Source organism: Camelus bactrianus, chromosome 4 (assembly GCF_048773025.1).
Source record: "Camelus bactrianus isolate YW-2024 breed Bactrian camel chromosome 4, ASM4877302v1, whole genome shotgun sequence".
Taxonomy (NCBI): Eukaryota; Metazoa; Chordata; class Mammalia; order Artiodactyla; family Camelidae; genus Camelus; species Camelus bactrianus.
The window spans coordinates 85,612,536-85,900,893 of record NC_133542.1 but is presented as its reverse complement, the minus strand read 5'-3'; the positions used below and the strand labels follow the sequence as shown (position 1 = coordinate 85,900,893).

At 42.0% G+C, this 288,358-nt stretch overlaps 1 protein-coding gene and 3 long non-coding RNA genes across 6 annotated transcripts; 2 read left to right on the top strand and 2 right to left on the bottom strand.

Moving 5' to 3' along the window:
- Window positions 1–51,000: 51,000 nt before the first annotated feature.
- On the bottom strand, window positions 51,001–123,137 carry LOC141577544 (uncharacterized). Of its 2 annotated transcripts, none has more exons than XR_012506715.1 (2): window positions 122,832–123,137; window positions 51,001–102,830 (listed from the first exon to the last, which is right to left on the bottom strand). It is a non-coding gene; the product is annotated as an uncharacterized LOC141577544 (long non-coding RNA). The 2 variants fall into 2 exon arrangements; XR_012506716.1 differs by having other exon boundaries at window positions 51,001–80,406.
- A 133-nt stretch (window positions 123,138–123,270) lies between these two features.
- On the top strand, window positions 123,271–206,971 carry ERCC6L2 (ERCC excision repair 6 like 2). Of its 2 annotated transcripts, none has more exons than XM_010967454.3 (19): window positions 123,271–123,397; window positions 126,466–126,890; window positions 132,661–132,783; window positions 140,222–140,415; window positions 142,090–142,251; window positions 142,646–142,853; window positions 145,767–145,907; window positions 146,902–147,015; window positions 147,879–147,998; window positions 149,698–149,769; window positions 150,360–150,505; window positions 155,299–155,394; window positions 161,246–161,345; window positions 167,153–167,305; window positions 171,312–171,392; window positions 172,765–173,926; window positions 178,576–178,730; window positions 198,676–198,857; window positions 205,210–206,971. In XM_010967454.3, the coding sequence occupies exons 2-19, from the start codon at window positions 126,867–126,869 to the stop codon at window positions 206,162–206,164; spliced, it is 4,188 nt and encodes a 1,395-aa protein (XP_010965756.2). In that variant the 5' UTR covers window positions 123,271–123,397; window positions 126,466–126,866; the 3' UTR covers window positions 206,165–206,971. The 2 variants fall into 2 exon arrangements, with proteins under 2 accessions (XP_010965756.2, XP_010965755.2); XM_010967453.3 differs by having other exon boundaries at window positions 123,284–123,705.
- Window positions 206,972–239,508: 32,537 nt separating this feature from the next.
- Window positions 239,509–249,716, top strand: LOC141577543 (uncharacterized). The gene is made up of 3 exons (XR_012506714.1): window positions 239,509–241,687; window positions 242,147–242,205; window positions 245,036–249,716. It is a non-coding gene; the product is annotated as an uncharacterized LOC141577543 (long non-coding RNA).
- A 6,739-nt stretch (window positions 249,717–256,455) lies between these two features.
- On the bottom strand, window positions 256,456–258,623 carry LOC123611971 (uncharacterized). The gene is made up of 3 exons (XR_006719102.2): window positions 258,485–258,623; window positions 257,906–257,997; window positions 256,456–257,106 (listed from the first exon to the last, which is right to left on the bottom strand). It is a non-coding gene; the product is annotated as an uncharacterized LOC123611971 (long non-coding RNA).
- Window positions 258,624–288,358: the final 29,735 nt, after the last annotated feature.

Genomic DNA, 288,358 nt, shown 5'->3' with positions numbered 1-288,358 from the left:
TTGGGTTGCCACACATGGGTAAGTTGGGGGGGACACTATTTTATTTGAAGGGGGCAAGGAAACAGCTCATGTAGTTGGTTAAGCCTAGGATCCAGGTCATTTGGGGAGACTGTGGAGTGGGGGGACCTGAGGAAAGTCTCATGGCAGAAAGAGTTGAGGGCCCATGTTTGACTCAAGAACAGTGGGCCAGTGGAAGGGAGGGTGGCTCTGAGCATACATCACAGTGGGGACCACTCGGCTGTCCTCAGCCCAGGCCCAGGGACCATTGCTGGGTGCTTGGGGGAGAGGATGTGACAGTCCCCTAAGCTCAGGCCTCCATAGTGCAGGGCCCGGACAGTACTGCATATGGGAGGGGGTGAGGCTGTGGGGCCGGGGTGATGACAGGCCTTCCTCCAGGGGTCCCTGTTGGCACCACATGTGGCCAGCATGTCAGGGATGTCATGGTGGGGACAGGACAGCCTCTGGGAACGTGGGTGGCCTGGGCTGCAGGGACACCAGGGAGAAATAGGGTGTCAGAAGAGGAAGATGGTGAATGTCAGGTGGCCCCCCAAAGGGCCATTGCTGAAGGTGTAGGGGATGCCTCCTAGGGACCGCTGGCTGACTGGGGCCTGGGGGTCCCCCAGTGGAGGGAGAGCCAAAGATATATGATGATGGTTTTTCCACTGCAGGCTGGCATGTCCTGAGAAAACAAGAGATAAAACCCAGGGAGAATGATCAGCTTTAAGCTTCGGTTCTGAGGCTACGTGGCTTGGCTGGGGATCGGAGTGTGGCCAAGACTTGCAACCCCCAGGGGTCCTTGACAAAGGACTCCCCTCCAGCAGGCAGGAGGTCTGATCTAAACTGCCTGCTGTGTTAACAATGCCATCACAGGGTGAAAGATTAGGACCTGGGAATTTGCATTTAATAGGTAATAAAGCGATCATGAGGAATGCAGTAAAATAGTATAACTCTGTGGCCAGGAAAAACCAATACCATGTGATAAATGTGCCTCTGACAGACTTGCAGAATCCGCATACCCAGCCTTGGACAGCAATCTTTAGGCTAAACTATGATCCTTGTGGCCCTGTTTGTCATAACTAGCCTGCCAGTCTGCAAACTCATTAGGCCTCATTGCAAAGGGAGAGCTCGCCCTCGGCGGCACTGAGAAGTAAGTGCCCCTTTCGGACTCCCAGGCCAACCCCCGTCTGGTTCCTTAAGCACCGGCCCTGACCCTGTGTCCCTTGTGTCAGTTCAAGTCCTTGAAACAAAGCTATTCAGAATTGCTGGGTGGGTTCTGGGAAGCCGTTTGGTGACATGCAAAAGGAAAATGCCACCACACATATGCTTTCCAGCCAATGACCGCCACTCGTGTTTCCTTTGAAAGCCACGGGGATCTGAGACTCAGAAGCCCGAGGGAGCCAGGTAGGGGCTCCTGAGGAGGAGAGCTGGCCACCCCGGGACTCAGGGCCACTCAGCCCGCCCGACACGCCACATGGGCAAGTCAGTCCAGTGGTACCATGTCTTTCCGTCTCCTCAGGAGGAGTTAGAAAGCCATGGTTAGATGCAATTTCTCCCAAGTTTTAAAAGTGCCCAATTACTTTTTTTTTTTTTCAAAGAATTATATGGAACCAACAAAAATAACATCTCTACAGGCTGGATGTTCCTCTGTAGGCCACTAGTCTGAAGCTTCTGGATGACAGGGTGATTGAAACATCTTCATAGAACACTGTGATCTTTCTGGATTCTTCCCTGGGGGCCCCCAGCCTCTCTATTAATAATCCTTCCAAGATGAAGCAAGAACTCTTTTAACTGGGTTTTGCCTCGGGCCATCATAAGACACCATCCCCATCTGTGCCCGAATCAGCACAAGTCACGTCAAACTGCAGAACAGCCGTACTTTCACAGAAGCTGTTACTCTATATCCTTCAAACCATGGAGAGTTCTGTGCCCGCCATGGAGGTAAAATCCAAGGTAAGAGTGGCTCCAGGAAGAGCGAGGAGTGATGGGACTCCAGCAACCTGTACAGACTGGTGACATCCACCTTCCACCCAGTAAGTGACCCGGGGGATGGGAGGAGGACCACAGTCAGAATTGATGACCTGAATTTGGGCCCCTAGCTCTGTGATCTGGGCCCCCAGTCAACCCAATGAGGCCCCAGGTACCACAGAGCAAAGATGAGTAGCTCCTGCCACGCTCTGCTCAAATTGCAGACTTACAAGCAAAATAAATGACTTGCTGTTTTAAGCTACTAAGTTTTGGGGTGGTTTGCACAGCCGGAGCAGTCATGAAGACCGTGGACTGTGGAGAACTCAGGTGCCCTGAGAATTGAAGCAATCACTGCCCTGCAAGCTAGAGGCTTCTTCTCTGTGGGCTGTCTGCCCCATCCCACGTGGTCTCTACTTGGCCCTGGCCCCTTATGGCTGGGACTCTGCCCCTTGGCTTCTCTCTTTCTGGGTTATCTCACCTCTTGCTCTCTCTTCTACCAGCATCGCTTTCTCCATGTGCCCCTTTCAAATCCCTCCAAAAGAGGGCCGCTGATGGGCTCAGTTCACTGTTTTGTGTACGGCCATTGATTGCTGGCTTGTCTACAGATTGACTGCTGTCAAATCAGACGCCACCCCCGGTCCAATCAGCTGCAGTGGGTGCCGCTGCGACCACACCATCACAGGGGATGCCATTTTGGGAGGCACACAGCAGGGGATGTTTCTCTTGGAAGACGATTGGGAATTGACTGATATGATCTATGTGTCTAGAACAGAAATAAAGAAAGAACAAATCGTAGTAGGACTTTGTGCAGCGGGCAGCAGTCTTCAAATGTGGTACACGTATTTTCCAACAAGGATGCTGGTTCCATGGTCTCTGCATGAAACAGAGCTCCCTCCAGCCTGCTTTGGATTATGACATGGCCAACAAATAAACCTTTATCACAGTATATCGTTGAGAGTTTGGGAGTGTTTGTTACAGCAGTTATACTGTGCTGACTAATACCAAATCTGTTGAAAAGAAAAAAACTTAGTGAACTCAGATGTTTAGTGATTTTTTGATATCATGCCTGAGGAAATAAAAATGCTTCTGGACTTCCAGGCGGCTTAGTAAAAATCAAAGTGGGAAAGATTTCCTCTGGGTAACTTTCATTGAGAAAGAACCCCGGTTGAACTAAATCCGAGGGAGTTGCTCACAATGAAAACTATGACTTATTAACAGTACTCGTGTAGGTTATTCTTGTGTATGTGGCTGTTGCTAGGGAAATGTATCAGTAGTTAGGACTGAGTTTGGCTCTATTGAAAAGGAAACCTAATGACTGATGCTCAAATGTGAGGTTCATCTTTCTCTCATGTAGGAAGCTCAGAAGTTATTTGGTCCAAGGCTTTATTAGCTCCGTGGTGACACGGAGCTAGAAGCTCTTCAATCAGCCTTTCTTGGGGCTTGAAAGTGCACTTTCATGCTTACGGCTACTAGCGTTCCAGCCGTCATGGTTACAGTCTGGGCAGAAGGAAGGAGGAAAAGTGGAGTGCATGTGCACGCGAGCTGGCTCTGGTAGATGCCATGATGCTCCAGCCACGATCCCTTGGCCTCTTCATTTCAGCCAGCCTTGTATCTAGTTCCATGAACATTCCGAGCATCGCACACCAGCCATACTGCAGCATCTCTTCGCTTTGCTGGAGCCACAGAAGAGCATCTACCACAAGCAGGAGCAACCTGTCGGTGCAGGGGAGTTGACAGCCCCAGGATGATACCAGCCAATGGGGAATGAGAGTCCAACCTGAGGTCCTCCAGGGAGACGGTCACGAAGCACACTCTACACAGCCTCAGAGGGTCCCGCGTGGCACTGAGGCCCCCACGGAAACTGCCGCCCCCATAAGCTTTTGTCCCCGCCTCTTCCCACTCTTCCCTCCCTTTCTGTTTCCTGTGATCACCTCCAGAGTAAACCACCTGCACACACGTCCTTATCTCAGGATCTTTTGGCTACCAGCTGAGTCTCCCCAGGTAAGGGGCTTTTCTAGGAACCCCTTTTAACCAACTCCAGCTAATCTCATTGGTCAGAATTAGGTCACATGGTCATTCTGAGCTGCAAGGGAAACTGGGAAATAGACATTTTTTTAGGTGGGCACTTTGGCCTCCCCAACTAAGCTGAGTTTCTGTTCATATGGAAGAAAAGGATGCATATTTGATGAGTAATTAGCCAGTCCTGCCACAGGCAAAGACATCTGCAAAAGTAAAGGTGAATGCATGTTAATATTGATCTTTTAGTGATTTTCGAGCATTAAATTAGTGAAAAGAAAACTCTGGGAAAAGAAATACATAAAAATACAAACATAGAAACAGTATAAAAAGTATAAAAATGGAACTCCTCAGTCACTGAGGATCCGTTTAAGCTGGGAGTGTCTTATGCAGTAGGAAAAAATGTGCTGGGTTTCAGTCAAGCCATTCTCCACGATGGCCCTTCTGAGTCTCCATTGTGGTGATGTCAGCCTTGATGTGGCTTTGATAAAAGGTGTTGAAATAGCAACAGGTTATTTCTCTCTTACCTCTCTATTGATTGTCCCTTTTCCACAGAAAATTTGAGATGGGTTACATACAACAGAACACAGTCTATAAAGTGATAACAAAATGAAAACCAGATCAGAGAGAATAAGAAGACAAAGAGGCATCTCCTGGGGCCACGCCCCATTCCAGCTGTGATCCCAAGTTGGATCTGTGCTCCTTGGTACCCAAAGCTAAGCAGAAGGGACCATGCTTTACAACATTTGTGTCATCAGGAAGAAGACATCATTCCAATTTCCCTAGAGCAAGTGAATCCTTCTCAGCACTGCATTCTACAGAAAGAAAATCTCTTTTTGGGGGGCTGACTTTTGGGAGTAGAGAGCAACTCACGAAAACTGTTTTTAAGAACATTTTTACAGCAAAGCCCAATAATGAACTTCATGAGCTTGGTCCCTGCTGTGTGAGAGTTTCCATAAACGTATAAGATGCAGCACTGATAGTCAGCTAAGCGACAGTGATTCTGCAAAGGGCAAAAATGTACGATCTCTAGTGATGCAGCAGGTTTGAAAGATAGATCTCAGAGTTTCTAGAGGAGTGGACAGAATTCCTGACCTTCATATAAACTAGACGGGAGATGAGTAACAGACAGCCTGAGACAGTACTCTGATGAAGCCAGAAAGCACTGGCAATCCCTTTGCTCGTTGAGGCAGTCATTCATTGCTTGGTTAACACAACATCTATTCCCAACTTCGTTTTTCTTGCCTGTCTTTTTCTGTAAAAGCCTCTTCTACCTTCTTCCTGTTTTGAACATGGATGTGATGCCTGGCACAGTGGCAGCTATTGAGAGGCCAAAAGTGTGAGACTGAAAAGCCAACTGGTTGAGGATGGTCTTGAGAAAAGAGAGTGCCTGCATCTTAGCTGACGTTGAACTGTCAGTCCAATCTTGAGACAGTCCACCCACAGATTCTTAAGTAAACAATAAAATAATAATATTTTAAAATAAATAATAAAATGGTCTCTTCTATGGGTGGTAGGGTTTTCTATTTCTTGCTGTCGTAGTTCTAACTTTTACCTTTGTGAAGAGACAGTCTGTGTACTTAAAAATTAAAAAAAAAAAGAGAGAAGCAGTTGATGAGATAAGTATACCATATGAAAATAAGAAGCCCACTCAAGGGTACCAACTCATATGTGAACAGAGCTGGGACCTACATAGAGTCAGAATTTTGCTCAGGAAATAATCTTGGGCCAAGTACATCATGGGCATAATTGCTTAATTGAGTCCTCAATGTGTGATGCCCTAAAGCCTGGCTAAGGTGGTTTTGATCACTAAAAATTTTAAAACAGAAATAATTAGTCACCCATTAGAGCCATATACACCCTCAGGGTAACTATCTTGGATCAACTAATTTGCAAAAGGACATGGCTTCTCAGTGAATTTACTGGGATAATTGAGCTGGAGAGTATGTCCCTGGGTTATTGGATTAATTCATCTGCAGCTTGAGGTTGGTCAATATAAATAGATTTAATTTTGGAAACGGTTAAAGAGGCTTTTAGCTTCCAAAAAGTTAATACAATTCTAAAGTCATTATTTCTGAAAAATAGACATCAGTGCTGATTCTTAACAATAAATGTCTCTGTCTCCTTGACAAGGTGACCTGCATGTAGTTCCTTTCAAAGCAGTTTTAAGTAATTAAAAGATAACTCAAAGGAAAGGGAGGCTGCAGAACATAATAAACCTGTTTAAAACCAATTAGAGAGAGTTACTCTTTGATGTACTGAAGTCCTGCGAGCATTTTCATAATGATCTTGAGTTTTATGATGGTTTTGTGTGAGCATCAATGGCCAGAAGTTCATGCAACTTGGCCACACAGTGGTTATGATTACTGATTGGGGTGTGGAAAGCGTTTCCAGCCCTGCCTTCTTTTGTATGAACTTGCGGACTAGGTTAATACTTCAATAGGATGCCTTGGAACGCAGAGGACAGCTGCAGTGATGTGTGCGTATGTGGGAATGCAACTGTGCTTGCTTCGTTTATTTCTATAACATGATATTGGTCATTTGTGAAAACTGAAATAACAAAGAAATGAGAGGAGAAGGTGTAGTAACATTCCCTATGTAGAATTAAGCCATAATTATGCAGCTTATGGAGACAAAGTGCTTTCTCCAAATGTTTCCAATTAGAAGAGGAAAATGAAATTGTTTTTACTATTCTTGGGTCTTTTTTTTTTTGCTTCAAGTACATTGTTTTTTTGAAAAATGTGGGCGACAGACATGCAAATAACTGTTTTCTTTACAATCATCTGCTATAAAACTCCAAGTTTCTCTTTTGTTTTTGTTGGGTGTAATTTATCATTTCTTGAGTTGTGTCAAAAATCATTTCTGTGAAACACATTGTGGAATGTCTCCTACAGTAAATGAAATAGTAATTCAGCTTGTGGTTGTTTAGGTCATGGGGTGTTGGAAGGGACCGCTTTTTCTGGATCAACAGCAACATAAACAAAGGGTTTATCACAAAATAAATACATGTAATCTACAGTTTTCCATTTAACTGTATCAGAAAACATTCGGAGAACATAGCCACATGCTCGTTCAATTTAGTCTTAATAATGTTATTGGCATGACAAGGCCAGCAAGTATTGCCAAAGTCAATACAGTAGGCCAGGATGTGCTGGGCGGGCTTCGCGAGGGTGGTGAGATTTTATGTCAAGAGCCTCAGTGTTCATCCAGATGAAGTCTTGTTTCTGGGCGTCCCAAATAAGGGATCTTCGCTTCCAAATTAGATAAGACTTTGAGGATGTTGGAAAGACTAAAAGGTTTGGGGGCAACTGGGAGAGAAATAATGACTGAAGTTAGTGATATGTCGAGTGTACATGTGTGAAAATTTGGGCTTGAAAAGTCAAAGAGACATCAATAAAACATAACCCAGATCTAACTCTCATTAATATTTTTTTTATTTACTTTATGGGTAACTTAATTTTTCCAACTTTTTTTTTGGCCTTGCATTTCTTACTTTTTGGAATAGCTAATGCATAGCAATGGCACAAAGTTAAGGTTAAAAAGTATATTCAATGAAACGTAAATCTCCTTTCTGCTCCTGCCCTGAGCCACACATCCCCCCCTCCCCACAGCAATCACTGTGACCCATCTATTACAGACTCTCAGAAATACCCTAGACAGAGGCAAATGCACACATATGTTTTAGCAATTCTTTCACTTAATGAGATGATAATTTTTGAGATTATTCCTTATCAATATATACAAACTCACCTCATTCTTTTTAATGGCTGCAGAGTATTCCATTGCTTGGAATTTTTATTGCATTATTAATTAGTCTCCGGTCAGAGGGCATTTAAGTTGTTTCAATAGTTCATTATTGTGGAAGACACTACAGTCATCACCACCGAACACAGATTATTTCATGAAGGTGCAAACATACAGAGAGACTATATTTCTGAGAGTGGAATTATGGGGGTCAAAAGGTGTGTGAATTTTGTAAGCTTTAAAGCTTTTGCCAAAGTGTCCTCCAAAGAGGTTTACCAGTTCCCTCTAGAAATGTGGCGGAGCGACTCCCCACGACTCACCAACACAGTATGTTGTCAAACTCAGGCCAAAATCTGAATGGTCTCCTTTATTCAGACATTAACAGTAAGTCAGAGTCACACTATTTTAACAGCTTCTTTTGCTTTTAGGGACTATAACAGACCAAACAACCATCTATTCATCCATGTAACAAATAGGCATTGAGCTCTTATTAATCCATTCAGGAACACCTTCCATGTACCAGGCACTCTGCCAGGCCTGGGGATAGAGCAGTGATACAATGATCCCGGATTTTATTGACAATGAGAGAGAGAGAGACAAATGATCACTCACAAGAGCTCGGAAGGAAAAGCACAGAGTCTGGGAGGGTGCAAAACAGGACAGCCCATTCTGGTCTGGAGTGGCTACAAAAGCTTCCCTGAGAAATGCTGCCTGAGCTGAGGGATGAGCAGGAGCCATGGAGAGGGGCTGTGCACATGTATGCAGACAGAACTTTCCAGATGGTAGAGAAAAAGCATGTCCCCTTCACGGACAGAGAGTGAGAGAAAGTTGGGCTGGAAGGCACGGTGGGACAAGGTCCTCAACCTCAAGGGACTTGCTGTAGAAAGGAGTGGATAATGCCTAACCACAAGTGAGCTTAGTAGAGGACTGAGTAACAAGGACCATTAAGGAGGGAAAGATTTAAAGTACAAGAGGAATTGATGAGTGAATCCCCATGGTTTTCATTCCATTGCGCAACTTGCGTGCTTGATTTGTTTCTTTTGTTTATTCGGTTTTGATAAAATAAACATTGTGATACTTCTTAACTCTTCAGTCTACTTTGTCAGTTGGGGTTGCCTGCTATCCTCTTCTTACCGTTTAATCCTAAAGGAAGAGCCAAGAGAGTTAGATATTTCAAACTGCAGGCGTTTCAACATGTTCTCAACAGTGTGATGAGACCTGAGTCAAGAGAGATGGTACAGCCTCTAACGTCTCCAAGAATGTGTTATCGTGCTTGGAATACTGAGACAGGCTAGGTGGTGAGACATTCAAACGTTTTAGAATGCATGGGAAGAGCAGTTAAGACTGAGGAGCTGCCCTTTGAAATTAAATGAGTTGGAACCTCAAACCTGGTTTATAGTAACATGATATAAATACTATAAAGAAAGCATAAATGAAAAAAATCACTATCTTTTTGGCTGTTGATTCAATATACTCTTCAAAAAAGTTTAAATCATGACTCTCATCCAAATATAAATTATACACATATCAAAATTGAAACTCATTAATTGATGAGGGAACCAGTAGAATGTTAAGACAGGTTCAATGGATGTTTTGTAGAACAGATTCATATAGTCAGACAATCAAAGGAACGCTGCAATAAACTTGCTAATAGATGCAAAACTGTTTAAGATCCTACAAAATAATAAAATGTAATGTCTGGGGGGGAGGCCACTGTTTAAGGCTATCTTTTCCATCAGATGGAAACCAAATGCATCTCTGTTGGACAAAATTAATTTGTGTTGTAATGAGCACGAATAGTTTGCATTGCTCTTAAGCAAGAATCGTTTCTTGTCGCTATCAGTTTTCTCCAAGTTAACTGTGTCCCGACAGAGCTGTAAAATAATTCAGTGACTAGGAAGCCAACAGGACATGCTCAGCAGTGCTACACTGACAGAACATCCTGTAATCCCGTCTGCTTTTAAAAACATTGTATTACAGGGTATTAACTCTGATGAAGTCAGAGCATTTATTTATTTCCAAGGCTTTTACGACCACATTATCATCCCAAATATGATGTTTAGAAACTAGCTCCCACCAAGATTGAAGAGAAGGGTTCATAACATCACGTGTTATTAAGAGCTAGAAATTGGCACCTGAAGCAAGCTAAACCATAACCTGTAATTCATTATTCTCATAGATCCCACTAGAAAGATCACTGTTCTTTGAGCCACATTTTATTATCTTTATTTCTACTACAAATGCCTGACTTGAAGGTTTCAGCCACAGAAAGTAGAACTTCAGATTGCTTTTAAATTCTTTAGTACTATGAGTGCTACAGCATTCAGTTAGCAGTTTTCTTTTCTTTTTTTTTTTTTTTTTGACTAGAGACTTTTGTCAAACGCCAGTGAGAAGGTGAGGAATAGAGTAAATCTTGTGGCAGGAAGCCGAATCTAAAGATGCCATTTCCAGGTGAGGAAATTCAAGGCAAAAGTGAAGGATGAGCGGAAACACCATCTGGTCCATGAAAGAAAAACAGAGTAAGGTGCAACCTGAATCTGATTTTAGGGCATTCCCAAGAGGAAACATCAAAATCTGAGCAGAAAAACAAAAGAACCAGTATTCAGGGGTGTATCCATCAGGGCTCAGAGAAGCTGAACCACGAGCAATATATAGAATGTAGAATTTAATAGAGAGATTGTACCTTACATGACGGTGGGCACAGATCGGGAAAGCAAGGATCGGAAAATGGGAGTTGAAGATCTGGTGAGAAGCCCTGATGCTGCTGAATGAGGCAGAGTTCACAGAAAATCTTGCAGGGGAAGCACAACCAGCTCCTGCAATGGGACTGAGAAGAGGGGTCGTTTGTTCTTCGAGGCTACCAGGTGTGAGTCCACAGCTATGCAGCTGGTGGTGGACTTGGCGTTGCCACTGAGCACAGGGCTGGCATCTGAGAAGGACAGATGGATACGTAGCGGGGAGGGGTGAGGACAAAGGGAAGCCCACCGGCACCTCTGGCCCCACACTCAACAATGACCTTCAGGACTTTTTACTCCTATCTCCCAAGTCTTGTGTGTTGCCATTTTTCAATCAACTCTAGCTTGGAACCATCTAGGGAAGGGAGATTCAGGGACATCCCGTTGACAATGGAACAGTCCAGCATACAGTGCGCAAACCCGAAATCATGTGGTGGGAATTAATTCAAATAAAAGGCATAAATTCCAGACAATATGATATCTTTAATCTACAAGAATTATTTTGGGGAGTACTTACGGTAGGCAAACTTCGTTTGAAGATCAAATCAAGACTTCACAAAGGGCTAGTTCAAGGGGCAATATCTAAGGTGCAATTGGTAAAGTGCAAGGTGAATCATCTGGATGTATCTCTAGTCAAGAGACCCAATGTTAACCATCAGCATTTTTTAAATCTTCACAGAGAATAATCCCATTCAGGAATGTTGCTTTTGAGTTCCAACAATGGCCATGTGCAGAAAAATATTACCCTCCCAGCTTGCATTGGACTACATCGGATCTTCTAAATCAGGATGGCCAGCTAGGATCCTAATCTTCCGAGTGTCTGAGATCTTGGATAGACCAACTGGCCGAAGGTTGGACAGCTGTTAGTTCTCAGTGGAAATCAGAAATTCGGCCATCCTGTTACATAGATTTTTTCGGGTTGACCACTAGGGGTCACTAAAGAGAGATGGGAGGTAGTCTCAATCCCTTCTAAGTAAATCTGGAATAGCCATGGGCTTTGGACAACAGGCAGGTTAGTGCTGCTCTAGCTTTAATTTGCATGTGAATAACCTGGGGCTTTTGTGCAGATTCTGATCCAGGAGGTCTGGGGTGGGGCCTGAGAGCCTATATTTCCGTCCATGCTGTTGGTGCTAGAGTTCAGCTGTTGGGAACAGCTCAAGGTCTCAAGATGGAGCGTTGCCTCGGTCCAGCCCCCTTGCAGAAATAGAGATTGCATCTCATCGAGGCTGGGTCCATATTTCTTCTTATCCTCTCCTCCTCCTTCTCCTTTTCTTGCTCCTCTTCCCCTTCCCCCTCCCCCTTTTCCCGCTTGCCCCTCCCCCTTCCTTCTCTCCCTTTCTTCCCTCTCCTTTTTTCTGCCAGCTGTATTTTGAGCTCAATCATCTTAAAGGACACGTTCTCAAATATTTGTCATTATAGCTTTTCCTCATGAAATCTAGCTTGATGGAATTAATACTTATTTATGAAATAGACATTGGAGGACCAGAGGGATTGCAAACAGCTGAAGGAGTTTTCTGAAAATTTTCTGTTTTTGCAATATTACATTTTGTGTAAATGGATTAAGCTAGTTAAGTAATTCTGGTTCTGGCCGAACTAGGCCAAAATAGATGGGTACACTATATGTCTTTGTTGGAGGCTATTTAATTTTATTCTTCAACTCCAACTTACTGGTTAAAATAACCAATAAGAAATCTATTTTGATTTTTTTCAGAACTGAGATAAAAAAAGACAATCATCTATATAGAATCCAGAGAGTCTGATCTTCCATTCAATGTATAATTTAAAGGAAGTAATAGTGAGCGATGGAACAAATCTCTTTTGGTGTGAGAAATTTGTGAATGAAACCATTTTTGGTGCTCTTCCAGGGTTTTTTGTATTTATATGCACATTCTCCTGTGATTATGGAATATTATTTTACACTCTGAAGCTTTCTCTCCACAATATAAACAGTATCCCATTTCCGGAACTATCTTTCTGCATCATAATTATTAATGCTTTTGTGATAATCTATTATAAATAGTTCACTATTTACTTAATTAATCCCCAATGGCTGGATATTCAGGTTGTTCCCAATTTTTTCATATTAATTAAAGAAAAAGGTTTGCAAACATTCTTATACAGACGTATTTGCCCATACCTTTCATTATTTGGTTTGGCAAAGTTCGAAGATATAGAATCGCCAACTTTGAGGCTTTTGCAACATGCTATAAAGGATTATCTGGGGAAACTGCATGACTCTTTGCTGGCGGCAGTGGCGGCTGGTTAGGTAAGGGCTCTGTGAAGGCAGGAGCAGTGCGGGGGGTTACACGTGGGATCTGCAGTCAGATTGCTCTCCCTGGAGTCCGTCTTGGAAGGTTGTTTAAACTCAGTGCCTCTGTGAAATGGTTATGATTGTAGTGCCTGCACCATGGAGTTGTTTTGCAGACCAAATGACAGAACGTTCGTAAAGCCCGACATGCTAGGCAATTAACAAATGTCAGCTGTTTTACTATGTTATTATTACTATTATTATTCTCCTTCACGCTCAGCAGTAATCCCAGAGTCTTTAAATGCCAAATGATTCACATCTTCTACGTTTCTGCCAGGACCATCTGCTGAAGTCAAGGAGACTGGCGATTGCTGGGGAAAACTTGTGAGGAACGGACTTCAGAAGACGGAGGTATAATAAGGCTGTTCTCCCCTGTAACCTGGGAAGGCCCTTTCTTTCCCAGAAATGAAGGCTCAAAAGAAATTGGGCCAAATGAAAACGCTCAGGGATGCCAGTGCGAACCTTGTCCTTCATGCCAGCAGCCTCTGAGGATGAAACAGACCAAAAGACAAAGGCAGTACTTTCTGCAGGAGGAACAAACTCAAGCTACCTTTAAGAGGAGGGTAGGTTTGTGTGGCCAGGGGAGGAACCTGGGTGGAGAAGGGAAGATGCCTCTGGTTTTCAGTTACTGTGGGGGAGCTTTGGGGTGTCTCTCATATTTCCTTGGGATAACAAAGTTCTACTTCAAAGATAAGCTAAAGGGAGAAATACGAATAACTTTCTAGATTGTGTTGCGTGTTGAGTGGGCACAATCAGAAGGAAATTAAACTTCACGGTGAGGAGGTGGGTCTGGTTTCAGACACTTGAGGAGAGGACCGGTTGCAGGCTAACACGGAGCGCTCCCCAGCCCCAGCTGTCAGACACTGGGGCCAGAACTCGCATCCCCCCCTCCGCCCCCGTCTCTGAAGATGGAGAGGGAGGGAAGACCCCAGCTGGAGGAGAGATCACAGGAAAGTACGTTGGGAGTGAGGAGACGGAAGACCTTGTGGAAGAAGAGCTGGTCCACAACCTGGGGTCCCCCAGGGGATGCGGCAGAGACCCCACCCTGCGGGGAAGAGAGGAGCCTCATGGCTGGAGAGGGTCTCTGTCCCTGAGGGCACCTTTCAGGGGGTCCACATGGCAAAGAAAGTCCACCTTCACAGACACCCAATGGGAAGCGGTGAGGCCATTTTCAGATGCCCTGCTCCTGGGCATCAGCAGCCACTCACGGTGGAGTGTGGGCAGTGAGGACCCAGCCTGAGAAGTGCTAAGGCCAGCTTCCCCACCTGTTTGCACAGAGGGGCCAGAGCTGTGACATGTGGCAAAAGTAGGGCCCCCCACCCCACCCCACCCCGCCCTGGCCATCCCCCAGAGGAGAGATCAAACAGCCAAAAGTGTGCACTTATAAAGGAACCCAGCAGGCGTGGGAGGGTCTCAGAAGTTCACTCAGGGAAATGAGGTGTACGTATTAGAGAATATTCTCATTTTTCATGATTAGAGCAATAAAAAAAAATGTCTTCTGTATAGCACAGGGAACTATGTTCCATACCTTGTAATAACCTTTAATGAAAAAGAATATGAAAACAAATATATGTATGTATATGCATGACTGGGACATTGAGCTGTACACCAGAAATGGACACATTGTAACTGACTGTACTTCAATAAAAAAATAAAATAAATTTAAAAACAGACAAAAAATTAAAAAGCTAGACAACAAGTGAAAAAAAAATTAGCTGAGAAAAATGTGTCACTATCGCATCAAGCAGAGGTCGGCAGAATTTTTCTGTGAAGGCCAGGTAGTAAGTACTTTTGGCTTTGTGGACCATGTGGTCTTCACGTCAACTGCTTGTTTGGTCCCAAAGAGGCCGCAGATAAGTGAGTGTGAGTGTGTTCCAGTAAAATTGTATTTACAAATATAAGGAGCTGCCTGGATGTGGTCCCCAGCTCATAGTTCGCTGATGCTCGATGTATCCTTCTAACCTTCTAGAACATCAGTTCCTTCTTTTATTGGTGTCAGGAATTACTTTAAGGAGCCCCTGTGTGACAACTCCATAGGCATTATACTATAGTGACCTTAGATAGACTTTAAGTGGTCATTTCTGAGCTCACGTTTGCCTCTGGGCGCCAGTTTCCTCTTTGGGAATGTCAGGGTCTTATAGAGACGTGTGACCTGCAGTGCACATATCACATGGGGTGTTCTTTTTGTAGATTCACTTATTCATATAATGAAGCTCTATTTGAAGCATACTCCTGTATAACAGAGATCTGAGAATTTAAAAAAATTAATTAATAGACAATTTTTTAGGGCAGTTTCAGGTTCACAGCAGAATTGAGCAGAAAATACAGAGAGTTGGCACATAGCCCTCCCCTCCCACACATATATATATGCTCCCCTACCCTCAACATCCCTCATCAGTGTGGCTTATTTGGTACAATCAATGAACCAACATGGGCACATTATTATCAGCCAAAGTCTATAGTTTACATTAGGGTTCACTCTTGATATTGTACATTCTGTGGGTTTTGACAAATGCATAATGACATGTAGCCACCACTACAGTATCATACAGAATAACTTCATTGCCCTAAACATCCCTTGTGCTCCGTCTATTCATTCCTCCCTCCCTCCCTCTCCCCAAACCCCTGGAAACCACAAAGAGATCTGAGAATCTTAACTCACACGAATTGGAAAAAATGGCTCAGTAAGTTTTGTGACCTAATTTACTGCTTATAAATCGGTAAGAAACAAAGCAAAATCTCAGTGTTTCAAAGACAGACATCTCTGCCAAAGATGTGTGAGACTGTAGTAAGATTATGAACAGATCCAAAGTCCATGCCACATGCAAGACCCAAAACTAAGGAACCTTGCCTGTGCTCCCCCAGGAGCTCAATGTTGGGCTCAATTATTATTCTCTTCTTTAAGATAAAAATGAATTTTCATTTTTCTGTAACTCTTCATTCAATATAGGTCAACAACAACAAAAAAAAAATAGCTTAAACAAAATGGAAGTTTATTTCTCTCATATGAAGAGGAGACTGAAATTTGACAATCCAAAGCTGGTCTGGAAGCTATTTTGGTATCACCAAGGACCCAGCTCCTTTCTTTCTGTTGCAACTTTCTAAGCCTGTGGCTTCCACCTCATGGTGCAAGATGGCTACCCAAGCGTCAGCCATCACATCTTTATTTCAGTTAGCCAAAAGGAAGCCAGAAGGGGAAGGGTACGTGTCACTGGCCAGAACTTAGTTACCTGGCCACATCTAGCCACAGGGGAGAGTGGAAAATGTCGGCTTTTTTAGGTGGATCACAATGTGCCCAGATGAAAAATAATGGATATAGAGAAGCAGCCACCCACAGGGGGAGACAGGTATTAATCTAATAATGATGCAAAAATATAAATAACCAGTTGTGAGAAGTGCTATAAAAAGAGATAAACTGTTGCAGTGAATGAAAGTCTGTGTTTGGGGGAGTGGAAAATGTTTACAAAATACTGCTCTTAAAAGGTGACGCTCAGCGGGAACTTGGTTGACAGGTAGGTGTCATCCAAGCATAGAAACGGGAGGAAGAGCATTCCCGGCAGAGACCACAGCGTCTGCAAACCCACGGTCCAGGAGAGCTTGGCTCTGCCATGGTCCAGCAACTGAGTACAGGTCAGCATTGTTGGCCTGGAGCGTGGGCAGGGGAGAGGGACCCGCCGTTGAGCTGGGACGGTGGGAGGACCCAGAGTATACCAGGAGCTTTAGGAGTCTTGCTGAAAATCGTGAGTTTGGTTTTAGGGGCAACAGAAAGTCACTCACAGGTTCTAAGTGGAGGGTTGGCTCCATCTGATTGCTGTTTCAGAAAGGTCACCCTGGGGGCCTGTGGCGTGGGTAAAGCTGGCTGAAGGGAAGCAGAGAGAGGCAGGTCCCAGCACAGGAGGCAGGTGGTGGGACAGACAGATGAGGTGGAACTTGGCAAGGACTGGATGTGGGGGATGGGGCAGCGGGGTGCATTCTAGGTAAAAGGGTAACACTGAGCATCGAAGGTCAAGAGACCCTGTTCTTAGGGACGTTATTAGCCGTGGGAGCCTCAACCTTTAGGGGACGAGGGGCTCTCGCTGCTAATCCAGGTTTCATTCTTCCTGTTTGAGATCTAAGTGAAGAGTCAGAAAACAATGAGATGGGTTTCTCCAGCCAGGTTTTTCTAGCATTTGCTCCTTCATCAAGCTAACAAGGGTCTAGCCAGTTGACCAACCCTCTGGTTGGTTCAGAGCCACCCGGGTAAGACTGGAAACAACAAGCTGAAGGGAATGGCATTGTCAGGGTGAAGGGAGGGCATTCACTCCTGAGATTCACATCCGTCTTTGGCCGTGTGCTATCTTGGGGCTCAGGTGACTGACGGACTCAACTCCAAACTCCGATTAAAATTTCTATTAACAACCTCAGCCTCCGTCCGAACTTCTAGACTGGAAGTTTCGGCCCATCCAAGCTTCCTATGTTATTAGCTGGAAATGAAGCTGTTTCTCTGAGTCACTGACCCACCCGGATCACGAGAAGTTGGCCTGTGTCTTCGAGGTCACTGCAGGACTCGGGTGAAAATTACAAGCCTAAGACAGAAACAAACTGTCGCTTCCTTGTAAATCAAACAACGCTGACGGAGCAAAGCACAAGTTCAGAGGTTAGCACTGACATTATCAAAATGTTTTCTTTGCTATATATTTTAATCACGCAAGTATTAACTGGAGATGAATGATACGCACACTGTAGTTAAGGGTTTTGCTTTCAGGGAGTTCTGGACAGCTGAAACAAGCAAGAGTCTCATACTCATCGCAGACCTTGTCAAGAACTGCTGTTTGGGGCAAGCGTCCTAAAGAACACGGACTGAAGCAAACCGTACAGATGGAACATTTGAAAAGTCCAGATCTGTTCTCAAGATCCCCTTGCCACCTCTGGCCAACGTGCACAACTAGATTTATCTTCTTGCAACAGACATAAGCAAATGTCACATTCCTTTACCATCCAAATGGTGCAACAGCATTAACAGAGCTCCTTGGGGGCCTGGTTATCTTGGTAGAGGAACTACTGACACCCAGCTCTGTGCTCGAGGCTGCAGGGATGTAATTATCCCATGATAACCCGGAGTACTTTGTTCTCTGGATGGCTCTCATCTACGTCGCATTTTCTGGATGCCTTCCTTTTCCATTAAAGCATTTATGTCCATAGACGTGCTTTAGAAGTCACCGGGGCTCTCAAAATTAAAGGGAATGAACTGAAAACCACAGCTATCTCACCTACTTCTTGAAAACAAAAAATAAAAGCGGACATCTGGTAAGTAAGCAGCTTCCCCTGGAAGCCAAGTGACTAACTTTTATTTTCTCATCATGAAAGGGACGGATCTCCATTGGTGGCCCTTCTTATGTACACCACACACATGGCGATGGCTCCGACATTAGTTCCTTTAGTATAAACAGAAAGGACGGCCTTTTTTTTTTTTTTTTTTTTGGTGGAAGTTAATGAATTGAAAAACAAAGCTGTTCTGTATACCCAGTCCTTCCAAACGAATAAAAGAACTACAGTGTTCTGAGACTTGGGCAAAATAGTGGCATTCAAATTAATTTTGCCCCTTCTACTACACCCCCCTCGGCCCCGTCCCCACTTCCCATCACTTCCCCCCCCCACCCTTTTTAAGGAGAAAAAGAACCATTGAATCACCTTATAAGGGCAGAGCGCATGAAGGGGCTAGAGCGAGAGTCATGAGGCCCAGAGCTTACTCTTGGCTCAGACTGGGGCTAACTGTCCCTTAACCTTGTGCCCCTGCTGATGCGGCTGTAAGATGGGGACACAGATGTGTGTGTGCAGTGCTGACGTGGGGCCTTGGTGACAGGTCCAAAGCTAAATGTGGGGTCCTTTTTGCTGGTTGTAGGCTGTTTTCCAAGTTGAAGTGGCTGTCTGCGGCTCAGGAATTGGAAAAGGGACCTGGTAGGTCTTAGATCAATAATCAGTATATAGATGCATGGGGCGGGGGGCGGGGGGTGAGGAGCCTCAGGGGTCCCTGATCTGGAACGAGACTGCCATGGCAACAATAGCTGCCAGCACCTGACTTTACACAGAGCTCATCACCATGTTGGGCATTTCTTATCAGGAAAGCATGGGTCGCGATTTTCCTCTGAAAAATTAGCCTGAATGTTTCCCGTGGCGTATTTGAAGAACAAAGAAGAAAAGGAGTGAGCATGTCCAAGTTCCACCAGGCAGCATCTGGTGGCCCCAGCTGTGGCGGAGATTCAAACTCTGCGTCCGCGCGGGGGCCTCCGGGATTTTGCCCCTTCCTCTGGGACCTGATCGTGTTCACCCATCAAAGTCACCTGATGCAGAGTGCAGTTCCCCTTTGCGCGTTTCCCCGTGAGCTCAGCAGGGACAACAGAGCCACCTGAGGCCACCGTCTACCAACACACGTGCAGCTCCTTGCTTCTGCTGACTCCGTGGGATCCCAGCAGACCTGCCCTGTTCGTGGCTTTCCCTGCTGCCCGAAAGCTTTTCCCCTCTCTTCTCCACGGCTGCCCAGACCTCAGCTGACCCAGAAATTCTTACGAAATGATCTTGTGGGAACAGTGGACAAGACGTGCATTCAGTAGCCTTAAAGCCAAGAAAGGATGTCCAAGTGTTTGTCTTACTTATTGCTATTGTGGTGGGTGTCTTTGAACTTGGGTTGGATTAATCACCACCTGACGGCAGGGTACTTGCAAATCACGAGGGCGATGGAGCTTCTGACCAAAGCAGGGCTGTGGAATGAAGGCCTCAGCCCATTCTTTTCTCTTCTCCTCCTTCAAACTTCCCTTACCTCCATCTGTCCAAAGAAGATTCTCATTCATGAGAGACACCGAGATCTCACATTTGACTGGCTTCCAAACATCCCTTTAAAACATTCTATGCTTTTCCACTTTATTTCAGATGTGCTGGGATTGGGTCACTTTTGCACCTCCTGCTTCTGCTCCAGTCACTGCCAGAGTGAAAAAGAAATTGGCCATGTTCTCTTTAAAATATCTGACCTGCCTTTTCACTGCTGGCAGATGGGGTCCAAATTTCTTTGCATTACCCTTCTTGACCTGGCTCTGACCCAACTTTATCTCCTCCCACTACATCTTTCTGAACAGCTGCAGGTCTATGAACACACGGTTCCTTCTGCTGCAGTGTGTTACTTTCCTTTCCTCTTCTTTCTGATGAACTCCTATGCATCCTTCAAGACCCAAGTCAAATGTCACATATTAAAGTCTGCTGCTGCTCCCACCTCCATCTGCAGGCAGAGCTAATCACTCTCTCCCCTGAACTATTACCACCCCTTTGAGAATTTCTCTTTCAGAGGAGGTATCGCATTATAGGGAAACCACTGCTCACATGTCCATCTCTCCTCGTCAATTGTGCACTTCTCATTATCAGGGGTAAGATCTTACTCATCTTTATGATACTGGTTCCTAGGTCAGGACCAACAGATGCCCAATAAACAGGACAGGAATACATCTAGTCAACTCTAGGGTCTGATAAATACATTTGTAGTTTTAGATTCTGAAGACGTCTAGAAGTTGAAATCACCAATAACAAAACTAGATAAGGGTTTTAATTTGGGAAGACAGGTATTCATATATGCTCACCTTTAGAACTACTGCAAAGATGAAGATACCTTAGGGGGAAGAGCTCCAGGTAAATGAAAAAGTCCTGTTTTAGATAGACTGCGTTGGGAGAGAGGTTCACATGCACTAACCAGGGCGTAACAGCATTTCAGCTTTCCTCAGTGTTTCCTGTGCACCAGACACCACTCAGTCTTCCCTGTGCATGTCCCTTGGGCCCCTCCAACTTGGGCCCCCTTCATTATTATTATTTTAATGTTGCAGGTGGGGAAACTGAAAATGAGGTAAGCTGCAAAGTCATGCAACAGATAAAAGGGATGTGGACCTGGAAGTCTGATGCTGAAGCCTTTCCCATCTACCTGCCCAATGCCCCTGCCACCCACTGCAGACCACGCCTCCCCCCGCCCACTGTCCCCATCACACACTGCAGACCACGCCTCCCCCCGCCCACTGCCCCCATCACCCACTGCAGACCACGCCTCCCCCCGCCCACTGTCCCCATCACCCACTGCAGACCACGCCTCCCCCCGCCCACTGTCCCCATCACCCACTGCAGACCACGCCTCCCCCCGCCCACTGCCCCCATCACCCACTGCAGACCACGCCTCCCCCCGCCCACTGCCCCCATCACCCACTGCAGACCACGCCTCCCCCGCCCACTGCCCCCATCACCCACTGCAGACCACGCCTCCCCCCGCCCACTGTCCCCATCACCCACTGCAGACCACGCCTCCCCCCGCCCACTGTCTCCATCACCCACTGCAGACCACGCCTCCCCCGCCCACTGCCCCCATCACCCACTGCAGACCACGCCTCCCCCCGCCCACTGTCTCCATCACCCACTGCAGACCACGCCTCCCCCCGCCCACTGTCTCCATCACCCACTGCAGACCACGCCTCCCCCCGCCCACTGTCCCCATCACCCACTGCAGACCACGCCTCCCCCGCCCACTGCCCCCATCACCCACTGCAGACCACGCCTCCCCCCGCCCACTGCCCCCCAACTAAGACTGCCATCTAATGAGAAGGGGAGTCCGGTGGCTTGTGAAAGGAATACAAATAATTTTAGCAAACACTGTGTGTCAACCACTGTTCTACGTATTAACTCATTTAACACTGACAACGACCCGGCGAGAGGGGTACAATTATGATCCTCATTTACAGATGAGAAAAGAGAGGCAGAGAGGTTAGCAGTTTGCCCAGAGGCCACGCAGTTAATAAGTGGCAAATCAGGGATAGAAACCCAGACAGGCTGGCTCCAGACACCACGTCCTTAATGACCCAGGTCGGCAATCTCCCAGGAACCCCGAGACGAGGATGGCTGTTCAGACAGGACCTAAAGCTGTGGGAGCATGAGGAATTGGGGGTTCTCAGGGACCATCCCCCGGGCCCACCAGAAAGCCCATTAGCTCCTCTCAAGCTGCTCTAAAAAGACATAACCTCTAGGTAAAAACGATGTTCTTACCATGCAAACACAGGCCTTGTGACATGCAGTCCAGAGGACCACCCCTGCTTCTTCTGGAGGGACTTTCTGAGATGCTCAGAAAGCTCTGTTCTCGAGGGTTCTGTTATGGCCCTGCTCAGTGGAGTCTCTCTGTTGCCTACAGCCTCCCCCGCGCACTGTCTCTCCTCTCGTGGACGTAGCTTCCCTCTGCCTCCTGGCTTCAGATCCAACTTTCCTGGTAACCTCAGCTTGGCAGGACCCCTGGTGGCCTCCTTCACATGTCGACTTGATTCTGTGTGGTGACTCTCTGGTCATCTCTCCACTTCAAGCGCAGCTGCTCATCACTTTATTCTTTTTAGTTTTTCTGAGTCACTTGTTGGAAGGAAAACACCGTCTTTTGAAGCTAGGACCGTGCAGGTTGCTGGCCAGGCTTAGCACTGATTGTCCTGGGCCCAGGTATGGAGACTTGAGCCAGCTTTGGGGAGACAGGTGGGCACAAGAGGGTAGGAGCAGGGCAGAAACACAGCGGGAATGAAATGGCTGTTTCTTCACCAAGGGCTGAAGGTAAGGAGGCCCCCTTTGAAAAAGCCACAATGTGGTAGCCACCGCGATGGATGCGGTGGGTGTGACACCATGGAGTGTGAATGGTCTCTCTGTTCCACATCATAACCGACCCACTCCAGATCCAGGAAACCTAACTTTATAACCAGAGGGAGGTAGCAGGTCCTCCTACAAGTTTATATCTGTAAAACGAATTGATTCAGTCGGCTCCCAGCAGAAAACGGATGGCAAGTGGAGAGAGCTGGGTGAAGGAGCTATTTACAAAGCTGTGGGTGGGCAGGACCACGGGAAGCCAACCGAGGCTGGTGACGCACTGCGGGGAGCTGTGACCGAGTCTAGGCCCGCAGGGCAGGGCTGAGCGTACTCCCTGGGGCCCAGGGAGAGCCTCGCCGTCCCTGTGGCTGGGTCTGCACGAGGCGGCCACCCCGCAGCCCTGCGGCTTGCAGGAAAGGAAGGCGGCCCCTGCCCACCTGTGACTCAGAAGGAAAGGAGCCAGGAAGATCAACACCCGCCTCCCTCTCCTTCTGCGCTTTGATCCCCTGCCAGCGCCTCTCTCTCTGTGGCTGCCCGCTCTGGAGCCGGAGGGCAGAGAGGCCCGAGCGGAGATTCCGGCGAGTCTCCCGGGGGCACAGAGCATGATGCGGAAGGATAACCCCCGATGTGATGCGGGAGGAGCAGCGGGCAACACTGAGCCACTTAACTTCCCGAGCCGAAGGCGTTCGTCGTCCCGAGGTAACCGCGCTGACTTGGTGCTCCTTAAAGTAGCATCTTCCCTGCTTATTACATTTCACATATTTGCAAGGAAGTCAGACTGTGGGAGCACCGCATCCTGGAGTTTTGAGTACGTTTTCCTTGGATCTCAGGAGAATTTCCGCTTCAGTGGAGAGCAGTTGAGAATTCCCACAGCATCAGATAGCAACCGATGTGGGAGACGGTGAGACACGACGGACACCCGAGGACTCCCCGTTCAGCTGAGGGCGTGCATCACGGACGGCAGTGTGGCCCGCCCAGCGCCCAGCCAAGGCAGGTGGGCATGTGGACACCTCGGGGCGCGGCAGCGGGTGATCGCTGACAGCCAGGAAGCAAACATAAGGCCCCTGGAACATAAGGTGTGATCTAGGAGAGAAATGGAAAGAGGGGGAAAATGCAGAAAGGGATTCATTCCGAGTTGATTAAAGTTAAGCTTCTGCCATGTAGTAGAATGGGGGCTTCAAACAGGAATAAACCTCTATGTGAAAAACAAACAAAAAAACCCCAAACAAAAAAAAGACACTTTTTTTTGTTGTTTTTTGTTTTTTGTTTTTGCACACCTGCATACCCACAGCAAACTCTTCTGCTGCCGTTTTGGGGGAGAGGGCAGTGCTGAAGTCCAGAAATACAGTCCGACTTTGGTCCTTCCTGTATCCACATTTCCTTTAGGATAGAACTGTTCCCAGAGGAGGAGTCTGTCCTGAGTTAAAAGGTGTTAATGGATGTAGTGTTCAAGTCTATAAAAAGCTGATGATAGAATAAGATATGGCACTCAGGGAAAGTGGCTTCATTATTTCATCTTTGAAGGCCCAGTGAAGGCCTGTTTAGATAAAAAAAAAAAAAAAAAAACAACACAAAAAAACCCCCAAAAACCTCCCAGGGAGTTAAAAATGCACTGGCCTCAAGTATATCTCTTTCCCATCACTCATGCGTGTTCACACGAAGAGGAAACCGCTAAGGGATGCCTGATGTTTGGTTGTTCTAGAAGTTGGTGGGAGGCAGGGAGGTTGAAGGTCCTGGCATGTGACTCTAATTTATTTCCCTCAACTTTCCCCAGAGTGGGAGAAAAAATATTTGTGAACTTCGTGTTATGAAAAAGTTCGTGCTGCCCACTTAGCTCTTACCCATAACCCCTTCCCTTCCCCAGACCGAGAATGAGATTTGCTCTCCAGCAGGTTCCAGTTGGTGTCATTCACAAAAAGGTGGGCATGAGCGGCGTCTCGCTCAGAAAGGCCCTCCTAACATTTGGCTGTGTCTTTTCTGTCTTTCTCCTGCCCCTTCGGTCAGGCCACTGTGACACGAGGGCAGAGACACGTTTTGAAATGGACTTTCCACTTCCCAAGCCCACACTCCCTCCCTCCCTCCCTCTCAATCTCTTTGTCTCTCCCAGACTCACAATGAATACTTAACAGGTTATGTCTGGTGTTTTCCTAACAACTGAGGGCTCCAAGCCTTCGTCACCTACTTAAGATGAACGGTGATGGGGACACAAGGCAGTCCTCCTGGCTCGTAACGTCACTTTGCACATCTAAGCCTTCTTCTTCTAATCTCAAGAAATTAAGACCCTCTTCTTCCTTCAGTTACCCTTGAGCAGTGATTTTCACACCACAGACCCTAAAATCAACACAATGGCTCATGACCAGCATTTAAAAAAAAAAAAAAAACCCAGTGAAACAGACTGGAAATGCAAGTATCAGACTATCGTGCATACATTCAAACAGATATGAGAACACTGTTTTAGTTCTGCCCACGTGTAGACGCTTCTGTGGGCTTGTGTACATTTCTTGCTGTGGGTCCCGGCAGAGATATGAAGTCCCTGAGCTCAGGTTAGCGAAGGACGAAGTCTTTAATTCACAGCCGAGTTTTTGAAGGCTTGGCCTCATGGCCTGGTGTCCAGGTGCTCTGCTGGACTTCAGGGTCCGTGCCTACCTCCATGTTTCCAGTTTCTCAAAAACATTTCCATTCCTAATTCGATGCCCCAGAGTGCCGCCCTCGCCCGACCAGACCACAGGTTTCCAGGCTTCAGGAAAGGTGTTAGCTGGACAGCCACTGCGGCCCATCCTGGGGTAGGCTTTGGAGTCGGCTGTTTAGGAAGTTGTTGCAAAGGTGGACCTGGGACTGATCGCATAGGAAGTCTTTTGTCCTTTCCTTTTCCCTCTGGTGCCACCTCTAGCCCCAGACCCACCAAGCCAGGCTAGAGAATCTTTGAAATGGCAGGTGTGAGAGGATTATTCCTGGGGCCCTAGGCCAGAGGATTCTCCAGTGGCTTGTTATAATCTTGTCTGTTCTGTACATCCTTAGATAATAGTCCACTGACTTTTTAAAAAGTGCATGAAATCCCATCACTTCAAGCCCAAGAAAGAATTTAAACTTAAAAAGATCAGTGATTCAACAAAATGCCACCAAATAATCACACATTCTCTCCACCAACATTTATTGAGCAACTGTGTCCGGCACGAGACCAGGAGGCAGGCAGTAGGCTGGATAAATAACAGGAAAAGAAACACTAAGTAACCTCAGGACCCTGACTCTAGGCAAGAGACTGCTTATCTGGAAAAATAATACACTATGAGCCTTGTTTTCATAGATGTGGGAATAAATTGCTGTCTTTTTTTTTTAATAAAATGCTGGGATTTTTTTGTTTTTTGTTTTTTTAATTAGAGTATAGTCAGTTTACAATGTTGTGTCAATTTCTGGTGCACAGCATAATGTTTCAGTCATACATGAACATACATATATTCCTTTTCATATTCTTTTTCATGGTGGGTTACTACAAGATGTTGAATATAGTTCCCTGTGCTGCACAGTATAAACTTGTTGTTTATATATTTTATACATAGTAGTTAGTATTTGCAAATCTTGAACTCTCAATTTATCCCTTCCCACCCCTTTCCTCCTCCCTGGTAACCATAAGTTTGTTTTCTATGTCTGTGAGTCTGTTTCTGTTTTGTAAATAAGTTCATTTGTGTCATTTTTTTTTTTTTTTTAGATTCCACATATGAGTGATATCATATGGTATTTTTCTTTCTCTTTCTGGCTTACTTTACTTAGTGTGACAATCTTCAGGTCCATCCATGTTGCTGCAGACGGCATTATTTTACTCTTGTTTATGGCCGAGTAGTATTCCATTGTAAAAATATACCACAGCTTCTTTGTCCAGTCATCTGTCGATGGACGTTTAGGTTGTTTCCATTAGAATAATGCTGTCGCTTCTCAGAGCAAGGACATGTCAGTAGACCTGGGAAAAGATGGGAAAAGTTTTAAAAAGGAGGTGATTCTTGAGCTGAGTCTTGAGGACCTGGGGACATGGAGCTGTCTTAAGAGGAGGCTCTAAAGTAGACGAGGGCTAGATTATAAAGAGCTTCACATGCCAGATTTAAGAGAATGGATTATCCCAAAGGCAACAGGAAGCCAATAACAGTTTTAAAGCATTTGATTGATATGATTTGACTTGGAAACAAAAATGTTTGATCCAGTTCTGTTTGCAATAGCAAAACATTAGGAACAACATCAACTGCTTATAATTAGAGGAAATGTTCAGTAAATTATTGAATACAATTGAATACAGTAAAATAATATATGGCCCCCCTCCAACGAAAAAAGATGATGAGGCTTTTGATAATTATCAGCATAAAAAGAATGCTTGTTGGAATATTACTGAATTTTTTTTTACATTTACTACTGTAATATTTTCTCTTAAACTCAGATTTAAAAAAAAAATTGGGAGTGGGGGAGATAATTAGGCTTATTTATTTATTTATTTATTTGTTTATTTATTTATTCATTTATTTATTTTGATGGAGGCACTGGGGATTGAACCCAGGACCTTGCGCATGCTAAGCATGCACTCTACCACTGAGCTATACCCACCCCGCTAAACTCAGATTTTAAATTCTGACTTTGAAGATTTTTAAAGATTGCCTAATAAAAGTCTTGTGCAAAAGATGAGTTTAAAATAAAAGGCCTAATAGGTAACTCCAGATCAGAATAAGAGAGTGCCTCTAGGTCCATACTTAGGGTCGTTCTTTGAGCCTTGGAGTGATGGTAATAGAAAAATATCCCTTTTTCCTTTCTTTTCCTAAATTTCAGTCACAGATAATATTGCTGAGACTTTGATCTATATAGCTGTCCTGTTGTCACAGCCTTTTGCTCTTCAGTGTTCAGTATTTTGCCCCCATTCACACAAATCTCCTTCCCACCCCAATCAGATACGCTTCCGTGTGGGCATCTATGTTATCATCCACAATTGATTGGACTAGAGAAACTTCAAAATGATGAGAATTCATGGACTATGTTAAGGGGCTAGGAACTCGTATAAGGCTAGAACAGGCTATAAACCTCAGAATGGATTCTAGTACATTTAAGAATTTAGTAATACACCCTAGGAAAAAGAGTATGTATAAATAGTGTGTTACAAATGAAGTACCATTCCGAGGGTAATACAGATTTATACTCCCTGCTGCACAGTTTCTGCACGGTCACACTCAAAGAAAAAATACTCAATACGTTTTGCAGAATGATAGATGTTTTATAGATTTTCTTAGAGAAATTCATCTTTAGAAAACTTCCCAAACATCTACTCCAGAAATACTTCCTCTTCCCAAAGTTCAGTACTCGCAGTAGCTCCCAACTCTCTGTCCTTGCTTTCATCCGTACAACTTCCTCATCACTTCCCTACTCCCTTCCTCAGCAGCTCCGTTCCCTTCTGCCCAGTACCACAATGCGCTACATGACTGGTCACTAGGACTTCTGTTTTCAGTTCCCCAACCCCCCCATCCTGGACCTCTCTGGGATGGCCCCAGCAGCTAGAATGTCTACACTTCCTTATCATCCTTTTCTTCCTGTGGGCAAAAGCACATGCAATTTTGTGTGTGTGTGTGTGTGTGTGTGTGTGTGTGTGTGTGTGTGTAAATGGAGCTGTTCTCTCACATCAATGAAAAACTTACGGGCATTGAGGAAAGTAAAATTCTCGACCTTGTTAGCAAATCACTAAGGAAGGACAACTCAGTAATTGATGGCTTACACTACTGGCTCACTATTTGTGAAAAACAGTTAAATTTCCTCCCTCACACCCAAATACATTCCAGATGGTTTGAAGGGTTAAAAATGAAAAATAAAAACCTGGGTGAACTAGAAGAATACCGGTGGATATTCGTCTAGTCACATAAAAATCATAAAACTAAAGATCTGGGCCATCATGTCATAAAAATCCAAAACTCTGCATGTCGTAAAATGGCACAGAAATTCTGAGAAATGAAAAGCTGAAAGAATATTTGCCACAGTTACAGCAGATCAAGGTTTTTTTCATGCTAACTTATAAAAATCTTGCAAATCAATATGAACAGAAAGACATGATGCCAGGAAAATGGGCAAAGATTGTAAACAGACAATTTACAGAGGTCTGGAAAACCAATTAACATTGAAAAACAAATGTCCAGCCTTCATGAAGGTAACATCACTTTAAAGGGAGGGTTTTGCTCTGGCGGAAGGTGAGGCCCAAGGAGGCAAGGGAAGCTGTGGGTTATGGTCAGTGAGCTGGGTGTTAACCAGATCTGTCCTGCTGACATGGGATGCTGAGTTAGACCCAAGAAGATGTGAGAACAGGTTTCTAGACATGTATCATTGCAGGTTTTTTTTTTTTTTTCTTGTGAGGCTTTGGAAGTGGAGTGTGTGGCAGAATGATCACCTTGACCATGCAAAATGCCTCTGTTCCAGCATTCTGAGCAGTCCCTCCAAGGTTTTCCGGAGCCATCTCACTGGCCCAGGTGTCTCCTCCCCTCCCGTGTCCTGCAGCTTCTGTGGGACAAAGTCTACTGCGGCCTCATGTCTCACTGCCTCTCGTCGTCCCCAGGGAAGCACTGGCACACGGGGTTCCCGATCTGCCCCACAGCCGGCACCTGCCTCCCTCTGCAGCCTCCTCGGCCTGCTGGAGCCCCTTCATTGTGCCTGAGCAATGGCAGTCCACCCCGAAGAATCGCCCTTGATGGGAACCAAGCAACGGAACGTCCTTCAGGGCTCTGACCTGCATTAGCTCTCTGGACAGACTCCTGAGTCCGCTGTGCCCACCCAGTGCCCTGCCCTGCCCGCCTTTTCTGACACAAGCTCTGACATTTGGAGAGGGAGGGAGTGGCTCTCCAGCCACTACCAGCAGGCAGGATGCGCCAGCTCTCAGGCTGAGTGGGTGATAGAAGCTGAACCTCAAACGTGCTACAGATAGTCTTTTGTCGTCTAAATTAATAAGCAACTGAAATTGTTTCCCATATGAGCCAACTGGACTAAAAAAATTTTTTAAAGTAATCTTTTATGAAATGAGACTTTATTTTAAAAATTTTTTTAATTTTAAATTTTTTTCTTTTTAAAAATTCTTTCTTGTTTGCTTGTTTATTTATTTGTTTGTTTGTTTGTTTATCTTTTAATGGAGGTCCTGGGGATATAACCCAGGAACTTTTGCCCACTAAGCACACACTCTACCACTGAGCTCTACCCTCTCCCTAAAAAAGTAATCTTTTAAAGGAAAAAATGTTTCTAAATTCATTGTACATTCTCTGAGCTGAAATCATTTTTTGATCAAAATTGTGTGTGTGTGTGTGTGTGTGTGTGTGTGTATACACCAATGATCTAGTTACGGCTTTGAAATGCAAGGCCTGGCTGGTCCCCCCCCCAACAGAGGAAGGTGGCCCGGATCTAAACTGCAAATAATACCATGTTTGGGGGACCCTTCTCTCCCTCCAGTTATCTGCTAACTTCACAGTGATGACCAAGGAAAGCATTTAATGGTGGGCAAACTAAAATTTGCTCTTATGGGTTTCCTAATCATTGCCTTCTCATTTACTATTTTCATGCCAACCATCATAATTTTGTGAGTCTGGGAGTTTTGTTTTCTTCAAATCACTGCATATTTTATACACTCCTACTGGAATTAAAAAATGGAAATCTTTAAAAGACAAAGATGATTTAACCGAGAACGTGTAGGCAATTTACAGTGATCGCTAAGTCCTGGAACTTACTTGACTTCCGGCAATTTGCTTGGCATTCAGTGTCATTTGGTTCTTGCAAGCGAAATGCTCTACCGTTTTCCTTTACACTACACACAATACTCTGAAGACTTCTGTGTTCCAAATACGTAGGTTTTTTCCCTGACACCAAGAAATTCTGCAGCACCAGCTGGGTGTTCTACAATTTAACTCAATTTTGACACAATCTATCTGGAGGTAGCATCAGATCCCACAGATGAAGGGCTCGTCCCACAAGACTACCCCCACCCCACTTCAGATGCTTATCCCAAGTCCAGGTTGTCATCTGTGCTTCTGCCGACTGGCTGTTAATCAGAGGTTCCCATGACCCCCTCCTTGGGCTCAATTAATTTGCTAGAGCAGCTTATAGAACTCAGGAAAATATTTATTAACTAGATCACTGGTTTACTAGAAGAGGATCTAACTCAGGAACAGCCAGATGGGAGGGGTGCATAGGGCAAGGTCTGGGAAAAGGGCACAAACCTTCCTTGCCCTCTCTGGGGTACCACTCTCCCGGAATCTCCACATGCTCGCCAACCCAGAAGCTCTCTGAACTTTTGGGTGTTTGTGGAAGCTTCGGTACATAGGCAAGATTGATTAAATCATCAGCTGTTGGTGGTTGGAGTCAGTATGTGGTCCCTTCTCCCTATCCTGGAGGAAAGTTCCAATCCTCTGAGGACTGTTGCTTCCCCTGGCAACCAGCCCCCATCCTTAAGTTATACAGAGCTTTGCAAACGCCACCTCGTTAACACAAATGGTGATGTGGTTGAAAGGGGGAGTCTGTGAATACCTGGACACCCCTTTTACCATTATTGTTCTGAAACCATTTCAGGAACTGAGGACAAAAACCCAAATATTATATCAAAAGATGCTCCAATTGCTCTTCTCTCTTAGGAAGTTCCAAGTGAGCCAGGAATGGGACAAAGACCAAACATGTATTTCTTATTACAAATCACAATATCACAGCTCTGCAGACGAGCTTGTGTGTGTGTGTTGTGTGTGTATGTGTGCGTTTCCTAGTGACTAACATGATTCTGAGGTTCGCTTTTTGTGTTCACCCCTCTATATGGACAGCTTGATCATTTTTCCCTTATAGCTAACTGTAGGTAGATTTGGGCAATTTCTAGAAAGATAAGAAAGTATGAATTCATGGATATCTACAAATTAAAGTCAAAAGTCAGCCCTGTTACCTGTGAGATCTGCTTCCACATGACTAGTTTTTTGTTTTTGGGGGGGGGTTTTTGCCTGCTAAATCTTCTTATTTCATGACAATTCAGCTCTGTCCACTGGGATGCGTTTTAATCTTTCAATTGCTAATTAGCACAAATGGTAGTCGCTCTAGCTTTTGGTCAATATCCTAGAAGATTTTGCCACTGTCCACAACAAATGAAGTGAGGTTTTCTCCTTACATTTGCCATGAAAAGAAAATATATGTTGCTTCTAGTAAAATAGATGTTGAAGCTGTGTCATTGAAAATGCTTGTAGCAATTTAGGAAGTACATTACATAAAAACGTTTTAGCTCTGGTTACAAAATGATCTTAAATTGAGTCTGTAAAGGCCAAAAAATGGCGACAATTCCTTGGGTCTTTGAAAACTCCCTCTGGTCTTGAGAAAGCGCCTCCCCTGTCAGTTTAAACAGGTCCCTGGTTGAACCAAACCCTTCCAGAGCCTTTAGGTATCCCAGGGGGCGCTCATTTTGGGCTTTTGCTTTACTGTGACTGTCATGTTGGACCTGATGCTTTGGGGGTCTCACGAGTACCTTGCACCCCCTTTTCACTCAGCTTTCTCCGCGGCACTAATGGCACCTGCCGCTCCACCTGAGGGCTCTCTCAGCTGCAGCAAAGTGCTCAGCCCACACATGGGACCGGTTGGAAGTGTCCGGGAATTAACATCCCTGAGTCATCCTCACACAACAGAGAAGAGTTGGAGGATAAATATCCCAGCTCCCTCACCCCTCCATTAGGACAACTCAGAGGCATGTTCGGTACAGCCCCGTAGAGGTCCTAGACCCTGTTGCGAGGAACTATGACCTGTTGACTGCGGGTGACCCTCCCCTCTCTGCTTCACTCTTTCTCTGCTACCCATGATTCCTGAGATTATCTCCCAAATGAACTTCATGTGCATTCATCTGTGCCTCAAAATCAGCTTCGGCGAGAAGCTGACCTAATGCAATGTTGCAATGATTTTATTGACACATCTTTGTGCATTGCAACCCATGTGATGTTCCTTAGGTTAACCTGAGTTTCTTGGTCTATCAAACAAACAAGTGACTTTAAATTCCATGTCAGTGAGTAGAAGGACCTCAACATTGTAGCTAGTCCTTTGTTTTAGATCCCTGCAGCTAACAGAGCTGAATTAGGTGAATATGAAAAAGGATACCCACCAGACATGGTCAAGACAGAACTGTGACATGACCCCACTGAACTCTTGTCTCCTCCCGCACAAAACCCCTGCTCACCCTGGAGCTTCCCCATCTCAGTGAAGAGCAACTCAATGCTCATGCACAAGCTCCACCCTGAGCATCACCCTTGACTTCTTCTTGCCTTCCCACACTCTGTGGGATTTATCACTGAGTCCTGCTGCCTCCACCATCAAAATATATCAGTGGTCCACCCACTTCTCATCACTGCCTCTGCTGGACTCTGGTCCAAGCCACCATCATCTCTACCTGGATCATTGTGAGAGCCTCCTACTGGCCTCCCTGCTTGTGCCCTCAGCCCTCTGTGGTCTAGTCCAGGCATTGGCAAATTTTTTTCTGTAAAGGACCAAATAGTAGATACTTGAGGCTTGGCCAGTCTTACAGTTCCTGTCACAATTACTCAACTTTGCAGATAATAATAAGCATATGGACACATGAAATTTGAATTTCACATAATTTTCACATGGCATGAAATATTACTCTTTCCTGGCTTTCTTCAAACATTGAAAAAATATAAAAACAATCCTTATCTCTCAGGCTGTACCAGAACAGGTGGGGGACCGGGTTTGGCCCACAGGTTTGCGGACCTCCTGTGAGCTAATCACATCACAAGAGATTCATCACTGTAAAATCGGCCAGATCGTCCTTCCTTGGCACCTAGCCTTCCCTGTGCCCTTCATTTCCCTGAGCTTGACAGGAGGAGCCCTGCAGCAGCACAGACCACCCACCTGACCCGACCCCTTCCCCAGCACCCTTCCCCGCCCCTTCCCCTCTTGTCACTTCTCTCCACCCACGAGAGCGAGCGCCTCCTCCTGGTTCCCGGGCATCCTGAGAATGCTCCTACCTCAGAGATGGTGCGCATTCAGGCTGGCCTCTGAATTTCCTTTCCTTAAATATCTACATGCACGCCTGCCTCCCCTCCTTTGAGCCTCTGCTCAGGTATCACCTTCTGAAGGTGAAGCCTCCCCCAGCCACTGTATTTAAACAAGGGGGAGGGTGTAGCTCAGTGGTAGAGAGCATGCTAGCATGCATGGGGTCCTGGGTTCAATCCCCAGTACGCCCATTAAAAATAAATGAATAAACCTAATTACCTCTCCCAAAATAAAGAAAAAATTTTAAAAATAAGTCATAAATAAATAAATAAACAAACAAACAAGCACACCAACTTTTGCTCCAGGTGCCATCCTTGTTCCCTTCCTTGTTTTGCTTGTCCCCATGGTACTCACCATCCCCTGACCTACTGTATATTTTTCCTGCTTGATATTGTCTGATTCCCTGCACTGTTCCCCCAAAAGCCCAGAATGAAATTCCACGAGACTAGAGATTTTATGTCCCCAACTTCCAGAAAATCTGATATGTATGTACTCCTTGAAGATCTGCTGGTGAATAAATGAGTGGATGAGTGAGTGAGAGAGTGAATCGTTCCCATTCCTCTGCTGTTCTTTGATGGGAAATGAGAACCTGCACTCACGTATGTTTTAGGAGAAATAGCATACAGATGTTCGATTCAGCCAATGAACTCTCCATTGGGATTCAGACTCGTTTGAGACCCGAAGAAACACACAGGTCATCTCCTTTGATCTCCTCTTCCAAGGTGTGATATTAGTCACAGCGATCGAGAGAAATAAACATCGTCTTGTCATCGGTGGTGTGTCTGCCTCCGGGAGTGGGGGTCGAGTCTTTAATACCCTCCTCTGAACACTAATATCATTTTCAGTAACAATCATTCATAATCCAGGTTTTCTTAATTGGTTCTTTAAGTTCTAAAACAGTAATTTAAAAGGAACAATAAATTTCAATTTAAAGGTATGATCCACGTTCAATAAAATATTTTATGTATAAAGTAAAATCTACACTTAATGATAAGACATTATTCCTTACAATTTGCACCAGGAGTTTTAAATTTTAAACACACACACACACACACAAAAACCTCCAAGTGATCACCTGGAGTAACATAATTAAAGTAACAAATTCTAACTTGTCATCTTTGCAATCACAGGGCTACCACTGTTGGCCATAGGTCTGCCACTTATATGCAGGAATATGGAGTGACCTGCTCTGGACAGGCTCCTGCCCAAAGGATTGCAAACCCTTCTGAATGTAATCGTGAAGGAGACCTGAGGGCTGAGCCCGTGTGTGTTGGAGATCTGCTGTGTCAGTGGGAGTACTCTGAAGTGACCTCATGTACAATATAATGTTATCAAAGAGTGAGTGCTAAAGAATGTCCTGATTTAGAGCTTTCATATATATTTGTAAAGCTCAATGTAAAAGGAATCCAAATTGGAAAAGAACAGGTAAAACTGTCACTGGTTGCAGATGATGTGATATTATACATAGAAAATCCTAAAGAAGCTACCAGAAAACTCCCAGAACTCATCAGTGAATTCAGTAAATTTGCAGGACACAAAATTAATATACAGAAATCAATTGCATTTCTATACACTAACCACAAAATATCAGAAAAAGAAACTAAGGAAACAATCCCACTTACCATCACATCAAACAGAATAAAATACCTAGGAATAAACCCACCTAAGAAGGCAAAGGACCTGTACTCCAAACACTATTAGACATTGATGAAAGACATTAAAGACACAAGCACATGGAAAGATACACCATATTCTTGGATTGGAAGGATTAATATTGTTAAAATGACCATACTATCCAAGGCAATCTACAGATTCAATGCAATCCCTATCAAATTACCAATGACGTTTATCACAGAACCAGAACAAAAACATGTTAAAATTTGTATGGAAACACAAAAGACCCCAAATAGCCAAAACAATCTTGAGAAAGAAGAATGGAGCTGAGGGAATCATACTCCCTGACTTCAGACTAGCCTACAAAGCTACAGAAATCAAATACAGTATGGTATTGGCACCAAAACAGACACATAGATCAATGGAATAGGATAGAAAGTCCAGAAATAAATCCATGCACTTATGGCCAGTTAATCTGCAACAAAGGAGGCAAGAATATACAATGGAGAAAAGACAATCTCTTCAATAAATGGTGCTGGGAAAACTGGACAGCTACATGTAAAAGAACGAAGTTAGAACATTTTCTAACTCCATATACAAAAATAAACTCAAAATGGAGTAAAGACCTAAATGTAAGACTGGATACTATAAAACTCCTGGAGGAAAACATAGGCAGAACACTCTTTGACATAAATTGCAGTATTTTTTAAGACCCATCTTCTAGAGTAATGGAAATAAAAGCAAAAATAAACAAATGGTACCTAATTAAACTTAAAAGTTTTTGCACAGCTAAGGATACCATCAACAAAACAAAGAGACAACTTACAGAATGGGAGAAAATATTTGCAAATGATGTGACAGAGAAGGGACTAATTTCCAAAATACACAAACAGCTCATACAACTTGATATCAAAAAACCAAACAACCCAATCAAAAAATGGGCAGAAGACTTAAATAGACATTTCTCCAAAGATGCCATCCAGATGGCCAACAGGCACATGAAAAGGTGCTCAAGTTTGCTAATTATTAGAGAAGAGCAAATCAAACCTACAATGAGGTATCACCTCATACCAGTCAGAATGGCCATCATTAAAATGTCTACAAATAATATCCTGGAGAGGGTGTGGAGAAAAAGGAACCCTCCTACACTGTTGGTGTAAACGTAAATTGGTGCAGCCACTATGGAAAACAGGATGGAGGAATCTTAAAAAAAAAAAATAAATGTAGACTTAACATATGATCCAATAATCTCATTCCTGGGCATATATGTGGAGGAAACTATAATTCAAAAAGACACATGCACCCCAATGTTCATAGCAGTACTATTTACAACAGTCAAGACATGGAAACAACCTATATGCCCATCAACAGATGACTGGATAAAGAACCTATGATGATACACATACACACATGCACACATGCAATGGAATATTACTCAGCCATGAAAAAGAATGGAACAATGCCATTTGCAGCAACATGGATGGACCTAAAGATTATCATATTAAGTGAAATAAGTCAGACAGAGAAAGACAAATATCACTTGTATGTGGAATCTAAAAGAAAACGATGCAAATGAACTTACCTCCAAACCAGAAATAGACTCACAGATATAGAAAACAAACTGTGGTTATTGGGGGGAAGGGAGGGGAGGGATAGATTTAGGAGTTTGGGATTAACAGAAACACATTGCTGTATATAAAACAGATAAAATGACAAGGACCTAATGTATAGCACAGGGAACTATATCCAATTTCTTGTAATGAGCTGTAATAGAAAAGAAACTGAAAAAAAAAAATGTACATGTGTGTGTGTGTGTGTATATATGTATATGTATATATATATATATATATAAACTGAATCGCTTTGCTGTACACCTGAAACTAACATTGTAAGTTAACTACACTTCAATAAAAAATTAGAATTTTTTAAAGTAAAGCTCAGTGGTAAGTAATCACAGCAATTGCTTAGAAAGACCAACGAGAGGTCTTGCCCGCCTTCCCCTGCCCCACCCCACGAGGAGTGTTTTATCGCAGGCATTGTTTAGAATGCTAGCACATTAACTAAAAAGCCAACCAGACCTGTGTTGGGTTTTTACGGTTGTTTTTAACTCGTTTCAAACAATCCCAAACAATCCACCCCATTGTGTGCCGGCCTGGACCACTCCCATCGCCCCACCCTTGATATGCTGCCACTGATCATTTCTCTTCCATTTGGGAAAAATCTCTAATCCTCGGCAGACAGCTGCCAAATGCACATGGCGTGTTTCCGCACGCCCCAGCTCCAAACTGCAGAGCCGAACCGTCTAGTAAGTTAGAGCTGCATGGGACCTAAGAGCGAGTCTATGGAAAACCTTTCATTTCATAATGAAAAATTTTATTTATGATTTTTTTAAAAATCTGCAAATGCTTTCACTTATTTTACTTCTCAACCAAGCCTTTCAAGTAGGCAGGATAAGCATTGTTGCCTATTTGGAAGATGGACATTTGCGATTCCGGGAAGCTAAATGACAAGGCCAAGGTTACACCGCCTCGTAAATCCCAAAGTCTAGTCTTCAGCCTTCAAGGGCCTGTAAAACCTGTATTGCATTTGTAATTATGTCGAATTCAAGGCAGTTTACACATCCAGGATTAGAAATCATTAGTCTTAGGGAACTCGGAGATACAATTTCAAAATCCACAGTGTAGCTGAGGAAACTGCAGTGGTTTTGCAAGAAGCGGGCAGGGTTGATTCATCGTTGTGTTTCCAGGACCACGGGTAAGTGTTTGTTTCATGGAGAAATGAAATCTTAGGTGAGCCTGAGTGTCTGGGGCTGGCCAGTCCACACCGAATCCCAGTGGGGTTGGGGGTCACCATGGGATGACTCAAAGAGCGTATCGACACAGAGCAGTTTAAAGACCTGTGTGCTTTTAAAAAAGAAAAACCTGGAAACAGTCTCTAAAGGTATCAATAATAGTAGTAAGTGCCATTTTTGAGTACCTCCCCCAGACAGGCACTCTGTCCACCATCACACGATGGAAACCCCTGCCCAGTTCTGACGGATGTGTACACTCGTGTTGTGTGTACAACGGAGGCTGTCTGTGCACTGGTAGGATGACATGAGGATGTCAGGCTAGCCAGGCTGGGTGACGAAGGGGAGAGCAGAGGGCGCTACCATGGGAGTTCCAGGACGGAGTGCAGGGTGAAGCCGTGCCAAGGGAAGGGGCTGTGTTTACTAGGATCCCCCCAGAGGATGAGTATATAAGACGATGCTGTCAGGGCAGTGAGCAGCCCTACTCTGGCGCCAACACGACAGGTGGACAGCTAAGGGAGGACTCCACAAATTATGAAAAGTTATTTTTCCAACTTTCCCAATTGTGTTCTTTTAAAAAATGCTGCCCACCTCTTCATCCTGTTGAATGTGTCCAAAAAAATGATAGTCTTCCCGGATGCGCTGCAAATCAAGACGGGTTGAGAATGACCACGTGGGCTACTTCACACACGTAATTTGTAATTCTCACAGTGATTCTGTAAGTTTGTCCCCACCTTACAGGCCAGAGCTCTCACGGACTTCTAGAGCTCGCCCCAGCTCACAGTGTGGGTGGGTGGGACCTGTCTTCAGTTTTGGTAAGTTTCCAAAACTCATGTACTTCCCTCCTTGCCTGTTCCCTCACACCCGTGTGAAAGGCTGTCTTGAGAAGAGGAAAGCAGTAGCATTTTGATGGCAAAGCTTGAACCAATGGTGGAGCTCCAGGGAGGCCGATCTGCAAGAGGAAAAAGATGTGCTGACAAACAGAGCCGCCCACGAGTGGCATGGGCCACTGAAGGGTGGGAGAATGGGAGCAGAGGCAGGGAGAGGGCGTTCAGAGGGCCTGCCAGCCAGCGTCTGAGATGGAGAGTCAAGATCTCAAAGGGCCAGGCCCACAGAGATTGGTCAGGCCACAGGCCACGTGAGCCCATTCAGCTGCCCCGAGAGGAGAATTCCAGGCCAAGACTATGGGGCCCCAACCAATATTTGGTCCAAGCACACAGGCCCAGGGAGGTGACTCCTTACTGCCTACCTGGTGATGCAGGTCCTGAAACAGAAAAGGGGATAGAGAATGGAGGACAAATGGGGGCGAGGAAGGAGACAGCCATGGGAAAGTGGGGGGATGGGTATGGGGCCCCAAGTTAGGCTACGGAAGAGTCACGGAGACCATGGGCTACCTTGGGCTGAGACGGGCAGCCCCGCCAGCCCGTCACCTCAGGAAGGCTCGGGCAGCGTCCTGCCACGTGGCGGCGGGCGTTACTGGGACAGAAGCATCCAGGCGTTGGGCTTCCCGGTCACAAAGGCTGGGTTGAAATCCTGCTCTGCTGTGAAACCGCCAGCCAGGCCTTCAGCCTCTCAGTTTCCTCGGCTGTGGAAGGGTTCCTGCCTCCTTCAGGACAATCAGGAGAGAATGTTTGCAACAGGCTTAACATGGGGCCAGCCTCCTTCAAAGTCCTCTTCTGTAAAGCCCATTATCCAAATACAGTCCAACTCTTCAGTTTTTGGATCAAGGAACGGAACAGGATTTGCAGTCAGAGAACATTCTGGAAAGTCCCTTGGGAAACAGTCTTCCTCCTTCAGGCTGAGATCCGCCGTTTGTGAAACGGGCAAACCGGACCTACGCATGCTTTAGCATGGCGCCTGCCCCGTGGAGAATCCTCAGAAATGTTAGCAGTTATCTTCACTTTTTTTCTCATCACAGATTCTTTTTAAATTTTGGAACACAAAGTTAGTTTCGTTTAGGTTTGGTTTTCAAAGTTATTGTCAAGAGTTGCCTGGCTTTTCGTTCACTCACTGATGATCATTTTTCCCCATGAGACAATCTGATCAGAATTTTGTTGGTTAATCAATAAATATTTCTGAGGGTCTATTTGCCATTGCTCTAGGACGCTGCTCTAGTATCGTGAAAGTTCTCCTGTCTGATTAGTCCAGTTTATGCACGCTTTTCAGTTAATTTATATTTGCCATAGACTCGAACACAGTGGGTCTTCAATGGGGTTGGTTTTGCCCCCAAGTCATATCTAGAAGCAGTTTCGTTTGTTACAACTGAAGTTGCCAGTAGCAACCCCATGGGTGCAGTCTCATGGGTGCGAGTCAGGGAAGCTAAACACCCTAAAATGCACGGGATAGCCCCCCCCACCTCAAAGACATATCCAGCCACAAATGCCAAACGTGCCAAAGTTGAGAAACCCCGGTCTCACATCTATCCTTCCTGCTGCCCCTGCTGGAGAAATGCTGGGGGGACCAAGGTCTGATGACTCTCTGGTCTGTTACACCGGGCACTGCTTTTGAGAAAAGTTAAGGGGTGAACTTGCAAAGCCTTTTTTTTGTTTGTCTTCCAGCAAAATGTAAAAATCACCAACAGCCAAAGCAGTGAGAGCACGCCCTCCTGCCGGCTGGGTGTACCCCTCCGGCCCCTGTGCCCCGGCCGGGCTGCGCGCATCTTTTTCCGCGCACCCCGAAGCTCCGAGGGAACCCGTGCAACATGAACACAGCGGACTGCCTGCCCAAGACTGGGAGCGGGGAGGGACAGTGCCTGGGGGGTTACGAGACTGAACTTTCAACCCTGCCTAGCGATGTTTGCTGGCCAGAAAGCAAAGCCAGCTGTATTTGGACAGTGCTCTACACAAACAGACAACACAGACTGTTATCTCCTAAATTGGAGGCTTTCTACAATGTCTTCGCATGTGGGCACTGGACTCAGGCAGGAAGACCACCCACAGGCAAGCACACAGCACCTCCCAGGGAGGCCCTCTAACCACCCACCCTTCTCGCCACCTGTTTGGGGGGCTGCATTATCAGATGCGAAGGAGCCGGCTAATAACCGTTTACAAGCTATAAATGGAAGTGGCCATGGCGGAGAGCTGATAAACGTTTGGGGGGCAAATTATTTGTATAGCTGACTGTCATTGGCACCCCTCTTAACTGCTTGAAAGGATGTGTTTCAGGTTACAGGATGTCCAAACGGCTGTTTGCGGGGAGGGTGCTCACTGATGTGCTATGTCTGTGGTCTCGATCCAGGCCACAGATCATGACAGCAGCCCTGGCTATTTTCAGCCTTCCTGAGCATCAGATCTTTTCCCGTAACTCTGTTTGGAGGGCTGAAAAGGCAATTCCAAACCTAGGACACCCTAAAGTGTTTCCTGCACTGTGAAATCGCAAAAATCTCATTTTGGAGTTCAAATGCGTATGGAGATTTGTTTAAAAAGTGAGCTTTTACATGCTCCAATAGTTTGGGTTGGGTTTGGTTTGGTTTGGTTCCTGCTACAAGAACGTGAGGTTGGGCTCGCTGCATATAAATGGACATCTGACTATCGGAGGCAATTACAGATCCCACATTGCGCCTGTCGGGCGTAGCACAAAAGATGTATTTCGGCAATATAGCATGTTCACGGCTGAGCCACTGCTGTGCCTTCGGTGGGTGGGTTGGTAGCTATTGGATTAAAAGGCTGAAGGGGGAGTTTTGGAAATGAAAATGATGTAAGGAACAGGTAAGAAGGGCCCTGGACAGTTAAATAACACAAGTGGCACCTGTGTGTTCCCCCGAGGTACGAGGAGGGAGTGGGCAGAGTCCGGTGGCCAAGCCCAGTCTCTGCCTTTATCTTCCCAGGGAAGCCAAAGTTGGGAACCGGGTATGACCAGAGGTTCCAGATGCTCTGAGCCACCAGTGCAGGGCTTGGGGATGGCTAATTTCATGCGGTCTTAGGATGTGGGAAGGGTGCCTGGCAGGCGCCCGCTGAGCCGGCTTCCAGACCCCTGTGCTCTCACCGCACTGTGCGATCTTCAGCAAGTGTCTTACTTTCTCTGCCCTTGTGTCTTCATTTGCCAGAAGGGATGCTGAAGGCACTGAAGGCGCTGCTGGAAGCTGCAGAATTTTGACTAGAAACTGTCCTTGGGGAATCCATAACTGGGCTGGAGAGGAACCTTTCACCAACCTTCAAGGCCATAGTGAACGGGCAGTGGTGCCCCAGAGGACAAGGAGAGCGGGGATAATTTAAGGAGGAGATCTGACTTCCATCGGCCTCCAAGGGTGGCCCGGTTCAGGTGGGGACGGAGGGATGGAGTGCCGTGGCCAGAGGAGCAGCGGACGTCTTTCAAAGGCACAGCTTATTAGTCCCAAAGGAGCCTTGTGAGGTGACATTAGGGAAGCAGGTTACGGCCAGACTGTGAAGGGCTGAGTCCTCAGCGCAGAGGTCAGCCTTTTCCTGGTAACACTTGAGCAGGAAAGGCTGGAAAGCAGTGGCTTGAGGCAGATGGGTCTGGTGAAAAGGATGCCTTGAAAAGGTAAGACGCTGGAGGGAGAGACAGCGCCAGCCCAGCATCAGGGGTGGGCAGCTCAGAGGCAGCTGGAACCGAGAGACTTGGAGAAAGAGCTGGCTGGACTCGGGAGGAGAGGCCAGACCTGCTGGAGGTGAGCCTGAGTCACTGGGAAAGCGAAATGCCTTCGACACTAACTAGCACGTCCTGAAGACCGCAAGGAGCACTTTGTTGCCTACGCTTTGAACTTGGGGGCAAAGCATCCAAGGAGAAATACCCAGCAAGTCATTGGAAGTACAGAACTGGAGTTGGAAAGGGTGCATTTGCTTCTCTGTATCCCTGATCAGGTTGCTAGCACTTCGAGGGCAGCCGTGTCGTTCCAGGACATTGTGTCGAGCAACAACTGTGTGGTGAATTATTAGCTGCCATCTTCTGAAGACGTAACACTCGTCAGGCCACAGCCTGACGGAAGTGAGATTATAATTATTGCTATATCCGATATTGAGAAACGAGGGTTCAGAGAAGTTAAGAAATTTATCCACGGTCACATAGCTTCTAAGTGGCTGAATTGGGATTCAAACTCAGGTCTGGCTGATGGAAAACGCCATGCTTTCCCCCATTTTCCCTTATATCTTCCCTTGACTTCTTAATATAAGAATTCTTTCACGTGAAATTTCTGCTTCTCTACAACTAATACAGTGCCTTGGGCGCAGTGGTTCGTTTTTTGCTATTTGTTCAATTTTAATCTTTTTGCTACCAAATTTCTTCCAGATAAACATCAAACTTTTATTAGTCCACTACTTAAAAAAATAAAACAAAAACAAGGACAAAAAAGATCTCGGCCTCTTTCTCTTAAAAGCATACAGATTAGTGACATCAAATTCATCTGTTATTTGTTGAGTTAAAAATTAGACCCCTCTTTTTTGCAGAGTGAAGGGAATTTCTGAAAGGCAAAGGAGACAATATAAATGTATTCCTTGTCTTTACTACAAAGTATTTATCCAGAAGTTTTTGTTAATTGAATTCTTTAGCAAAAACTTTAATAATTTTCTAAAATAACTTTCTTACCTGCATCTCTTTGAGGGAGCTCTCAGGCCAAATTTGTCCATATACATGTTAAAATATCATTTATATACTTGGGGCGGGAAAGCACCCAGATTATGGAAAGTCTCACAGTAACTAGAAGTTAGAATTTTAGATTAGTATTTATCACTTCTACTCTCAAAGTCATGCCAGAGCCAGACTACCTCCCAGATAGTTCCAGGAGAAAATGAAATCAGAAACCTAGCTCTGGCGATTTTTTACTGCATTGAAGTTTTTTTTTTGCTAAATTTGGGTTCTGAAAGGAATTTCTCTCCAGCGTATTTTGGCAGGGACCTTGCATTTTTTGGAGTACTTAGCTGGGATCCTGTCCTATACAGTTAGCCTCAGTCTTTCCTGCCCTCTTCTTTAATTTAAATCATGGAAAAATGGCCTTGTATTGAAAGAGGAAACAGTACATAAGAGTATGTTACATATATACACCTTTGCTACTGACTAGATGGTGCTTCCTCCATAAACAACTGGCAGGGAAGGAAAATCTTCGTTAATTTCCCTGAAAATTAGCATTGTCTGTCCAGTTGCATTGCTCTGTCACCCAAGGAGTTTTTGCACACCGATAGGCAACGTGGCCCATTGGTGGCTTGGTGGAACCATTGTTTCTATATTAATGGACCTTTTACCCACAAGCCTGATCATGAAAATCAACATGTCCACAGCCGTCTAAAGCAAATTAAGTTAAACTGGAGAGAAATGGAAAGACATGACTTTTTCCATTTTGTTTTATTCTATTTTAAAATCAAAATAATAAAGCTTTTTAATATGGCCATTACAGGCAGGGCTTTATGCCTCCAAGATACAGGAAGGAAAAAAAAAAAAAGAAAAACAATGAAAAATATTGTCTTGGATAATACAAATGTTGCCACCCAGTGAGAAAGTTGGGATTCTTTTTTTTTTTTTTTTCTCTCAGCTTATATGTTCAGCTACAGGAGCCCATGGTAGAAGCAGTGTGCACTGTTTCTTAGATAAAGAAAAATTAATAATTGATTTTGATGCTGAGATCTACTTTGCAATCCTCAATCCTGGAATCATGGCGAAACCAAAAAACTGAGCATGTGCAAGCCAACATCCCCACACTGCCCTCTGGTGGTGGCCCACCTCTTGGCATCTTTGCATTGATACTAGGGGTCGGGCAGCTGGGAGCAGTTGGGGGCAGTTCAGGTCTGACTGCCTCGAGGAAGGAAGCCTTTGCAAATATTTTACAGTTTTATCTCTGTGTGTCCATCACCTTTATCACGCGACCTGATTTTCAGTCATCTCCTTCCTGTTCACCTCCCCACTGGCCTGCTGGTGGTAGGGGACAGGACCTTGTCATCTTTATCTTGTACACCCGGGTCCCACACTTCACAGAGCCCAGTGCCTGCTGAATGTGTGTCAGTTGTGTGAAGAAAGGGACGCCTCATCAAACTAGAGGGTGGCTGAGTGACCTTGTCCCCACCTGCCGTAAAATAAGGAGATTGCTTTTACCACGTGCCTGTACACCTGAGCTAGAGGGCGGGCACCTGAATCCTGAGGACCTGGAGCTTGGGCACCTGCATCGTGGAGAGCTAGTGTGTGGGGACCCACTGTAGATTCAGCCCCAAACCCTGGCCTGGCTGTGTAGCTGACATCTCTCTCCATCACTGATCGGGTTGAAGAGATCGAGCCAACAAAGCTGAGACACAGCATTTGGGAAAACATTTGGACATGAATTTTCTCTTCTTATTTCCAATGCGGTGGTTATTAAATTGCAAATGTGGAAAAGACATAGCTGATAACAACTGTTTGACCTCCACAGCCTGTTCACTGCTACCTCTTAGAAAGAGTACTTCCTAATGGACCTTTCTTTTTCCTTTCTTTCAAAGCTCTTCTTGCCCAAGGACAAATCACTTCCCAAGATCTCATCTGAAATGAGAGCATTGATCACCTAGAACTTTCCAGCTCAGACATTCCTTGACCTTAAACCTAATCTCTTATCAATTGTTTTCATTTTATTTGAATTCATTAAACTTGAAAAAGTGACCATTGAGACATGGTCATCCCTTTGCAGAGAAATGCTCTGCATGCTCTCTGTGCTTTGCCCTGCTGGTGCCTTGTCCCCACCAGAATCTCTACCCAGTCCATCCCTGACACTCGCCTTCTCTGGAGATGGCCTTTGTAAAGATGGGCTTCTACTCTGCAGACCTTTTAAAGAAAGCTCACATGTAGAAAAATGTTCATAGTAGCATTGTTCAGAGTTGCCCAAAGCTGGAACCAACCAGATGTTCACTGGAGTGTGGTCATATTCTGGAATACTATACAGCAATGAAAATAAATGTGCTGCACAGAATCAAATGAATGTGTGGAGGGATGACATGCCTGCCCAAACACCAGGATTGGGGAATTAAAGTGTACACCAATGAGAAAATAGGGCAAACACTATACATTTTAGATTTCTATTTTTTCTTAAACGGGAAATTTTGCAGAAGCACATGTGAGATGGGTCTGAATTGACATCTTAAGGCAGAGCGTCTCTGGTGTGATTGCAGAGCCTCTCAGGCTCATCTGAGGGGCTTGTTAAAAACAAAGATGCCTGGAACCACATTGGCGCTCCTGCGTCAGCATCCCTAGGTGAGCAGGGGAGTCTTAATAAAGTCCCCAGCTGAACTTTATGTGTAGTAAACTATCAGAAATTTGTTCTGAAACTCTGTGAAATCTTAAAGAGGGTGGATCTTCATTAACTTCTGAGGTTTCTTATTGTCTCAGATATCACCAATGTCCCCTGACAGTCCAAGGCAAGGACCAAGCCCAGTAACATTCAGAATTGAGGGGGACACATACCTCTCCCATTTCCCTGGGCTATTTGGGAATCAGATTTGTGAAGACTAGTTGACCCAAGAGAGAGTGCCAAGCAGATCAAGACCCCTGAGTAGATTTTAGCCCAGATTTTCGGGGTCAGAGAGAGGACAAGAATGCCACTCTTACTTTAAGGAAAAGCCAGTAAGCCAAGGGATGTGTCTGCATATTTGTGATGAGCTTAATACGTGCTGAGCAAAAGACAAACAACAATAATCAAGCTTAACGGGTGTTTTTTTTCCCTCTTCCCTTTAAAGACAGATTTAAACTCAGTCCAAAAGCTGACCTTTGAGTTTCTGTTTTATCATTCTAAGCCATATCATTAGCAACAGGAAATAATCCTGTTGGTTGGAGGAAACACTTAAGGGGCAGTTTTCTTTAGTCTCTGCCAAGGATGGGGATATGGGGGGTGGGGGGAATGAAATGCAAGGTATGTTTTATGTTCACCTGGTATTAACATGGGAGCTCATAGATTCATCCTTTTAGAAATGGAGACACCTCTGGGTCAAGATCATAAAATGAATGACTAGGTCTTTATGGCCAAAGGCAAGGGGGAGAATTGAGGCATAAACTGGATAATTTTAGACAAAGGGGAATTTAGACAAAGCTGTATTTCCTCTACAATCCCTATGGCTTTGGTGTACAGACCCAAATATGAAAATAAGATTTATTTCAGAGCGTTTCCCTGAATTTGATTAACAGATGGAGGGCGCTCTCCTTGGTTACTGTACATCACTTTGCATAGCAGTGCTCCTGTCAGAACTTGGGACATCTGGAGTCCTTGGCCAATTAATCCTACTGCAGCCTCTGCGGGGACCCCAAATTCCTTCCCCTGACTCCGCTCCCCTCCCCTTACCCCAGGCTGCCTACACACATTATAATTCTTATATGTGAACCAAGACACACAAAAGGTTGAGATGCACATCAGGCAAACCAGCCTGAATGTGAAGTTCAAAATAGACCATGAATTGGACACAACTTTTTTTCTTGCTTAAGGTTTATTCTCTTTTCTCTTAATTATATAGTCCATATTCTTCTAGAAAAGCTCTCAGTTCTCTGCTCTTAAATCTCCAACTACATTCATGTGTGGATCCAGTGCTGGACACTTGCCCCAAGGCCTGGAGGACTGGGCCCCCCCATGTCCCAGAGATTGGTCCAGATTCCTGGATGTGATCCAAGTCCAGCTAAAAAGACTCCAATAGGGGATGTTTGTTTAAACTATCATGGCAGAGACTCTTCTTTTTCTGGGGTTTCAGCGAGGATGACGAGCAAGCAGGAACCTCCTAGCATCTGTCCCCCAACTGCAAGCCTGCCTGATAGAGGAGCCAACGTGAAGGAGAGCTGAACTGAGAGGGGAAGAAGGAGGCTAAGGTTTACTAGCATCATTGGAGTCCCTGGATACAGCTATGCCTGAAGATAGACTTTTCAGTTACATGATTCAGTAAATTCCCATTTTCTTGGTTCTACCGGTTTGAATTGAAAGAGTTCTGACTAATCAAATAATACATAGAAGATGTAGTCCACAGACCAGCCCATCTCATTTTCCTTATCCTTGAAACGAGACGACGAGAAGATGCTCCTGTTCATGTTATTGATGACTCAGTTAATATTGCTGTATCTGTGACCATAGTTTGAATGGCACAAGTTCTCTGTGATTCCACAAAAGAGGAACATTTTGGATAGTGATGCTTCTGACTTCTCCCACGGACAGAAGGACTCCCAAGATGCCAATTTATCTGGTATTTTCAACTGTCAGATTCTTGGTGCCACAGACCCACTTTGTAAACCTACGGGCTTTACCCATAGTCTGAGGGTCCTGTCTGGTTACCCGCCTCAGCTGTCCGGTGTCTTAGGAGAGCAACAAGGTCACCACCAATTCTTTATGTCTCTCCATCAGATGTATGAAAGCGAGCTGTGGGGTGGCTTCTTCAGCACAAACACAAAGTGTGAGCAGTGAATGGCTTGATTTACTCTAGATGAGCGTGTACAGCTTGGGTTTTACTGGTTGAGAACACACAATACAGTATGTTTCTACTCTGCCACCGCAGCCACACGCAGGCTGGGTCTGGATGACAGCTACGCGCACCGTCTGCGTCTGCGCAGACCCGCTGCGCAGGGGCTCCCCGCCCTGGGGAACCGACCGCGCGGTGTGTGGTCCCGGAGCTCTCCGATTACACAGCCCCACCCCCATTCCGACAAGTCCCCAGGGGGCACATGCTCTGTAAAGCTTCCCGGGGAATCCCTGCGACCCCCCACTCCGGGCTGGGCATCAAAGCTCTGATTTGCCTTCCCTGTTGGAGTCTCATCTTCCAGGATCTGGTCAGATGAGGCACTGGACTTAATCTACCAACACCTCATCTTCAAAAGGAAAACATTTTCATGATTGTCAAAGTAAGTAACATGTTTATTATAGAAGATTTAAAAATACCAGAGCGTAGAAAGAAGAAAAAAATCCACGTATACCCTCACTAGCCACAGTGATCATCACTCGGGCGCTTGTCAGCAACGCCCCACTCCAGACCTCCCTAATCGGAGGCTGCAGGTGGGGAGAGGGGCTAGCTCAGTGGTAGAGCACTTGCCCAGGAAGCATGGGGTTCTGGGTTCAATCCCCAGTACCTCCATTAAAAATAAATAAAACCTAGTTACTCCCCCCCAAAGAAGATGACTGTCAGAGTCTGCATTTCTACCAGCCCCTCGGTGGATTGTGTGTTTATTCAAGTTTAAGAAGCCCTGAGCTAGCTAACCCCACAACCCTTTCCTTGTAGTCTCCTGTGCATTTACTAAAGTTGGGATAAATATTAAGTAATCAATATTGCAATCGCTGACTTTCAAAAAGTTATTTTAACTTGATTTTAATACCACTTGGAGATTCAGTTTGGGTCTTGTTTCTCTCCGTTAATTGCACACTTCATCCATCCCCACTTTTCATTGTTTTTGAGACTTTCTGGAAACCCACTGCCTTCATTCTCAGGTGAAGACCAAAATGACAAGTGGCACACGAAGGGTTAACATCTCCCCGTTGCTGTCAGACCCACCTAGAGACCCCGAGGCCACCGCCTGCCAAGCCCAGATTTTGCAATGTTTGCCATGTGTTTGCTTCCTGTTGAAAGATGGACTGAATGGAGATTTCGTTTTGTTTGCGCGTATTTGTGTGTGTGTGTGAGTTTCTCTGTGCACAGGCTCCGTGTGTGGCCTCCCCGGTGAAAGCGTGGTGTTCCCACTGTTGCTTATCCTGAAGGCTTTCCAAACCTCCCTCCCTGCCGACAGACAGCCAGGAAACACCTCTCGGAAGAGAAACAGCAGTGAGCTGCTCAGCTCCGTCTCTCGGAGAGCCAGGGAGCCCCCATTCTTAAAGGCTTTAAACTGGTTTCACCTGATTACCCCTCCTGTAAGAATAATTTGATTTCTCTGTCTCCCTCTTTCTTGGGGAGAGGGGAGAGAAAGAGTTAGGTTTATCTATTATTTTTAGAGGAGGTACTGGGAATTGAACCCCGGACCTTCTGCATGTTAAGCACGTGCTCTACCACTTGAGCTAGTCCCTCTTTTCCTCTCTCCTCTCTCCCTCTTCCCCCTCCCTGCCCCTTTCTCTTTCACACTTTCTCCCACAGATCTCCCCCCTCCTGCATCTTCACCCCTGGCCCTGCCCTGGCCTGCTGTTCTGGGCCTGACCCCGTTCCTGTCTCTTTAGCAGGACTCAGTTTTACCTGGGCTGGGTGGCGGGCTAGCCTCGTCGTGTTTCCACGGCCCCCGGTGGGCCCAGAAAGCAGGCCAGCCAAAGCCAAACAGCTGCTCCCGAGAGCAACCCCAACACCTCTTCCCACAAGGTCTCCCCTCTGAGCCAAGCGCCCTCCCTCCTCTTCCCCTGCGGCCGGCTCCCCGCTGGGAGCGGTTGGGCACATTCTTCCCAGCAGACTTGGTTGTCACCACAAGCATCTCCGTCATTCTGAGCTTCGGCCCTGCTTGAGTTCTCCAGCAGGGCCCCGCCGCCAAGCCTTTTGTCTGCAGCGTGTCCTCCTCCCCCACCCCGATTCCCACAAAACCGTGGTCCAGGGAAAACACCTCGTACAAAAACCCCCTGTTTGCATCTGGTAAATTTTCCACTAAAAAGTTCAGCATCCAGGTAGGTGAGTGGGCTCTGGATCCGACCTGTCTGAATACCGAGCAATAAAAGAGGGCACTTCATGCGTATTTGGCTCCCTTGGAAACCAGCATCCTTTGAGCGCCCAGTGTGGGTCCCCACTGGCGTCATAGCAGCAGCCCGCCTGCTCTGCTGGTGTTCCTCACCTTGACCTCAACCACCTATCTTGTGGGAGGAGGCGATGCGCGGACAGTAGATTTCTCCAGGCTCTGGATGATTTTTTGGATGACTTGGGCCAACTCCCAAAGGTACTAGAAAAATGTAAGCAGGTTGGCCACCTAAGGGGAAAGCCATCAGTGGCACGGTTCCCAGCCTTAGCTGAATTCAAAACGCAAACTAAACGCTTGTGTTTTCTACAGCTTTCCTAGCTAACGGGACTGGATGGATGCCTCGAAAAAAACACTTCAAAAAAGTATTTTAAAACTTAGCATTATTTGTTTTGCCCTCTGTAAAGGCAAGTCTATCATCATTTTTCTGAAGCATGCTTCGGGGAAGGGAGTGGGTGAGGGACAGAAGGGATGAAACATGGTAACTAGGAAGAGCATGAGACGTGAAGGAAACAAAAATCCTGTGTTTAGATGTCTATTTAACCACCTACCAGCCGAGTCACATCTTTCTGGGTCTCAGTTTCCTCCTCTGGAGAATGAGAATAATCGTATTACAGGGCTAGAGTTTGTACGAGCATTTATTCACCATGAAGTGCTATGCAAAGGTGAGCTGTTGTGCTTAAAAAAAAAATCAGATACTAACTAATATATATAAAATAGATAAACAACAAGTTCATACAGTATAACACAGGGAACTATATTCAATATCCTGTAGTAACCTATGGTGAGAAAGAATATGAAAAAACGAATATATGTGTGTTCATGTATGATTGCAACATTATTGCAGAAATTGACACAACATTGTAAACTGACTATAACTCAATAAAAAATATATATACAAAAAAAAATTTCAAAGAACCATTAAGAATTTATGGAAATCTAGATACCCAGAACCCTGGGTTGTGCATTCTTGGATATCAAATTGTGGTCCCTGCATGATCTGTGCTCCATGCCCCAGCTTCCTCCAGGGCTAGGTTGGGATGGGGGCACTTCCCCACCCAGCAAATCTGAACAGTAAGCACTCAAGAAATTCATTCTTCACTTACCTGTTTCTTTATCTTAAACCGTCACTGTTAACACAATGGTTAAGGATGCTTGTGGCACTAGAGCAAGACTGACAGAGCTGTGAGTCTGGCTGTGCCACTTAACTTGTCTAGGGCAAGTTATTTAGCTTCTCTGAGCTCAGTTTCCTCACCTGTAAAATGGGAATAATCATAATCATAGCTACAATATATAGTTTATCGAGTCCTTGTGAGATTAAAAGACAGTGCATTGGACAGCTAACTAGTACAGTGTCTACACATTGATTAAATGAATGTAAGATGATGATGATGATCATTCTTTTAAAGAATTTGAAGGAGAAAATTTCCATGAACTGGTTCTTTTGCATTGAGTGGCAGGACTTTCTCTTGGTCATGCATTCACTTGACAAGCATTTACCGAACACCTTCTATGAGCTGAAGCATACTTCCTAGTTCAGTTTAATGAAGAGCTAACCACACGGACCAAGTACCACCACTCCTCTGGCACTGGGAAGTCCAACGGCAGTGCACAACACGACCACGAACATGGGGAAAGTTAGGACTTGGCGGAGGGTTCTGGAGGGCGGCCTCACTGAGGCACTAACGCTGTGGGAGCAGAGCTTTGGCATTGAGGGTAGGCTGCAAACGTGATAAAAATGATTTGGCGCAGTGCTGCATTTAGATACAGAATAGATGGTCAGGGAGCCAGTCTCTCTCCCCCTTGTTACTCCGTCTTCTCCTAGGGTGTTCATTGGGTCCATTTGGCTCCCTGACACTTCCAATGGCGCTGCATTACAGCCGGTAGGAAGGAGAACAGGGAAGGCACAGCCACTGCCTTTAAGGACATGACCTGGAAATTGCATATATTCCTCCCATCACTTAGTCACGTGACCACACATAGCAAGGGAGACTGGGAAATGTAGTCCTAAGGTTAGGTTGCCATGTGACCAGTGAAATGTGGGGATTCTGTTCCTACAGAAAGAAGGAGAGGATAGCAATCCAGTGGACCACAGAGTAGATGGACAGTTTTGCCAAATAAGCGAGGGGAAATGAGAAGGCAGGAGCAATGGCGGATGGCCGGTGGGGAACTGAGCCACTGAACACCGAGGACCCCGTGGGCTGGGTGGCTGTAAAGAGAGTGGTGTGGTTTGTGCAGGTGGCTGCAGCATGGTGGGCATGCTGATCGCGTCGGGTTGTAGAAGGAAGTATGATTTGGGGACCAGCCCATCATCATTTAAATGCCTTTTCTGGGACAGTCTGATTCTGTCTGGGATTTTTCTCTGCTACTTGAGTGACTTGCTCATTCGTCATGGAGTCACTTCCCTGATTTTTACTCAAGTTTCTACTTTCTCAAGTTCCTTTCTTATGCGAGCTCTAGCCACCAATCACGACCGCCTGTGGTAATGTTCTGGGTATACTAACATCGACAAGGAAAGAGGTAGGATTGGACCAAGGTCTTCCTGAAGTGATTCAGACGCTCTCTTGCCTGGAATGAGAAGGGCAGATTGTAATCTCCTTTCATCATCTTCTCCAAATTTACAATCCTGAGATCTCCAACTGAGCTGTTGAAAACTCACTCTAAGAAGTCAGACAGATTTGAACTTGCATGAAAACACTGTAGGGAAGGCATATCGGTGTATACGATTTTAATTTTATAGTTCTCATCTCCAGCCTCACTTTCGACAACATGATAGCACCAAGCTGAAGGTGGTCCTTATAAACATGTACCTCTGGTGTTCATTATGGTTTGGATGTTTGTGCCAAGAATACTCATGACAGGGCCGCAATTCTTCCTCACTAAATGCATGTGAACACGTGCTCCTGCATTCTCATCTGTTTCTCTATGGAAACACCATGCACTGAACCAAAAGCATGTTCTTAGGAGCGGTACCTGATGACTTCAGGAGCCTATGAGCCACCAAACAGGCATTCATGGTGGGCATCCTGAGCTTGAATCTCATTTTACAGACATGCGGTTCCTCTGCTCAGACATAAGTGGTGTTTCCAGGGTACCCACCAGGGTTGCTAGAGCCTCCAAGACTTGGAGAAAGAGAGCCACGTTAAGTGTGTCTGTGCGAACTTCACTTGTCTCTGTCAAGAAGCAATAGAGTGGGTTGAACTATAGGAGAATGTGGGACTGCCATATCGATCGATCCTCAAACACCGAAGTTTCAAGAACTCTCCAGGAGTTTGGAGATGCATAGGAAGTAAGTTACCTGGGTTCTGGTTCAGCCTTGTCGCTCAAAAAACTTTGGTAGTTCATGATAGCTCCATATGCCAGACACTTGTGCGATGCTAAGGATAAAAGGCTGGATGCGACAGACCTGTAAACACATAATTACAATATACTGTATGGTGGGAGGGTGTAGCTCAGTGGTAGAGCGCATGCTTAGCATGCACAAGGCCTTGGGTTCATTTCCCAGGACCTACATTAAAAAAAAATTAAAATAAATAAATAAGTAAACCTAATCCTCCCCCGCCAAAAAAAACCCCCAAACAAACAAACAAAAACAAACCAAAGCAAACAATAAACTGTGTGAGTTGTAGATTGGAAGCTACAGGGCTATAGCCAAATTAGGGCACCAAAGGTGGGATCTGGTGCCCAAGAGCAGAGCCCTCTACATTCTGGCATTTCAGGATCCAAAAGAACAAAGGCAGGCTCCCCACCTTCAAAAGTGAAGCTGTCAGTCAAAGTATGTAGATGGTGCCAATGTTGACAACAGAAACAAAAAACCAATAGAGACTGAGCTGAAGAAGGACCGAGGAGGGACCTGGCAGAAGTGGAAAGACTTGGCGGCAGGTGGGCTAATGACCTCACATTATCCAGCATGGAGGCAAGAGATGTCATCCTTAGTTATGGTAAAAAGAAATAATTGTATAAATAATGCTACATTCACAAACACAAATAATAGAGAAACCCAAAATAGCACTGCACCTTTACTGACAGGAAGAAGGAAGGAGGAGAGGAAGAAGGGCTCATGGGAGCTGCTTGTCAGCAGATGGTGTCTAAAACGGATGAACGGTGAAAGGAGAATGGAAACGTTATTTAGGGATGTGGATGTAACCACTTAAAAATGTACCTCTGGGGATTTCAACTGGGGCTGAGGCTGGGGAGGCATTCCATTAGGCTGTGTCAGTTGCTTCTCATTGTAAGCCCTTCCTCACTGGCTGTGAAGTCGTGTTACCTTTGTTAGAAGTAGGGTTGGTTTCAAGTGACAGAACACTCAAAATAACAGTAGCAGAAACAAGTAGGAGGTTTATTTCCCTCACGTAGGTTTAGTCCCGGGGTAAGCAGTCTGACGGGGCAGCTCTGCTCCATGGAGTCTTCAGGACCACGGACTTCATCCACCTGATGGCTCCATCATGCCACCCCTAGGCTGTGGTCCTTAGCCTCACGGTCCAAGATGGCAACATCCTGTTCCAGGCAGCAGAATGGCGGTAGGGATGAAAGAGGGCAAGCTGGGCGAAGGGACTGCTGCCTAGGGAAGGGGCCTAGAAACTGTCACGTGACACTTCCTATCGCATTTTATTGGTCGGGACTCAGCCACAGGGCTGCCCCTAGCTGCAAAGGACGTTGGGAAATGGGGTCTTTGCATTCAATTTCCATGTACGTATTTTCAATGTCTATTACTACGGGGAAAGAGACAATTAGCTGTTCCAGCTACATTTACCTTCATGTAAATAACAACAAAATTCACGAGCATTTAACAAAAGAGCTATGTTTTCATCAGAAAATGCTGGGAACAAAAATATTTTAAAAAACAGAACGGATTGATGAAAGGAGAGAGGGATGGACAGATAAATACCAAATGTAGTGGAGTGAGCCCTGTAAAACCTAGGTGGTGGTTGTGTGCACTGCACAATTTTCAACTTCCTTGTATATTTGAAATTTTTAATAAACTGTTGGGAGAAAACAGGGTTAGGGAATACAAAAAATCATTTATTTTTTTTAAAACTATTTTTAAAATTCACAGCATGTCTGACCTGAGAACTTGGTTTCTCCCGTGCCTCCACTCAAGGCCACAGATTTTACCAGATCGCCTCTGATTTTTCATGTTGCAACTTATTTCCCTTTACTGCCAACCCCTCCTCCTTCCCCACCTGTCATTTCCCAGTCCCTTTACTTCGCGGTCTTGTCTGGGTCTGGGCCTGGGTCTTAATCCCTGGCTTTTGGTGTCTCAGGCTTACATTGTCTGCTTGGGGCTGTGCCCCCACCTGATTAGGAGCTAGAGGTGGTCCTGGCCCTCAGGGACCAGCTCACCAGACTGACCGCCCGGTGGGCTCCCCTCCCCATTCCCTAGCCTGCACAATTGAACACAATCTTTTGCTCAACAACTTGGAAGAATATTTTTTTCTCCCTCCCCTCCTTCCTTCCTTCTTCATTTTGTGCTACTTAGCATATAGCAGCTCTATTACAGTTTAGGGGAGGATGAAGGAAAGTGAAATTTTTGATATATACTTTCTAGAACAATCAGACTGAATCTCACGCTGCACAGTTAGGTTGTGCTTACACACTCACTCATTCATTCATTCAGTAAATATAAACGCTTACTATGAGCCAGACACTGTGTGGCTGTGGTCATTGATTCATCCTTAACACCAGCCATGTGGGAAAGAGTTTCCAAACAAAAGCAGTAATCGGGGCCTCACTGTCACACCATCCTTGGGGTTACACCACGGCCGACCTTTTAGAAGAGCCTTTTGGTAATTCAGTAACCAGGCACCTTGGACGGGGGCCAGAGCGCCTGTGCCGGGAACTCTCTCCCCTGCAGTGATCTGCGCTGAGAGCGACTTGCCGTTACCACCTGGCCCTACCCACCGCCGAGCGCCTCGCGATGTGACCTCGCAGGTGTGCTGCACGCTTGGCAGAATCTGAAGCCGGCAGACTGCGCAGACTTTCTCCTCAGTTGGATGCATAAATCATTCATTTATTTATTCCATGTCAACAAGCGTCATTGGCAGGGGGAGGGGATAGCTCAGTGGTAGGGCGCCTGCTTAGCATGCAGGGGGTCCTGGGTTCAATCCCTGGCACCTCCATTAAAAAAGAAATAGATAAACCTAATTACCTCCTCACCTAGAAAAATAATTAAATAAAAATTTTAATTTAAAAAAAAATCGTTGTTTGCTTGTTCCTACTCTCTGTCAGATGACGCGGGTGACGCTGTCACTGCCCAGATGGGTCTGTCGTTATGCTGAGACTTCCTTCCCCAATTCATGCTTGCTTTACTTTTGGCCTTTGGAAGCAGCAGTTATGAATATATTTAGTGTGTGGCCTTTGTGCAGTGTTTTCTGCCAACTTCTTCATTCCTGCAGAATTTGGCAAGGAGTGAAGAGGAGAGATAATAAGGAATGAAAGGGCAAAACAAAGCCAATTGTTGTGCTGAAACACAAAAGGGTCTCCCATCTCCTTTAGCTCATTTGGCCTTTTGGGAAGAAAACGTCCTCACTTGTTCATGTTGTTTTGACTTTCCAGGGTCCAGTGGCTAAAGGCGGTGAGTGATGGCCGGGGAGGTGGCTTTACAGCTCTGTGCTTTCAGTCTAGCCTAAGTGGCACTGGCCTCTTTCTGCCTAAAAGTAGGTTATAATCAGATACATTTAATGTGAATCAGGATGGAGCCACTGCCCTGCTCTTTGTAGCAAAAAAAAAGGATGGAATTAATAACCACAGTAATAATAATAATTCCAGTGAGTTTTCCCCTGGCTTCCTGAGAGCTCATCAGTTTCTGAGGGATAAGCCCTCCCTCATCTGCCAGGAGCAAGAAAGCTGGGTGGTGGCCCTGCTGTCAATGCCTTTGGTACAAGCTAACAAGACACATGAGAAGGAGCCCCTGTAAATGCGTGCAGGTGGCTTCTTGCCTCGGGTAACGGGTCTCATTGTCCCTTTGTGTCCTCACATTCAGTCTCTGGCAAAGCAGTAAGTGACACTGTAGAAAAGGCAGGAGGACGAATAGGGATCCCTGAACAAAGAAGGCAGCTTGGGAGGAGGGAAAAAAAGAAAGAAAGAAAGAAAATCCCCTGAAGCGTCTTAAAAGCAGCCAAGCCTAAGCACGATCATATGAAAGAGACATTCTCGTTTATTTCACCACGTAGAGTTGAATTTACTTTCAGGCTTTTTTTTTTTTTTTTTTTTTAAGGGATTTTGTGGCACAGACCAAGCTCCTCCAAAACCAAGACAATGGCATTTCCAATGATCCACTGAAAGGGAGAATCCAATTCATATGGACACTGCAGACTATATTTTAACACCAATAAAAGCAAGAAGAATAATAGTCAAACAATGCTTTGGGTGGAGCGGCACCTTTCTCCAGGGGGCTCACGGTGATTGATAAGCATTGTTCATTCACAGGCAAGCACCTTGTCAGCTGACTGAGCAAACAGCAAAGGCTGTCCTTCGGTGCGGACGGGGAACTGAGGACCCAAATGATGCCCTCGAGCCCCTGGCACCTTGGCCTGAATGTACAGAAATGTTCCAGGCCAGGCTGATCCGGCTGGGCCTTCACCCAAGCTGAGGGGGCCGCAGCGTCGCTGTCCAAACTTCATGGCTTGGCGCCTCCTCAGCCGCTGGCCAGTGCCTCCTGGAGGCCACCACGCCCGGCAGGAGAAGGTGGCGGCCTTAGCTACTCGGCCCAGACTCCCCTACCTGTAATCATTCCTTATTTCTCAAGTCCACAGTGGCCACCAAATCTAGCTTTGTGACTTCACCTCTTGAAACCCTGGTTTCCTGATTTAATAAACTGGAGCAACAACACACACTTCCCAAGATGGTTGTAAGAATTTGGAAAAAAAAATATTATGTAAAGCACATAGCACTGTCTCCCGTGTAGATGTATGGAAAATGTTGGCTTTATATATTTTTATTTTATTAATAAGTGGGATCAGTGCCCTGCTGCTTTGCAAATCTCAGACAAGCTCCCCTTTGAGAGACACTTTTTTCTTTGAAGATTACCTTTAATGTAAGTTTTAAGCTGATTTTACCCTGACACATATCCACACAGACACCAAATCTCCCCAGGAGAAAGCTGGGTTACATTTTTCGCAATTTGTACCAAGTCTAGCCTTCAAAAAAAAAAAGATGTTCTATAAAGCCATGAGAAAATTTCCTAGTTGTGTGGTTACAGCTTCATGAAGGAGCTGGTGAGCCCAGGTCCACTTCTAAATGGAGAAGATTTCACCTTGAGTCTCAACAACTTCCCACGGTCATCTTCCCCGTGAGCCAGCAGGCTTTCCGATGAGTGTGGCTCTGGAGTCAGGCAGAGTAGGGCGTGGGCCCCCCAGTTCAGTGTCCTCATCTGTAAAAGTGGGAGCGATAGTACTCCCTGGCTCATAGCTCCGTGTAGGAATGGAGCCAACAATGAGGAAATGTTCAGCACTGTTTGTGGGCACTCTTGGTAAGTGGTAACTGCAATGGTTCACAATCATTGTGTGGAAGGTGAGAAAATCTTGCAAATTCAATACAAGCCAAAGTTTTCCTCTAAGCCTAAGAGCTTTAAGCAACATTTTTTTTTTTAAGTTACTCAAAAAGTGTTTGTTGAATGAATAAGTGATGACCTTGTGTTGTCAGGAGCTCTGTCCCCCATCTCCCTGACGCTCCATTAACATCGCACATGGCCTGTGAATCTCAGTGAGTCCCGCATCCCTGAATGAGACAGATCATTGCCCCTGGACGCCCATGACACTGCTGGTTATGTGTTGGGGTCAGTAGGTTATACCTCACCATGAGGTGTGTGAGCCCATGTACGTGCAAGTATGTGTGCAAATGCATGAACCTGTGTGTGCACAGGTGTGAACCCGTGTTCACTTGTGGGTCTGTGTGCAGATGTGACTGTGCGTGAGTGCGTGAGCTGGTACGAACACACGTGAACAACAATTTGTGAGTGTACACCATGGTCAGGCTCCCAGAGGATCGAAAACTTACACAGCTAACTAGTTAGAGAGAAAAGACAGAGACACATGGAACATACACCAGCGTGACCATGGTGTTCACAGGTGGATGGAATTGTTAGAACATTTTAGAACAGCTGCTGGAATTTAGGTTTCAGGATTTCATCTTGCTTTTTTTTTTTAAGCTTTGAAGAGTTTTGTGGGGACTGAAAACATTTCAGGATAAATGCCTCCATGCAAGGCTTTTGGCAGAGACAGGAAAATTGTCATTCTGAACTCAGGTTTGACTTGGCCAGGGAATGACTTAACAAAACATCAGGAAGACAGAAATTTATGAGAATTGTATTTACTCAAGGCTGAAGAGAAGGTTTCTGTCTAGTCTAAAAGTGATGTCATGCAAATTAAGAAGGGAAATGCTGAGGTTATACATTGGGCAGTGTTTCCCAAAGTGTGTTCCATAGAACCCAAGTCTCGTGGGATGATTGGTGACAGAGGGGTTCTGTGGTCAGACGAGTTTGGGAAACTGTACATTAACTCTAACTCTTGAGAGCAATAGTGCACATTCACATAAAAGTTTTCAGAAGCCCTGGAGAAATCTCTCATGGTAGACTCTTCTGATAGAAGCTACTTATAAAGTAGCTTCCAAATAGCCATGTATCCTTTATTTTGCCATCAGAACTATGATCTTGTCCAAGAGATAACGTGCCAAGCCCCAGGGAATGAATCACAATATTTCTATGGCAATAATAGGACTTGTAATCTCCTTTGCCAAGAATGAGTATAGGTGAGCATGTGACTCACTTCTTCTGGGCAATGAGACTTCCTTTGGGGATGGGGTGGTTGGGGGCTCTGGGAATAGCAAAAGAAATATAGGGACAGTGTGCTTCCTTTTTGACACTCTTCGCTTTCTGATTTTGCATGAGGTTGTGTGAGCGAATGTGATAGCTGGAGCTGTGGCTGCCATCTTGTGACCATGAGGAGAGGGCCCTGAGAACTGAGAGAGGAGATGCCAATCTCACGCCTGATATGGTGGAGCAGCTAGGCTTACTCTGGATCTGCTGGCCCACGATCCTGCTAATGTCAACAAATGTCCTGATGGTTTGAACCACTGCTGGTTAGGAACAGAATGTAGCCTCCAGCAACCACCCGTTCCTTCTGTTTACTCCAGGATTTCCCGGCCTGTGGTAGACCCCATTAGCAGCTTCTGATAGCGTCGCTCTTTTTATGTGAATGTGCACTGTTCATCCCAAGAGGGCAGCTTTAATATGCAGCCATTTGACCACAGGGTCTGTTTTTTTCAGAATAGCTCTCTCCATCCCTCATTTGAAGTATGCACTCCATGGAGCACACTCTGAGAAATGCTGATGGAAAGGGACCAGCAGAAAGAAGTGGACAGTGGACCTACTGTTTAATTCAGTCTTTTGTGCCTCAGCTGAGCCCTCCAGAAGATGAGGAGCTGGCCTCCATCACCTCTCGGCTCGCTGCCAGCTCTGCACACTTAGCGTCTGCGAGCCCAGGCCCCGTGCACCACCCACCTTGCCTGCCACTCGACGGAGTCTCTGCATCACCAAGGTTTTGACCATCTGTGCTGCTTCAGCAAAGATGACAGCAGCACTGAAAATCCACGCAGGGATCAACTGATTCTTTTCCTTTAATCTTTGCTCTCCCCACTGGCCTTCCTTGGAAGGAGCGGCGCTCAGCCAGGGCCCCTGAGCAGCGCTGGACTTGCCGCCCTGGGGCACGCGAGGAAGTCGAAGCTGCGCGCGGGAGGGCTGGGGAGGCGGTAATGCGACCCGAGCCTTTCGCGCTGCTGGGGTCACCGGTTCAGCCCGCTCCCAGGTCGGTAGTTACCCGGCCTGTGTGAAAATCCCACAGCAGAACTCGATAGCACGCCCGGTTTTAGATTTCCCCAGCTGCCCCGGCTGCGCTCACGGGGCGGGTGGGATGGCAGGTGCCCCTCCGCTAGGGCGGCTCCGGGAAAGCGCCACGGCCACCCCCGGCAGAGGATGCTGCGGGGGGTTGATCAGCTGTGCCCTGAGCCTGCCCCAGAGGTTGAGGTTCTGTCTCCCCGATTTCCTGCAAACATATCCCCTTCACCCCACAGCAACCCCTTCTTCCCATCCAGAAAGTAACGACAGTGAAATGATCCGGCCTTTTCTGCCCTGTGTTTACGTGCAGAGGGTGGGAAAGGGGGGAAGCCAAGCACCCTGAAAAGAGATGTGTTTCCCTCATTTTTCTCGGTTATCCTAAAAACCCAAGGAGCACATATTACTGCCCTGCTTCTTAGAGATGTGGAAACCGAGGCTCCAAAAGATGAAGAAATCTGTCCAGGGACACAAGCAGAGAAAAGTGACGGAGCTGACATACCGACGCAAGCCTGTCGATTCCAAGCGTGGGTTCTTGACTCTCTCCGGCCCCGCCCCTCCCCGAGGACGCGCCACATTGGTTGGAAAAATCCCCCAGAGCTTGCACTGGGTTCGCGTGCAGCTTTCAGAGTTATGGAAGGGCCAAGAGATTTATAAAGATGTTCAGATTTAATGTGCTCAACAGCTTGACGTTGGGCTGCAGAAGTTCTGCAGATTTCATCAGAGAGGGGGAGGGCAGGGTGCGGGGTGGAAGAGACCAATCGTTGCAGAATGCCCACAGGGAAGACAGTTCAAGGCCTGGGGCCTGGGGGAATCAGCCTCCCTGGGACCTAGGCCTACCTGGAGGCGGTCTTGAAACTGCTTCCCCGAACGAGATGGCTTTCCGTGTGGTGACACGGCTCCTGGCGAGGCCCTCCAGCCTGGCGGTGAACAAATGACATCACTGGCTGAGGCCCCGCATCTGGCGCTGTCTCAAGCATGCTGGGATCATTTTAAAAGGTGGCAGAGCAGACACAAGGGTGAGAGAGGACTCCCCTTTAGGAATCCTGTGTTGACAGCCATCTACGACATCCCAGATGGGAACTGGCTTCTTGCAGAAATTGTATTTTTAATATTAAAGGAAGAATCAGCAAGCTTGTGTGGGCCTAAATGAATTTCCAATGGATCAGCAGAAAAGTCAACAAAAGGTTGTGTTTCTTGTTCTAATCCCTTCACTTATTCCACCAAATGGTTGTCAGATGTTCAACCACACTGAAAGGCAAGGAAAGCCCACACCAGAAGGCTAAACTTTTGGCTGCAGCGAGGTGTTTTAAAAACAGCAGTGTTACGTCTGGTTCTGGAACCAGTTGAAAAGCTGGGAAGAAGAGCTTCCCCTCTGTGCTTTGTGATGCCTGGGGACGAGGTGGGAGGAAGGAGAAAGAAAAGCTGCTCTTTGCGGGGATGAAAAGAGTCAGTATGAAAACCCAGGTTCTTTAAGCAGAGCTCAGAGTTACACGGTCTTTTCTCCCTGTGTTGGAGAAGCTCTGGTGTCCTTCAGAATGAGTTTTGAAGTCTCTCCTCCAGAAGGTCTACTTTCTAGTAAGAAATGGAAGTAAGAATCTTGATTCCTCCCTCCTACACTGTTGGTGGGCATGTAGTTTGGTGCAGCCATAATGGAAAACAGTATAAAGATTCCTCAAATAACTAAAAATAGACTTACTATCTGATCCATCAATCCCACTCCTGGGCATATATCCAGAAGGAACTTTAATTTGAAGAGATACATGCACCCCAATGTTCATAGCAGTACTATTTATAATAGCCAAGACATGTAAACAACCTAAATGTCCATGAACAGATGACTGGATAAAGAAGCTGTGGTATATTTATACAATGGAATACTACTCAACCATAAAAAAGAATAAAATAATGCCATTTGCAGCAACATGGATGGACCTGGAGGTCGTCATTCTAAGTGAAGTAAACCAGAAAGAGAAAGAAAAATACCATATGATATCACTCATATGTGGAATATATATATAAAGACACAAAAGAATTTATTTACAAAACAGAAGCAAACTCACAGACATAGAAAACATAGAAAACAAACTTATGGTTACCAGGGGGAAAGGGAGTGGGAAGGGATAAATCGGGCGTTCAAGATTTGCAGACACTAACTGCTATATATAAAATGGATAAACAACAAGTTTACACTGTATATAGCACAGGGAACTATATTCAATGTCCTGTAGTAACCTATAATGAAACAGAATATGAAAAGAAATATATATAAGTATATGTGTGACTGAAATGTTATGCTGTACACCAGAAATTGATACAACATTGTAAACTGACTATACTTCAAATAAAAAAAGTTTGCAAATGTGAAAAAAAAAAAGAATCTTGATTCCTGAAGTTCATCAAATTGTTGTTCATAAATAGTTTTCCACGTACTTTCCACCCCTGATCAATTGGTAGTGGTTTTCTGGAGCACGTTGTTGAGAAGGCTTGCGAGGCTATGTCTGGGCTCAGAAGGATAACGTGGAATGATCAGTCAGTGATCCCCGCCTTGGGTCCCCATGGGGGAGAGAGGTATCACGTAGGCCAGAGATTCACGTCCTCTGCACAAAAGAGCCAGGTAACCAGCAAGGGCTCAGGGTGACACTCCTTATTTTCAAATCCTGTGGCACTCTTATGACTTCTGTAGATAGATCTTGTGGGGCTGGAATTTACACACTCTAGTTCAGATGAACAAAAAAAAAAGTACTGCCTCTTTATTTTCTGAAGGGGTCTAATTTTCCTTGCAAGTCCTCACCTAGCTGGGCAGCTGGAAGGATGGGTTGCAGGGAGAGGAGGGAGGTGGTAGGAACGACTAATTTGCTATCTTTTCGTATTTCAATTTCTTCTTATTTAAAGTCTCTGTGGAGGTAAGTAGGTAATTTGGTCTTTCATATTTCTTCCTCCCACCTTGCTCTTCCATAGGAGGTGTGTGGGATTGGGGAAAGGAGTGGCTGTGACCTTGTGACTAAGGGGAGGAGCCTCAGGTTAGGAGCTGCCCTAGGGTTCTGGTTGCTGCCATCTGCATTGCGCTGGGCCGTCTGGCCTCCGAGCTCCTCGAGCTGTGGTCCTGGAGGGTCCCCTGTGGCCTGTTCTCCCACCTTAGGTGAGACCCCATGGTCCTCCTTGCCTGGGCCTCTTCTTGACTCTCACTGGTGTCTCAGACTCTTCTGAACTTCAGCCCTGTCTTCCGTCTAGCCCCTGCCTAGAAGGCCTGGCTGGCCGTCTCTGAGGCAGAGTCACGGTGTCACCAGCTAGGATTTCAAGTAACAGCAGAGGACTTCAACTCATACTGCCTGAAGCAATAAGAAAATGCATCATCTGACTTGAGAGGCCCAAACGTAGGCTGGACTCCAGGCACACTGTGCTCACAAGGTAACAGTTTCTTTTTTCCCTCCACTCCGTATCTTGAAGCTGCTCCATACACTCAAACCCTGTCACATGGCTGTCAGCGGAAGTCAATATGGCTTATTTTCTCACTAATGGCCAAGAGACAACCCAAACCTCTCTCCAAGCAAAGATGGTGAGTTCCATTCCTTCATTTTGCTGGGCTCTCCACGTGTGCTTTACTTCCCTAGGGCAATGAAGAGTGGTCTTCCCTGCACTGTGGAAGACACTCGAGGCTCTCAGTCCACTGGGCTTGGCTCCTGCTGCTGAAGCGATAATTTCACTGGCTTATTATTCCTCTGGTATTATCATGCCTCATCTGTAAACTGAGGATAAAATGGTACCTAACACATGAGAACTACCATTAGGATGATAAAATGAGATAATATATGTAAAGCTACTTAGTATTGCTCTTGGCACATAGAAATGCTCAATAAATGTTAGCTCCCCCCACCCCATTTCTTATAGGAAATGCTCATTTTTCCTTTGGCAAAAATAAACTTTCCCATTCTGAAATAATTTTTAGGAAGGTGATTTTCCAAGTTGGAATCCAATTGTCCCATTTTGAAATGATAATGTATTAGTGAATGTGTATGAATTATATTTCATGATTCTCCTAATTTTTGTAGGGCATGTAACAGAAGCCTACAGAATAAAAAGTTCCCAAGTTTTTTGGGTTCTTGGTTCTTCCTTGAGTCAGTTTGTATGAAAAAGTCCACTGGAGCCACACATGCTGTGGTTGATTTACTACTAAAGGCATGAGGGTGTCCTACACAGGGAATGCTAATGTCCTTTGCACAACATTTTGCTGCCTTCCTGATGGCTCTTTTGTTCATACCCTCTACCTCCGTCCCTAAAGCTTGTGTTTTCCACATGTGGCCCCACCAACTGCTCAACAGTGTCTGACAAGGGAGTTTAGTCTCCCCCACTTAACCGTCACTAACTCCATTCTATTCGCTTCTTACAAGGTAAGTGGGGTAACCAGTTGTCCCCATGTGCCTGGATCTCTCCTGGATTTAGCACCGAAAATCCCATATCCTGAACATCCTCAATCCCACGTAAACTGGGAGGGTTGCTAGCCCTGTAGGTAAACCTCCTCCACCTGCTGGTCTGATGAGCGGCCTCTAGGAATCGTAGAAAATTCAATTTTCTCTATTTCATCAGGCAAAGAAGTTTGAATGTTTTCTGAAAACTATGAGAAATTATTCAAGGATTTCGAAGTAGCTAAAACATATAATAACAATTGCATCTCAGAGAGAGCTTTGCAAATCAACACCACAGTGAGATACCCCATTATGGATAAAGGGACATAATAAACAAACAAACAAACAAACAAACAGAATAACAAGTGCTGACAAGAATGTAGAGAAACTGGAATTCTCAGGCACCACTGGGGGAATATAAAATGGGGCAGCTGCTGTAGAAAACAGGCTGAAAGTTCCTCAAAAGGGTAAACATAGTACCGTGCGGTCCCGCAATTCCACTCCGAAGTACGTACCCAAAAGAAAACAGGTATTCAAACAAAAACTTTTGCCTTAACGTTCTTAGCGGTGCTATTCACAATAGCTACAAGGTGGAGGTGACCCTAGTGTCCATCAGTTGATGAATGTTCATGACGAAATGTCATATACGATGAAATATTACTCAGCAATAAAAATAAAGAAATGTAAGCGACAGCATACTGAGCATGCTACAGTGTGGATGAACCTCGAAAACGTGCTAAGTGAAAGAAGCTAGTCACAAAGGACTGCATATTACATGATTCCATTTATGTTACATTTTCAAAATAGGCAAATCTATAGACACAGAAAGTACCTTAGTGGTTGCTCAGGGCTGGGGGAGATGGGAGTGTCCGTGGGGGATTGATGACTGAAGGGTACAGGGTCCCTTTTGGTGTAATGAAAATGTTCTAAAATCAATTGTGATTATAATTGTGTAACTCTGTAAATACACTCAAAGCCTGAATGGTACACTTTATGTGGGGAAATTTTGTGGTCTGTGAATTATATCTCAATAAAACTGTTAAAAGAAAGCAAAATCTCTGACAATATGTGAAGAATGAATTGCATGGAGATAAGATTGGAGGGAAGAAATCCATTTAGAAGGCTTTGGTGAAAAATCCAGGTAAAATATCATAAAGATGAATCATGGTGGCGACCGGGCAGTGAGCAGGGAGGGAAGAGAGCTAGTCTGAGGGCTACTGAGAACTCTGTTCCACAGAACTGGTGATCGGCTGGCATCTAAAGCTGGAGAGATGGAGGAGAAACTTTGTCAACGGGCAGCTTGAAGTCATTCCCCAAGACGGGGCGATTCATGAAGAGGAGGCGCAGAGGGTGGAAACTCTGGTGTCCAATCTGGCCTGGTCCATTGGAAAATGGTTAATTTCAGGCGTCTATGGGTCACCCAAATGACGTACCAGCTGCGCATGGTTTATAGACGTCTAGAAGAGGGGAGGCGTCCCAGGCTAGACAGACCTGGGATGGATGGTATTACCCAGAGCTACACTGTCCAAGAGGTAGCCGCTAGTTACATGAGACCATTTCCCAAAGGTCTCTTCAACCTGTAACCGTTCTTGCACTTGGCGAGGTGAGGGGACCAACATCCCTCCCCTGCTGGTCCTCTGAACTCTATCCCAAGCCTTTATCTGAGCTAAATTTCCTACCCGGAGACTGTTTCAGATGCACAATTTCATTGCTGGTTTACCTTTTTGCCTGTTAAGGACAACTCTTGATTACTCAGAAACTTAAAATCCAGCCATGGCTTCTTTCATGCTCTGTTCATTCACGTTTGGTTAGCAATTCCAGCCCAGAAAGAACCAGGCATATTTTGTACAGTAGACAAGGAAAGGAGCAACCACCAAAAGTATCAGTTACAGGGGGGAGGGGATAGCTCAGTGGTAGAGTGTGTGCCTAGCATGCACAAGGTCCTGGGTTCAATCCCCAGTACTTCTGTTAAAGATAAATAAATTAAATAACATAATTACCTCCTCCCCTACACACAAAAATCAACTATATCTCTAGCTTAGAGTGTAAAAAGAAAAAGAAAAAATAACACTGCAGTTAGCATCACTTAATTTCAGTGCTTATAATTTTTGAAGCTCACTAGAAAAAAAAAAGTGCTATGCAAATTTCTCTCTCTCCCTTCTTTATTTCCCTTCCCCAGCAAAAACACTGTAAATTGTTAAAAGTCTTCTGGTGACTTGTCATATTTGGCATGAGTTTAATTGGTTTTGGCAAGTATGTTAGTGACTCATAAGAGAATACTTTTGGTCTCTTTACTAACAGATGCCTGTGCTAAAAGCAATGACAACAATGTCACGTGGCCCTGAAATTGCAGGAATTTGCTGCTGGTGGTCCAACGAAAACAAGCTTGTCCGAAAAGAGAGGCAGGAGAAGGCAAGACTTCAGATATACATTGTTACAGATGTTTAATTATAAAAGATCCAATCTTATGTCATTTATTTAAACAACACGTTGAAATTGGGAATCTGCACGAAGCATCATAGGAACAACTACAATTTTGAATCCAGTGTGTTTATAATTATATTTCGCTGGAACCAATATTCTCATTTCTTGTTCGAGCCAGTGTCTCTAACACCACTAGAAAATTCAGGTGAGATCCTGTTTGTATCTTGCTTTCTTCCCCTCCTCCTTTTTTTAGACTTCTTTTTGAACACTAACGTGTTATATCTGTGGGCCTTTCTAATGATCATTTCCCCGGGTCTCATCTGGCATGATGGTCATTACAACTGCATGAAGTACCGTCATTTGAAAGATGACAATATTTATGCAATAAATGTTGGAGTGCATGTTTGTCTGTCACAGCTCCTGCTAAGTACCGGAAAAACAGCTCTGAACAAGTCCCAGGCCTCAAGGAATTTATAATCCCAAAGGCAGAAGAAGCAAGAAAACACTTGTGTTTCTCAAGGGCTGTGGCACGAAAAGTCCCAAACATTACGCTAACGTCACAGGGACAAGAGTCCCAGCCTCCCCTCTGCCCCAGGCCCGGGGATCACTGCTCTGCTTTGCCCCCTCCTCAGTACTTAAGGGAGATTCTGTTTTTCCAGTCCTGATGACGGATTGGGGTGCTTCAGCATCAAGAGAATGGGTAGAGATCGAAAGGGTGTGAGGAAAAGGGGGGCAATTAGTTTTTACAAGATCAGTTCTCTGGCTTCACCATTATGAAGAAGCCTTATGGTGGGGAAAGCAGAAAAAGACACTTAAAAAAGCAGTTGAGAGTCTACGCCATTATACCTAAAAATCAGACAAGTGGATGCAGAAGACATCTTGCCTCCAATCCAAAGGCATGCCCATGACCGGTTCCCCTCGACCCAGGGTCCAGGCCCACGCCCCCAGCCCCGGAGACCAGAAAGGTCTCAGAGCTGATGCCAGCCATAACATACCACGTCATCTCCGTCCAAGCTCTTGCTGGTCTGTGACCCAGACAGGCAGTCACAGTCAACAAAGGTACATTTCCCAGAGTTTGGAACATTCAGTTGGACCCAATACCACACGCAGGCATCAGCCTAATGTCAAAAAACTCTCCAAACTGATGCACAGATTCAACACGATCCCTGTTCGAATCCCAGTTGGCTTCTTTGTAGAAATTGACAAGCAGAACTTAAAAAGCAGATGGAAATAAATGCTATTTAGATGAAACGCCGAGAACAGGAAAATCTACATGGAAAGTAGATTAGTAGTTAGCCAGGACTGGGGGAAATGAGAAGATGGGCAGGTGACAGCTAGAAGGTAGGGAGTTTCTTTTCGAGATGATGAAAATGCTCTGAAATCAATTGTGGTGATGAGTGCACAACTCTGGGCATGTACTAAAATCCACTGACTTGTGCAGTGTAAATGGGTGAAATGTATGTATGTGAATTACAATTCAATAAAGCTTTTACAAAAAAATATATATCCTTTTGATGGTTTTCTTAGATGAGTATTCAATTCAGTAAACATTTTTCAATGACTTTGGGGAAAAAAGGCAATGGCTAGTGTACTCCAGAAAGACTGCATTCAACTTACATCCTCAACAACAATGTGTGAGAATTCCTGCCCCCGCAGACTGCCATCCAGCTGGCGGGCCCTGGATGAACACGTGGTATGTTATGGCTGGCATCAGCTCTGAGTCTTGGGTGTCTGTGTTATATGGGTTGTTAAAATGTTTTGAATAGGCCTCTTACCTGTTGCCTACATCCTGCCCTCCCTTGGGAGTCATCACTTTTTCCCATATTTTTGCAAAATTGATACACTGAAAGTAATTTGATTGAGTTCTTTTAATTACAAGAGAGGTTCAGTACGATTTCATTTTTAAGCATTGACGTTTTCTTTTTATCGAAGCAATCTACACAAGGTTTAAAATTTTAATTCGATCGTAAGAATTTAAAATAAAAAACATCAGTCTTGAAACTACATAAATGCCAATTAATAAAGGGCTACTGAAACATTGTAGAATGTATTGGATACATGCTTATATCTGACATAATTGGATGCTTTGCAGCTGTTAAAAGGAATGAGACTGATCTACATGCGCCAGCATGGGGAGCTCTTCGAGACATCTTATTATGTGAAAATAAAGCAGAGGAGGCACTATGGGTACTGTGTGATCCTCTTTATGAAAAAAATTTAAACGTATGCATGTTTGTGAATGGGCAATGCATATTTTATATATGAGCAAAGTGTTTTCTGAAAGAACTGTGAGTAACTGCTTAATAACCAGGGTCAGGATGGCCAGATGAGGAAGTAGAACGTTACTGTCCACTTGACAACTTTCCTACTGCTTGAATTTTTCATTATGTGCATGAATTAATTTTTAAAAACATGTCATCAGAGGTTACCTACAGGTAGGGTTGTAAAACATTATTCGTATCTTCCTGATAGTTGCAGGCATTAAAGAAACACCAGCAAATGTCATTTTTAAAAGCCACAATTATAGGCATATTATAGTCTTAACAAGAACAAGTAAAGTGGTTAAATTTCACTGTTTAGTTGTTTCTGTAATCAACTTACAAATTCAAGTTCTTCTAGAGTAACGGAAATGATGCTTGTGTGAGAAAACTTTTGATCTGATATGTGAAATAGGTTCTGGGAGAGAAAGTTGTTTCAAAGTGTGATCACCTAGAATTAGGGTTTTTAAAAAAATATATTAGAGAGAAGTTTTTGAAAGATATGAATGCATAATGATTTCAGGAAAAATACATAAAATGAATAAGCTATAGACAAAATGCATTTCCTAGTGTTTTTCCTCAGTTCTTTATTTTCTTTAGTTCTTTCTTCTCTAGTTCTAATCAGCACACATATTACTCAGAAACATTTGTTAAATGTAAAGATTTTCTCAAAGATATCATAGTTAACCTCAATCCTTATGAAGAAATACCACCAAATGAGAACGTTGAAACACGTACTGGGTGTTTTCCTTTCATGAAGTAGTTGTTGAAGTCATTCTGCATTTCCGTCCTTTCCCCTGATCGTTTCAATCCTGTGGTTAAAATTACTTGAATCCAGCCCTGAGCATTCATTGAACGTCACCTGACACTCTGTTCTCCCGAAGTCTCACGTAGCACCAGAGAGAACACAACACTCGCGTGGTCCCTTCGGACCTGTTGATGAACTGATTGATTACGCAGTGGGATGGAAGCTGATTCTGGTGTGCATCACCTCCAGAAAATTAATGATCATCTCAGAAGTGGTTTTAGTCTACAGTCAACAGGACATGCGAAGTGATTTTCACTCAACTTCAGGTTTTTCTCTGATTAAAAATAGATTTTTTTTTCCCTTCAAGTTGAATTTCAAAGTCAAGTTGCTGTGATGGCTCAGTAAGGAAGAAATGAATCAGACTGGCCTTTGTGACTTATGAAGAACTTCAGTGCGTGATAGTGACAGAAGAGAGGAAGTGGAACGTGCTTTGGCTGGGACACTGAGCTTCTCAGGAAGCCAAGGGTTCTGGACCTTTCCTTGGAGTTCTAGGAGATTTAAAAGCATTCTCTTCTTAGCAAACAATGCCTCGGAGGGGTGCCAAATCCCACCATATTTATTCAGACTGCTCAACGCGAATATTCAAATTTAGGACAAAGCTCTATGCTATTTGCAGGAGAATATTTTAACGATGTTTTTCAGGAGCTGACTTGCTACACGTGCATGTCAATTAAATACCCCCAAACTATTTGCTGATGAAATATCTACTCAGGTCATAGTTGGGCGTCTACACATTGGACCCCAAGTCCACGACTAGTCACATCACTGAATGTTCTTTCCATTACATCAGAGTGGCAACTCATCACATTTCCTGAGCTTTCTGAAAAAGGTTTTTCTCTCTCTCTGGTTCTCAGTGGTCTCCCCGGAGCCTTGCCCCTGACTTTGACCCCTCTCCTCAATGCCAGTTCAGTTTGAATTCCAGTTCAGGCACGTTTGAAGTGCTGTTCTCCGCCTTGACCCTCCGTGGCCCATTTTGGTTGTGATCAACTTGATATCATGTCAGTCTGAGCCACCCCCTGCCCCACTCCTCCTTCCATCTGCTACAAGATCTTGTGAATCTACATGCAAAGTGGGAATTTGCCTGGCCCACTTGTGTTTCTTTAAAAGCCTTGAAAGTTGGTGTGTTTATTGTCCTTTGACTTTGAGGCCTCCAGGCTTGCTTACCTCCCATGACCTTTTGTCCCTGTGTGTCCTGGGATGTAAACAGTGTCGCGGCAGCAAAGCTCCAGCTCTCAGTGACCCTGGCATCATGGCAGTGAGTAATGGTTTTCAGAGAGAAATCTCTGTCTGAATTCATTTTGCCCCACGTTCCCCGGCCCCCGAAGGGCTGTTGTTAGCAAACAGTCAGACATGTCATTTCTCCTCCACATGATCTGGTTTTTAGATGAACATCCAAAAAGGCTAGTTGATTATTTGCATGCATTTTTCAATTATCTTCATTCTTTGTTTTCCCCAAATATAAAGACTCCCATTTCCTCATGTCATTAGGAGCTTGTCACCATATTTAGCGTTCTTTCAGAAGAAAGATATTTCTACCTTCTTGCTCACCTGGCTTTTGACCTAGATTCCTCTACTTTCCCAAACGCCAACATCCCCATCCTGAATCCTTAGGCAAGGAGCACAAGAGGGTTTCTGCCTCTAAACGACACAGTATGGAGGGGAACGGTCCACTGATTCCCACCCCTCTCGCCCACTTGCTCTCCAACACGCACCGTCACAGCTGCATGGCAGACCACGTCCAAGTACAGCCTGGCAAAGACTCCCGAGGAAACAGAGCTAGGCTCAGGGTCAGGGGGAGACCTGAGGCCCCTATTTCCCAGAGTATAATGGCCCCTTTATAGTGGGATGCCTTTGCACATTTTGGGGGTGGTCCCTTTGCCCAGAAGAAAACCTGGATTAAGGAGAGAAGTTCAGAATGGGGCAAATAACGCTTCTCTGCTATTCCATGTGCCAATTTATCTTCCCAGTGTAGGGAGGCAGAAGTTGCTTGCTGATCACACAGAGACTAGGAATTGCAAATCAGATGCTTGCAGATCAACTATAGTATTGTTTTCTTGCACAGTTTATCAAAAAAAAATGATTTGATTTGAATGCCTCCTCCGGTTCACCCTAGCCTCGCTGCTCCCTGCTTACACGCCACGTGTTCTGAGTTTACACCCTCTTAGACTTAACTAGCATGTATTGAGGACCTCCTGAGTTCTCAGCTCTGTGCTAGGTGCGACAGAGATGTCTTGAACAGATGAGACAAAGGCCACAAGCTCCTCCCTTGCAAATTTTCCTGGGACTTCAGATCTCAAGAAGAAAAGCAGGAAATACGTAAGTGGCAAAGTTAAAGGAGTTAGGACCGAGGGATCAGTGTTGGCCAACAGAGCTGGGGAGGCATCCTCATATAAGGGGAAGGGATTGTTGAAGGGTAGGGAGGGTTTGTGAATAGAGAAGGGCAATCAAAGACTCATGAGCCCAGATGTAAATCTGTGGGCAAGTCCCTGGGGCTAGGAGGAGGAGAGCCTGGTCTGAGCTGGCGGGGGAGGTTGTTAAAGAAGCAGTGAGAAATCATGTCTAACTCCAGGCGTTGCAGATTCCCATCACACTGACAGTGGTTTTTGTTCTCTGTGTCCTTTAAATATTCTTGTTTTCAAGGCCAAGTCCGATAGAGGAGACCACGTAAGTGTCCAGCATCTAGAATAGTCAAGTCAGGTTGACTTTGTTGTCATTATTGTGACTCATGCACAGAATTTCTAAAGCAGGATAGCTGATTTTTATGATTAATCATTGCACTAAACCAATGTGTTGATAGTCACATTTCAGGTATCTTTATCTTACAGGTTAATTGCTGGAATGTTTAACCAGCAGTGAAGTGGGGCATTGTTCACTTTCTTAGCCTCTAGGCTAATTTGACTCTTCACAATTATGAGACTCTTTCGAAAAATCCTGGCAGCCTCTATCAGTTAGAGGACTCTGTCTTCTCCCTCATACAGCTCACCCCCAGGACATATGATTAAATGAAAGCACATCTCAGACCAAATGCTGCCACGTACCCCCAAAACACGTATTAGCAGGTAAGGACAGAAATAGGCATTCAACCTCTTTCTTCCATTCTCTTGTCTTCTTAGGTACTCTGACCAGCCCCTGCAGGAAATACTCAGTTTGATGCAGTCACAACAAAATGTTGACATCCGGATCAAGTGACAGAGGTGACGGAGGCTGACCTCCATTAGGTGGGGACCAGAGGACAGAATTCTATCCCTTGGGCATCCTTCCAAAGGCACTGGGCTACTGGGTTGGCCGGATCAAGGGAGGAGGTGCCAGTGGAAATCTTAGCCAACCCCTTGCCTTAACACTACTCATTTTTCCCGTGAAAACTAACTTCTAACACTCCAGTGATAACCAATAAACCCTCTGAGGCAGATGGAGGTAGGATTATCTGTAGCCCTTGCCCTTGGTCTGGAGCCTACATTCCCATTAAGAGTTCTTTATATGTTAACAACTGTTGACTAATCACCCTAAGGCGGAGATGAAAGTAAAGTGTAAACACAGATATCATCTGGTGTATTTTAGGTCCCCCTCCCTCTCATCCCCAACAGCTGTCCTAAGGCAACCTCCAGTAGGAATCTAACCAAAGCCGAATAGTATGCTTGCTCTGTATCCTTGCAGCCTCCACACAAACCCTCTAGCACCTCCCAATTCCTCTATCGTCCCGATGAGATGGCCACCCCTGAACTTCTCCTATGGAGAAATTCAAAAGCCACCCCTGCTGGGATCCAAATTCAAGTGACTGATTTCACAGAGACCCAGAGACAAGCTGCTTGGATCCCGGGGTGGTGATAAGCATCGCTCAGAACCCTCTTCAGGAATAAAGGACTTGTTCCCTGAGCTCAGAGAATTTGGATTCCAGCAGTGGTGGCTTCTGCTGGAAGCAGTTCTCGCTGACCAGTCCCCCTGGGAACTGCCCAGGCTGGACAGCTACTTCAGCCAAGGTTCCTCCCCAAGATTATAAGTTTCTGGGGCAACTGGCATTCAAAAACTGATCAATAATGGGATACAAGGCGGGACAGGGGGAGTAATAGCTCCGTGGTAGTGCACACGGTTAGCATGCATGAGGTCCTGGGTTCTATTCCCAGTACCTCCATTAGAGAAAAAGAAAAAGAAAAAGAAATACTAATGGGATTGTTACTCCCCTCAATAAACCTCCTACACACTAGTCTCCATCTCAGAGTCTTGTTCTTTTGGGATAATTTGCTTTAAAATTATAGGTTGGCAAGGGTGCCCGTGCACCGTTGCAGCATATGAATGAAGCATATTGGTACCAAGAAAGGAGCTGTAAGCATCCTGAAATGGAGGGACCTAAAGTGTAGTATCAAACAGGCCCGGATCCTCTGGACACCACACCATCTGCACTGTTTATTTTGGGGGTGCCTGCATTCTGCTTCAGGAGCCCAGTTTCTAGCTTTCAATCACTCATTCCGTTGTTCAAAAGATGATCTTTAAGCACTGTCTTAAACTGAGTTTTCATTTGTATTAAAGTCATGCATGCACCTGGTTGGAAGCATCCAAATAATTCTACAAGGCTTGTTATTTGACAGAGGTTGCTGGTTGAGCATTGACATCAATTCTCACCTTCTTTCATTACAGGGCTTCTGCTTCTTGGCTGAGCACGCGGCCCACAGCTAGTCCCTGCCTCTCCCAGCCTCCCTTGCAGTTTGGTAGGACCATGTGCCCACAGTCTGTTCAATGGCTGTGTGCCATTCCTGGGGCATATTCCCGCCAAGGTTTGTACCTGGGCTGCCCCGACCCATTTCCCCTTCCCATTGGCTGGGATGACAAGAACCAACGGCTGGCTGCCTTGGCCCCAGAGATGGAAGCCACATTTTGGGGGTTATAAAGCCAACCTTCCAACCTAGGTTGCTTCTTTCTGGACCACATCAAACAAGAGACACAGATATCGATCTCATTTAATTAAGCCTCTGTGTTTTGGGGTCTTTTTGTTAAAGCAACTTAGCCTGTACTTTTATCCATATAGCTTGTTCAAAAAAAAAAAAAAAAAGGAGTCTTCCCCATCCTCTTTTCTTTTTCCCAGAAGCAGCCATAGTATTTGTAATTTTTTTTTTTAAAGGAGGTAGTGGGGAAGGAACCCAGGACCTGGCATATGCTAAGCATGTGCACTACCGCCGAGCTATCCCCATCCTCAGCTGTAGTGTGCTTAAATGACATACTTTCATCTGTTATTTCATATTTAGGCATTATCAATCGAGTTTCCAGTTTGGAAATGAATGTTCCACTCTCTCGTTTTCTCCCACCCTCACCGTCCTGATGCTCACTTGCCACCCACCTCTCCATCTTCCAAAAATAGTTACGTGGTCATTTTGCATAGACAGATATTTAGCGCTTATGTAATTATGACATTGCAAATGGTATATAACACTGACCTTGACAGTGCCCTGCAGATGCTCTTCCTTTCTTGAACAACATTTTGTATTTCCTTGGAGATGATATTGAACTATTTTTTTTTTCATTTTCTTAGTTTCCCATTGAGTTATCATTAATTCAGACCTAAGCATTGTTTTGTTTTGTTTCATTTTATTTTATTTTGGGGGGAGGTAATTAGGTTTATTTACTTATTTATTTTAATGGAGGCCCCGGGGATTGAACCCAGGCCCCCGTGCATGCTAAGCATGCGCCCTACCACTGAGCTGTACCCTCCCTCCCAAACCTAAATACTGTTGTATGATCTCCTCTTAATGTCTTCAACAGAACTTGGGATGCAATCAGTTTCATTGGTTTGAAGAGATATTCCCAGAGCTTCCTGACTGGCTCCATCTGGACTCATTCACTAAGCCTGATGAGTGTATTTGTTCTGCCATCTTTAACTGAACTTCAGTACTGGTTCTATAACTTTGGACTGCTCTACAAGTCTTAATCCCTTTAATGGACTATGAGGATTGCTGGCTCTGTGACCTAGCAAGATTCCTGCAGTCTAACCCCATATGTAAGTGTTCTCCTTGTTGGAAACTTTCTCCTGAGAACATTAGCAACTTTCTGTACAGTGAAGAGATTGGAAATCTCCAACTTGGATCAATGTCTTCCTTCTTGGAGATCAGACTTAAAACTCTTCCTGCATTAGGCAGACAAATGGACGCCAATTAAGAGCTTCCTAAAAAAACTTGAACTCAAGATATTACTGTTTAATCGTTTCAAATCCAATATTGTTCATGCTACACCATTGCACATGGATACTGGCCAACTTTCAATTTGACAGAATCCCTAAATATTTGGGGTATGGTATTAATGCATAATCTTTTGGTCTTTGTCCAAGTTAAGGTTTAGGTATAACTCGGAGAATGCCTGGAATCTGAACAGCCAGTTTAGAGCTTAAACAGAACCCCCTTCCTCAATGTCCTTTCACTGCCAACAGAGCCAGATACACGCCCCTTCTCCATTTCCAGCCCCCCATCCCTGCAACTGCCAGGGAATTCTGGGAAGACAATCACCTTGGCATCTTTTATTATGATATTAAACCACGCAGGGAGGCTGGGAGAAAACTTAAAGGGAAGACACTGGGCAACAATTCTTATTTTAGGCTCATTCTTATTTTAGTTATCTTCCCCAAATTCCAATATGATTTTGGATGTTTGAACAACCAACGTGGCCTGATGAAGGCTTATCAGCTGAGAGCAGCCATGGAGAAGGGAGTGAAGTAACTATTTCTCACTAGGGGTTGAAGTGAGGCTAAACCACTCAATGCAGCTCCCTAACATGCATACGCACTCACACCCAAACACACACACCCCTCCAACAGCAACAAGTGCAAAAACGCAAAAAAAAAAAAAAAAAAAAAAAAAATTAAAAAAAAGCAATACACAAACTCAACATTTGATATTTTCAATCTGGCTCTAGATAAACATTTTTAAAAACATTTTATGGAAGGAAATTGTCATGAGTTGCATTATAGGTGAATTTAAGAAGGCATTTCTAATTGGAAATGTCTTTGAAATTTGTGCTTTTATATTGGCAATCATCACTATGCATTTCTGAACATCTTCTATAGCACCTGTGCCAGGAGCTGACTGCCTCATATACAAATGACTAATGACAAAGCGGGGTGAGATGTATTCAGCAGCCAATAGGAAGGGAAGATGGGGAAAGAAGAGAGGTGGGGACTTTATTCGCACCTCCAAGAAACGATAGAATGGACACCAGTGAAAAGGAGGAGGCAAGCAGTCTGTAAGGGGGGGTGTAGGAGTGTGGCACGCAGAGTTAGAGAGACCTGACATGTAGCTGGCATGTTCAGAGAGCAACACATTTGCCTAGAATACAGAATTCAGGTGTGGGGTCACAAAAGACCACGGCGAATGGCGTATATTTATTCTAAACGGTGGTAAAGCTGAAATGCCAACTTAAGGCATTTGAACATCTTGAAGGCATTGGGAAACCACAGAAGGTTTCTGTTGTTGTTTAGGGATGTGGGTTTGATTAGGGAGGGAAGGAAATGTGATATATACAAGCGCTCCTTGGGGTGATTCATCTCTCCATGATGTGTGACGGATCACAATGGAGAGGGAGTGAGGCTTGAGAGTTAGGGACTGCGGCCGACCCTGAGTGAGGAAATGAGGGCCTGGCCCAAGGCTACTGGTCATTAAGCACCTCGGCTGTAATCTGTGTTACAGGCTGTGTGAGCTCCAACTTATCTCAGGTAACCTTCATATAGCCCCATGAAACAGAGATTTAGTTCCATCTGACTCTCAGGGGTTCAAGGTCACATAACGAGATGACACAGGTGGGATTTGAATTCACTGTTTTTCTGATGTCAGAGTTCATGTTCTTTCTCCTCTGACACATCAGCCTCTTGTTTTTAATAATGGCCAATCACAGCAGTGACAGTGGACACGGAAGGACACCCTACTGAGGACTGGGTTGTCATTGCAACCTCAGTGTCCCTACGTTGTACCACAATTTCGTGAGTCACTCAATATCCTCTTATTTTCACTTGGGATTTGTGGAGTGAAAACCGTTCCCTACTGCAGAGTGTCCCCGAGGGCCAAGTCTTGTGATCGCCGAGAGATGATGGAAAGTGAGCAGCGAAACGTGTTTCAGGTTTGTGGGAAATTGCAAAGGACAAGACAGAAATTATCAAGGCGCAATTGAATTACGTTGTGCCGCGGCCCCTGGGATAACAGCTGTTTTCCAGGTCTACAATCGTTGTCATTAGGAAATTAAAAACTCGCAGCTCCGCATCCGCAGCCTTGCGCTGCTCCGGCCACGTGGTGACAGGAAGCCCCGTGTTTGTACAGGTGGGGGATCGAGCAGCCTCGCAAAGTGGGTGGCTGGAAGCCCTGCCCGGAGTGCAGGTGGGCTATGGGAGGATAAGCAAACCCAGGAATAAGCTCCTGTGTTCTGGGCTGTCAGCCCCTCTCCGCAGAGGGAGGAGGGCCCAGCAGGGCCGGCCACGTGGGTGGGGCGTTGCAGGGTCATTCGGAACTACTGGTAAGAGTGCTCCCCACCCCATCTGGCGCAGAAGGATTCGGTCCTGGCGCGAGGTCAGTTCCCCTTTCTGGGCAAGCCCTGAAAAACTACCATTGGATACCTTTGTCCACAGTGAAGAAATACCCCAGCTAGATATGCTTTGGAGAACACATGTAGGAATGCCATACATTTCAAAAAATAAATCAGCTTCAAAGCAAATGGTATAAGCAACACAAGACTTAAGGTAGTGGCTACCGCAGCGTGGGTTTGGGGAGGCAAGGGGCCTGGTGGGGGGCACACCTAGATGTGTGGTCAGTGTCCCAGTTTCTGAGTCTCCTAGTAAGTTCATAGGATTTGATACAATTATTTAAAACAAATCTACATATGGGGAAGGGTATATAGCTCAGTGATAGAGCATGTGCTTGGCATGCATGAGGTCCTGGGTTCAATCCCCAGTCCCTCCATTAAAAAGAAATAAATAACCCTAACTACCTCTCCCTCTCAAAAAAGTAAATAAATAAAAGAAAAACATTGTTTAAAATCTACAGATAAATCGTAGAGAGGCGTGCGTGGACCAACGATGAGAGTATGTCAGGAACCTAAGATTATAATTAAGTCATTTCCGGCCACCTGAGGTGCAAAAAGAACAAGAAAACAAAAGATGGGGTATTGGCAAGACTCTGCCAAGGAGATGTCATGCTGGGACACCGAGGCCCTCCTCTTACCTTGCTGGAGGCCTCAGCACGCAGCCCAAGAAGCCGGCACTTGCCGTCTGCTGCCTTCTCTGCAGGCAGGACCACAGACACTCACACGTAGAGAGAACACAGCCCTTGACTGAAAACCTGGGAAATGAACAATGGTCGAAAACGACCCTGAACATGAATGTGGAGAATGATAGCCGACCACATTAGAAATTTAGACGTCAGCGATCATTTCTTCAATTAAAGGACATTTAATATCAAAGAGAAAGCCAGACTATGTGTATTTTTGCTCCTGGCCTACAACTACACAGTCTTCTAATCTCAGGAAGTTAATTTCCTTCTCAGGAGCTGGAAAAACTCAAGTATTCCTTGTCTGGTCTCCTCCCCTGTGCTCCTCTCCCCAGTTCCAACCTGAAACATCCTTTCTACCCAGGGATTGTCCAGTTCAGGGTGAACCGGGTGATTCTCTTGATACTTCCTACGACTTCTCTTGTTTCTCTCCTCAAAGTTAGAAAATTAATCTCAACGTTTCCAGGCCTTGAATATTTAAAGAGTCATAGAAAACCAGAGAAAGAGAAAGAGGGAAAAGAGGGAGAGAGATTAAGATGAGTGGAGATGTATGGCTGGCTGAGAAAAGCCAGGTGACCCAGAATGAAAGTAAAGCAGCCTATCTCTGAATGTGTCCTCTAAACTCAGCTCACAACCAAGTCCACTAAATTAAAATGGGCTCCTGGTGAGATGGGCAACTCCATGGGATGACTGAGGAACAAGTGAATGCAACAAACGTGTACTGAGAAATATCTATGTGCCAGGAACATAGGCCCCAGGGACAAAGAAATGACCACATCAGACAGTGTCCCTGCTCTGGAGGAACCTCTACAGGGGCAACGACAAAGAATCACACTTAAGAAAATATACTACGACGGGGAGCTATCCTATAGCTCAAGTGGTAGAGCGCATGCTCAGCATGCATGAGGTTCTGGGTTCAATCCCCAGTACTTCCTCCAAAAAATTAATAAATCAATGAATAAATCTAATTACCTCTCCCCTCAAAAAAAAAACTGGCTTTCTTTCTTAAAAAAAAAAAAAAGGTAAATATATGTATATGTTATGTGTAACACCAGGCAGTGATGGCTGCTTTGAAGAAGGAATGCTTCAGCGTATGGGGAGGGGTGACACCGTGGACCTGACGGTCAGAGAAGGCTTCTCTGGTGGGGAGACCCCAGTGATGGAGAGAAAACAGCCAAGTAGACAGTTCACCACGTGAGCATTCTCGGAAGGCAGAAGAAGGAGCAGCAGCTGGCCAGTTCCCGAGGCAGGACTGACCGTGTACCTGGTCCCCTTGGAAGAGCTGAGAAGGCTTGGGTGGCTGGAGGAGGCTTGCCGCACGGTTTGCCGGGCCCAGTGCAAAATGAAAACGTGGGCCCCCTTGTTCAAAAGTCATGAAAACATTCAAAACAGCAGCAGCAGAGCATGGAATCAAGTGTAGGGCCCATCTAAGCTCAGGGGGTCTGGGCAGTGCGGGCCTGGTTGGCTCTGTGGGAAGTGAGATCTAAGAAGTACTGACGGCTGATTGTGCGTGGCCTTGTAAGACACTGCAGGGAGCTTAGACTTCACTCCAAGGGCAACAGGAAGCTATCATGGGTTCTGAGTAGGTCACTGTGTGGCCTGACCTGGTTCTAGAAAGATCTCTGATCCTTGTGTGGGGATGAGCCTGGGGGAGACCGGGAATGACAACAGGGAGGCCAGTGGGGTGGCTAAAGAATTGTAACAATGACAATAAATAAAGAAATAACCCTCAGCATGGCCTTTAGTCATAACTGAATACAGGACTGCCCTCCCCACCCTCACATTCAGAATATTCTACGTGGTCTTTGATTCTGGAGATGAATGAAACTGCTCTGGTGGCTGGAGCAGATTTGGGTGATGTGCTTAAAGAACTTGGCCAGAAAAGGAAGCCAGGCTGAAAGTACCCTCTGCCTTCTCAGGGTGTCCTTACCTCAATGGATCTGACACCAGACAGGGGCAGGAAGTAGAAAGAACAGAAATGTAGGCTTCAGAAAAATGCTATTCTGTGGGTCCCTGATCTGGGATTCCATTTCATTTTCTTTCTTTAAAGGAAAAGGCAGTTCCTGAGGGCTTAAAGAATGTCTTTCAGTGGCTCCTACAGGTGTCATACAAGGGGAGACTTGAAACTTCAACCAAACAGGAGGACGGGGTAGGCTTTAGGCCCGGTGGAGCCGTAGAGCAGGTGGCCTCTGAGATGTGCCCCTTCTGTGGGCATCTCACCACGTCCTTCCTCAGCTACTGAGGGGCAGCCAGGAGATCCCACCTTTTGAATAATGGCTTTGAGAGCCAATTTTGATGGAATTTTGGGAGGGAGATTGAGGATGCTCCTGCCTGAGAAAGGAGGTAACTGGTTAAGAAAAAGGAGGATTAGAGTCAGCCAACTGCTTACAAACGCCAGTGCTCTCTGACATGGATTTGTGCCTTTTCATAACAGCTTTGTGACTGATCACAATCTGAGTTCGAACAGTGAAGAAAGAGGTCAAGGAACTCGCCCAAGGTTACCCATTTAGAAATGGAGGAATCAGGACTCAGAGCCAAGTTCATATTTTTTCCATCTTGCCAAAACCCTAACAGTTGTAGTTTTAAAAATCAGCCACACATCCTTGGACCCTCCTCCCGCTGACTCCTCCCCTTGCCTCTGTGTGGGCTTGTGAGTACTTTGCACAATGAACATGGCAGAAGAGATGCTGTGTAACTTCCAAGACCAGGTCAGAAAAGGCCAGACGGCTTCCATCTGGTTCTCTTGGAACCCTTGCTCTTGGAATGCTTGCTCTGGGACCCGTGCTGTGAGAAGCCCAAGGCACATGGAGAAGCCACGCAAAGGTCCCCCAGGCAACAGCCTTGGTGAGCCCAGCTTGGAGCAGCCCAGCCCAGCCCAGGAGCCAGACGTGTGAGTGAAGAAGCCGTCCTGGACGTGAATCCTCCAGACTCAGCTGTGTCAGCCTCTTCGGTTGAGGCCGCAGACGACACAGAGTGGTGACGAGCCAGCTCTACTGGGCCCTTTCCAAATTCCCGACCCACCAAATCCTTTAACATAGTCTGACGGTTGCTGGTTTATGCCACAAAGTTTGGGACAGTAGATTACGCAGCAATAGACAATGAGACTAATAATTTTGCCTTGGGCTGACTTGATGGTGTGAATGGATCTAAGATCACGTCTAACAGGAATGAGCAGTTTGTGCCATGGCTTTGAAATATCTTGACCACAAAAACTACAAATTAATCCTTCATTTGCTACAACCTTGGTCCGGTCTCTAGAAATGTCATGTATTCTTTTAAATCCGGACATTTAAATGACAGGTGTCTGAAACAGGAGGTTCCCAGGCCAAACAATTGATATGTCTTTCATATAAATTTTAAATAAAGTGTTTCTGGCTTACATAAGATCATTAAAGTCTCCTTTCAATGCAATAATTCCATACTCTGTAGTCTGTAAAGTCAGTTGGAATTACACGGCAAATGACATTGCGAAATCAATGGCTGGTGGAAGCAATTTTAAATCAAAGCATTTGAGTAACTTCAATTTTTTTTTTTTCAAAAGTAATATGGTTTAGGCTCTATTTCATACACAAGAAGGCTTGGTCAAATTTATATTTATTCAGATACCCAAACCATATCCAGACTATACTTGAACATGACTTTGAGGGTTCTATGTACTCTGTAACTGCTTTTGACAAGCATGATACCCTAATAAAAGATATGGCTTTCCTCTGAAAACCCCCTTCAGCTAAAAATACATTGTACTGAAAATAAAGTGGTTGCATCATCTCAGTTCAACTCTGCAACATTTTGTAAAATTTCATGACCATAGAGAATGAGCTCTTAAACTTGATTTCAGGCTGTCTAAAACAAGATGTGAGTGGGGAGACACGAAGGCATGGCCCTTGTGCCCGGGAGCCAGGCGGGCCTTTCAGGTCCCTCTTTGAGGCTTTCAGTGCAACGTGCGACACCACCACTTGGGATTTCTTGGGTGGGGGTGAGGGGTGGACGATAATTCTTGAGGAACAGCTTTTGAGGGGGAAACTGGGGCTTTTTGAACAGAGCATGGGAAAGTCTGGGGCAGAACTGGAAGAAAGAGTATGTAGTAGCTGACAGGGTACGTTTGGCAGAAGCTAGGAATTAGGACAGGAGAAAGCAAAGAGCGAGGAGTGAACAGTGGGTGATTGTGAAGTAAGATCACGCGCTCTAATACCCTTGGCACCCACGTGAGCATCTTCACAAACCTGGTGGCGAAGGCTGCACGTTCCTCCTGGCAGCCCTTCTGCCCCAAGGGTCCTGTTTATTGCACAAATCCATGTTCATGGTCTATGTCATACCCATGAATGCCAGATTCTTTTAGCGTGTGCGCAGTAAGGATTGTGGCAGAAACCCACATGAAAGACTTGGGTTACTGCAGTGATAAATCTTCTGGAAGATTAAATGACTCTGATGACTTCCACGCTGCCATCTGGACTGTGGTCACTTTGAAGGTTAACTCTTTACTTGTTTTAATTGGTGTGGCTAGCATTGCTTATGTTGTTAGATTTAAAAATAAAACTGGGGAAACCCACCTCCCCACCACAAAGGTTATGGCCTTACTACAGCGAGAGTGCTGTTCGTGGGCTGGTCAGGAATGACTCCTCAAGCTCCTTGAAGCCTAAGGCTCCAGTAAATCTAAACATTTGATAATGCTTGTTTTGTTTAATTTAGTGAAGCAAGGCCAAACAGTCAAACCTACGGGCACGCATGAGGCAGGCAACTTTTTATAAAAACAGAAGGATTGTCCTCAAGATTCCAAGAATGTCTATGTCATCATCCTGTTTCTAAACATATTGGAGGTTGGTCTTCCACTAAGAATACACGTACAACTTCAAATCAAGTTCAACTTGCTTGAAAAGGCCTTGAGAATTGTTACCGCATTTTATGCACATTCATATCCCCCACTTAGTAAGCTCAGGTTTAGCACAAACTACTCTCTGAGAGGGAGATGTGTCTGTGAGCTGTGAGGGACTTGCTCAGGAAGTGCTCACAAGGAGACCAGGCAGGAGGGAGGGAAGCAGAACCATAAGTGTAAGCAGACAGGGTAGGAGGTCCCGGAGAAAGAGAACCAGGCATGGCTTTCTTGACACAGGAGAAGCCATTTTTGGCCTAAGCCATTGTGTGATCTAAGCCTGGCCACAGTGCTTATCTTTGAACAGGTCTCAGTAATGAATGACCGGAAGGGAACAAAAGAATTCAGCAACAAAAGACTGCTATCAGGCAAGAGAAGTAACAATAGCAAAGATAAAACATCCGTTGTAAAGACTCTTAGTTGTGTTTCAGGGGTGAAGATTAGCCCGAAGTGCTCAACCACCAGTCAACTGGGACCTAAGGGAGGATGATGTCAGCCTCTTCTGACTCTCGTGACTTCACTCACCTGAAGCTTGGACTCTGTCCCCCAAGCTCCTTTATGAATATGCACGTACGCTTAGCTTAGAACTTCCCCAGTTTTGCTGTTTGGGGAGACACTGCTTTGGGAAGGATCCTCACTTGCTGCAAGGAATACATCTTCCTTCTCCCTATCTTTTGTCTTTATTGCATCTTTTGGCTAGACACCCACCAAGAGGCAAACCTGGTTTTTTGCGTAACAAAAGGGGAGGAGACCAAACAAGAATGCTGTCTCAGGCTAAGCCCTAGGGTGGTGGCGACAGCCTCATCCTGCAAGCAGAGTCTGGAGTGTATATCACACCAGAGAGTTTGTCCCATCTGTCCGCAAAGGAGCTGGGCTTTCCAACTGTCTAAGGGCAGAGCCCTTGGGAAGAACAATAAAAATTCCCAAGTGTGACTATAATTTAGGTGGGACTAAAGATTTGGAAAAGGATCTGTGAGCTCATATTTTTGCCAGCTGCCACGCAGATGTTCAAATACGGTAAAATGTGAGTGAGCTTCTCAGTTGCCATCAGGAGTCAATGGTTCCAAATGCCCCAGGTCTTCCAGGCTGCTCCTCTCTCTTCAACCTGGAAGTTAAGGAGCTCTCTACAAGACTGGCCTGAGAAGGCTGGACATATCCTAGTTATCCCCCAAAATGATGCTTCCTACATTTTCAGTTACTACTGTTGCTTTCCATCCCAACAGTCCTCCCATCTGTGGTTCCAGGAAATCAGAGGGTCAATCTTTACTGAATGACTAGGTCAGCTACCTGATTCAACAAATATCTATTATACCTTCTATGGTCCAGGCATCATGCTAAGGTTTGGGGATACAAAGCAATAAAAAATAGAGTCTGTAAATGAGTCAACATCCTTGGGACAAAGGCTGGGAAAGATGGAAGGAGACATGAAACTTGGAAAGGTGAGCAGAAGCCAGATTGAGGAACTTCCTGAAAAAGAGGGGAAATAGAATGGATTCCCATTGGTCATATTCCCCAGGGCTCTAATGCTGTTAAAAACATTATCTGCTTCCCAACTTTTCCTTCACCCCATTCTGGGAGCATCAGAGACCACAATATGCAAACATATTCAGACGCCTTGCCATCCAGGTCCAAATCAAACTTTCCACATAAACCACCCCTCCAGGGTATGGATTTTACCGAGTATTGGTGATTGTGTTCTTTTAGATCTTTTCTCAGCCTTTTCTTGAATTTTAGCTTCAGGGCACATGACTTTTACATCAAACGTGTATTTTTTTAAATCAGCAGAATTTCAGGAATCTTACCTCTTCGCTAACTTCAGTTATTACATGTAAGCTTTTCTTATTGGCATGGGCATTCTTTTTTTTTTTTTAATCATTATTATAATTTAAAATAATTTACCATTTTGCTAGCTGTTTTATTAACTATTCACTAAAATTGATTTATTTTTCAAAGTAAATGTAATAGACATGCCTGGTTAGAATTCAAACAATGCATAAAGATACAAATTAAAAGTAAAAGTTTCCTTTCTCTTTGATTCTTTACCCCAAGTGCTTCTCCCTAAAAGTAATGATTGTTGGGGAGGATATAGCTCAAGTGGTAGAGCGCATGCTTAGCAAGCACAGGGTCCTGGGTTCAATTCCCAGTACCTCTGTTTAAATAAATCAATGAATAATCCTCATTACCCGCCCCCCAAAAAACAAACAAAAGAAAAATAATGATTGTTGAACATTTCTTACCTATCTTTGCAGAAACAATTTAAAACCTGCGTTAAGGTTACATGTAAATATTCTTTGTTTTCCTTTTCCACGGTTGGGATCATCATCGTAAGCATAGTCCTCGGTAACTTTTTTTACATTTAATAATACACATTTTGATATTTCCATATTAGAAAATATAGAGTTATCTGATTATTTTCCAGGGTGTGGGTGCTGATTAGGATGTTAGAATAGAGATATGCTATCATTTATTCAATAAGCTGCTTTTGAAGGACTTTTAAGTTGTTTCCAGGTTTTAGCTGTGACAAAAAAGTCTACGGATTTTATTTATTTATTTATTTATTTATTTATTTATTTATTTATTTATTTATAGTATAGTTGGTTTTACAATGTTGTGTTAGTTTCAGGGGTACAGCAAAGTGATTCAGTTATATATATATATATAGTCTTTTTCACATTCTTTTCTATTATATATTATTACAAGATATTGAATATAGTTCCCTGTGCTATATACTAGGTCCTTGTTGTTTATCTGTTTTATATACAGTAGTGTATATATGCTAATCCCAAACTCCTAATTTATCCCTCTTCTGCCCCTTCCCCTTTGAAAACTGGAAGTTTGTTTTCTATGTCTGTGAGTCTATTTCTGGTTTGTAAGTTCATTTGTATCATTTTTTTTTTAGATTCCATGTATGTGTGATATCATATGATATTTTTCTTTCTCTGTCTGACTTACTTCACTTAATATGATGATCTCTAGATTCATCCGCGTTGCGTGGCATTGTTTCATTCATTTTTGTGGTTGAATAGTATTCCATTGCATGAATAGCACATATTCTTTATCCATTCATCTGTTAATGGACATTAAGATTGCTTCCATGTCTTGGCTATTGCAAATAGTGCTGCTATGAACACTGGGGTGCATGTATCTTTCTGAAATAGAGTTTTCTCTGGATATATGCCCAGAAGTGGGATTACTGGATCATATGGTAAGTCTATTTTTAGTTTTTTAAGGAAACTCCATACTGTTCTCCATACTGGCAGAACCAATTTACATTTCCACCAACAGTGTCGGAGGGTTCCTTTTTCTCCACACCGTCTCCAGCATTTATCATTTGTAGACTTTTTAATGATGGACATTCTGACTGGTGTGAGGTGATACCTCATTGAAGTTTTGATTTGCATTTCTCTAATAATTAGCGATACTGAGCATCTTTTCATGTGCCTGTTGCCCATCTGGCTGTCTTCTTTGGAGTAATGTCTATTTAGATCTTCAGCTCAGTTTTTGATGGGATTGTTTGGTTTTTTAATATTAAGCAGTATGAGCTATTTGTATATTAGAAAAGAATTTAGATACAGTTACTCTCTTTTCTAATATTAGAAAAGAATTTAGATTGAGTAAACACAATCAGTTACTCCAAGTGCCCATCTCCTCCTTTACTATGCAAATTGCTAAAAAAAAATTCCTTCTCCATGTGTCTTCTCTACCTTCTTTCAAAAATCAATGAAACTGCACTATTCCTTCAACGTCTTTGACTAATAATGTTCACATGAAGATAAGGTCAAACCCTGCAGAAACTGCAGTACAAGAGGATCAGAGAAGAACATGGATTTGACATGTTGACATTTGCATTCGTATTTCTTCTGGCTGAGGCTGGAGATGTGGCTTTCACACAATTTACTTATCAATAAAAATTAATTTCTGATAGGAAGAATGTTATCTATCTGGTTTGGTGGGATGCAGAGATCTCTTTCTGATTCACCCTAGTAGATCCAATTCTTGGTAGCAAGAAGCAAAATCTTTCTTATTCCAGGTATAACCACCCTGCCTAAGGGTAGAGTTATACCAGTCGCCTTTACAGAACGCTCCACACACGGGCCACTGGCATGTCTCTTCCTGCTGCCAGTGCCCAGAGCAGCAGCTATGCCACTGAAGCCACCACAGGCACAGCCACTGCTGACATACAGACCTGCACTAGGGTGGCTGATCTGTACCTCCTGTCAATACCCAGGGACCCATCTGCTATGGCATAAATCTGATGCTACCATCTTCAGTGGCTGCAGAAGCCAGCAACCAGGCATCCCCGCCATGCCACCGGTGCCATCTCTTGATGCTGTCATGCCCCTGGGGCCAAAGCTGCTGATGCCCATGAAGGCTTTGGTGGAACTGATTGTGTTTTCTTGGAACAGCTTTTTGTTTTCTTATCTTATTTTATTGTAGCATCTGGTTTTTATAACTCAAGCCTGAGCCCATGGGAACTGATTGGAGGAAAATCCATGAGACAGACAAGTGTACTTGGGATTTTTGTTGTCATCAACCCCCGCTTCACTCAACTCCACCTGCTTCTTGCAGGTGGATCTCATCTAGTCTCATCTCCTTGCTGGATGGAGAGCCCCAAGCATCCTGACCTCACCTCCAACACCAGTAATCAGCTGCACGGCAAACTTTGAATGAGAGATAAGAGATAGAAAGATGGAATACACAGGGATAAAGAAAGTGAAAGACTTGTACATTGAGAAGTATAAGACACTGATGGAGAAACTGAAGAAGACACAAATAAGTGGGAAAATATTCTGTGCTCATGGATTGAAAGAACCAATATTGTTAAAATGCCCATACTACCCAAAGCAATCTATAGATTCAATACGATCCCTATCAAAATGCTGAAGGCATTTTTCACAGAAATACAACAATCCTAAAATTTGTATGGAACCACAACAGAGCCTGAATAGCCAAAGCAATCTTGAGAAAAAACAACAGAGCTAGAGGCAGCATGCTTCCTAATTTCAAACTATATTACAAAGCTGTAGTTATCAAAACAGTATAGTATTGGCATAGATCAATGGAACAGAATAGAGAGCCCAGAAATAAACCCATGCATATATGGTCAATTAATTTATGTCAAAAGAAGCAAGCATATACAATGGGGAAAGATTGTCTTTTCAGTAAATGGTGTTACAAAAACTAGATAGCCTCATGCAGAAGAATGAAACTGGGTCACTATCTTATACCATACACAAAAATTAACTCAAAATGGATTAAAGATTTGAAAGTAAAACCTGAAGCCATAAAACCCCTAGAAGCAAACATAGGTGGTAAGCTCCTGTAACATCTTAACAGTGATTTTTTTGGATATGGCATCAAAAGCAAAGGGAACAAAAGCAAAAACAAACAAGTAGGACTACATCGAACTAAAAGGTTTCTGCACAGCAAAGGAAACCATCAACAAAGTAAAAAAGGCAACCTACCAAACAGGTGAAAATATATGCAGATCATATATCTGATAAGGACTTAATATGCAAAATATATAAAGAACTCAATAGCAAAAAAAAAAAAAAAATCTAATTAAAAAATGGGCAGAGAATCTGAATAGACATTTTTCCAAAGAAGACACACTGATGGCCAACAGGTACATGCAAAGGTGCTCAACATCACTAATCGTAATGCAAATCAAATGCAAATCAAAACTACAGTGAAATGTCACCTCATACCCGTTAGAATGGCTATTATCAAAAAGACAAGAAATAACAAGTGTTGGTGAGGATGTGAAGGAAAGGGAATCCTTGTGCCCCGTTGGTGGGAATGTAAACACTGAAAGAATCATTTTTTATTTCCCATGTCAAATAGAAATTTTTGTGACCAAGAAGAAATGAATGTTAATTACATTTATTTATGATTAAATATTTAATTTATCAATATTAAAATAATATCAAAAGGGACCAATCCATGTAAAGAATCCACTAGTAATAATAATAATAATAATAATAATAATAATAATAATAATGATAATAATAATAATAATAAGGGTTAATCCATGTAAAAAGAATGTAAAACAAAAAGTCAAATATAAGCTTGACCTTCAATCAGACACAAATTAAGATTTTACTTCTCAAGTCTAATGCTTGATCATCTTTAATTCTGACTCAAGACCAGATAACACTCTCACATAAAATTATCAACTGTTTGCCATGCCAACTAACATTTTATTGTTTCTACACACCCAACCACCTTGAATATTTTGATCAATTACAGGTGAAAACTTGAGATTTCTAATTATGTAGATTTTTAAACGGATAGACCCAACCACCTTGAATATTTTGATTAATTACAAGGGAAGACTTACAATTTCTAATTATGTAGATTTTTAAATGGATAGACCCAACCACCTTGAATATTTTGATTAATTACAAGGGAAAACTTATAATTTCTAATTGACCTATGTAGATTTTTAATGGATAAATATAACTGGGTAACTGCTAAATATTCAATCAACTCGGTGCTAAATTGACACAAGAGACCGTATGTCTTAAGACACAGACATGGGTCTGTGGTTACGCCTTGGCTAAAGCAGAGGAATGCTTCCTGGAGCCAAGATAAAAAAGAAAATACGTGTTATGTTGTCTTCATTGATAAAGGCAGAGAAACACTTTCCTGGAACTATATCTCAAAATCAAATCTGCCACAAAGATCCAGATACAAAGGGTATTTGAGCAACATCACCGATATCTTTAGACAGCAATTTAAAAAATCAGAAACATATTTATGTGGGTCATTCTTATACAGCATGTACTCGGCCACCCGGCCATGAGCAATACCAAATGAGGCCCAGGGACAGCACAGAACATTTCTATGAGATTATATGGTCTTGAAATAGCAATTTTTAAAAGTCTAACTTGGTATACAGGTAGGGCTTTGAAGGTATAGAGAGGGGGGAAGTGAGCATGTCTGGTTCTCACTCAATGCCAAGTTGCCAGATAGTGAGGAGTCGGTGTGGCCGCCTGCGTGGAAAGACTGCCATGCCTTAGACATCGTATGTGTGGACTGTCAGATAGACATTTCTTAGAAAATTTAAACAACTTGACTTACTTTTTTTTCTCCCCTAGATGGAGGGCCATTCCGCGTCCTCATGGAAATGGACTTGCAAAGGTCCATTAATTCACTCCTTCACTCATTCAGACGATTGATATTATTGATCAAATACTCTATGGCAGGCATTGAGACAATAAATAGTGAACTCAGATAGACCAGGTAAAGGGAAACTGGCAGAAACGGAGGTCAGAGGGTTATCCAGGGGCCGCGTGATGCTCAGCCCTGTAGACAACAGCAAGAATTTAATTGAGATTTTATTTCCTAAGAGTGATGTGATTTGATCTGATTTACTTTTTAAAAGGATCGCTTTGGCTACCACAGGGACAATAGATGGAAAGGGCCAAAAGAAGAAGCTGGAGACCAACAGGAGGATTGAGGACTCCCAGCAGGGGTTCAAGTGGTGGAGGCAGTGAGGGAGGGTAGGATTTAGACCACGCTGTGAAAGGAGATAGACAGGATTTGCTGTAGAATAGAATATGGGGTATGGGAGGAAGACAAGAATCAAAAAGGATGCCTCGATTTTTGCAAAGTTACTGGGTGACAGTGCTGACATACGCTGAATGGAAAGACTGGGAGGGCGAGGGGCAGATGAGGAAGGATAGGCTCAGGGTGGCAGGAAAAGGGTTCTGTTTTAAACGCAGGAGTTAGGTGTCTCAATTAGGCAGCAAGGAGTAGATCCTGTTTCCCCAAAGAGCAGATTTCCATTCCCTTCGGTGCCTCGGAGTTCAGCACTATAGAGTATAGAAGAGAGAACTTCGCCTTGAATTTGCAGGACGAGTATTTTTAATTGCTCACTGTTATGGGCTGAACTGCGTCCTCCTCAAAATTCAGATACTGAAGCCCTAACCCCCAGCGCTTCAGAATAAGACCGTATCTGGAGACAGGGTCTTTAAAGAGGTGAAGCACGGTAACATGAGGTCATTAGGGAGGGCCCTAATCCAACACGCGATGTTTTTACAAGAGTTGGAGATTAGGATACAGACACTTGCACAGAGGGAAGAGCATGCGAAGACTGGGGAGAAGACGGCCGTCGACAAGCCAACGAAAGAGGCCTCGGAAAAAATCAGTCCTGCTGACACGTTGATGGCCCCAGAACTGTGAGGATATTAATTTCTGTCACTTAAGCCACTCAGCCTCGGGTGCTTTGTTACGGTGGCTCTAGCAAACTAATGCACTCACCATGGTCATTTAAAAAAACTAAATTTTTTACTATATGATACCTTTTTAAGGAGAATGATAGTCTCTTGGAACTGAATTCTTCCCCTTCAGAAATGAACAAATAAAACTGGGCTGTTCACTAGAATTGTTGACATTTCCATCTGAATGATGAAGGCTCTATGCTAACAGTAATTTCTGCTTCCCATATTGAGCATTTCCCCAATAACACTTGTCCACCAGTTTCCTTGGTTCTTATCATAGCTACTGGATTAAGTTATTAAAAACCATGACACTGACCTATCGTGTTGTTACATAGATTCAAGCTTAACAGGAGAGCTAGGACAGTGTCCTGTTTTATACCACTTAAAACTGGAATCTGATTTTTATTATTCTGTTCTGCATGCTTCTATTAGTGGTTTTACCACACGCTTTGACAGAATATTTGTACTCTGAAATCTTCTGGGATCATATGGCTTAGCCTATGGCATCAGATTAATAAATATGGAGCAGCATTTCAACCACCTTCTCAGTAAGAAAAAGCTGAGTATGGAAAAGGTCTGTAGGAAACTCATTGTCACCAAGTGATGCCCACTAGTCCACTCGAGCGTCATTCAGAATATTGGATGGAGACACCTACAGCTTTGGGTGCTGACACGCTGAGTCATGTGTGATCAAGGAGGATGGACAGTAGCTCTTCTGAAAATACAATAGGGGTACCTGTGAGTCTGTCTTGAAGGAGTGGTACCTGCTCTTTCATTATGATGAGTAGTTAGTTATCAAAGATCAATGTCCAGAGACGGATTTAAACAGTTGTAGAGGCATAACGATCTTCACTGAGTGCCGTTTTCCAAATTATTACTAATTATGATTGCACTGAGGTTGGAAAGAGGAGAGAGTTACCCAGCTCTAACTATGAAACGCTGAATCTGACACTGGATTTCTGTCAGGCACCACTGGGTCTGCATGTCTTCATTCATTGGTGGCTTATGTGGCTGTCTCCTGCTGAAATTGAATTTACTTCCACTTTTCATATGGCCAGTTTCTTTTCGAAATTAAGTGGACTTTTGTTTGTTTTTGAGAGTTTTAATTAAGATGCCGACTTTCTGACTTAGCCAGACTTGTTTGTTCTAGTAGAGTCTATTAAAATGGGGACGGGCCGGCCAGGCATGGGGTAATTGCAGTTTGTTTTAAACTGTCTATTAAACTGTCCGTTAACATGGCTGTCAAGGAGGCTGCTTCCACAGAACAGCCAAATCGAGGCTCATGAATTCTTTGCTCCATCAAATAAGCTTTATAAATTTGACGACAGCCTCCCTTTGTGTCAGTTTCATTAACCCTTGTACTTATTCTACACATATGATTAGTTAGACTTAGAGCCTGAATGCTCAGGGGTATTTTAAGAGCGAGTTGATGATTTTGCAGCCCAGTTTATTGGCTAATTATAAATCATTCCTAAATCTGATCTGTTGATGAGAGATGACATAAAAGTCTCCTTGGGTTTCTCGGCCAATGAACAGTATTATTTTGCGATTACACATGAATTTGGATGTGTTTTTATCTCTGACACCTCCTCTTTTGATTCCTAACCTAGTTTTTCCATTTAGATTATTTCTTGGTGGAACTTTGGCAGAATTATTGCCCAAATTAGTAAAGTTTAGAAGAGTATTTATCCAGAATGCCTCTAACCTGGCAGGTTTCAGCATGATATTTCTGCAGTTTCAGCATCTTAACTCCAAGAAGCTACAGCCAATGAAAAATAGTCACTAACTTCAAATTGTTACTGAAAGATATTTTACAGGCGATTTTTATAAAAATCAGCTAGTTGACTTGCAATTGCTATCCAGGCAGGAGGTAAGATTAAAATGTATTCTTTGAAGTCTGTTATCATTTCAAATTTTTATCTTTTAGGCTTCCTGGAGGAGTGAGGTAAGAAAAGTACATGTCTCCAGCAGTGATAAGCAAAGAGTAAACATCTTTCTTTGCTGGAGAAGAGCCAACAGCTTTATTTTCCTGGAAAATTCAAGGCCTGAGGAGTCACAACTGATAGGATGTGTTTAATAAAATAACAGAAAAATACTTGGCTGGGAAACTCTAGTCGGTAGGTTAGTTTTAACTCAAAATTGTTAAGTGTGTGGATTTTGTCTTTTATGCACCCTCACTCCCCTGACCCCTCCAAATGCAGGTGACCGCGATGTCTACACCTGATCACAAAATACTTGTGCAGAGGCCAGGCGCTATCAGTTGCTCTAACCAAGAATCCATAATCTGAGATGGTGAGCTTGCATTCAACCGCAAAGGCCACACTCAGGGGACATCCTTGACCAATTCCTGGGGCTTTTCTAATTAGCATAGTGAATGTTGAAAACAAGTTTTTACTGATGACAACAGTGACCTGTGGACCATCATGGTAGACACTATACATGAGCTCTAACTGTTGAATTTAAAAGTATTCAAGATGCATGAATAAACTAAAAATTTTTATTATTTTTTTTAAACTTCCCCCCTTGAATGTAAGAGATGTGAGAATCCAGAGGGTCTATTTATCCTGTGTCCTGGGCCATAGCACCCACGCTAGATCCCTGAATGGTCCTGTGTCCAGTCACTGGTTAAGGTCCTGATGAGCAACCAAAAAGGTTAACAAAAATCCTGCTTCTAGAACATGATCCCGATTTCCTCAGATGAGCTTTTCATGCAATGTAGTGGTCAGAGCACTTAAAAGGATAGGAAGTTGGGACTTTGTAGTCTATGGAACAGGTGGTAAGAAATGTTTGGGGCCTGCTGATTTGAGAATGTGTGTTTGATATATGGTTATAAGGTAGCAGAATTTGGTGAGACTTGCTTTCTTTCTAACCTGATGGGGAGGTTGTGGTTAAGTCACTAACCCTTATCCACATCAGACTTCTTCCTCAGATGCTGTTATCTGAGACAAAAGGGAAGCTAACAGTAGTTTATGGCCAAATTGGCTCAGGTCCTTAGGAAAACACATCTACACCGGGTTCATGGTCTGTTTCTTCTTTTTCTAGTGCCTTTCCTTTTATCCTCTCTCTGTGTATCTTTTTAAAACAGCACAGCCCTTCCAAGGATTCCCTGGTCCTCACGCTATCTCCTGTTTCTCACTTCTCTCCTCACCCACACACCCAAGAGCAAACTGTTAACTTACTGTTAAGGCTCAGTTGCTTACAGTCTCCAGGGGATTTCTATTTTAAGCTCAACTCCTTTTGCTTTTTCTCTGCAACAGAAACTGCCACTTGCACATCTAGCCTAATCTGCAGGAATTACCCTCCAGTGTACAAAATGAAACGATTTCAACGCTCAGAAATATTCCATTTTAGCCTCCTGCAAAAGTGGGTCAGTGTGCCAAACGTGCTGTGTGATATGAATTGGATGCTACGAGAAACTTGGACTGATTCATAAACTGTTCCTAGCACTTCTAACAGCCTTCTCTGAAGAATTATTTCCTGTTCCTCTGGTAGAAAGCGATGTGAGTTTCGGAGGTAAACAATACATAATCATCTCCTCCAACTCTCTGACCCTACATACAGATTTTAACCTCTCCTTTTCTATATTTGTATTTGTGGTTCTCTCAATATCCTCTCCTATTCAGATCCCTCTTTGAGTTATTTTTTATTTGGTAGATTGTACAAAAGTTGCTCATCTTCCGCCTGAGCAGCCCAAGACTATAAAGCATTTTGCGATTATTAATGCATTAATCAATGTGTGATTTTGTGGCACAGAAGTAAGTACTGAGTCTAATTATGCAAATTAAGAGTGTATAAATTGTAGACTAGGCCATTAGCAGACTGTTTAGGCCTGGGGACAGATATGGTTCACTCAAAAAGCCACTTATCAAATGCCTACTTTGTACTGGGAACTGGACATGCTAAGACTTTCCTAGTGGAATACGGAGACGTTAACACCTTATTTACTGTTTGTTTTTTTTTTAAATCTTGGTCAATGTCTTGCTTGTTTCTCTCTCATAACATCTTTATTAGCATATCTTGCATTTATTGGCATGTATTTTTCTTACCCTCTTCATTAGATTTTAAACACTTTCAAGACAGACGCTTGGTCTTATCTGTATGTCATTTGTCTAAGTGTCTTGTAGATACGCGAGAAAGTGTTACACTGAGAGGTGAACACTTTTTTCAGGCCTGTGCTTAAGCTAGCAACAGAATTTAGGACTCCAGACTTCACATTCTCAGCTGCTTCGTCCTCTATTTATAACTTGCAACGTAACTTGTGACCTAAATGCCTTTTGTGTCTAAAGTTTATTATTAATGGGATCCCTTGAGTGCTTAATATGGCAACATTTATAAATGCCTATTTGGATAATATTTTTTTCAAGTGTTAGATTTTATTTTGCCACAGCAGATTGATTCTTTCACTGGCTCCTATAAATGTGGCCCAAAATTGTGGGTGGCAAAAATGCAGCCTGTGGACCACATGTGTTCTCTAGGCCATATATTTAAAACGTGAAGAGTTCTTGAATTCCAGATGTAACCCAGGCTTCTGGTACAATGTGCCTAAGAAAAGCCATGCTTAAGAGATTCTGAACCAGTGACGGGGCTGGTCCCTGAAAAACTCATTGCCACAAGAAATCTTTGCACATAATTAGTTCCGTTTGCCACTCTGTTCTCCAACTTGATCTGTCAGATTTTACCCTAGTGCCTTCTTTACTTTATCCCCATCCTCTCCTCCCTCCTCCTCCAAGCCCCTACCTCATCCTTCCCCACCGCACCCTTGCCCCCAATCCCAACACCCTGACTGGACCATGTTGATTTAACTTTTGCTGAAGCCTTGCACCAAAGAAATAAAATTCTGTGATATGAATTAAACTCGACTATAATAGGGAGATTGTACTATAAAATGGATACATCAAGAGCAAGATGAAAACCAATCAACCCCGTGGGTGATAAAGACATGGCATCTGTGCTGTGGGCTGCTTCTCCTGCACCTGGGGTGTGTGTCACTACTCTGTCCTGGAGCTCTGTTCTGTGGAGCCTGGACGTGATTCAAGAATTCTTTTTAACACTGAGTTTCTGGTACCTACTATCTTCAACCAGAGTTGGACTACAATTTGGATTTTTTTTTTTTTTTGAATCTTTCGAATTTCTTCTCTTGTTGGATGAGAAAAACCAGTCTTTAAAGGAGAGGTTTCTTCAAGTGTGGTTTCTAGGTCAGCGGGATGAGCATCACCAGGGAAATGTAAATTCTCCAATACAGGCTCCAATACAGACCCTTAGAGTCTGAAACTCTGTGGATAGGGCCTAGGAATCTGTGGAGTTTGTGTGTGTGACAAAATACACATGACATAAATACGCCCTCTAAACCATTTGTATGGTGTACAATTCAGTAGCGTTAAGTGCATTGACGCTGCTGTGCACCCACTACCTTGTCCATTTCCAGAAATGTTTCCATCATTTCAAACAGAAATTCTCTACCTAGTAAATAACAATTCCTCACTTCCTCCACCTCACTCCCCAATCCCTCTACTTCATTTTCTATCTCCATGAACTTGCCTACTCTAGATAACTCATATAAATGGAATCATTCAATATTTGTCTTCCTATGTCTGACTTATTTTACTTAGCATAGTATTTTCAAGGATCATCTATGTTGTAACATCTGTCTGAATTTCATTCTTTTTAACAGCTGAATAATATTCCATTGTATGCATAGAACACAGTTTGTTTAGCCATTGACCTATTGACAGATATTTGGGTTGTTTCCATCTTTTAGCTATTGTGGATAATGCTGTTATGACATTAATATACAGTATATGGGTCCCTAATTTCAATTCTTATGAGTATATGCTGGATCATATGGTAATTCTATGTTAACTCTTTGAAGTACCACCAAACTGTTTTCTACAGTGACTGCACCATTTTACATTCCCCCCAGCAATGTACACGGGTTCTAATTTCTCCACATCCTTGTCAATACTTGCTGTTTAATCTTTTTTTATATATATATTTTTATTTATTTTTATTGGTGGTGGGAGGTAGTTAGATTTACTTATTTATTTTTAGAGGAGGTACTGGGGATTGAACCCAGGACCTTTTGTATGCTAAGCTTGTGCTCTACCACTTGAGCTTTATCCTCCCACCTTTTTTTTTTTTCTTAAGTAATAGCAATCCTAACAGGTGTGAAACAGTATCTCACTGTGGTAAAACATTCTCCTAATGACTAGTGATGGTAAGCGTCTTTTCATGTGCTTACTGGTCATTTGTATATCTTCTTTGGAGAAATATCCATCTATTCAAGTCCTTTGTCCATTTTTTGAATTAGGTTGTTAACTTTTGGTTGTTGAGTTTTAGGAGTTCTCTTTATATTCTGGATATTAGATATATAATTTGCAAATATTTTCTCCCATTATGTGGGCTATCTTTTCACTCTCTTGATAGTGTCTTTTGATGCACAAATGCTTTAAATTTTCATGATGTTCAATTATCCATTATTTTCTTTTGTTTCTTATACTTTTGGTGTTATTTCTAAGAAATCATTGCCAAATCTAATGTCATGTATATTTCCTCCTATGTTTTCTTCTAAGCATTTCATAGTTTTTAGCTCATATTATGTTTAGGTTCTTGATCTATTTTGAGTTAATTTTTGTTTATGGTTCAAGATAAATGTCCAACTTTATTCTTTTGTATGTGGATAGTCAGTTTTCCCAGCATCATTTGTTGAAAAGACTGTCCTTTCCCATTGAATAACCTTGGCACTCCAGTAGCAATCTTTGTTTTTTAACTAGTACTTCAGGTAACTCTAATGCATACTCAAGTTTGAGAACCACTATTCTAACTGTGCTTTATCCTTTGTCTTAAACCTAACCAACCTAAGATTGGAACAGTCATAACCAAATGGCATTCTCCTGGAAATTATGATCAGTCTTATGATCTAATGGGAATCCTAGACAACAAGCGTGCTCAGATCAAAAAGTAAAATGTTATCAACTTAAATCCATATTTGTTATGGCCAGTAAGTGATCCACTGAATTTCTCTCATTGCCCTGTTACAATTAACCACAAGGAAAAAACCATGACGGTTAATTGGGCTCTAGAAATAAAGTTTTCTAACAGACACTCTTTAAAAAGGCTTATATACACTCTGAAAGATTTTTACCAAACTTGATCTTAAACTTGTTTATGGTAAGCAATGTGCATCTCAAGTTTAGTGTAATGAGTTAACAAGACTAAAATTTTAAAAGCTCTGCTGAATTTTGTATTAAAGCCTGATTTGAACCATGCTAAATTGGTACTTAGCTTTCACGTATTAATGAAAAAGAGAGTCTAACACATCATAAATAAACCTACTTATAGACTTAAAAGCCTGCTTGTATACACCAAGCTAAACCAGCTGCATCTAAGTGTGGCAACAATATGCATGTCCAAGCTTTGTAGCAATACCTAGAAGTTTATCTTCAGCATATCCCTGAAAGAGAGCTACATCAAACACTTCAAATTCAGTGACACAGACTGATTTCTACTTATTATTTAGATATGCAGCTTTGCTTAACTGACAAATTGGACTTTATATCTTAGTTAGCTATGTCTTTCAATGGTCGGTCATCATCCAACCCTGAAGTAAATGTTAGCTGATTAAAGTAGTAAAGGTTAAAACATTTAAACCACATGCTATAGATCTAAAAAATAAAAAATCAAGTCAATATGTGTAAAGGGAAGAATTATTAGCAGATTTATGAAATCTGACCCAAACAAATTAATTCATCAGTTTAGGGCAAAGGTCTGCCAATGAATTCAAGAACATTTTCAAAAACGGAAACATCTGTTGCAACTTAAGTTTCTGTTTATAAGTGAACATTGTGGATTATTCTTTTTGAAAAGGATACAACAGTTTACACAAATATATTGAAAGTTAATTTGAAATTACTCTTGTGTCTTCAAGGATCAGGGGGGGCAATCCTTAGGGCATTTGTACTATTACTGTACCCTCCACTCCTTCTTGTGATAGAAGGGAATTTGAACCTCATGAGACTGAAGATGCTATGACAAACCATGATGCCAACTTTCTAGGAAGAGATCACTGTCTAGATGAGTATGCAAGGCCTCTACCTACCTGCATTAGAGTTAATGAAAAGATGTATTTAATGGGAGATTTAAAGGTACTTCCAAGGATATGTATATGTACATATATACATATCCATCCATACATATGTGCATTCATACATTTCTACCTTACTCACTTGCTTAGACCCTAACCTTCAAATTAGAAGAAACTCCACTGTATTCTGAGCTATGTAAGATAGGGATTACACACACGTAACAGATAAGGAAACTGAAGCTCAGAATCATTGCATGTCTTTGGGAACGGATAGCTAGCAAGTGGCGGGTCTTAAACTTGAACTAATGTTATTTGATACTGACACATTGTTCCTCCTGTTGTAACACAGTACCTTCCTAGCCATTCCCAGCTGTGTTTCATAAATAATGAGGGCTCATCTGAGGTCATCCCCTCTTGCTACTCAAAGTGTGATCTGTGGATCAGCAGTATTGGCGTGTCTTCAAAACTTGTTAAAATGCAGAAGCTCAGGCCCCACCCCAGACCTAACGAATCAGAATACACATTTTTAACAAGAACTCTGGGTGCATATTATTGTTTGAGAACCTGTTTTAGAACAGGTGGGTAATGTCAGCAGACAGATAAAAATTTTAAGAAGCAAAAAGCAAGGCTAAATATCAAAAAACATTGTAACAGAAATAAAGAAGGCTTTTGATGAGCTCATTAGTAGACTGGACATAACTGAAGAAAGAATCTCTGAATTTGAGGAAATGTTGATAAAAACTTCCAAAACTGAGAAGCAAAGAGTAAAAAGACTGGAAAAAAAAAATCCCCCAGAATATCCAAGATCTGTGGGACAATTACAAAAGATGTAACATATGCACAAGGGAAATACAAGAAGAAAGAGAGAAAGAAACAGAAACAATATTGGAAACAATGATGACTGAGAATTTCCCAAAATCAATGTTGGACACCAAACCACAGATACAGGAACCTCAGAGAAAAGCAAGCAGGATAAATGCCAAAAAAAAAAAAAAAAAAAAAAAAAAAAAAAAATCACCCCCAAACAAACAGATAAAAAACTCACCCTTGGTATATCATATTCAAACTTCAAAAAAATCAAAGATAAATAAAATATCCTGAAAGAAGCCAGAACAAAACTACACGTTACCTACAAAGGAAAAAATATAAGAATTACATCAGATTCCTATGAGAAAGCATGTGAACAAAAAAGGAGTGGACTGATACATTTGCTATATTGAGAGAAGAAACTCACCAATTCAGAATTCTGTGTCCTGTGAAATTGTCCTTCAGAAGTGAAGGCTAAGATGAGGTTCCCTCCCCACTCCTTTTCAACATTGTACTGGAAGCACCAGCAAATGCAATAAGAAAGAAAAGGAAATATAAGCTATACTGATTGGGAGGGAAGAAATAAAACTGTCTTTGTTCACAGATAACGTGATCATTTATGTAGAAAATCTGAAAGAATGAACAAAAATACTCCTGCAATGAGTAAGTAATTACAGCAAGGTTGCAGGATACAAGGTTAATATACAAAGTCAATCACTTTCCTCTTTACCAGCAATAACCAAATAGAATTTGAAATTAAAAGCACAGTATCTTTCACATGAGCACCCTTAAAAAGAAATACTTAAGTATCAATCTAATAAATATGTCTAAGATCTATATGAGGAGAACTACGAAACTCTGATGAAAGAAATTGAAGATGAACTAAACAATGGAGAGAATTTCTACATTATTTTTGACAACGATTCATGTTTTTACCTATTACAGCTTATTTAAGTATGATTTAACAGCTGCTGCATGAAAAGCTTTATCTAGATATTAAATTACTTCCAAAATAATGTATCTCTAATTTTATAATGAAAGTCAACAACCCCATCACAACCAGAATTCACTTGAAAAATATGCTTTAATGTCTTTGTTTTTTTCTAACAAAAATTCGAGGAGCCCATAGCAACCATGCCATGAAATACAAATGGAGGGTTTCAGAGCCTCTGTGGGGCAGATTATCAAGCCACTTAGAGCATCCTTGAGAGAACACAAATGTTCTGGCCATCAGAATCAGAGGAAGTGCACAGAAGGGAAATGACCAGGAGGGACACCAGTGAGGTAGGGACAGGGTCCACAAGGAAGAAGGGAAGGTTTTTACAGATTACTCTTATTTCACAATTTTGCAAAGGACTTGGGTCTAACCTTCCAGCAAACTGAGAGGAGAATTTCTAAGCCCAGCATTAGATGCTTAAGGCAATTCTTAAAGTTTTGCTTTAGTCTTTGGTGTAACTTTCTCTGTTCTCTGGATTGTTGCAGTGCTAAGGACCTGCAGACAAAAAGACATTCTTTATAGAAACAGGAAGAGAATGAATGATTCTTTGATGTTGGCACTGCTTTTTCCTCCCTGATTTATTCACTCATGGGCTTCTTCAGCTGTCCTGAGTCTATGGGAAGGGGTGTTTACCCATTAGTCCTTGAGTGCCCCTTTCTCCCCTCCCTGCACGACTGATCAAGAGAAAGAAACTTGTTAACTTCTTCAAGTCCACTTTAGATGCTCCTTGTATGACTCAGCTGACATGTTCACTGGCCATAAGCAATCTCACTATGACTAACCGGCTTCTATTTTGACATCTTCCAGGAGAAGAAATGAGTAGCTGTGTAGGGGTTTCCTTTCAGGTGTCCTTTACCTCAACAAATAACAACTAGCCAATTCTATAATGGGAAACTTTCTTTTCAAGAGATCAGAATGTCTTATTAATGGGAAGTGCTTGCTGCCATGAAGTTCTTCTCAAAATGGTAAAAGACAATGATCCTGCTGGGCTCCTAGGGGTCTATTCCCATGGGAATCCAAGGAACTTTGGTGGGAGGTGGGAAGAGGGCATTTTTGCTTTCTTAACAATCCTCACAGGTAGTTGGAGCAGAAGGAGGCAGGCTTGAGTGCTTTGGAAACTAGAGCAAGATTCACTGGGTAGGTCAGGCAAACAGCAGCAGGAATAAGGTAAGGGAGGACTGTAAGCCAGATACCTCAGAGCTGACCTCAGAAAGCAAGAAGAGTTTCAGATAAATAAATCCAAACTAAGGAGAGTAACAGAAGTTAAACATAGCATGGAATGAAAATGTGTTCAACATCATTAGTCATCACCCAAAATTAGACACCACTACACACACAGCAGAATGGCTAACATGAAAAAATTAGCAGTTCCAAGAGCTAGTGAGGATGTGGGACAACTTTTACACATTGCTGAAGGAAGTGTATATTGGTACAACCACTTTGGGAAATTCTTTGGTAGTATTAACATACATACACTGCACCACCCAGGAATTCCATTCCTAGGTGAACAAAAATGAGTGCATATCCCAGTTTCCAGTCTGGAATGTAAGGCGCTTAGAAGTCATCGTTTCATCTTAACAAGTACAAGACTAAACAAACCAAAAAATTGATGACTCTTCTTAAATCTCTCAGAGAAGTCAAGTCACAGGGTAAAGGGCGACCCTCAAAATTGGAGAGACAAACAGGCAAATAGAGAGAATCAACTTTTACTGGAGCTGAAACCCATGATCAGAAACCTCCATGGGAATCAGAACCGAGGGAGGACAACCTGAACAATAACCAACAAGTTGCTAGAGGCTCAATGTGGACAAATCTGAGGCTTTAAAACTCTGGGGTGAGAGGTGGCCAGTCTTGGGGGGAGGATACACTTTTGTGAGCTCTAACAGGTTCTGACAGTGAATAGTAGGGAAAAATCCCCTCCTGCTTCCTGTAAAGGAGAAGGGAAAAGAAACGATTTGGAAATAAGCCAGAGCATTCTGTTCTTAGCAAGGCCTGTTCTGAAGAGAAACTATTTTCCAAAGCCTAGTCTGTTGGGTTTTTATCAGAGCCTCACTGACTTGGGGGGACAGGAAACATTCAACTCCAGCTCATTCTAGCCATCCAGTGCCACCTAAGGAGGGGGAAAAACTAAGAGGCACCTGTGAAGTGTAGCCCAGGATCACAGGCTCACTGAAAGACTGAGATCTAATCATAGGACTATAGAATGCTTCCCCTTCTCTGACAACGCACCACTAAATGCCTATTGACTGGAGTTCCTTTTACCCACTGCATCATGTCCAACTATCAAGAAAAAATTACAAGGCATACAAAAATGTAAAAAGACCATTTGAAGAGCCAGAGCAAGCATTAGAACCAGATTCAGCTATGGCAAGGATACTAGAATTGTCAAATCATGAATTTAAAACAACTGTGATTAATATACTAAGGGCTTAATGGAAAGTTGTTTCTTTATTCACGATACTCATGACACCAAATGTGTGGATTTTTCACACTGAGCAATTTTCCAGTTCTCTGTGGACACTAACCTGGTGATTTACAATTTAATTCAATTCTGACACTAACTACCTTGAGTTAGAACAGGTTCATAGGTTCAGGGCTCAGTCACACAAGACTGCCCTTCACTTGCCAGCTGCAAGTAGTGGGTCCCCAGATGGTCCGACTTGGTTATAAATCAGGAGCTCCCACAACCCTCTCCTCAAGCTCCATAATTTGCTACAATGGCTCTCAGAACTCAGGGAAACCATTTTGCTTACATTTACTGGTTCATTTTAGAGGATGCAAATTAACAGATGAAAAGGTACATAGAATGAGGTCCAGAAGAGCCCCAAGCACAAGAGCTTCTGTCCCCATAGAGTTTGGGGTTGTCACACTCAGCAAGTGGGTGTCTTCAGTGACTTGGAAGTTCTGTAAATCCAGTGACTTAAGGTTTTTATGGAGGTTCCATTCAGTAGACATGATTGATCATATCATTGGCCACTGGTAATCAACTCAAACCTCAGCTCCTCTCCCCTCCCTGGACTTCAGGGCATGGGGCTGAAAGTTCCAACCCTCTAATCACATGGTTGTTTCCCATCCTCCAAGAGTTCTCTAATTAGCATAAACTTTTGTATGGTTGAAAGAGGCTTATTATATATAACAAAAGACATTCCTATGACTCAGGAATTTATAAGAATTTTGGAAGCTCTGTATCAGGAAGATGAAATATATATTTCTTCTTATATCACAATATCACAGGGCTCTAACGAAAAAAGTAACAGTGTAGAAGAGCAGGTGGGTAATGTCAGCAGACAGATAAAATTTTTAAGAAGCAAAAAGCAAGGCTAAATATCAAAAAACATTGTAACAGAAATGAAGAAGGCTTTCGATGAGCTCATTAGTAGACTGGACATAACTGAAGAAAGAATCTCTGAATTTGAGGAAATGTTGATAAAAACTTCCAAAACTGAGAAGCAAAGAGTAAAAAGACTGAAAAATAAACAAGCCCAGAATATCCAAGATCTGTGGGACAATTACAAAAGTGTAACATATGCACAAGGGAAATACAAGAAGAAAGAGAGAAAGAAACAGAAGCAATATTGGAAGCAATGATGACTGAGAATTTCCCAAAATCAATGTTAGACACCAAACCACAGATACAGGAACCTCAGAGAACAGCAAGCAGGATAAATGCCAAAAAAAAAAAAAAAAAAAAAAAAAAAATCACCCCAAACAAACAGACAAAAAACTCACCCTTGGTATATCATATTCAAACTTCAAAAAATCAAAGATAAATAAAATATCCTGAAAGAAGCCAGAGCAAAAATACACGTTACCGACAAAGGAAAAATATATAAGAATTACATCAGATTCCTATGAGAAAGCATATGAAAAAAAAAGGAGTGGACTGAAATATTTGATGTGTTGAGAGAAATAAATCACCAATTCAGAATTCTGTGTCCTGTGCAACTGTCCTTCAGAAGTGAAGGCTAAGATGAGGTTCCCTCCCCACTCCTTTTCAACACTGTACTGGAAGCACCAGCGAATGCAATAAGAAAGCAAAGGAGATATAAACTATGCTGATTGGGAGGGAAGAAATAAGACTGTCTTTGTTCACAGATGACATGATCATTTATGTAGAAAATCTGAAAGAATGAACAAAAATACTCCTGCAATGAGTAAGTAATTACAGCAAGGTTGCAGGATACAAGGTTAATATACAAAGTCAATCACACTTTCCTCTTTACCAGCAATAACCAAATAGAATTTAAAATTAAAAGCACAGTATCACTCACATGAGCACCCTTAAAAAGAAATACTTAAGTATAAATCTAATAAATATGTATAAGATCTATATGAGGAGAACTACAAAACTCTGATGAAAGAAATTGAAGATGAACTAAATAAATCAAGAGAATTTCCATATTCATGGATAGGAAGATTCAATATCATCAAGATGTCAGTTCTTTCCAACTCAGTCTATAGATTCAACATAATCCCAATCAAAATTCTAGCAACTTATTGTGTGGATATCTACAAACTGATTCTAAAGCTTTCATGAAAGTCAAAACACCAAGAGTAGCAAACACAATATTGAAGGTGAAGAACAAAGTTACAAGACTGACTTCAAGAAGAATTACTAAAAAGCTACAGTAATTAGGTGTGCTCTTGGTGAACAGACAAACAGAATAGACAAACAGATCAATAGAACAGAAACCCCAGAGATGGTCCAACACAAATATAGTCAACTGATCTTTGACAAAGGAGTGAAGTCAATACAGTGAAGAAAAGATAGTCTTTTTAACAAATGGTGCTACAACAACTAAACACCCACATGTTAATAAATCAATCTAGACACAGAATTTATACCTTTTACAAAAATTAACTTAAAATGCATTTTAGAGGTAAATTTAAGAGGCAAAACTATAAAATTCCTAAAAGATAACATAGGAGAAAATCTAGGTGACCTTTGGATACAGTGATGACCCAACACCAAACACTTTGGTTTTTAGATATAACACCGAAGTCACAACCTCTGAAAGAGGTTTATTCATCCATTACAGTGTTAGGAACCACAGCCCTTGCAAGACAAAGCCTTTAGCATTTACCTTACAATCAAGAGCAGCCTAAAATACATGCCTTCTGCAAGCAAGCATATACCAGTAATAAAGAAAGAGGAAGGAATTAAGCTGTAAGTGCCCAGTTCATTGTCTGAAGCTCCCTACTCAGGTAAGTCACTACTTTCAGAGGAGAAGAGAGTGAGGCAGCACTGTGCCACATGAACGAATGGATGTCCTGTACCTGGAAACCTTAGGAGTGGAGAACCAGTGCCTTTGATAACTGCCCTAAATATCTGGCAGCACTATGAGAATCCTGAGTATCTACAGAGCAGGTAGGGAGTCGTCTTTATCACCGCGGTCTGTTTTCAGTCAAATGATCGTATGGCCTTGGAATTATGTAGGATATTTTGTGATAACATATGGTGGTCATCATATTATGTCAGGGTCCTGAGAGGGTATCAGGAGGCAATGGGAGAAGGATTATGCTTTGGGTCTATTTATGAGAAGAAAATAAAAAGGCAGCCTCAGAATTGGATCAAAATGTAATTTTCAAAACTCCAGATGCCTCTTGCCGCAAGATGACTGTAAAAGGAGTATTCCTTCTTCCTATGAGGTAGGCCTGTGTAGGAGGAGGAGACATCCGTTTAGGGATCTTTTATCTGAACAGCCAGATCCCCCATGAAGAGGTCAAATCGAACCTCTCTCTCATCTAAAATGGGAGCAGGATGCTGCGCAGATCCTGTGCAGTCAGGGTCTAGTTATGAAGCAGGGAAAGATCTCAGCATGCTCAAGAAGGTGCATGCTTTTATACAGGAAATAAGCTTAAAAGCTTAGGGCCATTTCAAGCTGAGAGAAAGTGAAATAAACTGCTATAAAGTTTTAAAGGTAAAGATACAGAACCGCCACACTCATGTGAACAATGTCTGAAAAGTACCAAACTTTAGAAACTTTACAAATATAGTGCTTGAGATATCTGATTTCAGTTATTACTGTATGGTATTTTCTTAATGTTTTAGACATTATTTTTGAGAACGATTCATGTTTTTACCTATTACAGCTTATTTAAGTATGATTTAACAGCTGCTGCATGAAGAGCTTTATCTAGATATTAAATTACTTCCAAGATAATATATCTCTAATTTTATGATGAAAGTCAACAACCCCATCACAACCAGAATTCACTTGAAAAATATGCTTTAATGTCTTTGTTTTTTTCTAACAAAAATTCGAGGAGCCCATAAGCAACCATGCCATGAAATACAAATGGAGGGTTTCAGAGCCTCTGTGGGGCAGATTATCAAGCCACTTAGAGCATCCTTGAGAGAACACAAATGTTCTGGCCATCAGAATCAGAGGAAGTGCACAGAAGGGAAATGACCAGGAGGGACACCAGTGAGGTAGGGACAGGGTCCACAAGGAAGAAGGGAAGGTTTTTACAGATTACTCTTATTTCACAATTTTGCAAAGGACTTGGGTCTAACCTTCCAGCAAACTGAGAGGAGAATTTCTAAGCCCAGCATTAGATGCTTAAGGCAATTCTTAAAGTTTTGCTTTAGTCTTTGGTGTAACTTTCTCTGTTCTCTGGATTGTTGCAGTGCTAAGGACCTGCAGACAAAAAGACATTCTTTATAGAAACAGGAAGAGAATGAATGATTCTTTGATGTTGGCACTGCTTTTTCCTCCCTGATTTATTCACTCATGGGCTTCTTCAGCTGTCCTGAGTCTATGGGAAGGGGTGTTTACCCATTAGTCCTTGAGTGCCCCTTTCTCCCCTCCCTGCACGACTGATCAAGAGAAAGAAACTTGTTAACTTCTTCAAGTCCACTTTAGATGCTCCTTGTATGACTCAGCTGACGTGTTCACTGGCCATAAGCAATCTCACTATGACTAACCGGCTTCTATTTTGACATCTTCCAGCAGAAGAAATGAGTAGCTGTGTAGGGGTTTCCTTTCAGGTGTCCTTTACCTCAACAAATAACAACTAGCCAATTCTATAATGGGAAACTTTCTTTTCAAGAGATCAGAATGTCTTATTAATGGAAAGTGCTTGCTGTTGTGAAGTTCTTCTCAAAATGATAGAAGACAATGACTTTCTGTTGCTGTAGGGATTTTTTAAAGACTTCTTTACTTGGCACCCAAGAATACAACTTTTTCCTTGTGTTTCAGCCTTTCAGAAAAATAAGAACATTCCTCCTCAGAATCCGTCGTCTGAATGCAGCTGACTGAAAAGGAGGGCTTTTGCATGCAAGGTGGAAATCCACATTCAGCTGAAGGTAACAAGAAAGCTAATATTTAATATTAGGGTACAGAAGATCCAGGTCCTCTCTTACTGACCACCCTGACGAACCTTGTGTATTATTCATGGTGGATTACAAAGCAGACCTGGACCATCAAGGCATCTGAGAAAGGGCTGACAGTTATGGGAGCTCTAGTATAAGATGAAGCTTCAGTAATGGACTGGGTTTGAGAATATGATGGAGGGACCATGATTTAGGTCTAACTTAGTTCCCAGGGCTTGTTGGAAATGACAGGATATCATGACAGATTTTCAACACATACGTTAAAGTGAATGGAAAAAGCAAAGGGGAGAGAAAGATACCATGGATGATAGAATAAAAGCAAGGTAAGTAGAAAAAAAATAGTAATTAAATGAATATTAAACGCAGGGAAAATAGCAAGGGTAATTAAATTATTTCACATCCGTTATTTAATTTTAACTTTTTCAGATTAATTTAGGTCACAGCACAGGACATACTTGATGTATAAACCTTATATAATTATCTATACATTTTCTCAAAACTCCTAAATTAATAAGAAATATATCCCTGATCGTGTTGCTTATTGTTATATAAATAAATGTCAGTGCCAGATATTAAGGGAGTAATTTTTATATTCACTGCACAACACTGACAGGTATTTCTTCAGTTCAATATTTCACTTTCATGTTTAACAGGGAAACCAACTTGCTACTACGTTTGTTTCTCTAGCCTGAGCTGTAAAAAAGAAGTAGCATCTGGGAAGTACTGCAATTAACACAGTATTACGGAGATGCCAAGACACAGCTTCAATGAGATCTATACTTACTCAGGTAAATGTAACTAATTCTTTGGCCCTGAGCTTATAAAGTGCTCAGGCCAGTTGTTTTATACAATGTTCTACATTCCAAATCGGTTTGATTCTTTTTTTCATACTGTCATTTAACTTCTTCATCTCTCCTGTGTATTTCTTGTGAACTTTGAGTTCCTTAGTCCATCTTAAATATTTGATCTGAGTTAGTTACTTACGTTTATTTTTTTAAATCATTGCATGTATGTGAGACTTGGCTTTATCCAATAAACTTAAGGCTTTCTGATTTCATAAAATATAACTAGAAGTACCACTAGTGAGACCACTCTCCTGTGCTTTATGCTTTCCTAGCAAAACGTACACCACACATTCACCAGTTGAATCATGTCATTCATGTTCAATTTCTTTGCATTCTTGTAAATCCTCTTATCTAGAATTTTCATTTTCATTTAGAATCTGGCAGCGGAGGCCAATGTTCTGAAAATCAGTTTATTAAAAGTTAATTTACCAATTTTCCAACTTAATTTTAGCTGACGGTCTTCTTGAATATATTTGCCCACTAGAAAAAAATTATTTTTGTATTCAATTAATTCATTTAACAAATATTTTATTGAGTGCTTACTATGTCCAGGGATATTTTATATGTTGTGCCCAAAACAAGGAGCATCAATAATAAAAAGTCCCTGCCCTCATGGTGCTTAAAGGAGATGGACAATGAAAATACAAAACATAAAATGTAATATCAGGTAATGGTAAGTGCTATGAATTCCCACCTTTACTCTTTAATGTAAGTTTTTACAGCTATAAATTTCTTACTTGGCATTACTTTTGCTGCATCACATAAGTTTAATTGTGTTGTGTTTTTATTTTTATTTTTCTCAAGACATTTTAAATTTCCTTTGTGATTTCTTCTTTGCTATGCTATACTGGTGGTTTAAGAATGTGTTGTTTAATGTCTCTCTCTCTCTATATATATATATCTATGAATTTTCTAGTTTCCCTTGTACTCTTGATTTCTAGTTTCATTCCATTGTGATTGGAAAAGATATTTGGTATGATTTCAGTTTTTAAAAATGTATTAAGACTGTTTTGTGGCATTAACATATGGGCTATCCATGGAGAATGTTCTTTGTGAATTTGAAAAAAAAATTTTTATTATACTGTTGCTAGAAAGATAATTCTGTAATGTCTGTTAGGTTAAATTTGTCTATAGTGTCATTCAAGTCCACTCTTTCCTTATGGATCTGTCTAGTTGTTTTATCCATTATTGTAAGTGGGCTATTAAAATCCCCTACTATTACTGTAGCTTTTTAAGAAAGTGTCTTTGTGTAACGATGTTTCTGAGGCTTAAAATGACTGAAATTATTTTTTTTTGTACTCATATTTAAATGACAATCTGGGAGAGTACAAGATTCAAGCTTCAAAATTCTTTTCCCCTTCAGTACTAAAAAGAATACTCAGTTGTCTTCTTAAATAAATTTTTGAGGTGTCTAAAATGTGTATGTTATTTAATTCATATGGGGGTGATCGGCTGTTTAGCTCAAAAAGTTTTTATTTTTGATATACTTTATTATATTTTACTATAATAGGTCAAATTTTGAAAATTACCCAAATGATAGCAATCTGTCTTCTTGAACTGTGTAGGGGTGTATGAAACCTTCATGTTTTAAGCTAAGAATTTTGGGTATGTTATTGACTTTGAGTTTTATGAGGGCAGGGGCCAGGTCTTTCCATTCCTGGCTGTATCTTCAGTGCCAAGCAGGGTTCCTGGCCAATTGTAGGTATGCTAAATACACACTTGTGGAATGAATGAATGACTAAATGAATAGATGCTATGGGAACTGCCAACTTTTCTTTATTTCTTTATTTTCTTTTTATAAAGAAATATTTATAAAATTTACTAATGTTTCTTTTGTAATTTGTCTCAATAGCTAGGGAACTTTTATAGCCAAAAAGTAAGAAATAGATTAATAGAATTTAACACTAAACTGAGTTAGTTCCATTAAATGATCTAGGGATTGTGTGAAATATTAAAAAAAAATACATAGGAAAAGAACAGTGCAAATTGGCTTTTACACATATTTGGAGCCTGAAAGCTAGTAGTTTCTGTCAAAAATGCAGCAGCCTTTTGTACATGTCACTTATCATACTGCATTTGGTCTACAACACTTTCTCCCCTACTACACTGTGACCAACTTGAAGGAACAATCTGTTTTTGAAGGAATAATGTAGATGACAAAATTTGTACTGTATTTCTTTAGAGTAGTGATATGTACCACTATATAACAATTCAAGGATTTAAAAGTGGAAAGTGATAGTTTTTTTCCCCTCAAGAATATCCACTTAGGATTTAATGTACAACATGGCGGCTCTACTTAATAATACCGTTTTGTATGTTTAGAAGTTGCTAAGAGAGTTCTCTTGAATGTTCTTGAAAGTTCTTATCAAAATTTAGATAAAATTTAGATAAAATCTTTAGATAAAATTCAACATCCATTTATGATAAAAACTCTCCAGGAAGTGGGGAGAGGGAACATACCTCAACACAACAAAGGCCATATATGACAAATCCACAGCTAACATCATACTCAATGGTGAAAAGCTGAAAGCATTTCCTCTAAGACCAGGAACAAGACAAGGATGTCCGCTTTCCCCTTTATTTAACGCAGTTTTGAAAGTCCTAGCCACAGTAATCAGAGAAGGAAAAGAAATAAAAGGAACCCAAATTGGAAAAGAAGAAGTAAAACTGTCATTGTTTGCAGATGACATGATACTATATGTAGAAAATCCTAAAGACACTATCAGAAAACTACTAATGCTCATCAATGAATTTGGTAAAGCTGCGGAATACAAAATTAATACACAGAAGTCTGTTGCATTTCCATACACTAACAATAAATTATCAGAGAGAGAAATTAAGAAAACAACCCCATTTACCATCAAGAAAAAAAAACCCCTCCAAGAATAAACCTATCTAAGGAGGCAGAAGACCTGTACTCAGAAAACTATAAGATGCTGATGAAAAAACTGAAGACAGCACAAACAGATGGAAAGATATACTGTGTTCTTGGATTGGAAGAATCAATATTGTTAAAATGATCATACTACCCAAGGCAATCTACAGATCCAATGCAATCCCTACTAAAATACCAATGGAATTTTTCACAGAAGTAGAACAAAAAATTTTTAAATTTGTAGGGAAACACAAAAGGTCCTGAATAGGCAAAACAATCTTGAGAAGGAAAACTGGAGCTGGAGGAATCACACTCCTTGACTTCAGATTATACTACAAGAGGCATTATCATGACAACATTGGTAAACGCAAAAAGATGTTAAGAAAATGCTTTGGATGTTGAAATTCTCACAGGATTTTACATATTTAGAATCTGTTTGTAACACTGAGCTATATAACGAACATAAAGAAAAATAAAGCCCATGTTTTTTTCTATAGAAATTGAATGAATTATTGAAATTTGAGAAGGTGTTAACAGATTGGAAAATATTTATTATTTGCCTTTCCACTGTGCAAAAGTGGCATGGGATATTTCAACCAGTCTGTCAAATAATCTATGCATAAATTAGAGAGAGGAATACCCCTGAAAGAGTTGCTTTGTATTTTAAAAAAAAAAGTATCCAGTTTAGAAATAAGCTCATTTAACTTTTACGTGCTTTTCATATTTCCCTATCTTAATTAGTTCCTCAAGTTATTCCCAGCTCATGCCATTTCATTAGAATATACTGATGAATATAGAGCAAGGTGATAAAAATGATTCTTATGAAGGAAGCATAATATTATATTTGCTTTTAAAATAAACCCCTATTCAAGTCTACACATCCTGTAATGACCATACAATTCCCTTTTATCATTGTTTCATGGTTCCTAAGGTATCGGTCCCTTTGGGAACATACGTGAAAAATAAAACTTTGGCAACCATCTTTACAAAATATATAGGCATACTTTAAAATTCAAACTTTAACATTTTAAACCATGTGTATATGGCTTCTCCTCTGAAATAGTTGCCCTGTTTGAAGAATTCAAGGAATGCAAATTCAGGTAAATTCACCAACAATGAGGTGATGTGGTCTAAAATAACTAAAGGAAAAGTTACCTTTAAGAGAAATCACACGGAATTTTAAACTTGAAATGGACGCTATAGGTCATGCAATCTGAAGACCATTAGGGGAACCCGTGGTAAGGATTGAAAACATTTTTCACCCTAAAATTTTTAATGTGATGCAGATATTTAATTTTTTTTATCCTGAGTGAAAGGGTTTTTTTTTTTTTACATTATCGAAATGCTATTCACATGTAATTTCCATTAGTTTCACTGAGAAGTAAATCATTTTGAGGGGAAAAGATTCCATTATGAATATGTAACTGATTTTTAGAGTTTACTTAATTTCTTAGAAAAAATACATATTTATTAGTATTTTTTCAGCAAAAAGTTAATCAGAAAGTCATTCTATGTTACTTATATCAGCTAATTTTCTATGCTACCACACTTCCGAATAAATATGAGGGAAGGGAGATATGTATTAAGTCCAAGTATTGTTCTTCAATATTTTAGCTAAAATTGTATTCAATTTTCAATTTAGTTTTTAAAAATTAGTTTTACCATTATAAAATGTCATTGCAATTAAGCATGTAATTGAAGTATTTATTTAAAGCAATATTAGCCTATCAATTTACATTAAAGTTTTAAACAACTTATTTTTTTCTATAATGTTAAAAGTTGAGTAGCATGTTCTGACATGGATAGTACTAGTGTTTTATGCAGATTGTTTTCAGAATAAGTTAATCATATAATTAAGCTCTTATATTAGATAAAAGTATGCTAAAATAAATACTTCAAACATAACTATGTATGCATAATTAATATGCAAACTTTGACATATTAAAAAAATACAGTCCTAGTCATTTAATGAGTTAGAATAAAGGCATGTCTAGGAAGGCAGTTGCCTTGTAAGCAGTCCTACAAATGATATAATTATACCATTTCCTTTATCATTCTGTTACTTTACCACTCATTTGGTATTTGATAGCTGTACTGGGATGACCAGAAATTTTGAAATATGTGAAAAGAGTCTGTTGGGCTGATGATTTTTTTTTTCTTTCTTTCTGAATGTAAAACATTCTAAATATGTTTAAGTTTTTCATTTTATATTTGGTTTTTCATTTAACTGAAATTTAATTTTGTGTATAGTGTTAGAAACTCAACTTCACTTCTCTCTCCTATGAAAGCCCAATTTTCCAATTTTCAACAACTATTTATTGAACTGTTCCTCTTTTCCTTTTGGTGTCTTATCAAAATTGTCTTGATTATTCTCGGTATTTTATACTTTATTTTTATAGTCCCCTTGTCAAGGTCAATGGGGGAAAAAACCTGCCAATAATTTGATAGGAAATTTCATTGAATCCATAGATTAATTTTGGGGAAAGGTGACATCTTTATCACATTAAATTTTCATACCATGAACACAGTATATCTCTTTTTCATGTAGGTTTCCAATAAAGTTTTATTCCTTCTATAAATATCTTGCACATATTTTTAAAGATAAAATTAATAACTGTTCTTATATATTTTTGGTTGCTGCTATAAGTAGTATATTTTAAAATTATACTTTCTAATTTGTGTTGCTAGTGTACAGGAGCACAGCTGATTTTTATCAACTGCACTTGTACACAACCACAAACCTTGTTCAATTCTCTTATTCTAAAAAATTATCTGCATATTCTCTTGTTTTTTATGTGAATGCTCGTATTGTTTGTGAATAATAGCAGGTTTTTTTCATTTTCTTAGTGTGGTAAAATACACAGAAAATTTACCCTCTTAACCATTTTTAAGTATACAGTTCAGCATACAGTATAATTCCCAGTGTTGTGCCAACATCACCACTATCCATCCTCATAACTCTTTTCATTTTCTAAGACTGAAACTCTGTATCTATTAAACAATAACTCCCCATTCTCCCCCACACCCAGCCCCTGGAAACCACCATTATACTTTATGTCTTTATGATTTTTGACTACACAAAGTACCTCATGTAAGTGGAATCATACAATATTTGTCTTTGGGTAATTGGATTATTTCATTTAGCGTAAGTCCTCAAGGTTCATCAATGTTATGGCATATTGCAGTTTCCTTCTTTTTTAAGATGGAATAATATCCCATCATTTTGCTTATCCATTCATTGATTAATAGACACTTGAGATGCTTCCACATTTTAGCTACTGTACACTATGCTGCTATGAGCTTGGGTGTACAAATATCTCTTTGAGACCCTACTCTCAGTTCTTTTGGGAATATACCCAGAAGTGGAATTACTGGGTCAAATGGTAAAGTAATTCCATTTTTAATTTTTTGAGGAACTGTCATACTCTTTTCCACAGAGGCTGTACCATTTTACATTCCCACCAACAGTGCTCAAGGGTGACATTTCTCTACATCCTCTCATTGATATTTTTGATAACAAGTGATCTAAATGGGTGTGAGGTGGTATCTACTATAGTTTTGATTTCTATTTATCTTTCTTTTGGGTGCTTATTGGCCATTCATATGTCTTCTTTGGAGAAATGTCTATTCAAACCCTCTGGCCATCTCTAAATCTAGATTTTTGTTGATGTTGTGGAGATTTACAAGTTCTCTATATATTCTGGATATTAATCCCTTATCAGATATATAATTTGCAAATATTATTTCTCATTCTGTGGGTTGCCTTTTTATTTTTACTCTGGAGTAGTGTCTTTTGATGCATAAAAATTTTAAATTTTCATGAAGTCTAATTTGCCAATTTTTTCTTTTGTTACTTGTGCCTTTGGTGTCATATCCAAGAAATTACTGTCAAATCCAACTCAGTGAAGATTTTGTTCCGTTTTCTTCTAAAAATTTTATATTAGGTATTACATTTAGGTCCTTGATCGATTTTGAGTGAATTTAGTATATGGTATTTAGTAAGGGTTGAACTTCATTCTTTGCATATGAATGTCCAGTTTCCCCAGCACCATTTATTGAAAATTTTGAATGGTCTTGGCACCTTGTTGAAAATCATTTGACCATATATGTGAAGGTTTATTTCTGGGCTCTCTATTCTATTCCATTGATCTGTATGTCTGTCTTTGTGCTAGTACCACACTGTTTTGCTTACTGTAGCTTTGTAGTAAGTTTTGAAATCAGAAAATGTAAGTCTTCCAGATTTGTCCTCCCTTTTCCAGATAGATTGTTTTTGTATAGTATGGGTACCTTGAGATTCTATGAATTTTAGGATGAATTTTTCTATTTCTGCAAAAAAAGTCATTGAGACATTGATAAGAGTCACACTGAATCTGTAGATCACTTGGGGTAGTATTAACATCTTAATAATATTCAGTTTTCCAATCCATGAACATGGGATGTGTTTCCATTTTTTTATATCTTCTTTAACTTCTTTCAAGAATGTTTTATAGTTTTCAAGGTACAAGTCTTTTATCTCCTTGGTTAAGTTAATCCTTAAGTACTTTATTCTTTTTGATACAATTGTAAACGGAACTGTTTTATAATTTCCCTTTCAGATTATTATTTCCCTTACGGAGAAATGCAGCTGATTTTTGCATATTGACTTTGTATTCTGCTACTTTGTTGAATTCATTTATTCTAACCACTTGTGTGTGTGTGTAGTCTTTAGGGTTTTTTATATATAAGATCATATCATCTGCAAAAAAGAGATAATTTCAATTCTCTCCTTCAATTTGAATGCCTTTTATTTCTTTTTCTTGCATAATTGCTCTGGCTAGAACTTCCAGTACCATGTTGAACAGATGTGGTAAAAGTGGTCATTCTTGCTTTGATTCAAATCTTAGATAAAAGAATTCAGTCTTTCCCCATTGAGTATGATGTTAGATGTGGGCTTTCCATAAGTGGGCTTTATTATGTTGAAGTAGTTTCCTTCTATCCCTGGCTTATTGAGTGTTTTTTTTTTTAATCATGAAAGGGTGTTGAATTTTGTCAAATAATTTTTCTGCATTAATTGAGATCATCATGGTTTTTTTCCTTCATTTTATTCATGTGGCATAGTACACTAATCAAATTTTGTATGTTGATCTTTGCATTCCAGGAATAAATTCTACTTATCATGGTATAAATACTTAAGGCTTTTTCCATTAAAGCATATATTGTCTGATATTAATATTCTAAACTATTCTAGGTGTTTTTCCCCTGTACTATTTCTCTATTATATCTTTTTACTTTACTTTCAACCTTGTCTTGATTTTTTTAAGTGTATGTTTTGTAAGTGACATACAGCTGGATTTAGTTTTTATCCAATCTGAAAGTACTTTTTACCAGGAAAATTTAATCTTCTAAATATATTTATTCTTTTTACTAAAATACATGGGTTTTTACTATTTAGAGTTATTAATCATGCTTTTCCTTTATTTTTTTTCCTTTCCTGCCTTTTATTGTATTGATTGAATTTCATTATCCTCTTTTTATTAATACTTTATATAATCCTTTAATATTTCATTACATATAGCCTGATATTTAGTGTGAACATTTCAGTTACTAAAAGTTGTATCTCTAACTCTCCTCTTTTTCAAGTGAAACATCTCATACACTTTAGATTCTTTCACTGTTATCACGTTTTAAAATTTTTTGTAGTATTTTAATTTTCCTTTATTTTTTATACATTCAAATTACATTATCATCATCATTATTATAGTTTTACAGTCAGTGGTTATTTGCTAATATTGTTAGGTTAATCATTCTTTTTACATTTCAGATCTGTTTTCTGAGTTTAAAATACTTAAAAAGATCTTGTAGTAAGAGTCCACTGGTTTTATGCTTTTGGTTTTGTCTGAAAACATTCTTATTTTGCTTTCACTATACTGTAGCAGACTATAAAATTCCAGGTTAATGGTTATTTTCTCTTTGTACTTTGAAGTTACTGTCCCATTGTCTCGTGGCTTCCTTGTTGCTATTGAGAAGTCTGTTGTTATCAGTTAAACTGTCATTCTATTTAGTTTTAAATCAATATTTACTTCTATATGATTTTTCTTATCACTTCTATTTAGAGATCGGCTCTTAAGGGATGTACATCTTAAATTAGTGGACCTCTGGAAAAATAAGACAGTATCATACAACTAGTCATTTCAGTGGGGAAAAAAAGGAAAATATCAAACTTCTTCGGTAGTTGTAGAAGAAAAAAAGCTTGACTGAAATTCCCAGTTGCCACTGATTTCAGGACAATGTGAACAGAGTTTAAGTAAAACAGAAATATTTCATCAATTCCAAGATTTTTTTTTCTGCATTTAAAATTTCCAATATCAAGAAGCATGTTAAAAGTGAGTTAACAATTATAATGAGTTTTTCCTTCCTTTTCACCTGCATCTGAAAAATATGCCTCACAATCCTTGGTGTTTTAAGTTGGAATCCAGTCTAAAATTCTAATCTAAGTAGTAATGCACTACCAGCTATTAGCCAAAATATTAAACTGAAGCAATGGCTATGCTGAAGGCCATTTTCAAGCAGATGCATTCCATTGACAATAGTACATTGCAGTATTATTCCTTACCAATACTAATTCCTTGCTATGACCAAGTATTATTTTAAGTGTTTTACTTCTTTTGTTTAATTACTACAATAACCCCTTTTAGGTAGGTTCCTGTTAATTAGCCTCTTTGCTATCCTGGGTGAGGACACTGAAGCAGTGAGTTTAAATGATAATTCTTAACCGTGTGTGAGGGCCAACATCTAACACATAGTTAATGGGTGAATTAGATGTTTCTCTTAGATATAAAATTTTTACCTACTGGTGAATAGAAACAAGTGCTATTCTAGATGAAGCATTTATGAAAACATGCTGATTTTAAGTATCTGTCAAAGAATGGATATCTATTTGCAGAACAAATAGCCATATAGTTTTCCTCATTAAGACCCTATGGTAGGCAGAATAATGATTCCCCCAAAGATGTTCACATCTTAATCCTTGGATGAATATGTAACTTGATATGGCAAACGGACTGTTGATGTGACTAAGGGTACAGACCTTGATATAGGAAGATTACCCTGGATTACTGATGGATCCAATCTCATCATATGAGCCCTTAAAAATCAAATAAACTTTCCCAGCTCCAATTAGAGGAAGATGTGACAATGGAAATGTCAGAGAGATGCTACATTGCTGGCTTTGAAGATGGGAAGAAGGTGGCCATGAGCCAAGGAATGCGTATAGCCTCTAGAAGCTGGAAAAGGCAAGGAAATGGATTCTCCTTCAGAGCTTCCAGAAAAGAATGCAGCCCAGCAGACACTTTGATTTTAGCCTAATGAGACCGAGACCCATGTAGGGCTTGTGACTTACAGAACTGAGACAGGAGGGAAGGGAGCAGGGCACAACCATAAAAGTATGACACAGCAACTGAAGATTCGACTCCCAGTTAACCTTGAGGCCCAAGATGGCAGAAGATTGACTTCCAGGAGAACTTGAGCTTATTATATGCTCATTGTAATTCATCAGCATGGTAAATGGCATACCCACAGGCACCATGACAGTTCCCAAGGCTAGCCATAAAAGGCCAAAAAGTGGGTGGTGGCCCAATTCCTGGGAATCCCTGCCCCTTTTCCAAAGTAATTGAAATAATCCTCCCACTTGTTAGCATATGAAGTTACCAAACCCATACAAACTAACAATCCGGCACCTCATGGTCACTTTCTCACTCTCTTGCCTTCTGAGACAGCCTGCACCTTGTCTATGGAGTGTGTATCTATGTTTATGTTAAACTGATCACCCTCCCCTTCCCCCCAACGCACACACTTCTTGGCCTCTCTGGCCTTCTGAGACAGCCTACACTTAATCTATGGAGTGCGCATCTCTCTGAATAAATCTACCTTTGCTTAACTATGGCTCCTTCTTGAATTCTTCCCTCATTTGGCAGGGTGCATACCAGGGACTCCTCCAAAACCTCGACACAAACATCCTCTTGTGCCCCATTTTCCTCTCTCAGAACTGTAAGCTAACGCTCTTGTGCTGTTTTAAGCCACTAAGTATATAGTAATTTATCACAGCAGCCACAGTGAACAAATACAGACCCATTCAGGCTAACACAGTCCAATTAAATATCCTACAGTACATTAATAAAACATTTTAACCTGTGGCAGAACCATTTTTGGATTACTCAGTGTACTATATCTGGAAAAGAATTAGATGAGCAGTTTCCGATTAGACTGAGTGGTATGCTGCCCTGAAAGATGCTTACAGAAACAGCCTGATGGTTTGCTTGGCGATTTCTACAATGTTACGCATACCACTGGTGATTTTGGATACTACAAACAAAAAAACACTAAACTTTCGTAGTATTTTCAACTTTGCTTTCTACTGATGGCATGTGTTGCAGGTTCTGTTCTCACATAAGTTATTTATGACTTGCTACATTTTAGTGTAGTACCTAAGAAGACATGCTGCTTCACTCATCCTCCTCTGGGTATCCGGAGGCGACGGCGTCCCTCCCACACGGCTGAGGCGGCACTCCAGGAGGGAATTGCTCAGTTCCGAAAGTTCCCAAGCGCTGGCAAAGCGACAAGGGAACCAAGCACCAAGTACAAGCCGGAAGGCTGCGATCACCAGGCCGACGGCCTCTTGCTAAGCCGTCAGCCTTCCTACCGGTCCTTAAAAGACCCACAGCAGGTCTAAGCCCAGGAATAACTTCCCGCCTCTGTAGGTGGCCAGGGGACCTACACCAGGCTGGCAAGCGATATTAAACCTCGCGATATTTGCAACTATCGCGGACCTTCGTGTTACACGCTTCCTAGAGGAAAGACAGCCGGAAGATGGCTCCGCCCACGTAAAACCAAGATTTTGTTCTCGTGAGATCCTGATGCCTGTTCTCGCGGGATTTTCCGAGTCAGGGTTGGAAGTTGCGGTGGGCTGCCGAGGGAGGCCCGACAGGGAGAGGCAAGGGGCTGGCTCGCCCGCCTGTTGTTCTCCCCCGGCGACGGAGCCCGAGACGGCTAGGTGAGCGCCGCCTTGCCAGCTTCCCCAGCGCTCTCCGGCTGTGCCGCCGGCGCGGACGCCACCATCCCTTCTCCCCGGACCCCCTTAGGCTCCGCCTTTGCTCCCTTTCGTCCGGTGACGTCGGTCTCCAGGGTGGCGATGTACAGAGGACGGCGGGAGGTGGAGCTGGCCCCCGTCCGTCCGCCCGCCTCCTCCTCGGGGTCCTCGGCGGCCTGTCGTGTGTTAAATGCAACCAGGCTGCCAGGCCCCTCCCCCTGGCCAGATGGATCCCTCTGCCCCGAAGCCCCACGCGGAAAACGCCGGCAAAGGTATACGCTCCGAGCTCGCCTCTCTGCCCAGACACCTGTCTTTACTGCGTCAGGTGGGACCTGCTCCTGCCAGTTCCCCTGGGGTTGGGGTTTTACCCTGGGGCTCCTCTGAGTGACAGTTGGAGATTGAACCGCCTCCAGGGCGGGGACCAGTTCTTTGCGATTCAATGTTGCAAACCTGCGCTCTGAAGTCAGACTGCCCTTGGATCTAGTGCTGGCTCTGACAGTCATTTGCTGAGCAACTTTGGGTAGTTTCCTCATCTGTAAAATTGAGATCATTGCTAAATGAGATGGTGCTTTTCATATTTCCCTGTCTTAATTAGTTCCTCAAGTTATTCCCAGCTCATACCATTTCATTAGAATATACTGGTTCGTATAGAGCAAGGTGATAAAAATGATTCCTATGAAGGAAGCCTAATATTATATATGCTTTCAAAATAAACCCCTGGTCAAGTCTACACCTCCTATAATGACTATAGAATTCCCTTTTATCATTGTTTCATGGTTCCTAAGGTATCGTCCCTTTGGAAACATATGTGAAAAGTAAAACTTTAGCAACCATCTTTACAAAATCCCGCCTGACACTTGTCCTTTGTAGATAAAGTTTTATTGGAACGCAGCCATACCCATTTGTTTATGTGTTGTCTGTGGCTCCTTCTGTGTTGCAAGGGCAAGAGACAGTATAGCCTGCAAGATCTAAAGTAACACATAGTTAAAATCTGACTCTACAGAAAAAGTTTGCGAACAGTTGTTTTAGAGAGATGATAGCAACTTGGAGGAAAGTGATGCCCTTTTTTTTTTTTCCTTCTGTTTTTGAGTTAGAACCAGTAGGTCATTCTGATCGATTGGATCAGGGACTGATATTAAATGAGAAATAAGGGCTGATTAAAGATTTTCTACCTTGAAAAGTTGGTTAAAAAATAATGCCTTTTAATGAGATTTGGAAACATTAGTTCTGAGCAAGATTTAGTCACTATCATTTTTGACATTGGGTTTCTTCATTTTATACTCATTTTATGGTTACAGTATGTGTTAAATAATTGATGTTAAATCATATATGTTGAGTAATCAACAAATTAATGAATTAAGTCTAAAAATTAGAAGGCATTTGCTGCAGGATAGGCAGACAAATCATGTGAAACAGAAATAATGTTAAGAATTGCTATAAGGGGTCGGGGGAGGGTAGAGCTCAGTGGTAGAGCGCATGCTCAGCATACACAAGGTCCGGGGTTCAATCCCCAGTACCTCCTCTAAAAATAAAGTAAACCTAATTACCACCCCCCCAATAACAATTTTTTTTTTAAGAATTTTCTATAAGGGTTAACACAGGTTTTAAGACTCAGAAAGTACTGTTATGAAAATAGGGCCCATTGATCTGTCTGTTACCCCTGTAGAATGAGTCAAGGTTTCATTTTCACATTAAAACTCTGTCTTTTAGAATAGTGTAACAATTCTCAGACAGTTCGGATGCAAAGATTAGAGTGGGAGAACAGATTTTTTTTCCTCTGTACTTCTGATCGTTATGTAAGAACAGCCTTACCAAAGTTTGTGAGAATAGTGGTTTTACTTTTGAGGAACAACTGATGAGAAGTAACATTATGAGCTATTCTTGCTGGAGAGAATATAGACGTATTAGTCATATTATAATTCTGAATGTTATAAAAACCTAACTCAAAATTATTAGGAAGACCCTAGGAAACTACCAGTGATTATCTGACCTTAGTGAGAAATGTGTGAGAAAAAGAATTTCTAGTATTCTTATGATTGTAGCCAAACGGTTCTTCTGGGATGCTTGCTATAAGAAATTCCATTTGGGAAGTTATTTTTACTTAATTTTCTCTATTTGGAACCTTTAATTGTACCAATAGTATATTCTATTGAGACTCCCCTTGTCATTCATAGTGCTGTATTTTCTGAATAGGAAATAAAATAGCTATACAGTTAAGCACAGAATAAATTCATATATAGAGAGAAGTCACACTCTTCGAAGAATAGTAGAATCTTAGCAGAAAGAAATCTTAGGGTTCATCTCTTTTTTTAAGAACCTCCACTCTTGAGAACTTAGAAGGGAAATAGCCATGACAAAGCTGGTACATATCACTTTGTAGTTGAATTGGAGATTCCCTTGGTTAGTTGCATACAAATTAAAGCAGCGATTTAGAAACAGCAATATCGACAGTAAGAAGAACAGCCGTCTTTAGAGAAAGGAGATGGAATAACGAAAAAAAGCAGACAGGAGAATCCCAGAAGCATTGCTGTTCAGAGGATTTTAGCTTACTCATTACCAAATCCTATTCATTATTACTCTACCGTATCATGGATGGTATACATAATGTTCATGAGTCATTGCGAATATTTAAGTAACTGGTTCTCAACCCTGACTGTGCATCAGAGTCACCTTTTGAATTCAACAATAACAGCCAAACCCAGTAATAAAACCAGATGTCCCTGGCCCATATCCACTGAATCAGAATCAACAGAGGTAGTGTCTAAGCATGTGTGGGGAGATGATGACACACAGCCAGAGCGAGAACCACTGGAGATAAATTATGTACTCTTCATTCTTTTATTATAGGAGAACATCTGATAATATATTTTAGGAAAATATCTATACATGTTTTAAGTACAATTTACCTTGTTTCAGGTTTTGGAAAGGGTATTTATATGAGGTACATCTTTTTTTTCTCACAATCGTGGATAAATGAAGTGTTACTTTATAAGTTAGATTTGGAAATTTTATTTTATTCTGTATTATTATAGACATATGGCATCCAGGAGAGAGATGTCTTGCCCCTTCTCCAGATAATGAAGAACTTTGTGAAGCAAGCATAAAATCCGTCACAGTGGATGAAAATGGGAAGTCATTTGCAGTCATCTTATATTCAGATTTTCAAGAGAGGAAGGTACCTATTAAAAGAATTCAAGAAATAAAATCTGTTAAAGATTGCTCCAGGAATTTTATCTTTGATGATGAAGATTTGGAAAAACCTTATTTCCCGGACCGAAAATTTCCATCATCTGCGGTTGCTTTTCATTTATCTAAAGATGGAGACTCTATTCCTTACACTATTAATAGATATTTGAGAGACTATCAAAGGGAAGGGGCCCAGTTTCTCTATGGACACTTCATCCAAGGAAGAGGGTGTGTTCTTGGTGATGACATGGGACTCGGGAAAACAGTACAGGTATTTATTTTAATTACTTTATAACTAAAATTCAACAAAGTCATACGTATTGTATCATACATATTATATCCATGAATGGATACCATATGCAAATTTCTGTTTGTACCTCAGATTTTATAGCTATTTCGTGTGTGTGTGTGTGTGTCTCACCCACTAGACAGTAAAGTTCTCAAAGTTAAGGATGATATTTAGTCATTATTTTATTCTCAATACTTATTTATTGCCTAAGAAATACATTATTTAAAATAATGGTTTAGTATAACTTGCCTTGATTTACTTTTGATAATACTGGTACTAAGATATCAATTATATTTAGACTAGTTTAGCTTTCTTTGTAAGACTTCATGGAAGGAAAGGATTCTGAGGTTTGTTAAGCTGTATAAATCGCATGGTTAAATTGACCTCCTACAGGCCTTTTGCACATATTGTTTGGAATTTACCGTATCAGAAGTTTCTTAATCTGGGATCTCTGGGCCACTAACAGTTCTGTCGGTGGGCTTTAGAGAGCCCTTCTGTTTCTCTAAAATGTGTGCCAGGATTTGCACAGGTATATACTTTTTCTGCATATAGGCTCTGTGTTAGTTATCTGTTGCTGCGTACCAGAATGTAGCAGCTGAGAACAAGACACATTTATCATATTACGGTTTCCATGGGTCAGAAATCCAGGTACCATTTGGCTGCATCTTCTCACTCGGCAGTCATCTCAAGGTCGGACTAGGGGGGATTCACTTCCCAGCTCACGTGGTTGTTGCAGGGTTCAGTTCCCTGTGAGTTGTCAGACGGAGGCCTCAGTTTCTCGCGAGCTGTTGGTGAAGCCCTCCCTTGGTTCCTTGCCACATGGGCCTCTTCTCACAACTCGGAAGCATACTTCAGGGAGAAGAAATGATAGGGCAAGAGAGAGCACTAGTGAGACAGAAGTCATGGACTCTTGTAACCTAATGGCAGAAGAGAGAGCCCTTCACTTTTACCGCATTCACTTCTTTAGAAGCAGGTTGTGAGGTTCAGCCCATACTCAAGAAGGGAAATTAAATAAGGTTGTGGACAGCAAAAGGTGGGAATTGTTGGGATCCCTTCCAGAAGCTGTCTACCACTCAAGTTTATAATCCCCAAAGAGTTCTGAAATGGGTTTATACTAGACAGAGACCACGTGATCATCTCAATAGATGCAGAAAAAGCATCTGACAAAATTCAGTATCCATTCGTCATAAAAATTCTCACCAAAGTGGGTATAGAGGAAGCGTATCTCAGCATAATAAAGGCCATTTACAACAAACACAGCCAAGATGATACTCAACAATGAAAAGCTGAAAGTTCTCCCGCTAAATTGGTATCATTATTTTCTTTTTATTCTATTAATGTTTGTGGGATTTGAGTGATACCTCTTTGCATTCTTAATGTGGCTATTTTGCTGCATTCTCTCTATTTTATTCTTAATTACTGTGACATGGTTTATTGATTTTGTTGATCTTTCCAAAGAACCAACTTTAACTTTGTTAATTTTCTCTGGGGTTTTTTTTTTTTTTTTTTTTTTTGGTACTTCATTGATTTCTGCAATTACCTCCATTATTTTACTCCTGCTTACATTGGATGTATTTTTCTCTTCATCTTTCAGCTTCTTAAGGTAGAACTAATCTCATAACTATCTTATACTCTAAATTTATGTCCAAACATTTCTTTATCTACATTTCACAAATTTTGATGTGTTATATTTTCATTCTCATATATAAGTCAAGATCTTTTCTAATTTTCTTTGTGATTATTTTCTTTGATCCTTGGGTGATTTGCAAGTATCTATTTCATTTGCCAATATTTACCTATTTTTCTAGATATTTCATAATTAATGATTTCTAATTCCATATTGGTTAGAGAACATTCTGTAAGATTTCAGTATTTTGAAAAATTTATTGAGAATGTTTTTATGGCCCATCTTAATGGACATACTTTGTATATTAGAAAAGAGTATATATTCTGCAGCTGGATATCGTGTTCTATATAAATACCAATTAGAAGTTCAAGGTAATTAATAATATTCAGATTTTCCATGTTTTTAGTATTAATAGCTGAAAGAAGGAAGTTGAAAATCTGCTATGATTATGGATTTGTCTTTCTCACTTTAATTCTATCAGCTTTGTCTTCATATAGTTTGAAGCTCTGTTATTAGGTCAAAAACCTTTATGATCATTATGTCTTCCTGATGGATTGACTCCTTTACCATTATTAAATGTCTCTGTATTTCTGATAATACTATTTGAAATCTACTTTATCTGATATTAAGACAACCACTACAGTATTCTTATGCTTACTGTTTAAATGGTTTATCTTTTTCCAACCCTTTACTTCAAGCTATCTATATCTTTATATTTAACGTGTATCTCTTGTAGACAACTCTTATCTATGTTGGCAGTCTCATATTTAATTGGAGTGTTTAGTCCATTTACATTTAATATAATTCCTTTTATGTTTGGATGTATCATTTTATTGTTTGTTTTCTGTTTGAACAGACCACTTTCTATGTTACTATTCCTGCTTTCCTGCCTTCATTTTTTTAGAATTCCATTTTAATTCTTCTATTGATTTTTAAACTATATTTCTTTGCATTATTTTTTTGATGTCTGCTTTAGTGATAAAAACATACATTCCCAACTTCTCACAATATGCTTAAAGTTAATAATGTATCACTTCCTGTAAAATGTAAGTATCTTATAATGAAATAGGTTGTCCTGTTCTTATTTTAAGGACACTAAGGGTTAGGAAAGTTAAGTGTAATGCCGAAGATACTACTTACTACCTATCTAATGTCTACATTTTCAAGTTGAAGCCAAACTTATAGTCAAGAGTCAACTCAGTTTGGTTTTGGTGTACATTTCTGTATTCCATTTGCTAATATTTTAAGAGTTTTGCTTCTGTATAAGAGAAATTGGCCTGTACGTTTCCTGTATATAATATTTTTGTTAGGTTTTCTTATCAAGGTTTTGTTGAACTTATAAAATGAGTTGAGAACATTTCTCCTTTCCCTAAAGTCTAGAAGAGTTTAAGACTGGCATTATATCTTTCTTAACCACTGGGTAGACTTTATTGGTGAAGCTGTTTGACCCTTCGTTACCTTTGTAGCAAGTTTGTAATTATGTATTCAGATTTTTAATAGTTATTTGAATATGTAAAATTTCTGTTTCTTGTGTCAATGTTGATAAGTTGTTTTTCCATTTCACCTAAAATTTCACAGTTAGTGGTATAACATTGGTTATTATGTCGTATACATAAATTTTGTGTGTGTATTTGACTATTGTCTTAGTTTCTTTCCATTATCAGTTTTCTAGAGAGTTGGACACTTTTTAAAATCTTTTCACAGAATGAACATTTGTCTATGTTGATCCTATTTATTTTATGCTTTCTCATGTTTTATAATTCTTTTTTGTGTATGTTTTCTGTTATTTTTTATAAATTTTTCACATAAATTCTTACTATCTCATTGGCAGCCTCTCTTCTGTCCTAGTATATACATTTAAGTCCATAAGACATGCCTTTAAGTATATTCCACAAGTTTAATATGTAATTATTACTCATTATTATTCAATTCATATAGTCCATATCTTTACTGGTTATTCTGTTTGTTCTTACTAAGTTATTTCAGAATCTAGCATTGTGCTTATGAATTTGTCTACTTCTTTTGTTTCAGTAAAATTTTCTTTCTTTAGTAATTTGCACTTCATATAACTTCCAAGTGAATTTTTTTGGTCGATATCATGTGTGCCTCTTTAGTAATGCTTTTTGCCTCTGTCTTATCTGATATTAATATAGCTGTATCAGCTTTCTTTTGGTTTTTGTTTGCATGGTCTATCTTTTTTCATTTTTTTACTTAAAAATTTCTCTTCCCCTTGTTTTGGATTTTTTTGTGTAAATGGCACATGTATTTTATGTGCCTGAAAGTCTTTCTCTTTTAATTACAGTATTTAGTCCATTTCCATGTAATCCATTTACTAATATATTTAGATTTAAACCTTTTTTACTGTTTGCTTTTTATTTGTTGCACGTCATCTATGTTCATTTTCCACCTCCTTTTGGATAGATTATTTCATATTATTGTTATCCCTCTCATAATAGATTAGTAGTTACATATTATTCTATTTTTTTCCTAGTAGTTACCTTAGAGATTATAATAGGCATCCTTGACTTATCCAAATTTAATGTAGCAATACTTTTATGTCCTCCTGATCAGCATGAAGACCTCAGATTATGTAAAAATTACTGTGCCCTTTCTGACTCTTATACCTTTATTTTATCTTTTAATTGTTATTATTTGTTCCCAACAAAACAATTTATTTCATAATGTCTATATACATTTATATTTTCTACACATTTACCATATGGCTTTTAATTTTCCCCTGCATCACAGAGTGTCTTCATAGGATCATTTTCCTTGTGCCTGAAAACATACTTTAATTATTTTCTTTAGTGTGGCTCTTTTGATAATGAATTTGCTCACTTTTTATGTAAAAATATCTTTACCTTCATTCTTGAGTGATATTTTCACTGAATATAAAACTAGATTGCTTTTGGGTTTTTTTTAGCCCTTTGAAAATACTCTGTTGTATCGTGTCTTCCATTGTTTTTGCTGCAAGGTCACCTGTTTGTCTAATTGTTGCCTATTTAATAGGTAATCTTTTGTTTTTTCCTCTGGCTGCTGTTAATATGTTTTCTGACTCAAATTTAGAGCATTTTTTTCTGACCCAACTATTTGTGGATTTCTAAATTTTCTTTTCTTTTTTCAGCTTGATGTTTGTAGTTGATGTAGAATATATGGCTTGATTTTTTTAATACAGGTTTTAAGTTTTCAACCTTTATCTCTTCAAATACTCCTGCACCATTCTTTTTCTTCTATCATTTGGGATACAGATTAAAGGTATTCATACACATGTTGAAAATACTATTTTGTTGATAGTTTTTCTAATTTTTTCTTAAGGTTTTAATGTTTATATAATTTATTTTTCTAAAGCAGTGATCATTTACCCCCATATGGGTACCTCATTTTTCCCCCCTAATCTTTGAAACAACCCTGCCAATATTATTTTTGCTATTTTCACATAATTTTATTCAAAAAACTTACTTGCCCAAGTTCACACATCTGCCAAGCAACTAAGGTTGAAATTTCAACCAGTGGTTCACATATTTCTTACTCTTCCTTATATGAAGTTATATTTCCATTTTTTTGTTTTTGTCTTTCTCCCTTGATATGTGGAGAGTAGCTGTTATTTGGAATGGTGTGTATATATGAATTGTCTTAGTCTATCTTAAAATAGCATTTTATCATTCCACCTATGTTTACTGGATAAGGAAAAGTACACACATTTACGAGCCAATATTACCCCCTTAACGAGTTTATTTTCTACAAGGAGAAAAGGAGTGTACACAGTTTATTCTAGGGGAGAATGTGAGGAGATAGTTTCTGTCGATAGAAACACATAAAAAGGTAACGTTCTAACTGATGAAATCAAGAAAGAATTGAATAGGTAGAACTTATGGAAGTGATGTCAGTGTGAGTGTTGTTTTGTTTTGTTTTTAGCTGTATTTAAGGGTAACTTGTATATTATGAATTTGTTTCTTAATACAAATAAAGAAAACCAATACTAGTGGTTCATGTTGCTTTTCCTCCCATTAAATCTGTTACATACATAGTCAAATTGTCACTAATTGAGTAGTCAGTCATGTAAGCAGTACAGTTTTGCCCATCAGGATACACAGTGATTGAAAAAGTTGAATTTTTTCTTTCTAGGTAATCTCATTTTTGGCTGCAGTTTTGCATAAAAAGGGAACTCGTGAAGATATTGAAAATAACATGCCAGAGTTCTTACTAAGAAGTATGAAAAAGGAGCCCCCTTCTTCTACAGCAAAAAAGGTGAGATATATAGAAATGTACAACTCATGAAGCTGGTATTGCAAAACTATATGGAAACTTTTAAACGTTACATGTTATAGTATAAATTTAAAACATAAGAACTTAAAGACATTTAAATATTTGTTTTATAGCCCTAATTTCTGAAGGACTATCAGTTTCATCCTCAAGTTAAATATGATTGACTCTCAAAATAACAAAATACAATTTCAGTTTGAATTTTGGGGGACTTTCAGTCTTTTGCTTGGTTGGATTTATATGACTTATGTTGATTAATTTGTTAAATTTCCATGCATGTGTATGTAAAGTTAATTGAAGTCTTTTTTAGTTTTACTTTTTATTTATGGGAGAATGAAAAGCACGCATTTGTAGATACTGGTAACAAAGATGCGTCATTGGTAAAGTTGTTTAGTGGAATAATTATGTCCTGAAAATACGAAACAAATTCTTCCTATACAAGGAACATTGAAGTTGGAATCAGGAAGGGTAAGGTCTAGGCTTGTCTCTGTCTGCCCACATGACTGTCAATGCTATCCATGTCCATTCTTCAGCTTCCTCCTTGGTAAATTTATGTTTATAAATATCTTATACATAGTTCTTATAAAAAATAAGATTTCAATTAAAACAACGAAATGCAAAAAAGTGCACTGTAGTTATGTGTCTGACTTTTCTATTGTATTCAGCATCCAGGAAATTGGGTAGAAATAAAGTAGAAGTGATTTTATGGAATCCTTATTATATTATGGTAATGAACCACTTCCTACAAGTTTTGAGACAGTGTCTTATATATTTCTTATATATAAAATTGCTGAGAAGCCCAGGTGTACTCTTGTCTATCATTAGGGGCACTTTAGTGTAAAATTTTGAGAAGCATTGGCTTAAAGTTTTAATAATTATTATTACTTTAAATTTCTTATTATTTTTAATAGCATAAATGCATCCTGAGTGTCAAATTCAATTTGATCTTAAAAAAGTATTATAATTTTTAATGTGTTTTAAGTTTTCACGCGTTTAAGTCCTGGTTTTAGCTTTGCTTTCGGTTGGTATTTCATTCTAAAAGTCAGTGTAGAGCTTATAAATATCTTGTGTCGCTTGTGATAATTAGAGGAAAAAAGAGGGAAAAGTAATGATTTCAATATAAATATTTAAAGATATTAAAATATTTTAGAAAGACAAATGGGAGAAGAGAGAAGAGATACTTATTTGATGGTGTGATTAAATACGCTAATAGCTACCTTAGTTGACAGTAATGCCTCTCTTGTTCTCTTTTCTTTTTTCTTTCTTTCTTCCTTCCTCTCTTCTTTCTTTGCTCCCTCCCTCCCTTCCTTTCCCACTCACTTGCTGTCTCCACACACACACACACACACACACACACACACAAACACACATTAGTTCTTTGCTGTAATATACATTGCTGTTTTACTACCTCCTTTGGTTGAATTCTTAATTCATTCCTTTTTCATCTTTCTTGTATTTTAATAAATTCCATTAGAGCTGTCATTGTTCTTTTGCTCACTACTTTGGCTGCATTCCATAGTTTTTGATATGTAGTCATTTCATTTTTCTTTTTTAAATTATCTGTGACTCCAGTTTTGGTTATCTTTTACCACAGTAGTACTTAGAGTGAAGTTTTAAATTTTCCAAGTGAGTAAATACTATTGTGGGATGGAGGAGTGATGGGATGGCTTACTGTTTATTGTAGATTTCCCGTTTTGTTTTGTCAGATAATACTGCTTTGATATTTTCTTTATGGCTAAGTCCATAGTCAAGTGTTTTTAATACTCTGATGTTGTGTAGTCTTGTTTATTTTTAAATGTTCACTTATATTGTGGATTTCTGTTATGGCCACATAATTCTACATAATTCTATTTAATCAAGTTTATTAATAGTTTGTTAAAATTCTTAATACTTGTTTGTTTGTTGGGTCTGTTTGAGCAGTTGGATCCTGATTTTCCTGCTGTATCTTTCAGCTTTCTCAGTTTTTCTTGTGTTTGTACCAGTTTTTGCTCATTTAACAGCCTCAGTTAATTGTTTCAAAAATTTTGCATACTTTTATATTGCCCTCATATTGGATTGATAGTTCATCTGTGTGGAGAATTCTAAGCTAAAATTTTTCTCTTGAAACTTGACCAAAATAATTTTATTGTTTTTTTGTCACTTCATATTACAGATTAGAGTCCAATGCTGAACTGACTTTTATACCTTGGAAAATAAATTATCTTTTTGTTTTAAAGTGTTTGGGACTTTTTTTTTAACCTTGAAATTTAGAAGTTTCCTCAGCCCTAACATCCACTGTAGAATTCTTTTAAATAAATTTTCCTACTTTAGAAAAATATACATAGTAATTTAAGTAGGGGAATTAAATGCTGACATTAGAATCAGCGTCTCTGAAGCAAATGGTTGGCATACTTTTTCCCTCTTTGAATAATTACTCTGACTTTCCTTTTCATTGTGTTCTTAATTTATTTTTTCAGTACTTTGTTACTAGTATACAGAAATACAGCTGGTTTTTGTATATTGATTTTTTTTGTCCTGCATCTCTACTGTTAACATTCTGACAGCTTTTGGTAGCATCTTTAGGGTTTCTACATACAATATCATGTCATCTGTGAACAGAACAATTTTATCCTTCCTTTCCAATTTGGATGCCTTTTATTGCTTTTTCTTGCCTAATATCTCTAGCTATGATGAATAGAAGTTGTGAAAATGAGCATCTTTGTCTTGTTCCTGATTTTAGAGGAATTCTCAGCTCTCACCTTTGAGTATAATGTTAGCTGTGGGTTTGTCATATATGGACTTTATTATGTTGAGGTATGTTCCCTCTATACCCAATTTTTGGAGAGTTTTTTTTTTATCATAAATTGATGTTGAATTTTCTCAAATGCTTTTTCTGCTGCGTTGAGGTGATCATTTGGTATTTAGTCTGTTTATGTGTTATATCATGTGACTGATTTGTGTATGTTGAACCATCCTTGCATTCCTGGAATACATCTTACTTGATCATGGTGTATGGTCCTTTTAATGGATTGTTGGATTCCACTTGCTAATACTTCACTGAGGACTTCTTCATTCGTCTTCATCGGCATACTGGCTTGTAATTGTCCTTTCTTGTGGTGTCCTTGTTTGGTTTTGTTATCAGGGTAATGCTTGCCTTGTAAGTGGATTAGGAAGCATTCCCTCCTCTTCTATTGTTTTGGTAGAATTTGGGAAGGATTGGTACAGTTGCTGCAATTTACCACTGAGGCCATCTGGTCCTGGGTTTTTGTTTATTTGGAGGTTTTTGGTTGCTGATTCAGTCTCTTTGCTAGTAATAGTTCTGTTTAGGTTTTCTATTTCTTCTTGATTCAATCTTCGTAGTTTTATGTTTGTAGGAATTTATCCATTGCTTGTAGGTTATCTAATATGTTGGTGTATGATTGTTTAGAATAATTTCTATAATCCTTTGTATTTCTGTGTTACTATTTGTAATGTCTCCTATTTCATTTGTAGTTATATTTGTTTAAGTCTCTGCTCTCTTTTTTTCTTAGCCTAGTTAAAGCTGTCAAATTTTGTTTATCTTTCCAAAAAAGCAACCCTTAGTTTTATTGATCTTTTCTATTTTATGTGTTCTCTATTTCATTTATTTCTACTCTGAACTTTGTTATTTCTTTCCTTCTACTTACTTTGGGCTTAATTTGTTCTTTTTCTAGTTTCTTGAAGTGTAAAGTTAGGTTGTTTATATGACTTTTTTTTTAATGTAGGCATTTATCACTATAAACTTCTTCTTAGAACTCCTTTTGCTGAATAGCATAAGTTTCAGTATGTTGTGTTTCCATTTTTGTTTGTCTTAAGGTATTTTTTGATTTCCTTTTTGATTTCTTCTTTGACCCATTGGTTATTAAGGAGAGTATTATTTAATCACCACATACTTGTGGAATTTTTTTTTTTTTTTTTTTTGGTTTCCTCCTTGTGATTGATTTCATATCATTGTAGTCAGAAAAGATATTTGATATGATCTCAGTCTTAAGTTTATTAAGACTTGTTTTGTGGCCTAACATTTTATCTCTCCTGGAGAATGTTCTACATATGCTTGAGAAGAATATGTATTCTGCTTCTGCTGCATAGAATGTCCTGTATGTGTCATTAGGTCCATCTAGTCCAATGTGTAGTTGAAGTCCTGTGTTTCCTTATTGTTTTTCTGTCTGAATGATCCATTGTTGAAAGAGGAATGTGGAAGTCCCCTATTATTTTATTGCGGTCATTTTTTTCCCTTCAGATCTGTTAATATTTGCTTTGTATACTTAGGTATTTTGACATTTGGTGCATAATATTTATAGTTATTATATCCTCTTGATGAATTGACCCCTTTATTATGATATGCTGACCTTCTTTGTTTCTTGTTACAGTGCTTGACTTTAAGTCTATTTTGTCTGATAGAAGTATAACTATCCCTGCTTTCTTTTGGTTTCCATTTGCAAGGACTATCATTTTCCATCCATGTGTCTTTAAAGCTGAAGTAGGTCTCTTGTAAGTAGCATACAGGTCTTTTTTTTTTTTTAAATCCATTCAACCACCGTATGTCTTTTAATTGGAGAATTGAGTCTGTTTACATTTAACATGCCATTCTTTTCCATGACCCAGTTCTTCCAACTACTTGTTGTTCACTGAGTTTTTTGGTGGTTTGTTTTGTTTGTTGTTGTCATTTTCAGGTTTCTTCCAAGAAAATTCACTTTATATTTTTATGTTTTTAATGGAAGTTTTCTCTTACATAGGTAGAGGATGGATTCCTCAGTTCTTCAATCATGTCAGTGGTGTTCTGATCATCTGGTACTGCCCCTTCCAGGCATTTTACTGCTATTATGGATTTATTTTTATATTGTTCTTTTGTTTTATTGGCATCAATAAATACATGTGTTTAGTTAATCCTTTGAACTGGAATTCTATGAAGAAATTTTTAATGGGATTACCAGTAAAATCCTACAGTATTTCCCAGAAGTAAATCTAAACAAAAATCATAATTTTGTGTGATGAAATTTATAAAAGATAAATTTGTTTGGATCCATTTAAAATTTTGTGCATTTTGAAAAGATGGTCTATGAAATAGCTAGAGGAGAAGCAAATTCCTTTGTATTTATTATGCTAATCCCAAGATCACAGTGGAACCCTGAAAAATCAATGATAGAGCTTCTTGAAAAAATCCTTTTGATGAATTTGAATGTTACAAATTAAGGAGTGGTGGATTCGAGGTATGTGTGTGTGATATATGATACATCTTATATCCATTTTTAAACTTCTCAAATGTGAATAAATCTTCTAAGAATGCGTGAAATAGATGTTTTGTGCCAAGAATAAATTCCTAAAGGAAAAGATACAAACTATGCATTTCAAATATTAATTCTTATAATGATTCTTTAGATTTAGGCTGTTAAGGTCGGAATTCAGTCTTTATGAAAATGAATCAAAATACAGTCTTTTAAAAATATTGTATGATAAAACTTAGAGATTCTATATAAAATTCGTAATCGGTATTAATGTAGAAAAGGAGGATTTTTCTAGCAGTCACAATACCAACATCAGACGCAATTTAAATTGGTGGTTAAACAAAAAATTTTTCAGTATTTTATTTACTATGCACTATTTCTTTAGTTTATTATTCTTGCAAATGATGCTACTGTGAACATTCTTATATGTATATCTTGGCAACTCTTGCTGTTACAACTATGGGATAAATTCTTGGTACTGTAATTGTACAGTATGTGGTGGTGAAATTATGGGTATGTGCATATTACATTTTGATTGCTGGAATCAAGGTACCCTTCCAAGAGCCTCTGTCAATTTGTATCCACAGCAGTATTCTCTAAGAGTGTCTTTCCCATCTTTTCGTCTCATCTAGGGGTTAACAAACATAAATTTATATCAGGCTGAGAGATTAAAAAAATTATATCTTGCTGTGATTTGCATTTCCTTAATTATGAGTTAGATTAAGTATCTTTTCAGAATCTTAAAAGACATTTTTAATGGCTTTACCTATTTTTAAATCAAGTTCTAGTTTTTAATTATATTCCTTGATTAACAAACAGTCCACATGTTCTAGATACTAATATTTGGTCCATTATATATTTTGCAAGTATTTCTTTCCCACCCTTTCAGAGTCAGTTTTTGACTTGTTTATTGTATTGTTGAAATTTTTAGGTAGTTAAATATATCTGTCTTTATAGCTTTTGGGTTTTATGTCTGCTTACAGAAGTCTTTGGTACTCTAAGACTGTAAGTAAGGTCTCCCATGATGATTGTTTTATGACGTATATGATTTTATTTCATACCTTTACATATTTATTTCAGTTAGAATTAATTTGCTCTAAGGAATGATCTAGTAACCCTGCTGTAACTTTTCCCCAGATGCATATTGCTGGTTATCTTGATGGTCTTTATTGAAAAGTCCTCCTTTTTAACAGTGATTTGACAGGTCACTTTTGGGAAAAATTAAACTCATTTGTGTATTTGGGTCTATTTATTGACATACTGTTCTGCCCTATTGATTAATTTGTTCATTTCTCTTCTTTAAAAAATTAAACCATTTTAATTATTTTAGCTTTATAACACATTTTATTTATTTTAATGAATAGACATTTGGGTTGCTTCTGTGTCTTGGCTTTTGTATATAATGTTGCTGTGAACATTGGGGTGCGTGTATCTTTTCAAATTAGCGTTACCTCCGGGTATATACCCAGGAATGGGATTACTGGGTCATATGGTAGGTCTATTTTTAGTTTTTTGAGGAATCTCCATACTGTTTTCCACAGTGGCTGCACCAAACTGCATTCTCACCAGCAGTGTAGGAGGGTTCCCTTTTCTCCACACCCTCTCCAGCATTTATCATGCATGGGCTTTTGAACGATGGCCATTCTGGCTGGTGTGAGGTGATACCTCATTGTAGTTTTGATTTGCACTTCTCTGATAATTAGCGATATTGAGCATTTTTTCATGTGCCTATTGGCCATTTTTATATCTTCATTGGAGAATTGCTTGTTTAGGTCCTCTGCCCAGTTTTGGACTCGGCTGTTTGTTTTTTTGTTATTAAGTTGTGTGAGCTGTTTGTATATTCCGGAAATTAAGCCTTTGTCGGTCACATCATTTGCAAATATCTTCTCCCATTCTGTAGGATGTCGTTTTGTTTTGCTTATGGTTTCTCTTGCTGTGCAAAAAGCTTATAAATTTAACTAGGTCCCATGTGTTTATTTTTGCTCTTATTTCTATTGCCTGGGTACACTGCCCTAGGAGAACATTGCTAAGATTTATGTTTTTGGTGGTCTTCTAAGTCCAGATATATTCAATTGCTCAGCTATATTTATGCTTATTAACTGTAGTGTCAAAAATTAAAGAATAGGACTATTGATATTCTAGATTTAACTTTGGGGTTCTTTTTATTTAATAAAGATATGACATTTTTCTTTTTCTTATAGATGTTCTTAATAGTTGCTCCTCTTTCTGTCCTCTACAACTGGAGGGACGAGTTGGACACCTGGGGATATTTTAGAGTCACGATTTTACATGGGAACAAAAAGGACAGTGAACTGATTCGCGTGAAACAGAGGAAATGTGAAATTGCTCTAACAACTTACGAAACACTGCGCTTATGTCTGGATGAACTTAACAGGTAATGGGGACAATGGGAATGATTGCTTTCATATTCTGCTTACATCAATTGTATTTATCATTTTATATTGTGATTTTTTAAAGCTCTCAACTAGCATGATTTAATTTGATTTCAGAATTATTCAGAAATAGACGGTTTATAATAATTATTTACTAAGAGGGAAAAACCAGAGTGAGTTTCTACAGATCCTTATTTTATTTCCTCTGTTACTCTCGGAACAGTGCTTGTTAATGAGTAAGGTTTGTCCTGGATCTCATGCACAACCTTTTATATGTATGATGCCTCTAGAATAAAATAGTGATTTTCCTGAATGATTTAGATTATGGGAGTCTGTTGTAAATGTAGGGTGGCAAAAAATACATGTAGATATTGAGAACCACTATTCCAGGACTATGTGTACCCAAAAGAAATGAACTGCACCTTAAGATTTTAGTGAGAAAGCTAGAGACAGGCAATTATAAAGTCACATGAGCGCTACCGGAGGGAACACGGATGTTATGGGGGCACATGCAGAGCCTAACTCTGCCGCCGATGAGGAGAGCAGTCAGGGAGCTTCCCAGAGAAGATGACCTATGAGCTGAGTGCAGACTGAAGGATGAGTAAGAGCTAAAGAGTAGGAAAGTCATCTGGGAAGAGGGAACAAACAGCATTTACAGAGGCCCTCAGAAAACAAAGATCATGGTACTTTTGAATAAATGAAAGCAGTTCCGATGCTTTTTGCATCTAATGGCTGCATCCTAGCGTGTAAGAGGGATGTGGCCAGGAGACAACTCTAGTGTGGTTAAGTGAGGAAGAGATCATGAAGAGTACTGAAAGCTGCTTGGAGGATTTTGTTCTTTATCCTTGGAATGGCACTGTGTTCCTGAAGTGTTTTCAGGAGTTACTGTTATGATAAAAATGATTGGATTTGCATTTTATAAGTAACCAAGTTGCTGTGTGTATAGACAGAGGAGAGGCAAACTGAATGGAGAAAGACCAATCAGGAGGCTTGTTATGAGCTAAATTGCGTCCCCTCCAAATTCATGTGTTCAAGTCCCAACTCGAAGAACCTCAGAATGTCACTTAAAGCAATTAAGTTAAAATGAAGACGTGAAGGTGGGGCTTGAGTCCCGTCTGACTGAAGGAGATTCCGGGAAGTGATACGTGGAAGAAAGAACACACGAAGGCACAGCAAGAAGGCAGCGGTCTGTCGACCCAGGAGGGAGACCTCAGAGGAAAGCACACCTCCCGACACCTCGGCCTTGGAATTCTAGCCTCCAGAACTGTCGTGTCTGTCACCTTCTGCTCATCGTACTGTTTTTGAGATACGGCCACGTTATTGCATGTATCAGTGGTCAGTGATCCTTGTTTCTCAATGCTGAGTTGTACTGCATTTTATGAGTATACCACATTTTGTTACCCATTCATTTGAGGATAGATATTTGGGTTTTCCAATTTTTGGTTATTATAAGTAAAATTTTAAGGACTGCTTATGTATAAGCCTTTTTTTTTTTGGACGTATATTTTAACTTCTCTTGAGTAAATACCTAGGAGTGGTTTTGGGGATTATGTGTTAAGTAAAGAGGGAAAAAACTCCAAAACTTTGGTTGGAGAAGGCTGCTCTCCAAATATTACGTACACTAAGAAAGGGAGATTTTTCTCAACCTTTTTTCCCTTTTTTCTCCCTTTATCAAGTTTGGAATGGTCAGCTGTCATTGTAGATGAAGCTCATAGAATCAAGAATCCAAAGGCTAGAGTAACAGAGGTTATGAAAGCTTTAAAATGTAATGTCCGAATTGGCCTCACTGGAACCATTCTTCAGAACAACATGAAAGAATTGTGGTGTGTTATGGACTGGTGAGTAAAAACACTTTTTATTTTTTGGAAAATTATTTAATACTTCTTTAACTTAATGTTATCTTGTTTCTGAAAAAAAAAAAATTGTCATTTACACAAGTGTTTGATCCCAAACATAGTATACAGAGTAGAGAGTTTCATGAAAACCTATCTTTATACATTACTCTTGGTCCCTAAAGTAAATATCTGGACTGATCTACCAGTTCCATCATTTTCTTACAGTTGTTCACTGAGATTGTCATAAAGAAGACCATTGTACTTTCTTGTCTTATATTATCATTATCATTATTAAACAAGTGACTTAGTATATTTCTTAAAACCAAGAAGAAATCAGTGTTTTCTTTTTTAGATAATTTGATAAAGCCCTAACATTTTTCTTATTGTCATTATAAAGGGCCGTGCCAGGACTTTTAGGTAGCAGGGTCCACTTCAAAAAGCAGTTTTCTGACCCAGTAGAACATGGTCAGAGACACACAGCAACGAAAAGAGAACTAGCCACCGGCCGAAAGGCCATGCAGAGACTTGCAAGAAAGATGTCTGGATGGTTTCTCAGGCGTACCAAGGCTCTAATCAAGGATCAGCTGCCCAAGAAGGAAGACCGGGTAAGAACTGCATTTGTGTCTATTATGAATTTTTTGTCTTTTTTTTTTTTTTGTAAAAATACATCATTTGAAGAGGAAATTTATCTCCTGTGGTATTTTATGAATATAGTTTTTTGTCCTTTACTTAGTGTGAAAAACATTGTTATATGCAGAATTTCAGAAAATAATTAATTGCGCTCAATAATCATTTTCCTTACTAACTTCACTAAGGTGCTAGGTGTCAGGTTTCTTGTTAGTGTACATTAAACTCATTTCTCTTGTTTTAGAACAAGAAGCCTTTTGGTAAAATTCTTCCTTAATGAAGAAAAAAGAGCTTCTCTCCCTAATATGTTTTCTGTTCATGTTTTGTCCTTCCTATACGGTGATCCATCTACAACCCAATATATTCTTTGGTGCCTTAATTATAGCTACAGGACCAAAGTGGTTAAAAGCTTTTTTAATAGATTCATTTTTTGTAGAATGCTATGTACAGTCATAAGACTAACCTAAATTTAAGAATTTGTAGGAAAATTACAATTAAATTCTGTTAATTGTGTAAGAAAATTTGAGGAATTGACATTAAGAGGAATTTTTTTTAATATAGTGGCTCTCTTGTATAGTTTTTAATTTGTGGTTCTTCTAGAATACCTCAAATAGCCCAAACAATCTTGAGAAAGAATAGCAAAGCTGGAGGCATCACGTTTCCTGACTTTGAGCTGTATTACAAACCTATAGTAATCAAAACAATATGGTACTGGCATAAATACAGACACATAGACCAATGGAATAAAATAGAGAGCAACCAGAAATAAACCTATGCATAAGCAGTCAATCTGAAGAGATGTCTGAATATTTTACAAGAGAGCAAGAACTCAGTGGGGAAAAGATAGTCTTTCAACAAATGGTACTGGAAAAATTGGATAGGCTCATGCAAAAGAATGAAATTGGACTCCTGTCTTACTCACTCACAAAAGTTAACTTAAAATGGATTAGACTTAAATATAAGACATGAAACTATAAAACATTCATAGAAGAAAACAGGGAAAAAAACTCCTTGACATTGGTCTTGGCAATGATTTCTCAAAATAGGTCATCAATAGCACAGAAACAAAACCAAAAAATAGACAAGTGAGGTTACATCAAACTAAAACTCTTCTGTACAGCAAAAGAAACAACAGAATGAAGAAACAACATCCTGAATGGTAAAAAAAATACTAGTAAACCATATATTTGATGAGGGGCTAGTATCTAAAATATATAAAATCTCATAAAACTCAATAGCAAAAAACCAAATAATCCAATTTAAAAATGGGCAGAGAACCTAAACATACTTTTTTTTTTTCCCAAAGAAGACATACAGATGGCCAACAGACATGTGAAAAGATGCTCAGTATCACAAATCATCAGGGAAATCAAAACCACAGTTAGGTATCAGCTCACACCTGTCAGAATGGCTTTTATCAAAAAGAGAGGTAACAAGTATTGATGATTTTGTGGAGAAAAGGGAACCCCCGTGCATTGTTTGTGAAAATGTAAAGCCGCTATGGAAAACAGTAAAAAAGTTAAAAATAGAATTATCAGCAGTCCCTTATCTGGGTATACGGTCAGCCCTCTGTATCTGCAGGTTCCGCATCTGTGAATGCAGATGGTCAAATGTACTGGACCATTTTATTTAAAGGTCTTGAGCATCCACAGATTTTGGTATACATGCAGGGTCAGGGTAGTCCTAGAACTAATGCTGCACAGATATTGAAGGACAATTGTGTATCTGAAAGAAACAAAATCACTCTTGAAGAGATATCTGAACTTCCATGTTTATTGCAGCATTATTCACAATTCCTAAGACACGTAAATAAGCTAAGTGTCTGTTGACAGACGAATGGATAAAATAGATGTGCATATATACAGAATGGAATATTATTCAGCCATAAAAAGAAGGAAATTTGTCATTTGTTATAACATGGATGGATCTTGAGGGCATTATGCTAAGTGAAATAACTCAGGCAGAGAAAGACAAATACTGGAGGAACTCATACCTTAATTATTATCATACCTCCATCTTCTGTATTCTCTTTTTATCCTTATATGCACAATTTGTCCTTTTTTTGCAGTAATATTCTTCGTGATACACACATATAAATATTTCTAAATAGATGCCTTTTCCCCTTATTCATGTTCCTTAAACTCCTATTATGGATGTATTTTGTTTTATGACCTTAGTTACATACAGCTATACCTGGAAGAATTTTACCAATTTCCAGTGCTACCAGAAATGCAAGGCAAATTCTATCCCCCATAACTTAGTGGCCTTATTTTCTTACATTTTCTTCTCTTCTTGAATTTGGGCACAAAGTAGCAACTTGTAGTTGCTTTTTTATGTGTATTTACTTAATTCTTATCTTTACTAATCTTAGGAATTTATAGCAAGATGTTAAATACAAATACTTTATCCTCTTTTCAGTAATAGGAATTTTTAAAATTTTTTTCTAATTTTTCGAGTAATTCAGTAAGTATTATCCATACCATTGTTCTAAAATCTTCTGTTTTTCCTTATCTAGTTTTTTATTTGACCCAAACTTTAATCACTTATTTTCAATATGAAACCCTGAAAAGCTCTACAATATTGAGAAATGTATAAGGAAATCACACACTTGATTTTTCTTCATATTTTGATTTTTTAAATTAAAAAACAAACTATGAGATTTATTTGAAATTAAGTCATAATTTATATAGTTTAGGGTAGAGTGGTGGCATGGAATATAGAATTGGGAGAAATTTTCCTACCTTCTCCTGTCTATAATGATGTATCCAGAAGAAAAATCAATTAATTTATGAGCAATTTTCACTATTACAATCAATGAAACCTAATGTACATTGTAATTATTATTGCTATAAAAAAGATACTAACAATTACCTTGTATTTTATCTTGGCAGATGGTGTATTGTTCTCTGACAGATTTTCAGAAAGCTGTCTATCAAGCAGTATTAGAAACAGAAGATGTGTCTTTGATACTTCAGTCTTCTAAGCCTTGTACCTGCAGCAGTGGCCGAAAAAGGAGAAATTGTTGTTATAAGGTAAACATTTCAGTATGATATCTTTACCATCTTGCGTTTGATTACATATACTCTATTCTACTGTCAGAGAAAGTAACAGATAAAATAACTTTTCATCACTCAGTTCTTTAGAAGCTGAAAGTTAATGAAAAGGAATAATTTTCAAAAAGATTTACAATATCAAGTGGTAATCACAGAAAAATACAATATTCAAATATCTTTTCAAAAAACTAGTTTTGGAAAGTAGCTTCAATTTTGTATCCTCTCTTTCAGCTTTTATTCAGAAGTATCCTACTTTCATCTTGAAATTTCATTTCATTTTCCGTAAATTTCTCATTATCAGTGGAAAATACTTCTTTGATAAGAGGCTTAAAATATTATTCTGATGTGAGATAGAATCTTAATTTAATAGAAATTGTGTATCAGTACATTAAAGTGTTTTATTTCTATTTAGAAATAAATACTCATTTATGCTTTTTTTTAACCTATCTACATTTCCTGCCCTTTATCACCACTCTATTTTATTATTAATTTATTTGTCACAGATCCACATACTTAGAGAGACCTTAAATAAATATTTATCTAGATTGATATTTATTCCATATCTCATTTATTTTGCTGTTTTTAACCACTTCGCTTTTTTTGCAATGTAGTTGAGTGGAGAGAGTAGAGGCTTCTGTATAATACCACCATCACACTGAGAGTTTTATGACCAGGAACCTGTTATGGCAGCATTTCTATCACTGTGTATTGGGAGGATAAATACTTCTTGGAATGTGGACTTTCTCTCTTCTTTTATTAAAAGTATCACTGTATTATAGTTTCACCAAAAGTATGATTCCACATTAGTGATTCATGCATATTTTAATGACATTGACTGTTATTTTTTCAGACTGATTGTGTCAATAGTAACCAGATAGTAAATATTGTAAGTGATACATTTCGTGATGTAAGTAGTTACATAGCCATGTTAGTCCCTTGCTTATTTTTATTTTCTGTACTTTTCTGGTTACAGACCAATTCACATGGTGAAACAGTGAAAACCTTGTATTTCAGTTACCTTGCAGTCCTTCAGAAGGTCGCTAACCATGTCGCACTACTGCAGGCTGCTAGCACCTCCAAACAACAGGTTTGGGTTGGCTTTTTAAAGTTTCTTCTTAATGCTATTCGGTATAAAGTTTCTTAGCCAGATATCCTTAAGATATTTTTGTATGAAATTTAAGAGGAAGCTGACTTCTTGTTTTTTAATTTAGGCGTCCAGGACTATATGCACTTAAGTTTCTAATGAAAGTGAGAAAATTGAACCTTAAAATAACTTTTTTCTGCCTCTGAAAATGTTCATTTATTTGTTTTCCTAACATCTTTTGATATAATTACTGATTAAAGGTATTTGATGAGTCAGTCCTAATTCCACTAACAGTGTGTCTAATTACATTTATCAAATCTGATGGATTAAAATGAGGATTTACAATAATCTGTATGTTAAATATATGGAGTGTTTCCTAAACTGGCAAAAATCAGTAATTTCAAGGTTTAGGCATAAATGGAGTCATTTATTTTGGTCTTTTCAACTGTGTCTTATTCTAAAGCACAACATAAATAAAGATCTTTTTTAAAGCTATTTTATATGATGATTTTATATTTTCTTTTTGTGTTATGGTCTTGAGGCTATTCAAATGTAATTTGAAAAGACTGTTTGCTTTTTGGGAAGTATTTGGTTCCTTGTGTAGGAAATCTTAAGAAAGTAACAGTAAAATTAATAACCATGTCATTATCTCAAAACTCATCAAAACCGTATATGATTAACATGTATCTTTAACATTTTCTGAATCTAAGTCTGACTTAGAGAAGGTAAAATCTTCAAAATAAGGACTGTAATAATTTAGGACTACAATAATATGGTCCTTCTAAATAGATTTTTTTATAAATAATTTCAAGTTATACAGATTTAAACATGTTTTGTTGAAATTTCTTGTACCTTTTTCCCTTAAGGAAGCACTTATCAAAAGGATATGTGATCAGGTATTTTCCAGATTCCCAGATTTTGTGCAGAAAAGCAAAGATGCAGCCTTTGAAACACTTTCTGACCCAAAATACAGTGGAAAAATGAAGGTAAGTATTCTTTTTTCAGGTTGCATGTACGTAAGAATGATGTACAGTGTATTTATCAAATGGCACGACAGAGATACCAATTAATCAGAATGGATGCCTGATCATTCAGAAGAGAGAGTGACCAAAGACAAGGCATGTGGTTCTGCCAGCATTTACTAGCTCACTGCGAACCCTGCGTGTGATAGGTTCTCAGTTAGTAGTAGTTACACCAAGTGCACCTCAGACTTTCCTTATTGGTGTATTGGATTCGTGCCCTCTTAAAAAATGTATGCTGTCACCACCTATACAATAGCTTGTCTTCAAATGTTTAAGGAGAAGCTCTACCAGGAATATAAATGTTAGCGCCAAATAAGAGGCTGAGGATAGGCAGTAGTTCTGAATTAGAGAAAGGAGTTTCTTGAGGAGCTCAAGGTGGACAGGGCCTCTATGTCTATAGTGAATTTTCTGCCTCTTGTTTTTACTTACTGATCTTGATTATAAGGTTGCTAAATCTCATTTGTGGCAAGGGAGCGTTTGTGTATACCAGGAAACTGACCTGTCGGTGCTGCTCTTGGTGATGTATTAACTGAGGGACGGGTGTGAAAAGGAAGGCTAGGTTCTCCAGCCACGTCCCTGGCCTTGGGCGCTGCGTGTGACAGCTGCGTGGAATGCTGACAGCTTCCAGCCACCTTGCAGCAGAATCTTTATTTATGGATTCAGAGTTTTACAGAACAATTCCCAATTTTTATGTTTTGATTAAGGAAAAATAATTTCTTTTGGCAAAAAGTTAAAAAAAAAACAAGAAGGGAAGTAATTTAAAGTAGCTAGGGGTCAGAGCTAGCACAGTGTCTTCTCTTGCTCAACTATTAAAAGGGTTTTATATTGAGTATAAGTTTTTTCATTTAAAAGTTTAAGTGTTTGTCATTTAATAAATGAAATTGGTTAAGTGTTTATTGTATAGTTCAGAAAAATGTTATACTTAGTACAGAAAATTCCTTTTCTTTCCTTTGTGGTTTGCTTTTCTGCAGCGTTCTGGAGCTGTCATTGCCAGATGTGGAAATGCCTGTTTTAAATATAACAGTATTACTATCATACACAGGCTTTGGATTTTTTTTTGCTTCCTCCCTAAAAGCACTGTGTATGGGGCAAATTATTGGCATTTTGAGGTCAAAATCGAATCTGGAGTTCAAGGTTTACTGTAAATAGAGAAACAGAGAGGAGAAAATGAGAAGAGGTATATATCTGACTGACTATTTTAAGAAAATAAATATCAAGACTTTTAGAACCTATATGTAATTAAACATATTTTGTTATAGCTAGCTAGAGAAAATTTAGATACTTCCTGAAAGGAATGCTCCTCCGTAGTTTAGTTTCTGAACATATTGTAGGTATAAAGAAAGTGTATTTTGGAAATTAAATTAATCCATTTAAATGCATCCCATAATCTACAACGCTTCCTTTTTATTAAAACCAGATGAGATGAAATAAAAGTCTTTGAGAACTTCACCTCATTATTGATAATATGATGATGAATGACATTTCATGTAATATCTAATATTTTATTTCTCTAACTTGGCAAAAAATGAAGGGAATTATGAAAGATAACTGAGGTTATATTGTATAAAAAATAATTTTTAAGATATTCTCAAGTGATGTTTATATGTGTAAAGTATACTTTAGATTGAAACTGGTTCACTGATGTTCTGTGGTTTATTTCCAGGTCCTTCAGCAGCTTTTAAATCATTGCAGGAAAAACAAAGATAAAGTTCTTCTTTTCTCCTTTTCCACCAGGGTGAGTTTTGTCTGAAGTGCATTCTTGATTGGCTCAGCCCTAAACAGCATCCAGCCGTATTTTCTGTCTTATACTTACTTTAGGAAATGGTAATGTGGTAAGCAACTTTTAAAACAGATGCTTAAATCTCAATTATATCACTGTTACATACTGTCAAATAGCAAGCTCAAAGATAGATTTCTTATTCTCTGTTGATGTTTTTGTTAATAATTAGTGTTCTTTAAAACATTTAAGACATTTTAGAATGTGGAAAATAGCAAAAGTAATGAAATATATTTACCTTGATGAGTTAACCAATACTTTTCTTTTTATTCAGTTTTAGTTTAAAAAATAGAAGATTGATTTTTTTTTTCCCCTGAAAGATTGTTTTGTTTTGTTTTTTAAAGGTTGCTGAACATTAAAGTCAGTTTCAGTATAATGGGAAGATATATATGGGTCAGGAATTAGAAAATTATTTTTTGCTCTTCTAATTGTAAGAAAGAAATTGTGAGCAGCAGTAATTAACACTTAGTAAATCTCACCTCTATAATGGTGTGAAACTTATTAAGGTATGAATTTGTTTTTTGCACATCTCTGTATCTTTCCTCCAGTTGCTTGATGTGCTGCAGCAATACTGTATGGCGTCTGGGCTTGATTACCGACGACTTGATGGAAGTACAAAATCAGAGGAAAGAATCAAGATTGTGAAAGAGTTCAACAGTACACAAGATGTTAACATTTGCCTTGTCTCCACAATGTAAGAAAATAAAATTTGATAACTTGATTTTTATCTAATTGCTTTTAAGATTTAGGGTAATTTTTAAGCTGTTACTGGATTTTTAGTGGCTATGCTTACATTGCTTTGTTTCATTTGGCTTTAAAGAGAAGAAGCAAAGATGCTATTAATTTTGACTGAAATAATATCTTGAGTTTTACCTAAACCATTTTCTCAGTTCCCTTTCATCACTGAATTCTCTTTATATGCCTGAGTTTATTAAAAATAACAATCCAAAAAAAATGGATGTTTCCTCCTAGAAATTTTCTTTGGTAGTGTTTTTGACTCATGTCTTGTGGTTAGAACTGTCAGACTTAATTGAATAATCATGTTATTAATTGAATAGCTGAGAATCATTTGTAGCAGTGGTTTTCAAACTGGAATCAAGGGGTCCTAGAGAACCCAGTGGGCTTAGTGGACCAGGAGTTTCCCTCCTCTGTCTCTACCTGGTCTCAACCAGAGCAGCTCCACACTTACAGGTTTGATTAAAGTTAAATCAGTTCTAACACCTATTTATGAATCTTTCAGTAAACCTTTTTTAAAAGTACACACTTTAGAGAAAGATTTAAGTCAATATAAACACCTAAGAAGATTAATCCCTTTTGGGGGTTAACAAATAACGTAACTTTTGATATCTAATGTAATAAGTATTTTGTAGATATGCTCCCTATCTTTCAAAAATAATTTCAAGAGACATTTAAAATAAAAATATATAAAATGCAAAAAAGGAAAAACTAAGTCAAAATAAAAATTACTTAAAATGAGGAATCAAATGATACATATGATGAATGAGCTACATAACTGTTGAGCACTGAAATTATTTTTGAATTCTTATAACTAAAGCACAAGGAGAGAAGTTCTGGATTTCCATTTTCCTGTAAAAGAAGTCAAGAAGTAATTTCTCATGTAAGTCCTTAAGTACAAAACATTAAATGATATAGAATACTGTCCTCAGTTAAATTTTATAAAACACACATGAACATTCTTAGTTTTTAAAGTGTTTTTAAAAGTAATAAATGCCTTCAAAAACAGTTCAAATAATTCAGAACTTATGACAACCAATTGTCTTTCATTCCTCTTATGCTCAACCCCAGTCTAATTTGATGAGCTCAGCTAGAAAGCTCCTAATTATCTCTTCAAATGTATTAGACATTGCTGTTTAACACATTCATTGAATTTTTAATTTTTAAAGACTACTTTTTATGTTTAGAAGTGCTGTCAGCTGATTTTTTTTCAGCAAAATCTTTGCAGGACAGAAGAATGTGCAATATTTAAAGTACTGAAAGGGGAAAAAAACAACTTATGACCAAGAATACTTTACCCAGTAATACTGTCATTCAAACTTGAAGGAGAGAAGAGGTTACTAGACAAGCAAAAACTAAAAGAGTTCATCACCACTAAACCAATCTTACAAGAAATGTGAAAGGGCCTTGTTGAAGTGGAAAAGAAAAGCCCATAACTAGAAGTAAGAAAATACAGGAAAGAAAAAAATTTCACTAGTTAAGGCAAATATATAGTAAAGGCAGTGGGTCAACCACCTAAAAAGGCAGTAAGGAGGTTAAAAGACAAAAGTTGTAAAATCAGCTATAATTACATTAAGTAGTTAGGTGATATGAAAAGTTAAAAGATGTAAAATACAGTGTTAAAAACATTAAATATGGTAGGGGGAGTAAAAATGTAGTGCTTTTCGAATGCATTCAAAATGAAGTGACTGTCAGCTTAAAACAGATTTTTTTTAATATATTTTTATAAATATAAATATATTTATAAAGAGACTAAAAGAAGAAGAAAGGAACAAAGAACTACAAAAACATCAGAAAACAACTAACAAAATGGCAATAAGTATATACCTATTAATAATTACTTTAAATATAAATGGACTAAATGCTTTAATAAAAAGAGGCTGGATGAATGGATGCAAAAATGAAATCCATCTGTATGCTGCCTATGAGAGTCACTTCAGATCTAATGACACACCCAGGCTAAAAGTGAAAGGATAGAAAAAGATAATCCATGCAAATAGAAACAGCAAGAAAGTGCAAATAGAAACAGCAAGAAAGTTGGGTTAGCAATACTCTTTCAGACAAAATAAACTTTAAAACACAGACTATATAAAAGACATACAAGGACAATCATAATGATAAAGTGACCAATCCATGAAGAGGCTAAAACATTCATAAATATTTATGCACCCAACATAGGAGCACCTAAATATATGAAGCAAATATTAACAGGCATAAAGGGAGAAACTGACTATAATACAGTAATAGTAGTAATACAAAAATCAATTTATCAGTGATTAGATCATCCAGACAAAATCAATAAGGAAGCACTGACCTTAAATAACCCATTAAAACAGATGGACTTTATAGATATTTACAGAACATTCTATCCCAAAACTGTAGAATACTTACTCTTTTCAACTGTACTTGGAACATTCTTAAGAATAGATCACTTGCTAGGCTACAAAATGAATCTTAGTAAGTTTAAGAAGACTGAAATCATAAAGCATCTTTTCTGACCACATGATGTGGAACTAGAAGTCAATTATGGGAGGAAAACTGGAGGGAAAAAAAAAAACACATGGAGGCCAAACAACCAAAGTTATTGTTTAATGCTATTAAACAACCAGTGTGTCAACACAGAATTCAAAGAGAAAATTAAGGAAAGGGAAAACAGGAGGCCAGTGAGGTAAAACATACAGGTGTGATTTAATAAGAACTTGAAACAGGGTAGTGGAAATAGCCATGGAGAAGGGACTCATGAGAAAAACATTTTTGAGGTAAATGACAGGACTGGATATTGGTTGGCTTTTTAGTTGTCTTATTTTATTTGTCCTATGAGTCTATTGAGGACAAATTCTCTTAGTTTGTCTTAGACTGAGAATGTCATGATTTCCCCTTTCATTTCTGAAGGATGTTTTTGCTGGATATAGAATTCTGGCTTGATAGTCCTTTCAGCACTTGAAAAAAGTTGTACTGCTTCCTCCTGGCCACCATGGTTTCAGATGAGAAATCCACTTTCATTTGAATTGATATTCCCTTAAAATAGTGTATCATTTCTCTCTGACTGTTTTCCAAGAGTTTGTCTTTTGTTTTCAGAAGTTTAATTATAATGTATCTTAGCATGAATTTCTTTGGGTTTATGCTTTCTGGCATTAATGCAACTCTTTGTATTCTTTAGGTTTATGTCTTTTCCCAAATTTGGGAAGTTTTCAGCTATATTTCTTTGAATACTTTTTCAGTCCCACTCTCTATTTTCTCCTAGGACTAAAATGATACAAATGTTAACTCTTCTGTTACTATACCTCAGGTCTCTAAGACTTCTCTTTTTTTTTTTTTTTTTTTCTCCCAGTATATTTTCTTTCTGTTGTTCAGATTGGGTAAATAATATTGACCTGTTCTTATGTTTATTGGTTCTATCCTCTGTCATTTCCACTGTAAAATCAAATCCATCCAGCAAATTTTGTAATTCAGTTATTTTTCAATTCTAAAATTTTGGGATCCTTTCTTTCTTTGCTGGGACTTTCTATTTTTAATTTGTTTCAAGCATATTTGTAATTGCTTTTTGAAGCATTTTTATTGTGGCTCCATTAAAATCCTTGTCAGGGAATTCCAGCATCTGATTCTTTGTAGTGTTATCATCTATTAACTGTCTTTTCTCATTGAAGTTGAGGTTTTCCTGGATCTTAATAAGGCTTGTAATTTTTTATGGTATGTTGGACATTTTGAGTGTTATGTTATAAAACTCTGTATCTTATTTAAATCTTCTGTTAGCCAGACACCATGCCAGCCACATTGGGTGGAAATCCATGTCTCTTGCTTGGCCTTTGTTGACATCTTGAGATTGAGGTGCTTCATTATTATTTCTGTATGGGCTCCACCCCACTCCTCCACTCCAGAGGAGACCTCATTATAGCTGACCAGAAATGAATGTTCCAGCTCTTCAGTCTTCTCTGACACCACCTGGGTGGGAATGAGAGATGCCTCATTACTGTCAGGCAAAGGGGGAAATTTAGTATCCTCACTTAGCCTTTGCTAACCAGGTTAGGGGTCAGACTACAGATTTTTTCCAGTGGTGGTTGCAAGAATAGGCTGGTTATTATCTAACATTTTTTATATCTTAAAACTCTGTACCTTTCCTGGTTCTTTGGCTAAAGGAAGAAGCCTTTTATTGGGCTTTTTTGTCTGTGACTGTTGGCTGTTGGCATTTCCAATTCACTGGCTTCTCTAGAACTCAATCTGGGATGTATTAGGCAAAAAGAAAGCCAGGGAACTCACTGCCATGTCATCCTTAGGTGTTGTGGTCTCCAGCCAGACTATGTTCTCTCTGCCTTTCAAACTCAAACGTTTTATTTTAAATGTAATGTTCAGAGTTTTTAGCTACACTTAGTGGGAAGAATAAGGAAAAGTACATTTACATTTATATTGATTTTTTAAAGTGTGTATATTATTTAGCTGGAGTATACTAGCAGTTTTTTAAAAAATTATGTTAGGAAAATCCTATTGAATAGTATTTGAGTATCTAAAAAATGTAAAAACCAGCACATCCTACTTAATGGACTCTTATGCTCAAATTTCTTAAGGATATTCTAGAATGGTAGAAAAAAAGTTCTACAGCTATTTCACTTATGGCATATTTGTGTTTTAATCATCTTACTTTTATAATGCTAATGTAATATTGTATTGCTTTGCTTACAGAAACCTGGCATAATTGAGTTATAGAGCAAAAATGTTGATTAGCTATTTTAATGTATTCTTTTCTGTTTATTCCAGGGCTGGTGGACTAGGCCTCAATTTTGTTGGTGCCAATGTGGTTGTATTATTTGATCCTACTTGGAATCCAGCCAATGATCTTCAAGCAATTGACAGGTATAATAGTGACAAAATTTAAAGTAACCTGCAAATATTTTAATTTAAAGATGCTCCTGAATTTTTCAACTTGTTTATAATGTGACTGTGATTAGAAGATAAGGAAGACCTTGTAAAAAATTTTTTAAATTTTATGTAAGATAACCCTGAACTTCTGAATCAAATGGCAAGCTGATAAAAGCCATCTATTTTTCATTCATCTCAAAATCCCATTATTGTGACAAGATTGATTTGGAAGAAAGAATGAGTAATACTGCAGGAAAATTGGAAAGGTCACTACTGGTAGATCTGAAGTTTTGCGAAACTTGAGGAAGAATCTTTATGATAAAAAACCTGCAGAGAAAAGCCACAATCCAAGGTCAGCAGGAGAGCACAGAGAAATTTCAAGTGTGGGGTCAGCAACTTCAGGATGTGGGGGTAGACAGAGTGCATCCTTCTGGGAAGTTAACATGCTGACTCTAAAACAAATCCCTCTCGCACACCCTTTACATAAAGAGGGACTGACGTGCAGTAGGTGCTCCTTGATCAAATCTAAAAGAATAATTTCATTAATTTTATAAACAAGTGGGGAATCAAACTGACAAAAGGTTCTTACAGTGGATGTTAGGGCCAAAACAAAAGGCATGGAAACCCAGACCAGGTTTCTTACACAGTTCATCTTACCAATATTTTACAGTTTCCTGAGTACAGGTCTTTCACATCCTTAGTTAAATTTATTCCTAGGTATTTTATTCTTTTTGATGCTATGGTCAATGGGATTGTTTCTTTAATGTTTCTTTCTGATAGTTCATTTTTAGTGTATAGAAATGTAACAGATTTCTATATGTTAATTTTTGAATCCTGCATCTTCACCAGATTCATTGATGAGCTCTAAGTAGTTTTTTATTGGCATCTTTAGGATTTTCTATGTGTAGTATCATGTCATCTCTATACAGTGACAGTTTTACTGCTTCCTCTCCAATTTGAATTTCTTTTGTTTCTTTTTCTTGTCTGATTGCTACGGCTAGGACTTCCAATACTATGTTGAATAAAAGTGCCACAGTGGGCATCCTTATCCTGTACCTGATCTTAAAGAAAATGCTTTCAGCATTTCACTATTGAGTATGATGTTAGCTATGGGTTGGTCATATATGGCCTTTATTATGTTGAGGTATGTTCCCTCTATACTCACTTTCTTGAGAGTTTTTATCATAAATGGATGTTGAATTTTTTCAGAAGCTTTTCCCACATCTATTGAGATGATCATACGATTTTTATTCTTCAGTTTGTTAATCTGGTATATCATCACGTTGATTTGCAGACATTGAACCATTCTTGCATGCATGGCATAAATCTCACTTGATCATGGTGTATTGGTTGTAACTTCTTTTTCATTTCTGATGTTATTGATTTGGGTCCGCTCTCTTTTTTTCTTGATGAATCTGGCAAAAGCTTTATCAATTTTGATTATCATTTCAAAGAACCAGCTCTTAGTTTCATTGATCTTTTCCATTGCTTTTTTAGTCTATATTTCACTTATTCCTGCTTTGACCTTTATGATTTGTTTCCTTCAACTTTCGGTTATGTTTGTTTTTTTTCCTCATTCCTTTAGGTGTAAGGTTGTTTATTTGTATTTTTTCTTGATTTCTGAGGTAGGTGGTATCATTATAAGCCTCAAGACTGCTCTTTGGCTTTGTCTCATATATTTTGGATCATTTTGTTCTCGTTTTCTACTAGCTTTATATGTTGTTAATTTACTACATTTTCTGTACATTTGCCTTTACCAGTGAGATTTTTCCTTTCATAATTTTCATACATCTAGTTGTGGCATTTTGTTTTTCAAATAGAAAAGCCCTGAAATATTGATTGAAAGTTGGTTTGGTGGTGCTAAACTCTTAGCTTTTGCTTGTTTGTAACACTTTTTCTCTCTCCATCAGATCTATATGAAAGCCTTGCTGAGTATTTTTCATTGTAGGTTTTTCCCTTTCATTGCTTTAAATATATTGTGCTACTTCTTCTGGCCTATGGATGTCTCTCTTGATAAGTCAGCTGATAACATTATGGAAGTTCCTTTGTATGTAACTTGTTGCTTTTCCCTGGCTGCTTATTTAATAGTCTCTCTTTATCTTTAATTTTTGCCATTTTAATTACAATGTTTTGGTGTGCTCCTGTTTGGGTTGATACTGTTTGGGACCCTTTTTGCTTCCTGATGTAGATATCTGTTTCCTTTCCCATGTTAGGGAAGTTTTCAGTTATTATGTCTTCAAATATGTTTTCTGCTCCTTTCTTACTCTTCTTTTTCTGGGACCCATATAATGTGAAATTATGCTTGATATTGTCCCAGAGGTCCATTCTTTCTTTTTTTTTTTTTTCTTTTTTCTGTTCAGCTTCAGTGATTTTCACTGCTGTGTCTTCTAGCTCACTGCTCCATTCCTCTATATCATATAATCTGTTAATTCTTTCTTGTGTATTTTAAAGTTTTATTTGTATATTTTTATTATTAAGGTATAATTGACTTATTGTAGTATATTTTTTAATGAAATATAGTTGGTTTAGAGTATCATATTAGTTCTGGGTGTATAGCATAGAGATTCAGTATTTTTACAGATTATACACTGTCGAAAGTTATTGTAAGATATCGGCTGTAATTCCCTGTATTATACAGTATATCCTTGTGGCTTATCTATTGTATACATAGTAAGTGGTTTATATCTCCTAATCTCATACCCCTATCTTGTCCCTACCCTCTTTCCTCTCCCCACTGGTAAGCGCTAGTTTATTTTCTATATCTGTGATTCTATTTCTCTTTTGCTATATACATTCATTTGTTTTATTTTTTTGATTCCATATGTAAGTGGTATCATATAGTACTTGTCTTCCTCTGTCTGAGTTCTTTCACTGAGCATATTCTCTACGTCCAACTATGTTGCTATAATTGACAGAATTTTATTCATTTTTATGGCTGAGTAATAATCCATTGTGTATGTATATATCACATTTTCTCTATCCATGTATATGTTGATGGACACTGAGTTGCTTCTGTATCTTGGCTGTTGTAATTAATGCTGCTATGAACATTGGGGTGCATGTATCTTTTTGAATTAGTATTTTCATTTTTTTTCTGAAACCCAGGAGTGGAGTTGCTGGATCATATCATAGTTCTATTTTTAGTTTTTTGATGAACCTCCATACTGTTTTCCACAGCGGCTGTACCAATTGTACATTCCCATCAACAGTGTTCAAAGGTTCCCTCTTCTCGACATCCTTTTGCCAATAACATTTATTATTTGTGGTCTTTTTGGTGATAGCTATTCTGAGAGGTGTGAGGTGATATCTCATTGTGGTTTTGATTTCCATTTTTCTAATAATTAGCAATATTGAGGATCTTTTCATGTGCCTGTTAGCTTTGTATATGTCTTAGGGAAAATGTCTTTTCAAGTCTCCTGCCCATATTTTGATTGGGTTGTTTTGTTTTGATACTTTTTTTTATACCGAGTTGTATGAGCTGTTAATACGTTTTGGATATTAACCGCTTGTTGGTCATGTCATTTGTAAATATTTTCGCTCATTCCTTAGGTTGTCTTTTTGTTTTGTCAGTGACTTCCTTTGCTATGCAAAAGCTTTTAAATTTAATTAGGTCCCGTTTGTTTGTTTTTGCTGTTGTTTCTTTTGAAGAAGACTAATCCAAAAACTGTTGCTATGATTTATGTCAAAGATTGTTCAGATTATATTCTCTTCTAGGATTTTACGGTTTCAGTTCTCATATTTAGGTCTTTAATCCATTTAGAGTATTTTTTTGTATTTGGTGAGGAAATGTTCTGTTCTCATTGTTTTACATGAGGCTGTCCAGTTTTCCCAGAACCACTTATTGAAAGGACTGTCTTTTCTCCACTGTGTATTCTTGCCTCCTTTGAAATAGATTAGTTGACCATAGATGCATGGGTTTTATTTCTGAGCTCTCTATTTTGTTATGTTGATCTATACTAAGGAGAAATGATAAGGAGAGAGTTTTAATTTCAAATGAAAGGACTCTTAATGATAACTCAAAGCCATATGAAAATATAAAGTTCTGCAGTACAGGTAAGATATAAACAAATATAAAAACCAGTATTATTATAATTCTGGTTTATAAGTCTACTTTTTTTTTCAGGATTTAAAAGGCAAATGTATAAAAGTAATTTTAAATCTGTATTATTGGATATGTAATGTATAAAAGATAATTTGTGACATCAGTAAGCTAAAAGGTGATGGCAGAGCTGTAAAGGAGGATTTTTTTTAAATGCAGTTGAAATTAACTTGGTATCAGTATAAGATAGAATAAATTTGAGTCCACGTAGTCGATTTGCAGATCCTGCACTTTTAACTAGCCTCTTGCCACTGACAGCTGTCCTGGAAAATGGTCAAATGAAAACCACAAAAAAAATCTCCATTTCTTTTTGTCTTAATGACATTTGTTGTAATTTTTTTTTCACCTAGATCCTAAAGGCTTATCTTATTTATCCCAGTGTTCCCTCAAAACACAACTCACTGTGCTTTGGCTTTCAGTGAGTCAGTTGACGATAAAACCAAATGAACAGCATCCCCATTCCCCTCCCTCTCCTTCCATTGACTCACGGGAGGAACCAAGATGAGAAGTGAAGGTACTGACCTGCACACTGTATAACAGTTCCTCAGCACTTGTCTCTGTGTGATGAAAACCATTACTTAACACATCCGTACTTTATGGACCTAGAAATTGATGAAGCATAGGTCCAGTATAACATGTTATCCCCCATTCTTCTCCAGGTGTGCCAGATTTTCAGGACCCCAAGATGTCCTCTAGTAAAGGCCCTTCTTTGTGAGCCAGAATGGGTGGAGGAGGCAGAGGGAGCACCAGATATAATGACACAGTGTGACTTTATAAGGTTAAAATTAAATTTCCCCCAAAGTGTAACATTTTCACGCATGAAGCAGTATGGCCTTGCCTCTGATCCCCCCATGTCTGTTGCAAGTATTTAGAAGCAGGTGACCTCATTCAGAGCATCCAACAAAGCCTCCATCTGGGAGAAGCCGCAGGGGCTAGACCTATAGTTAACCAGTGTGGTGAGTCAGATTAGAGTTTTGATTAGCTCTGTGGTCCATATCAGAACACGTTAGATACTAGTCAGCTGAGGGATCCTTTCAGAGAGACTGGCTGGAAATCTTGGTGGATGAGGGCTGTAAATCTGCAGTTGCGTAGGCTTGCCAGCTGAAGAACTGTTTGTCTCCCAGGTTTGTTTGTATTTTTTTAACAGTTTCAGTGAGGTATAGTTAACATACAGTAAACTGCACATGTTTAAATTGTACAGTTGGTAAGTTTTGTTATAGGTATACACTGAAACCATTAACCACGATCAAGATAGTGAACATATCCATGACCCCTAAAATTTGCCTTGTGCTGCTTTGTAATTCATCCCTCTGCCCCCTCCTGAGGCCCCTATTCCCCAGCACCCATTGGTCTGCTTTTTGTCACTATGGATTAGTTTGCATTTCTGAGAGTTTTAATTTAAATGGAATCATTCATAAGCTTAAGGCCACCATAAAAGAAAAATAATGAATTTAGGAAAATCTTTTGGACAGTGGAAGGTGACGTTTCAACAGAAATGAAGTTGATACGTGTATTTTTTCTATAATATGTTTCTCCTCAATGACTGGCCTTTTTATATTAATTTTATATGACTTTCTGTTTTTACATTGTTATTAAATATATAGTATATTTAAACATAAAATATTTCTTTTTAAATGAAAACTTTAGTAGTGTTTTGTTTTTGTTTTTATATCCAAAAGCTACCTCCTGAACCTAACATTGTTTCACTTGATTTTGGTTGCCTTTTGTTTTTAATCTCTTTTGCAGAGCATACAGGATTGGGCAATGCAGAGATGTCAAAGTGCTTCGGCTGATATCCTTGGGAACTGTGGAGGAGATCATGTACTTACGACAGGTATACAAGCAGGTAAATACACTTCCCTTTTCCTAACTAAGAAGTAAACGTTTGTCAGGTTTCAAAAATTGTAACAAATTTGTGTAAAAATATGTGTTTTGTTTTATTCTAGCTATGATACGGAGTTTAATAAGATTACGAAATATACTGTGAATACACTTACATAAAACAGATTAATTCTTAGGTTCATTGAATGTTAGAGCTGAAAGTTTCTTAGAAAAGTACTTCTTTAAGGTGCTCATGAATTACCTAGGGATCTTTAAAATACAGATTCTGATTTAGTAGGTCTGGGTGGAGCCCAAGATTCTGCATTTTTAACAAGCTCCCGAGAGTGGCAACACTACTAGTCTGCAGACCACAATTTGAGTCGCGAGGTCACAGCTCCCCATACTGTGGGCCAAGACATAAGTGAATGCCAAGAATGGGATACAGGTGCACTGAGACATCCCACAGCTCTCTGGGCAGCAAGATTCCCTAAGCCAGCGTCCAGCCTCGAGTAACCTCCTCTCTGGGTAGATGTTCATATGTTGCCATTTTCTTTATGTGCCATGACATGAAGAAGACTCAGGGGGATTCCTTAGAAATATCTACTACGAACATTTCATGATGTATATAATGAAACTGGGACCCGGGGACACCCCAGTAAATGAAATTATAGGAATAGAACGCAAGTGCACAAACTATTGCACTGGTACTTATAATATTCAGCCAAAATTGCATTAACTCTTTAATATCCTTAGGGTATCAATTACTACTCCATTTATGCCTCTAAATAAAGTTTATTTAGTTTATAACTGCTCACTTGAGAAGATCTGGAATGAGGTTCAAGTTTAATTATAAATGTTAAATTTGGCTTACTCCCTATATATTCAGTTGGAATCTATTCAGCAGCAAACAGCTGCCACATGTGGTGATAGTTAACCTAAGAACGATCCAATCTTAAATTTATGCTATTTTCTTAATTCTAAAAATAGAATTGTACACAGCAGTTTTTATTTTTCTTAAAGCATTTAGCTCTGTAAGAAACCTTTCATCTTTTTGTTCTTTAGTTATAGCACAACTACTTGAAAATTATTTTTTCAGACATAATTAACTAAATTTGGGGGGAAAAGTATGATATTACTATTTTCATCTTAGGAGCAACTCTTTAGAATACTGTCTTAGAGTACTTACTTGTCTTAATATAAGAGTCGTTCCTGAATCACACAGTAATTTTTCTCAATCCTATTGCTATATACATTTACTTTTTGTCTATTCATCTGACTCATTTAATGAAAAAAAATGACCTATTACATAAGCTATATTGTATAATAATATATAATAAAAAGGTTCCAGAAGATGAAGATAATTTAAGTTTTCAGAAATTTGTATGATCTAATAGCTTATTAAAATAAGCCACTTAGGGAACATTCAGTCATACAGCTTGGTAGGCATAAATAAAGATAAGATGACAGTCATGTGAGGAGGTGGCATAAATGTGATTTAAAGATTGATTGGAGTTTGAACCAAGGGTGCAAATGGCAAACACACTCTAGCCTCACAGGTGTTCCTCAGATCTCTTGGGTAGGAAGAAATCCAAAATGATATTTAAAAAAAAAAAAGAACCTTTAAAAATGTTGGAGAGCAAGAGGAGGTCTCTCTGAGGATCACAAATGAGAAGGAACCCTGAAAGACAAAAGGTTGAGATCAGGTTGAAGGAAGAAACCAAGCTAAACTGAAGTCAGGAAAAAACTACTAAAAAAGGTAGGTGCAACTTGTGGATATTTTAAGCTTAGAGTCAACAGATACTAAAGAAAGAAAGGAGCCTGGGTTAACCATGGTGCCTTTTTAGGGGTATTATTAATGATCTAACAAGGTGGTTTAACCCTTATGATCTTACGATCTTTCTCCTGTTGTACCACATTACAGCCAATGGAGATGTCTCCTCTCAATAGGAACAATATGTAGAAATACTGGAAAGAAAGAAGCAAGACAGAGCTCCAAATTTTTGCTGAAATCAAGAAGAAAGTCCCTTCTGTTGCCCAGAATATATTAAATACTTGCAAATTCCACCCACTCCCGATTTGAATAATTACTGCATTTGGCTGAGATAAGCTTGTAAGGCATTTGAAGACAGATGAATATTCAACAAAAAATAATTAGTATTAAACAGCTTAGGAAAATAAACACTATGAAAATGGCCCTCAAAGATCCCAGGTCCTAATCCCTGGAACATGTAAATGTTACTTTATATAGAAAAAGGGTCTTTGCAGATGTGATTTTGAGATGGGGAGATTAGCCTGGGTTGTCCCGAAGGGCCCTAAAATCACAAGTATCGTTATGAAAAGGAAGCAGAGGGGAATCTGACCCAGGCAGAAGAGAAGGCAGTGTAACCACAGAGGCAGAAATGGGAGTGATGTGGTCACAAGCTAAGGAATGCTGGCAGCCACCGGAAGTGGGAAGAGGCAAGGAATGGGTTCTCCCCTAGAGCTTAGGGAGAGAGAGCATGTCCCTGCCAAAACTTGATTCCATCCCAGTGATACTGATGTCAGACTTCTGACCTCCAGAACTATAAGATGATATATTTCTGTTGTTTTAAGCCACCAAGTTTATAATAATTTGTTACAAGAGTCATAGGAACTAATACGGGTGCTTAAAAAATTACCTTAAGCAAAAACAAAATTTATAGAAAAGAGTAAAAGATTTTTAAGGAAATTAAAACATTGAAAATGTAAGTGAGGTTGTAAGATCCTGGAAACTAGAAAAGATTACTAGAGGAAAAAACCCATTAGAAATACAGATAATGAAAAACTCCACCAAAAGGCTGAATAGCAAAGAGCAAAGTTTTTATCTAAATGAAAGAGGCAAGAAATTCGTCTAGATTACAGAGCAAAAACACAGAGATAGAACACACATAAAGGTTACGAGAGAGGAGTGGATATAGCTCAGTGGTAGAGTGTGTACTTAGCATGCACAAGGTTCTGGGTTCAATCCCCAGGACCTCCATTTAAAAAAATAAGTAAAATTCAAAGTAAATAAGTAAACCTAATTACCACCCCCCTTAAAAAAAAAAGAAAAGTTTGGAGAAATGAAGGCTAGATCTAGAAGCTGCAATATCAGTCTTATAGTTGAAGAAGGGAACATAAGAAAGAGAAGGGAAGAAGCCCCAAATAAGGGAAGAAACATTTAAACAATAGAAAATGAGAGTCCACGGATTTATATGGGCCCACTGAGTGTTAAATAGGATGAATAAAAATAGATGCACACTTACATCATCTTTGGTAAAGCACCAAGGATAAAGTGAAATCCGTAAAATTTCCAGAAATAAACAATATGGGAGGGAAAAAAAAGCATTGTCTATAAAATTACTAGAATTAGATAGACAGTTGACTATTAGAGATACTGGATATTTAAGAGAAATAACTTCAAATGAGGGAAAATGATAACTATATTGTCAGTGAAAGTGAATTTTTAATTCATAACTTTCCCACTAAGAAAGATCCTAACCTAGATGACTTCAGTGGTGAGTTCTATCAAATGTTTCATGTTCTTTTTGAAAACAGAAGAACACTTCCAGCCTACTTGAGAAAGACAGAAGAATTCTGATACCGAAATTGTCAAAGACATTACAAGAACAGAAAATTATAGACCAGTATGTCTCATGAACATAAATGCAAAATTCTTTTAACAAAGCCTCTGTTAGAAGCTGACTTGTTACCTCCCCCTGAAAAATAAAATAAAATAAAAATAAAATAAAATAAAATAAAATAAAATAAATAAAATAAATTAAGAACATATGTTGAAGTCCTAACCCCTGGTACCTGTGAATGGGATCTTATTTGAAAGTAAGGTCTTTGCAGATGTAATCAAGTTAAATGAGGTTATACTGGATTAGGGTGGGCCCTAATCCAATGACTGATATTCTTAAAAGAGGGAAATTTGGATACAGACAGACAAAGAGGGAGAATTACATGTAATGACAGAGGTAAAGATCAGAGTGATACAGCTGTGGTCCAAAGAATGCCAAGGATTGCCAGCAACCACCAGAAGCTAGGAAGAGGAAAGGAAGGGTCTTCTCTTAGAACCTTCAGAGAGACAAGTGGCCCTGCCAGTATCTTGACTTCAGATCTTTAGCCTCCAGAACTGAAAGAGAGTAAGTTTGTTGTTTTAAACCACCCAGTTGGTGATACTTTGTTATGGCAGCCTTAGGAAATTGATACAGCCCCCAAGGCCAAAAATGTGAATTAGACTACTTTTTTGTATGAAACTTCCATATGACAAAGGAATTACAAACCAAATTAAAGGAGAGAGCAGGAGGAAATTAGCATCTATAATAAATAAAGAACTCCCACAAACCAATAAAAAGACTATGATTAGGCATTTGACTCAAGAAAAAAAAAATGCAATGGTTAACCTGTGTATGAAAAGAAGCTTAACCACACTTGTAATCCAGAAATGCCAAATAAAATACAATTGTGTTCTGCACATTCCGCAAAAGACTTTTTTGTTTTGTTCTGTGAGGTTTTTTTTCTTTTTTTTTTTAGAGTGGTGGGAGATTGGCATTGTTCGTTTTGGTGGGGATGTTTTTAAAGAGGTGCTCATATACTGTTTTTGAGAATACATGTGTTTAAGGAAGAGTCAGTAGCAAGGGTAAAGTCCTCGGTAACGGGACCATCAAGTACATCCATTGCTGTTGTGATTCTGTGGTCCCAGGACTATAACCCGTGTTTCTGGGACATTGATATAAAACTGATCAAGTTGGTATGTTGATCCATAACTTCTTAGGTCCTAAGTGTCTTGTTGTAAGAAGGACAACTGGAGATGAGAAACTGGTAACAAGTATAAATTTGGGTTTCAGCCAAACTCAGGTATAAATTCTAGAAATGATACTTCCTCGTGGAGAGTCTGTGAGCAAGGCACTTGATTTATCTAAATTTAAGTTCTTTTATTTCTCAAAGGAAGTTGGTAATATCTTACAGGGTTGTAGGAATTAATGAATGTGAAAATGCTACCCATGTGTTCAATAAATAGTAGCTCTTATTAATAAGAATAATCTTATTTGCCTACAATAATTTATTATAGTACAAGTCAACTGAGGTGATAATCACAGTAAAGTATCACTCCTTACTAATCCTTCCATTAACAATAGATTGATTTCTCATTCTGTGCATTCTTTGTTTCTTTCAAGAAATTTTAAAGTGTACATGGGGTTGATCATATTGTACTTATATTATATTTAGTAAAGTATCTAGTAAATAAAGAGACACATTAATGTTGATTTTGAAGTAGCAGATATCCTTAAAGGTTCCATGTCAGTGTTCTTTCTGTATTCAGAATTGTTTCAGAGATGCAATGTTTCTTAACAGTGACGAGGTTTTTGCTGTTAGATGGCAATATAACCATGGTCACAAATAGTTTGATACCAACATGGTTATTATGTGATTACTTTAGATTATAATTTAATTTGGTGATGTAGGGACTATTTCTGCCAGTCTTAGTAGTTTCTGTTGAAATAAGTCTGGAAAGAAGGTAAGTGTATTAAAATGTGTGCCTTTTACGTTTTACGTCAGGAGGCTATTCCACAGAGATATGATCTTGACTCAGTTGTTAGAAAACACATGAAATAGGAAACGTAAGATTTCTTCTTCAATAAGACTGGCCAGATTATTATTATTTCACCATAATGGCAACATCTGCCAGGGAAATTAAAGTAAAATTTCCTCCCTGCGGGGATTCTGTCTGCCCCAGCTAAAGCTGTGTATATACAGGGAAAGCCAGGAAATTCTGACATATTGTTGGAGCAAACACTTTAAAAATACCTTGTGTTTTCTCTGTTACAGCAACTTCACTGTGTGGTGATTGGTAGTGAAAATGCCAAGCGATATTTTGAAGCAGTGCAAGGATCGAAAGAGCACCGAGGAGAGCTCTTTGGGGTCTACAATCTCTTCAAACTAAGATCCGAAGGGTCTTGCCTGACAAGGGACATCCTGGAGGTGTGAAATTTTTCTCTGACCTTTTCAATATTTTAAACATGATTTTCTCCTTCAGGAAACTTGAAATATAATTGCTGGTGCCTTTTTGGAGAAGTTTTGGTTTTGTTCATGAAAGCTGTCCTACGTTTAGAGTTTCTACTTTTAGAGAAATAGGAAATGAATTATTATACCTCTAAACTAAGATTTTTCCCATGCATAGTTATAAATGATGTATGCATACAAATACAGTTACATATACTAAACAGTGTGACCTTGAAGGCCATTTTCAGACTGGGAAAGAGAAATTTATTATGTTGAAAACAGCTGTTGAAGTCAGGAACTTAAAAAGAAGACTTTCCTAAATAAACAAAAATATAAAATGTGTTTCGATTAAAAGTTACCAAATGAATACTCCCCGAGATGCACTCTCATGTCTCATGGAGATTTTTGTTTTCTGTTCCCAATAAAAATTCCACACCAGTATTTCAAATTCTCCCAGTTGTGTTCATCCTCAGCATGCAGATGTTTCTTATTCTTAACAGGATATTTATGTCCTTTAAAAAAAAATCTTTTAAAGTCTTTAATATGCCAGAGTATTAAGAATATTAACCTATTTTCTACTTAATTTTGGTATAAGTATCATAAAATCCTAGACTGTCCTCTTTTTCAACCCCTTCGTCATACAGTTGAGGAAACTAAGTCTTGGAAAACTTAAGGGTATATTTCCCTTAACTGCCAGGACTTTGTAGGGAAACCTTAATGTTCTTCACTTATTTAATAAGTACCATAAAAATAGTTCGAGGAACAGTTGGTCCCTGTCCTTAAAGAACGTAGACCACCTGATGGGAGGCAGAAGAGGACAGTTACGTAATGAACGCATGACATCAGTAAGCATATGTCAGGCGAGTTCCGTAACAGTTCCAGCGTGATCACCAGTGATGGGGAAGAGGGGGGTATGTATCTGTGTGTTGTGATTGTTACCACTGTTATACAATATCTGGTGTATATCGCTGAGTTTTTATTGTATTGTAACTGATTCTGAATTGAGTGGCCCATTGAAAGTCCCCTTTTCTCTTGTCTTTTTCTTGTTTTGGGCATGCCATTTCATTCATAGACTTTTTCTTTCCTGTTTGTCTTCTCTTATCAATAATATCGTTTGTCCTCCAGGCCCCCCTCAGATCCCACCCCCATCTCAGAGTACTACCCAACATACCAGACTATACTCATGTTTCTAATTTGACATCATTATCTGTAAAACATATTAGTATTATATTATCCTGTTTTCTGTTGTATATCAAATAGTTTAGTTTCCTCTTTTATCAGAATAGCCACCCACTCCTTTTTAAACAAGTGTTAGGTAAGACATTCCACATGACAGTTTAATAAATGGAAAGCTCCCTTATTCTCTGGTCGTCCTAAACAGATGTTGCTTCTTCCTCAGGATTGTTAATGTCAGGACCCTCCGTATCTCATATTTTGTCTGTGGTAAAATATGCTTAACTTCTTCCTAGACACATCATTGGCACTCAATTGTTAAATTAAATGTTGAATTAAAATTGCTCATTTGTTATCAACCAGAATTTAGTAGATTCTTGCTGTGCTTTTGGCCAAACGATGTTTTAAAATATTATTATTCCAAGCCCTGTATAATAGAAGCGTATATCATACAGTAAAAGAAATCTTCCCCTTCCTGTGACACATTTTTAATTTTTAAAGGTTGTAGAAAAATCCCCTTTAAAATGTTTTAAGGTACAGAAATTTGAATTTATAGAACACTTTTAATCTGATGGCTTCTGGGCAGTTTAGTTCTATTTTGCATTGACTTTCTGATGGTTTCCCTTTAGAGATAGCTATTGAGAGCTAATTTCACATTTATTGAGTATATGCTAAATAGTCAGTACTGTACATAGAGCTAGGCATACAGAAATGAAAATAGAAAATAGGCAAAAAGTCCTGCCTGCAAAAAAATGTACATTCTATTTGAGGGAAACAGATGATAAACAGCAAAAATAACTAAAGCATATAGTATATTATGGTGATAGATTCTAAGGATAAAAATAGAGCAAATAGAAGATGGATAAATTCCAGAGATCTAACAGCATAATGATTATTGTCAACAATACTATGTTATATGCCTCAAAATTGCTGAAGGACAGATCTTAATGCTCTCACCACATAAAAGAAATGATAACCATGTGACGTGTTAGAGCTATTAGCTAGAGCTAGGACGGCAGTCATGTTGCAGTAGATAAATGTATCAAATTAACACCTTGCACGCCTTAAGCGTACACAATGTTGTATGTAAAGCAGAATGGGGAAAGGAAATAGGGCACCTGTCAAGGAAAAAGCCTTATCAATTTTGATGGAGTAGCCAAGGAAGCACTCACAGTGCGACTGTATTTGATTCTTCGAAAAGATGAGGAAGGAAGCGGCGTTTAGAGAGAAGAACAAATGCGCAGGCCCTGAGGGAGAAGCCTGCCCAGCATGACTTCAGAATGGCGAGGAAGCCCAAGTGGCTGGAGCCGAGCAGGCAAGAGAGCAAAAGATGGGGCCATTCAGATGAGGGGAAACCAGATCAGGCAGGAGCTGCGGCTTCGGCTTTGACGGAGAATAGAAACAATCAGAGGGTTCTGAACAACAGAATGGCATAGTCTGATCTATACTGTCTATCTAAATATTACGAATCAGACAGTAGAGGTTCAAGAGCAGAAGCAAGAAGCCAGGTAGGAGGACACTGCCACGGTCCAGCCGGGAGATAATGGTTTGGGCCAGAGGGGTGGTGGTGGATGGCCTGAGATATGGCTGGGTTCTGTACAGGTGACAGGACTTGCTGCTGGATCAGACAGAGAGTATGAGAAAAAGAGAGGAGTTCAGGATGACTCCAAGGGGTCTGGCCTGGGCAGCAGCAGAGGAGCTGCCGCTTACCTATCAGAGAGGGATTCTGGCAGCTTGAGGATGCTTCCGGTGCTGCCAGTTACATCTGTTGTAGCCATTTAGCTTCTGTTGAGAAGATGAAAAGGCACAAGGAAGGAGGCTCCCCACTCCCTTACAGTAATAGCCTCCAGGCATTGGGAGGAAAGGTCCCATGGCAATTCAGAACTCTTCATCATCTTCTTGACTTCTGTACGGGAGAGTCTCCCTTGTTGCCCAGGACACCAGGTAGCTGGAACCATGCCATGGATGTATTATGAATATTGGTGTATTTGTAACCTGGATATTTGTTAACTCTGGTGATGGTAGTACTAATTCCCCTTGTTCTATCAACAAATAAAGCCTTGGAAAGAGAAATCAATTTATTTTCACTTGAAGATGAATTTAATATCCTAGGATCTAGGCCATGAAGTATTTCTGCTACATGAAATACCAAAAGCTTTAAAAGCATACTTTCCTAAAAGATGTAGCAAACCTGTTAGATAATTAAATTTTTTTTTAGTTTTACATTGGATGGATGTTTTCATTTTGATGTCTGCTAACACTGAAGGAATCAGTACACATTTTAATAAATATGAGCTACAAATACACTAGCAATGTAAGCTAGAATACCAGTTCCCAATACCCAGCATCATCTGTGGTGCTTGAAACGTTGATAGTATGTCCTTACAGTTATTGCAATATTATATAATATTTACATGAATATAATAGTTATGTAATTATTATATAGACATGTATCACTACTAGGTAAATATATAACATTTTTTCACTCTCCCTGTGAGGGCTTTTAATGGAGTTTGCTGAGAAGTGTTAATTTTCTATCTGAAAAAATAAGCTTATGATAAGAAAGAAGAGTATTTTACGGATGCAGCAGGTTTCCACTGTGCCTCTCTACTACTTGAGAATTACAAGCATTTAAAAATGGGATATAAACTGTCTATGAGTTCCTTAATTAGCATACTGCAAAGCAGCATGAAGAGAGCTAAAGCAAGCTGTGCTCGGATTTCTTAACTCTGAGTTTTAGCATGTGCCGTTGCTGTTGTTTGTCTGGTTGTGTTCGCCCCATGTTTCACACAGTTATTTGCGTTCTTTGTAGAGAGAAGGCCAAGTGGAAGCAGGGATCATGACAGCCACAACATGGTTGAAGGAAGAACCTCCAGTACACAAACTAGAAACAGTAAGCAATCTTTGACTCTGTAGACCAGAACTCCAAGGAAACATGTGTGTGATGATTTGAAGTTTCTTCTCTTTTTCCTTCATTTTTCAGTGTGTAAAGAAAAAGTCTTTTTTTAAAAAAAAATCAAGGACGGAGAGTCAGAGAACTGTCAGGAAAATTAATAATGTAGGCTAGCATTCCATATCACAGAAACAAATTCAGGCGCAATCATCCAGGGTTTACATTCCAGACTGGAATTTTAATATACCAAAACGTAACTCCAAAATTAAATGCACTGTATAGGTGGCCAATCCAGCATAAACAAATAATTTTTTTTACTAAACAACAAACTAAACAAAGATAGCAGTCAATATGTGTTTAGGATTATTGAATCCAAACATCAGACTCATTCTCTGACTCAACCAGATATTTTGAGTCCTGTGTCTTTTGATCTTTTGAGTAGTTTGTCATCGCACACAGTACAGAATCTATATTGTCATCATAAAGCCTTTTTAAAAGTAAAGAATATATGTAGACTTTAAAAAAATTGTTGTTGCTGTTTTTTCTTGTTTGTTTTTAGGAATTTAACTATAAATTTATACAAACCCAACAACATAATGGGCTGTGGGATAACTCTGTGTTATGTTGTATATCACATATATGATATAACAGTATATCATATAACTGTATGATAAGTACATATAATGGTAACTATGAATTTATACCACCCCTGTAAATTTATATCACCCAATATGGAGTAAATATTTATCCAAATTTATAGAAATACATGAATACCAAATGTTGGCAGAAGTATTACTGGATAATACTTTTCTCAAATCTTTTACTAATAAAGCCTCAGTTGTCAGAAACTGGAGAATCTATTTAGCTCTGACTGATGTGAAAGAAACATATTTGATAACAACAATATTTTCTTTATTTCTAGGGGGTCAAGAGTCTATCAAATCTTATTTGTAATCAGTTAGAACCATTTGCCAGTTGCAAACTCTTTACTTTAACTCCTACAGATTTGTTTTGTTTTTAAAGCATGATTGAAAGAGTAAGTTCTGTGCTTTTCACTTGGAGGCCAGAGCTGGTCTCTGCATCTTACAAGCTGACAGCTCTGCTCTGTGCTTTCCTTAGAAATAACTGATCACTTGGTGTTCTAGTTTAAATTTTCATTCATTTGGAAAGTTATTCAACTTGAAAAGAGAAAAGAGTATACCAGGCTGTAATATTAAATCTGTTAACGTTTGTTTATTAAATGTTGTAGTTACAGAAAATACGAAGTGATACACATCAATTATATGCCCAAATTTAATCCCCTTCCAGTGTGATGGATTTGATATTATTATCGTGATGTTTTCTAATATTTCTGTCATTGCTTCTTATATAGCCTGGAGGGCCTGACTGCCAACACAGAGGTCCAGAACAACCTGCAGAACCACTGGCAAAAGCTGCACGTGATCTCTGCAGTGAGTTTAGTGACGATGAATCGGTGGGAAACTCTACAATAAAGACTGCTAAGAACAAAGCATCAGACTCAAGTAAAACTTTAGGTTCTCCTGGACAGCTCACCTTACTCCAGTGTGGTTTCTCTCAATTGTTTGAGGCAAAATGTAAAGCGGCTGAGGACAGTGATGGAAGCAGTACCTCTGATGATGTGAGTTCTGATGAACAGCCCTCATGCCTTTCAACACAAGCCGAAGATGTGGGTTGTCAGAAAAGTCGAGAGTCTCTTGGTACTTTGAAACATCAGCAATTAGCTAACATCCTAAATCCAAATGAAAAATGCATTCTTGATAAAAGTAAGAAGATTTTAGAACAGAATATTTCTTCTGAGTCTGATGATGAGAAAAATTTTAAAAATACAGCTGACCACCGTTGCATCTTAGAGGATGTCACAGATTCAGAGGACAGTGATGTCATCTTTCCCACGCAGTATACAACTCAGAGAGTCCTTAAGAATAGTGTAAGATTTAAGCTACCTGTGGATGGATCTGAAGATTCTGAAACAGAAAACCCTGTAAAAGGAAGAAATAATGGGGATGATAGGAAGACCAATGTCAAAGGAAATGGACTAATTTCAAAACAATTAAATCCTGAGAACATGACCCTGAAATCTTTTCCAAAAAGAAAAGGAAGTAGCGATATTAGTGATGAATCTGATGACGTTGAAATTCCGTCCAAGTCAGGATTAAGAAAGCAAAGAGCTACTAGTTCTTTGAAGTTGAAGAGAAGAAAGGAAAATAAAAGGGAATTTTGCACTTTTCCAAAAACAATGAAGAGAACAGACCAACTGTGTGAAACAGCTAAAGACTGCAACTCTCAGACTATTGATGATTTTTCATCCTCAGATGACGATTTATCTGTTCGCCGTATCAGTTTCTCTAAACAGAATCATAGACCAAAATCTATAAAAGAGAGAATCAGTTTTTCTTCAAAATTGCCTGGTCATAAGAAGAACAGCACTTCCATACCAAGAAAACCAATGAAATTTTCAAACGAGAGCATTGTCAATCAAGAGCCCACGTGTGAATCAATGGATAAATTTTTAGGTAACTGCAAATACATTCTGAAAACTTTTCTTTACATATTCATTTTGTGCAATCAGACAGTTCTGTAATAGATTCTTGAGTTAGATTGAATTAGCTCTACAACCAAGATGCTACCTTGAGACACCAATGAGGGAGTGGTTGGTGGCAGGATAAAGGGAAGACTAGACCTAGGTCAAGAAGAGAAGTTTCTCATCTACCCCAGGACCCCTTCCACGTGGCCCATCTGAATCACAGCCCCCCACCTCCATAAATACTAATTATTCTAACATCTTTGCGTTTTTATGGTTTTTGTCAAATGTGTATACATTTGATACAAATGTGTATCCCTAGACATTATAGTTTAGTCTCACTCATTAAAAAAAATTTTTAGATGGTTTATTTTAACGTATAGGATTCCACCTCTGTCTCTTTCATTTCTCTGAGGTTCATCTGTTGAAGAACCCAGGCCACCTATAGATTTCTACTTAATTTGCATTTTGCTGACTATGTACTCTTGGTACAGTTGGACATATTCCTCTTCCCTCTGTATTTCCTGCAAATGAGCAGTTGGCTTCTGACACTGTATCAAATCCAGTCCCTTTGACAAGACAAAAGTGTGTGACAAATGTTCGCTGGTTTCTCTCTTATGGTCTTGGCAGCCATTGATGCTTAATGCCTGTAACTATTCATTCAAAGCAGCAAAATGACAGTTTCTACTTCTCTTATTTATTTTTCATTTGTTAGTAAGGATGCTTCTGTAAGGAGATGCTTCTCCTCATCTGCTATTACTTACCCAGTGGTGCAATTCATATAGAGAAGGCAGGAAAAACAGTTTCTTATCAGCTTTTTGCATAGTAAGTTGACTTTCTATATGCTTAAAGGATGACCCATTCTTCTCTAAAATCGCTATGAATTATTGATTCAAACATATTTAATGGGTCCAAATCCATTTCAATTAATATTAATATTGAGGCTCAGTTAGCCCATCTTTGGATAGTGGGAGCCTTTGGACATGAGCATTTTGATTCATGAGATCTCTGACATGATGCTGATCATCTTTAATTGCAGGACGCTCCAGAACCATCTCATGCGTTTTCTGCCTGAGACCTAGAATCATTAATTTCTCCAAGAAGCCTTGGTTTCTTTTAGAGAGAAAGTGTGTTTGAAGACCACAGGCTGGTGCGAGGAATGACCAGTGCTACTATACTAGCTTGGTTGTTATTTCTGGGCCTTTTCAGTGGATAAATTATTTGTGTATATATGTATGTGTGTATATAATATATATGTACATATGTGTATTTTTACATGTTTTTTTTTCCTTTTCTTTTTTCCAGTAATTTTACTAGATTGTATTTTGGTGTTTGTCTTAGCGCAGGCTGCTGTAACAAATTACCATAGACTGAGTGGCTTACACAACATTTATTTCTCACAGTTCTGGAGGCTGGAAGTCCAGGATCTGGTTGCCAGTGTGGGTAGGTTCTTGGTTAGGACCCTCTTCCTGGTTTACACCTGGCTGCCTTCTTGCTGTGTCCTTACATGGCAGAGAGAGAAATCATCTCTCTCATGTCTCTTACTATAAGGGCACTAATCCCATTCATTAGGGCCCCATCCTCATCATCTAATTATCTCCCAAAGTCCTAACCACCAAATGCCATCACACTGGGGATTGGCTTCAACATGTGAATTTTGGCGGGGGTGCAAATATTCAGTCCAGAGCTGTCTGGATCAGTATTCTCATAGTGTAGCCTCAACTCAGTTTTTATTTCAGGAAAGTGTATTTGTACTAGTATTTTTAGTTACTTGTTCTAGCTCTTGTCTTCAGGAATTTCTGTCATTCAGATCTTCAGTCTTCTTTGTCTTCAGTGTTTGTCACATTCTCTTAAATCCTTTATCTCCCTTTCATTTCTTCTTTTTAAAGATTTTCTTCTATTTCTCATAAATCAGTATCTGTTATGTTTATCCCCTCTTAATGTTCCTTCTAGTTTATTCTTCATTTCTGATTTTTTTTTAAATTCCTAAATCTTTTCTGAGTTCTGCCTCTCATTTCTGAGTTATTCTAATTCTGATTTATGTTGTTGGTTCCTGTATTTTATGACTTTCTTAAAGTCTTTTACCTAATTTCGAAATCATTTATGATTTTATTCTGTTTTGTAAGCACATCTTTCTGGCATGTTTTTATTGTAGGATTATTACTTGCTGCTTATTCTCTTTTCTCTTACAATTTTTATGATACTTGACCCTCTTGCTCATTTTTATAGAAATTCTTTTCCTGGAATTTTTTTTTAATGACACAGAGTTTAGGAAACCTTTTCTAACTTCACAGAGATTCGTATCTGCTATTTGTGCACAGTGTTCAGGACTGTGGTGGGTTTCCTGTCCCTGCCCCTCTCCCCTGCTTTGCTCTAGACCTCCTCTTTCCCGCAGCCCTGTTCTTCCTGTCCTGCTCATTTTGACTCCATCTCAGCAGCTTTTCCTCATTGTATGGTCCTGACCTGGGAGCCCTTGTGGGTCAGTTTGGGGAGTTCTTAGGGCCAGCCTGCCCCAGCCTCTCAGGTCTCTTTCCACAAGCCCCCCGTACACAGCACTCAGCTTTAAAGAGTAGAAGACCTTCCCAGATCCAACTGCTGATCTCAGGTAGCCTGTGGTGCCAGGGTGTCCTCACCTCAGATCCATCAGATGCCACCCTGCTGTTTCCTTCTTCCTTCACCACAGAGACCCTGATGCCATGCAGAGTGTGTAGCTATTAGTGGCTGATACCCACCTTCTTGTATTTTAGGGCTCATGAGAGTGTCTTGTAATTTTATTTTGTTGGGAGTGTTGTCCTCGGCTTTTGGTTTTGTGGCTTAGTTACTGTTCTCATGTTCTCACATGAGGATTCAGAGAGATTGAAAATCTTTCCCTGCCACAATCTGCCGAGAAGCTGTGTAGTGACTTTTAAGAGTCAGCATTGCTTTCAAAAGTGTCTCATTCCCCAAAATTACCTGAAAGAATCTGATATATAGACAAGGATATTTTGATGTTAAAAACCTTAATGATTGTGTTTGATTTATTTACAAATCAAGCTTGCTTTTGTGGTTATTAGCAGCCTCGTTTAAAAGTTCATTATGATACATATTTTGATACCCTTGTAACTAAGTGCCGGTTTCCCCTGTTATGTGAAAATAGAGCCTTCCTGAGTAGCTTTTCATAAGCCAAAATGGCACAAAGCAAAGAAGCAATTACCTTAGAAAACATCTTGTTCACAATTGCACAAAATAAATCCAGCTTAAGCCCAGATGCTCACAGACACAGCCCAAAGCTGTGACAGCTCGATGCGGAGATGCTGAGAGTCATTCCTGGGGAAGGAGCTTGGCGGTGCCCCTCCTGGGGCTGGGGAGTGCGCTGGCCCTGCAGCGGCTCGCTGCAAAACAAACACTGGACACTGTTGTCACTTTTTGCCCTTTTTCATAAAAGTGAAAAATCCTCTTTGGATTTCTTCCTCTGTGGAAACACGTGCTAATGGAGGTCTTTCAGAAAAGCTAAGTGGTAGAAAGCAAACTTTCAAGAGGCGGCGGACTATCCTTTGGTTTGCGTGCTGCGATTAGATTTTAGGTTTGAGGAGTTACTGCAGAAACTTCTTAAAAAGAGCGGCCAAGTTTTGGTCTTGGGTTTTTCGCTGTGTAAAAGGAGTCAAGAGCTAATGTGGGACTAGTTGCTATTTTGAATAATGCATCAGGTGTGTCACCAACATCTTAAAAATCTGCCTAAATCTTCCACCGGAAGAGTCCTTTTGAAGATTTTAAACTGTCACTCTATACATTACATGATATTTTGGAATTAAAGGAGAATATTCTCTTAGTTGCTCTGTTAGTCATCTTATGTGACATCTTGTTTTCTCATGATTGACAGTTCTGGCTGAGAGAGGTTCAGGACTGAAACAGCACAAGTGTTGAAGGTCATAATTGAGCTTCATTGCCAGAGCTGTTTGAGGGAGCTTTTATAGACCTCAGTTCTAGCCTTCTCTTTTATGACCACAATTTAAAAGTAAATTATAGGTGCCTAGAAGCAAAACAATAAAAAATGTAGCCATTTTTTAAACTTCTTCCAGATAAAAGCTGTAAGTTAATTTTTTTCATTTCCTCAGAGCCTCCAGATCTTGACATTCTCTGGGCATATGCACAGAAAAGACACGATAGAAACAGTAAAGCTGAACAAAGCCGTCCAACTGAAACTCCCTGGGCGTAAACCCCATGCTCCCGCTTCATCCCTGTAATTGCGTGCGTGCTTAAAGGCACAGATGAGACTAGAGCTTCTCTTTAAATGAGTAAACATTTTTTTTAAATCAACAGAGAAAACATATTCAGCCTTCCACTATGGCTTTTCTCTTGGCAAAACCCTTATTTCAACTTGAAATCTAAAAATTACTACCTCATCACAAAAGTCCTTACATTGATAAGAGAGAAAAGTCATCTCCAAGTTAACCTGGATCAGTATATTTGAACTCTTTTTCTATTCAATATCTTTATTTAAAGAATTCTGATCCTGACATCGAAACTGGACGTTTCCCTCAAGGTTTAAAAATAAAATAAGCATAACCTGTTTTAATGTATTGCTGATCATTTTTAAAGTGTACTTTGAACCATATTGCTTCATCATGCGGCATCACTTAACCAACGTCGATTGCCTCCTAGGTGGCGTTCAGGAAGTGGCTTACGTTCACTCAAACCAGAATGTGATCGGATCAAGCAAAGCGGAAAATCACATGAGCCGATGGGCAGCGCGTGATGTGTTTGAACTGAAGCAGTTTTCCCAGCTTCCCGCAAACGTAGCCGTTTGCACTTCTAAGGTAGGAAGAGCTTAGGTAATATCTCTTCTCATTTTAATCTCATTTTCCTCAGTAGGATCTTCTCTAAGTATTCCCTCAGAAGTACAAACAGGCCTGCAAGTGACGCATAAATAAGCGTAAAAACCAGTACCACTGGGGACACTGTCGTCACTCAAGATGTTTTATATTAAGAGCCAAATCTATATCGAGATGCCTGATATTGTTGAGTTGCTTAATAGTTTCCCTCAGTGAAAGTTTGCCAAAAATGAGGAAACTGAGGGAATCAGTTAAATCACAACCAAAACTACTTGTCTCACGTGGGGAAGGGAGAGTGTATCATTAGATTTCCTCCAAAATGTTTCATCTAAAATGAAGATGCACCCAAAAACTAACTCCATATAGAATTTATATTTTTAACAAAATATTTTTTATAATGTTGTTAAAAGTAATAAATAACTTCTCTCAGCTCTTCTCATTTAAAATTGCTGTTATATAGAAACAAGGCTTTATATAAAAGTAGGTATTTTATTTACACATAATGCCTTTCATCAAAAGTTTTAAAAACTATTTTCTTCTCTTTGGCTTATTTTTTTTTTAATTCCTTAAAGCTAAGTGTCTGAGGAGTCATTTTTTTCTACCACTTTTAGTGTAGAAATTAAAAATGTGTACTGTGTATAACAATGACGTTTTTGTTTCAAGTTAGCACTACTTTTAAAAATGAAGGGAGGGAAGGGCCTCTGAACTGTCAAACTGTCTTCATTTAGTTGTACTTCATCTGGTTTGACAAAGATTTGGGGCTGTCTTAATAAAATTAGAATACAAAATGAAGTTCATGACCAAAGAGAATAGGAGATAAACTGGAAGTTCAAGACTGGGGGAAAGTTAGAATGGAATTATATACGATATATTGTATCTACCTAGACATATGTTTTTTTAACTGACAGATTTGATTGAGTTTCCTGGTAGACGAAACAAAGGAAGTAAAAATATATGTAGTGTTTTTTCAACTAGAGCATTTGAAAATGTTGGGCAGTTTGGGTGGTCACAGTGACTGAGGGCCCAACTGGCATTAATGTCTGGAAGCCAGGGATACTAAATGGCTGTCCCCACTGGGGGGGGGGGGACCCACATGCCAAGAACTGTTCTGCCCAAAATGCCATAACACCCTGCTGAGAAACACTGAGCTGAATGGTTGTCCTTAGAAAAAACAAAAATACCAGCTCTTCTAAGGAGGAGCAAGGCTTTTTTTTCCCTAGTGCTTAATTTGAAGAAAATTTGTCACCTGACGTTTTAAATGGGGACCATTGAATGATCTAGTCAACAGTCAGTTGTCTTATAATATCCTTAGAGTAAATGTAATAATGGACTTTGAAAGGCTGTGCTTTTAGCATTTTTCAACGTAATCCAAAGACACAATACCAAGACATAACTCATGAAAGCATTCTCTCGTGACTTAAGTATGCCACTTATTATATTTTCATTTGCTATACGAATATACCATATCTCAGCCAAAACTGTAGATGGCATCTCTACAATTTGACTACCTCGTAGGAACCATGTGAAAAAGATAGGCAGAAATATGCTGAGTTTGCTGGAAATTTGCTATATGAGAATGAAGAGCGTATCAGAATCTTCTAAACAGACAGCTGCTTTTTAATTAGGTTTTTTATTAAACCATGCCTTTTTTTCTTAACCATGCTCTTTTCCAAGCAAATTTTAATGTGAAAGGTCAGAAAACTTGGCAAACCATATAGTAGATGTTAATGAAATAATTTAACTAGATATTGGTTACTAGCTTATTCAAATATTTCTCAGAGAAGAAGTTTACAGCCATATGATATCTCCCAAAATGGACCAAAGAAGCAACCACTAGATAGAGAAGCAATGAAAAGCCCCTTTGGAACTGTCCCAAGGAAAGCTGTAAACATGAGAATGATGGAAGTATACTTTGCCTTATTTAATAGAGGGGTGGGGGGAACACGGAGGGAGTTCTTTTATCCTCACGTTAGCAATATCAGTAGTTTTCAGCATTTTTCAGCCCCGGTATTCTTGAGGTGGACAGCACAGTCTCATCAGAAACCTTGTCCCTTCATGGTGACTTTCAGAGTGAGGGGCACTTCTTACCAGGGAACAAATGGGAATAACCAGCCCTGGGGTTTCTGATATGCCCTTTGAGGCCATGTGTCTCTCCCATCACACAGAGACCGATTTAGTAGACCTTTCTCAGGAAAGATGAAGAAATCTGGTGTCTTAATGACTGAATCATGGTGGATATAAAATACTCAGGGACGTTTCAAAGCCACTAAGCAGGAGGTCCAATCCCATCACCAATGCCAGCAGGCCAAGAACAGTCTGTATCAAAATACTCATTTCAGTGGCTGACTTTTAAATCAGTACTTGGCACAGTAAAACTCTGACAGGCTAAGATTCCTTCTCTCAGACTGGACCTGTATCACTTAATACCTCAGGTTAATAGTATAGTTGTGCTTTAGCATCTTAAAAGCTGTAACGTGTCACCTATATACAGAACTCACTTAGAGGCGGCATTATAAACTTACCATTAAAAAAGAAGGTCTTGCTCTATGAAAACCAGAATTTTCAAAATAGATGGTCATCATACATATTTATGATGTTCTTCGGTGTTTCACCAACATCAAAAACTCAACCTACGATATTTTTGACGTAAAACTACAACGCCGGCACATACCTCATGCTTTCCTCCTTTTATTTTAATTAGAAAGAAATGAAAGAACTCATAATGAGTCTCACCTTCAGTTTGTTGAACTCTGTCATCTCCTAGAGGCAGAAGGACTTTCGATGGTTATTACCAGCCTGTGGCGTGGACTCTCTTCAGAATGTTCAGTTTGAATTGTAGCTCTGCCTCGTACTTCCTGTGTGACTGTGAAAAAGTTACTTACCTTCTCTATGCGTCAATTTCCTTATGCTTAAAATACAAGTAATTATACTTCTTACCTCAGAAGGTGGTTGTGATGACCAAGTGAGGTGATGCCTGTGCAATGCCCTGAACGGTACCTGGCACAAAGTAAGCACCCAGTGAATGTTAAGCATTGCTGCTACAGCCAGGGGATAAGACTGAGGTCAGGTCTCTAAGTCCCCCGGAGGGTGGGGATCAAAAAGGACAGATAATCTATAAACAGTTGCATGCAACCATCTTTAACACTAAATAAAAGACTGGGTGGTACTACTCCATATGGGGCTTTGGACTTTCTTCAAAAGAAAAAAAAAAAAAAGAATGTTTTTGGTAGAATATTTTTCAAATTTCTATATGTGATTATTAAATTTTTGCTTATGAAAACAGTCAGTACTTTATAACTTGTATCAGTTTTATCTTAGGATACTCTGTATTAGAGTGGAAGTTACTGGTTAACTTTTCTCTTTAAAGCTGATAGATTTATTTTCTGTTTAGATTGATCCGCTGAAGTGACTTCTAATTCATGATCTCTCCGTAGCTGCTGACAAGCAGTCAAATGAGTGGGACAGCACTGGGCCATCAAACTAGCCTTCTGCATCTCTGTACATAGCACTCTGAGTTCTCCTCATTATAATTCTTCTGGAAACTAGAAACTACTTTCAGTAATGTCAGGGAAGTGGAATGATGGTGGGGTCATTTTTCTCTTTTCCGAAAACTATTTGTAAAGGTGGTCAAATTAAGGATTTCTGAAGAGACTTTTAAACTAATGTTATTTTACACAGATGAGATATTGATGACATTTCAAAGCCATCTCACTGAATTTCTAAGGCAGAAAAAATGCTCACAGTCACTGATTTCATCATATCCAGTCGATAATACTTCAACACCTTTAATGAGTAAATCAGTGAAACACACCCCTGTCTTTGGTTAGAGATATGTATGTCACTCACTGAGAGGTTTTACAGCTTCAGTGCCGTGGTGGGTGGCCATGGGTGAATTTGCAGTTTTGAAAAAACTTTTAAATGGTTATGGGAAGAACAGAGAATAAACTAAGCTGAAGGAAAATGGAGTGAGATGAAGGCAAAAAGACTGAGCCATGGTGTTAGCCTCTTCTTTGAGGTCTCCAAAAACCCCTGGACCATCCACCTGCAGTCCAGTATCTTTCATCTTGGGCTCACATCCAGAATCTTTCTGATGACTGAGAATTCTTCTGAGTACTTCATATCTGTCACCAAAGTTTTATTAGAGACCTTCATGTTTGGAGATTGTGTGTGGGTGTGTGTGTGCCTGCGTGTGGTCTGTGTGTGCGTCTGCAGCCAGATGCAGACACGGAGCCTCAGTTCCTAAGAAAACAAACCCTATTTATTTGTATGAAGGCAACACAAGGTTAACAGTGGCCACAATATGCAAGCATTTCACTTTTCAAAGAATACTGTAGTTGCGTCTAAGTGAGAGCCTTTAACTAAATTGCAAAGGATTATCCGAAATGGAAAACTGACAAAAGAGGAGGAATGTACACTGCAAATCGGAGATAAAAAATCCTACAGTCTTTCAAAGTTTCTCAGGCCTTTTGATGTAACTGTTGGTAACCAAAAATGACAAAACCTATGAATCCAATCAAATTCAACCATATATTAAGAAAAGTTCTTTTCCATGTTTCTTTTTTTCTTTTCAGTTGATACTTTTGTCAATTAATTTCTATTTGTTGGACATATTTTAATTAGATGTCTTGAATTAAAACCTATCTCTCCTAAAATAAATTTCTAATTAGATATTTTTTTAATTTTAGCAATATAACCTATATAAAATAAGAACTTGTTTAGCCCTCAATTCTGCATGACTATTTCAGACCATTTCTGAAGACAGCTTATTTTAAAAGATAACCAGAGGGAAACCCCATGCAATTTAGATTTAAGCTTAGACCAAAAAGAAATGTTTTAAATATTGGGAGGAACGGATAATACCTTTATTAGAGTTACTTTGTTCTTTGAATGTATGAAAGTATGTCACAGAACTTAGCTATACCTGTGTGTGATACGGTGCCACAGTTTTTCAATCAACTGCGTGTTTTCAACTTAAGTTTACTTAAAGTTTTCTGAAAAGAATTGTACAAAGACATCATTCAATTACGGATTAATCACTATGGCAACCAAGTCCTGGCGACTAAAAGGGGGAGGATATATTCTCCCCTCAGTTTCCTGCCAGCTGTCATAGTCAACCTTGGCTGCCTGAATCCAAGCCAAAATATAGACTGTGACCAACTCGAAGAAACTATATCTGTATTTTTATAAACTGGTACAAGTATCAGACTATAAAAGAAGACTTAATCCCCTGAATTGGATGACAGACACTTGGCACTCTTGCCAGTGTTTGACAGAGAAATAACGGGTCGCTTTGTAGTAAAACCTGGATTAATAGTAAACCCTTCTTTATGTTATTGCAGTGTGGTGTAAATGAGAGAACCAAGCATGCTGTCAGCCCGGGGCGGGGGTGCCCGGGGAGGAGAGTGCCTTTTCTATGACCAGTGCAGGTTTCAGCACTGTTCAGAATACTGTATATACAGAATGTTTTCGTAGTAAGAACTTCTCTTTCTTGTATTTGTATTCGATTGGCATTTTGTAGATTCCTCAAAGAAAGGATTTCCACGAGCTATGGTGGATTTGATTGTAGCATGTTCATACAGCTTTGGGAGTCAGCAAGGAGGGACGGACTGTTTACAATGCGCAGACTCTGGGGAGATACAGCATTCATTAGCCTATTTTTCAGGATAGTGAGTGGCATGATGGGTTAAAGTAATTGTTCACAAATGACTGGTTTATGAAGTAGTCCAGTAAGTTAGGTTTATGGTTTCAGCATGTAACGGAATTAATTCTTACTGGGTGGGATTTTTTTATGGTCTTATCGTTTTTCTTTCTGTAGCTAGATGTTAAATTTTTGATGTCTGTATCAGAAAGTTATTCTTTCAAGTGATATTAGTAGAGATCGAGTTTTTTTATGTTGTGTGTGTATATGTGTGAAGTGACGTGGCCAGTGTTGGCATGAAAAAGGCTTTTGTGTTTCTATCTTTAGAGCTGGGATTGCCTCAGAAAGACAGTGTGTCATTTGTGAAGAACACCTGTCACCTGGTCAGAAGAAGGAGAATCAGGTGTTAACTGTAAACACGTAGACCTGTCCCCCTCCTTGCTGGTGGCCGCGAGAAGCTGTGGTACCCTTCCTCACAGTGATGTCACCAGGATTAATGGAGTAATGTCACTTAATGAGCTGATGTGTGCAAAACACATTCAACTCCTTGCAAGAAAGCCATAAATTTTCATTATTGTAATTGAGATTGTTGCTTATTGTAGGGGTGATGAGTAAATCTCTTTCTGTTACTCCCTGCAATGACCTGTTATTATTTTTGTTGTTAGTGGTACCAATAATTGAATAATACTAGAATACCAAGAAAGATACCTAGTCCCGTCCTCTCATTTTATAGATGGACCCCCCCCCTTGAACTGTGCCTGATTTATCATCAAGAATACCATACAAAACACTGTATCTGATAGGAATTATAAGCCAATTTGATAGTGAACTAAACTGGCAAAAATAATCTTTGCCTATTAGGAAGTAGCTTGATTCTAACTCTTCTCCCACTGGTCATCGTTCCAAGTGCACAGAAGATTGATCTGGCTTTTTCTGAACGATTTCTCCATTTAGAAAACTTGGAAGATTCTCACTAGTCGAAAAACACTATTTCTTCAAATAATGCCTTCTAAGTAACAATATAAAAGCTTAGAGCTGTAAGGCCCCGCTGAACTCTGACTGACTCCACCTAATGACTTAAAGAATGTTAAGCACTTAACAGCCCTTTTCAAATTTTATTTTATCCCTCTATGAAAACCGTGCTATCAATTGGACATGGCCACTTCATGGCACACCTATCGCCATCCATCCGAGAATCCTGCCTCTGCACACGTATGGATTCTTGACTTTTGTAGGACAAGTAAAGCAAAGTCATAAAGTTAGGGAGTCACAGTTTTTGGAATTTGAAGGATTCTTGGAGACTATTTAATGCAAACGTGCTACTTTACTGATTGTTTTAAATGAGAGGGTGAGTGGCTTCTTCCGGGCTCAGCAGTGGCAGTCAGCTCAAATCCCTGGAATCTTTGATCCTTCTGTCTTCTCTTGAGCTTTTCCCTCAGTTCCTTTGGTTTCTTTTCTTTTTTTTTTTTTTTTTTTTTTTTGGAGATTTTACTGTTTTTATTCCATTTTACTCTTCCAATATGACAAATCAGTCTAGTTTTCCAAGATAACTTGCCTGTAAAGAATTAGGCTCAATTTAGCAGTTAAACAAAAAATTCAAGTGGACTGAATGAATCTTTCCCTTTAAAAAATTTTTTTTGATGGTTAAAGCTGTCCGGACTCAAGAAATACAGTAAGACTGTTGCCACTATCTACTCTGCCAATGATATTTTGGCAAAGGCATGATTTTTTAACCTTTTTTCTTTTTATTTATGCTTTTTCTCTACCAGAAATAACCTTCAGCCTTACTTTCTAACCTCCCAAATCTCCAGACTTTTCGGCATGTACCTTGGATGTAGCACCTCTTTCCACAAAGCCTGCCCCAGTTCCTCCCTAAGCTACAAGTAAGCTTTTTTCTAATAAAACTCTGGACTTCAAAACAGCAGGATGCATCTCTGATTCAATTTGATCATTCTGAAGACCTAAAATACTGTCTTGCTTATAATTGATACCTGCTGAATGAATTTAGGTTTTCAGTTGTTGTCAGGGTGCGATGAACCTCATCACTATTATGTTCTGAAAAATTTTAAGTGGTTTAAAGTATCTTTTCCGTGAACAACTTTCACAGTTTTCCTGAAAATTCTCTGGCGATGACTTGACGTTGTTCAGAGCTACTACTGAATATATTTACTCTGCCTGAGAAAGGAGGCCCTCCTCATCTGAATTAAGAGTATCCTCAGGTTTGCCTGGCATTCATGGTCTTCAGTAAATTTACTCAGTCTGCACCTCCAACCATGTCATCTACTGTCCGATCCACTCCAGATGGACCCAGTTTGAGTTCTGCTTCCTCCATAAAGCCTGAGTCTTTGGAGATCACTCTCTTCGAAGCTCCTTTCACGCCCATTCTCTGGGCCAGTCATTACTGTAGACATGGCGGACCCCATGTTAGTGTTTACTCTCCTCTTCTGTATGTTACAAGTTGCTTAGGAATCAGGACCATGGATACACTTTCATAATAAGCTCCAGCGCTTAGCAGCAGGCAGCACAGAGTGGAAGGTCAGAGAACATTTGTTATTGGTAATTCCTGCAAGAAAGTGCTTCATAAGGCAGATCCCCCCAACCATTTTCACTATGAGTAAAGGCGTCTTGACTCTTAGCTCCACAAGTTATCAGTGAAGGGGATACTCTGGCAGGTAATGTAAACATGTTACTCATTTTAGAGCAGCATCAATGCTGGTACCCTTCCTCTTCACTCATTATCTGTCATCTGTTGACCATCACCCTGGTACAGGAAACCCACCCAAGAAGGGAAAGCATGGAGAATGGTGAGCTTCCTCATCTAGCAGTAACAAATCTTGACAGTCACTCTATCTTCCAGTTCTGTGAAATATCTTACTGTGTTTCTTTTCCCTGGCACACAAGGCCTGTCTCAGTTTGGTGCTAGCCTGCTTTTCCAGTCGCATTCCAAGACACTCATTCAGGATTATCGACACCAGCTCTGTGCCAGGCAGTGGGCCAGACCCTGGGCATGTAAAGATGGACAGGCTCTTCCTAGTCAGCCTTTAGTTTATGAGTTAGTCTCCAAGCACACCATGGCCTTTTACCCTTCCATGCCTTTGCTCCTATGGTTCTTTTGTTTCAAATTCCACTTCACCTGTGTCTGCCTATCGAACTCCTACCCCTTTATCATCAGTGACAGCTCTCCCCAGTCTTCTCCAAAGCAGTATAAGTGTCTTCCTCAAATTCATCTTTACTTATTTCTGCGTGTGTGTGTGTGTGTGCATGCATGCACACGCACACGTGTACGTGTGCTATAGCACTCATCACATTGCATTGTGTGTACTATACATATGTCAACAGGATGCTTTCAGCTGCAAACAGTAGAGTTACCATCTAAAAATTGCCTGTCTAATAGGTCATTGAGCTATTTCACATAACGGCAAGTCTGCAGGGAAGCATTTCCAGGTTTGGTGCTACAGTTCAGTGACGTCGTAAGAATTCAGGCTCTCCCATTTTCTGTCCCACTTTCCTTAGTAAGTTAACTTTCAGTCCCATGAAGCCTTTTGCCTCGTGCTGCAGGATGACTACTGCATGTCAAGAACTTACTTCCTCATACAAATGTATCCAAAGACAGGAAGGTGTGGTTCTCATATATTCTCCTTCTGCTGGGGGAGGAAAGTCTTTCTGGCAGAACGTAAGTGGCTTGACTCATCTTGGTTTATCCCCTAAGAACTGAGAGAGTAATCCACCTCCCCTGAACACACTTCGAAGAGAACCTCCATTTGTTCAGACAACGAAGAGGGAGGCAGGGGCTGTTGGTAGGCCATGAGCAGTGTCTGGCACTGGATTCCTGGTTAGACTGTTGAAGCTCTTTTGCATTTGAAACTGAATCTTCCTCTATCTTTTATTCCCAGGACCTAAAATAGTCCCTGCTACATAGATACTCAGTTAGAGCTTACTGATTGTAATTGAGTTTCTCGTAGACACTAGAAAGACTCTATCAATAGAAATGTGAAGAATTACTCTAACTTATTAGTATAAACATGAGTTCTTGTGTGGTGTGTTGGCTTTAGGCAGGATAAACACGTCTGAACTGTGACCCTTGATCTAATATGGAAGTTGTGATATTTTTGCAAATTTGCTGATGAAGATAGAATCCCTTTTAATATAATCAAAGTCAGCTCTCGTCCCATTTATGGCAGAATTATTGGTTAAGTTGATGTTTTTTATTAAACGTGTCAGTTATCCTGTAACCAAGTTACCATCACAAATTTTAATTAATCCATGAACAGTTTTCACGACTGTTTCACATTAACTGCTTCAAAATGGAATTGGAAAGCCACGTCCTACTTTTATTCTGTATTTAAGGCTGTCCTGTTACTGTGGCCAGGTGAAAAAATGGATCCCTTAAGAGAAAGAACTTTTCACTTTGTTCAGAAAGATTATTCGGGCCACTCATATTTCCCACCACATACTTGCAGCAAAAGAAAACTAATTTTAGTTTCTCTTAAGAATATCCTGATGCATCAGTAAAAATTACTAATTTTATTAAATCTCAATCTTGAGAACTCTTCTTTTTAATATTCTGTTTAATGAAATAGGAAGTGTCCACAGCACTTGTGTAATTGAACTGCACACTGAACTAGCCACTTTTTTTTTATGGAATGCAGTTTGTACTTGGAAGAGTGACCAACAGACAAACTATGGTTATTAAGATTTGTGTAGTTGGTAGATATTTTCTATCACTTCAAGGGAAACAACAGACTTGTTGCCAGGCATAAAATTCAGGCTTTCAAGTGAAAAATTAAAATATTGAAAAATTTGTATCTGCCACCATGACCCCTTCCCGATATCTAAAAATTTTTCTGATGCAATAGGTGGTGATAACAACGAATACGATCCTTCAGTGTTGTATGATTGAATGTGTCAACATTTTCAGGATCCACATAACTCAGTTAATCAGCATTTTCCAAATGACTAGTGAATGATATTACAAAATTATGCAGGGGGGACAAAATTCAGCCAAAGTACGAAATATACTGATGCATTTTAATTTTAACAATATAAAAATCTTATTTATATAGTTTTGGGTATTACATGAAACTAACCTTAATTGAATTCTGATAAAGAATTAAAAAAAGAATATTTACAGTTATCTGAAAAGCCTGTGAAAATACTGTCCCCTTTCCCAGCTACGTGTCTGTATGAAATAGCAATGTTGCAACAGATTGAATGCAGAAGCAGATATGAGAACCCAGCTGTCTCTTATTAAGCCACATATTAAAGACACTTGCAAAAGTATAAAACATAGCCACTCTTCTGGCTAGTTTTTCATTTGTCTGTCTTGGGGAATATAAACTTTTTTTGGTTGTTGGTAAAAAGTTATTTAAGCTAACATGTATAGCTTATTGTTGAATCTTTCAAACTTTGAATAGCTGTAACCCACATGAAACAAAATCTCTTAGGGACCCTCAGTACTTTTTAAAGTGTAAAGGGTCCCAAGACCGAAAATTTTCAGACCCTATGAACAGGGTCACCCGATCACCACATTCAGCTCCAGTGGAACATACTTTCAGTTGGCCTTTCCCAAGTGAAGGCTTTCCTGCCTCTTTCATGATTCAAGAAAGCTCATCATAATAGTAGAGAGTGAAAATGATACAGTTAAAGGAAATCCCTTGTAATTTACTAAAAAGATGACTCATTCACAGATTTCCACACTTTATTATTAATAATGATCTGCGTCAAACTTTACAACTAGTGCGATGTCCAGGTGTCATTTGTGGCAGGGTACTCAGAACGTCCCTCCCCTAGACACTGGAGGGTCATCAGTGGCCTTGGAACTGAATCGGCCTGCACAGAAGCCTTGGCGTACTCCAGCTGGAGGCCTGGCGGAAGGAAGCGAGGGCCTAGGCCTCCCGTGGGAAGTGCCAGCCGCTGGGAAGGCAGGCCGGGGCGGGCGCCTGCCAAGAGAGACTTTCATTACATTTTTTTCCATCAGTACCACCCTTCCGTGATCTTTTCACTGACAGGTACTATTTAGTGTAGGGCATTCAAGTCGTCTTTGGAGGCATTTTTACAGTAATATAAATAATGCATATAAAGGTTTACAATTGAGCCAGGGCTGTAAGATGCTAAAGACCTATTCATTACTACTTCTTAGAGATCTTAAAAAGACTGGTAGAATTGTGGATTTTAAATATGGAAGAGACTGATGGGAGTCCCAGATCCAAATTTTTACCCCCTGGATCCTGAACGCCACATCCCTCATTATCTCTCAGGATAATAAGGCTCAAAAAGATTTAAAAAAAAAAAAAACCTTCCCCAAATTTATATAGTAAGTGACCGAGTAAGGCCTGGACCCCAGGGCTTGTGGTTTGCTGAGTCCAGTACTCAGACAGCTACCCCTCAAAGGCCCTGGATCCTGCTCTGTCCTTTGTCTGGAGGAGATATTAAAGGGAACTTACTCTCTGACCACCGTCCCGTGAAGGACTGAGGATTTATTAGCAAACGCTCCTTGTTGCTTTTTTTTAAAGGTCATTGCCACCGTCTCACCTGGCCCTTTCCCACAGGTTGACCTCTGTGGCAGTGCCTTCAGGGTCACAGTTCCCAAGGAGATGGGGTTTTTATATTTCCGTTTGTAGTATGTGCCCCACAGTATTCACCTGTACTCCCAACACCTTATCACTTTGTTCTTTTAGATAGATGGGTTTCTTGGACAATGGGAAATGGACTGTTGTGCATAAAAAAGGAAGGTAGGCTTGGAACAGCCCATATAAAGTTGTCCTTCTGTGGTTCAGTCAGAAAGCAAAGTACTTTCAAAAAGAAAAGACATGTATATATAAAACTGAACTGTAACGATTACTCCTTCTAGGAGGAAAACAGAACCACCGTAACGTACAAACTTTAACCTCCCCCCACCCCCCCAAAAAAAGTTTTGGGTTTGAATCTAAGTGTTTGCTTTTTCAGATTTGAATGACATATTTAAACATATGCAGAAAATTATACTTCAGTGTATATTTGTGGTGGGTCCTCTAACCAGCTGGCTTTTCTCCAGAGGCTGAGTGAAGGCAGTTCAGGGGTAGCTCACAGTTGCCTTAGGTTTTTGTTGAGTATTGGAAAACTGCATTTACAGTAATTTTTCCTGCCTCCAGGCAGAAATCTTGAACGATTACTTCGAGGACAGGGGATTTTTCACACTTGTGGAAAGATCCTTAAAAGTTTTTGTCCTTTTAGACTCTCAGATGCCATCTGAGTGAATTTATTTACATGTGCTGTATGTTTTTATAATACTCCTGATTCCTTGTTTTGCAAAGACAAGCAAGTTTATGACTTTTTATGTGTTTACGGGGTTTGGCCCTTACCCAAAGAGGGATTTCTTTGTCATCTTTTGTTTGAACAGATGTGTAAACAAAAGCAATGTTGCCTCTCAGACTTCACTGTTTAAAGTTTAGTGAAGAAAAAAATAATAAAAGAGCACTTGGTTCTTTCTTTCTTTCTTTCCTTCTTTCTTTCTTTCCTTCTTTCTTTCTTTCCTTCTTTCTTTCTTTCCTTCTTTCTTTCTTTCTTTCTTTCTTTCTTTCTTTCTTTCTTTCTTTCTTTCTTTCTTTCCTTCCTTCCTTCCTTCCTTCCTTCCTTCCTTCCTTCCTTTCTTTCTTTCTTTCTTTCTGTCTTTCTGTCTTTCTGTCTTTATGGCAGAGTTGGTATGATCAGGCCAATGTGAGGGCCTTTGGCTACACAGTGTGCCCACGTGTGGTGGTGACCACAGCATGGCTTATGAAGCTCTGTGCTGTTCTCAGGAACAAGGTGTAAACCGGAGAGCTTTTCTTGTGATGGGCAGATCCTCTGGTGATCTTAGACTCCAGACTTAATTAATCCTTCCACTCAGGCTTCTCCGTGGGTCAGAGCCATTGGAACCTTACAGTACCTTTGAAAATCTCCCTGTTTCCAATTTTCTCAGTGACTAATCAAGCCTACTCACCTGGTTATGGAAAAAAACAGTGAATGTGGCTATTCATTATACACTGCACTTTGTTCTAGGTATGCTCTGGTTTCTAGAGAAACCAGCTAAGCAAACCAGCAGCGAAAATTGCTTAATAAAGGTTTCACTAAATGCCAGTAGCCTCCCAGGGACAGGTTACCCATCCTATCCGGCTGTTCTTCACTCTACATTGTCCCCCTCCACACTTCCTCTAATCCGTGGCGGGTACAGATGAGCAGGGGAGAAGGAATCGGCATTATGTGCACTGGCTATGGCTGTGTCTCTGGCAATTAGCCCTGATGAGGTTTAGAAAGATGGCAGAGATTACCATAGTGTTTCTCCTGCCAAAATGGGAACTAGAGGCTATTCATGGTTGTTTTTGAAACTCACTTCCCTGGATTGTGTTTCATGCCCCATTTGTTACAGGTGCGTGGGTTTGGGAAGGACTGATTCCTAGCAAGTTTTCTCATCTCCTTGATATTCCTAGAGTTGTTTAGTAATTTACCTCCAAAATTATCTTTTACTTCAAAGACTATTAATAGAAAGAGGTTAGTTTTTTTTTCTTAAACATTCTCTGCACTATTCCAGTGAAGTTTCCAAGTATATAAAGATAAATTTCATATGTAGCAGAGTAAATAGAAAAATGTTAATGTAATCATATGGCTGTGAGGTAGGGTTAACAGTCCCCCATTTCCCGTTTCTCAGTACACTGACTTTACTGTCTGCAAACTTCTTTAAGAGTCAGTTTTTTTTTATTCTTTCATACTGAAAATCTATATATACCTCATCATCTTTTTCAGTTATGCCTTTCAAAAAAATAACTATTGGTTCAATAAAAAGAATGCAGTTTGGTTCAGGGCTAATGCCTTGAAATACAGACAGTACACTTTGAGTTTAAAGGAAGAAGAAAGTATTTATTATCAAAAGCCTTTTGATGTCTCATACTATTGGCCTAAAAATAAGAAACTTTCCTTCTAGAACCAATATAAACCTAAAACTTTACAGTAAGAAATAAGTTGTATAGAATTACATACAGTTGACTAGGTCTAGTGTAAATTCATTGTGACTATTCTAAAAGAAGGAATTTTTCCCTATGAAAGTGACCTCTTATTTAATATAATTCTACTGTATATTTATTACAACTTAAAATTACATCTTTTATTTTACAAAATGTGTACTTTATACATTCTAAATAGTAATTTTTATGATGTACTTTCAAATATATTTTACAGAGACAATAGAAAAATGAATAGTGATTTTATAACTTTATCAAAATTCAGTTGAAGCAGATATTCATGATATATTGTGAAGCATAGGGAAATACAGCCTTAGTTTTGTAATAACTTTAAATGGAGTATAATCTTAAAAAATATTGAATCACTATGTTGTACACCTAAAACTAATATAATATTGTAAATAAACTTCAATTTAAAAAGCAGATATTCATGAAGTCTTTGAAGTGAGCCATTTCCACATTAAACATTTAATTGTGGATAGGTGAGGAGACTTATTTTGGCCAAAATATATTAAAACAATTACCATTTATAGAGCTAATACATATTTAATGTTTCCGTTGAATTAAACAATTTTTTATATTCTGAATTTTATTTTTAATGACAAATACTTTTGTAACAATATGATATTATGTTTTAAATTTTTAATTATATGTTAGATGAGGACTTACATAATTAACTGTGGCCCACCTTTTACCTTTTTAGAGCTGTTTAACTCTGGTCTGAAGGGAGAGTGGTTTTCCCCTCCTTTTTCAATTTTCAACTGACTGCTCCATGTAGAACATGTATGTCCAAAGGAGGAAGACACAGTACTACTCATAAATCAGGATTGTTATTTCAGTGTTCTTTGATAAATTCAGCTTCTTAAGTAACCCCACATTTCCATTCAATTAATCTCATCATCAAATGGATCTTTTAACTGTATTTTTACATTATCTAGAAATGATTACTGCATGATTTACGCCTACTAAGTTTTATTTCTAATGAAGATTCCATAAGTTGAATTTGATTTTTTCATTAAAATCCCTAACAATACCTAATAATTTATGGAAATAATCATGAACATAGCAATTACTTACTTATATATTATACTCTTAACCACGGTCAAGCTTTCTAAAATACTTATTAGACATTTTATATTATACAAATACTATACAAAGTTCTTATCTTCATAATTTCTTCCTTATTATGATAGCCATGGACCTTAAGATGAAGGAAACCTTCATAAAAATCACAGAGTATAGTATAGATGTCACCTCAAAGCAAATCTTGGATAATTTTGAAGAAATTTTTAAAGAAAATGTTAGGAACAATTAGGGGCTTTTGCAGAAACTGGGATCTCTGCTTTTTTTCATGTTATGATCTCAAAATTACCTATCAAATACAGACATAGTTTTCCAGTTGTTGGCCATTCTCTTGTCTGGGGGAAAGACGAGTGGATTTATTTTGCTGTCTTGAGCCAGCAGTCTCATCTGCTACCATAATGTTAAGGAGCAACAGTATTATCTCTTAAATTCCTAGCCCAGGTCATTTTACTGAATTTTTCATCACTTGACCCTTCATTACTGTTGCCACTTCCTAGTGTGGCCTCAGTGTCATGTGACTTCCCAGCTTTGACGTAAGTGGTAATGAATGAGTTTGAGTCTAATTTTACATAATCTAGAATCTTTTCATGTTGGCCACAGGCTTTATAATAAATTATAATTGTCATTCCAATTGCAGCTGCGCTATGGCACCATTTTCCTTGTATCAGCTATTGTAAAAGTACTATTTTACTATAAAATAGTGAAACCAGCTTTTATAACAAGAGCACCAAAATGTTCATTAAATTAATTAATAAGCAAAATTTTGCCACAGCCTTGTTTCAACTACCCTACTAAACTGGAAATCTGAAACTAGGTAGTTTTTTTTTTTTTTTTTAATAAAAGGACATTGAGCCTATGTGAGAGAAGAATGCTTTTCTCTTTTTGTTATTGTCTAAAATAATCAAATTTTAAAGTGTAGAATATTTGGCATAAGTTAAAGATCCACATGTCTGATAGCTGTGATTGGAAAAGCTGAATTTTCCTAAAGAATTTTTTAAACAGATGTACGAAAAAATATTCTGTTCAAAATGTGAGCTTTGTAATACTGCCAGGGTCAGAAAGACCCAGATTAATCATGTAAATAATTGAAAAATTGCCATTGCCTGGCATGATTTCTCCATGAGTTTAGAAACTGCAGCATCTGAGGAGGGAGTGTTCTTGGTTGGCCCAGTTCCTTCTCTTTCTGTTTACTCCCTTTACCCTCGTGTAAACATCCCTCCTTATAATAATGGGTAACTATCTCTTGGGAATCACCGAAGATTCTGAGTTTTTTTATTAGGAACTTTTAGCATTCATCTTATTTTCTTGTGATGTAAAATAAATGCGTCAAATCTCTTTCAAATTTATCTTTAAAGACCAGCATTTCCCTCTCTTTATTAATAATGTTTCAAGATTTAAGAAATGAGGTCTTTGAGGAAAGTGGTTTCAACATTGCAAAGCCCTGGTTCAAACTGGCAACGTGGCATTTTGTGTTTGTCCATCTGAGGCACAGTAGATTTTGAAGAAGTCAATTTCTTTTCATTAGAAACGGTTTACTACTAAAGAACATATAATTTTGTCTTACCTTGTGTTCAGTTTATTTCAATAAAATGAACTTCATTATAAATTAAAGAGATAAATGATTTACTTTAAAAAAGAAAAAACCAAATATTCATCTTAAAAAGGTGGGGGGGGGGCTGTTGACACGTCTAAGCCCCTGAAGGGTAGGGGGGCCTCTTTGTATATGTAAATATTTTTGTTCTCAACTACATAAGCATGGTGGCAAGAACATAATAAGTGCTTATTCGTAAATAATTGTGGAATGAAAGCCATTCCCTTCCCACTTTCAATGAATGACATGTGCCTCTTCAATCCCATGGAACTCCTGTAGAAGAAAAAATACTTGTCTTATTGATGACAGTCTGTGTCTAGTAAACTTTTGTAGTATTTGTATGCCTGGAAATTTCTTAAATGATAGTTTAACTGGGTATAGAATTCTAGGTTGGCAGTTTTCTTCTCTCTGCTTGTGGAAGATACTGTTATTTTGTGGTAGTGGTGGTGGTGATGGTAGTGGTAATGAAAAGTTTGCCTTTAGTTGATTATTATTTCTCTATGGGATATCTTTTTTCTCTGGTAGTTTTTAAGACATTCTTTATCTATGATATAACAGGGTACAGATTTATTTTCATTTTTCCCATTAGAGAAAAAACTTTTTTAGTTTGAGGATTCATGCCTTCTTCAGTTCTCTGCCATTATCTCTTGGGCTTTCTCTCTTTCGTTTTCTCTGTTCTCTCCTTCTAGCATTTTAGAAACTTTGGTATGTCTTCTGTCCCTTAATTTTTCTCTCTTGTTTTCCTTTCTTTCTTCCTTTCTTTGTTAAGCTCTGCACTCAGAATGCTGAGTAATTTTATTCTACCAGTTTATCAGCTATCATTGTGGGGCTGTTTAGTCTGGTTCTTAACCCCGTATTCTGTGTCTGTTTCTATATTTTTTTCAAAACTGTGTTTCCTTTTTAGAGTTTGTATTTGATTCTTTCTCAGATCTGGTATTTTGCAATACCCAGTTCTTCTCTTGTCTTTCTGGACATGCTAAAGCCTTCGAAGTCTCTTTCAGATTGCTTTATTGTCTGTAATTCCTCAGATACGGATTCTCACATTTGTTGTCCCTTCCCATTTTCATTGTGGTAGGTCTTGTATGTTCTTTATCATTTTTATTGGAATTCCTCTTTTTTCCCCATTGGAATTGCAGGCATTCTCTGGATTAAGAAAATGTTCCTATGTTATGTTTTTCTATTCACCCCTCATTGACATCTATGGTTTTCACTGGTTTGGGGCCAGTTTTTTACATCGGTTTCTGGCTTACATTTTCCATACCATGCACGTGCTACAAAATTAGATTCCACAAATGGCACAGGTTGTGCATTCCATGTTTTCACCAGTGATTCTAAGGTAGAAGTACGAAGGCAGCCTGTTTCTGTCCTGTGTCCCCGGTTTGGGCTTTCCTAGCTTTAATTTGCAAATTGGATATCCTTTTAATTCCTACTGTGTTTTTGGTTGGTTGGTTGGTTGATTTTTGGTTTTTTGGGTTTTTTAAAAAATTCTTATTTTTTATTGCAGTGTAGTCAATTTACAATGTTAGTTTCAGGTGTACAGCAAAGCGATTCAGTTACACATATACATACATAGATTTTTTTCAGATTCTTTTCATTACAGCTGATCAGGAGAAACTGAATATAGTTCCCTGTGCTATACAGTAGGTCCTTGTTGTTTATGTGTTTTATTTATAGTAATGTGTGTCTGTCAATCCCCGTTAAATCATTTCCATCTTCCCTCTCCACATGGAGTCCTGCAGACTGTAAGCTAAGACCCTGCCCCTGGGGGCTCTGAGCCTCAGCTCCCGCTTACTGCTGTGTTACTTCTTTGGTTTTGGCATCTAGAGATTTTCCTTTCTTACTTTCAAGCTCAAGTTTAATTCTGTTGTTACTGTTATCAGATTGCATCCAGTGTTTCCCCTTTTGGAGTGGGATGGGAACTTTCCACATATTCACCATACCATTTTGTCAGAGAAATTAGAACCATATAGCTTAAAATTACTTTTTCTTGGCCCACTGTTTTTAACAATTTGTGTTAAGCAAGCAACCCTTAGTCTGTAAAATAAATATGACTCTATCTATATGATTCATATGTCTGTATGATTCAATCCACTGTAATTAGCATCTTACAGTCCCTAAATTCTTGCAACCCAGTAGAGATTGAAGTAGGACTATGAAAATGGCTTATTTCATTATCACATAAAGACTGGTATTTTTTAAAAGTTTGACTTCTTATGTAAAATTGAATAACAAAGTCTGCTTAATAATATTGAGAGAAATCACTGAATTAAAACCTTTAATATCCCATTTTTAGGTCATTATTAATATAATCATTAATTTATCCTTATTTAGGAGAGGATGTCAGCATGTTTATCAGTTTAGCCACAGTCTTGACAACAGAACATCATATTGCCTCAACTTTTATTATATTTTTAAGAAAGGTGTATCTTTAGTATATATTTTAAATGATGGATACAATAGAAACATCATATTATTGCTGAAAATAATGTCTTCTTTAAAGATCTAACAAGATCTGACAGTGAGATCAGTTGGAGAACATGATATATTAGATTATAAAAAATATTGGGAAAAGGTACGACAGTCTCCCTATTTGACCAAAAATGACTGTTTTGTTCAGACTGTTTTTGCTTTCATCCCATTTTTCAGACACATAAGGGAAAAATGAAGGGAGCTATGTCGACAGATACAAAGGAACACCAACAAGCAGGCGAGGGAAGCACGCCGTATCCCCTTTACCTTTCACACCCTGTGAGCCAGAAGAAGAAGAACGTCTACCGTACAGAGCAGACCACCTTCATAATTGGAGAAACACCAGAAGGAATCCGCAGGTATGTCATCTGTGGCAACACTGGACTTTATGAATAATAAAGAATGTATAACTTCCTAGTGAAATACACAAAGTATTTGAATTTTAACTACACCTGGCATCTGAGTATTTCAGAAAAATCTGAATGTGTACACTTAAAAGAAATCCCAAATGTTTTAGATGTTTTAAGAAGGCTTATCCCTGAATTGATTTAAAAAATGAAATCATTTTGTGTAGATAAATGAAATACTTCAGTGCATTATATTCGTTTATGTGTTGAATATTTATTGAGCACCTAATATGCACGCAGGCATCGTGCTAGGTGCTGAATTTACTGTGTAAAACAGGCGGGCATAGCGCCCACAGGACAGTGGGATGGGGGCTATGGGCATCAGACCGTAAATTTCTCAAAAGTAAAAAAAAAACTTATAAATAAATAATTTTAAAATGGTGTTTTAGAGGAAAGAAATGGACAGGCCTCCTTGATGGAAAATAATGGGATGGGGAGTTACAACTCTATTGCAAGGGACGTTTAGGTTAGGACCTGAAGGATAATCAGGCAAAGAGCCAGAGTAAGAACTTTCTGAAGAGGGAAGAGGTTTGGTGCGTTCGGGAACTGAGAGAAAAGACGGGTGTAGATAGTGCGTAATAACCTAGCAGAGAGTGGCATGAGGTGAAGGGAGAGACACAGATGGGGCTGGAGCACGCAGAGCCTTGTAGATTGTGGAAAAGAATTTGGATTTTGTTGCAACTGCAGTAAAAAGCTATTGAAGCATGACATGATCTGATGTATGTTTCTAAAAGATTGTTCCAGCTTCTGCATGGAAGAGGGCAGAGAGGACTAGGGGAAACCATAGGAACTAGGTGATGGTGGTTTGCAATAGAGTGGTTGCCATGGAGACAGAGCCAAATGGATGACTTCAGTTTTGTGGTTGTTGGGAGAGAGAGAAGACGGGGTTACTCCCAACTTTCCGCCTTAAGCGACAGATTGGATTTACTGAATGGGGGAAACTAGGAGAGACACACGTTTGGAGTAGAAAAAAAAAATCGAGTTCTCTTTCACTCATATTGTTAAAATTGAGGTTGTAGGGACATGTCACATAGGCAGTGGATATGCTAACTGAGATTTGGGGACTGGAGATCTAAATTTGGAAATTGTCAGCATAAAGATTATGAATAAATGGCTTTAGAGCTGTGGAGTGTGTGAACGGCTTAGGAACAGAACACAGAGAGGAGAGGGGGAGCCCCAGGACTGAGCTTGGAGGGTGACCGTGGGTGCCTACTGAGTAGGAGGCCCCCCTGCATGGTCCTGAAGCCATGAGAAGTGAGAGTTTCCAAAAAGAGGGAGCACTTCACTTTGTGGAATGCACCCAGCATCAATCTGAGGAAGTGGGGACGTGGCCCTCGAGCTGGGGAGCTCAGTGGCTGCCTTACGGGAGCATCTGAGGAGGCAGGTCCCAGGGCGAGCGGGGCGAGCAGAGCATGGGCAGCCCCTGTGACTGCTGCAGTGGTAGCTGGAGGGCACTGTGGGATCAAGGGTAAGTTTTTTGTTTTGTTTTGTTTTTTTAAGTTGGGAAGATCGCAAAAGTTGTTTCTGTGTTGAGGGGAAAGGCTAAGAGGGAAAAAAGAGATCTTGCCAGAGAGGTGATAACAAAGAGTGCAGTCCTGGAGGCAGGAAACAGTGAGATCCAGACCTCTGGCCAAGGTCTAGCCTTGGAGAGGCATTAAGAGAGAGCAGATGAAGACAGGCTCAGATACGGCGATGTTTCCTCAATTAATTGAGAGTTAAAGTCATCAGTACAAGGGGGCAGAGAGAAATTATGAAATGAATCATTTATAAAGTAGGAAAGCAAGCTTAGTGGGTGATGTTAAATCCCTGTTTGAGAGTAATTCCAGTAAAACTGTCTGCAGCATGCAGACCTCATTCAGCAAGCTTCAGTTGCTCAGCTGCAGACACAGAACAGGGAAGCAGCCGGGTTTAGGGAACAGGGGTTAGAACGGAAGGAGAGAGAAGCAAGGAAACCGAAGGATGTTCGCAAAGGAATGATTATAAAATTGAACCTAAGCTGGACAAGGGGAGGCTGATGATAGCGAGAAAGCAGAAAAGTCAGTAAATTGGAGGACTCAAGATCAAAGGTGTATTCCAGCACTGCTGTCACTGGGGTCATTGAGCCACTGGACGGCAGCATGGTATGACTGAATTCAGGGATTTGGAGGATGTGGAGTTCACGGTGATGACAGTGGTGGTGTATGACCTTGGGAATAGGGGCCTGACATGAAATTGAGCTTTAGGGGGTGAGGTAAAGATATTGGTGGGCCAGGAGTTGGGCGGGACATCCACATGGATACTGATGTTACCAAGAATGATGGCAGGAGATGGGAAAGGAAGCAGCAGTATCCAGGATCTTGTTCACTCACCAGCAGGAGGCAACTAGGAAGTCTGTTAACAAGGTGGGGGATGAGAATGGTTAAGCCAGATACCTTAAAGACGGGAAGGAGAAAAGACTGGTCTAGAAGCAGCAGAGTGAAGCATGACCCCTGAGGTTTAAGGATGTGAGGTGTGGGAGTCTTGAATTGTGAGGGCTGCATGAGAGGAGGCAGTATCAGGGGATAGAGGGGCCACTCAGGGAGAAGACGCAGGAGAGCTGGTAGGTTATAGCCTGGTCCCAGGGGCCCCGAGGAGTGGTCTGGAAGGATAGCGGGGTAGATTAGATCAAGGATGTAGAGACGAGGAGGGGGGTGAGAAGCCAGTGGTTGTGGGTAACTGAGGAGTAGTGTCTGAGGTCAGCAGGCAGCGGAGGAGTGGGCAGACTGGTCCCGATGGTGTCTGTGGACAGTGGGAAAACGGGGGTTGCTCTGTCTGTTCCAGTTGCTTCCCTCAGGGTTTTGGCAACTCCCAGGCAACTGGTCCGTCAGCTCCTGGGGGCTGGTGTAGCAGGTTGCAGCTCGCTCTCACCTGCCCACCATTATCCAGAAAGGCGGACATCCCACCCTGCTACTGCAGCGCAGCTCCCCGCTAATCGATTTAGCACCATGACTGAGTAAACTTGGGGCAATTTTCTTTGGGCAGTTATTTTGCTAGGAGCCCAACCACGTACATTTTACCAGTCTTTGAGGAGCACAAGCACCTGTACCCCCTTTAGCACTGTATAGAAAAATGAAAGTATCAACAACGATCAGGTTTTGCTTCTTTTTTTTTTCTCTACCCAGCCTGGGGAATAAATGCCTCATGGTAGGTAAAAAAGTGAATGGTGTCTAATACTAGAATGCCAACATCTGAACTAGGGGACAGTGTCCGGACTGCTGGCCCCTCTTTCCCACCACCCATCCTGCTTTATTATGTGAGTCAGGACCCCATCCCATGCGGCAGCCCCGTGGAGCACCTGCATGCAGTTTCCAGTCCTGCCTTCACTTCAGAAAGCTTAGGCAGAAAGAAGATAATTTTAACCATGTTCCACCGCTTCTCCCTCCACAATACATAGCTACTCTTAATACACTTACTGAAAGGCTGAAAGATACCCATCTTTTTCTTCTTCTTCTTTTTTTAATTTTTAACACCTGTATTGTGGTATGGTTCCTGTACAGTAAACTACGCGTATTTCTGTACATACAATTTGATGGATTTTGATAGATGTCTACGTCCATGAAACCACCACCACAATCAAGACAGCTAACATTTCCATCACTCCCCAAGAGGTGCAGTTTTCAAAAGATACCTATCTTTGGTTTCCTTTTTTTTTCCCCCCCTCTTTCTCTAAGTGGCATATGAATGTCTACAAAATTTCCCTCACAAAGTGGCCAGCTTATATCCCCTGGTTGTACCTTAGAGTTCCTTAAATATTTAGAGAAAATTCTTTTAAAGCCCAAGAATTACAAAAGCAAGTTCAGAAGGCAAAAATGTGATGAGCTGTAATCAGAGCTCATCCTGTAAAGGGCAGCCACACAGCCTAGCTTACCTGCATCCCACGCAGCTAGAACAGGATCTGAAGCCCTTTCCCCTGCGAGGTGACGGGATCGCAGGATCGCGGGCGAGGTTAGCGCAGCGAAGGCGAGAGCACTTGGGCAGCTGCCGAGACATCACCAAGTCTGGGGCGAATAAAAGACATCAGCCTGCAGCCTGGCCAACAGCTTAATCATCATGGCACAGATATTTATTAGAAAGGCCGTGAACACAGATTCCGAGATGATTAATGAACAAAATTATAATACTTCATTACTTCATGTAAAGTGAGAACTGAAACCCTTTAAGAACATACTTATTGCTTTCCAACAAGAACACTGGCGATTTCCAAGACAGCAATTTGGAAACTTTTTTTGTGATTAAGTACTCTCTTGGCAATGAGTGTGGCTGACGATCAGGCGTAGGTAGTACCTGGATTTGGGCCATCGTGGCGAGGACTGGAAGCTGGGGTGCGCACCTGAAGCCACAGAAGAAAGGCGTGGGTGTGCAGAGCGGATTGCCACTGAAATCAGAGGGAGCACAAACTTTATGTAACCTGGTCTGGGTGGCAAAAACAGTGGTGGTTTTAAATAAAGCTCCTGTTTACATATATTTCAAAAAAAACCATCAGGGTTCTCTGTTGTGTACAGGGTAAAGTTCAGACTTCTGAGATGGCATGCAGGCCCCCTGATGATTTTCAGGCTCTTCAAGTTTGGCAGGAACTCCTGCCCTCCGCACACCAGGTCTTCTAGGAATGGGGCCTGTGCACGTTCCCTCCCTCCCCAGACGGCTTCCTCACTCATCTTTACCTGGCTGGCTCGAGGTGACGGTGGAGAAGCCTTCCCTGCCACCTTGCCCACCACCAGTCACTGGCTTAGGTACCCCTTCTGTGGGCGCCAACAGGGCCCATGTTTACCTCCATCATGAGATTTATCACTGCCTTCTGGTTTGATTTTCATGTGTCTGTCTCCTCCAACTAGGCTATAAACTCCTTGAAGATAAGGAACTGGAGTTTGTTTACTGGTTTTTGTTTTTGTTGGGGGGGGTGGTAGTTTATCTATTAATTTATTTATTTTTAATTTTTTTTAAATGGAGGTCCTGGGGATTGAATCATTCCTTCTACAGTGCCAAGCACATAAGAAGGCTCTATAAATAGTTGTTGAATGGATAAATGAATGTTTTAAGGAAATATTATATTAAAATGGATATAATTTTGAAATTTGGGGTATTTTAATCATGGGCTGCAACATCTTTTGTTTAAAAGAACGTTTATGAACTGGGCTCTCAACTCACGGCCCCCACACAGCATCAGCAAAGCAGTACCGTCTGTCTCAGTCTGCGTGGGCTGCTGTAACAAAACGCCACAGACTGGGCCTTAAGAGACAGAAATTTATTTCTCACGGTTCTGGTGCCTGGGAAGTCCAAGATCAAGGTGCCGGCTGATTGGGCTCCTGGTGTGAGGGCTGTCTTCCAGTTTGCAGATGGCCACCTTCTCACTGTGTCCTCTCAGGGCAGAGAGAGAGCTCTCTGGTGATTTCTTATAACCAGTTTTAACCTTAATTACTTCATAAAGGTCCCATCTCCAGATACAGTCACACCAGGGATTAGGGCTTCAACATAGGAATTTTGGGGGCAGAGGGGGACAGTTCAGTCCATAGCACCCTCACCTGGGAAAAGGAACCGTCAGCGCCCAGGGTTCCTAAACAGCCTTTCTACCTCCGTCTCACCAGATGGCCCATTTCCTCACACGTGCATTAACATCTTTTATTAATATACTAAGACTGAAATTCACTTTTTCAGATAGCATTTGACTTAAGTTTAGCTCTCTATACTGAAGTCAGATCAGTGAGATCAGTACTGGAAAAGAATCTAGGTTTCTCAGTCTAGAACTTTCCTATAGGCTCATCAAAAACGTGTGAAATTCCTATGTTGTATTTGTGGAAGAAGGAGAAAAAAAGGAGAGAGAAGGAAAAAAAATTTCCTCATTTTTTTCAGCATTTTCTCTTTTCTAGTCACTAAGACCCTTCTTTGACAATTTCATTTCATGGGACTTGAATGCAATATAGATTTTCAAATACAGATTGTATAAATTATGGTTCTCATGTAAGTCATAAATTGGCTGACTTGGAGGAGTAGCAGGCTGGGGTCACACAATTCCCAGGAAGTACCTGATAGTATAAATCAGAACAACTTAAAAAGCTGGTGATTTCATGAGCTAAAATATTTTTTCAGAAGGATAAGGAAAAAGGTCACATTCTGCTAAGTGCAAAATGCATGTTCATTATGGAATTAAGCTAAAATATGCTAAGTGAATAAGATGACGTACTTTGCCTCTGCATAGCATAACACCGATGGCAAGTTTTTTAGAACTTGTTTTAAAAGTGTTTAAAATGTAATAAAAAATAACCACTGGTTTTGTTCATTAAATCTTCAGAAAACAATTTGAAGAGATGGCCTCTTATTTTAAATTGTCTTCTGTAAAGGAGTTTGCTAAACATATAATTAATGCCACATCAGAAGAGCGACAGAAAATGCTAAGAGACTTTTACGCTTCTCAGTATCCAGAGGTAAAAGAATTTTTTGCAGATTCTCCTTCAGAATTCATTCAGTCTGCCTATGAGGAGGGAGAGACAGTCAAGAATAAGTCTGAAAAAAAAGAATCTCTTATAAAAGGAAGGCCGTCAGATTCTGACACTTTATCATTTAAAAGCTCTGCCAAAAAAATTTCTCAAACTTGCAGCCTGAAAACCTGTAAAGAAAAATCAATTAAGTTTCAGAATCACAGTTTCTATAGAGGAGAGGTGCTTTCTAATGATGTGGAGACTAAGAAATTACCTATAAGTTCTACCCAAGAGACTAAGAGTGGGAAAAACAGCCAAGCATCCTGTTCCCTGAACAGTACGTCTCGAGCATATGAGTTAGAAAATACAGAAAACGCCAGGAAAGGCCAACAGGACCTGGCAAAAATGGATGTTTCAAGAAATGGACCCCTTTCCAAAGTGGGAAACAAAAAGACAGAACGCCCAGCGTCAGAAAACACTTCCGTGGTAGACTTGCTTGGGGACACCTCTATTCTTGATGACCTCTTTAAAAGCCACGGGAGCGGTCCCACACAGCTGCCAAAGAAGGCCCTTCCAGGGCCCCCGGAGAAAGCAAAACAGAGGCCCAAAGATTTCTGGGACATCTTAAATGAGCAGAACGGTGACAGTCTTAGTAAACTCACGGACTTGGCGGTGATCGAGACTCTGTGCGAAAAAGTGCCCTTCGCTGCATCCTCCAAGAGGAAGGAGGATCTAGAAGCTTCTCTTTGGAAATCCAACGAGAAGTTTTTGTGGAAAAAATTTAACTGCAGTGATACGGATGAAAACACAACTAATATACAAGAATAATACATAAACACAGATGAGTCTCTACAACCAATGAGCTTCTGCCGTCAGCGTTTACAGCACTGTATTCCCCACAAATTATGTTACCTTGAACACGGTTGTCAACATCTATTTTTAATAAACTCTTGCTCCAGGGTTGGGTTTTGTTTTTTAAGTCTAAAATGTTATCATGTATGTTTTCCTTAATATCTGATTTGATCTTTTTAAAAAAATATGATTGTGTTATAGTATCAAATACTGTTATGAAATGGAAAAGATTCTAGATTTGTTATCAGGAGATCTGGGGCACCTCTCTTACTGTGTAATTATGTGGCCTTAGAAAAGTCACTTTGCCTGGTGTGCAGCCAGTTCCTGCTATGAAAGATGAAGGGTTTGAATTCGATCGACATGAATTTCCTTCCAGTTTTTAAAAGCTTTGGTTTACTCTCCCAGATTCCCTCAAGTCATAGGCCGAACTGTCCTCACCCCCCCAAACCAAGGGTAGACTGATGTGTTTCTTTCTTAACTAACACTTGGAAAATTACCTGTTTTCCTTTTCCCTCAGGTACTACTGTTATTAAATTATTCGTATCAAAGTAATAACTAGCACTGAATAAATGGCGTGTATTAAAATAGTAAGTTTGTAACTGCTCAAAATCAAAGAGTTAAGGTATAACCTTACTACATATGATGCTCAAGTAATAGAATTATTATCATGAGCCACAGGACACATGCCTCACCTTTTTATACAACTGTTTAAAGCTTTGTATAGCTCTTTTGTATGTATTAAGTGTGAAGAAATGAGTAAACATTTGATTTTATTGAAAACTCTTCTGTTTGGTTGAATTTAATTTATATGGTTTATCATCAGTGGAAAGTGCTCATTGTTGAATTCATTTATTCGGAGACATTCATTCAGCCCCTGTGTGTTCTGTGCTGGGAGCTCAAGATGTGCTCGAGAGATGAGGCCCCGCTCCTGGTCGAATCTGTAGATTCATGTCTGTAAAGCCCCTGGCATCCTGCCGAGCACATGGAAGCGGGACCTGAGGTAGCTACTGCCCCGCATGCAGATGCTCTGTGGCAGCTTTCCCTCACTTGAACTGACAGGACCATGACAGGAGGAGGTACCCAGAAAAATAGCAGTTAACCAGGAAACAGTGGTGCTCCAGAGATCACAGCGAATTGTTGCTGTGTTGAGGGGAGGGGGCCTTTGGAGGAGCCAGCCATTGCGGTGTGCAACCATTGCTCAGAAACGGGAAAAAAAGAAAGGAAAATCTTTTCTCAAGGGATTTTATGGCCAAGAATGTTTTCTCTAGGGCAATGTTGGGGGCTGTGAAATATATTTTATTTCAGTTAATACATATATATGAATGAAAGAAAATGTTTATGAAATAATTTTTCCCTTAAGGCATGCAACATACTTGGATAATTTCTCTTGTATTGCACTTTTGGCTCGTGTGTGTGTGTGTGTGTGTGTGTGTGTGTGTGTTTTAATGTTCTCATAACCCACTAAGTTGATTTCATGACCCACTAATGATTGGGAACCACAGTTTGAAAATTCACTGGTTTAGGTTACATAGAGTTAGTCATTGTTTTTGCTACTTGCAGCTGAGATGTGTCCAGACTTACCAGATGCTACAAAATGAATGTGATGGGCAGTCTGTGGTAGACTTGACATTAGCGCTGTTGGACTGCTGTCGGGTCAGCTGTAAAAGGAACACAGGTAAGAACGTGGATACCTCTTCATCTCAGTTTATGTATCAGACAATAGAGTTCAGTCATTTTAATAAAAATGTATCTTTCATAAAGGACCTTTTATTTTTTTTTACATAGATATGACCTTGGAATCCTAATATGATGTTTATACAGATATTAGCCCTTATCTTCAAATATTATGATATGCTATGAAAGATTTTTATCACTGGTAGTCAAAATGGGAGCAAACATACAGACCTGGAGTTTAAAAATTAGTTTCCAACAGTTGTCAATGAAATGTTTGTCATAATTATGTAGGAACGGCGTGCCAAGCAGAATGCAAAGTTCAGTATGGAAAGGAGCCAGTCGGAACCTTCTGGAAGGGGAAGGATAAGGGTTGACTCTCCATGCAGTGGAGTGGTGGGAGGATTTGGTACAGCCGCTGATGACTGTGGGAGCAAACACTGTATTAAGAATCCTTCCTTCCCCAGGCCCCTGCTGTCCTGCCCCCAAGTTCTGCCAACTAAATAGGTGGCCACAGGCAAATCCCAGGACTCTTCCAGCCTGTTTACACTTTAAATTTGAAATACACTGGATTGGTGGTGTTCAAGCATTTTTTCTTAAGCAACTGAACTCTACCTTAATTGGAAGCTCAATTATTTATAACAATTAAAATGGAGATCCGTTCCTTCCAGCAGCACCACTGTGGCTCCGCGGAGCACTAGTTTGAAAACCATAGGGGTGAGATCATTGCTAAAAAACCTTCCAACTTCCAAGTTTCCATGATTCTATTTGCCACAATTTGTATTTTTTTTACTTCTCTTCAAGGCACTGATAACAGTTTCTGGCTGCTAGCACTCAACAGACAATTCTCAGTATTGGAAACTGAGGCAAAATACCATGAGATCTTTGCACTTGAACTCCTCAGAGTTCCCTTCGAGCCCTGAAACCACTTTTCTGAGTGAATTAACTTCATCTGCAAGCAGTGCGGCCGCCCCTAAATGTTCAAGGTGAAGGAGCCTTAGTTTGCAGAGATGAGTTGATGATGAACTTCCCATCAGTCCACAGCATAGGGTTGTTTTTAAAGTTGAATGCGCAATTTTGAAACTCTGAAGTTAGCCTTCCTTTCTTATATAAAATAGCCCTCTTTTATGAAATGACAGTAGATCATAGTTTTTCACCCATTTCAGTGTCCTTGCTTGATATAAATATTGATAACCATATGTCAGTTTCCGAAAGTTCTGACACTTACTAGTCTATAAAATCCAAAAGAATGGGTTCCCTGCCTGCGTCTAAGGTCATTTTTTACATATGAGGGAATAGCGCCCCATGGGCACTGAGTCATACATCCAGTTATCAGTGGGTCTGGGGCCAAGCAAGGGTGTCAGTGAACCTGTAAGATCCTATAGGACGCATCCACCTTCAAAGAGCCCAGAGTGCAGAGCACTTTTTAGACTCCTCACCCAATTCTCATTTAATCATCACCGATGTGACCTTGTTTCCCAGTTCCGTCCCCACCTGCTTTTGCAAAGCATCCTCCATCCAGTGCTTCTGGGAGGCCTTAAAGTGAAGGCTCATAAGCTTGGGAACAGATCTTGGCCCTGGCTGCATTGCATTTGCCCTGGTGACAGCCCCATGCACTGTGCCCCCATGCTGGCTCCACGTGGTGTCTGTGGCAGGGAGAACACTGCACTGTTTCTCTGTTAAAGGTCAGTCATAGGAGGGCTGTCTGGCCTTACAGGATCTTTCAGACTTTTAGGTATGAAAACAGCCCTTTGGGGGTTGACTGTCTGCCCCTAGGGGGAAAGACTCGGACTGACACCCCCCTTTGGAAGTCCGAGGCTGTGTGGTTCCCAGCCTCGAAGTGGTAAGTCCGAACCACCTGCAGAGGCTTTTCCACACCCAGGTGCCCAGGGCCCTCCCCAGGAGATTCCAGATCAAGAGGTCTAGGGTCCATCACAGGCTCATTTTTGTTTCTCAAGTTTCACAGTAGTTCTGATAGGTTAATGTTTTGTCTGAGATGTCATCACTGGACAGAGCTCACCTGACTTTCTCTCCAGTGAGCCCCCCCCACCCCCGCCATGTGAAAGCAGTGGGCGTGCGAGTGAGTCACACTGGAGCCCCTCTGTCCTTTTTTAGGCCCCCAAATAGCTGTTATGTTCCCATAAAAATATCCACCCACAGCAGTGTTTCTCTCGTTAAACTTTGTCAATATGTACTTCATCGTCTTTGCTGGAGGTTAACGATTTTGGAGGTTATATTTATCCCCTAAATTCCCACATTTAAGACCAATCTTAATTATATGAGTATGATACCCATATGTCACTGACATGGATAATGCCAGTTGACATTCTTGGTTTTGCGCTGCTGTCTCTCAGTTAAAAATCAAGAATGCCTCTTTCTACAGATGATTTTTTGGTTGGCTAAATGGGCCCCTTTCTCTCATTGAAAGAAATAAGTGAAACATACTTTACGTTGTTATAGATTTAAACAAAGGGGGAATGTGTGCCTCTTGGAATTTCCTAGACATCTCTGAGGAAACTCTAGTGAGTCATCTTGTCAATTGTGAATTTTTGTCCCTCTCTCCCAATGTATCTTTTAACTTTGGATTTTTCTTTATTTTTTGTAAAGTGAGGCATGCTTCTGGACTGAGAGATGGACTTCAAAAGAAGGCTCATAATAGCTAATTCATGTATACTTTTTTCTTTCCTAAAACCATTATAAAAGCATTGATTTTTTAAAAATCTTAATTTTTCAAAGCATAGATGTCAATAAGGGGTCCATGAGAACTTCTGATCTCACAGGATCACGGTCCGCCCACCCTGCCCGTCCACCAGCAAGCGCTCTCATTGTGCTTCCAACAGTTGACTGTCTTTCTTCCCTTACTCACTGTCCTCCCCACCACTGCCAGTGCCCTAAGAGGCCTCCCTTCAGTGCAGCCTGGCAAAGCCCTAGGGTTTTTTGTAGGTCATTCCCTCCCCATTACTCCCTCCCCGCAAGCATCCTGCTCGCCAGTATCAGTGGAACCCCGAATGCCCTGCCCAGCAACCTAATAATAACTTTTCTTCCTCAATCCACTTTCCCCTCTCTCCCCAGCACCACATCAAACCTGCATCTCAGACCCCTTAACTCCCTGATTCCCCTGTTTTAGGAAATACCTCACCCTCCTGCTTCACATGTTGGACAATGCCATCAACAGTGAAGCTCTGATTGTCATATTTGGGACATTCCAGAAGCCGGATGACCAGGCAAGTCACCCCCAGAGGCAGCACTTCACTGACCTGCCAGGAAAAGGCAAAACCAACCAATCAGTTGAACCCTTGTAGAGGTGCCATTTACCTCTTGAAATGGCCCAGCGCTGCCACGTTGCCCTGCAAGGCCTAACAGCTCCCGTAGTGCTAAATAGGGCGCAGCAGTGTGCTGGGGAATGTTTGGGAGGACAAGCAGGTCTCAGGAAGCTTGAAATGACCCCTAGGTAGGCATGCGAGTAAGGGGACAAGACCCACCAAGGAACCCAGGCTCAAATAATGGGCGCTGTCTGAGTGGTGGAAACAAGGTGGGCTTCCGAGTGATCAGAGCAGGCCACCCCCTGAAATTCTGGGGATGGCTGGGAATTCCCGTCCTCCCCCACCCCTCCCCTGACCGCACGCCAGGCCTGAAAGAATAGAAAGGCCACAACACCGCCTCCTCCGTCTCCCTTGGCCTTTAAAATTCCAGATGAGCAGAAATTTGGGCCTAGCAGAGAAGTTGAGGCTTTGGATTGCCAAATACAAAACATGCTTCTGACGACTAACCTAACCTCCAAGATATGCAAGAGGGGCGGAGGACAACAGGGCCGAGGGAGAGGCTGAGAGCCCGCTGGAGGTGACTGGAAGTTCTGAGTGCCGGGACGGGCAGCGCCACGCCGAGATTTCCCAGCCTGGGCAACGGGAGACAGTTCGGCTCGCCTCCCTCGGGATGGTGTCGGGCACCGGGAGCCGCGTGTGTTTCCCGGCCCTCCTCACCCCCGGCCCCTGCACACCCTTTCCCAGGAGCGCCGTCGGGGAATCCGTCTCGCTCCAGGCTCCGCCTTCCTCTCCTGCCCGACGGCCAAAAATTATAAAGTGTATGTATGTAGACATCGCTTTAAATAAAGTACAGCTCATTTGAACTTTCTGAGTGTCCAGAAGGCCACCCTCCGTCGCTGAGGATCGTCGCAGGAAACCCCGGCTGCGGGGAATTCACCGCCCCCAAGCTGGGGAGACAGTCTGTTCCTCCGAATCAGATTCATTTTCTCCCTTTGGGGAAAAGAAAAAGAAAGTTAATTACATTACGCGCTGGCTGTATTGATGGAAAACATGAAAGCAGCAAACTCAAGGGACTTGCGCCTTAAGGGCGTGTTATCGCCCTTCAGCCGCAAATCTCAGCGAAGTCCCCTCCCTCCCCGTGCGCAGGAGGCGATGGGTGGTCGCTCTCCACCAGGCCCGGGGTGCTCGTCCACCGCGAAAAGTTAGGCACGGAAGGCAGAGCAGCAGCCCATTTGGGGGTCCTGCTTCGCCTCGAGCTTCGGGGCGCAGGGAGCGCGTGATAATCCCCAACCCTGGTCTTGACCCGCGGGGGTCAATGGAGGGACGCGCGCTCAAACCCCGCGGTGAGCGGCGCACCGCCCGCGATCGCCCAGCACGCAGAAGCCGCTCGGGCCGGCGGGGTCAGAACTCTGACGGTTGTGCAAGCCGAGACCCTGCGCGCGCCGAGCCGGGGCTGGGGGATCCCGCAGAGAGGGCCCCCTCCCCGCCGCCTGCGCCCGGCCCGCCCGGGCCGCGGAGGGCGCGCGGCCGCCGGGAGTGAGCGGCGGCGGTTTCTGCGGTCTGGCCGGCGGCCGGCTGGAAAACCGGCCTCGGCTTGCTCGCCAGCGCGTCTAACTGAGGTCATGGGAAGCAGGAGGGCGGAGGCGCCGGGGAGGTTGGCAGAATGGGAGCTCGGACTGAGGACGGTGAGGTACGCAGGGAGGGAGGAAGGAAGCCGGCGAGGTGGCACTCCTGGTGGGTCCCCGGCGCAGTGTCCGCGAGCGCCCCTGGGGGGCCTAGCCGGGCACACCGAGGAAATCGGGCTTAGCACCTCCTTGCACAGCACCTAGACCGGGCCAGCTGCGCCGGGAAGCAGACCCCCCACGTGCATAAATACTCTGCCTCCTGCTCGGACCCCACCCCGCCGCTCACAGCCGCGTCTGGGCCTGCTGCTTCTGCCTCAAGTCCTAAGCCGCACGTGTCACCCCCACCCCGCCCCCCTCAGGATCTTCCCTGCAGCTGCCCTCCCTACCTTCCATCTTCCTCCCGCCATCAAAGCCCGGCCCTGGGCCAAGGGCCCGCTCCCAGCCTGTTATCGGGTCCTAGAGAGAATTTCTCCAAAATAAGGAAACACACTGCCAGGGGCCCGAGGTCCCGCCCCTCCACCTCCCATCTGGCTGCCTGCAGACTTCTCCCTGGATTCTTAGTCTTGAGCCTCCTCCCTCCCAAATCCATTTTCCACACCGCTTCCCCCGAGAGCGTGCTGAAGCACACGCGGAGCCCGGCGGCTGTAAACCTCATACTTCCTCTGCTAAGCAGGCTGAGGGTACTTGGCTGAGGAATAAAGGTTCTGAGGGCTTCGTCTCACGTTTGTTCAGCCCTTACTATGTCATTTGTTAAACACTTCAAGTGGATATTCTCATTTGACTGTCCAACAACCCTTCGGGGTGTCATCATCATCATTATCATCATCATCATCATCATCATCATCATCATCATCATCATCATCATCACCATCATCATATCATCATCATTATTATTATCTCTATTATTATTACTGTCTGTTATTACGGAGGATGAAACTGAGGCCCAGAGAGTCACACTCCGGAAGTGGCAGAGACATTATGGAGCCAGGCAGTTCCGCCGTGCCCCAGCCCCCGCTGCCCAGCCCGTTTCTCCACTGCTGCAGAAAGCCTTGACTTTGGAGCAGGGATGGAACGACCCACAGCACCATCGGTGTCCTGGAGGCCAGGTGGCAGCAGCCACCTGTTAGTAACAGCAGTGCTAAGTGGACAGGGCAGGTGGATGTCAGGGCAGGCGGATGTTAGTGGGTGGCTTAGTGGTCTGAGTTTCCGGGCATGAACCAGTTAGAACAGTCTCCACGCTTGGCTCCTCTTCCTGGCACTCACCTGACAGCCTCCTCTGCTGTCCTCATTGCTGCTCCTGTTGCCTGGCTGCATCCTGGAGTCACCACAGGTGTCCCATCCCCGAAGCAGCCTTGTGGCATTCCCTTCTCTCTCCCACAAATGCAAGCTCTGTAGAGCCCTCTACCCGCTACATACAAACCCTCACCGCCCCTACTTCACACCCCATCCCCACCCCCACGCCCTCCCATCCAGCCCTGCCCAGCAGCAGCAGCCTCCGGCCACTTGCAATGCATGTAGATGAGGCGGAGTCTGGGCTGCCTTTGTCCTGGGAGGGGGTAGGAATTCTGCCACTAATTAGTGACTGCGAAATCAAGTGTCAGCTGTGGTTCCCTTTCCTGGACCCACAGTGGCACCACAAGGGTCCCTAGCCCCCATTTCCTGTCTAGGAATTAGGGTGATTCTCCACCCTCCCTTCTGTGACCTAGATAAGATGGGCAGAGACTCAGAGACAGTAAACAGGGACCATCTGATTAGTTTTTGCTCAAGTGAATCCCTCCTTTTTATTTCTGTGAACTTATCTATTATGTAATATGGTTTTTTTTTCTTCCTGGAATTTGTATTCTACTAGTGGCTTTATTGCTTTTTTATGTAATTTTAAGTTGATTTTTCTATATAGATTCACAATATGAAATTCAAAGGGTACAAAAGAGCCGTTTCCTGCCTCACCCCAGGGCACTGTTACCTGCTTATGGTGGGTCTCTTTTGAAAATGGTCCACACATTTATAAACGTGCCTCATTTCTTTTAACTGTGCTTTTAACATTTTCTGTATCACCACCTAAAAAAAAAGAAAAATCAGCCCAGTTTCAGGATGAAGCGCTGAGATTCTCATCATGTCCATGGCACACGCTCTTTTACTCAATCAGATGGGGCTGGGGCAGGAACGAGGAGCCCGAAAGATTTCCCCAGTAACCACTGGGCGCAGGACAGGAAGTACAGGCGACTGTGAAATACACAAGACTGGATGAGACACGCGGGATGGGAGGAGTGACGGAATCTGTGGCGGCAACAACTGCGCCTTCTAACAGCCCGGCTGGTGGTCGGATGAAGGAGCAACCAGGGAGCATAACCAAGCAAGAGTGGCTTTCTCTTTCTCAAGATGGATTTTAAAAATTTTCCGCTTAGCATCAGCATGTATCTGCCAGGGACTGTCTAAACCTCAGGTATCCTGAACACTAACCGCATCCCAGGAGTGAACTGAAGCAACCACTTGTAAAGTTATGACCAACTATTGCTGCAGGAACCAAATTCAGCCCCTGTGCCTGGCCATAGTGCAGTGACTTCAGAAAGAGACAGAGCAGCAGACACCGTGCCATCCCAAAGCTTTCCTTTCCCTGCTCAGAGTCCCCATCTCCGTATTTTTTCCTCCCATCCTTTGGTGGAGGCCCTGGTGATCCGGAAGAAGAGAAGGTATAAACAGAGTGGATAGAAGGAAGTCAGGGACACAGATTATTTAAAATCCACCAGTGTATTCAGGAAAGAACTCATTTTGCTTTCCTAGATGGGACAAGGTGGCCCATGACATCACACAGCGAAGCTCCCGTACTTCAAGGCTGTGCTCCTGGCTGTCCTTGTACGTCTTTGTCACTCTCTCCTTGGTCTCCTTGGTGGGCTCCCACTTCTCAGCTTGTCCCTTATTTCCCCAGGATGCTGCCTTCAGGCTGGGGTTGGTCTCACCCCACACCATCTCCATTCATCTTCATGTTTCTGACTAATCTGTGTGGAGGTGATGGTAGATCTTCAGCACCACGTGACCCCTCTTCTGAGTCTCACACTCACACCCGGTTGCTCTGCTGTGATCACACTGCCTTGGGTGACCTATGGGCACCTCACGCTCATGTCCAAAATGGAATTCTTCAACTCTACACTCATTCTTCTCCTCAAGTCAATGATTTTATCATCAGCCGTTGATCTTATTACCCAGATCTGAGCTCCATCTTTTTCACTGGAGGCTTCCATTTCTCTCATTCACTATGTTTACTCAGTAACCAAGTCTTCCAGATTCTACCTCTTAAGTATTTCTTGATTCTCCCTGTTACTTTCTAGTTCTCGACCACTGTTTGAATGCCTGAACCAATGCAGTGGCTTCAATTTTTCACTCAAATCTTCTAGAGAAATCTGTTACATTGGTAGACCTCTTTTGATGCAAATGACACAAACTGGCTTAAGCAAAAAAGAAAATTACCCGTGGAAGGCTAGTTTCCAGAGTGGCTCAGTATAAAAGCTCAGTGGACATCACCTAGGCCCAGTGTCTCCATCTCACCGCTCAGTTCCACTCTCCTCCCAAAGCTGGCTTGATTCTCAGTTTGCCTACAGCGGCAAAATGGCAAGAGAAGCTCCAGCTGCCAGGCTTTCAACCACAAGTCCCACGGGAAAGAGCCAAGCCTGAGCCCCGTGTCAGCTCTCCACACCACGAGCTGGGGAGAGTAACCCCCTCTGACCCTTCTAGTGCAAAGCGGTAGAGGGCAGGACTGAGGCAATTACTGGGAGAATTGCAAATGGACACTGAGCAGCCAAAACACATCAAAACCCCACACACATCTGACCCTGTAATTCCGCTGCACAGAAGTCTTCAACAATTCCTCAAGTCAAATTTTGCCAATGAAAATTTTGTCAGGATGATTTGACTTCTCTCGACACGCAATTTTCATCACGGTGGAGGTTTTTTCCTTTTGTTTGCATTGATAGGTTCACGGGAATTCATAGGAATCTTGAAGAAGAGCTGAGTTTTAAAATTGATCATTTGGGTTTATCGCTTACCTCGCAAAGGGAACCGGAGGCGATGCGGTGAGATCATGGCTCTGGAAGAAATGGGGAGAGAGAGGAAGAGAAAGTTCTTATAGAGTTCAGCCAGGAAGGCAAACCTCACCTCTTATTTCAACCGAGACAATTTCATATAGTGAATTGGCTGAACAGGTGTTGAAGAACCTAAAGGCAAAAAAATGTGCAGATATTGTAATGGGAAGAAGCAGCTAGCATTCTCAAGGAACAAAGGGAAGAAGGATTTTAAGAACCCAGGTCCTAGAAACTTAGAGAAGGGGCCCTGAGGAGTTGGACCCAGACCTCAGCCTCTAGCCGGCACTTGGACTCACATCTCTGAGACGGACTCACCAACCAGCAGGTACTGGTCTCCCAGAGGGAGGTCAGGGGGAAGGCTGGTCCTAGGACTGAGGGAAGCAGAAAGCTGGAGACCACAGCACTGTTGGGGTTACAGGGGGTGTGGGCAATGCTGACGCTGATGGGAACAGGCACAGACAGAAGGGAGCACCGCCTGCTATTGGCTGCAGCCCTGGGCTTCCCTCTAGTGCCCCCTACTGGCAGAGCCCCACAGGGACCACTGACAGCGGAGGGTCAGAGTCCTGTGATGATGGTTCCATGGGACAGAGCAGAGCCGAGTAGGGTGGACTGGGAGCGTAATAACTGGCACAGGGGAGAAGGGAGACTGGGAGCAGGAGTCAAGAGGAAGGGGACAGACAAGTAGGAGAGGGTGGAGAGTTCTCCCCAGGCCCCTCTTCTGGGGTATTGAGTGGACAGAAGAGAAGACCCTTTAAAACAGACACATGGTGTCAGATGGGCTGACCCTGCCCCAAGCTCACCGCCTCCTCCCGCACACCCCAGCCTTAGTAACACACACCACACACACACACGTATATACTGGCCACAGCAGACACCACCACACACACACACCCCCCACACAGCTTTTACTCATGAGATTCGTCAGCCTAGCTCCAGCTCCCCAGAAGTGGTCTGGGACAAGGATCCCTCTGCACGTGGCATATTAAAGAAGTCCCCCGGGGGACATGGTGAGGGAGGGAGGGAAGCAGGGAGGGAAGGGGAGGAAGCCACGCAAGGGTGAGCTTCCAGGCTGATCCTGCGGTTGTAGGTCCAACCTGAATTTGCTGGGGACTCTGGAGGGTAAGTTGTACCCAGAGTTATCCTAACCTGAGGCCAGGGAGCCTGGATTTCACACTCCTGCACCTAGGAGTCAGCGTCCGAAGTGCCCCCCCACCCCCGGAGTTCCCAGGATGCACATACCCACCTGCCTACCCCCACCCCCGCCCTGGGGACTCTTAGCCTGTGGCCGACTTTGCAATTCCATTCCGGGTCAGGATGGAGGTCATTCAGAGGTGCCACCCTTAGATGACCTTCCTTCCATCCTCCCTTCCTTCCATCCTCCCTTCCTTCCATCCTCCCTTCCCTAACATTTGTGGGGGCCTGGGTGGGGTTACACATGGAGGCCCCAGCCTACAGCCTACCCTCCCTCTTTCCCGGCCCACGGCTCCATCACTCGCTGAGAGGGGCCTCGCATGCAATGGTGTGGACAGCCCAGCTCGGTGCATGTAACTCCTGGTCCACCGAACCCCTACCCCTTGGCCACCCCTCGGGCCCAGGAGCCCATATGTCAGGTGTGCGCTCCAGGAAAGAGACCTGCCTGCGCCTTGCAAACAGTGGAGGGTTTTTTTTTTTTAATCATTTGTTTTCCTCCCTCCTTGGGGAAAAGCTGAACACTTGACTACCCTTGTCTTGTCTCCCTAAACACGTTAGCATGTTTAGATCAAATCTGTGGGTAATCCGTTATTTGTACCCTCCTCACCTCCTACATCATCCTTAGAACATTTTTAACTCTGAACTTCCCCTCCCAATTTATGTGCTCTTTTTGTTATGTGTGACTCTTTAAAAAAAACAAAAAACTCTGCAGAACATTATTGTTGTTTCTGTTTGATCCAGGTAATTCTGTTTCCATTTATGCACCTATTTTCATTTTCTTTGTACATTAATCCTTGTTGCTTTTCAGACTATCCTCTGGGGACCTTTTCGCTCTATCTGAAGTGCATCCCAGAATTTCCTTTCGTTAGCATCGGTTGGAGAAAAAACTCGAAGTTTATCTTTTTCCAAAAAGTGCTGATTTCAGCACTTTATTAGCTCTGTCATCTCCTCAAGGGCTTTAAACAGCTTTTGGATTCTGCTAAGGGTGGTAAAGAAAGTGAGAAGTTGAAGACTTTCCAATAAATGGAAAAGAGGAGGCAGTGCTAATGGACCAGCTTTTCTTGGCTTGTTCCTTTATGCAAAGACATCAGAAAAAAATACGGCTTTGAGGAAGATGTACCCACGAAAGAGAAAATGGTTCACCATTGTTACTTTGATTTGCTTTTAGATGGTTCTCACCCCTTTCTGAGGACTACAGGATACTTTCAAGAAGTTTCTGTTCTCAAATGGCCAAAAGCATCTGGCCCATCCGAGCCCCCTCCAATGAACAGTTTGTCCATTTCGTCAATTTCTACTCACTCTTAATTCAGCCTAGCTTGGCTTCCCGCCTCGTAATTCCATCTGAACATCTCTCACTGATGTCACCAACGGCCATGGTGTCGATTCGGGTCCTTCCCAGAAGCAGACTCTACGACAGAGTTAGAGGCGCCCCAGAGAGCGTAGCGCAAAGTTTACCCACACTGGCCAGACATGTGAGTCCAAACACGGCCACTCCGCTCAGGCACTGGCTGCCGGCTGCCCTGGAGGAACGTGGCCTTGCGGAAACACTGAGGCAGCCCCCGAGGGCTCCACAGCTCAAGGGCACCAGTAACTGAACTCCTCGGCCGGGGCCTCTCTTGAAGGGAGGGAGATCCTAGTGACGCACCTCCACATCACCTCGGTCCCCACGGCAACCAACCCAGTGTTGTCCTCCCGCCTCCGGCCCTCACCTCACCCGGCTCCTCTGAACATCGAGGCTGCTGACTGGTCCCTTGTTCTGAGACACTCTCTTGCCTTGGCTTCTGTAGCTCAGTATTTGCCTGGACTTCCTCCGACGTCTCTTGTGTTCTCTCTGACAGTTCTGTGCAGGTCCATCTCCATCTCCGTGGCCTTTTGATGTTGACACTGTCCAAGCCCTACGTCTAGACCTTCTACCCCCCATTCTCTCCCAGGTGACTGCCCTCACAGGCATGACTAAATTACAACCCCAATCCAGAACTAAGCCTTAAACTGGCAGTTATCAGAGTCGTGGACAGCTTGATTGGATTTTGCACGTGAGTCCGAGTCCTCCTCTGTCCCTCTGACCCTCAGCTTTCCAAGAGCGCGTTGCATCAGTGAGCACTTCTGTAACCTGGGCTAGTAACTCCCACCCTCAGAGATGACTGATGTGAAGAGACTACTCGAAGAGACTCTGTAAACTGCCAAACTCACACAAAATAATGTTATCCTTGTAACACGTGCTACATTGTCTTTCCTGAAGGATGATGACCCTGGTCATCTATTTTTCAAAGTTCCCTCTTTTCCAGAAAAGACATCCCAAATCCCTGTCTTTGCTTTAAAAACTCAGCCCAAAGCATGTTTTCCACTCTCCCCTTTCTTCACACTCTCCTCTGCGTCAGCATGTCCCCAAGCTGTCTTCCTGGAAACACTGGTGCCCCTTAAGCTGGAAGACGATGCTCCAAGAAAAAAGTCAAGTTCGGGAAATAGTAAAAGGCTAGAAGGCTAAATATACTCTCTTATATGAAAGGTCTTGAGACATATAACCTTTTAAACCAGTTTTCCCAATTGACTTAGCCACAGGGTGGGTTTTTTTCCCCATGCCACATGATAAAATTCCCATGGGACACTAGTGTTCTGCACAACAGGGAGGAAACCCTATTCTGTGCAGGTGGGTCAGCTTACTCTGCCATCTAAAGAAGTCACCCCTCCCCAAGTTCCTGCCACCGAGATCCCCTTGTGGGCGAACCCTGATTCCTGTCCTTTTCAGTGTCTCGCTGTTCCCTCTCTTCCTTCTACTACTTTAGAATGGTTCCAATAAACCCATATTTCTGAAACAAATTGTCTGGGGTAAGTTCTGTTGCTCACAACTAAAAGACTGGCTGATGGGAGGAGGGACTAGCTCAGTGGTAGAGTGCATGCTGAGCACGCACGAGGTCCTCGGTGCAATCCCCAGTGCCTCCATTTAAAAAAAAAAAAAGAAAAAACTGCCTGACACACCATCGGGCAAAAAGTCATTGGAGGCGTCAGAGCCCCAGACTGGAAGTTCCCCAAATGCTCCTTACATTTGAGTGGATAAATAAATTGTGGTGTGTCCCCACAATGGGACACCGTTCGGCAAAGAGAAGTGACTGTCCTCCACGTGTGCCATCGTATGCATGAATTTCACAAATGTAGTCGGAGGGAAAAGCTAGGCATAACATGAATCCATTGATGGGAAGGTAAAACACAGGCGGAACTGTTTCTTACTCTGGGTGCTGGCTTCCTGGATGTGTTCCGCTTGTGAACATTCATGAGCTGCACCTTCTGATTGATGCAATCCTCTCTATGTATGTTATGTACTCCAGTCAGAAGTCTGGGAGGGGCGCTGTCGGAAAAGATCATTCCCCACTGAGGATCCCGCTGGCAAAGCCACCCAAAGGGAATGTGTTGATTTCTGGGCCAATAGAAATGAACTGACAGCCCCAGTTGTCTTAGCTCACCCTAAGTATATTTGGTTCTCGCATTTGTGTAGACATCACATTTGTGCCCCCACAAATTTTACATTTCTGTGCATGTCAAAGAGCCATTCTGTATTAATCATGTTTTTTGTCATCTGTGTTTTATGATACTTTGACATCTAGGGGCCTTGGGGACCCAGTGAGGGACGGCCCCTCCCAGGGTTAGCTAATTCCTCCAGACAGCACACAATTTGCCTGCATGTCTTCCATATGGAAACTAACCCAACCAGAGCCCATACTCCAAACCGCCTCCTCAATCTGGCTTTTACACTCCTGGAGGCAACATCCCTCTGCCCTAATCACCGAATACTAGACAAGGAGAGGCCACCCCTGTCACCCAGAGTCAAAGCAATTCAATTAAACTAGTCAATCTTGAATCTGCACAGCTGTGTACCCTGCCTCACCCGTCCCTTCCCGTGAGAGTCACAATAAAGGCTCATGACCATGCTTTATCCCCTCTCGGTCTGCCTCCTAATGGACCCTGGTGCCTCCCCACGCAGCCCTGCACGGTACGCAGTGCCTCCGGTTTCCAGCAATCTGTGAGTATAGACTTCTTCCTTCATGACAGTCATTTCTGCATGTCTTACCAAGCTGACAAAAACAAATCCTGTGCACATGTGAAGGCACGTTCATTCATGCCACACTTTTTTTAAGTGCCTACTGTATTTCCAGCACTGTTTTAGATGCCAGGAAGGGAGCAGTGACCATGCAAACAAGGTCCATGCTCTCATGCGGCTCATGTCTAATAGGACAGGGATAATAAACAAACAAAGAAATCAATACTTACAGATAGAGTTAAGGTGGTATGAATGCAATAGGCCAGGATGGGGTTGTTTTATTTTGGCTGTTTTGGGTGGGTTTTTTTTTTTCTTTTTTTGGAAGACTGGTCAAGGAAGTTCTCCCTAAGGACCCAAGAGCACCCAGAGGTCTGTGCTGGGTGCCCAGAGGCATCCAAAATAACCAGAATGACGTATCTCCTGGCGATACTCATCCAGAACAAACTTTTCTCTCTTTCTCCAAAAGCAAAGGAGGCCTTGAATCCAAGAGAAAATAAATTCCTGGCATCAGCAAAGTCCACAGCCTGCTCCAATCATGTTGCCTTCCAAATGCTATAAAGCTGAGGTGCCCAAGCACCAGGACCCAGGGGATGGGTTGGCTCCAGGCCAGAACCTTCAGGGCAGGTTGCATATGTGTTTATATAACAGTTTGAAAATAAAAAGTAAGTGTGTAGAGCCCCGAGCCCTCTTTGCTCTGCATCCTTGGGGACCTGCTGCCTAGTTCAGCTCAGCTCAGCAGTAACATAAGCCTTCCCTGGTGGCTGCAGACCTGACTGCCCTCCCCGCCTGCCCCCAACCCCAGACCTGGTCTGGGAGCCCTCTGTCTGGACCCGCTCCAGGTCAGGCAGACCAGCCGTCCTCCATCCACATTAACAGCACACAGACATTCCTACCTTTTTTTTTTTTTAAGATCCAACTTATTTTGGATAACATTGGAATCACATAAGGGTAGAAAAATTAAATCCCCAGCCCTCAACTCGCCAGTGGCACAGTACAGGTCTGGAGGCCCGCAGCTGAGTAATGCGTGTGCCTGGGCGCAGCTTCCCTCTTCCTCTTCCTCTTCCTCTAAGCTCCCAGGCTGGGCCTGGGGTATCCCGCCCTGGGAACCTTTCACACACGTCCTGGACCCCGAGGCCAGTGCGCCACAGACCTCCCTTCACCAAGGAACGACAAGGGAGCTCAGATCTGAGCAGTCACTCCCATGCCTCCCACTGGAACCTCCAGGAAAGAGCAGATCCATTTCACTTGGGGCAATTGGATCGAGTGAGGCTTGAAAAGTGCAAGCTATACTTAGCTTCTTTGTCCAAGCCTCTCTCTTCTCAGATGGTCTGTGCCAGTCAGAGCTCCTTCAGAGAACATTTCCTAGGAACCCCGGGCAATGATCTGGCTCTGTCGCTGAAACTGGTTTGTTTATCTTTGCCTCGGATTCCCAGAGTTTGTCTCTCACCGTATAGCTCCCTGGTGGGTGTGTTTGGGTATTTATACAAACGCAGCCCTTCAGCATTGATAATTGTCCTGTGAGAGCCTTTTTATCTGTCAGTAATGTCGTCTCCAGAGTTATGAAAACCCGAAAGGACCCTCTCAGACCTTGCAGCAATTTAAAACCAGCAGCGATCTCACAGAAAGCCTGGGGCTGGCAGAGCCAGAGAGAGCTTCTGTGTGGCCAAGATACAATGCTGGCCATCTCTAGAATGTCATTGTCCTCCACAAACTCCGCCAGGCACTTGACGGCCTGTGAAAAGGTCTATTCCCTTGTATGTAGGTCAAATCTCAAAGACTCAGGGCTCCCAGCGGGCTTAACCATCAAAAAGAATCTTTCTACTTATCAAGAATTTTATATTTCCCTATTTAGGCAGAAAGCCCGCAGAGGCATGGCCCCGGCCTCCTGTTTAATCTAAGAAACCAGGCCTTCAGGATCACAAGTCGGCGATTTAGCAAACCTGTAAGCATAGGTGTCTCTTTGGATAAATCAAAGCTTCCATGGAAAGTGACTAAATCCTATAAAAGTAATTTATTTGCTTACCCACCAAATTAGAATATTCATTTTGTTTGTGTAAACCTGCCACTCACCAGTTATTAATATAAACCACAAAAAAAAAAAAAAAACTGTTTCAAGTAGGATTTCATCCCAGAAATAGTTTCCAGTTTGAATCTGACATATTATACCTGGGAGGACTGCAGGAAACCATAAATAATTCCTAATTTCTACATTGGGTCTCCATATAATAATGATTTTTATTTTTTTTCTATTTGAAAAATTCCTGCACTCAGGTGGTGCCTGAGAACGACGGATCCAGGAAGGCAGGCTGGCCCGGGGACCGCGCTGCCATCACAAATGAACGCGGTGCCCCTTTCTGTCCGCAGGTATCATTTGGGCAGAGCACAAAAACGGTTGCAGGGGTTGGAGCACGTGGTTTGACTCCAGGCGCCCCAGTGCCGGCAGGAAGCTCGCCCCCCGCCCCCCGCCGGGTGGGGCTGGGAGGTCAAGGCCAACGAGGGACAGCCTGGGCCCCCGTCTGCGCAGCCAAGCTGCTCGGCTGGGGGCGGCCAGCTCCGCCCGGGCTGCTCCCCACTTTCTGGGGAGCACATCAGAAATCTGGCGCGAAACCGCTCTTCTCCCAGGTGGAAGGAAAGGAGAGACGGCAACTTTGGGGCCCCTGGGAGGCCCCGGGAACCCCGCGCCTCGCAGAGCAGGGACTGGGCGGGTCCCCAGAGGTTCGCGCCCTCGGGGTCCTCTTATCTGACACCATCCAGCTGCTTGGCGCCGGGCAGCTTCCACGAGCCCCTGGTTTGCGACCTGGTTTGCCAGAGTATGTGGAGGAGGCAACAGCGGGCGGGCCTTCCAGCATCATCTGGGGAGTGCCAAGCTGCGACTTGCCTTGAGCTTCCCCATCCAGGGAGCATAGGGTGCCTGACCTTGACAGCTTCTTAAACTGGTGTCACTGCCAAGGAAGCTCATTTTCCCGTGGTCAGTCATCTTCGTAGCGGCTTCCCAGACCTTCAGAGGAGGCTTCCTGGAAAAGGCGGCCTTTGACAGACAAGCCAGAAGTAGGTGGGTGGGACACAGGGGCAAAGGCATTGCAAGCAAAAGCAGCTGGTGCTCCTGCTAGAGGAGACGCAGAGCTCTGGGATGCTCAGAGGACTGGCAGGTCCACTCACGGGGTGAGGAGCCAGGAGGCTGGGAGGGGACTCAGACTGGAGCCCAGAGGGCCGTGTGTGCCCAGCAGAGGAGCTGGAAGTTTTCCTCCAAGCAGGCACAAAAACGGCTCAAGGACTTTGCCCAAGACAGCCGGGAAGTCAGACTTGCCCTTTAGAAAGATGGCTGTGGCCACAGGGTCAGAGGTGGATTGGAGAGGGTGAGAGTGCAGACCGGCAAGCCAGGAAGGAATGGAGGAGAACCTGGCCCCCGGCAGAACTTCTGGAAGCATCTGTAGTGTGCACTGAAGGACTCATTTCGTTTTGTTTCCAGTCCTTCATGGACAGATACTTTTATAAAACAAATTACCAGACATACGCAATTTTGAAAACACAAATGTCTAAGCCCCAATGTTTTTCATCAAAAAAGTTTTTTAATTGGGGTCAAATACACATAACATAAAACTGACCATCCTAACCATTTTTCTAAGTGGGCAGTTCAGAAGTGTTCAGTACAGCCACATCGCTGTGCCACCAGCCTCCGGAAGTTTTCCATCTTGCCAAACTGAAACTTCCCGTGAAATCATGACTTTGTATTTTTCTTTCCCTCTCCGCCCCTGGCAACCACCATTCTACTTTCTGTCTCTGTGACTTTGACTATTAAGTACCTCATACACGTGGAAGGATGAGACACTTGCTCTCTTGTGTCTGGCTTGTTTCGCTCAGCAGAATGCCCGCAAATTTCATCCATGTTGCAGCATGTGTCAGAATTTCCCTCTTTTTTAAGGCTGAAAAATACTCCGCATTTTGTTTTTCCTTTCATCCTGTGATGGGCACCTGGGTTTTGTCCATCTTTTGCCTACTATGAAAAATGATGCAATGAATATGAGTGTGCAAATGTCTGTTCCAGTCCCTGCCTTCAGTTCTTCGGGGGGTATCATACAGAAGCAGAATTGCCCATCATATGGTAATTTTGAACGTTTCTGGGGGAATTGCAGTACTGTTTTCCACAGTGGCTGCACCGATTTACTTTCCCACCAACAGTGCACAGCGTTCCAATGTTTCACCAACATTTGTTACCTTCTAGTCTTCTGACAATAGCCATCAATGTGTGTGTGAAGTGAAGCCCCAGTTTTTTTAGTATTAAATTCAACATGTGTAAAATTATCCATCAAGCCCTATAGTAATTTCACATTTCAAGGTTATAACAGTTTAAGACAGTTTAAAACGCTTACTCTCAACTTCTCCACTTACCCCGTTGCTGGCCAATGATGAGCACTTCCTGAACTGGCCGCGGTGTGCGGACCAGACCTGGAGGAGCGCTGCCTGGACCATGTCTGTCCCTACGGGCGGAGGGCAGTGATGGTCAGGGCCGACATGGACTGAGCTCTTACTTTCTGGCCCTATGTGCATTCATCATGCCACCAGCACAACATCCCTGTGAAGTAGATACTCTTTTTTTTTTTTAAACTCTATCAAAGAACTTTTTTATTTTTAATTTTTTAAATTGAAGTACAGTTGGTTTACAATGTTGTGTTAGTTTCAGGTGTACAGCAAAGTGATTCAGTCCTATACATACATCTATATACTCATTTTCAGATTCTTTTCCATTATAGGTTATTGCAAGATAGTGAATATGGTCCCCTACGCTATACCGTGGGTCCTTCTTGTTCATCTGTTTTATATCTAATAGTGTGGTAGATTCTGTTCTCATGCCCAGTTCACTGATGAGAAAACAGGCACAGAGGTTCGGAGCCTGGCCCCGTGTCAGCAGGTGACAAGGTGGCCGAGGCAGCTGTGAACCCCAGCAGTGTCGCCTCAGGCATTTTTGATATTGTTGTTTTGTTTTCCAAGATGACTTCACTGCTGGGTCACATGGGGGAAGGTGGAAGGCTCCCAGGTTCTGGCGTGAGTGACCGGGTGGATGAGGATGCCAAGTTTGGCAGGAAACGTGATCAGCCCAGTTTTGGACGTATTAAGGTTGAGGTTTGCGTGTGACATCCAGGTGGAGCAGTGCCATGGTCATGAGCTCCTTAACCAGGACTGGGCTACAAAATGTGGCTGCAGAAGGCCACGGCGAAGATGACGGGAGTTTGGCGAGATTCCTCGGAGAGATCAAGAACGTTCTAGGAAGAAGCAGAGGAGACAGGGGACTGGGGATGGGGAGAGAGTGTCGGAGGGAAGGAGGTATCACAGTGAGTCCAGGGCTGTGCTGAGATGACAGGGTCATCCGGGGAGCTGGCTGTGTGGTGGCCCTGACAGCATCCTGGAAGCCAGGTTGCTGAGGGTTGAGAGGTGGGGGTGGCGGGTGTGGGAAGGTGGCAGAAGAGAGCAAGCATGCAGACCACCTTTCCTAGCTCAACTGTGACGTGGAGGAGATGCAGGACAGTCCCTGAGGGTTAGCTGCAGGTGTCTTGTGGCAGAGGAGAGGCTGGGCCAAGGACGGACTGTTACTTAGTTTTGTCTTTTTAAAAAAAAGCCTGGAACAAACATGAGTTTGTTCACAGTTAGTGGGGAGGGTGGGGTACCAAGTAGAAAGGTGAAAGACTGAGAGGAATCTATGCTGATTGCTGGAAGGATGGGGACTTGGATCCTGGAGGACCAAGTCTGAAGTAAAGGAGAGAAGCCCCTTTTCCCCCAAGATGGGAGAGAAGGTGGTTTGTGATACAGATTCATGTGTGATGGGGGGAGGAAGCTGATGTCAGCAATGAAGTGAGAGGCAATTGCCTGCTGAGAGCGGGTGTGTGCACAGAGGAGGGAGGAGGACTCTGGATGTGCCGCCAAGAAACAGCAGTGAGAGTCACCTGGGCTATAATGGAATACTACTCAGCCATTAAAAAGAATAAAATAATGCCACTTGCAGCAACATGGATGCACCTGGAGATTGTTAGTCTAAGTGAAGTAAGCCAGAAAGAGAAATAAAAATACCAAATGATATCACTCCTATGTGGAATCTATTTTTTAAAAAAAGGACAGAAACAAACTTATTTATAAAACAGAAACAGAATCACAGACAGAAAACCAACTTATGGTTACCAGGGCAGAAAGAGGGGTGGGAAGGGATAAATTGGGAGTTCGAGATTTGCGGATACTAACTACTATATAAATAAAATAGATAAGCAACAAGCTTCTTCGGTACAGCACAGGGAACTATATTCAGTATCTTTTAGTAACCTACAATGAAAAAGAATATGAAAATGAATATATGTATGTCTATGCATGACTGAAACATGAAGCAAGGTGAAGGTTCAGGGAAGGTGAGGGTCAGTGGAGGCTGAGAGGTTCATGGACAGTGAAACCAGCCAGGACAGAGGTGGGGCTTAGGCTGGGGACAGAGACCGACCTTCAGATGCCAAGGTCTTAACATGTACGGGGGAGTGACGGGTGGCTAGGGGTAAAGGTGGCATCTCTGGGTAGCCGGAGGCTTCTTGGAGGTTTTTCCAAAGAATGGAGATGTAACAGCCTATGAATAGCCACAGAGAGCGCTCAGGATGCCCCCACCCCAAGAGGGCCGCAAGGAAGACGCTGCGGGCCGGGAGGGAGCAGACCGCAGGCGGGCGAGTAGATGGCAGAGGCGGTGTGCAGCCATTCCCAAGGCCGAACCCCGCTGTCTGCAGGACACCCGGGCCACCGAGATGAAGGCACCTAAAGGAGAAACAGCAAAGGGGAGAAAAGCCCAGAAAGGGAATCCGGCTTCAGAGACACAAAGTCCCACTGGTCCCTCCCTCCTGGTCTCCCTTCCACCCCGTGTCCCTTGCGCTGAGCTGGAGGGAGGGGACTCTTCATTCATTCATTCACTCATTCATTCATCGTTCCCACCTTCTGAGGCCGGATCCTGATCCTCCTCCCGTCCTGCTTCCTCCCCCAACTCACAGTGTTTCTTTTTCCCTGGGGGCCCCCTGGGAGTGCATCACCACTGCCGTCCTCCTTCTCCTGTCCCACCCCTTTTCCCTGGGGGCTGCCGCGATCCCCAGGCATGGCTTCCTGCAGACAGTCTCTTCTCCTGAGCCTCCAGGGAGGACAGAGAGACACTCCTGTCTCTGAGGCTGTCTTGTCTGCTAGAGTCTCTCTTCACTGAGATGAGACTTTCCCAGGAGGCCCCACAACTCCTCATGTGAATAAATCTCAATTCCAGCAAGTCCAAACCTCAGAAGGAGGCAAGAGCTCATTGCCAAGTTCAGACCCCCCACTAGAGCTCTGTACATGTGCCCTAAAATCCTAATATTTGTCTCTGTATCATTAAACTCACGAACGGTCTCAAGTCCGGGTTTGTCCACCAGGCCAAATGCTTTTGGAAGGACAATGGCCAGTCTTCAGACTGTCCCCTTGTCCCTGCCTGCCTTCTGTGTGCGCGCACGGTCCACAGCCACACCATCATCCCGTGAAGGGACCGGAGTGTGAAGTGACTGGAGTGATGGTATCTGCAGGGAAGTGAGCATTGCAACATGACAGAGGCAGAAACACCTTTTGCAAAAAAAAAAAAAAAAAATCCTAGAAGTGAGAGGACAGGCTCAGGATGCCCTCGGGTGTCAGTTCTTACCCCTCGGCTTTTGCAGTTGTCCAATGTTGAAACAAGTCAACTCAAAGCTGTATACTAAATGAATTCCAGCTTGAGTCTTGGCAGGATTTGTTTTGCTTGAGGGAAGTTGTTTATGCTAACGGGGCCCCCCCTGCATAGTTTGATTTACGTTATCCAGGGTCTTGTCCATCATCTGGAGGCTGCCGTAAACAAGATAATCTTTGTCTACCAGGAACGAGCCAGATGCCAATAACTTTAAATAAACACAAGCACCAGTTTCAGATTTATATTGTCTGAGGTAACCACGGGCAAGAGTTTCTAATGGCGCCATCAGCCCCTCCCTGGCTAAGGTAGTGTCGGCTTTCGGGACTGACCTTGTCCGTGGAGGACACGTGCAGGGGAAAGATTTCAGACTTAGCGGGTGAGTGCTGTACCCAGGTCTGCATTCTTCTGTGTGGTTTTGGCATTTGTAGTTCGATCGAGTTCACATTGCCTCCTTTTGTGCTGGATGGAGCAGGACAGGGGTTGGGGAGAAGACCTTCGATGTGTAGAGTGAAATTAATTGTGAACCAAGGCTACTGAAACCGTCAATGGCAAGCCTTGAGTGGAACTGGGCTCTGGGGATTATGTTGCTAATAGGACTATGACCTCTATGGAAGACACGGGTGCGTTCGGTTTCATTCCGTGCAGAAAATAAATGGAATTTTGGAGAAGTCTGAGTGTCTGTTGTAACTGCAAACCCAGCAACCTCAGAAACATACAACTCTTCAAAGAGTGATAAATTATCTCTGTGCAGGAGTGAAGAGAAAAGCCATTTTCAGTGCCAATCTTCACAACAAAGAAAGCAAGAACTACTCAGTTTGGGTGAGATTGTAGGAACAGATTGAAAATGTCTTTTGCAGTAACACTATTTGGTTACTGTTCCAGACTTCAAATGCAGGACATAAATAGTTTCGAAGAGCTAAACAGGCTTCTTGTGGAATATCATTCTGCTGAGGGATGGTGTGGGAGAGGGGTGATAAAGAGAAGCTGAATTGGTCAAAAAACATAATAGGAGCAAGGTATTTATGGTCCTTTGTTGGAGCTCAGGCTTGAAAATCTCTCAGGTATGATTCAGAAAGGCTCAAATTAAGATGAACAGAATCAAAGAGCCAACAAAACAGCCCACTTTGTAACTGCATGCTTTACGGTGTATGGTTTTATTCCACACAAAAGAAATGAGAAATTGGACTTTGCCTCGACTGTAAGCAGGAAGCAGAGGGTGTCAATGAAGACTGTGGGCCCCGGAGCCGGACTGCACAGACACAAATCTTGGCTTCTGTTTCTGTCTGAGTGACCTCAGGAATGTTATTTAATTTGTCTGCGACTCAGTTTCCCCTTCTGGGAAATGAAAATAGTACTTAGCTCTTATGGTCATTGGGAGGGTTAACATAAAATTAGTGAAGCACACGTGAGCTATTATAGAACTTCTCTAATGACTCCTTCTTGCCTAGTACAATGTGGACTCATAGCAGATGGGTCAACTGGGTACCAGTATCGGGGGAGCTCAGGTGCAGAGGACAGAATCCATTCTAGCTAGTGGACATGAGTTGGGGATAATTAAGCAAAATGACTTATAGAATCAGTGGGAGGGCTGAAAACCACCTCTAGGGTGGGATATCTCTAGAGCTTTCAGACATGATTCTCAAAGCAATCCTGCAGAACTGAACCACCAAAGAGCTGCTGCCTCTTCTGTCATCAAGAAACAACTGCTACAGCTGCTGGCCCCAAAGGCCGCACCTGCTTGCTACCAGCCATCCCAGCTAAACACAAGGCCCCCGTGCCTCGCTGATATCCACACGCCTACTCAGAAACCATGAATGCTGATCCCTCACTGCCACCTTCCAAGCCTGTCACAGATGTATCGGAGTGGCTAATTTGAACTCACATGCAAATGCTCAGGGACATGAGAGTTTGGTTAAGTTGTTTAGTGTTCCAGCCCAAGCAGATGAGGAATGTGATCAGAAGGAAGTGGGACAAGGACTGAACCCCAGCCACCAAAATGACCACCAAGACCACCATGGTGGTCATGAGGTAAATGCCTGGGAGCAGGGAGAAGGAGAACAGGACTCCTCTCTCCTTACCTTCATTGTCCTTGGGTTCCTCAGCATCTGTGACCATGGATGAATCCCAATGTGGTGCTAAAAGCTATGTTCTTCCACACCAGTGCTGTAGAGAGTACTAGAAGATTCCAGAAATTTCTAGGAGAGGGGAAAAATGGAAAATATGAGTGGAATCAAAGCAGATATTGCTGGAAATCTAGAAAGAATGGAAGGTAAATAAAGGTTTTTTTAATGATTAAAAACCCCACAAGGTCTTCTGTTGCCTATGTTGGTAGGATTCTGGGGGCTATCAGTACAGTATGAAAATCACTTTATTCTTGCTGGTTAAAAAGGAAGCAGAAGGGAGTTCAACAAAATACTAGCAGTGTTTATTTCTCGGTCGTGGGAATAAGAGTGACTATTGTTTTCACCTTTATATAGTCTCTTTACATACCCATCAATATCTAATAATAATTTTACAGTTTATAAAAAAGCATTCAAGTGATTTTTAAGATAACCAAAACTAAACTTTTTCTCTTTCTCTCCCTCTCTCTCTTTTTTTCTTTCATTTCTTTTTAGTCTTTTAAATCACTTGCTGATATTTTAAAAGGCCAGCAGGTAAATCTTTACCTGTGGAACTAATAGACCGTTAAACATTTTCAAAGTATTATAAACACATAACCTTTGAATTAAATTCATCTGCTTGGCAATGGCTGGATTTTATCCCAGATCTTAAGTGAATTTGCCTATCAACGTCTTGAAACTGAAATGCTGATTTCGAAGCTATTTTAAAGTTGTTTTTGGTTTAACTTGTTTCTCTAGAAATAAATGACAATGGCAAAAATCAAGAAACAGATTGTATTAAAGATTACAGTCATTTTTAACAGCCAAAAATGTCAAGACTATTCTCCATTCGATTAGGTAAAAGCTGGTATTTGTTTATTCGTTTATGCAGTATAAGACTACACAAAGTTCCTCACATGGAAGATCTCATTTAGCCTCATAATGCCCTTAAGGAAAGTACTGTGCTATATATTTAATTGATGATGCAGAAACAGGCTCAGAGAGGTTGAGTGACTTCTTGAAGGCCACACAGCTCTCTGATTCCATCCGTGGAACCACATCAGCTTCAAACAAACATGTGTATTTACACATCCCCCTCCCCCGACCTGTCAGCTAAGATTGATACACGTTACATCAGCTTGCCTCCTGCAGCCATCCCATGGTTGCTCACAGCCTGGACCCCCACTCCTCAGCCCCACGGGGGTACTCATCAGGGAGCTAATCTGAATGAGATGATAAGTATCTGTCACTGACATCCCTCACATCTCCCTGGTTTTCAGTCAGGCTGCAGTCCTTCAGGACCCCGGTCCCTCAGCAGCACCCTGAGGTTGCCAGCCTCCGACTGCCATGCAGAAGATGCTCCCGGTGAGAGCACCCAGGGGACTCTGTGGCCCAAAGCGTTGTTTCCCAGAGGTTGGAACTTTAGGGACCAGGAAAATGTCAGTTTGCTAACTTTTCATTTTTCCCTCAAAAGGACATTTCATACACATCCCCTCCCCCAAGTTGCAAAGGCATACATTCCGAACTGTAATTGTAAAAACAGATTAGCTTCATGGGAAAATCACAACATTGTCATTTTTCTCATCGTGCCGTGGACCAGTGTGGCAGGTGTGATGGTCCCCTCCCAATCCCTGGGAACAGGCAATGTGTTGTTATTCGGCAGAAGGGAATTCAGTCAGCCAATAGACTTAAGCTTGCTCAGAAGCAGACCTTAAAATGGGCAGATCATCTCGGATTATCCACATGGGCTCAATGAAATGGGTCCAGTGTAACCTTAAATGGAAGAGGAGGCAGAAGGGGAAGAGGGGTGATGTCATGTGAGGAGGACCCCGCCCGCTGTCATGGCTGGGAAGGCGGAGGAGGGGGTCGCGAGTCCAGGCACGAGGGTGGCTTCTTGAAGCTGGAAAAGACAAGGGAACGGATTCTCCTGTAGACTCCAGAAGAGAACGCTGTGCAGCTGACACCTGGATTTTAGCCCAGGGAGACCCAGAAACTACAGAATGGCAAGATGCTACACTCAGCTGTTGTCAACAACTAAGGTTGTGGTTATTTGTTACAGCAGCAATAGAAAACCAGTACAACCAGTGACACTTCTCGGTGGCCTGACTGCAGTCTGGGGCACCTAGCTTTAGGAGCCCATCCTAAAAGGAGCCTGTCAGAATGCCCCATTTTCCAGAAGTACATCTTGTGTAACCAGGTAGAATGATGTATATAAACACTCCGCCCAGTGCCTGGCAGGCAAAGCCATTCAAGGGCGGGTGATGCCCAGGCTCCACCTACACTTTGCTTCTGAGGTCACGGCCTCAATGAGGGACACGCTGAAGAACAGCCTGGTGGAGTACGACCCGTCCCAGGAGGATCAGGGGAAGGGCACTTCAGAAGGTGCTGGGCTTGGAAATGCCAGCACAAGTCCCCGGGTGAAGACTGAGGTCGCTAAGCATGTAATAGGTGCTTGATGAATGACTGCTGTCATTATTAATGCCAGCATCATTTGCATTTTGTCATGGTCATTATTGCTATTTTTTTTTAACCAAATCAACTGATCAGGTCTGTTTTTGAGGAAAGTCCTCTGGGGCTAAGACAGAAAATTAGTCAGAGGCCAGAAGAGTCAGATCACAAAGAGAACCAGGAGGAGGCTGCTGGGCACACAACCCACTCCTGTCTTGGCAGGCACTGAGTCCTCTCGGTGATTCACTCCGAGAGGAATGTGGCTTAGAGAAGTCCAGTGACTTACTCAACTAGAAAAGCCAGAAAATGCCAAAGCAGATATTGATCCTTGTTTTGCACACAGACAGGAAGATGGGTAATTTCTTTGCCCTGGACACCAAAGTAATTTCATGGGAAAGTCAGCACATCTTGTCAGTTCCCTACAGAACCCGAATTTGGGGTAAAATCCTAGATTCTCAATACACCATTAGTCAGGGTCAGTAGAAGTGACTACAGTAACAAACAAGCCCCAGACATCAGTGGTTTAACATAAGAAGACCTTTTTCTTGATTACATCTCAGCCCCCGACCATTCAGGGACCCAGCTCCTTCCCTCTTGGGGCTTGTCCTCCTCTACCCATTCCCTAGTAGATGGGGAAAAAGGCAAAGATCTTGTGTCAGAGGGGTGTTTGAGGGGCATGGTATTACACTTTTTACTTTGATAAAATAAAATTAAATAAATTTAAATTTTATTTAGATGAAATCTACAATCAACAGTTGTAGATTTCCATGAAGTTCTAAGAAATAATATAGAAAGATCCCATGGCCCCTTCACCTAGTTTTCCCCAATGGTAACACCTTACAAAACTGTAATTCGATGTCACAGCCCATGCCAACATTGATAGAAAGTCAAGGCAAAGAACAGTTCCATCACACTAAGTTTCCTCACATTGCCCTTTTACAACCACATCAGCTTCCCTCCCACCTCCATCCCTTCTTAACCCCCTCATCTGTCCTCCAGTTCTGTACTTTGGTCATTTCAATAATGTATATTTGGAATCATACAGTATGTAACATTTTGAGTTTCGAATTTTTTTACTCAGTATAATTCCTTGGAGATTCTTCCAGGTTGTTACATGTAACGATAGTTTATTTTTTTTTTTTATTATTGAATGGTATGCTTCGGCATGGACATATCACAATTTGTTAACCATTCACCCAGTGAAGGAGATCTGGGGAGGGCATAGCTCAGTGGTACAGCCCATGCCTAGCATGCACGAGGTCCTGGGTTCAATCCCCAGTACTTCCGTTTAAAAAAAATAAATAAATAAAATCTAATTTAAAAAAATAAGAGAGAGATCTGGGTTGTTGCCAGTTTGGGGCTAGCATGAATAAAATAAACATTTTTATTGAGATTTATATATGAACATAAGTATATAAGTCTATTCCTCTGGGATAAACGTTCAGGAGTGTAATTGCTGAGGTAGAAGATATTTGCAAATTTAGTTAGTTCCGAGAGTTTTGTTTGTTTATTTGTTTGTTTGTTTTTAAAGAAACTGCCAAACTATTTTCCAGTGTGGTTGCACCATTTTATATTCCCACCAGGAATGTATGATTGATCTAGTTTCTCCACACTTGCACCATCGTTTAGTGCTGCCACTATGTTTTTGTGTTAGCCAATCCGATAGGTGTGTGACGATATCCCATTGTCATTTTAATGTTCATTTCCCTAATGGTTAATGATGTTGAACACCTTTCATAGGCTTGTTTCTTCTGTAAATCCCTTTTTGCTGAAATATCTCCTTGTGTGTTTTGCCCATTTTCTAGTTGGATTGTTTGCTTTTTGACTATGGATTTTTGAGAGGTTTGTGTGTATTCTAGATATATGCATATATGTTTTACAGATGTTTTCTCCCAGTTGCTATCTTGTCTTCTCATCTTCTTAAAGGGGTCTTTCTCAGAACAAAGGTTTTTCATTTTGATGAAGTTTAATTTATCAATTTTTTTTCCTTTTATGGATTGTGATTTTTATGTCAAGACTAAAAATGCTTTGCCTAGCCCTGGATTCCAAAGATTTTCTTCTGTTTCTTTTTCTAAAAGTTTTATAGTTTTATGTTCAAGTCCATGACCCATTTTGAGTTCATTTTTGTAAGGCGTGGAGGTTCTTATGGGCTGAGCCTGGCCGTGGCCACATCACTTCCGCTCACATCTCATTGGCCACGACGCAGTCACATGACTCCACCTGACTGCAAGGGAGGCTGAGAATGCATTCCAGGGGTGTGAACAGCAGGAAGAGGGACACAGGTACCAGGCATGGCAAGTAACAAGCACTCCATTCTCTGCCACACCTGGTTATATGCCAAAAAAAGGTACTCCTTGCTCTGTTCATGTGTTCCAGAATATTTACCAAATACCTGGGATCTGGCAATATTGCTGTCCTGGGAATGGAATGTAATAGATAACTGCTAAATATTTATTTATTTTTTTAAAGGAGGAATTAATTTTTTAAAAGGTGGGGGAATCTCACTTTAACTTCACATTGTCTGTCCTGCAAGATCAAAATCGTGCTTTCTGTTTTACTGCCTGAGGAAGCTGCGTTTTTCTGCCCCTTGTGGGAGGTTTTTGGATGAGGTTGCCCTGGGTGTGGTCTCCAGAGCCACAAGTAAAAGTCGGGGTCTCAGGAGGACAAGTGGATGCTGCAGGCCCAGCCCTCTGTTCACCTGGTACCCGGGGCGGGGGAGGGGAGCGGCAGGTGAACAGAGGGCTGGGCCAGGTGGGGCAGACAGTTGAGCTTCTGTTTAGCAAGGGAACAAGGACATGAATTCCCAAGGGCAGAGGGCAAAAGGGTCAAAGAGCAGCTCTCGAGTTGGAATATGAGTGAGTTTACTGTGGGAGGTGACACCATCATCTGAGGTGGCAGCTGGCTCCACCAACCCCGGAAGCGAGCGGAGGGAGGAAACCTTCCTGGATGTGGAGTGACCACTTGGCCGGGAATCTCTGGCCCTTATTTCATCTCTGCGGTTCACGCTCTGGGCTGGGGAGGCCGAGGTCAACAATCTCACCAGCATGGTCACAGATGAAGAGGAAACTTCAAAAAAAGACTTGGAAGAGAGAACTCGTTTTCCTAACCGTCCACACCGCTTGAGGTTACGGAGCTGTGTGCCCCTTTGAGACATCCCGGAACTGTGTGGGTTCCTGTTCCAAACCAAACCAGAACTCCTGGGCCTCCAGCTTTGTACGTATTCTTGGCAAAAATCATCTTCTCATTCCAAAAAGTGTGAGTAAAAGAAGAAAGAAGGCACACAAGTCTTCTCTCTAGGTTGCTCTCCTTAAAGCACCCCCGTGAGAGGCAAGTGGGGACAGCCTGAGAAGGTGGCACAGGCTCCCCCACCTCCCCGGGGGACGATCACTCCACAGCCGGGAGTGGATGGCAAAGGAAAAAAAAAAAAGAAAAGAAAAGAAAAACATGAAAAATTGTTGCTGTCTTTGCTAAGCTAGAGATGGCAGGGATGTCTGCCTGGGCAGAGGCTTCGGGAAACACATGCCTTGAACAAGGAGCTGCCCTGCGGCACCTGACCCGGGCTGGGGGCTGAGGGCCTCCTTCTGGGGGGAAATGTGTGTGTTCCTTGCATCTCTGCACAAAGGTGGTTTCAACTATCCATTTGGTTCCGTTTTCTTCTCTAACAGCTGAGTTCAGGGGGGTGCTGGCTTTTGTGTGAGCTGTCTGTAGGATGGGGTGCACACACTGTGGCCACCCATTTTTTTCATCCACTTGTTGCTAACAGAGGGCCACCTAAGCCATGGGCCTTCCTGCTGTGAGTCACTGCTGTTTGTCAGGGCGAGGAAGGAGGAGTGAGGGTGTGTGTGTGTGTGTGTGTGTGTGAGGGGGTGGTGGGGGCAGCCGCCCCAGTTCCGATCTGTGTCTGTGTGTGGTCTGAGGCTCCCCCTCACTTCATGAAACTCAGACTTCATGCCTGGCTCGGGTCAAACTCGCGCGTCCCTGAATGAGTCCCTTGTCCACTTTCTAAAACACTGCCGAGGTTTGAAAGGGCTCTGTGGGTAGACGGTTACTATCAGCAAAAGCAGACCAGCCGACGACGTATTTAGGAAGCATCTTCTAATATTCAAACATCATAACCTTCAGCGAGACGTAAGCAGTCGTGGCTGACAAGAGGGCAGAGGGGAGAGAAGCTGGGAATGACCGTTCCTCACGGTGACCTTGACGTCCGGTGGCCAGGGCCGGCTCTGGGCACTGGGACTTCTCACCCTGGGACCGAGTGGGAAATGAGGGCCTGTCCCACCTCCAAAGTGGGGGGAGCCCAGGAGCACTTTCTGTGGCATTCACTTGCTCACGGCCCCTTCCTGATCAGATGCGGTTTGAGCCTAAGAGAAGGCAGTGTTTCCCATCCCTGGGAAAATAAAAAGCTTTGGGCATCCCCACCTTGTATAAAAAGAAAGCTCTCTGATGTCCAAGCCGGGGACGGGTACAGCAAATATTGCTCTCCCCACCACCACCACCACAGGACATGGCTGTGATGGCTGGAGGATCGCCGTCCCTGAGGCCAGCAGAGACCGCGGCCCACCCCGCCGGCCCCCTCCCACAGCAGGGCGGCACCAGGCACCCACCCACTGGGCTCCCTTCCGCCAGCTGGAAGTGGCTTTCTGGTTTATGGAGCAGGACGGAACTGTAAAGTCAGCCGTCCTCACCGGCCAGAGTAAAGTCAGCGCCCTCCCCATCCCAGGCCGAAGGAGGCTTCCAGAGGCCCCTCCAAGCCTCTGCCAACCAGACGTGGGGTCCAGGCTCCTGGGCCAGACCCTGTCTGTGCCACCCCAGGGCTCTGAATGGGCTCCCTTGTCTGCCAGACCAAACAAGGTCCCTGTGGGTGGGGCTGGAGGTTACGAGGGACACGGCAGAGGACAGGGGACTTTTTCTCTCTGGATGTTCCATTAGGGAAAGCCTGCCAAGAGCTTTGCCAGAGGGTCCAATCTGCCACCCCAGTGTTATGGATTCACCGATAAATAGCCCCATTCAAGGAAGACAAGGCCCAAAGGGCCCTTATAACGCCACTGCTTCCCAGCGCCCCAGCCAGAGCCACCTCCCGTCCGCCCCAGGCTGCCACCCAGGTTTCCTCCCTGTGTCGGGCTCACGCAGTTCGTCTGCCTGGCTTATAGATGCTCTGTGTTCTGGGGCACACAGTTTCCTAGCCTTAGCTTCTGTCTTCCCACCTATAAAATGTGAGTATGGATAGCTGGCTCACAGGGCTGTTGCGGGGTTGAGATAGTGCCCGGTCTCGGGAACTGCCCAGGGAATGGCTGCCTCATTCCAACCCTGAAGCAGTTTGGGGAGGTCCCATGGCCTTGCTGACAGCCCAGGAGCCCGAAGGCAGCAGGAGCCCGGGGGGCTGTGTGACCTGCTGTCAATCCACCTCTCAGAGCCCATTTCCAGTGGGGACTGGTGGGGTGGGTGGTGGGGCAAGGTACAGGAGTCTGACTTCTGACCGCGTACACCTCCTACCTCAGTCTCCAGCCCTGGAGGCACCCGCATGTCTTCTTCACCCCAGGGACCTCTAAGACCCCTCCCCTCCAAGCCCCCTGTGGCCCAGAGCTCAGAGTGCAGCCTCGGGGAGCCCTGTGCTCGCTGCATTGGCAGGTGACCCAAGATGGCAGAGAGGACCCGCTTCCCCTCAGACCACTTGTCCTGTGGGCTTCCTGTGGTTTCCTTCTAAGGAAGTCTTGGGAAGGGAGATTTCTTGTGTCTGTGGCTTAAGGGGCATGATTTGAGGCTGTGGACTCCCTTAGACAACCGTGCCTCACATTTGGACACTACCGGGTAAGGAGAAGGAGGAGTGTTCTGCAAAAAGCAGGTGCTCAGTAAGAGCTTGTTGATCTCATTTAGTTAATCCTGAAAGGAGACAGCATTAAAAAACGAGAAAAGAGTGCTAAAAGGAGGGCAAAGCAAGGGTGGGAAGGAAGGTATTCCAAACTCAGAATTGTTAGAGAAGCAATCCTGTGGCAGGTGCCACGAGGAAAGAAGAGTGTTGACCCGGGCAGGCAACCTAACATTGGTACCTGAGTCCCTGCGCTCGTGAGGGGCTGACGATGCCTATCCCTGCGCCGAGGAGGAGGGCCCAGGCTCAGAGTCAGAGCACGATGAACGGCTGGTCCATGCCCCCTGCGCGTCTTAGTCTTCTGTAGAAATAGGACCAGGGCCCGGGCGCAGGCTCCCAGAGGATGTTGGCCCCACTCCCTCTGGAGGGTCTTGTGCGCATCCCAGTTTAGGGCCCAGGAGCCCAACTGCACCTCTCCAGCACCCAGTGCTGGGCCTTGGAGCATCTCTGAGAGTCCCTGGGCTCGGCCACTGGCTGGTGGACTCCTAAAGCAGGACCGACCTGCGATGACCGCCAGGACCCACATTCCAGTCAGGAGACTTCTGCCACTGAAGCTGCCGGGTGAAAAACTGCAAACCACCAAAACAACCATCGACAGAAAACTAAGTGAATACATTAGATAGAACCATAGGTTAGAACACAGCACAGCCATTATAAAGCGGGGACTGGAGTGATGGCATGCTAGTCTGAGTGAGCACTAATGCGTAGTAAGTCAAGCCAGCCAGGGCCAGAGTTGCGGCTATAGAGAAATTCCTTTTATATAAATCAAAAGTTCATAATCGTTCCTGATTTAGGAGCTGACATTCTTCTGTAAGTGTCCGATCTCTAGCAGTTCCTTTAAGGGAGGGGCACCTGGGATTTCATTGTACATTTCTCTGTCCTGTTGTTGGTTTTTGGTTTTTTTTTTTTTTTAACTCTATGTACGTACTGCCTTTAGTTCAAATAATAAGAACTGTACGTAATCCAAGAGATTAAGGACACTTGGAGGGACTTCGGTTTAAAGTAAAGCAGGAGCTGATTGGCGGGAAGGAGGCAAGAGACCCCCAATGGGGTTTAGCGTATTTGTGACAGTGGCGGCAGCTTCAGCGCAAGCTGCTACTGATTAATACCAGAGCCCTCCAGATGAATGGGATGCAAACCACAGACCAGTTATGAGAATCCCAAGAAGGGAACTCCCTCTTCTGTCTGCCCACCCACTCACAGAACTGGCGTGTCTCCCCGCCTCCCCGCGCCCGCCCGCCCCACCACAAAGGGGTCGGGGAGGAAAGCAAGCCGTGCGGCTGCTGATAATAACATCCTCCTGTGGACAAATCCACTCTGCATTTCTCCCCTCTCTCTGCTCAGGGCTGCAGCCAAGTAAGTGCTCAGAGGAGGGAGATTTAAAAGATGCAGGGGAGCCGCTTGCTCACGTATTTAAAAAAAAAAAAAAAAAAAAAACCCATGGTTGGCAATGAAAAGAATCCTTTTTCCTGGCACTCAAACAGAACGCATGCAGCGGAGCCCCCGGGAGCTGGCAGCGCGCTGAGAGGTAAACCGCTATTGTGAAGTGTGTGAAATGCACCGCCTGGAAAGGCTCCGTCCGGAAGTGTGGGCTGTTCTTCCAAACACGCTCCATCCAGCCTCTTAGTTCCACGGCCCTCTGCTCTGAAAGAAAGGACGGAATCAAGTCAGCCCTATTTCCCGAGTGTTTCCCACGTCCAGCTCTTTGTAGCGAATGTGAATATGAGGTAGCCCCAACTTCATGGGGTCACACAGCTGACTGGACCCAGCCGACAGCCCAGCTCTGCGGTCTGACAGTGTCCACTCTGGGTTAGCGCACCTGGATTGTACTCCCGGGGTGACGATGACTAGCTGGAGGCTAATTTAGGGAGTCAGTTTTCCTCTTTTTTATTTAATTGAGGTAGAGTCAGTTACAATGTGTCCATTCCTGGTGTACAGCATAATGTCCCAGTCCGTTTTTCCTGTTGGTCTGTTTCCTCTCCCACAGGAGACAATATTGTGCATGTAAATGAGCCATCCATCAAACCTCTAATCTGGCATACATGCGTAAGTACGTGTGTGTTTATTTTGGAGGGCTGGCTTTGGGGATGATGGGGAAAAACCACGTCCACCAAAATCAAGGTAAGTAAGAACAGGAGATAAAAGTGAATCTGGACCAGAGAGGGCTTTGCTGGATGGAAAAAGCTAAGATGCTGTGAAGAGAAGGACCATGGTTGGTGCAAGGAGAAGGGAGGGGCGTCAGAGACCTAAGCCTCACTCTGGTAGAAAGATGGATCTGAAAGTGTGGTGTGTGGGGGGAGGAGCTATGGGGAAAGAGGACCGACAGAGAAAGAGCCTCAAAGTCTAAAGTCTATCAAACCCGAGAAAGATAGAAGCCTCCGAGATCTAGTAAACATTTGCTTTGTCCCACTCTTTTCAGGAACACATACAGCTAATGTGTAACAAGCTCTTGCTTTATGTAATTCTTTTTTTTTTTTAAGTGTTATAAATTTTCTTTTAAATATTTTTTTCTCTTTTTTTTTACTGAAGTATGGTCAGTTACAATGTGTCAATTTCTGGTGTACAGCACAATGTCCGAGTCATGCATGTACATACATATATTCGTTTTCATGTTTTTTTCATTAAAGGTTATTGCAAGATATTGAATATAGTTCCCTACGCTATTCAGACGAAACTTCTTAAAAATCTATTTTTATATATACTGGCTAATATTTATAAATCTCAAACTCCCAAATTTATTCCTTCCCACCCCTTTGCCCATAACCATAAGATTGTTTACTATGTCTGTGAGTCTGTTTCTGTTTTGTAGATGAGTTCATAGTGTCCTTATTTTTTCTTTTTTTTTTTTAGATCCCACACATGACTGATATCATATGGTATTTTTCTTCTCTTTCTGGCTTACTTCATTTAGAATGATGATCTCTAGGTCCATCTATGTTGCTGCAAATGGCATTATTTCATTTTTTATGGCTGAGTAGTATTCCATTATATAAATATACCATAACTTCTTTATCTAGTCATCTATTGATGAACATTTAGGTTGTTTTCATGTCTTGGCTATTGTAAATAGTGCTGCTATGAACATTGGGGTGCATATATCTTTTTGAATTAGAGTTCCCTCTGAATATATATCCAGAAGTAAGACAGCTGGATTGTAAGTCTATTTTTAGTTTTTTGAGGAATATCCAAAATGTTTTCCATAATGGCTGCCCCAAAATACATTCCCACCAGCAGTATGGAGGGTTTCCTTTTTTCCACACCCTCTCCAGCATTTATTGTTCATGGATGTTTGAATGATGGCCATTCTGACTGTGTGAGGTGATACCTTATTATAGTTTTGATTTGCATTTCTCTGATAATTAGCGATATGGAGCATTTTTTTCACATGCCTATTGGCCATTTGTATATCTTCATTGGAGAATTGCTTGTTTAGGTCTTCTGTCCATTTTTGGATTGGGTTGTTTGTTTTTTTCTTATTAAGTTGTATGAGCTGTTTGTATATTCCTGAAATTAAGCCTTTGTCAGTTGCATCATTTGCAAATATCTTCTCCCATTCCATAGGTTGTCATTTTGTTTTGCTTATGGTTTCCTTTGTTGTGCAGAAGCTTATAAGTTTAATTAGGTCCCATTTGTTTATTTTTGCTTTTATACCTATTGCCTGGGTAGACTGCCCTAGGAGGACATTGCTAAGATTTATGTCAGAGAATGTGCTTTGTATAATTCTAAAGGTTCCCATTGTAGACCCAAATTCTAGAACCTAATTTATAATGAAAATGCTATGCTTATTGTTCTTGTTATCATTATTTTATAGCAATTTTATATCTTACAAATCACTTTACATGTGTTATCTCAGTTAGGCATTACCTGTTTCAGGGAAGCCATCAGTTTCATTGGCGCTTAAGAGAAGCATCAGAAATAAGGAATTCTAAAATAGGATTCAGTGTTTGTTTGGTGTGGGATCACCATCTTCCCTGGTCTTTATTGGACCCTTTTTTCTTTAAGAGATGTTTAGGAGATGCAAGAGGATGCTCTAACAAAGAGCCCTGTTCTGGCTGTGCTGAGGAGAGTCAAAAGCATACCTTTCTGATTATAATCACTAGTCTAGCATGCTATTCCCTGGAAGGCTGTGATGCAGCCACCGGGTGGAACACTAAGCCAGAGCTAAAAACGATGTTGTGAAAGATGTCAGCGGACATGGGAAGATATTCGTCATAGACTATTGAGTGAAAAAAAAAAAACCCCTACAGTGAGTCTCCAGTTTTGAAAGAAATCAGTGTGCCTCTGTGTATGTGTGTGAGAGACAGTGTGTATTTTTAAGTCATGGAGAGTAGTTGTGAAAATACTGTCAATAATTTATCAGTTGGAATCCCAGGTAATGATTTTTTTTTTTTTTTTTGGTGACTTGCACTGTTTAAATCAACAGGTACTTAACATGCAAAATGTAAAAAAAATTGTTAACATATTTTAAAAAAAATCCCTGCTTATAACGCCTTGCAGACAGACCAAAGCCTCAGAGCCCCACAGGGCACTGCACCAGGGGCTCTTGTCATGCTGGGACCTCTGCATCCCGTGCAGAATGGGCCCCTTAGAGCCTTTATTCCATCCCTTGGCTACCCTGGTGTTAATCAGAAATATGCATAGTTATAGGTGAGGAAAAGAAGACTGGCCTCAGTGTCCCAGCGGAGAAGGCCAGGGTGAGCCACCCTAGACATGATGGGACAGTCTAAGTGAGGCCCCTGTCTCTGTGCCTTTTACATTTTCGTCCCCGTGCCCTCTGGGGTCAGGGGCTAGTGGTTATCGCTCTGATACGGACTCTGGGATTCTGATCTGAATTAAATCTGGTGTGCTCTCTGCCTTCTTTATGTTTCACTTTCAGTGTGCAAAATGGTGATGCCGTTTTCTCATCCAGGAAACAAAGAGGCCCTTCTAGGTGTCCTTGGACGCCTTCCTGCCCCCCATCCCATTCCAGCTGGGCTCCAGATGAGAAATATTAACCAACACTTCCTCTGTCTAAAATGATCGCCAGTGATGCTTTCATGAAAGATATTCCCAGATCATAGAAGGTCTTCTCAGTTCCCAGCAAGGCACCTGAAGTGACCTCATTCTGGAAATGTACGACCTGACCTCTCCACACGTCCCTCTTCCAGATGAAAAGCACTCTTTGGGGAGGTCTCCTTTCCCCATATTTCCCTCCTGAAAGCGGTGATCTTTGCCTCTTTTCAGTTGCCTTTCCTGTTCCAGATTCTACTATGTCCCCTATGGGTCTGTAAAATTTCCCTTTTTGGATATGTTTCAGGTTGAGGGGGTTTTAAAGCCATGGTACTCCTGATGACGAATGGATTCACTTCACAGCATCTGCTTTTTACCTCCCTTCCAGGGGATGAAAGGCTAGAGAACATTTGATGGCTAGAGGCCCAAGTATTGAGGAACTGAGCCCATGTCTTCTTCTTTCCAAGGATTATTTCTGTACTTCTGGGATGTCTTTTCCGTCTTATTAGGCTGTTTCGCACCTTGGCTTCTACTTTGGTATTCTCAAACCAGAACTGAAAAAGCGAAGTAAAGTCAACCCTGAAGGACCCGCAACCCTGGGAGGCAGGGAGTGCAGAGAAGCCTCCCCGACCCCCATCTCCTGTAGACTGCGAGTTTAATCACTGCTCTCCACCAGCTCTCCTACTGTTCCAGGTCATCGTGAGCCACTGCCCCTGGCCTGAGAGTGATGGCGTGGCCAACAAAGACTACAGAGAAGTTGGCAAGAAGGAGAAACAAAGGACACAGACAGAGATACAGCCAAGCCCTAACACCTAGGGTCGTCACATCTTTAAAAGTCACCACACCCTGAGGTGCAAGGGACAGGACCTGGGGCGGGGCTTGATCCGAGCAGTTCATTAGTTGGGAGAATGAGTCACTTAAAAGGCTCCACTCCAAGCATCAAGACATTGTGGTCCTGACCTAAGGATAGATTTGCAGGTCAAAGGCATAGAATTGAGAGTCCAGAAACAAAACCATGTGTCTATGTTCAAGTGATGTTGGACAAGGATGCCAAGACAATTCAATGGGGAAAGAACTGTCTTTTCAACAAATGGTGCTGAGACAAGTGGAGAACCACAGGTAAATGACCTACACTCCAGAAAAAAATCAACTCACAATGGATTAAAGACCTAAATGTAAGAGCTAAAACTGTAGAGCTCTTAGAAGAAAACATAGGGCCAAATCTTCTTGAGCTTGGATTTGGCAACAGACTCTTAGATATAATACCAAAAGCATAAGCAACCAAAGAAAAAAATGCATAAATTGGACATCAATAAAATAATAAACTTTTGTGCTTCAAAGGACATCATAAAAAAGTGAAAAGACAACACAGAGAATAGAAGAAGATATTTCAAAATCATATATCTGATAAGGAACTTGTTTCCAGAATATATAAAGAATACTTACAACTCATTAATAAAAGACCAAATAACCTAATTTAAAAATGAGCAAAGAATCTGAATAGGTTCTTCTCCGAGGAAGATGTACAAATGACCAAAAGCACATGAAAAGATGTTCAACATCATTAGTCATCAGGAAAATACAAATCAAAACCCCAATGGTTTGCCACTTCACACCCACTAGCATGGCTACAATAAAAAAGTCAGATAATAACAAGTGTTGGCAAGGATGTGGAATATTTGGAACCCTCATACACTGCTGGCAGGAATAGAAAATGTCACAGCCACTTTGGAAAACGTCTGGCAGCTTTTCAAAGGATTAAACAGATTCACCTTGTGACCCAGTGATTCTACATGTAGGTCTATACCCAAGAGAAATGAAAATAAGTGTTCAAACAAAACCTGGGTGTGAATGTTCACAGGAGCAAAAAGAATAGCCAAAATGTGGAGAGAACCCAAATGTCCGCCGAAGGATGGATGGATAAACAAAATGTGGTCTATCCACACAATGGGACGCTATCCAACTAGAAAAAGGAATCGTAGGGGGCACGTGAGATTTGGAGGGACTGAGGAAAAAGAGATGATCATCAGAGGCAGTAACACATGGCAAGCTTTCTCGGGGGGCACTTGGACGGGACTGTGTGCTCAGGGAAGTTCCTCACAACACAAGACTGTGCAGAAGCTTATGACAATCTCAAAGGGGAGGAGGGCAGAGGAGACCCCGGGGACGGAGGGGCCAGACCAAGGGCGTACGTGTCTAGATGGCCTCGCTTAGCAGCACAGAGGGGAGTCTTTGAGTCAGAGAGCTCTTTAGGGCTCTTGGGGCCCTAAAGCCACAGGGTTCCATCTTGTCAATGGCCGTCAGATGCTCGGTGTAGTCTCCCAGGGTATGCCAAACAGGCAGACCCTCTCGGGCTAAAAATCTGCTTATTTGGGCTGGTCTTAAAATAGCTACATGTGTAAAATTTTGCGCATGGCAGTGGCAGACTTTTGATGTAAAGTGTCTTTCTCAGCCTGATGTGAAGAAATAAACAAGCTAGGGCCATCTGGGCTCATTTGTATAATAAGAATGATGCTGTAACGTGGATGACCCTTGAACACATCATGCTAGGTGCAAGAAGCCAGGCACAGAAGACCACACAGAATACAATTCCATCTGAAATGTGCAGAATAGGCAAATCAGTAGAGACCGAAGCTGATTAGTGGTTGCCTCGAGCTGAGTGAGGGATGAGGGCGTGGGGGTGACAGATAAAAGGTATGGGGTTTCTTTTGGGGGGGATGAAAGTTTCAACATTGAGGGTGGTGATGGTTGCACAACTGTGTAAATATACTAAAAGCCATGGAATTGTACACTTTAAATGCATGAACTGTGTGTGTACGTGAATTGTATCTCAACAAAGTGTTCCAAAAAGAAAAAAAAAAATTAAAACTTTATTTTAAGAAAGGCTCCACCTGCAGGCTGCCCTCTCCTCCTCTGATGTTCCAATATGAAGTGAGCAGACGGGCCCTTCCCCATCCACCCATTACCACAGAAACGATGACATCAACCTCACTAGTGAATATGCACTCCTGCTGCCCAGCAGAACTGTGTCACCAGGGCTGAACTTTCCGAGGACGTGACATTGTACCCAGATCGATAAGTCAGGATAAAGCACACATATCCTTTTGTAATTCAAACTTTTAGAAAATGCAGAGAACATTTGCAGGAATAATATGAAGAACTCCCATATAAACTTCACGAGATTCACTTGGCCGAATTTGCTTTTTATCTCTCTATATCTCTAACTATATTTATATCTCTCTCCAGCAGTTTTTTTTTTCAGAACTAATTGAGATGTCCTTTTAGACTTAAATGATACCTCTGCACACTTAAATACTATAGCATTCATTTCCTCAGAACAAGAACATTCTCTTACCTACACATAAAGTTCAGCAGATTTAGCATGGGTACGTTACCATCGTTTATTATAGCATTAAATTTTTCCAACTGTTCTGATAACGTCCTTGTGGCATTCTCCATATCCACCCAACCATGATCTCATATGGTAATTTTTTTTTTTTTATGTCGTGTCTCTTTATTCTCAGACTGGTCCCCACTCTTTTTCTGTCTTTCATTACATCCATTTTTTTTGAAGAGCACAGGCCAGTTTTTCCATAGAATGCCCTCAGGCTGGGTCTGTCTGCTGTGTCCTGATGAAGAGATTTGGTTTTGCATTTTCAAAAGGTCGTGAATATCGTTGACTAATGACTCTCCAAAGCTAACAGGTCTTAATCCCTGGACCCTGGAGATGGTACCTTATTGGGAAAAGGGGCCCTTGCAGATGTGATGAAGTCAAGGACCTTGAGGTGGGGAAATCATCCTGAATTATCAGGTGGGCCCTAAGTGCAACCATGCAGATTCTTGGAAGAAGAAGTTAGAGGGAGACTTCACCCTCACAGAAGAGGAGGAGGTGAGGGAACTGCAGAAGCAGAGACTGGAGGGATGGGCTTCAAGCAAGGAATGTCTGCCCTGCTGACCCTGGAAGAGGTCAGGGACAGATTTTCCCTCTAGAGCCTCTGGGAGGAGCAGGGCCCTGATGACACTTTGCTTTTGGCCCATTGACACTGACTTCAGGCCTCTGGGCCTCAGAACTGAGAGAGACTAAATTTCTGTTCTTTTAAGTCACCGAGTTTGTGGTTAACTTTTTCCCACACCCCCAGGAAACGAATACAGTGGGAACAGCACAGAAATGCTGTTTTGTCCTCTTAATGCGTCATATCGGGAGGTTTTTGTCTTTTTGCTCATTTTGTTAACACCGATCACTTAGCGAAGGTGATGTCTTAGGAGTTTCCTCACCGTAACGTCACTATTTTTCCCTTTGAAATTGACAAACAACTTGTGAGGAGATACTTTGAGATTCTATATAAAGATCCAGTTTTTCATCATATTTTTCCCCACTGGCTTTAGCATGATGATTCTTGCTTGAATTAATTATTACTGTGATGGTGGCAAATGGCGATTTTCTAAATCTAAGTAATTATAAATTTATTAGTTGGCATGAGACCATGAGAAAGCATGTTCCCTCCTCCACATTTGTTTATTTATTCATTTATTTCTATCAACATAGACTCATAGAGTCCTCTTTTACTCCAAAGGTTATAATCCTAAAATAGATAAACAAGCTTCTACTGAATAGGAGCTACACTCAATATCTTGTAGTAACCTATAATGAAAAAGAATCTGAAAATGAACATATGTATGTGTATGTATGACTGAAACATTATGCTGTCCAGTAGAAACTGACACATTGTAAACTGACAATACATCAATTAAAAAAAGAAAAAAATATATATAAATAAATGTATGTATATGTTGTACACCAGAAATTGATACATTGTAACTGACTATACTTCAATTTTTTTTAAAGGTTATAATTCATCACAATCACTGTTTATTTTGATGTTCATATTATCCTAGATTTGGCCACGGGGGTCCCTTTCCAGCAGAGCTTCTGTGTCCTTTTTGCTTCTCTTTTTTGGCCTCTCTCTCTGCTCCCCACCCCTTCCATGTGTTCCCTCAGTGTGTCCCCATCATTACATCGTAGCACAAAAATCTCTTTCAGATGCATCTCATCCTTTCCCTACCCTCGTCCTGGAATCTGCAATTTCCTCAAGGCAGCCTGGCTCCACTCGGTGGGGAATGGTATTTAGAAACCAAGATCTGGGCACCAGGTGAAGACACATATTCTCAAAACATGTCCTGCAACACAGGCCTCTGCTGCTGGACAGTCTGTGAGAGCTGCCAGGTGTGTCTGGAGCTCTGCGTTTCCATGGCGTTGTCCTAGGAGTCTCTGTGAGAAGGGGTGGGTCCGAGCAGGAAACGCTCTTTTCTGGGTTGAACTGTGTGTCCCCCCCACCACCCCAACTCCCTGCCAAATTCATGTGAGTCCCAACCCCCGGGCCTTCAGGATAGAACTCATTTGGAGACAGGCTCTTTACAGAGGTAATTAAGGTGAGATCTTAGGGTAGCCCCTAATCCATCGTAACTGGAATCCTACAGAAAGGGGACATGTGGACACGAGACATGCTTACAGGAAAGACGGCGTGAAGGGAGAAGATAGCCACCTACAAGCCAAAGACGGGCCTGGACACATCGTCCCTGATGCTCACGCTCTCGGGCAACTTGATTCAGCATGTCTGCCTCCAGAGCTGTGAGATGATACGTTTGTTTGTGGTCCGTTGTCATGGCAACCCTCACAGGCCCCTAGCTCCCCATCCCCAGCCCTCAACTGACATGTTTCCACCTGGCTTTGATTAACATTGTGTTTGAGAAATGACATCTACTGATGTAAAACCAAACTTTGGAAATGTGTTGGTCTCATCCACACCTCTCCCATTTCACAGATGAGGATGCCGATGCCTGCAGAAATGAGTGCTTTGCCATCGCAAATCCCTTTCCCGTGACTCGAGTTGGCCTTTCTTGGAAGTTGAAGGAGAAAATGAGGGAAGAAAAGGAAGGAAGCTGGAACTGAGTCTCTGTGAGCCTGCATTACAGCTACTAAGGAAGAAGGACCACAGCTGGACTGGCTCTGAGAACTGGCAAGGAGGGGGCAGAGCCCTGTTCTCCCACAGGGGACCAGACCGAGCTCCGCGTGGCTGCAGCAGGGCCACCAGCCCCCAGGCAGGCGCTCATGCAGTTCTCACCCTCTTCTGGTGCACAGCCTGCACCACACTTCCCACTCCGTTTGCCCCTGGGCCACCCTGCGATCTAGGACCCGTCTCGGGGCATTGATTGCTGGGTTCCTGGGACTTGTCAACTGCCAGATGTTCTGAAGCAGCCATTTGAAGATGATAAAGTTCACTGATTTCCTTCATCCTTTTCCAGTCTCCTCTCCTCTCTGTAAATCTTTCTTGCCCCACTCTCTGGCATATTTGCAAGCCATAAAGGTAAAGATACTTCTGGCGCTTGGGGTTTTACAGACCTCTGGATCCAACCTTGTTGCCAAAGATTGGGTCATGTCTTCGCTAGTAACTTCTCACCGGCTTCTCAGGTTTCTTATGTCATCTCTCCCTCCCTCGGCATGAGAAGCTTGCACCAACTGAAGTTCAAGTTGTTGCAGGTTATTAGCAGGAATGAGTTAATTTAAAGGATGCTTCTTTGGGGAAGCCACCCACAGTGCCCCTGCCTTGTGGACTGACTCCATCCTGAGCCATTGCTGCAGTGTGTGTGCCAAGGGCTGCTCCAGGAAGTTCTCAGCCCTCAGTGCCACAAGCTGCATGGGACTAAAATCTGTTGCTGCAAGACTTCCTTGTTTCAGTAACATCTATTGAGACTCAACATGGATGGGATTTCACCTTTATCCTTACTCTGCGTTCCTGATGGAAAGAGTGGGGACGCCTCCACCTCTAGAACTAAGTTCGTGATGGAACGATGCGCCATCTGGTCCTCCTGTAAGTGCTGTGACAACAAACGGGGGAGGCTGGGTGCCAGTGCAGCTTCATGCACAAGAATAAGCCTGGGCCAGACGCGGTCTGTGGGCTCTGCCGTGTTCTCTCGTTGACAAGACAGAGACTGTAGGGGGGTTTCCCTGCCCGGATCCCTGTCCCACCCACACCCTGGTTCCTTCCTCCCACTGGGAAGCTTTCCACTGATGGGATTTCTCTGCAGTCCTGTTCCCCAGAGGGTCCCAAGTCTTTCAGACACTTGACTTTCCTTGAGACCCAAGTCCTCTTTCATGGGATCCCAGGAAAACTCAGAGAGCTGGCTGGACACGCGTTCATATGATCCCAGGATCTTTGTCACGGTTCAGTGGTTTTGTCTGCCCTGAGCCCACAGAGGACCCCTGGGAGCCAACACCCAGCTCCACATCCCACCAACTCTGTCTCAGGTCACCACGACACCCCGACCTCCTGGAAAATGAGGAGCTGTATTCAATTGTATCCCAAGGTCCTGCAGCTCAACACACTTGAGGTTTTCTAGCAATTGCTAAGAGGAGAAACAGCAAAGCTTTGGAAAGGCTCTGTGCTGAATAACTGGTGAAATCAGAAGAAAAACATAAAGCTTTGCATTTCTAAGCATTCTGGCTGAATCAGGAACTCCAGAGTCTGAAGCTTAACGTACCCCAAGTTTTGGTGGCTCCCAAAAGTTAGCCCAGGACTAGTTTCACCCGAAGCGAGGGGATGGCAGGTTCTGAAAGAGGAAATGCAGAGCCCCGGGATTCTGGGGCTTAACGGACGAGCACATCCGGGGCTCACTCAGAGCCTTGCTTTCCTGCTTCACCGGACCAGTGCTAGGATGCCCCCCAGGGCTTTATCCATTTAGGGGGATGTTGCACGACTGAAATGCCCGTGCCCCCAGGCAGGAGCGATCACGCACCGTTTCTCACTTAGATGCTCAGACTCACCGCAGCCTGCCAAGTGGCAAGAAGCCTTTCTGCCCTTTCCATGTCTCAGAGCACACTGCAGGCCAGAAATGCAGGAAAATTATTCCCCCCCTGCTTCATAAGGTATGGTTTCTTTCCTGTCACCCCTCTGTCCCCACACCTCTCCGCCAAACAACAAGACCCAGGCACCTAGGGAGACGCCACTCAGAGGCTTCCTGCTGGCTCCAGCCTCGTCTGCTTTCCGGAGGAGCACCAACTACAAAGCTTGAAAAATTAAAACATGGAAGCACGGCTGGGAAAGAAATCCCCCCCCAAACATAGTGGCTTAAAACAGCGATTTCTTCTTTCTTTGGATTTCGAAGGTTGGTGTTTCTGTCTCTGCTGGCTCGCTTGGACTCACTCACAGGGCTGCATTCGGCTGGAGGGTCAGCTGGGACAGGGGCTGGAAAAGGGGCTCGCTCACCAGCTTGGCAGATGCCACTGGCTCTTAGCTGGGGCACGTCAGTCCTCTGCCACCTGCCTCTCACCCTCCAGGACGATGATGGTCTCCCTTCCTTACACGGTGGCCTCAGGACCACGCTCTAAATACGGCAGGAGCCGAGGCTGCATGGAGCCTTGGAGGCTAACCACCCACCTCTGGTGTAGTCTTTTGGTCAAAGCAAGTCACGTGTTATGCCCAGATTTAAGGGAACCAGAAAGAGACTTCCCTTGTAGATGGAAGGGGTGGCAGAGCCCCACTGTAGGAGACCACAGCATCTCGAAACCATCTGGAGTACAACGCAGGTGTGAAGTCTGCCCGACCAATCCCTGTCCGGTGGGGAGGGCCGTGCGGGAGGGGCTTACCCCCCTCTCTAGACAAAGGCCTTCTCTGTTGATAAAAAGGCAAAAGGCCTGGGAAACCTTTGGTTTAGGGCTCAGAGTTGAGCTTCTGCCTCTATTCATTAGAGCTACCTAAGTCATGAGTGACAGAAACCCCATTTGAAGTAGCTTCGGCCAAAAGGGGAAATGTCAGAGAGATCATGGGTCCCAGGAAGGAAAGTGTTGGAACCTTATGAAGCAGGGGCTCGATGTTCCGGGACTCCTGGTCCTTCCTCCCCGTTTCTCTGAGGACCTGGCTTCCTTCCTCAGTCTGGTCACCGAGTGCTTTTTCTCATGGTGGCAGGTGGGGCTGCCAAAAGCTCCTGGATTTGACAATTATTGGAGAGAAATAGGCCCCGACTCCTTACTGATTTCAAGTTCAAAACCACTGGGGAAGGAACTCATCAATCAGAGAGTGGGGGGCACATTTACAGACCAATGAACTAAGGTTGGGGGGCAGGCTCACGTGAGCACATAAACCCAGGTGGTGGGATCAGCCCACGGCATCCCAGAAGGAAGGTGTGGAATGCCAGGCAGGCGAAACCACAGACACAGAGACAGCCTGCCTGGGCCGGGGTCCCAAGGCCATGCCCCTCATTAGCTGAGTGTTTCAAGTAAGTTACTAAATTCTCTGTGCCTCCGTTTCCTCATCCATGAAATGGGCATAGCTGTTCCTATATAGTTGTGAGAACAAAAATGCTTTGATCTATGCAAACCTCTTAAACAACGCTTATTCCCTAGTACGTGCTCATAGTGTTCGTTATTATCAACAGGAGGGACAGATTTTTGTTACATTTGTGGGATGAGACAGTACAGAATATATAGCAGGTCGGAAAAATTTTTTGTTGCCTGGGAACCAAAACGATTAATTTGGGGCAAACATGAGTAGTAAGGGTCTTTTGTCTGCCTCAAAAATGCTTCCTGGAAGTTCACAGGGGAGACGTTTACTCTTTGATTTGTCCAACAAACACACTTGGTGTTGCTGTCCCCTGTGCTCCCCGCTGGCTGGGCACAGAGCGGACCCACTGGGGAGGCAGGGCAGACTGCCTGCCCTCACGGAGGTGGACCAAACACCTCGCTGACCACACAAGTGTGGTTTTCTAGAAAAGTGACGTTCCCTCAGGCCAAAGACAGCTGTGGCAAAGCAGAGCGATTTCCCAAAACGCCACAGAGGTTGGCCTCTGCTGGATCTGGGGCTGCACATCACAGCGAAAGTTCACTTCCAGGCTATTCAGAAACAGTCACTGTCCCCAATTTCCCCCCAGTCCCCTCAACCTCCATCCCCAAACAACCACCCAGGAACACCCCAAATTAACCCAGTCCTTTCTGGGTCAACGGAAGGGAGGAAAAAAAAAGTTGGTGAGCGATCCCTGAAGCAAACACCACAGCCGCTCTGGTGTAGTTTCCCGGGAAATTTGGTCCCTTGACTTTCTCACTAACTCATACATCATTTGTGCCCACCTCTCCCGCCAGCACCAAAATGAATTGCTCTTGAATTATCCCGGGGGGAAATGTCTGTATCTCTAAAGCGATAGCGCTTTACCAGCTACCGTGTTGTATCCTCATCAGGTCAGAGAGGCCTCAGAAGGGGCTAAGGACCAGTCTGAATGCGGGCAGGACCCACCCGGAGCCAGCCCGGCCCTCGGGAGAGACAGCTGAGTGCGGTCGGGTGTCCACATCTCTTCAGCAAAATATTTGAACACAGCTGTTCCCCCACTTCCTGCCACCCATGTGGTTGTGTTTTAAAAGACGGCTTGAACTTGAAGCAGTTTCCATTTACAAAATTCTTTAGCAAAACGCTCTTTCCAATAACAATATTCCCATGTGTGCCTTTTGCTTCTGGTATTTTCCTTATAAGTGAATCTGCGAAAACAGAGTCCTCTGGTCCTTTGGGGTTTTTTTTTTTTTTTTTTTTTTCTGTCCACAAACAATCTTGCCGCTACCATGTGGTTTTGAGACCTCCTACTTTGGCACAAGAACCCAAAGAAGGCAGGCTGCCCTCTTTTCATTCCCGGGGGTTTATCTTACCCACTTAGGGCAGCCATCGGGGGTGCTTGTGGCATTGTCCACGCAGCCACAGGCACAGGGCCACCAGCTCCTTCTCTCCCTGACCTTCCACTCCGGGGACAGAGACAGACTGAGGACAGGCCACCATGGGAGTTTCTGCCCTCAAACACCAAGCACCTCTGGGCAATGACCCCACTGCAGCGGCTTCCCACGCTGGCTGGGCACTGGAATAGCCTTTCAAGAGCCCAGTGCCCAGCCTCACCCATCCCAGGTAGGGCAGACTCTCTGCAGGCTGCAGCCCAACAGGAACATGCGGGAAGGGGTCAGTACCACTGCCCTAGGGGACACCCCGCAGCACCCCGCCCCCAGGATGCAGGTGTCAGACTAAGGCATGGGGTAGAACGGGGATTTGCCAACAACTGTGTTCATAAAACTGAGAAGCCCTGTTGGGATTCGGCTGCCAGGGTCGGCTTCTCCCCTTTACAGATGTTTTCTGTCGGCAGCCTGGGGATTTAGGTCAAGTTAACTCCAAGCGGTCTTATCACTAGAACTGCTTAATACTGCTCACTTCCAAAGGGTGACTCCCTCCCAACAAAGTTCCATACGGTCGCTGAGTTGTGAGATCTAGGGTCAGAAACCAGTCAGTGTTTTAGTTTCTTTATTAATGTTGCATTTTTTTCTAGTATGAAGAAAAAAAGAGACACAGAGATGTATATATAAATATATATACGCACACACATATATATGCATGTGTGTATATAACATATATTGTACACACATATGAGTATACATACACACACACTATGCACACATATATATATATGTACACACACGTGCCTAGAAATAATTCCAGAATGACACTGAACTGGGTTAGAATTTTGGGACAGGGGCTCTGGCAGTTGACACTCCCTTCCAGGATCAAGGAGAATCCTCAGTGGCAATGCTGGGTAATTTTTACGCCAAGAGCACTGTAGGATGAACCCAAAGAAATTCATCTGCAGTCGAGGAAGAAAAAGCCTTTTAAGAAAAATAAGATGTTTTATGATAGAAGAATTTGTTGAATCGGACAGAGGATGTCGTGCTAAGGGTGGAAATTAAATCTGAGGACCCGAGCGCGGGGGCGTGGTGCCCGGGCGGGAAGCTCTCTGCGCTCCCAGCGCTGAGCCCAGTGGCCGGAAGGCGTCCTCCTCTGCCGGCCAGTGGACGGACCCCCAGGTTCCTCGAGGGTCCAGCCTCCTTCGTCATCTTCTTCTCTTTGTCCAGCATCGAACCAGATGCACATTCGATATTAGCTGGAAAAATTAAACAAATGAGTCATTTTCAAATGTCATAACATGACTTGCAAATTAGGTTTTAGGTTTAGAAAGTCGATTTCAATATATGAAATGTTACCTGCCCCGTTACCGTTTTTCAGAATTCCTCTAACCAGTTCAACTATTCTCGTTTCTGATTTTTACTTCCTAAGGAGCTATTATGACAAAAACTACTGAAATACCTTGATCTAGGAAGGCAAAACATAACTTAAAAATAGAGTCACTATGGAATCTAGTATAGTGCCCCTGTGAAGGAGGGTGAAGGTATATTTTTCTCAAGGTCTGACCGTCTCCATAAAACAGTTGTCCAATTGGCTCCTTCCTACCTGTAATGCAGGCATTGCAGGGAAATGGGGGAGCTGTATACACATGCATTTATGGAGGAAAGATATTTTAAATGTTTTTCGACCAGTAACATTGTGAAAGCACCCAGGAGACTTGTGATGTGGAGCCAGCAGGAGCCTATGAGGTGAGGTGATGTCTGCCCTCGTCCCCGCTGAAACACTTAGCAACGTTGCAAATACAGAATAAATGCAATAATCTGGAAAGGTGGCAAAGGGGAGGGTCTTTACCCACTGTGGCTTAGGGTTGCTTTGTCTCTCGAAGGGAAAGCAAAGTATGCATCTAAGAAAGAAACATTTCAGCATTTTGAGGCAGGGAAGATTTTAAGTGCAAGGGAGATCTTCAATTGTTTTGGCCTATCCTAACATTCCATCGTGCCATAGGAATGCCAAAGATTTTGCATACTAGATTAATCGAACCAATTATTCTTACTTACACTTCCCAATAAAACTCTTTATCTCTTGAGGAACTTCAAGCCATCTGTTAGAAAGGGATGCACAGAATCCTCCTGCTCTGTCTGACTTGGAACTGAAAAACCAACAGATGAACTGAAGACACTATTTCTTGTACAGAAAGGTTTGGGTCTTTTCATGCCCTGCCTTCATTTATAGATGTGCTCAGGCCACCCGCAACTTGCAAATAAGACATTTATAACTGGCTTGTTTGGAACTTGGAAAGGACGCCACGCCCTGTATCCTGTGGTCATCACCTCCTTCATTAGCCTAATTGACTGTCCCCTTTGTGTTTTATACTCCAGTGTTGTTGAATTTGCCGTTCCTCTAACTGACCTTATCCGTCAAGCCTCCATGCATTTGCCCGTGAGGTTTCCTCTGCCTGGAATTCCCTTCACTTCTCCACTAAGCAAACACTTAGCCTTCTTTCAAACCCTGGTGTCACCTTTACATGAAGCCTTTCCTTGATACCACAAATAGATTTCACTTCTCCTGCTCAAGCCCTTAAGCTCACACTTAAGCTCCCAGAGTGTGTGTAATAGCACTTAAGTATTATTACTCACCTTTCTACATGTCTGTCTCCATCACTAGGCTGTGAAATTCTTCAGGACAGGAATTATATGTCATTCATCTCTGTATGTCTGGTGCCTGATCCAGTACCTCTTTGGTTGCTAATCTAGGAGTTGGCCGTCCGGAAAGTTCTAGCAAGATGTGGAATAAACAAAGAAAGAAGAAGGTACGGAACCCTGGAAGCAGTGCCTCCAACCCACAAGAGTGGCCTGGCAAGTCCAAGGATGACAGCTGAGCAGCAGACTCTGACATCCACCAGCAGGGGTTGAGAGCAAAGAACAGAGCAAAGAACAGAAAGGACTTTGTGATGCAGGAAAATGAGAACATAACTGAAAAGATGGAGACTCTGGGGCAGGATGGGGTGGGGAGAAACTGAAGCTATTAAAAAAAAAAAAGGCTAATTAAAACTCTAGGAAAGAACAAAAACTTTGTAAGAGACGTTCTTTATAAGAAAAAAAATAATTCATTTCTTGTAGCTGGAAAAACAATATTCACATAGTCATAAAATAGAAATTTTGATTACTAGTTTAACTACAAATAGTGATATATCTGTACCAGGACAGAGGTGGAGACAAGAGGGAACTAAGTTAGGGCCAATGAAATCTGAGCCCAAGTCGTTGGTAGGACTTATGGAAAAGCTCCTTAAAAGGTCAAAAACCACGTGGGGCATTCTCCTCTTCCTCTCCCTGTCTTCTTTCTAGCCAGATGTCGAGAGTCCAGGGTTTCCATGGTGGCTCTGTAATCATTTGGGATCCAAGTTCCTGCTCTCTTTCTGCTCCCTGGGTCTGGTTTCTCTTATGTGAGAGATAAACAAATCTTTATCTTGTTTAAACAGATTTTGCTGGATCTCTGTGCTGGCAGCTGAACACAATCCCTGTGTGCTATGAAAAATAGAGCATTTTATTTAGAGATAGGGAACAAACCATCCCAAGGAACACAGCCTTCTCCAGCTGGGCTAAACAACTTAGGACATGTTTGGGGGGGAGTGGGGGGGAGCAGCGTGGGAGGCGTACGCCCACCATCGACTGCTTGTGCACCCCCACGTCAAGAGGTGACAAGTGAGCACATGGGGAGAGCCAGGCCGAGTCAAGGGGTACATCCTCTCAGCAGCAGCTTCACCTAATTCTTAATAAGATGCGTATGTCTGGCCACTGATTTAAAAATGCAGCTTGAATTATGGAATCGTGGTTTGGATACACTTAAACCTGGGCGGGATGCTGCTGATTAAACTCCAGTGCTGATACACTTCCCAGCCCCTCATTCCCTTCTCCTCCCCCTCTTACAAGTCTCAGCTGCCACAGTCAGAGTTCCGCAGCCTGCTCCCCCAGTAGGAGTGCAGTGAACGGTTGTTCACGCAGTGCACTGTGTTAGTCACTTACTGCACTTTTCTCCTCTTGTTCTTGCCGCCCCAGCCATAGCACACTCTTCGCTCTCCCTCACCTTCCAGAAGCCTGCGTCTATCTCAGAACCCTGGTGCTCGTCCTCTCTGCCTGAATATCGTCCTTCACTGATGAGTCACTGGCTGTGGGCTGGTCTCTCAAGGGGACCTGCTCTTGAGGGAAGCCGTGCTCTGCCTGTGAGGGGCAGTCCCCAGAGGACCTGACAGCCAAGGGCCATCTGCCAGCAGCCCTTCCAGCATCTTCCTTCCTGAAGGGGGACCTGGTGGCACCCCACAACATCCACCACGTCTGTCTTGTTCATCGCTACATTTCGAGTGCCTTTGACCGCACGTGGTCCCTAGGAAGTACTCAGAACATTGTTTTTGTTTGTTTGTTTTTTTGGGTTTTTGTTTTTCTTCTTTTATTGAAGTATAGTCAGTTTACAATGTTGTGTCAATTTCTGGTGTACAGCACAGTGCTTCAGTCATACATGCACATACATACATTCATTTTCATATTCTTTTTCTCCATGAGCTACTACAAGATACTGAATATATTTCCCTGTGCTATGCAGTATAAACCTATTTATCTATTTTATATATATCTGTCAGTATCTGCAAATCTCAAACTCTCAGTTTATCCCTTCCCACCCCCGGCCCCCCTGGCAACCACAAGTCTGTATTCTATGTCTGTGAGTCTGTTTCTGTTTTATATATAAGTTCATTTGTCGTCTTCTTCTTTTTTTTTTTTTTTTTTTTTAGATTCTACCTATAAGTGATTTCATATGGTATTTTTCTTTCTCTTTCTGGCTTACTTCACTTAGAATGACATTCTCCAGGGACATCCATGTTGCTGCAAATGGCCTTATGCTGTCAGTTTTATGGCTGAATAGTATTCCATTGTATAAATATACCACAGCTTTTTTATCCAGTCATCTGTTGATGGACGTTTAGGCTGTTTCCATGTCTTGGCTATTGTAAATAGTGCTGCTGTGAACATTGGGGTGCAGGTGTCTTTTTTGAATTAAGGTTCCTTCTGGATATATGCCCAGGAGTGGGATTGCTGGATCATATGGTAAGTGTATTTTTAGTCTTTTGAGGAATCTCCACACTGTTTTCCACAGTGGCTGCACCAACCTGCATTCCCACCAGCAGTGTAGGAGGGTTCCCCTTTCTCCACAGCCTCTCCAGCATTTGTCATTTGTGGACTTTTGAATGATGGCCATTCTGACTGGTGTGAGGGGATACCTCATTGTAGTTCTGATTTGCATTTCTCTGATAATTAGTGATATTGAGCATTTTTTCATGTGCCTATTGGCCATTTGTATGTCTTCATTGGAGAGTTGCTTGTTTAGGTCTTCTGTTTTTTTATACAGTAGCTAATATCTGCAAATTTCCAATTCTCAATTTATCCCTTTCCACCCTCTTTCCCCATGGTAACCATAAGATTGTATACTATGTGAGTCTGTTTCTGTTTTGTAGATGAGTTCATTAGTGTCTTTTTTAAAATTTTAGTACATTTTTGACAGATAGAGGAATGTCTTTCATACAGGTCTGAGTGGCTTCAGATTTAGCCTGTCTCCTTCGAGTAACCATTATGTATTACTATTTCAAATCACCATGTTTAATATTAAATTTCAATCCCTACAGACATGTTATTTCACTGATGTTGGTGGAGACAGAGGACAGATCGTCACTGTCCCAAGTGCCTTCCTGCCACACCAGAGAGCCTAACAGAGACACATATGCTAGCAAACACTCCATGGCCCCACTTGCCCGGAGGTGCACTTGTAAGCAGCCCCCTGGGGCAGGCAGGCTCTCCCTGGAGCTCTGCTGTGCCATTGGCTTTGAACCTGCTCCTGCATAATGCAAAGCAAAGGTGCTTCTATTCAGGCAATTTCCCTTGGCAAGTCTTTACTTAACCACATCAGCCTCTCCCTCCAGCACCTCTGCCCCGCCAAGAATATTCTGTTATAACAAGACCCTTCATTCAGCATCAATGGCGATTCAGCCCAGAACACAACCCAGAACTTCCTCATTTGTTACGGCTTCTTTATTCACAGATATTAGAATAAACTCAGATGAAGATTAACTTGAAATTGGAAAATATATAGTGTTACGCTTGAGAATTTAAAGTTCATTTTGTTAGGAAACGAAACTAAAAGGAGATGGTCTGAAACTTTGAAGTTAGGCGTGATCATGTGACTTGTTCTGATCAAAGAAATGTGAGTGGAAGAGATATGGGTCATTGCTGAGCAGAAGAAACAGTGCAAGAGGTTCTCCAAGGGCCCTTGGTGGCAGCAAGTGTCCAGGTGGAGCTCCCATCAGCCTCGGTCCCCAAGTGACTATGATGCTGACATGCAATATACATAACGTCCAGCAGGAGGCAGAGCTTTGTTGTTTCTACCAGAGGAACGTGGGGATTGTTTGTTACTGCAGCATAACGCGGCTCTCCTGACCAGTCCGTGCCTCTTCCTTGGGCTTCTTTCTCGTTCCAATCACCTCTGTAAATGCAGACTGATGCTTGGTCTGGGCGTTCGATGTGTCTCCCTGTATTTTGTTGCCTCGCAGAGTCACCCTGATCTCCCTCCCCGACCACCCCAGTGACAATCTCTCCTGCTCTAAGAGCTCCCCGGTTTCTGCAGTGTGTATCTGCATTCTCCAAGTGTTCACACGCTGGCTCTGGCTTCCCACACTCGCCTCTTGGTGCCGACCTTTCACAGCAGTCCTGTTCCTGGAAACAGCCCAGAGACAGGAGGGGGCTCACTGGCACGACTTCCCATCAGTTTCCCCCATCTGATCTCTCACACGCCACCTCCCTTCCTCTCATTCATCCCAGAGGTCGTATATTTTCCTAAGGACAGAGAAAGCGATCAATCTGTCTTGCTTTAAAATTCACATTTGTGACTAGATCATTCCTTTTTCCAGTTTCCTGTCTCCACTCTTGACTTCAGTGCATGGTTCTGACTGCCTTTAAAATATGACTCCAAGCTCACCTTGTTCAAGAAACATGTCAGGACTGATTGCACATGAATTGGTTCATTCCTTTGCTGGCTGGCCCCCCGGAACTCAGCTATTCAAGGGGACTGTGTTAATGTCCCCTTGCTGACAAACTCCTTTGTAAATGTGTTCTTTGGATTTCTATGCTGCCTTTTCAGACTAGATCTTACACGTAGGATTAGCAAAAAGGAGCTCAGAGTTGAAATACAAGGGGATAAATTCATCTTTCACTGAGAAATATTAAAATAGCTCACTTTAGAAGCAATCAAGAAGTCATTTCATCAGAACCTTCTCAGAGGCTGAATCTATTTCTTCGGGAAATGTGCCAAACTCACAATCTGTACATCTTAGGCCTTCAAGAAACATGTTTCACTGGCTTAGGAGAGAAGTTTCCGAGGCAAAATTTTCAGTTCTTTTGAATGGGTGACTTTCCCAGAAAACATCCAAAAAGCAGTTCATTTCGTGACACAGTTGACACCAGATGACGGCACTTGTCCACTTGCTTGCTCTATACGATTATTACAAAGCACTCAGTTAACATCAACACGGTGCCCTGTGGGTAAGGCAAGGTGCTTAATAAAACGTAGAAGCCATGGTGCCTCTTTCTGTGGAATCTGACGTTTATTTATTCAAACAAGAGAAGGAGGGAAAAGAGAGGCGGCTCTGAGGTGCTGATCACCTTGTGTCTGGCCTGCAGATCAGCCAGTTTGCAGACTGAATGTTACCACATGCCGCGTGTGGTTTCTGGTTCTTTAAGCTGTTAGATACAGAGCCAGGATCAAGGCACAAAGCCGGTGCCTGGTTACGAATCTAAGTAGAGAATGAAAAAATTTAAGCTCCAGTTGGTCATTTCTTCTCCTGCACTTCCCTCACGGGGTTTATTACTGCTGCCACCAGTAAAAGCCTCCGTTTTTTTGAATCCCACAGACACAATGTGGGATGACTGTCTGGTCCGCAATGACTTCCTCGATCCCTCTGTTTGAAAGGTGAGCATGTGCCCCAAGGAGAGCACTCCCGGGAAGTCGGGCCACTGAGCACGGTGAGGAGCATCGGTGAGGACACAGTTTGAATGGAACTCATTCAAGACCTTCTGGGGATCTGCTGAACCGAGGCCAGGAGAGAGGAGCCCCGTTGTCCTCTCTACCTGTGAAACTGTCAACACGTGTATCAGGAGCGGAGGGCGGTCACGGTGGCAGGTTTGCGGAGGCAGCTGGAGCCCAAGAGGAGGAATCCAACAGGAAGGGAGTCAGGGGTCCTCCAGCACTCACACCCCACCTCCTCCTCCTGGCTTGGTTACACAAACCGGTAATGCAACCTCTCTGATTTATGAAATGAACTTATTTTTTCATAAAGAAGTTCAAACTGGACTTCTATCATTTTCAACCTAACAGTCTTAAATAACTGTACAGATTAAGGAACTTTACAGTCTCATTTAATCCTCACCAAAATGCCTTAGAGGTAGTAATTATTCACTCCATTTCCTAGATAAAGAAACAAAACTTCCATGAAAACAAACACATGTATATGTATGCGTGACTGGGGCGTTATGCTGCACACCAGAAATGGACACATTGTAACTGACTATACTTCAATTTAAAAAAAAAAAAGAATTCTTAAAAAAAAAAAAGGAAGAAATGAAAATTCCAGATTACACCTCACATGTCTACTATCACAGCTGTTTCCCTGCTTTTCGGTAAAGAGCCTCTATTTTATTAAATTTTCAAATTAAATTCCTTCATTTAAAGGTGCCTAAACACCTTCCCATGCCCTCCATCATTTCTTTGTTAATTTCCCCAGTTTCTTCTTGAGGCTCCAACTTTTGTCTCATTCAAAATAATACATGGGCGAGGGTGTAGCTCAAGGGGTAGAGCTCATGCTTAGCATACACAGGGTCCTGGGTTCAATCCCCAGTACCTCCTCAAAATAGGAATAAATAAACCTAATTACCCCCCCTTATCAAACAAACAAAATAATATATATTGAGCAACTGTGATAAGCCAGCCGCTGTGCTAGATTCTGTGGGCTCCACAGTGACCGGCGGACACACTGGCCGTGTGCGCAAAGCTGACCGTCCAGTAGGGGAGAGAGACAACCGAGCCGTCAAGGTCTCGGTCACTGTAGGTGGCAGTGATGGGCGTGCATGGGCAGGGGACTCCCACAGGGAGGTCACTCTGCTCTAGAAGGTCAGGAAGGGGTTTCCAGGGAAGGAAAGATCCAAACCAACTCCTGAAAGACGCCTTTCTTTTTGTTCCTTACTATTTGTCTCTTACGGTTATTTTTCATCCCTTCTGTTTCACACAACAGATGCTATTTCTTATTCTTGTTCTTCCATTCAGAGCTCTTAGACTTGAGGCCAACAAGCATCGATGGAACATCTACTGTGGGTTAGAAACTGCCCTAGGGAGAAATTGATAGACTAACGGGGGAGACAGCAGCTAAAAGAGCATTTCGGAGATTTTGGAAACTTCTGATGGAAGTTGCTCAGGACGCTGGGAGCGGCAGACACGGCTCCTTCCTCTCCGCGATGCTCTGCTTGGCACAGCCCTTTCTCAGTGGCTTCCTCGCCTCCTCTTCCCTTTCCCTGGTTTGTCCTATGCTGCATTTCCCGTGTGATTCCCACCCCTCGCTCCTGCTCTTCCTTTCCCAGTTTCACCGCTTTTCTCCCTCCCTAATCCTTCCATTTTTTTTCCAGTGAAGTGAGGAATATGAAAATAAACAAGGCAGCTGATTTTTACCCCCCTTTTCTTTCTTTCTTTCTTTTTTTTTTTTTTAAGCAAGCATCAGAAACACTTAGGCCAACAACCAGATCCAAAAGGCACGAAATAGAGATTTGATTGTTGTTGAACTGGAAAAAACAGTGTTCCTTTGTCTAACTCCTCTGCCGGCTTCATGCCTTAGTTTGCCTCCTCCGTGTCTCCCCATATTCATTTAATTCCTGCTGCTGCTTTTAGTTTTGATGTTCCATTCTCTCTTAATCTCTCCTGACAGTGATAATAGGCGGGGGTTAGCATGAATGAATGAATGAATGAATGATGTACTGAATAGGATATTCGGGGTGTGCAAGAAGGGATTAGGAGGGTGTGAAATCAACTTTGCCCTACTTGTTCCAGCCTTCATTTATTTTTCTCTGTCCTGGGTTTCTGTTAGTTTGGGTCCTCCCAGGTCTCCATTGTTTAATTGTTTTAATTAGGTTTTTTATCTCTCTCTCTCTTTCCCGCAGGCCCCCGCTTGCCCTGAGTTGCTCTGTCTGGTTGCTTCTGAGACCAGCGTCGCTGACTCCAACTTGGCAACCTGACTGACAGGGAGGAAGGGCAGCTCGTTTTAATGCAGTTCGTGTAGTCGACATAACCTTGGCGTCTCCCTCAAACGCTTCCCGGTATTTAAAACATGTGAGAGCCGAGATAAGATTTTTTAAATATTAATAAAACCCAGGCCTCAACACAAAATAATCCAATGGAAATAATATGCCGAGCAACAGCCCCACCAGCTTCACAAGCCACGACCAAAATGCTGTGATTGTGCGATGAAAATTTGCAGCCTCCCTACTAGGAAATCAAAGCAGGAGCTTTAAGCTGAATCACACGGTTTTTCTTAACCCCCAAGGACAGCCTAATGACACTGCAATACATAAGAACTCTCTTTTCCTTTCTTTTTCCTTTTCTTTTCTCCTCCTTTCTTTTCTTATTTTGTGACAAGAAAACTGTTGGCTTTAAACTCAAAGTTCACAGCAAAAAGAAAAAAAAAATTTCAATTTCACCTCCTTCAACAGAAGATCCTTGTCTTTGCTGTCATTCTCAATGAGCCGCTAACTGTCCGGTGTCTGCCAGTTATAGCTTCTAAGCCAGGCCATTTGCTTTGTATCCTATTGGAATTAAATTATCCCAGTAGCTAAAGATCTAAGCACGGAATGCGGAGGAAGAGGGGGAAGAAAAAGAGGAAGAGGAATTGAGAGGCAAGGGGAAGAGAAAGAAAGGTCCAGAGACAGGAGGGAATTTCTTAAGCAATCAAGACTGCAAGGGGAGGCAGGATTCACTCGCTTTGGAAATTACTCAGAAATACTTTAACTCCAGGTCAGATAGAGCAGCTGCCATTTTTTTTTAATTGAAGTACAGTCAGTTACAATGTGTCAATTTCTGGTGTACAGCACAGTGTCCCCGTCATGCATATACATACATATATTCATTCTCATATTCTTTTTCATTTCAGGTTATTACAAGATATTGAATATAGTTCCCTGTGCTGTACAGAAGAAATTTGGTTTTTATCTATTTTTCTATATAGTGGTTAACATTTGCAAATCTCAAACTCCCCAATTTATCCCTTCCCGCCCCCTTTCTCCCAAGCTGCTATTTTGAGCAAAGGAAATCCTGGTCGCTTCTTTGACACGAAGCCTTGATGGACTCAGGGTCTGAGGCAGGAAGGGCCGTAAAGGCCTTTCAACCCACCTGGCCCAGTTCGTTCAGTTCTTATCAAGAGCTGGAATTTTAATCATTCTGTTCACTTCTCAGTTTGGGGGACTTGATTCTTAATCTCTTCCAGGATTTATTCCTTCCTGGTGTTATAAGCACTTTGTTCTCCTATTTCTAGGACTTGAGGTGTTGCCTATTTTCCCTGATTCCTACTTTTCCTGGATTTTTTCAATGACCGTCTCACCTCTCAAAGTTGTCCCCCTCTTCCTTAAGGTGGCTTGATCCAAGCCCAGCCACTCACATTTTCCAGAGTCCTGGAAAGCAGCTTAGTCACCCTTGCTTGTAAGCATGGGAATGACTGCCCACTAGAAGTGAGCACCCTGGTTCTCACCTTGTGTCCAGAGGACAATGCCAAGGTGAATCATTCCTAAACTATAATTAGCAGTCGTGGGGATTTCCCCGACCGCGATGCTGGAGAGATGCCTGGAAGAATTACCTCCAGCTCACTTGGCTGAACAATCATTCGCCCTCCTGCACATCTCTTCTCATACCCCCTAGGGAGGCCAAGATTTTTACTGGCCAGCATCTCCAAGGTATTAGTCAGGGTCATTTCAATCCTAAGGAAAATGCTCAGAGCACCGGACTGACCATGTGGAACATAAGGAAATCTGGAGTAGAATAAATCTGCCTGCTTTCCTGTGGTTAGATAGGACCGGACGTAAGTACTGAGGGGGGTCTCCTTTGACAGGCCCCGTGGTAAAGTGATTAGTCAGGCTCTGAGCTCAGACTGCTTGGGTTCCAATCCAAGTTTTGCTGCTGACTCTCGAGGTGACCCAGACGAATTACTCAGACTCTCCGAGCTTCCATTACATAAAATGCTTCAAAGAGTGTCTGATGAGGGGCAGGTGATTAATACAGGCTTGCTATTTTTTTTTTTTATCACTGCCACCTTCATCAGCTTTGGGTCAGATTATGAGCTTAGTTAATAAATAATTAATTAAACTGCACATTTATTTCTGCCAAATATCAATTATTCAAATAACTAGTTCACATTTGCCGAGCACCAGCCACGGGTCCGTGTTCTGAGTGCTGTGTGAAGGGTTCAGCAGGCATCAGTATTGAATGGTTTTCATACCACATGATATCACTCATATGTGGAATCTAAAAAAAGAAAAAAGAAGACACTAATGAACTCATCTACAAAACAGAAACAGACTCACAGACATAGTAAACAATCTATGGTTACCGGGGGGAGAAAGGGGGTGGTAAGGGATAAATTGGGAGTTTGAGATTTGCAAATACTAACTACTATACATAAAAATAGATAAAAAGCAAGTTTCTTCTGTACAGCACAGGGAACTACATTCAATGTCTTATAGTAACTTATGATGAAAATGAATATGCATATGTATGTGTATGACTGAAACATCATGCTGTGCACCAGAAATGGACACATTGTAACTGACTATACTTCAATTTAAAAAAAAAAGTCCAAAATGGGTCTCCTTAGGGTGAAATCAGGTGTCAGCGGGGCTGTGTTCCTGCTTGAATCCCTCAGGGAGAATCTGTTCCCTTGTTTTTCCGTCTTCTAGAGGCTGTCGCATTCCCTGGCTCCTGGCCACATCCTGCCAGCAACGGCATCACTCCAACCTCAGCTTCCATCGTCACATCTCCTGTGACTTCCTTGCCTCCCTCTTTCCCTCATATGGACCTTTGCGATTACGATGGGCCCACTAGGATAATCTCCCCATCTCAGGGTCCTTCATCACACATGCAAAGCCCCTTTTGTCACGGAAGGTAACATATTCACAGGTTCCGGGGACAAGAGCATGGACCTCTCTGGGGTCATCGTTCCGCCCACCACAGTGGGTCTTTTATCTGTTCAGGTTCTGGGGACTCTCTCTATGATCCCTGTGTCGGTGTCTGTGGGGTGGGACCTTCCCTCATGCCGGGAAGGAGCTGGTGGGTTTCTCCCCACCCCACACCCCATAAAGCCCAACATAAGCATGTGGGTCTATGACCTTCCTGAAAGGCCTTCCGGAATGCCTCAGAGCCAGGGGCGGGAAGGATCCAGATGGAGCCCTGGTCAGAGCAGCTGGAGCAAGGTGGAGAAAAGCCATTCTGCCTCCGTTTCCTCCTCTACCGCCTCTGTCAGGTGGGCCCAGAAGAAGGGAGGGATGAAGGCAGGTTCTCACCATCATTTTTACATGACGAGTCAATGGCCAATCGCACAGGTGTCTCGGGTCAAAAGCCCTGACTCTGAGGAAAGAATGCCTTGAACAAGCCATGCACCTGCCTACCTGCCGGCTGTATCAGTCTGGAAGGTCTAGCCTGTGACCTTCCCTGGTGACTGGTCTGGGGGAAGGCAGAGCACCCGCCCTTTCTGGGAAACCTCTGAATCACTTTTTTCCAGCCCTTCCATTGAGTACATGCCCCGTACTTGTGAGCTGTCCTTGAGGCTGAATATTTATTGATCATTTTCTTTTTGGGATGGCCCAGACCTCTGGAGGTTCTGAGAGCTGTGGCTGTCAGATCACTGGCCCACAGACGATGCTAACTGGCAGTGGGGCTGTCTTCCACTCACATGTGTATCATCAGACCCAGAGCTTGAGAAGTGGATGTTTTGCTACTGGCTGAATCCCCCGGCCACAAACAGAGCTGTGGCAAGTCTCAGTGGACCCAAAATGTTTCTAAAAACTTGACCATCCGCTGGAACTTTCTGCATGTGATTTCTTGGGTATGTCTGCTTTATCTGTAAGCCTAGCGTCCCTCTTGTCTGAGACTAGCTTCAAGCCCTACGTAAATAAATAAATAGATTCGCTCCCCTGCCCTGGAAACCACTTGGGTGCATCTGGGATTCTATTACCATCTCTCCTCTGGGCTTCTGTAGGCTCTGTTTGGTGTTGGCCACACAGCCCTGCCCTGTGGCGGCTCTGTTCTCGCTGGGAGGTTGCGTCTGTTGGAGGCAGACTGCCGGACCACACAAGGACTGTTAATAAACTGTTTACTCCACGCTGGTATTCAGGCCGGGACGTCCAATGTGGTCCAGCTCCACCGTAATGACCGGATCTCTGCAGCTAATACCCTCTAATCAGGTACCTCAAACTGGCTGGAGTTTCTTTCTTTTGTCTGGCAAGTGCCTTCCTTTTCATTCTTGACCCTTACCTCTTACCTGCTCATCCTTCCTGAATTTTCTGTCCAGTCACTCTGAAAAAGCAACAAATTCACATGTTGGACCCACCCAGTAGCTTTAAGTAGTTGCTTTTATTTCTGCCCCAAAGGCATCTGAGAAAACACGACTGTATCCTGAGGGACCCACTGAGTTTTAGCTGTTGCCCCATCAGCAAGGACCAGCTGTCGTCTTTCAGGTAGGGTGATGCCACGGGGCTAGGTACCAACAGCAAAGGGAAACTGACCATCATTTTCCTCTCTAGAAGGTAATGGGTCCCATTTACGGTGTCACTTGTACACGCTAGGAGACTTCTTCAGAAACAGAGCATGAGGCCAAGCCCCCTGGCCAGTGAGGAAGAGAGAAAGACCTTTGTGGCTTGCCCCCTTGGGAGAAGAAAGCAGAAATCTAGAACCATCGGGCCCCCCGCCTCCCGGCCTCCCTTCGTGCCTCCCTCAGCCATTCCAAGGATGCTGACAGCCATAAAAAATCGGGCCTGTTAGCAACAGGAAAGATCACAGGCCTAGGTTCCCGTTGAGCTCCTGCAACAACAGCTGCCATCTGGCTCGCCATCACAGACGAATGCAGGCCCTGATTTATGGGGCGGCTCGGGTCAGGGAGTGGGCCACACGCATTGCCCTTTCCCCCACAAACACCCCAGTGGGCCGGGGCCTGGGAGAGGGCTATTGCAGGTCATCAATAAATCCTGGGGATAAAACAATGCAGAGGTTATTAAAAGCGAGCCGAGAGGGGACCGATGTGAGTTATTCCAATTACAGGCATGGTTATCTTCTTCTGTGCAGTTCAAAGTGTATGCACCCTAATGCATTTCAGCAGCTAATAAAAGTACTGGAGAGGCTTTCTTTCTTTCTGTCTTTCTTTCTTTCTGTCTTTTTTTGTTTTTTTTTTGAAACCCATAGTGCTTATAAATTATAGGGTAGAGGGGTGTGAAAGATACATCGTGGCTTTGAAGCAGCGCTGACAGCCTTAAACGAATTGATCATAAAAGGAAATCAAGTGCAATAGATGGTGAACCATTTATCTAACCAGAAAGAGATGCTTCCCCCTTCCCCTGTGGGGTTAGGAAGGAAAAAAAGCCTCAAATCAGGGGTGGGCACCGGGGAATAGATGTAGCATTTTTAGTGCCTCAGTTGCAGGCTCTAAAGCCAGAGGCTGTCAGCTGCGACTGCGGCTTTGCACTGGAAGGCCAGGACGGCCGGGCCATTCCCATAAACACAGAGCAGGTCCGGACCACCACGTCAGCCTGCAGGCCAGCGGATCAAAAGCTTTTATCTCCTCGTCTTTTCCCAGATGAAAATTTCACCAGAACCCTACTTGCTGGCCATTAAGTGCCTTTAGCTTTTATTGTGTTAAAATGGAATTGGCTGGAGCTTATGATTAAATTGCACTGATACGGGCTAATGCGGGCGGGGTGAGGAGAATGCAGACAAAGATTTAGGAAAATGATGGTGTTCTACAAGCTACATTAAAATGTATAGCCATGCGGTCCAGTAGTTTCCAAACTTAGCGGCCCGTATTCACGGTAAAAATGTTGCTGGAGACACTGCAGACCAGCCCCACTTTAATAAATGGGGAAAGCCCTTCTGGACATCACATGTTGCCTTCACCCAAGAAACTGGTAAAGCATTCAAAAATTAGTTTGCTCTTTTAAACAGATGAAACACTTCTCAAGCCGCCTTGTACATTTGCTTAAAGGCAATCACTTTTTTTTTTTTTAAGGAAATATAACAAAAAGGAAGCTCTAGTCTGGTGTTTGAAATCTAGTCACTAGTTACATTTTATCAGAACTTTAATAGATGCAGGTTTGGATGAGCACAGGTCGGAAAGAACTCAGAAGGCACCTTGGCTTAGCCACAGTCCCACCTTTCCCTTTCTCCCCACATCCTCCCCATCTCTCCAGACCCTCCGATGTTCACACACAGTGCCACCAGCATTAACCGTACATTTGGTTCCATTGTGTCATGCCTCCACTATGACCCGCCGCCAGGGGGCTCCTCACTGACAGCTGGGTCAAGGCCACAGCCCTGGACACGGCATTCAAGGCTCTTCCTACCACGCCCATGGTCTCACCTCACCGCTGGGAGTGCCCACCTTCTCACTGCCCTGTGGCCACAGTACACCACAGCAGCCGGTCATGCCCTATCACACCTCCCTGCCAACCGGGCCGGGGAGGCTGCCTGCGGTTCCTTTGACTTCCCACCTGGAGATGCAGCCTAGCGGTGGCCAGCTCACCCCTCTGGTCCCCGGCAGACTTTGCTATCCCATGGGATGGAGATCCTTTGCTCACAGCTTCGTGCCCGACCTGAAGTGCATGACCTGGCTACCCTCATCTTTGGTTCCCCAAACCACGGCCCCCGCCAGTGGGCCACCTCGACTAGCACACCGTGAATGGCGTCTTGTCTGCGTAGGAGAAAGAGACTGAATGAATGAATGCAGAGGGACCTGGGCCTCAAGGAAGGGAAGTGACTTGGCCCACATCACTCGGCTAACAAGCAGGGACCTGGGGGCTCAGAGTGGCTTTTCTGACTCCAAGCCCAGCCAGCCTGGCATGGGCTGTCGTTTACCTTCTCCAGCCCGGGGAGACAGCCTGTTCCCGTGAGCTAGAATAGAGAGTCTGAAGCAAGAGCTCCTCTAAGAGACAGGTTTCCTGAGTCTGACTTCAGGCTCTGCCAGTTGTGAACAGGGACCTTGTGGGCTGTCTTACCTCTGGCAGTAATAAGAGTGTCCGTCCCAAGTGGTTGCCGCAAGAATTAAAATGAGATAATACCGGCAAAATTATTAAGATATTACCTGGCACAGGGTAAGAGCTCAGTAAATGTTAGCTAAATAAATGTTACTAGTTATTAATCACATTTACTAATGCTCGTATGCAAAATAAACTGTCTTCCCATTCAGCAATGAATATGCTACATGAATCCTACAAATAAGGACTCTGTCCCCAGAATTACAATTCTCTTTCCTTCATATTTCCATGTTTCTAATGCTCATCTCACATGGATTTTACCCCAGATAGTAAGGACTTTGCTACAGGGTCCTAATTTCAAACATCTTGATCTATCGTCCTCATAAACCATCAAAATATTGCAGAAGCAGCACACTCTGATCACCCAGACTACATCTCCCAGACTGCCTCTTTCGCCCAGAAGTGGAGCCAAAATAAAAGTGTTTTTAGTTGAGACTGTTTTTGACACTTGGGAAATAGGACCGCTGTACACTTGCGACCCTCCAGCTCCCTGAGGTCACGGGGGTGGGGTGGGGTGGCAGCCCTGGGTGACCCCTGGCCTACAGCCCCATCCACCTGGGCTGGGAGGCCAAGTCCTGCAAGCGGGGCCTGTGCACATCTCAGGGCTGTGCGTGTTCCCCGGAGCCGGGAAAAGCGCCCGATCGTTTAGGCACTTGATGAACATTCGTCGAACGAACTGAATGACAGGATGAACAAACCCAGAACTGTCCCTGGCAGGTGGACACATAGATGCTCTGTGGAAGGGAAGGTGGTGGGCGGGGCGAGATCCCTGGCTCCTCCCCCTCCCTGGGGGCCTCTCAGAGAAGCCCTTGGAGAAGTGCGTTGTCCCCGCGGTGGCTCCCCTCCCCCCAGGTTCCCATCAGAAGCTAGCAGGGGTCCCAAGGCTTTAATACCGGGAATTGTTTGGTGTGCTCAGTGCTGCCAGGATTCAGATTGCAAAAAACTCTCGAGGGGAGGGGATAGCCCAGTGGTAGAGTCTGTGCTTAGCATGCACGAGGTCCTGGGTTCAATCCCCAATCCCGCCATTAAAAATAAATGAATAAAAACCTTAGAAAAATTAAAAACCTCTCTCCACCACCCACCACAGCCAAAATCTGTTTGGGAAGCTTTCCCAGGGGGGTCTCATCACTGGGCTGCAGGCAGGATTGTTTTCTGCCCCAGTGGCGGGATCACCTAGGGCCGAGCTGGGGCTGCCCTCACTCGCTCATCCGCCTGTTTCTTCCACCCAGTACCAGACAGCAGTTCATCTCTCCGGGGACTGAGGCTTCTCTCATCCTCCGTTCCACTTGTCGTCCCTTCTCATCCCTTCCTTTAACTTCTTTGGCCTGGAATCTGATAAAGGCCGCTTGAAATCATTGGAAACCAACCCTCCCCAGGTGCTCATTCTGTGAAAATGATCGTACTGTCTGGCGCAACCGTTGCCACTGCCGCTTCTCCTGGCCGCCAGGGGACTTTGATGTATAGTCCTGAGTAAACGCTAGAGCACACATGGCAGAAATGCCTTCCTCCCCTGGCAACTACCCAGGCTCACGGTAATTAACTCGTTCTTCTCTCCTCCCTCTCTTACCAAGCATGTCACCAAGCCATGACATTCTCTGATAAATGAGTGGCCCACGACTGTCTTGCTGACAGGTGTTTCGCATAAAAGACAAGCTGTCCCGTGAAGACGTTAAGGCAGATGTTGAAAACTGGAAGCTCCAGGGTCAACTGGCCCCATGCAATGTGGCTGTAAATGTTGAGCTCAACTGGAAAAGCAGGGACTTCACAAGAAAAGTCATATGCGCCCTTCCCTTGGAAACTGGGAGGGCCTCTGGAGGAGGTGGAGCTGCCTGGTTATGCCTGCTCGCCACTGCCATTGCCTCACACTTCCTTTTTTGTCTCCCAGACCAAGGCTGAACGTCAGGTGCCTTTTCTCATTGTGTTTGCTCCATTGTTTTTCCAATAACAGAGACAGATTGAAGATGGCGGCAAGTTCATTATCATTCCTCCCACGGAAGAGTGAAGTCAATTTCCTGTCCTCTTGAATCAGACTGCCCTGTGATTTGCTGTGTCCAACAGAGTGTGGTAGGAGCGATGCTGGTAACTTCTGAAGCTGGACCTCAAGGTCCCACAGCCTCTGCTTTCACATACTGGGGACACTCCCTCTTGGAACTCAGCCATCATGCTGTGAGAAGCCCACACCACTCAGAGAGACCATCTGGAAATGACTGGAACATTCCATTCCACAACCCCAGTTGAGCTCCCAGCCAACAGCCAGCCCAACTGTCAGCCATGTAAGTGAGCAATCCTGGATGCTCCCGCCTGCTCAAGCCCCCAGGTGACCACCACCCTGGCGGACCACATGGAGCAAAAGAAGTGCCCAGCAGAGCCCAGTTCATTCACAAAATCGTGGCTGTTGTGGTTGTCTGCCTCTAGGTTTCAGGGTGTTTATTCTGCAGCCATAGTTAACCAGAACACCTTATCATCATCGAAGTTTGGGAAGACAAACTGGTAAGTCAGAAGGCTACATGTTTCAAGAAAAATGGAAGCAAGTAAATCTTTTTGGAACTGCAGACTCTTCCTTGTGCACAAATAACCCAGCTTGCTTTGCAAATTCACACTGGCCAGTCTCCAAAGCACTTTGGTTGAGAACTTCTGGTTCTAAGGGCAACCAAGTTCATAGATGCAAGAAACTTGGACCTGCAAGCCAGGGCCCAGGTTCTGCCGCTTCCCAGCTTTCTAGTGGTGGGCAGCCACCAACCATCTGACCTTCAATTTTCTCACCTATGAAAACAGAATAACAATATCTGCTCTCTTACCTGTGGGTGTTTTATAAATGTTAAAGGACTATGTAAATACAAACTATTGTTATTTGCATTATATACCCAAGAATGTTTTTTATCTCCAGAATTCTTCAGGACCTCAAAGGTATAATATGTGTTTTTATTTGATATGTTGAGTGTTATTTATACTGGAGTTTTTCTGTCCAACTAACCTTGAAGTCCATGTCTTTGGATCAGGGGTGGCAAAGAAGTTTCAGCTCATATGCCAAGTCCAGTTGTGTCCACTCCGTGGAGAACTGTGTTGAGAATGATTCTGAGGACACAACTGGGAAGGGAGAGTTGTATGTGCAAGTCTTGAATTTTTCCCTCCCAGCATTTGACAGTCTTTTTTTTAAAGGGCTTTTGTTTTGTTTTGTTTTAAAAGAGCTTTCCAACGAAATAACACAATACGAGTTAGAAGACGCGGATTTGGGCTGTGCGACCATGACTCTGGACTTCACGTAACTTCTCTGATCTCTAGTTATGTCATCTGAATAATGATGATGATGATGATGATGGCGGTGATGATGCAGGCGTTGAACACTGGCTCTCTGGTTGATATTTTCATTTCATCTTCACTTCCAACGTCTTGGAAGAAGGGCTGCTTTATCATCACCCTCTTCTTACACATGAAGACGCAGAAGCACACACAGAGAAACTTGCCCAAGTCACACAGCTGGTCAACCAGGAAAACCAGGATTTGAATTTTGGTAGTCTAGACCAAGCCTTGGCCAACTTTTTCAATAAAGGGCCAAATAGTTAATATTTTAGACTTTATGGGCCAAACAGTCCCCTCAGCTCTGCTGTTGTATCCCATGAAGCAGCCAGGGACAACATGTAAACAAATGGCCGTGGCTGTGTTCCAATAAAACTTTATTTACAAAAACAGGTGACAAGCTGGAGTTGACCTGTGAGCTGTAATTTGCTGTCCTCCGGCTAGACACTGCTTTCCAAAAGAAACAACGCAAGCCATAAAGGTAAGCCACACATGCGAGCCACTTATGTATTTCAAAATTTTCTCGCCACCTTTTAAAAAGTTCAGAAGACAGGTGGAATTAATTTTCATGCTACAAGAACACCTGATTTCATTGCACTTCATGGATATTGCATTTTTTACAAATTGAAATTTCGTGGCAACCCTGCATCGAGCGAGTCTGTTGGTGCCATTTTTCCAGTGGCAATTGCTCACCTTGTGTCTCTGTGTCACATTTTGGTACTGCTCACACTATTTCAAACTTTTCCATTATTATTATATTTGCTTTGGTGATCGGTGATCCATGATCTTTGATGTTACTATTGTAATTCGTTGGGCATGTTTTAGCAATACAGTATTTTTTCATTAAGGTATGAACATTTTCTCTTACACGTAATGCCATTGCACACTTAACAGACTATTAGTAGAGTGTAAACATATGCATTTTTATATGCACTGGGAAATCAAAAAATTCATGCGACTCACTTTATTGCAATATTTGCTTCATTGCAATGGTCTGGAACCAAGCCTGCAATATCTCCAAGGCAGGCCTGTATATTTTAAAACACAATATATCTAAAATATTATGTCAATATGTAATCTAAATTTGTAAAATAATTTATGAAATATTTTGTCTTTTTTTTTTTTAACATCTTTGAAATCCGCAGTGTATTTTAGACTTTGAGCCCGTCACAACTCAGACCACGTGAGGCTGGTGGCAACAGAGAGGCCCTCTAGCTCTAGAATCCAGAATCTTTCTCTCTGCCTCAAAGGGGCTCATGAGGCCCGTGGGGCTAACACACAAGAACACAAGATAGAAATGCTAATTATTCTTGGGTCTCTTGGATGAGCCCCAGCTCCTACCGTGTATGAACCATTTCAAGAGTTTGATTTTAATTTGTCAGTTTGGAACTCAGAATGCATCTTTCCTCAGAAACAACACTATAATTGGCCATTAGAGCCTTGGGCCCTCTCATAAAGCCCCAGTTAATGAGCAATATACCTGGTGAGTATAATGTAGCTTGAATTCCGCCCAGCGATCATTCAAAATATTTTCTGTTAGCTCTAACTCTGAATGTAGGGAACAGACTCTGGCCCCCCCGCTGAGCTTTCCAGGAGAGGCCACCCTTGGAGATCTAATCCTGGTTGGGCAGTTGCCTGTTGTTGGCAAGAACCCCAATACGCCCATTTGCTTGCCTGAAGTCTGGGAAGGCTATGTCCTAAGTCAGAGGCTGCCCCGCCTGAATTTCTCTCTTTATCAGTGTCACATGACGGGTAATAGAGTATTTAGCAGTGATTCCCAGACTGGAATTTCATGGACCAACAAAATTTCCAAAAAACAAAATAAACAAACAAACAAAAAAAACCCCTGCAGGACCTATATCAGGTAGCCAGCTTGTAGACTTCCCAGGCAAACACATTATGAAAAAAAAAAAAAAAACCCCTACCATTCTCTGGCACAATCACCTTAATACCAAGTGACATTAAAATGGCATTTTTGCTCCCCAAAGTGGAGGGGCAGTCCCCAGAATTAAGGACAGTTTTTTTCAATAGAATTTCAAAAAATGTAGCTTTGTAGGAAAAGAAAAAACCCACTCTATGGCCTTTATTTTTAACATTTTACCAAGGACCACAAAAACTTTGCCTTCAAGGGCAGGGGCTCTCAGGCTAGTATTTGGGAACCCGGGTGAGTAGAATGATTCGTGGCAGTTGCATAAGGTAATGAAAGGTCTGTACAGAAATGAGAGGGAGGGGCTTTGTAGCAGCTGGCATATAACCATTAGGTGACATTCTTATGCCTGGAAGGGTTTTGAGTGCAAGGAAAGGCCACAACATAAAATACATCCTTTAATTGGCACTAACACCTCATCCTTGCATCTTGCGATTGAGTTCAGAAGATATTTATACACCCCTTTTTCCTCTTTTGAGCCTCTCAGAAACTTTCCAAGATGAGCAGGAAAGCTACTCTTTGCATCTTACAGACGAAACAGTACCAAGTACAGAATTCGAAAGCGCATCAAAGAAATGATTGATTCTTTCCTTTCTGGAGACTTTTTACTACCCCCGCATTGAACAATGTGTTTGGAGAATTAGGACTAGCTGGGTTATACAGGTGATTCCATCACTCATTTTTGTGAACAGCATAGTGTTTTGGTCATACACGTATTCGTTTTCAGATTCTTTTTCACTAAAGATTACTACAAGATATTGAGTATAGCTCTTTGTGCTATACTGAAGAAATATTTTGTCTATTTTTATATGTGGTAGTTAATATTTGCAAATCTCAATCTCTCAATTTATCCCACCCCCTTGTACACTGTCTTGATTTGTTCCCATCCACAGGTTCCAGCTGGTACCCTGCGTGGGAAGAGGCTTGTGTACACCACCCCCCTTTGCCCTCAGCCCTGGTCACGCTGGCATTTCTCAAGTGGGGCCCCCATCGTGGCAACTAAAAGCATCCCCTCAAACACCAATGGGAAGAGGGCAAGGCTGCTCGCTGGTCCTCGTGCCAAGCTGTCCATCCTGACTCCACCGCTGAGTGTTCCCCACGACTCTGGCAGAGCCTGGCTAAGAGAGGAGGAGTCTGGGCAGTAGAGATGGTTTCACTGAGAAGCCTGAAAAGTGTGAGCATTGTAAATCCAGGCAGAGGTTGCATCTCTGGGGATTGGGATACTGAAGCTGCCCAACCTCGTAGCGGTTACATCCAGCTCCTCAAGAGAAGTGTTCATGGCCAAAACTCCACATGCCAGCCCATCAGCAAGACCCTGACATCGTTCCTCCCAGTGATACATTTAACCCCTCCCCATAACACCGCTGCCTTCCTGACCCATCCATTGCACAGATGAACTCTCTTTGCACACAAATTGCCTTCAGTTTTCCATCTTCACCCCTTCCCTTCTCCATGGATGAGGGAGGAGCGGAGACACACAGACAGGCAGAAGGTCTGCACTGCGTCTAGGACAAAGGGATGTCAGAGGCAAGATCAGATGGGGCATGCTCGTGTGTCTGCAGAAGCACACAGACCAGAGCAGACAGGTTGAATTCTATCTCAGTATGGGACCAAGACAGGCCAAGATGGATGTACAGAGACCCCTTCAAACCAATGCTTTCAGTGTACCTGTGAACTCCCAGACCTCAGCATCGCCCCCAGAGAGAAAGCAAGCAACAGTACAATCCTGAATTTGACTAATTTTGCTGGGTACAAAAGGTTGGTTAAAGTGTCTACCTGTATTGAAAAATCTCTCACAGACTTGGCTTGGGGATATTCGCGCCTTCCTTCCACAAGGGGACAGTCAGGTGGTGCTGAAAGAGAGGCCGGCTACTCGTTCCCCTCTGCCCCCAGCCATGGACCAAGGACGCCACCTTCATCACCAAGTTGCTGAGGTCCATGTTAGTGCCTGCCCATCACACTAGCCCTCTGTTGGTAAAGACACTGGTTTTCACCCCACCCCAGAGAATTAGACTTGGTGAGAGTGTCAATCAGCTGTGTACCAGCCTCCTCTGGTCAAGGGAAGGGTGCATGACCCAACCTCAGCCAATCAGCCCTCTCCTTGGAGTAGAATGATGAGAGAACAGGGAATCGGGGGAGCGGATCCATCCCAGTCACTATCCCGTGGGTCCTGCCGCTTGAATCCCCCCAAAAGCTGGTTCCCATCCCTTTCTGAGGTCCAGTTCTCCAGCTAATCCTTCCTTACTAAGGATTATTCCCTAGCCTTCTTAGAAATTACTTTTTTTTTTCCTTTTGCTTCATTGGCCAAAAGCAATTTCTATTGCAACAACCAAAATATCCTAACGAACCCAGGAAGACTGAGGAGAGGAAATGGCGTGTAGGAAGCGCAATAAGGAGGCAGGAAGGACAGTAGGGATGAGAAAAAAGTGGAAGCGGGTGTCATCTAATCTCCATTAGCCAATCTTTTGTCTCCTAGGCAGGAATGTAATCTCCCTCCATAACCCAAACCTTACTGAATTTCTGCTTTTGAAAGTTTTGCATTAATTTATGTTCCCAACATCGTGTATGAGACTTTCTGTTTTCGTACATTTTCCCTGACCTTTGTTATTGTTCGATTTATCCACTGGTTGGGAAATAGCCTGCCTGACATCTAGATGAGGCCATGTGACCAAAATGATGTGCGCCAGTTCCAGGCCGAGGTGGCTGAGAAGGGGGTATCTTTATATTCCCTCTTTTCTCTTCCAGCGGCTGGATGTGGGCGATCACAGCCCCCTGGGAATTCCTATGGTGGAACCTCAAGAAAGAAGGGGCCTGATCCCCAAAACACACTTGGAGGATGGTAACTTACCAGTCCGGATCATCCGCTTTCATTCATTCTTTTTTTCCCCATTTTTAAAAATTGAAGTATAATCAGTTTACAATGTTGTGTCAATTGCTGGTGTACAGCATGATGTTTCAATCATACATATACATACATATATTCCTTTCCATATTCTTTTTTGTTAGAGGTTACTACACGATATTGAGAATAGTTCCCTGTGCTTTACAGAAGAAATTCGTTTATCTGTTTTATATATAGTAGTATCTGCAAATCTCAAACTCCCAATTTAGCCCTTCCCACCCCCTTTCCCCCGGTAACCATAAGTTTGTTTTCTATGTCTGTCAGTCTTTTTCTGTTTTGTAAGTAAGTTCATTTGTGTCTTTTTTTTTTTTTTAGATTCCCCATATAAGTGATATCATGTGGTATTTAATGTTCTCTTTCTTGGCTTACTTCACTTAGAATGACATTCTCCAGGATCATCCATGTTGCTGCAAATGGCATTATTTTATTCTTTTATATGGCTGAGTAGTATTCCATTGTATAAATATATCACAACTCTTTTGTCAGTACTCTGTTAATGGACATTTAGGTTGCTTCCATGTCTTGGCTATTGTAAATAGTGCTGCTATGAGCATTGGGGTGCAGGTGTCTTTTCAAATTAGAGTTCCCTCTGAATATATGACCAGATGTGGAATTACTGGATCATAGGGTTAAGTCTACTTTTAGTTTTTTGGGGAATCTCCAAACTGTTTTCCACAGTGGCTGCACCAAACTACATTCCCACCAGCAGTGTAGGAGGGTTCCCTTTTCTCCACACCCTCTCCAGCATTTGTCGTTGTGGACTTTTGAATGATGGCCATTCTGACTGGTGTGAGGTGATACCTCATCGTAGTTTTGATTTGCACTTCTCTGATCATTAGCGATACTGAGCATTTTTTCACGTGCTTATTGGCCATTTGTATGTCTAGGATCATCCACATTAGATTTTACACAAAGGAGAAATGAACTAACTTGTCTGAGCCATTGTCCATTTGGGATTGTTACAGCATCTCTTGTTCCCCTGATCCATACTCTGTACCCCAATAATTCCAGTTCTAAGGATACTAGTACAAGTACACTATTTTTAATTGAAAAATAAAGATAGCACCCCAGTTGTCCATTTGCCGAGAAATGGATAAATGAATTTGACATAGTCACGTGAAGGAATACTATACAACACTCAGAAAGACTACCTAGATGTAAGTTTTGATACCTGGGTGGGAAGAATATACCACAGGGATGGCTGATGGAGTGGGAGTGGAGGAGAACTAGGAAGAGGAAATTTATTTATCTCAAAATATATATCATAATTTGTTTGGGAAAAAAACAGATTAGATGTAAATGTATCTGACTGCTAACTTTTGTTCATTCAGTACGGCTGATTCTTGGATGCCTGTTTATTATCATTTATACGTTTTCTGCTTTTCTTACTGATTTTTCAACAGCAATGAAAGTATCCAAGGAGAGAAAACTGCCGTCTGTTTCTCCAGGACCTGGAAGCAGAGAGCTCTTCAGAGTAAGAACTGCAGTTCCCTGCTGGGTGCTCAGAGGCTGCTTCTTCCATTACATGGGGACATTTTCTGCTGAAGATAAAAAAACAAAAACAAAAACAAGTTCACACCTTATTCCCTTCTACCTTTCCCTTTCCATTTCCATTTCGCCTGAAAGCATCATCAACACCAAAGATAAGAACATTCTCCCGCTGCTTGCCTACGGTTGAGATTCCAGCTGAAAACATTCTAAGTTCAAATAGGAAATTAATTCCCATGAGTAATAATCATGGCAACCCTTTCCCGCATAGGAGCAGGGGGCACGTGATACAAACGTGCTCCGCCAAACAGAAGAGAAAGCATAGCTCCAAACATGTAAAGTGTTAATGAAGTTCAACGTGCGTTTCCCCCTTCACATAAAACAAACATTGAGGAGTCCAGGGATGCGGAGTTTCAGACGTGCTGAGGATTTCATCACAGTCTGGTATTAGCAGAAAACCCCGTTACAAACATTCATATCACTTAACTTTGCATTTCTAATTGATGAACGCTTTCATTGCCCTGGTGTCATAAAAAACAAAGACAAAAATCCACGTGAAATCAGGTGCAAACCCGAGCTGCCTTGGTGCAGCCAGAAACTATTTTTCTATTTCTAGAATTCTCAGAGGTAATCTCACAAGGTTTGAGTGCATCAGGTTGGGAAGTTATTGTTTTAGAAGGTGGAAACAGTTTCAAGAACTGGGTTAGACAATTTTCTGGGTCCAGAAAGACATGTACCACTTCCCTAAATTCCATCTTATCTGCCCATTCGCCCTCTCGTTAGAGAAATTATCGCCACGTATTAGGCAGGCAGAAGTCCCAGAAAGCCAATCCCACAATGCAGATTTCTCAGTCGGGGCTAGTATGTGGCTTACTGCTACATCTTATTGCCTAACCTCCCTGTCTCCCCAGAAACAGTGCCGGACTTAGAATCCGCGGCTGGGAGAGGCTTGCCCTGCACATCCTAACTGATAAAGACCCTGCATTTAGAGCATGAAGATGTGCAGAGAAGTACGTGGAGTCTGGTTTGCCAGCTAAGAGCTGTGGACTACATCTGAGTCCTGTGGAAAGAAAGGAAAAGACTCTTTAATGACCACGTTTGAGACAATAATTGGATTGAATCGTTGGGGAGGCTGAACGGAAGTCAGACTGAAATTGTTCTTGCCCGACTGGGCTGAGCTGTATTTCATGTGATAGCACATACAGAAGCAGACTGTGGGGACTGCTCTGTCTGATGGTTATGGAGTTCTTATTGGGACCAGGGGTTGATACCCGGGGTGGCTCTGCAGGGAACAGATGTGGTCATCCCCCTGGGATGTTCTAGTACAAGGAACAGGGGCTTCAGACGTGGACCTTCGAGATGACATTATCTATCTCCTCTTCCCCAGGTTCTTGGGCTCATTTTGCCCAGAGTTTGAAGGATGGAGATGCTCAGAGCATTTTCAATGACAGGAGGAGGAAGTAGCCTTATAAAAAAAATCCTAGAAGGGTCCAGGCCTGTGCATTCATTCCTCCCTGATGTATTTCCATCTCGCTTTTCTCAAACTTCAGTAAATTCTCATTAAAAAGGTACAGTCTGGTCTCTGCTATGCATGGAAAGTTAAGGCGTCAGTGGTACAAAGAACAACTTCCCTCCCTCTTGCCATCACTGGGGACAGCTATGCCCAGCGGTCAGTATTCTGGGGGCCACTGGCAGCAGCAGTGGTGGGACCGCCCAGGCCGCAGCTGCTAATGAACCTGGACTCAGACCTGCATCAGTGAAGCTCTCTAGCCTCCACATGCGTCCGTCCACGTTCCTGCTCCTCTGGAAAGAATGAGGACCCTACACTGAAGCATCTTTCAGGACCTCAGACAAATCAAGGAAGCAGTCCCGGGAGGTTCTGGACGTCTGGTTAATTCCATCAGCTGGGCTTGGAGTTGTTTCATATGAAGTATTGTGGTTCCTAATACCCATTCTCCCCTTCTTTCTTTAGTGAGTGAACCCCTGAAATGTAGCTGGGTGGGAGGCATCAGCTTGAGCCTGAGCATTACTCAGTTAGGAGATACACAGTTAGGAGACAGGATAGACCAAGTAACAAACAGGCCCTCAAAATATGGCAGCTTAGACCAGTTAAAGTTTATATGTCCCTCATGGAGAAAGGAGGAAAATTAGTGATGTGGTCTGGTACGGTGGCTCCATCCATCAAGGTGAAGAACACAGTATATGCGGAAGAGCAGAAGCCGAAGTGAGATCAGTATCAGAGATAAAAAGATGCACAGTGTGTCTGGAGGAGGATAACCCCCTCCAGACTTTGCTCTCCAAGGTTCCCACAGCCCAGGGGCGTGTAAGTGGGGAATCTGGCTTAGCGCCTAGAAAATGCTCCAAGCAGAATCAGCCCACAAATAAATCAGTGGCATCTCCAAACGCAGAATCCAGGTTTTGTCCGCACGACCTCCAGCGGGCATAGCAGCAAGGCAGGCTAATACTCCAATTGCAAACTTATTTCTACTCAAAATAGTGAGATCCAGGCTCATTGTCCACAAAGCAGAGTGATTTGCCCTCCAGCATCTTAAGGAGGTTGGGGGAGGGGACGGGCTGGTGGACTTCAGAAGGGAGGACAAGAAATGCGTCTGAGTCCAAGTGCGCTGAGGTTTGTGAACTACGTACTTCAATAATGGCTGGGGATTTATTTATTACATCCAAGTGGAGTTTTTTTATGTTTGAATCAAAAGCACACATAAAAGCCTATTGTAGAAAATCAGGCCCTATTATAATATAAATGTGCATGATATAAAGCAAACTAAAAGGGAAAAAAAGGGTTTTAAAAGTACAAATAAACTACGGAGCTTATAAATTATGGGAGAGTTGAGGGTGACGGGGAGGCTCTGAGATGGCTCTTCTGTGCTCTGCCTGACCGGAGTCTCCATCACTCCAACCAGCTCTTGCTAAAAACACGCTTCAGTCGGACAAATGGGAAATGAAATGGGTCTTCCTTCCCCAGTCCTCAGAACCAGGACTGTTGTAATCCCATTGGATTGCCTGCTTCAGGTTTTATGGAGCTAAGCAGAGGAGGAATAAAAAGACAGGGGGAAAACACAGAGAAGAAGCGAAGTAGAGCTCCCCAAAGTATTTTGCGCATCTCCAGTAACAGGAAGTGGCATTAAAACAGCCCCCTCTTTGATCTCAAGCAATGCTCCAATTGACAGGGATTCCACCCTGTGTCGGTCTGCCTTTACTGTAGGAGGGCGCACTAAATGGCTGGAGTTCTGATGCTGGGCTAATTTTTCACCCTGGGTAGCTTTTTCTTTTTTTTTTTAACGGATGGTTTTGTAAATGGAATTGTTCTCTTAATTTCATTTTCAGATTGTTCACTGTAAGCGTATAGCAATATAATTCATTGCTGTGTTTTGCTCTTGTATCCTGTAACCCTGCTAAACTTGTTTCTTAGTCCTAACGGGGCTTTTTTAGTGGATTTTTTAGGTTTTTCTATATACAGGGTCATGTTATCTGAAAATAGAGGTAGTTTTATTTCTTCCTTTGCAATCCCTACAACTTTTATTACTTTCCCTTGCCTAACTGCCCTGGCTAGAACTTCAAGGATAATGTTGAATAGAAATGACAAGAGCAAAAATCCTTGTCTTGTTCCTGAGGTGAGCTGTGGGTTTTCTGTAGATACCCTTTATCAGATTGAGGAAGTTCCCTGCTATTCCTAGTTCGTTCGGTCTTTTTATCATGAAAAGCGTTGGATTTTGTCAAATGCTTGTTTCTGCTTCTATGAGATAATCATGATGTTTGTGTTTTGTTTTTTTCTATGGATGTGATGTTTTACATTAATTGACCGCTGGATGTGACGCCAACCTTGCATCCCTAAGAGGAATCCCACTTGGTAAATGCATATAATTCTTTTAAATATTGCTGAATTCGGTTTGTTAATAATTTGTTGAGGATTTGGGGGTCCGAAGTCATAAGAGATATTGGTATGTAATTATATTTTCTGATGATGCCTTTGTCTGGTTTTGGTATCAGGGTAACACTGGCCTCATGAAATGAGTTGAGAACTACTTCCTTCTCTTCTTTTTGGAAGAGTTTGTGAATAATTGGTATTAATTCTTCCTTAAATGTTTGGTAGAATTCACTGATGAAGCCATCTAGGCTTAACGTTTTTCTTTGTTAGTATTTTTTTAAGTTATTAATTCAGTTTTTTCACTTGGCATGGGTATATTCAGACTGTCCACTTGTTTTGAGTCACTTTTATTAGTTTATGTCTTTCTAGGAATTGTCCACTTCATCTACGGTATTTAGTTTGTTGGAGGACAGTCGTTTATACTAACCCATTTATAGTGCTTTTTCTTTCTGTAAGATCAGTAGTAACACCCCCTTTCATTTCTGATTTCGGTAACTTTAATCTTTTCTCTTTCTTCTCCCACTGTTATTGAAATATAATTGACATACAGCGCTGTATACATTTAAGATGTACAGCATAATTATTCGACTCACACATGTCTTGAAGTGATTATATCAGTATGTTTAGTGAGCATCCATCATCTCATAAAGACACAAAATTAAAGAAATGGAAAAATATATTTTTCCCTTGTGATGGGAACTCTAAGATGTACTCACATAACGAGTTTCCTTGTAACATACCACAGTGTTAACTATCTGTTAACTCTCATATGTAACGTACAGCAGCATTAACTACATCCTGCTGCGCATAACATCTCTAGTACTTCCTGATCTTTTGTACCTTTTGACTGCCTGCATCCAGTTCCCCCTCCCTCCTCTCCCTGCCTCTGGTAACCACAAATGTGATCTCTTTTTCTATGTGTTTGTTTGTGACATTTAAATGACATAAAACACTATATTAGTTCCTATTATTAAAACATAGTGATTTGATATTTCTATATATTTCAAAATCATCACCATAAGTCTAGTTATAATATGTCACAGTATAGATATTGCATAGTCATTTGACTATCTGCCCCAAACTGTATATTTCATACCCGTGACTCATGTATTTTGCAACCGGAAGTTTGTACCTCTAAATCTCCCTTACCTATTTCGTTTCTTGCTTTTCACCCTCACCCAGTCCCCTCCTCTCTGGTAACCACCTATTTGTTCTCTGTGTCTAAAACTCTATTTCTGTTTTGTTATGTTTGTTCGTTGGTTTTGTTTTTTAGATTCCACGTACAAGTGAAATCAGACAGTATTTTTCTTTCTCTGTCTGACTTACTTCACTGAGCATAATACTTTCTAGATTCATCCACGTTTTTGCAAATGGCAAGATTTCTCTCTTTTTATTGTGATCAAGCCAGCTAAAGGTTCATCAATTTTGTTGATTTTTGTCAAAGAACCAGCTTTTGGTTTCAAAGATTTTCTCTATGGTATTTCATTCATTTCTATTCTAATCTTTTTTATGTCCTTTCTTCTGTTTGCTTTTAGGTTTAGTTCACTCAGTGTCTTAAGGTGGACGGTTAGTTATTGATTTGAAGTCTTTCTTCTTCCTTAATACAAGCATTTATGGCTATAAAATTCCCTCTAAGATCTGCTTTACTTA

Bases quoted from the DNA above. Each gene is read 5' to 3' on its own strand.
- ERCC6L2 (XM_010967453.3), top strand. From the start codon at position 123,624: ATGCAACCAGGCTGCCAGGCCCCTCCCCCTGGCCAGATGGATCCCTCT. The intron at 140,416-142,089 runs GTAATGGGGACA...CCCTTTATCAAG, and splicing joins TGTCTGGATGAACTTAACAG to TTTGGAATGGTCAGCTGTCA. The intron at 142,854-145,766 runs GTAAGAACTGCA...TTATCTTGGCAG, and splicing joins TGCCCAAGAAGGAAGACCGG to ATGGTGTATTGTTCTCTGAC.